Source organism: Lepidochelys olivacea (genome assembly GCF_965140295.1).
Source record: "Lepidochelys olivacea isolate rLepOli2 genome assembly, chromosome: 11".
Classification (NCBI taxonomy): Eukaryota; Metazoa; Chordata; order Testudines; family Cheloniidae; genus Lepidochelys; species Lepidochelys olivacea.
The window spans coordinates 65,188,158-65,476,515 of NC_140421.1; the positions used below are offsets into that span (position 1 = coordinate 65,188,158).

The 288,358-nt window shown below is 42.8% G+C and overlaps 3 protein-coding genes across 13 annotated transcripts in view; 2 read left to right on the top strand and 1 right to left on the bottom strand.

The window, feature by feature from the left end:
• Positions 1-1,444: 1,444 nt before the first annotated feature.
• On the top strand, positions 1,445-189,210 carry UNC80 (unc-80 homolog, NALCN channel complex subunit). 8 transcript variants are annotated; one of them, XM_084643900.1, is made up of 65 exons: positions 1,445-1,582; positions 2,712-2,760; positions 17,764-17,920; positions 21,630-21,928; positions 25,519-25,642; positions 30,927-31,000; positions 31,786-31,925; positions 37,679-37,940; positions 43,310-43,444; positions 44,306-44,528; positions 45,360-45,500; positions 48,785-49,053; positions 51,396-51,776; positions 52,840-52,986; positions 56,768-56,915; positions 58,229-58,377; positions 60,153-60,322; positions 62,035-62,136; positions 67,119-67,333; positions 67,943-68,049; positions 69,548-69,704; positions 77,846-78,018; positions 94,266-94,478; positions 99,596-99,767; positions 102,602-102,735; positions 106,098-106,263; positions 109,818-110,021; positions 111,698-111,798; positions 113,756-113,953; positions 115,638-115,745; positions 117,354-117,492; positions 119,564-119,745; positions 123,623-123,754; positions 124,177-124,363; positions 125,313-125,444; positions 125,782-125,925; positions 128,771-128,871; positions 131,481-131,567; positions 132,957-133,140; positions 133,870-133,964; positions 136,500-136,589; positions 136,855-136,956; positions 137,919-138,099; positions 139,261-139,529; positions 141,884-142,018; positions 143,961-144,099; positions 146,017-146,113; positions 147,574-147,744; positions 147,973-148,065; positions 150,277-150,312; positions 150,698-150,916; positions 155,636-155,836; positions 158,466-158,589; positions 160,426-160,551; positions 163,315-163,438; positions 164,149-164,355; positions 165,751-165,935; positions 167,845-168,010; positions 169,342-169,521; positions 172,230-172,368; positions 174,922-174,978; positions 181,129-181,210; positions 181,686-181,797; positions 183,821-184,032; positions 185,303-189,210. In XM_084643900.1, exons 1-65 carry the CDS (start codon positions 1,491-1,493, stop codon positions 185,570-185,572), a joined length of 10,110 nt encoding a protein of 3,369 aa, XP_084500026.1. In that variant the 5' UTR covers positions 1,445-1,490; the 3' UTR covers positions 185,573-189,210. The 8 variants fall into 8 exon arrangements, with proteins under 8 accessions (XP_084500026.1, XP_084500029.1, XP_084500030.1 ...); XM_084643903.1 differs by having other exon boundaries at positions 99,596-99,731; XM_084643904.1 differs by having other exon boundaries at positions 67,119-67,327; positions 69,548-69,644; positions 99,596-99,731.
• Positions 189,211-191,435: 2,225 nt separating this feature from the next.
• RPE (ribulose-5-phosphate-3-epimerase) lies at positions 191,436-206,485 on the top strand. Of its 2 annotated transcripts, none has more exons than XM_084643397.1 (6): positions 191,436-191,601; positions 198,495-198,574; positions 199,344-199,483; positions 199,991-200,125; positions 200,320-200,406; positions 205,724-206,485. In XM_084643397.1, the coding sequence occupies exons 1-6, from the start codon at positions 191,480-191,482 to the stop codon at positions 205,733-205,735; spliced, it is 576 nt and encodes a 191-aa protein (XP_084499523.1). In that variant the 5' UTR covers positions 191,436-191,479; the 3' UTR covers positions 205,736-206,485. The 2 variants fall into 2 exon arrangements, with proteins under 2 accessions (XP_084499523.1, XP_084499522.1); XM_084643396.1 differs by lacking the exon at positions 205,724-206,485 and adding an exon at positions 200,796-201,412 and having other exon boundaries at positions 191,438-191,601.
• Positions 206,486-206,639: 154 nt separating this feature from the next.
• KANSL1L (KAT8 regulatory NSL complex subunit 1 like) overlaps positions 206,640-288,358 on the bottom strand; it is a 97,250-nt gene continuing 15,531 nt past the window's right edge. For all 3 annotated transcript variants that reach the window (XM_084643395.1, XM_084643394.1, XM_084643393.1), the window contains exons 3-16: positions 272,897-273,038; positions 268,579-268,776; positions 267,180-267,301; positions 253,788-253,992; positions 235,466-235,631; positions 230,766-230,876; positions 228,640-228,777; positions 222,887-223,011; positions 221,251-221,375; positions 220,310-220,364; positions 209,724-209,836; positions 208,838-209,018; positions 207,867-208,169; positions 206,640-207,771 (exon numbers count right to left, since the gene is read on the bottom strand). In XM_084643395.1, the coding sequence (XP_084499521.1) occupies positions 207,921-208,169; positions 208,838-209,018; positions 209,724-209,836; positions 220,310-220,364; positions 221,251-221,375; positions 222,887-223,011; positions 228,640-228,777; positions 230,766-230,876; positions 235,466-235,631; positions 253,788-253,992; positions 267,180-267,301; positions 268,579-268,776; positions 272,897-273,038 (1,930 nt within the window). In that variant the 3' untranslated portion in view covers positions 206,640-207,771; positions 207,867-207,920. The remainder of the gene's footprint in view (positions 207,772-207,866; positions 208,170-208,837; positions 209,019-209,723; positions 209,837-220,309; positions 220,365-221,250; positions 221,376-222,886; positions 223,012-228,639; positions 228,778-230,765; positions 230,877-235,465; positions 235,632-253,787; positions 253,993-267,179; positions 267,302-268,578; positions 268,777-272,896; positions 273,039-288,358) is intronic.

A 288,358-nucleotide genomic window follows, 5' to 3' on the forward strand; every position in this document is an offset into this window, starting at 1 on the left:
TTCGATGGCCTTGCCTGCAAAGTCCCACAAGGCTAAATCTTTCCTTTATCACATTTGGCATCTACATGGAACAAGTGGGGCAGTTAATGAGGCAGCACAGGCTGAAGTGCTGGCATTATACAGCTGGCACACACATGTATGGCTCCTTCATATCAAGTACAAGTAGCAACCAGAGTTCCCCACCCTGTCAGGCGTGGTGGGGCTCAGACTTCTGCCCTGGGGTGGTGGGTAGCAGACTTAAGCCATGCAGCAGCAGGCTCCATCCCCTCGCTGTCGCATTTTGGTCTGGGGTCCCAAGCTCACCACCGCACCTGGGCCCCCGCTGCTTCTCCTGTCCCTTCACCAACACCAGCCCCCACTGTCTCCCTGCCCACCTCCCCATCCAGAACTTAATTTGTCTCCTGGCTTGCCAGGGCCGGGTAAGGCTGTTGTGAAAAGTGATGTTTGTTAATGTCACTTTTCACTGCCTTCTAGCTAGCTCCTCTGCTGTGAAAAGTGATATCTGTGTGTTTGTTAATATCACTTTTCACAGAAACAGACTTACTAGCTGACAGGTCCAAAGGAAAAGGGGGGGGGGGGGGGAAACAACCGCACAAACAACGACAAAAACATGCAAAGCACCGTATTTTTTGTATTTTGTTTAGGTCCAGTAAAGAGTAGAGACAACTGTACATAAATAAATTACAATGATTTGGACATGGCAACAGGCATATTTACTTTTTGTCCCAAAGGTTGAAACCTGAGTGTTTTAGAAAAACTTGTCCAAGCGGCCACCAGCAAGAGTTGGTGGCCGCAATCAGAGGCCCCCAAGAAACGTTTTGTGAGAACCCCTGCCTCAAAGCACCCTCATAAAGGAACAGGTACCTGAGTCGTTCCCCTCCTTCTCCTGCCCTGTAAACAACCCACGGTAACAGCCTCTCTGGGACAGGGGCCAGCCTTTTTCATCCCCTGCTGCCACACAAAGTGGTGAGGTCCCCGTCTCTTCTCGCCCTGTGACGAGGGAACTCCCACACACCTCTTGATGTCCCGCAGGGGGAGGACCCCTCTCCTGCACCTCTTTTTGGGTAGTTACCCAGCAGGCGCCCTTTGAGGGGGCTGCAGACGGTTATTACTCGCAGGGGCAGACACACACCCCCCCCCGGGCCTCCTGCGGGGAGAGCGGGACGCTGCTCGGGAAGGACGGGCTGGGGTTGCACTCGCCACAGGTGGCGCTTGGCCCAGCCGCGGCTGTGGGCCGGGCGCGGTAGGAGAGCGCGGCCTGCCCTGGGGGCTCAAGGGCTGGCGCCCGGCGCTGCCCTGCCGGGGGCTGGCGCTGGTCGCTGTCCGCGGAGGGAGGTGCTGAAGGCCGGGAGGAGGCGGACACCGTCGCTCGCTCGCTCTCACCCAGCCCCCGCCCCGCCGCCTCCCAGCCTGCTGCAGCCATCTTGCGCGGCGCGGGGAAGCAGCCGCGGGCGCCCCGGGCTGGCTCGGCGCGGGCCGCCGCCGCCGCCATGGTGAAGAGGAAAAGCTCCGAGGGCCCGGAGCAGGAGGGCGGCCGCGGCGTCCCTCTGCCCATCCAGACCTTCCTGTGGCGGCAAACCAGGTGCGAGCGGAGCCGGGCGGGGTACCCGGCGCCGGCCCCCTGTCCCGCTTGGCGGGCCTCGGGGGCCCCCGCCGGCAGGGCTGACGGGCCGGCGGCCGCGCTGCCCGCGGGCTGGACGTGACTGGCGCTCTGCCCAAGTCCGGGCGCCCCTAGTTGAGCTGGCTCCCGGGTCAGCCCCGGACTGCCTGAGGAGGGGAGGGCTGGATGAATATTGGGGGGGTGGGGTTCCCCCCACTTCAAAATCTGGGCTATCTTTATGCGATTAGTATTTCTACCCCCCCCCCAAAAAACACCCCCCAAACCCTCTGACTGTCAACCTGTTAGTGTGATGTTTGTTTTTGTAGGGTCTCTGGGGGGGGGGGTGTTGTTGTTTATCCAGTGGTAGACTGCTAAGGCAAACTTCCAAGGGATGGCTGAGTTTGAGCAAACACTGCATTATGAGGTCCGAAATAGCCTCAAACTTCAAGGCCTGAGCTCCTGCACATTGCAGCCCCCCACAACCCACTCCCGTAACAGACCTTTAACCTCTGGCTGGGTCACTGACGTCCTCAAGTCTAACTACTTGTTGTGGGGTGGGTGAGTTTTCTAGCTAAAACTTGTGAGGAAATGGAGGCCTCCAAGCCATTCAGATAGCTGTGTATTAATAATTAGAGGGAAAGAAACAGAGTGGAAAAGATCATTAACACAATCTACTAGCAAACTAAAGCTATTCAACTCATAGCTTCAGTAATACTTAATATATTCTTATTCTCCTAAATACTTTGATAAATGGTAAATGTGACTACTAGGCTTCGTTCTGATGAGTTAAAATGGCTGAATTCTATTTACCTTTAATGGAAGAAAATCATATTTTTAAAATGTCTTGCTTTTATATTGGTATTTGCGAAAACCTTCTGTTTATGGAAAAGGTAATAATAACATTCTGTACAGTGCTTTCAACAGGTATCTGAATTTCTCATGGCTTCATTCCTGTTTGTTACATGGGCTTATCTAGCCACTTAAGTAACCTTGTCACACTGACAAAATAATTTAATTAAAAATGACTCAATAAAGAACGTGCTTAATGTGCATATCTATAACTACTGTTATGAAAGCTAACTCTTGTTTTTGCTGTTTGTTGGATTTTTAGTGCATTTTTGAGGCCCAAACTGGGAAAACAGTATGAAGCTTCCTGCGTGGTATGTTTTTTGTCTTAAACTCATCGTAGTTTACTAGTTTTATGCAGCATTGGCTAAATATGGAAACTTGATAAAAGAATGAACTCAAAGGGCCAAATAATCTCTTGTGTGAATCCATTTACATCAGTAGTTACCCCAGAGATGGAAAAATGTTCCAAATACCTATGCAAAGAAGTCAAACCAGACATGCAGCCCAAAATGCACTTAAAAGCATATTAGTTGAGAAATTTGTCATGTTCAAAGACCATAGTAAAATATTTGGGTGGGGGCAACAATATCTTGGGCCCTCATCCTGCAATCACTTATGTGCTTAACTTTGTGCATATAATTAATCCCAGTTACATTAATGGAAATATGAATATGTATAAGAAATATATGCATAAATATTTTCAGGAATAAGGCCTTAACTTGTATTTCTGTAGTCCCATATGCAAACTACTAATGAAACTGAACAAATCAGAAAATAGAGAACACAATATTTTAACAGTACAGTCAAATACAGAAACTATTATAAAATAGTTACCATTATCTGTATATTACCAGCTGTGTCTTTAAAGAGCTTGACTTCTGAGAGAGCTGATTCGCTAAGAAAATTATTTGACAAGGTCAAATTAAATGTGTCTAGGACACTTCATGATTCCTTGAACAGTTATTGTGCACTGCAGTTGAGCTTCCAATGTATTAAACTAAGTCAATTGTCAAATTTGGATGTAATTTTTTTTTAAGAGTTGAAATAGCAATCCTGACACAAATTGAGAGACTAGAGTATGATTTTTTTAAAGTCTTTACCGCATTCTCTGACTCCTCCTTACAAGACGGAGAACTGGAGCAACCCTGAGTATGTGTGCCACATATCACTTGGAAGATTTAGAACCATTTTTTCTTCTTATCATGCTGTGAATTCTGCAATGTTTTATTTTCAAATACTGAAAAAGGACCACTGAAAAAGTAGTCAAAGGAAGTGCTTGGTGTGGGTGGACGGAGGTGGGGGAGTTGGGTAATATATGCTAATATGGCAGGTCTGGATTCCTAAGCACCAAGCCATTGTCAGTAGCAATACCTAGCTGGATATGTGTTGGAAAAATTACAGCTGGCTGCACTGCACTCCTTCACCAATTTGGGGTCTCATGAATTTTCCCTAGTCATGCCCTAACACACCTGTGCTTCCACCTCTGTGGTCCATTATAGAAACTCACCTATGTATGCCCACATAGGTAGGCAGACTCCTACCTATGTGAGTTCTCCTACCTACATGCTTATCCCACCAAGTACAGGTCCAACAGTCATCCTGTTGTGTAAGCCCCTACAATGCTGATGCAAGCTCACTCAGCATTTGTCCTTCTATGTGTGTATCCAAGTACTTACAGTTGTCTATATTTGTAACATGGATGGCTGAAGAGGTTTCATGCTTCTGAGAATAATTCAGCAACACATTGATATTCTGTCTGTATTTATTGGTAGAATATCTCTCCTGCAGACATTCAGGCAACCTACTCCAGCAAATGAATTTGGCATTACAAAGGATTTGTAGCCTTCATGCTTATGGCCACCACTCAGCACACTAAAAAAACACTTGTTTCTTCAGCTGCATCCTGCAGTTGTGAATTAATGTCCTTATGTAGTTTATGATAGGAAATTTCCAAATGTGAGACTTAACTATGAGAAGTTGAGAAAAGAAGAATATAGGACCTGATCTGTTGAATCAAGCTACTGATTCCTCTAGTCAGTCTCTTACTCTTGGAAAAGAAAGATAAGCCTCTCTCCATGCCAATAATGCACCTATGCAATTATATCATGCTGGGGGGCGGGGGGAGGGGGCTTAATATTTTTGGATCTCTGCAGGCAATCAGCTCATGCCCTGAAGGATGGGATGTGATTATCATATAGTGTTATTGGCTGGCACAACTACACAATGTTCCGTAGCCGTTACTGTCTATCCATATTTAGTATCTCAGACATATTTGATTCAAGGACTGTTTTCTATAGACAGTGAATTTCATTGGTTGATTGTACATACATCATGCAAAGAAGTGCCACTTTTTCCTTGGCTCTAAATTCACTGCACTTTAAGTTTTGGTTTCACTTGTTTCCATATTAGGGTATAAAACAGGGGTGGGCAAACTTTTTGGCCACAGGGCCACATCTGGGTGGGGAAATTGCATGCAGGGCCATGAATATAGGGCTGGGGCAAAGGGTTGGGATGTGTGGGGGGGTACAGTGTTCAGGAAGGGGCAGCGTGCATCAGGGGGCTCAGGGCAGGGGGTTAGGGTACAGAAGGGAGTGCAGAGTGCAGGAAGGGTTCGGGGTGCGGGCTCCAGGATGGCAGCAGCGAGCAGCTGGGCTAAGACAGGATCCCTGCCTTCCCTGGCCCCGCGCCACTCCAGAAGTGGCCGGCACCATGTCCCTGCGGCCCCTGGGGGAGGGAGGGCAGAGGCTCCACGCGCTACCCTCACCTGCCAGTACCTCCCCCGAAGCTCCCACTGGCCATGGTTCCCTGTTCCCAGCCAATGGGAGCTGCAGGGGGTGGTGCCTGCAGATGAGAGCAGCGTGCGGAGCCTTCTGCCCCCTCTCCCACAGGGGCCACAGGGATGTGGTGCCGGCCGCTTCTGGGAGCGGCGCCATTGGGGTGGCAGTCCCGCAGGCTGGATTCAAAGTCCTGGTTTGCCCACCCTCATTTGCCCTGTCTGACCTGGTTTGCCCACCCCGGTATAAAAGGACTCATTGGTTCTCCTTAGATGCTTCATAATTTTTAATATCCTTAGCTGAGTCTTGCTCTAAGGGCCAAATTCTTCTGGTCTTAGTTACACAAGTAGTCCTTTTGACTCTGGTGGACTACTGTGAATTAGACAGGCATACTTTGTCTCTAAATCTTAGTAGATTAAATAGCTTTTTTTATTACTATTCTTTTCAATTTCTCACATTGTGATAAATTTCAAACAAACCCAGTTAGAGGTACAGAAAGGTTTACATTCTTCGTACCTTTCCTAAAGTGAGGTAGCCAAAACTGCAATTGTTGTTGTACATGGTAGTGGGGGCAGAAGGAGAGGTACTATTGGTAGATGCATCTGACATTGTCTATCTGTTTGGAATGATCTAAGTATAAATGTTTTTAAAGTTGCTGCCCATTGGGCAGACAGCTTCAGTGAGTTATCCACTGAAAACCCCATCTCTTTCTGCAAAGGATCATGCAAATTCAGAGCTTACTAGTGTACAGAAGAAGGCTAGTGTCTTATTTCTCTGTAAACTTACACTTCTTTAAACTATCATGCTGCCAAACTGTGTACTATTCTGACTGGATCTGCCTTTTTTTATGGTCCTATATACATTTTGATAAATGAAACAGTTCTGCTGTCATTGACAAATATGACCCATTCACTGTTGCCTTCTTCCTCCAAATCAACAGGCTACATGACATGGTACTCCTCTAGTGCCCCCTGCCTTTCTTCACATCAGTTTGAGGAACATCAACTCCCCTGCAGCTCCCACTGGCAATTAAAAACACACAGCTGGCCCATGTCAGCTGACTCAAGCTCAGGTTCAGGGGCTGTCTATCTGCAGTGTAGACATTTGAGCTTGGACTGGAGCCCAGGCTCTAGGACCATGCAAAGCGGGAGGGTCCCAGAACTTAGGCTGCAGGCTGAGCCTGGATTTCTGCACCACAATTAAACAACCCCTTATCCTGAGCCCCGTGAGTCCATGTCAGCTGCAGTCTAATTACAGTGTAGACATACCCTTGATTTGTAAACTGATAGGAAACTAGGTTTTTCCCCAAACAACCTCTGAACAAACTCACTAAAGCTTTTTCTGCTATTGAGTATAATGAAGACTGAGCATTAAAGAATACTTTAAGTTTTTATGCTATCTTCCTGCTTGAGAGTGTGGGGTTTTTTTAAAATGTCACAATACTCTTCTGTAGAACTATAATCCTTTTTTGAGGCGGTGAAGGTGGTGGTGGTGGTGGTGGAATAGAAGCATGGAGAGTGGAGTGCCTTGTCGATGGTCCCTTACCCTAGTAAATCAGTAGAAGAGGTAAAGTAGAATGCAGATCTCCTGATCTCTAATCCTGTACTTCAAACCACTCCATCTCCACACCATTAAACAGAGTTTTTAAAAAAAATACTCCCAAGTCCCAGGAACCTCACATATTGTGGAAGAGAATGAACATGCTGCCTTAGATGGGTACGACAATATTCAGTATGAGATCACAACATTCTCGCATGTGATTTGAGTAGGGGGTTGTAAACAGTGTCTTAAGCACCTGAGAAGCACAGTTAAATGAGACAGTGAGGGTATACCGTGCTAATATAAATGGGGCAAATACAGCTTTAGATATGGGCAGGCTGTAAGTAGAGGGCATAAGGCCCTAAAGAGAAGTCATGCTGAAAAACGGTCTTAAGCGAAACACATTTTGTACTTAGTGCCTCTTTGGATGGGGCGAAGGAGGGGCTTCAGGGACCTGAGCAGGGTGGATTGATTGAAATCACCAATTTTAATTTCTGTTTACATCAGCAAGCAGGAAATCTTGATTTATTTTTTTTTAATCAGTTTTAATCATGGGGGGAGGGATAGCTCAGTGGTTTGAGCATTGGCCTGCTAAACCCAGGGTTGTGAGTTCAATCCTTGAGGGGGCCATTTAGGGAGCTGGGGCAAAAACTGGGGATTGGCCCTGCTTTGAACAGGGGGTTGGGCTAGATGACCTCCTGAGGTCCCTTCCAACCCTGATATTCTATGATTCTATGTCTCTACATTTGTAGTATCTTAGTTATCTTCCTAAAGAAAGGTTGATTCTTGCTGGCTGATCAACATTTTAACGGTGATCAGCAACTAAATATAGTCTTTTTGCTGACCAGGAGAACACTCTATCAATACACATTTGTTTAAGCTATATAATTTACTTTTAGTTTTGCATTTAAAACTAACAGTTTCTGATAACAACTTCCTTGTTTAAATAAACAGTTAGTATCTGTAGTTAGTTCAATTCATTATGTTCTTCAGGATTTTAGAACTAGCAGATATCCTCTCACATGTAGTATTTAGTCAGAGATTGAAAGTGGGACACCAAACTTTTCAGCTTGTTCAACTCCAAATTGATTCGTTAACTTTTGAAGGAACTAGTCATTCCACTGAACTAGCTGAATAAACTGACATAAAGAAAATATTCTCTCTGAAATTGCGGAAGAGGCTACTGCTGTCAAAATCGAGTTCAGCACTTCACCAAACTCTGGTTCCAGGTGCCTAGCCAATGACCTTCAGCTGTTCAGTGGCTTGGCTTTCTTGAAAACTTGGCTACAAACATGTACCGATTAATTTTTTTTTTTTTTTGGTATTTAACTTAAATGACTTTAGAATATAATAAATTAGGCCTCATCAAAGATTGTCAGTTTCAGATTTAATTAGGTTTATTTTTTAAATAAACAAACCTCTTTAACAAATGTTTCTTTCAATCCACAATGCCCCTGAGGTCCTGGCTCAGCTACCCCTACCCCTTATTACTGGTGGCAGCTGAGTCTCTTCCTCCAGGAGGGTGCTGGGGCCTTCCTAAAGGACCCTTCCATTGGGGAATTCTGTGGAGGACCCCTGCCCATTTGGTGGTCCTGAGAGGTAGGATTGCTAGGGTCACATTCCCCCAAAGTCCTGGCTCTGCAGTGGTTGGGGTTGGGACTTAGCCAGCAGTATGCCTGCTTGTGCTGTTGGCAGCAGGTAAATATTATCTGTTTCACTCGCACATGAAAGATCATGTGACTTGAGTAATGTTATACAGGAAGCCTGTGGCAAAGTCAGTCCCAAAAGCACCTGTATCATCCTGTCTGGCATTGTAGCCCCGTGATTAGCCTTGCTCTGACAGAATGTGTGTAAACTTCAGGTGTAAGGAGCTACCTGGCCCCTATAAGGAAGTGCCCAAGGGAATGCAAAATACTGCAGAGGGAAATAGACCAGAAGGTCACTAGGGAACAGGGTGAAGAGAGAACACTGATGGTACGAACAAACTCAGAACCGGTTGATGGCACAGAACAGATGGCCTCAAAAGGAAAATCATAATGTAAGTGACCCTGGGGGAGCAGAGCACACACCAGGAACAGATTCAACATTGCCTATGAGTCTGCAATCATTATAATCAGTTCATGACATCAGCTTTCAATACTGCTCTCCAGATTGCCAACTCTGCAGATGTTCCCTTCCTTTCTGTAATTCAGGTGGCAGTGGAGCCCTTGTAATGTGTCAGTCTGCTGTGAGTAGTTGGTCAGGCTGTCTTTTGAAACCTATTAAGGCAAAGTTACAATAAAATGTTCATATACTACATCATACATCAGTTTTATAACTTTTTCTGGATCAGGTTAATATTCAAAGGCTAATCTACAGCATCTGACAGGTGAACCATCCTTCTGTGTGTATGTTGAAAAGGGTGATCACATTTCTAAACACCTGTCCTCTTGTTGGCACTTCTCTTGTGTACATACTTGGTATGAAAACTTTTCTATTACAAGGACAGTCCATATCTTACAACATCACAATTCCATAGGAGGAAGAGTTACATTTTTCCAGTAATATAAAATATAAAGTCTAGCCACTAACAATAAAGAAGAAATTAATTGGTTCTGTTTAATATGTAGATCCTCTCCTGGAACATTAAGTAAGGAGGTCAAGGGGGCTCTAGGATACTGGTATTTTGTCAGAAAACGAATCTCTTTAATAACTTCTTCCCCAAACCATCTAATTCCTGGACTTAACCACTATGTGTGCAAGTATGTACCCCTTTCTTTGCAACCCGTCCAACTGAGCGACTCTCTGGTAGCAAAAATGTGCCAGATCTTAACTAGATTCAAATGCTATCTATACAGCAATTTATAAATATGGGCTACGCAAATTGAAGATGTATATCCCATTTCCCATATAGAGACCCCCTTCTCCATATCAGATTTATTTCCAAAATCCCTCTCCCATCTTTTCATCTGGGTTGTCTTTTTATCAGTATCTTTTTCAGTCAAAATAGGTTTGATTTTTAAGATACATACCATTCTTTAGCTTGCTCCTGGTTGAACTCCTAGAATGTGGTTAAAGGTCTAGAGAGAGCTGCCTTGCATCCACATTTCACAAGAAAATGTTTGACTTGTGAAATACAAGATCTTTATATTATTTTAGTATATCATTATTTCATATCTTTTGGTATGATTTCAAATCAGGACCCAGTAACAGCTGTCTGAATGGAACAATCTTGGCTTTTACCCACAACTAGTAACTTTGATATTTTCTAGGGATAAATTCCTGATTATTAATGAAAGTAGCTAAGGGAGAAGGCCTCCCTGACAGGAATTTTTTAAAAAAAATAGTGCAAAACTGCTGAGGTGGTCTGGATAAATGGGTTATTTTTTTTTCTATATTTAATTACCTGGATTTCTTTTTAACCCAACAATTACTATGACTATTTGGACTCCAATCTTGATTGAATTTTACCTAGTGTTTGGATGGTCTGTTAACCCAATTAATCACATTTTAATTGTGATGGATAGTAAGGAAAATTAGGGAAAGTTAGTCCACCCCACCTTTGAATGTTAGAATTCATCCTTTCTCTTTTTATGTTTTAATATGAATTTAAATAGTGCTTCCTGCTATATTTTTAATGTCTCATCTGGGATGTGCTAAAACAAAAGTAGTATTTTTTGGAAGGACATTCATCTTTACTGAGGCTACCCTATCTAGCCAAAAAAAATCATATTTGTTCCATTCCTTCAAGTATTTTATTATTTTATTCCACATTGGAGGAAAATTTACCTTAAAAAGGTTTTTCTCTACAATATTTATTCCTAAATATTGTAAAGACTTTTTTATCCATTTAAATTGACGCAGCTGACAGTTTGATTTGGCCCTTTCTGGAGTATTAATTTCTAAAATTTCAGATTTATAATAGTTTATTTTGAAGCCTGCTACATGCCCAAATTCCAAAGTCAATTGTTTTATCATTTTTATCGAGGCTTCTGGATCGTACAAATATAACAAGACATTATCAGCATCCAAAGCTATTTTGTGTTCTAATCCAGAAAGCATTCTGATGCCCTTTATCAAGGGTATTTCTCACATTTATTACAAATGGCTTCAGAAGGAATAAATAGGGCTGATATACACTTATGAAACTGATTTCCAAAACCAAACCTTACCAAAATCTGTCTAAAGTACTCCCACTACAGCTGGTCAAAGACTTTCTCAGCGTCCATTGAAAGTAGCACACAGGAAAAATTGCTAGAATTAACATTTTTAGGTCAAATTCGGAGTTTTTCTGATATCAGAAAAATGTCTGCTGGCAATGAATCCAGACTGGTGTGGGTGAACACATTTGGGCCAGGTGACACTCAATCTGTTTTCTAGCAGCTTAGCATAAATTTTAGCATCTACATTAGTTAAAGAAACTTGTCTGTATGATTCACGGTTGGTAAGATCTTTTCCTTCTGTAGGAATGACCACAATTTTTGCCTCTTTCCCTTTATCTGGCATCTTGTTTCCCCAGCAAAACAACATTAAACAATTCAGTTAAAATAGGGACCAACACTTACTGTAAGGATTTATAATACTCCCCAGAAACCCTGGGGCTTTATTGGATTTTAAATTCTTAATTACAGCTTCAGTTTCCTCTGTAGCAATTTGCCTATCAAGAGCTGCCACATCAGTCTCTGAGAGCTGAGGTAATGTCACACTTCTCAGATATCTACTTATAAGTTTTTAGGATTTGGATGTTCTGAAGCATACAAACTATGGAAAAAGTTAGCAAATGTTTCAGATGCCAGTTACTAAATCTCCCTTCGTATTTCTAATCAGAGGGTTCGCTGATTTATCTTGTTTCTTTTTTAACGTTTGACTATCAGCTTTATTGGCCTGTTCATAATATTTTTGTTCAATATATCTAAGTGTTTGTAACAGGCTAATCTTCCATCTTACACATTTATTTTGTTAAACACTATATAAATACTCCTGTAGATTTATGTCTACCTTTCAAAACAGAAAGTTCTTTAACCCACCTCTCTTCTTCAAGACCTCCCATCTTTTTTAGGTATGATGCTTTATTTATAAGGATTTCCCTCATTACTGCCATTTTAGCATTCCAGAGAACACTTTTATTGATCTCTTCCTTATTGTTTGTTTCTGTATATTTCTGGAAATTTTCATCTAGCTCTTGAATTCTAAAGGGATCATACAACCAAGTTTTATTCAAGAACCAGGCTCTTTGGGACTCAGTGAAAAAACAAACTTTCAATCCAATAAGTGAAGGGGCATGATCAGACCCCCTTATAACTCCCAGATTAGATTTTTTTTCTAAATTAGCAGAGATACTAGGAACAAAAATCATATCAATCCTGGAATAAGATCAATGAGGAACAAAATAATTCAGGTGTCAGGACTGTATGTATTCATCTCCCACCACTTCCTCATATTTTAAGTGATGCAACAAATTTTCACTAGTTCCTCCTGGCTGTTCTTTGTGTACATTCGATCAATCCAAAGTGGGATTAATGCACTTTAAAACCCCCTCCTCCAGAATAATATTCCCTTCTCTAAAACTTCCTACGTTCCTAAAACACTGATCTTTTTTCAAAAAAAAAATCTTGTTTTTGATTGGGAGCATATTTATTGGCTAAGGTGAGAAATCTATCTTTCAAAGACCCCTTAATTAAAATCTGTCCTCTATATCTGTGAGTAATGCTGAAACAATAAAAGGGAAGTGTTTACCAAACAGTAGTGTCAACATTCTTCTATTAGATTGACCTGGAGAGAGACATGGTAGCTGTGTCCACGAGGTATTCAAGTATTTATCATTTTTAATTAAGGTATGTGTTTCCTGTAAATTAATTTCCTTTTCAGTGAAAAATCCCTTTTCAGTTAACAGAATACCCTTTTCCTTTTTGTGGCATTGTTCATTCCTTTCACATTAACAGTTATCACACTAATAAATTCACCCGTTAGTACCCAGTCTGCTCTTGCTCAGTATATCACCCTTTGTTAAAAGCAGTGAGACTCCCTAGTCAGGTGCCAGGTCTCCATTACATTTATATCTCTTCTTTAAATATGACATCTTTAGAGTTCCCATCATACACAATAATTTTAAAACTCCGACATACATTGCTTTTTCCCTTTTTTCTCTCCTTTTGTAACACCTGTATTGGTGTACCGTGATTCTGAGGCTGATTTACCATATTTTTTTTTAATTCTGAGCCCTAACGCTCTATTAATATATTTTTCTATTAAAACATATAACAATATTTAACATCTGTTTATATTCTCTTGTTCCCTTTTAGTCTCCCACCTCCCTCCCTATGTATTTCCCCCTCTTGCCTGGTCCTCTCTAGTTGTGAGAGCCCAGGCTCCCCTTACTTCCTCCATGGGTGTGTAAATTTGCAACGGGGAACTATTCTTTATATATTTTTAAGAACCAAGTCTTATCTTATCAAATATCTTTATAACATCGGGCACTATGAGATTATTATACCATCTTTGAGTTCACTTATTCTGACATTTTCCACCATAGGTGACCCTTCTCCAATTAATATACATTTTGGAATGTTTTAGATAACTCAAGTCAAGCTTGCTTCATTAGGGGAGATCTGGGTCTTTTGCTATTGCATTATTAACTTAGTTTATAATGTTGTGATTTATATTATCTATAATGTTATTCCCATTAAGTGTACTGTATCCACACAAAGTAAACTATCCAAAGTGCTATACAAACCAGCTTCCATTTAACTATATCCCTTTGTCATAATAACCACATGGATAAAATATTTTTTATTACAATGTCTTAGCCCATGTACTAATCCTGTTCTTGTCCAACTGCCTCCATGGTTTGTTTGGTGGAGGGGGAGATTTTGTTTTTGGGGGAAGGTGGGATGGACAGATCTTTGTAGTGGAGGATTTCTTTCTTTTCCTAGACATATAGATCTTCTGGTCTTTCCTCCTGGCTTGATGCGCCTCTTTCAAGATGGCTGTTGCCACCACACTTCCCCTTTGGTTTGTCCTTTCCAAAATAGCCACTGCCACACTTCCTCCCCCAGCCACAGTAGTTCCACTTTATTTTATTTTTTTCATCTCATTGCACTCACACACTAACTCCTTACAGGATAAGGAGGGTCCAGTTCAACATCTCTGAGCTTTCTGAGTCAATTTTAATATGTTCTTTAAGCTGATGGTACTGGATTCTGTGGCTGGATTTCCTTCCCCCCAGAGGCAGCTCTCTGTTACTGGCATCTGCCAGCCCTCTTCAGCCTTCCTTTTCTTCTTTTCAAATCTGGCTCTGTTTGATTGTTCATTTTTAGGGCACAAATCTGTGGATTCAGGTTGGCCTGGTTCTCTTTATCTTCTCATATTGCTTTAATTTATTCCCTGTATTGAAGAGACCTGGATTAGCTCACCACTATGTTTGCTAGTTTAGCCACGCCTCTATAGGCTGGGGTTTTGTTTTGTTTTGTTTTGTTTTAGCCTATTATAGCTAGACCCTTTGATTTCAGCTACATTTATAGTTCCCTGGGATCCCTCTTCTATTTTACACATTTCAGCTCTCCCATCCCACCCCCCCACCCCCCCGCCAAGGGCATATGTAACTGAGAGTGAATGGAGGGTAAAAAGTGGGCTGTTCATCTTGATTTTGCATTATTTTCAGGAAAGAATAAAGGAAATGGCGTCACTGCACACCTGCATGGCTGCAACGGAGAGCAGAGTCTGACCCGAAGCACCATATCTTGCACTCAGTGTGCGGGCAGAACATGAGCTGAACTTGCAGGGAGCTGTGCTTGCATAAACAAGGCAGGGCAAGGCCCTAAGGAAGTGGAGGGAAGGATCCAGATGTTGCTGTCACTTGTGTTCGTGTGAGCCAGAGCCAGAGCAGGGACTGACACTGTAACCATAAGGCCTGGTTCTCCCATACAAATGGGAAACGTTGTACCACACAATCATTAACTCGCTCTAAAGTTTGCTTAACTGGCCATTGGAGAATCCCTCATACACAGGGGTATCCTCTTGCAAACCTACACTAGCATCATGGCTCATAGGCCATCCCCCTTCAACCCACTGGCATAAAGGTTGAGTTCCTCTTAGCTCAATTTATTCCTGACAGTTGGTGTAGGTTAGAGCAGTCTGAAGGAGGCTCCAATCTGACAGCCTTCCCAAGACCCAGATGCCCTAAAGATTGCAGGAACGTAAAAGTGCTTTTTCCCCTTTATAAAACAGATGCGCTGGCCCCCAAATCTTGTGCTACTTGAGGCAACAATAATCAACGTGGTCAGCCCACTTTTGCACACTCCCTTTCCCCCTCCTGAATTGTACTGCGTGCTCAGAATCTGGGCTGTGGGTTTTTTTAAAGAGGCTGTTCTATAGCTTTTAGGGTCCTATGCCATTGTGATCTCTTGAACATGAGGACAAAAGCTTGAATTGGATCCAGTGCTGGATGAGAAGCCAGTACATTATGCAGAGCAACAGAATGACCCCACATCTTGCCCCCCCCCCATCAGCATAGAATAGCTGCTTTGTGGTTTTTTTTATCCCTTCCCTGATAAATTTAATGTAGTCTGGCAATTTACGCAAGAGTGTGGGCCTCTATTATTTTGTTCCTTTGTTAGGATGATCCATTAACAAATCAAACTTAATGTTAAATAATGGTAGTTAAATGCCCTGTTTATTCTAGATTGTATACAGAAAGGTGTATGTATGAGCAGTCCCTTTCATACTTCTGTGTGGGACAAATTGTATTGGCCTTACTCACAGTTAGTGGTCCCTTATTTCTTGAATAGGCCCATTGATGTGAATGGGGTTAGTGGCTGAGTTAGTTACTACTCACTCTGAATGAGGGAAGCATAATCTGGTCTATTATGTGTAGCTGCCAGAGTAAATAAATAGATTTAGGCTACAGTAGTCCAGCCCAATCGTTTCAGACTAGTTCAGAGCAGGCAATAACTTTTCCCAGCTGCATGCCAATATATGGAAGTAGGCATATTTTTGTTCCATTCTGTTGCCTGAATGAAGTCTCTGTGGAGAGAACAGTCATGTTAACAGAGAAGGGGGTTTGACAAATGGTGATAAAATCCTATCTTCCTATTCTGCACTAAACCCATCACAACCACTTTTTCTAGATGGAAAAGCATACTATTGCCCCTTCTGGCCCAAGCAGTTAGCTAATATTCAGGGGGCTTGTGGATTGTTTACATTAGAAGGCGAGATTAATTATATGAGTAAGATATATCTTTGGTGCAAGTCCTGTTTCCCTGAATACAGTAGGAACGAATAACAGGAAGCAATTTTCTTGTTCAGGAATCCAAGCCTGCTTCTACTCAGTTCTGTGCCCAAAAGATGCTTTCTCTTTTGGCTAACTCCCAGCATCATGCTACCAGTGCCGCTCTGACTTTCTATTTGCTTACTCCCTTTGAGGCATGCAGAAACAAACAGCTGCAGTTCAACCACTGCCCCAGCCCCTGAATTTCAATCAGTTTTCAGGGAAGCCCCTTTTATTCTGTCTGAGTTAGTTCTTGCTCTGGCCTTCCATGTGGCCAGTGCTTTGGATGGCCAGTGCTTTGGATGGTGGTTTCAGACATCTTACACCATAAAGGAGCTTAATTGCTTCTCAGTTGAGCCAGAACGAGGGGCAGCTAGAAATCCATCAGTGTCAGTGAGATTTTTGACTGCGTGTAGATCAGATATGCTTGCTGGCAGCTGTAAACACCCTCTAGCATAACAGTAAATTTCTTGCCAAAGTTTGACTATTATTTTCAGCATGTGATTCATTATCGTCATATTCAGTCCTGCATATCCACCAGTATGTCTGTCCATGAGCTGACTCTGCATAATAGTCACATGTTCCATTTTCACTGCCCTGAACTCTGTCTATACCCAGCACTGTTAGGGTGTTTCTCTCTTATAGAACAAACATATGCAAAGACTACTTTCCTGCCCTTGGTGTATGTAAAGGAATATTAAACAGCCTGTTTGACTGGTAGGTACTGCACACTTTGAATGGTGGTTGCGTTTTGATGGCCAGATTGAAAGTCAAGTTTCTTTTGCTTTACTCCTTTGTGATTAAGCTTCTTCCTGGTAAATGCAGCTCTTTTACCAAGGATTTTTGTGCCTCTTGTTGAGGAATGAATTTTATGAATCTGGTGTGATGGCATTTGAAGCATCCTTTAGGTCATGTACATACACTTACTTATCTCCATGAGCATAGTAAAATTGGCTAAACAATTTGTGAATGAGTAGATTGCCAGAAGGCTACATTGGTTTGTGGCAAGGGCATGTGATATCACTAATACAGTCCTTGACTACAGTAACTTCAGAGGAACATAATTGCTTCAGTGACCATATAAGGAGGTCTTTTGGCCATATTCGAAAGAATGGACTGTAGAAATAGCTTGGCTGTCTAATAATAAGCTTCTGTAAGGATTTTTTCCCCCCTCTATAAAACAGATGCGCTGGCCCCCAAATCTATATAATCTATATAATGTCCTGATATAGGATTTTACACGCTGATTAACTTTTGTGACAGGGTGTGAAAATATTTCTTAAGTCCTATGTACTTTTAATGGGCTGCTCTTCATGCTTCATAAAACCTTCAAAGAGAGTGTCAAATCCTGCTTTCAGTCACGCTGGTGTAAATCTGGAGCAGCTTCACTGACTTTAGCAGAATTACTCCAGATTTACACCAGCGTAACTGTATGCCAGGTTTGACCCAGAGTACTTATGTTTGTATGGAATTTGATACTCATTTCTTTAATTCTTTTGACTAAGGAAAGTATATTAAATGAACCATGCTGCTTCTGAATTCTTCTAGCTGCTGTCTCCTGATTAACCATCCATCTAGTGAGCTTTGGCTGTGGCCTTTCTCTTTTAAGAAAATATTTTAAGAAATAATTTTACTGAAAGGAACTGTAAGGTATATTTTGTGGAAAATAGTATGTGACAGCTAGAGCTTTAGAAGAGAATACATTGTCTTGCAAAGCATGTGCTAGGATAATATTTTTTCTCCTTTTTTTTGCTTAGTCTTTCGAACGAGTTTTAGTAGAGAACAAGCTGCATGGTCTTTCTCCAGCCCTCTCTGAAGCCATCCAGAGCATTTCTCGTTGGGAACTGGTTCAAGCTGCCCTACCACATGTACTTCATTGCACAGCGACTTTGCTTTCTAACCGAAACAAGCTAGGTTGGTACTTGCGTTAGTTTGCTTTTTACTATTACCTAACCTTCCATTAAAATATCACGAAGTTGTGCTCAATATACCATAGACCATACTCTCCCAGAGCCCAGGCTCCAGCCTGAGCCCAAACATCTACATTGCAATTTTGTAGCCTTGCAGCCCAAGCCCTGTGAGCCTCAGTCAGCTGACGCGGGCCAACCGTGGGTGTTATATTTTAGTGTAGACATACCCATTTTCTCCAAGCTATAGGACCCAATCCTGCAAATCCATGTTCACACAGCAGTCCTTACTCAAGCAAATAATTTCCATTTAGGTCTGTGGCCCAACTAGTGTTAGTAAGGATTATTCACATAAGTAAATTTAGCAAGATAGGTTCTCTTATTCCTCCTGTTTATTGTATTTCAACCTCGAAAATATGATGGGAACCCAGTCCTTGATGGCTTTATTCTTGTGGATAGAATTCACTTATGTGATTAGTTACATTAATTATAATAGCATTGTTCCTGCATGTAAGGGTTTGTGTAATCTTACGCTTGGTTACTTTGCAGGCAGATGTAGTAATCAGACTACACTATATGTAAAATTCAGCTCAGCTAAAATAATACAAATAATTATCAACCTCTTGTAAAAAAAAAAAATACCCAACCTTGTAGAACTGGATATTAGTTTTTATTGAGGTAAATGCAAAAAGACATTAAAATAAATATTTTCTCCAATTTGGAATTGTGCCTTAAAAACTTGATAGGTTTCAGAGTAACAGCCATGTTAGTCTGTATTCGCAAAAAGAAAAGGAGTACTTTTGGCACCTTAGAGACCAACCAATTTATTTGAGGAATATTTCCAAAATAACCACATACCACACAACAGAACCACTAACCCAGGAACCTATCCTTGCAACAGAGCCCGTTGCCAACTGTGCCCACATATCTATTCAGGGGACACCATCACAGGGCCTAATAACATCAGCCACACTATCAGAGGCTCGTTCTCCTGCACATCCACCAATGTGATATATGCCATCATGTGCCAGCAGTGCCCCTCTGCCATGTACATTGGTCAAACTGGACAGTCTCTACGTAAAAGAATAAATGGACACAAATCAGATGTCAAGAATTATAACATTCATAAACCAATCAGAGAATACTTCAATCTCTCTGGTCACGCAATTACAGACATGAAGGTCGCTATCTTACAACAAAAAAACTTCAAATCCAGACTCCAGCGAGAAACTGCTGAATTGGAATTCATTTGCAAATTGGATACTATTATTTTAGGCTTAAATAGAGACTTGGAGTGGCTAAGTCATTATGCAAGGTAGCCTATTTCCCCTTGTTTTTTCCTACCTCCCACCCCCCCCCAGACGTTCTGGTTAAACTTGGATTTATGCTGGAAATGGCCCACCTTGATTATCATACACATTGTAAGGAGAGTGGTCAGTTTGGATGAGCTGTTACCAGCAGGAGAGTGAGTTTGTGTGTGTGTTGGGGGGAGGGGGGTGACAAGACCTGGATTTGTGCTGGAAATGGCCCACCTTGATTATCGTGCACATTGTGGGGACAGTGGTCGCTTTGGATGGGCTGTTACCAGCAGGAGAGTGAGTTTGTGTGTGTGGTTTTTGGAAAGGGGGGGATAAGAAAACCTGGATTTGTGCTGGAAATGGCCCACCTTGATTATCATACACATTGTAAAGAGAGGTTTCAGAGTAACAGCCGTGTTAGTCTGTATTCGCAAAAAGAAAAGGAGTACTTGTGGCACCTTAGAGACTAACCAATTTATTTGAGCATTAACCAATTTAACTTTGATGACATGAGCTCATGCTCAAATAAATTGGTTAGTCTCTAAGGTGCCACAAGTACTCCTTTTCTTATTGTAAAGAGAGTGGTCACTTTGGATGGGCTATTACCAGCAGGAGAGTGAGTTTGTGTGGGGGGGGCGGAGGGTGAGAAAACCTGGATTTGTGCTGGAAATGGCCCAACTTGATTATCATACACATTGTAAGGAGAGTGATCACTTTAGATAAGCTATTACCAGCAGGAGAGTGGGGTGGGAGGAGGTATTGTTTCATGGTCTCTGTGTATATAATGTCTTCTGCAGTTTCCACAGTATGCATCCAGTGAAGTGAGCTGTAGTTTACGAAAGCTTATGCTCAAATAAATTGGTTAGTCTCTAAGGTGCCACAAGTACTCCTTTTCTTTTTGTAAAACTTGATATTACACCAAACCTTTCTCTGTTTTTAAAGGAAATTTTAACACTAGATCAAAACTGGGGGTGGGGAACCCAAACAGAAGACTAGCGCTACAAAAATATATGCCTCATAAAATATTAGCTCATATTTTTCTACATTTTCTTTGTCACTGAAGAGATTTGTATTTTATATAAACACTTACCCAAACAAAGCTCCATGAGTCCCTTTCTGTTTAATGCTACAGTTAAATCTTGGTCCCACAGTTTGGGAACGGTGATGTAAGATACATCATTTTGACTTCACTGCTGGATAATGAAAAGTGAGAAGAAAGGTCCTGAATGATGAAATCCTTCTCTAAGCATGAAAGGATCAAATCCGTCTCAGCATTGCAGGGTGCCATCTAAATGAATGAGTGACGTCTTGGAAATTGTTGTCAACAGGGAGTCACAATCTTGAGAGTCAAATTAGTTCAGTACTGTTTTCCAAGAATAGGGTGACCAGATGTCCCGATTTTATAGGGACAGTCCCGATATTTGGAGTTTTTTCTTATATAGGCACCTATTACCCCCCACCCCCATCCCGATTTTTCACATTTGCTATCTGGTCACCATATCCAAGAGGAACTGGGATGGATTTTAGCAGTAGTCTTGCCACCTAACTGAAATAGCCCTTGAAGAAGCTTATTAATTTTCTGTAAGACATATGCCATAGTAGTCAGATTTTGAAGGCACTGAAAGTGTTGTCATTTGTTGTTGTTGTCGTCGTCATCATCAGCATGGCAAATCTCAAAAAAGATGTGGCCTCCTTGCCGATCGGGCATCACCCAAGTTGGTCTTGGCTAGGTCCTTAAGGTGGTCTGGTTTATGTCTGAAAGTTCTGTATTTCACATGTAAGTAATTGTTGGCCTTGGTCCAGTTGCAGGTGGGTAAGTATCCACATTACAAAATCTGCCCCCAGAACTGACACTAACTGGTTCACAGATTGACAGTCTTAACGGAAAAAAAACACAATGAATTCATAAGCATAGGGCCTGATCCAAAGCCCACTATCATCAATAAGAATCTTTCCACTGATGTCAGTCAGCTTTGCACTATGCTCATCAAGATCAAACTACTTTCTCATCTGGCCTGGTTCCTCCAGAATTGAAGCATACTGGTGGGGATGGGTAGCAGAGCACAGTCTAGGAACGCTTGCGGTACTACAGCTTGGGGATCAGTAGAAGTGTTTCAAGATCCAGGGCTGTCAAGTTAGCACCTTTTATGAGTACTGTATTTTCACATATGCAGACAGCACTGAGTGATACTTCAAGGAAGAGGCAAGGGGAATGTGCAGGGGCATGTAACATTCTGAATCAGGTGATTTTAACCAAGACATACTAGGAACAACTCGATACTTCTAATTGCGGGGGTGAGATTTTCAAAGCTACATAGAGAATTTGTGTGCGCAATTCCCTATGCAGCTTTGAAAATCTCCACTGTACCGATCCTGTGTGAACAGAGACACCCACTATGCTGCATTTTTTCCATTCAGGACATCAGGACAAGCTTGGCGTAGCAGAGACTAAGCTTCTTCACACCCTCCATTGGATGCTACTGGAGGCTCCTCAAGAATGCAGCAATGACCGGTTTGGAGGAGAGAGAGGCTCCAGCTGGGGAGGGAGCAGTAGCGCCTTTATTCATCAGGTTGAAAACCAGGGCTCTCCAGGACACCCTCGGCGTGGCAGCACTAATGAAGAGGAAGAGAATAACCGAAGGAAGTTCTTTCAGAATTCCATGGCAACAGTGGAGCTCTTTGTGTTCCTGTTTGCTCCTCTGGTCCACAGGATTAAAGTAAGTGGAAGAACTGTCAGGAGTGGTAAGGTAGTGATGCCAGTGTGAGGAGGAGACTGTGATTCAGCCTTGGCTGCGAATGATCATAATAGTGGCTAATTGGATTTAGCATACAGTCCAGAATAAAGGTCCAGCCCTGTTGCCCTTACACAGGAGAGCAGTCCCATGGACATAATAGAATCATAGAACTGTAGGGCTGGAATGGACCTCGAGAGGTCATGTAGTCCAACTCCCTTCGCTGAGACAGGAACAAGTAAACCTAGACCATCCCTGACAGGGGTTCGTCTAAGCTGTGTTTGTTCTTAAAAACCTCCAATGATGGGGATTCCACAGCCTTCGATGGAAGCCTGTTCCAGTACTTTATAGTTAGAAAGTTCTCTTAATATCTAACCTGAATCTCCCTTGCTTCAGATTAAGCTGATTTCTTCTTGTCCTACCTTCAGCAGACATGGAGAATAATTGATTACTGCCCTCTTTGTAACAGCTGGTAACATATTTGAAGATGGTTATTGGGTCCTCCTTCAGTCTTCTTTTCTCAAGACTAAACATGCCGAGTTTTTTTTAACCTTTCCTCATAGGACAGGTTTTCTAACCTGTTTATCATTTTTGTTGCTCTCTGCTGGACTGTTTCTTCTTTGTCCACATCTATTCAAAATTGTAGTGCCCAAATTGGGCATAATACTGCCATCGGGTCCTCATTAGTGCCACGCAGAGAGTTACAGGTACCTCCCAGTTCTTGCAGAGAACACTCCTGTTAATACAACCCAGAATATTAGTCTTTTTCACAATTGCATCACATTGTTGATTATGAATTTATGATCCTCTCTAACCCCCAGATCCTTTTCAGCAATAGTACTGCCTCGCTAGTTATTCCCCATTTTGCATTTGTGTATTTGATTTTTTCCTTTCTGTATGTAGTACTTTGCATTTGTCTTTATTGAATTGCATCTTGTTGATTTCAAATTCTCCAATTTGTCAAAGTCATTTTGTATTCTAATCCTGCCCTCCAAAGGGTTTACAACCCCTTGCAAATTGGTGTCATCTACACATTTTATAAGCATACTCTCCAGTCCATTAACTAAGACAGAACAAGGAGTAATGGTCTCAAGCTGCAGTGGGGGAGGTTTAGGTTGGAAATTAGGAAAAACTTTTTCACTAGGAGGGTGGTGAAGCCCTGGAATGCGTTACCTAGGGAGGTGGTGGAATCTCCTTCCTTTGAGGTTTTTAAGGTCAGGCTTGACAAAGCCCTGGCTGGGATGATTTAGTTGGGGATTGGTCCTGCTTTGAGCAGGGGGTTGGACTAGATGACCTCCTGAGGTCCTTTCCAACCCTGATATTCTATGATTCTATGATTATTGGAAATTTTGAATAGTACTTGACCCAGGACAGACCTTTGCAGGATTCCACTAGAAACATTCCCCCAGATTAACAGTGAACCATTGATTACTACTCTTTGTGAGTGCAGTGTTTCAACCAGTTGTGCACCCATCTTTTACTAAAACTATAGTACCTTAGAGTAAAAGTATCAAAAGTAATTCCAGTGATATGAATACAGGTTGTAGCACTGGGAAGACACTAAAGCAAGAATATCCAAAGTGAAGCACCTGCATCTATATTTAGCACCTACATAAGTGGCCTGATTATCAGAGGTGTTGAGTACCTGCAGCTCTCATTGTAATCAGTGAGTGCTGAGGGCATGAGTTCCTCACTGTTTCAGAGCTGGAGCAAGGATTGTGGAATTTAGCTCAGTCTGGTTGACGCTCATTCATGGTTAAGAAATGCCTTTCTGTCTGCTCAGTAATTCCAGAAACGGGGTTGTCACTGATTTGTTCTTGTTATTACTAATAGCATTGATACTAATTAATTAATAGGATCTGTGATAGTTTTAGTGGCAGGTGCAAATTAAGTGTTTCTTTGTTCTGATGTCAGAAGTAAGCTGCAGGCTTCTCGTCAGCTGAAGTCCTTCTCTTTATTTTATGATGTATAAGCCAGCTTTGCAGAACTATGTAATCAGGACTTATCTCACTGCACATTCTGATTCCTGCCACTTGTCCTTAGCTTCACTAGAGGGCTACCTTTCAGCCTTAATGTTTTAAGGCTAGCCTCTTAAGTGAAATTGGCTGTTCTCAATCAGACATTCCTAGAAAGTAAGTTATTGGGAAATGGCTGTGTTTAACCAGATAGCTACTACATAAAGCTCACCACCCTTTTCTCGTCCCCTTTGTGAATCTGAACTCTCACAGCATATGTTGTAACTAATTATCCTGACTCTAAAGTGCCTGCACAGAGGAGTAAGATTTGGCCAGCCCTCTGGCATGGCCTTTCTGCAGTCTGACTCAGGCGTTGTGGAGATGTTGGTACTCCCCCACCCCTTACCAACCAGGTAGGGAGTGGATGGAGTGTCAGCTACTTATGGACACGTACACGCACCAGTCAGCAGAAATGAGCCAGCACTGGAGTCTAAAGTTACTGGTACTTGGTAAAGGGGTGGCACAAATTTCTTCTAGCTGGTAATCTTTGAGTCCCAGTTCTTTCCAAAGCTCTTCCAGTGCTGATACAGCACCATTTCACCTCTGACTCAGGGCAAGCAGCAAAAACAAAATCTAATCCCAAAATAACATCATTAACCTTGTGTTCATAATTATACAACTACAGTGTAGCAGGGCCAGTGCACCACCAAAAACTTAACAGAGCACAGGGGAAAGCAATGTCTTGCTTATGCTTATTTCTACAACACCTGAAAGTGTTGCTGGGTGCTTTCATACAAATACAAAAGGCATGATAGCTGCCTCGAAAGAAGTCACAACAAAAAGTAGGGAACGGAAAAGGTGAGGAAGGACAATATTTCCAGCAGTCAGATCATGGAGCCACTTAGTTTAAGTACATGCATGCTTGGGCCCTGGTCCTGCAAAGATTTACCTGCATGTGTAACTTTACTCAAGTAGATAGTTCCACTGACATCAATAGGGCTACTCAGATGAGTAAAATTACACACATGCATAAATCTTTGCAGCATAATGATTTTGGTGTTTAAATTAAAAATTAATAGTAATAATAAGACCATTATATGTTGGCACTTGTAATAATTTGTAAAAATGTTCATATTTCCTAAATAAATATTTTTTATAATAATTATTATTTTTGGCTCATTTTGTGCAGGCAGGCATTATAGGAAAAGGGAGCCTAAAGGAAAGATTTACATACTGTATGATCTAAAGCAATAAGCAGAATAATGTGTACAAAGGATTTTGCTGAAATGGTGGGTAGGTTTTTCAGTAGTAGTAGAGATCCTGGAAAAAACAGGTTTTGATCGGTATAACTGATCAAAGGCACAAAGGCCCTTTACTTAGCTTTGTACTGAGAATTCCACGTTGCTTTATTAGTAGACCATTGGGTAGGTATTTTTATACTTTCTTTGAATAGTTACAATAGTGACCTTTATTGCACACAAACAGCGTGTGATCATTGTTGTTGCTTTCAAGGTCCGTGTCGCAGTAGGAGGGACAGTCAGCACACACAGAAAACGATGCTCTTCTGTGTCAGCCTTACTAATCCACATATGGTATGATGATCCCATTATGTCTTTCTAGGAGTCTGACCTGACTTTTCGGCTGGCCAGTGGCCTTGTTATTTGGCAGCCCATGTGGGAGCACAGGCAGCCTGAGGTTTCTGCCTTCACCGCTCTGGTAAAGCCAATCAGGAACATTATTACAGGTGTGTGACTTTGCTGTGTAGTCACAGATGTTAAGCATCAGAAAGTCTCTTCCTTGTGGTACGGTTATCTGAGCCCCATTTGCCATGCATGCAAGATCTGTGTGCAGTCCTGTGTTTTTGTTTTGTTTTTGTGCCATATCAAAATAAACCCTCTCTTCATGGCCAAGTCTACATTTAGAAATGGCGTCGATTTTAACTAAATTTAACCTATTTCATTAAACTGGTACAACTGCTGAATGTAGAGACGCCCTCAGTTCAATTCCCATGAAAACTAATGGGCCAAAATCATCTTGACATAATAAGATGAGTCTCTCATTAACTTCAATGGGAGCTGCACCATTTACACCAGGATCAAAATCAATCAGATTTATTGCTATGGTTACCCAATTTTTAGTCTCTCTACTCTTAGTCCTGATCTACCCATACAAGTTGCACCAGTTTAACTAAAGGTTCAATTTTAATCCATCTTGATTAAATCAGTGCAACTTTGTGTGTGGACACTCTTACATTGGTTTAAATCTGTTTTATATACATTTAACCTGCATTTGTTTAACTAAATTGGTTTAACATCAAGCCTTTTTACAAAGTATGTGTTTAGACAAGCCCTTGGAAGTAAATGTGTAGGATAGAAGTATCAAATCTGTATTGATACTACTTCTCATGTACTGCCATATATCTACTGTAATGCCAGCTGACTTAATCTCTACATTAATCTGACTAATCATACAGGCTTCCTATATATAAGAGAAAAAGAAAAAAAGTCTAATACTAGATCCTAAACTGATGTAAATCATTGTATTTCTGTTTACTTCAGTGGAGCTACACCAGCTGAGGAGTTGAACCATACATTTTAAATGTCCCTTAGATTAAAATAAATCCTTTAATATTTCCTGTAGATTTTATCTTTGTAGAATATGCTAAAATTACAGGAATAATTTGAACTCTTGGACAATATTTTAAGACTCTTCCCCTCAATGCCATCAATATTTGCATAAATTTAGAAGGAAGCAAGATCATTTCCTGACAATTTCACATGTCTGTTTCCATGTATACGTTTCTAAGAAGAAGTAGAGACAATGTTTGGCAACAGCTTGACGCAGATGAGGAAGGTACAGAAGCTAGCAGCCACATACTATTGGTAGCAAAGAGATAGTCAATAATACAGATGCTCTTCCTAACCCAAATCCTGATTTTATAGTATTATAATAACATGGGATTGGTTCAAAAGGCCTGGCCAAGATGATCATGTAAAATCTTAATCTGATCTCGCATGCTTCAGTGCAGTTGCTCCTTATTTACATCAGCATAAATGATATAAAAATCAGCTCCTTATGGTTCCCCAAGTCCTTGTATGTCTTTTGAGTCCAGATCCTCAAAAGTACGTAAGCTCCTAACTCCAACTGATTCTAGGGTATATGCAGGTATTGAAATAAATGGAAGTTAAGAGCCTAAATACCTTATAGATCTGGGCCTTTGTCCTTACTTATACCCTGTTAAGTATTTTTTCATCCTGGAGGTGCAACACAGAATCTCAGCTCAGTATCTTCCTCAAAGGGTCTGATCCAAAGTCCACTGAGATCAATCAGAGTCTCTTTCCACTGATTTTAGTGGACTTTGGTTCAGGCCCCTAACATGACTTCAGTGGTTGATTCTGACATATAAAATGTTACATTTTGAAAACATTCCCCATGGAGCTGAGCAAACATTGGATTTTTTTTATTTTTATTTTTTGGTCCCATGGAAAATTACAACATCTTGACAGTTGTTTTCATCCTGAATTAGGATGAACAGTAAAAATACTCAGTGAAAATACAGTAAATAACCAACCTTCCATACAAACGGACTTTACTAAAATAAGACAGGAGATCGACATTACACACTTCACCTCTCTACAAAGGAAAAAGTACTGTAAGCTGTCTAAAATCCTGCCTGCCACATGGAGCCACAACAGTGGTACCCCTAACTCACCCAGCAATATCATCAATCTATCCAGCTATGCACTCAGCCCGGCAGAAGAGTCTGTCTTATCTCGGGGACTGTCTTTCTGCCCCGCCATGCCCCCCAAACATGATACAGTTCTGCGGTGATCTGGGAAGCCTACTTTCGCCATCTCCAACTCAAAGAATACTTTCAAGATAACACTGAACAGCATACTGATACACAGATACCCTCCCACCAACAGCACAAGAAGAAGAACTCCATATGGACTCTTTCTGAGGGTCGAAATGACAGTCTGGACCTATACGTAGAATGCTTCTGCCGACGTGCACAGGTAGAAATTGTAGAAAAACAACATCGCTTGCCTCATAACCTAAGTCGTGCAGAACGCAATGCCATCCACAGTCTCAGAAACAACCCTGACATTATAATCAAAGAGGCTGATAAAGGAGGTGCCGTTGTCATCATGAACAGGTCTGACTACCAAAAGGAGGCTGCCAGACAACTCTCCAATACCAAATTCTACGGGCCACTTTCCTCAGATCCCACTGAGGAATATACTAAGAAACTGCACCATCTACTCAGGATACTCCCTACACTAACACAGGAACAAATCAACATACCCTTAGAGCCTCGACCGGGGTTATTCTATCTACTACCCAAGATCCACAAACCCGGAAATCCTGGACGCCCCATCATCTCGGGCACTGGCACTCTCACTGAAGGACTGTCCAGATATGTGGACTCTCTACTCAGACCCTACGCCACCAGCACTCCCAGCTATCTCCGTGACACTGCTGATTTCTTGAGAAAACTACAATGCATTGGTGATCTTCCAGAAAACATCATCCTAGCCACCATGGATGTAGAGGCTCTCTATACTTTGTGGGGGAGGGATAGCTCAGTGGTTTGAGTATTGGCCTGCTAAACCCAGGGCTGTGAGTTCAATCCTTGAGGGGGCCATTTAGGGAGCTGGGGCAAAAATTGGGGATTGGTGGTCCTGCTCTGAGCAGGGGTTGGACTAGATGACCTCCTGAGGTCCCTTCCAACCCTGATATTCTATATTCTACACAAACATCCCACACACAGATGGAATACAAGCTGTCAAGAACAGTATCCCTGATGATGCCACAGCACAACTGGTTGCTGAGCTCTGTGACTTTATCCTCATGCACAATTATTTCAAATTTGGCAACAATATATACCTCCAGACCAGTGGCACCGCTGTGGGCACCCGCATGGCCCCACAATATGCCAACATTTTTATGGCTGACCTGGAACAATGCTTCCTCAGCTCTCATCCACTCATGTCCCTTCTCTACCTACGCTACACTGATGACATCTTCATCATCTGGACCCATGGGAAGGAAACTGTGGAAGAATTCCACCATGATTTCAACAGCTTCCACCCCACCATCAACCTCAGCCTGGACCAATCTACACGGGAGGTCCACTTCCTAGACACCACGGTGCAAATAAGTGATGGTCACATTAACACACCCTACACCGAAAACCCACCAACCACTATGCCTACCTTCATGCCTCCAGCTTCCATCCCAAACACACCACATGATCCATTGTCTACAGCCAAGCACTGAGGTACAACCGCATTTGCTCCAGCCCCTCAGACAGAGACCAAACCCTACAAGATCTTCACCAAGCATTCTCAAAATTACGATACCCGCACGAGGAAATAAGAAAACAGATCAGCAGAGCCAGACGTGTACCCAGAAGCCACCTGCTGCAAGACAAGCCCAAGAAAGAAACCAACAGAACTCCACTGGCCATCACATACAGTCCTCAGCTAAAACCTCTCCAATGCATCATCAGTGATCTACAACCCATCCTGGACAATGATCCCTCACTTTCACAGGCCTTGGGAGGCAGGTCAGTCCTCACCCACAGACAACCTGCCATGCTGAAGCATATTCTCACCAGCAACTACACACCGCACCATAGTAACTCTGACTCAGGAACCAATCCATGCAACAAACCTCAATGCCAACTCCGCCCACATACCTACACCAGCGACACTATCACAGGACCTAACCAGATCAGCCACACCATCACCGGTTCATTCACCTGCACGTCCACCAATGTAATATACGCCACCACATGCCAGCAATGCCCCTCTGCTCTGTACATCGGCCAAACTGGACAGTCCCTACGTAAAAGGATAAATGGACACAAATCAGATATTAGGAATGGCAATATACAAAAACCTGTAGGAGAACACTTCAACCTCCCTGAACATACAATAGCAGATTTAAAGGTAGCCATCCTGCAGCAAAAAGACTTCAGGACCAGACTTCAAAGAGAAACTGCTGAGCTTCAGTTCATTTGCAAATTTGACACCATCAGCTCAGGATTAAACAAAGACTGTGACTCGTTCGCCAACTACAAAAGCAGTTTCTCTTCCCTTGGTGTTCACACCTCAACTGCTAGAAGAAGGTCTCATCTTCCCTGATTGAACTAACCTCGTTATCCCTAGCCTGATTCTTGCGTGCATATTTATACCTGCCTCTGGAAATTTCCACTACATGCATCCGACGAAGTGGGTATTCACCCACGAAAGCTTATGCTCCAATATGTCTGTTAATCTATAAGGTGCCACAGGACTCTTTGCTGGTTTTACAGATCCAGACTAACACGGCTACCCCTCTGATTGTGAAAAATTTCAGTATTTTTACTATGTCAAAAGTTCAGAAAAATTCAAATTTGGAAATGTCAAAACATTTCATATTGAGTCAGACTGACATTAAGTTGCATCTGCCATGGTTCCTCATGGGAGTGGTAGTTAAGATGCTTCATGGCCCCATTCTTATCTATGGGCTACACTGCCTGGCCAGACTACCTCTCCCTGGAAACAACACAAACTCCCATGCATCATGTAGCTCCATCAGAGAGGAGACCAAAGCGCATCCTGGCAGCAGTAGTAGTCTGGCCAAGGAGCCCGACCCATGAGAGAACTGGAGCATGAAGCCCCTGAACTCTACAGCACACTTGAGTCACTGTGGCACACTAGGCCGATGCAATTTAATGTCAAACTGTCTTGGAATGAAATGTTTCAGTTCAGCTCAGCAAACCAAAATTATTTTGCAAGGGGCAGCAATTCCCACAGGAAATTTTGATTTTGTGGTAACTGCGCTTCTTGTGCCCCCCCCCCCCCAAAAAAAAATCAACAGCAAATTGCCAACCAGCTATAATTTCCAACAGGTGTAGCTAACATCTGGTAATGTTACAGTCAGGGGGATGCCATTTTTTACAATGGCTAATAGCTTATTTGTTTGATTAGTACAACATGAGCATTACATTTTTAAAATTTCTCTTTTTATTTTTATCCCAGCCAAGAGAAGTTCTCCTACTAGCAACCAGAGCCTGGCTTGTGAATCCCCTAATCTGGACACTGGACACACAGAGGTGGGCATATGGCTAGACAAGCAAGAGTGGGGAGCTGTGGGGAGATCTTCTTCTTTTTTTTTTTTAAATTGATGGGGTCTTTTGAAGGGAATTTTGGAATGACAGTTGCAATTACTATGCAGGTCTCCGAAGCATCTTAATGCTTTTATCGAATTGTGTGTTTTATAATTGATTTTATCATTTCCAAGGCCTACCCCCTGCAAAGAATGAGATTGGGGCTCAGGGCAAAGGATCAATATAAAGCTTACAAACCTATATAAAAAGAGAAAACAAGCCATCATCAATATTGTAAAGACACATGGCAGAGCTAAGAAGAGAGGGCCAGTGCCCTCCATTTTCATTTAAATAAAAACACGTTTTTCGATGATTTGGAGCCATCAAGGTGTGCACTATCCAGCCTAAATTACTGCATGTTCAAATTACTGTTATCCTCTGTTATAATTAATAACAACATATCATCACTCGTGATGTCTTATCTTGCATTAGGCCCTGACCTTGAAAGCAACAAATAACTTTCCATTGATATCAGTGGAACTCCATGTAGGTTTAAGGGTCTGCCCAGGTGAAATAGTTTATAGGATTAGGGCCTTAGCTTATACACTGTCTGGAATGAAAACCATGTGTTTGCACAGTGTCTAGGACATTGGAGCCCCAATCTTGATCGAGTCCCCTCTATGCTATCTTAGTATAAATAATACTAATATATAAATACATAGTAAGAGGGCTAATGTGGAAGATCCAAATCTATTTTTAAACTTATTTCTCTATATTGAAAATATCCTAAGGGACTTCAGGTGGTGTGTGAAACAGCCCAGCCAGATGCTGTGCCTCCCAGGGCCACTGTTTCAGGCTGTCATCGGGGAAACTCCTTTGATGGAAGTGTGTCGTCCCAAACATCCCAAGACAGAGGACCTCCACTTTCCAGGTACAGAGTCCTACGAAAAGCTATGTTGGTATAACTTTCTGGGGAGTGTGTGTTACAGGTCCCCTCTGCCCAATCCCCAAAGGATATAAGTCTTACAGTGCCAACTAAAGAGCCTTGTCTCTTCAGCTCAAACTCTAACAGCTCATGCTTTTAGCTCTGGAAGTCCTCAGTTTGGTTGCCGGTGTGTCATCTGAGATGGTGGCAGTCACACTGACTTCATTCCATCTCATTTACAGGACTGCCCAGCTGGCCTGTTAGGATAGCAACTATAGAGCAATGAGGACAGAGCAGAGGACAAGGACCTTTTATATTTTGGAGTTTGATGATTTAAAAAAAACCCCAAACTTTAGGCTCATTGTTCCTTGGCTGGGCATGTCCTCTGGGGCTTGATCTGTCTTTGCTGCCCTCTGGGCAATTCTCTTTCCCTGTGTGGCAGAGCATTTCTGTACCTCTCCTCCCTTTTAGTGCTGCTTGGCCGCTACCTCCATTTCCCCTTCTTCACATACAGCTGTTCAGTTCACTTACTGCAGGCTGGCTGGCAGGCAGGCAAAAGAACAGCTTCTCAAATCTCTTCTCAGCCATCCTTGTAGGGCTTAGGCAAAGATTTTAAAATGCAGGAGCCTAAATTTAACCTCCTTAATTCGTATTTGGGGAAGATAAAGGTACAGGCAGATTTTCAGAAGGACTGAGCACTGGTCAGCTCCCATTAGGGTTTGTGAATACTCAGCACTTTTGAAAATCTGAACATATTTTTCTTAGGCTCCTATTTTTAAAAATGTTGGCCCTCATGTTCAGTTGCACCAGAAAATTTCAAACAAAAACACTCAAGAGTTTCAGAATTTGCTTCATTATAGTAACACTTTATCTCTGTTTCAAAATTTCTCTGAATCCGAAAACGCCTCCCAACTATTTTCTCAAAATACGTATTATTGATCTATCTTGTCACCTGCTTCAGTGGGTAAAACCATTCTTTACGGACCTGATCTAGTTGGCAGTCTTTCTGTTGACTTCAGTGGGTTTTGTGTCATATAAATTCTGAGTTTTTATTTCATTTTATTAACATTACCTGGTAAAACTAAGTCATCTGTTACTTCTGAGTATTGTCTTACTAAATGTAAACTGTTCCTCATGTACGCCATCGTTCAGCGTGCATACACACGCCCATAAAAAGTAAGGGAGCAGGCAACCTTTTAGAAGACTGAATCAGATGATCAGTTTATCCAGCTCAGTCTGGTGGTTGCTATGGAGATGAAGCTTCCGACAGGCTTTGTAGAGAGCGTCACTAATGTCTCCTCATTTGGAGAGCTCATTGATCAATTAAAACTGAACAGGGAGTTTTGGTTGCCAAGCAACAGGCAATTCAGAAACAAATGTTATTTACTCCTGTTATCAACGGCCCAGTATTCCTTTGTCCTTGGGCCCACAGCTGGACAAAATATGCCACCCACTCACCCCGCAATTATCCGTCAAGTACCTGATGAAATGTCCACAGGGTTTAATTCAAAGCAAAGCACAAGATTTTAAATTATGTTTTCTTGGAACCTCATTCAGCAAACCTCCAGTTTGCTCCTCTGATCTTGGATAAATATCCCCGCTCCATTCAGTGAAGTTCTTCATTTCACTGGAACCATTGCAGTAGTAAAACCCCAGCCATTTATTCTGCAGCTGGCTGTCAGTCTCTGCCTTGGAAATAGACTTTGCAAGCAGGGCTTGAATGGTAACTATTTCAGAAGAACAGTCCTTCTTTTGAGCTAGATTGTGAATTGGAGTTCATGCCCACGTAAGGGAGCATGAGGGAATACATATCTCCCTTACGCTCCAATAGGGGCTCCCCCAGACCTTGGGTCTGATCGCAGAGGAGTGAGCAGAGAAAGATGCATCACCTTATTCCTTTCTACAAGGGGGTGGGAATAGGCAGAGTTCTGGCTTCATCCTCTGTGCTTGCTGGTCAGTTCAGCTGAGCTGGTCTGGGAGATATTGGCGGGCAGATTTTATTTTTCTTTGGGGATAATTCTTTTTCTGGAATGCTGCTGGAGTGGTGCAGCAACCCTTTGTACAGGCTGTCTTTCTGATCCAGTCTTGGCCCTTTTGTTTTCTCCTCATGTGCATTTCACTCATTTCTCTCTTTGTAATGTTTTGAGAAGGGTGTATGATGGGAGCCCTGATGTCAGTCTGGTGGGAAAGGTGTTTTTAAATTATCACTGTTTTCTTTTTCTCTTATTTAAAGTCTTTTTTAAATCACCCCACTTGTAATCACAATTTATCTTGACTGCAGTATTAATGGAAACATTTGAACTGTAGACTGAATAAAGCAATATATGCCAATACCTAAGGTCTAGTTTTCAAAAGTGAGTGCCTTTAAAAAAGACCTAGAGGAAGTCTATGGTGTCCTCCATTGACAGAGGCTGGCAGCAAACCATCTCCTGCAGATTTGCTTGAACATTTTGAGTTCTGAATGAACACATTTCTTGGAGATGAATCCTTCCCAGCCACCCCATCTTCAAATGTGTCCCAGGAAGAAACTGCCAACCTACCCTGCTTGCAGGTGGGGTCAGCATTGCAAACCTTTTGCTGAACCCTACTTAACTGAATATCCAAAAACCTACATTTGAATGCTCAAATTGGCTTATATTTTTATTATTATTTGTATTATCATAGAGCCTTGGCGCCCCAGTCATGGTGTAGGACCCCGATATGCTAGGTGCTGTACAAACAGAACAAAAAGACAGTGCTTGCACCCAAACAGCTTACAATCTAAGGGCTTGTCTACATGACTATTTAGTTCGCTGCAAGGTGGGCTTTGATCTATCCCGCAGTAGCCTGCCGCAGACTGACCATCCATGTGGACCCTGCTGATGCACATTAACCGTTCTAGTCCTGGACTAGATCAAAATACATTAACAAACTGTTAATGTGTGTCAGCAGAGTCCCAGTGGGCAGCTTGTCTGCAGCAGGCTACTGTGGGGTAGATTCACACCCCAGCTTGAAGTGAACTAACTGTTCATTGAGACAAACTTGACTATAAGACAAGAGACAACAGATGGATACAGACAGACTGCATAGGCAGTACAAAGAAACAATGAGACAATATTGGTCAGCCCGATAGGCAGTGGTCCCAGCACACCAGCAACCTAACTCTGTCAAGTGTCTTGTATCCAGTTAAGCTGTAATCTAGCAAAGCACTGAAGCATGTATGTAACTTTAAGCAATAGCACAGTCCCACTGAAGTCAATGGAACTACTCATTCTTAAATGTTTTCCTGGATTGGGCTGCTCAGTACCGGGCTGGGTGTCCGAATGCAGATATGGACATCCTGCCTGGGTGCCTGTCTTTGAAAGCCTGCCTCCTCATGTGGCTCCGTAGACCTGTCAATATTAATGGTAAAAATTGTTGGCTGTTGTGATTTGTCCCAAATGCACGAGAACATCATTCATGAGGCAGTTATTGATTCTTTTGTGTCTTATGGAAAGTTTTAAAATGCAACAGGTACTCAGTTCACACAATTGTGCTTCTAGAACTGCATCCAGAAATCTTCCAGGTTATGAAATAGCACATCAAACCACAGATCTGTTCAATCTCCATACACAGAGGGAGATCAGTCATGTTCACCTGGGTCCCATTAAGGCAATGTGGGGCTCAAGGTCACCACAGCACTGGCCCCCCACCTCTTGACCCTGCCCTAGCCTGGCATTATGGCTCCATCTGCTACTTGGAGTGATGATGGCAGAGGATCCCCCTTCCCGCCAAGAAGGCAGGGTTAGCAGCAAGGGGGTCCCCCAGTACTTAACCCAACTGCTGGGTGTTTGTATAAGTGAGGGGCTGGGTTTTCTGTGCTTTTCTTCCCTTGTGAGTGCTCTGCTGGGATAGTGTTGGTCAAGGCCCCACATGCCAATGGGCCTTGGAGTTAACTCCCCACAGGGGTGAATGGGACAGTTCACCCCTCTCAGAGCTGTTGTTTCATGCTGTCTGCAGACTTGGGCAGACACCACTGTATCAGTTACACTGAAATCAGATTTCCAAGCTTTTCTTTGCAGCTATGAGGGCTAGAATGTTTCTGATGAAAGCTGAAATTCTGATATGAATGCCTCCCCCAGGTGCTGGGGCATTAAGCACAGGCCTGGAGTGCCCATTCCTTAACATGGACCTGATTATTCTCAATAACATAGAATTTTGCCAGCAAATATTATGGCATCACGGGCAAACATTTCTTTGGGACCACACCTAGTTTGTAGATTCTCAGTGAGAGGGAATTTGGGGCTTACGCTTTTGCTTGAGAAGATTAACAACAAAAATATAATTTAATACTTTCTGATGGTTTTATTGAAAAAAGAACCTTGCATGTGTGTGAGTGAGAATTCATGTATAGCAGCAACTCAGTGGAAGAACCAGGGCTCACCCTTTGAGACCCCATAGTTCATTCTTTTCTCTCTGTCCAGTACATTCAAGTCTGGAAACAAAAATACCAGGGATGTTTCACACTAAAAACCATATCAAAAGAACATTCAGGAATGACACCACCAAAAGCAGCCAGGAAACTTGTAGGGAAAGGTGACATATGTCATATTTTCTACTATCCAGGGGCAAAAAGGGAGGTCATCTTATATAGCAGTAGCACTTACTCACATGAGAGCCACCAGATCCGTTTCAATTAGTTTAAGTGATTATTTTACCGGGCGTTCCCAGAATGCTGCCATTTCTTTTAGTAACACCTGACTGTGTAACCTGCTCCTTCACATGTTACATGTCCTCCCATTAGAGCCTGACCAGCAGGGGTTTGAGTCTGCTCCTGATTCCTGCTCGAGGATTTAGTCATTGATTGCAAGTGGTAGAGGCCTGTTGTGCTTTTAGGCCCTGATTTAGGAATGCATCTCTGTTCAAGAAGACATCTAAGCACATGCTTAATTAAACATGTGCTTGAGTCTCACTGGGGATTTAAAGTTAAGCACATGCTTAAGTGCTTTCTTCAGCAAGGATGCTTTCCTGAACCAGTGCCTTATCCCCAGATTCAAACCTTTCTGTCAGCCCAAACAGAATCAATTACTTAAGCATCCTGGTAGCTGGAAAGTAGCTGAAAGTTCTGCAGATGTGAGGAGAGTGGAAGAGGCCTTAAGACTCTCTCTTTAATGACCAGGTGGATTTTAAGCCTGTCAGTTGTTAGTGCACTTGAGTCTCTGTGGAGAGGGACAACTTCTCTCTTTCTCAGTCTATAACCATTTCTTAGTGGCCGGTAAATGGAGCATCATTAGTGTTGGTCTCTGGGGTGACTTCTGTTCCCCAAACTGGAGGGTAACACAGGAATAGTTTCCACCTACAAGAAGAAGACCAATTAAGTGGTGCCCTAGAGTGAATGATGAAAAGCAACCCTAACGGTATGTCTACACAGCAATAAAAGGGCCACAGCTTGGCGGGGCAGGGGGGTTAGCAGACTCAGGCTTCCAGGGCTTGGGCTGTGGGGCTATAAAATTCAAGTGAAGTGTTGACATTTGGGCTTGGGCTGGAGCCTGGGCCCTGAAACCTGGCAAGTGGAGGAGGCTCAAGCCTGAGCCTGAACATCTGCACTGCAATTTTTAGTCTTGTGAGCCCAAGTCAGCTGACCTGGGCTCTGAGACTCTGTTCCATGGGGTGTTTTATCGCAGCATAGACCTGCCATAAGTTTCTTTCTGGAAGGAACCTTTTGGCAGAGCTCTGCACCTTGAGGGAAAGTATTAGCTCTAGCTGATTTCTAATGCTTCTCCTTTTATTATTTGGAACAGGGTATCATTAGTGATTCCGCCTTGCCAAAAGTCTCGCTATGCCACCTATTTTGATGTGGCAGTACTGCGCTGCCTGCTGCAGGCACACTGGTCTGAGGAGGGTACACAGTGGTCTCTGATGTATTATCTACAAAGACTGAGACATATGCTGGAGGAGAAGCCGGAGAAGCCCCCTGAGCCGGAGACCATGCACCTGCCCAGGCCCCGTAGCAGTTCCATGGTAGCAGCAGCACCTTCTCTGGTGAACACCCACAAAACTCAGGTCAGAGACCCTCATTTAAAAGTAATCTTAGTAACTCTTTACAGTGATGGCAGGATTAGTCATGATTCAGCACTGTGGTTTTAATTATATCATGAACTGTGGTGAAGTCACTTGTAGCATCGGAAATGTCCATATGTGGATTGCATAGACAGTCTTATTGCACTGGAATTCAGCATTCAGGTCTGATTTAACTATATGCCATATTGCTATTCTAAGAGAAACAAAAAGAATAGGTATCACAGTCTCGATACAGTATTCTCCTTGAAATGAAAAACAAGACTCAAGACACAAGACCACCTTCTTTAAAACGTGGCAGCAAACAGCACACCGTGGGGTTGGAGCACAGCAAAGTACACTTGCTGTTGTGCGTGTAATTTCCCGAATGCTAGTGCAATAATAAAGTTGTTGTTCAAAGGTTCTCAGCACAGCAGCAGTGTGGATGGATGTGTTATTTGCATCAGCTAGACATCACACTGGAGTTCTGGAATCAGTGTTTCTGTACATGACAGGAGATCCCCTGGCAATGTAGCAGATCTGCCTCTCCCAGCTTCACATTCTCAAGTCCTACCTGGTTTTTAAGTACTTTTTCTCCTACAGGAGAGCCCTTTACTCTGTTGTTCTTTACTAACATCTTTGTGAAATCCATTTGGTTATTCACAGTTAAATGTAAATGTATTTTACTTTGCTGGTTGGTTTTTTGGGGGTGGGGGATGGTCTTTTGGTCATTGATGTGAGGGTTCCATCCAGAACAGCAGTTTTTTTCAAGGCTAGACTAGATTGCTAAAGGTGACTTTCTCATCAGAAAGAAAAGGAGTACTTGTGGCACCTTAGAGACCAACAAATTTATCTGAGCATAAGCTTTCATGAGCTACAGCTCACTCAAATAAATTTGTTCGGTGCCACAAGTGCTCCTTTTCTTTTTGCACATACAGACTAAAACGGCTGCTACTCTGAAATTTCTCATCAGAGTTTCATACATTCTGTCATGCTACATGGAATCAGAGTCCCTCTTAAAATGAAGGTGTTTAATAAACAGAGCAGCTGCAACTTCCACACAGCTGGAGTTTCAGCTTTGTCTCCCTTATTCACCAGAGACCACTCCCTGTCTGGAGCTCTATACAGCCGTGATTTTCAACCTTTTTTCATTTGCGGACGCCTAAGACATTTCAAATGGAGGTGGAGACCCTTTGAAAATCATAGACATAGTCTGCGGACCCCCGCTGACTGGAGGCTGAAAACCACTGCTATACAGCACACAGCGACATCTAGTGGCTGATTAATATTCCACAAGTAAACATATTATGCACGAGTATGTCAGTGATTGAGGCAGTTGTGATGGGTTTAGGCTTCTGAGGCACAGAAATGAAGAAGTCATGTTCTTCTCTGTTTTTCTGCCTGCTTGGCATTTCTTTCTCTCTCAGGAAGGCTCTGCAGGCTGAGAAATTGTTAACTAGTGAGTGAGTTATGGTGCTAAGCTGAAAAAGTAGGCTTGCAGCATATTTCTTACATTTCTGGCAGGAGCCGCATCAAGTTGCATTCTTCCTCTGTTTTTACTTAACCCAAGTTATTCTTTTCCAATAGAAAATCAAGCTTTCAGAATAAAATATCGGGCGTCCATGCTCAGATGGTACAAATTCAAAATGTGAGCCCTAAATTGGTTCTGAGTCCATGGCCTCCTCTCATTAGGGCTTCATGTTGCAATATAGGAGAGACCCACACTTTTAAAGTGACAGCACTGGGTTTTATGGTACGTTGGTCATCTTCTCTATCATCTGGTCCTTTTGTCTTCATTAACTGATGTTAGACATGGCGAAAGAAAGAACTGCACAGAAATCAGCTCAGGAACAGGCAAGTAAGTAGGTTTAGTGATGGAGTACAGAGTGGATAGAAAAGCTGTGGGGTTGTCACGTAACCTCTTCTACCTTCCTAAGCCTTAGCATGTCTGTCATGCAGACTATTTATATGTGAAATACCATTAAAATATAATTCTGTGCATATCACAGCAAACTAGTTCTGATCAAATGGTTGTACTGTTATATATCTAGAGAAAGAGAATCTCAGTTCAGGCTGTAGGGGAATAATAGAATCATAGAATGAAGGATATATTTTAATATTTCATGCAGCATGCCATCAATGACATATCCTGTTCCTTGTTGCAAAGCAGAATGGCAAGTGAATGAAGGCGTATGAATAAAACAAATACCTTCTCCATGACTCTAGTCAACATGTATTTCAGTGTCAGGAAAAATCTGCAGTGCACCTATATGCAGTGAATCCAGCATAGGGATGGAATTAGGAAATAAAAACCTTGAGGGCTTTCAAAACTGTACAGCTTTGCAATAACTCTTCAGGAGCTAAGAGCAAAAACTTAAACCTAAAAACAGCAAAGCTGTGATGACTAGATGTAATGGTAATTTAAACCCAAGAGTTTCAAGTGTAATACTCAGAAGCTGATAGAAATACAAATGAATTCATAGCTAAACAGCCAGGCCAATACAGGGCAATAGGAGAAAAGAGATGTAGGAACAGCCTTTAAACAATTTTGTGGGTTTTCTTATTAGCCACACCTTATGTGTACTAGAGAAGTTGCATGATCGGCTATGATGGTAGCCACATTTTTAACCAGTCTTCAACTAGAACATTAGACTAATTTCTCAAAATAGGCCGTATCGCATAGTGTATAGTAAAGCTGACTGTGTGACTCAATTCATATACAGTGGTTTGTTTGAATAGCTGACTGTGAGCTCTTCTGCGCAGGGTGACTTCCTGTGTGTTTGTACAGTGCCAAGCACAGTAGGGACCTGATTTTTGTTTGGGTCCTTTTCACTACCCCAATACAAATAATACAGTGATTATCAGTAATGCACAGTGATGATAACCCTGAGTTAAATTTGTGTAGTGCCTTCCATTCACAAGGATCCCAAAGCACTTTGCAATCCAAGAGCCTGATCCTAGGAACTGCTGATTGCCCTCAGCTGCCGCTGATGTTAATAGGAGTTGAGAGTGCCCAGCACCAGAACCAAGCCCTGATTACCTTTTTATTGGATTTACTCTGTCATGTGCCACTTGTAATCTGCAGTCAAATTTGCAGATGGTTTTAAGAGCACATGCAAAACTTCATGTGTCCAATTTGGCCAAATGTCCGTTGTACTGAAATAACTCTCTCCCTGAAAAAGATCTATCTCCTTAGATGACTCCCTCGAACCTGTAGCGGTACATGAGCGCTGCAGAGTGTTCTGGTTTTTATCACATGGAGGTGTGGGGAGTGAGTTACTCAGTGGAAGGCTGGCAAGTGAGAATGCCCTATTCTGGGCATAAAACTGTAGGGGTTACAGGGATCTTTAAAGTTGGAAAACAGTATGAAGAGGAAAGGGTCTCAAGGGCCCAGTCCTGCAGACACTTAAACACACACTTGACTCTACTAATGTGAGTAGTTCCACTGACTTCAGTGGGATCAATCACATGAGTAAAGTTACACACATGCTTATGTGTTTCTAGGACTGGGCCTAAAGTAGCCAGGACTTGAACCTGTTACTGTACAGAAATCACTTCACCTCTGACTGAGGTGCAGCCACCTCTGGAGTGACAGGCAGGATTTCTTTTAACATCATACAGCAGCATTACACACTAGTTCTGGTGTCAGAATGAAGAGAGTAACCTCTCCAGCTGAAACAATATGGTGATATTTAGGCAGGCAGAATGGAATTACCTGCATGGGATTTGATCATGTCACAGGAGCGAACAGCCCTGCTCCTGTGACACGTGCCAAACAATCTTTGATTACCACAAGTGGACAGGACCAGGCTTTATGTTTCTCTTGAAGGATGCCACCTCCTGCACCTCCTTCTTTACCATCATATAGCTCTAGCAACTCAGGCTCAAGAGAGAAACCTGCTGAGTTTCCAGTCCACCAAGGGGTTTGGATACCTAGAGATAAGTGGATTCCTAGGATGTTTTGAGGCCTGAGGCGTTTAAAAAAATTAAGGAGGTTGCAGTAAGTAAAGATACACAAGTAAAGATATCCCAGAGCACCATTGCTGGAATTAAGGATGCTCACTGCAAACATCAGCTTTGTTTTTTATTCATTTAATGAAGCCTGAGCCTCTAAAAAACATTTAATAAAATGATAAAAATGTATGTATTTGTACAAACCAAGTAATTCTTAACATTATTTAGATGGAGAGGGTGATGACAATGCTGTTCATCACAATCCACACGCTAACTCAGAAACATTAATGCAGTGATTCCCAAACTTTTGTACTGGTGACCCCTTTCACATAGCAAGCCTCTGAGTGCGACCCCCCCCTTATAAATTAAAAACACTTTTTAATATATTTAACACCATTATAAATGTTGGATGCAAAGCGGGGTTTGGGGTGGAGGCTGACAGCTTGCGACCCCCCATATAATAACCTTACGACCCCCTGAGGTGTTCCATCCCCCAGTTGAGAACCCTTGTATTAATGTATTTTGGATATTATTGGTATATTTCATGAAACTAACACTTGTCTCTTACACATCACTTTTTAGTCCTAGATTTCAAAGCACTTTATAAGGGAAGATAATTATAATTATCCATAGCTGCTGGTGAAACTGGTGAAACAACCTGTCCAAGCTCATACACTATGCTAGTGTTCTTGCTGGGAGTAGACTGCATGTCTCCTGACTCCCAGTCCAATGCACTGCTTCCTGCCATTGATGGTTTTTGTAGTGGCAAAATGTTGTCATTTTAAATGATAAACTATTAGAACTAATCATTCGTCTCTGAATCTCTAAATATATTTAACCCTAAAATGTGAGAGTGGAGTTTTGTCTGATGGAATTAAGGTTCTTCTCCTTTGGAGCTGTCCTTGGATGGGATTGAAGTAGATGATTTAGTTCAGCGGTGGCCAACCTGGGGCTCCGGAGCCACATGCGGCTCTTCAGAAGTTAACACGCGGCTCCTTGTCTAGGCACCGACTCCGGGGCTGGAGCTACAGACGCCAACTTTCCAACGTGCCGGGGGGTGCTCACTGCTCAACCCCTGGCTCTTCCACAGGCCCTGCCCCCACTCCACCCCTTCCCGCCCCCTCCCTTGAGCCCTCCATGCCCTCACTCCTCCCCCTCCCCCCTGGAGCCTCCTGCAGGGCACAAAACAGCTGATTGGGAGGTGTGGGGAGGGCCTGATCTGCAGAGCTGCTGGTGGGCAGGAGGCGCTGGGAGGTGTGGGGGGGGACTGATGGGGGGGCTGCTGACGTACTACTGTGGCTCTTTAGCAATGTACATTGGTAAATTCTGGCTCCTTCTCAGGCTTAGGTTCGCCACCCCTGATTTAGTTGCTTACTTGCTATTTCTACTTGTGCATGTTTTTCTTCTTTTGGGGAGTGAAGGATCTCACAATGAAGTGCAATGAGGAGGAAAAATCACTAAGCACTGAGGCCTTTGCTAAGGTGTCACTCACCAACCTGCGCAGGCTAGCTGTGCCAGATCTCTCCACAGACATGGGAATGAACATCTTTAAGAAGGTGAGTAGCACAGTAATATGTTTTTGGTTTATCTACAATCCAGTGCCAAAACACATACCATGTATACAACTGTTAAAAGTTTACATTGAGTCTATATTTAGGTTGAACATGAGGCAAACATTTGTTTTTTTCGATGGACATGTTATGTGTCCGTGTATGATATATACATGTATGTATTCATATTTACTCTATGAGCCCAGTGATGAAATCTGTATTCATATCAAGCTCTTATTGAAATCAATGGGAGTTTTCCCTAAGTGGCGGTGGTTTGCAGCCAGATCCTCAAATTACATTAATCAGAGGACCTCCATCAGTTTCAATAGATCTATGCTGGTTTTACACCTGAGATCTGAGTCTAAATCTGTAAAGCACTCTCCCCGGAAGGTCCTTGCCTGGGAGTTGAAGGTTATACAAACAAATTAAGATTCATAATATAAAAAATTAAACAGATTAATCAAACAAGGGAATGCAATGCACAAAAAAGGAAGGAGAGAAATGGGAAAAGAAAATAAATATAGGTCCAACAACAGTAGTAATGAAAAATCTTTGAAATAAAGAATGTCTTAATTATAAAACTGGAGGGATGGGTTGAGACAGATGTCAAGGGAAGTAAATCATCACCTTAGCATTTCCCGTAGCAAAGTGTGGTTGTTTTCCCAACATGAGGTGCACTGGTGCGCTCCTTAAATGTGGGTGGTGCTGGAGTGCAGATACCCATCATAGACAAAGGGCTAGAGTGGGGAAATTTAGGATTGGGCTCTGCATGCTTGTCCTTCATCTGTTTGTGTCCTTCCCCTCTAACTGTAGTGAAATCCGTGTAGCCTCTGCCTGGCTCTAACCCCTCTCCTCTTCCTTCTGCAGTTTAAGAGCCGCAAAGAGGATCGAGAACGTGAGCGCAAGGGTTCTATTCCTTTCCACCACACTGGGAAAAAACGGCAGCGAAGGATGGGGGTGCCCTTTCTGCTCCACGAGGATCATTTGGATGTGTCACCCACTCGCAGCACATTCTCCTTTGGCAGCTTTTCTGGGATCGGAGAGGACCGGCGCAGCATTGAGAGAGGAGGATGGCAAACTGCCATACTAGGTGACTGATGGGAAAGGATTAATATCGCAACCCTGTATTCTGATTAATTTTTCTGCTCCAGAATGTTCCAAGAATAGCAGAGTGGAACGGAGGCTCTTTATTTCTCCATCACTCTGGCACGGGAAAACAGGCCCTCCCTTTGATGGCTGGTTATGTCCTTTGCCCTGACTTGCAGTTTGCCACACCTGTTGTAGAAATGGCAGAGTCTTTCTGCCAGCTTCTAAGGTGAAGTTCGTTGTTGTACTGACTGCTGACCTTGAATGACCATGTTTAGGTCAGTTTGTTTCTAATAAGTAAATAGGAGTTGGGCAAAACATATTTCCAGTCAGTCCCAGGAGAATGACCCTCCCCCAGTCTTACTCCTGGCATTAATGGGAGTTTTGCTTGAGTAACTAGATGTACACTAAGGCTATGTCTACACTATGGACACAGCTGTGCCTCCGTAAGGTCTCCCGGGTAGCCGCACTTTGCCAGCAGGAGAGAGCTGTCCTGCCGGCATAATTAAACCACTCCCAATGAGCGGCATTAGCTGTGTCAGAAGGAGAGCTTCTCCTCTTGACATAGCGCTGTCCACACCAGCACTTTTGCCAGGGAAACTTATGTCAGTTGGGTGGGGGGGAGGGGTTCACATCCTTGACCGACAAAAGTGGTAGTGTAGACAAAGCCTCAATAAGGATTTTCCACTTGGGCTCTGTTTCACACAATTCAAGTGAGGTCTGGACTCCTGCTAATCTCAGTGAACCCCATCCCCCATTCTCACATCTCAACTTCTAGCCCTCACGCGTTCCTTAGACTTGCAAACTAAATGTCTGTTTGGTGTGTTCATCCTAGGGAAGTTCACCAGACGGGGGAGTTCTGACACAGCTACGGAGATGGAGAGCCTGAGTGCTAGACATTCTCACTCTCATCACACCCTGGTCGCTGACTTGCCTGACCACTCAAACAGCCACGGAGAGAATACCGTTAAAGAAGGTGTGTCAAATATAGCGATGAGCAAATACCACACTGGAGTGTGAACGTCAGGAGGCTGAGATAGTTTTATATTTTTAATTGATTAATATCTGATGAATCCCCTCTTTCCCATTTTGGTTTTTCTATATATCTTGTTGTTTCTTCTTTTTGTCCTATTTAGGATTATCATTATAATCTCTTGCAAAGGACATGCACCCACCTCTAGGGTGGGACACAGCACCTTTTTAACAGTGTACAGGAACACTGCACGGAAGTTTAGGGCAGGAAGTCAATTTTGCTAACTCTTGTGATTTCATTGTGTGTCTCACAATATTTGATGGTTTTCTGAAAGACCCAACTGCTGGAATCAAGAGATTGCATGAGAATCTCAGCTTTCCCCTTATTTTTAAAAAGTTCATTTATAACCCACATGATTTCAGGGAAAAGCTCAAAAAAAAAAAATGAAGCAAGTGAAACCCTAAAGGCCCAAGAAATAGAAGGCAAGGAAAAGGAACCCAGAATTTGACTTTAAAATCATGAGAGTTTTTTAACAATAATCTCATGATTGTTTTTGGGACCTGACTCATGATTTTTGAACACTTGGGGTTGGCAATTCTGGGAAATTGATAAAAGTGCTTTATCCATTTAAAACGGCAAGAGCCATAAAGGTAGGAAGATTGTAATTGCTCCTATCAGCATATGGCCACCCCATCAGAGCTAAGACCCCCTCCTCTTACAGTAACAGAACTGGCTACCAATAGAGCAAGAGCACTTCCACAGTTTCCCTATAGTAAGGCTGCTAAAATTATACAAGACACCTCAGTCTTAACAGGCTGGCACTGTTACTAATGAGAAGTTTTCCTGCCTTAGGGTGGGGAGGACGGGAATCAAGCATAGACAGCTGCTGCCTCCCTTTTAGCCAGGTGCAGAAAACATTTAAGTCTTCCATCTATCATTGGTAGAGTTGAACCCCAGAGTTACGAACCCCAGAGTTACGAACTGACCAGTCACCCAAACACCTCATTTGGAACTGGAAATACGCAATCAGGTAGCAGCAGAGACCAAAACAAAAAAAGCAAATACAGTACAGTATTGTGTTAAACGTCAACTACTAAAACAAATAAAGGGAGAGTAGCATTTTCTTCTGCATAGTACAGTTTCAAAGCTGTATTAAGTCAATGTTCAGTTGTAAACCTTTGAAAGAACAACCCTAATGTTTTGTTCGAAGTTATGAACAACCTCCATTCCCGAGATGCCCGTAACTCTGAGGTTCTGCTGTACTCAGATGGCCCCTGGAGTATCTGAGCACCTCTCCGTTTTTATCCACAGAACACCTCTGTGAGGCAGGAAGTGCTGTAATCTTTGTAGATGGAGAGTTGAGGCACAGAGAGGCCATGTGACTTGTCCACAGTCACACAGGAAGTCAGTAGCAGTACAGAAAATTGAACCCAGGTTGCCCAAGTTCTAGGCTAATGCCTTAACCACTGGACCATCCTTCCTCTTCCGTTGTCATTTGACAATATTTTTCCTATAAAACGTAAAATATAAAATCCATTAATCCTGGCAAAGAAGGGGACTCTATTCCCATGCAGATACTTAACTCAGTGGCAATCCACTCTCACTAATATTGGTGGTGTATTGTCCACCTCCACATAGGAATTTGTCAAGTTGCTGAAACTCTGCGTCTTATTTGTTCTTACTTGATTAGCTAATCTTTTTGTGTGTGTGCAGCCACAGTCCAAGGTACTAGTGAGCTTTGAAGATTTTAGCAAGGAAAGAAATAGAGCTGGTCAAAAAGTTTCAGAATTTGAAATTGCAATGAAATTTTTCATTCAAAATGTTGATGTGCAAAAAAAAAAAAAAGGAGGATATCGTTTTTGTGAAAATGTCCTCCAAATGTTAACCCACTCTTCACCGAGCCATACGCTAAAAGCGTATTTTAAAGGAATGAAAGAAAACAAGGCAGTTTTTAGCCATAGAACTGAGTGCTTGAGTCATTCTGCCCCAGACAGGGCTCAGGGAGGGTTTGCAACACAACACTTTTCACTAGATAAAGTCCTGACTGCAGCTACAACATGCGTATTCTGGACATAGCCCCTAAGGGAAGAACCTGAGTAGCAAAAAGCAGCTGTGCACCTTCAATCTAGGCACTTGATATAATCTCCGCCACTCCTTCCACCTGTCATCACTTCTCTGGGTTGCACTGCAGCCAGTCTCATTCAGATGCTGAATACATTGCTCAGCTGGGTCCATAAAGATGGCGATGTAGAGCAGGTTGTCGCCAACATCCCGAAGGCACCATATGCTGAGCCTCCTAATGGCTTGATGTGCCATTGAACCGGAGGGCGCCTTGCAGTACCCACTGAGCCTTTGGGGTAGACTCAGTGCAGGTCTCCGACTCAGTTGAATTCTTTTTTTCTTTTAGTTCATTTGTGCCCCCAGATTCCAACTGGAGGCCTGGCACAAAATGGTTTGGAATTAGTTTCAAACATGCCAGGCTAGCTAGTAGCTTGGAGCCACAGCCCTCCTTGGGGAGCAGATTGAAGTGCCTCCAGGACCAGGCTGGGAGCGCTGCTGCTGCTGCACCCTTTGGAAAGTTGGAGCATGCAGTTATTGGATCCAGCTCTCCTGGCTACTGCGGAGGTGGGTTGAGAGGACAGAGCCTGGCTCCCCCTGTCTCCTTTGAGAGGCTTGTATGGCTAATCTGGAGCAGTACTACCAGCACCTCTTAGTGCTTGTGGTGTTGTGCCTTCTGCCCCCTGCACAGGAGCACCGTCTTCTACCTTATACCCCCATGCTGAGCAGGGCACTATCTATGAATGAGCTACCAGGCCACACAGCTAGTAGAGGAAGATGTATTTGGGTGGCGTGAAATGAGCATTTGGGATTCATTTTCCGAAGTCACTCTCTGAACAATTCTGAATAGCCTGAGAAAGGCTGGATTTGTGTCAGCTAAAATCTAGTGTAGGCACATCTCCCTCTTCCCTGGTGCTTACACATTTCAGGCAAAGCTCTCCTCTCTGGGGTGCTCTGCAGATTCCTCACGTCTGAGCTGCATTCATTCCGGGAGCAGTTTGCCATGCACTAGGTCAGCTCCGTATCTGAAAGGCTTTCTAAAAGTTGGAGAGCTGTGATGCTCACGTTTCTAACTGATCCTTAAGATACTTATGTGCTGACAAATTTAGAAATAATAAAACAAATTACACTATTGCCTGTGGTGCTAATTACCGTAATAAGCACAGCCTGAACGGGTAATTTTGTCACTAAAACGGGAAAGGCCAAGATACCTGTTTTCTGTCTTACAGTGCGATCCCAGATTTCTACCATCACTGTGGCCACCTTCAACACCACCCTGGCCTCATTCAACGTGGGCTACGCGGACTTCTTCAGCGAGCACATGCGGAAGCTGTGCAACCAGGTGCCCATTCCAGAGATGCCCCATGAGCCGCTGGCCTGCGCCAATCTCCCACGGAGTTTGACTGACTCCTGCATCAATTACAGCTGCCTAGAGGACACGGATCACATTGACGGCACCAACAACTTTGTCCACAAGAATGGCATGCTGGATCTTTCGGTAATTGGCAAAGGAACAAGAAAAGCCTCAGCCCTCTTCTGTCAATGCAGCTGTGCCATTGAGCTAACCTGAGAGAGCTTTTTTCCGTAGTCTCTTTATATACCTATCCATTCCAGCATGGCAGGGAGGTCATTCAAGACCTGTCGGGTACATTTGAAAAATACTAAAGGGTATAGTCTTTCAGGTAATGCAACTTCTATTCTTCTTAACGAGAGAGTAATACATGTGCACCAAGGGAGAATACACCCATAAAGTTCTGATTGAAACCTAGGAAAGCAAAGAAATTATAACAGAAAACGTTTCCTTCTCTTTCTTCTCATTTATGATCCTTCCTCTGGCAAGCTAAAAGGCTTGTTAATTGTTTGGAAGCAGAGAATTCCTCAGGTAACCATCTCTCCTCTCACTGCATCTGCCTTACAGATCCTTGCAGTTAGCTCTAATGAAAAGAGAGATTATTTCAGTGTACTTGCTGAGATAAATCCTTCACATTTAACAGGATTTAGTAAGAATTAAAAGAAGTAGTCAAGTTTGTAGGCATCTGCCTTGCAGATCCTAACATATTCAGTGATACAAACACATAGTAAGAGATGGTCCCTGCCCGTTGGGAGAGGAAGTAACTTGCCCAGGTTTACACAGTAAATCCGTGGCAGAATAGAACCCGTCTCCTGACCTGCATGCCTGTGGCCTACCCAGTAGACCATGCTGCCTTAACTATCTGAGAGTCATTTCCTAGTGCTATCACAGAGGTTTCTGACACTGGACTAGCAGAAAAGATCTTTGTGAGGGAAATAGATTTCCTTGAAAGATGAGAGATTCATCCATGTCAAAATTTCAGCAAAGCCCACCACCGCCCAGACTCCAGCTCTGGCAGATCGTTTACCTTCTTCCTTCTGTTGAGGGAGCGAGCAGATAGAGTTGGGTAGTGAATCCAAACTCTCACAATAGCCAAGGGAGAAGAAGACATTCAAAATCAAACCCTTGTATTTAAAATATTCACTGCTTCTTGGAATTTTGTCCTCCCTTGGCTTCCATGACTGACCTCTTCTGCTTCTCATTCCCGCCTCTCTAATCACTCCTTCAGCATGTCCTTAGAAGGATCCTCCTCATCCTCTCCACCATCTTTCTTGGGAGGTTCCACAGGGCTCTGTCCGGGTCCCCTTCTCTTCTACCTCCATACCTTGCCTCTGGGCAATCTCATCCGCAAACACAAATTCAACTGCCTTCTCTATGCTGATGACTCACAGATCTACCTTTCCACTCCAGACCTTCTCTCCTTCTGCCCAAACTAAAATTTCAGCCTGTCTCACAGACATCGCCTTGTGGATGTCTAGCCACTAGCTCAAGCTCAACATGGCTAAAACTGAGCTCTTAATCTTTCCACCCCCACAAGAACTTCCCCCTCCGCCTTCTCAATCACTCTGAAAAACCTCAACATTCTGCCTGTTGCTTATGCCCATAACCTGGGTGTCATCTTCAGCTCAGATCTCTCTGAGGGTTTTCACATCCAGATTATATCTAAACCTTGCAGATTCTTTCTGAATGACATCTCTGAGATTCGGCCTTTACTTTCCATCCACACAGCTGACATTCTTGTCCAGGCTGTCATAGTCTGACATCTCAGTGACTGCAATGTCCATCTCTCAGCCCTTGGTAAATGCAATCTTGCCCTGCTCATATCCATTCAGAATGCTGCTGCAAAGATCATTTTTCTAGCCCATTGCTTTGATCATGTCACCCCTCTCTTTGCATCCCTCCACTGGCTCTTCCTCCTCTATCACATTAAACATAAAGCTGCTTGTCTTCACTTTCAAGGTCCTTCATAGCCTCTCTCATTCACCAAGCCTCTCTAGCCTCTCAAGCCTCTCAAGCCTCTCTAGCCTCTCTCATTCACCATTGAGATGTTTGTTGACTTCCACCTCCAGCTGGCCTCTAACACCGAGCTCCATCGACCACTTGTTAAATTTGTGCTTTTTCCCATGCTGCCCATTACATTTGGAAGGAATTCCCCATAAACATCCTCAAAACAAATGCATTATCCTCCTTCACATCCCTCCGCAAAACTCTCTCTTGCTGGGATGTCTACAAAAAACTTGATGATGGTTAGGCTGTTGGTGTGCTGAGACCACTGCCTACCATGATGACCAATATTGTCTGATTGTTCCCTTGTGCTCCCCGACTGTGTGTCTGTGACAAGACACCTCTTGTCTCTTGACTTACATCTAGATTGTAAGCAGTCCATGGCTAGGGCTCTTATGCACCAATGTAATACAAATACGAAATGATGATGATGATAATACAGAAAACAAGTCTGACCAAAACATGTTGTTGTCCTCTTTCTCCAGGTGGTTCTGAAGGCCGTTTACTTGGTCCTGAACCACGACATCAGCTCCCGGATCTGTGATGTGGCGTTGAATATCGTCGAGTGCCTGCTGCAGCTTGGCGTGGTGCCCTGCGTGGAGAAAGTCAGAAGGAAGAGTGAGAACAAGGAAAATGAGGCCGCGGAAAAGAGACCAAGTGAGGGATCCTTCCAGCTCAAGGGAGCTGCTTCGGGCAGCCCAGGCTGTGGATTCGGGGCCCCCCCAGGCAGTGGAACTGGAGATGGGGGAGGAGAAGAAGGTGGAGGTGGAGGAAGTAGTGGAGGAGGAGGTGGCGGCGGAGCTGATGGAGGTGGTGGAGGAGGAGGTGGAGGGCCTTATGAAAAGAATGATAAAAATCAAGAAAAGGTATGTTTGGGTACCACGTAATATAGAGAATACATGCATGTGACATAAGGTATGTCAAGTGTGTGTGTGTGTGTGTGTGCATATGTGGGTGAGTAATTATCATTTCCTTTTCCCTTTCTGTTTTTGGGAAACCACTAGGTTTTCTTTTCTTTGCACCTCTAAGATGTATTCATTTGTGTCACTGCGGTACCCACATCAAACCCAGTGCATGCATCACCATGGAGAATTCAGCACCCTTTGCTGTGGCTACCCAAGCAAAGCAACTCCGCTAAGCAGCCCTAATTGGCCTAGCGTGGCTGCATTTTTAAGATAAAACAAGTATTCCTGATGCCTTGAATAGGTGCTGTTTTACATACTGTACAAGTGCTTTTTTAAAACAGGAAAAATTATTGCTGAATTTTTCTGCTTTTTATTATTTATCTTACGGTAGCACTTAGAGGCTCCCACATTCTAGGCACTGTGCAATCAGGAAGAGACAGACAGTGCCCTGAAGAGATTACAATCTAATGAGACAAGACAGACAAAGTCACACAGCAGATCATGACAGGGCTAGGAATAGAACCCAGGTCTCATGACTCCACATCTTGGGCCTTACCCACTAGATGACAACACAGACTTCATTTTGTTACTTGACTAGGGTTCTGATCCTTGAGTTCCTTAGGACTTGGTTCTGCCCCTCTTACTCATGTTCAGTAGTACTTTATGAGTAGTCCCATGGATTTCAATGGGAGTACTTTCAGTAAAGTAGTACTCACTATCAGTCCAGGTAGCACAATCTGAGCTTTACTACCTGGCAGATAGCTGAATACTAGGAGTACCCCAGTTGACATCAGTGTTCATTGTAGTCAGAATTGCACCTGATAGCAAGTTTTTGAAGGATTAAGTCCTGAGCTTGAATAGGCAAAAATCAATAGCATTTTCAAGAGTTACTTAGCTATTCAGACTAATATTGGACTGTTTGCCAGCAAAAATGTGCAGCGGTGTGTTCTGAGCAGATGCTAAAGGTATGCCAGTTACCTGACCTCAGTGTCACGTGGTGTTGTTTCCCCTCTGCGGCTCTTAGGATGAAAGCACTCCCATAAGCACCCACAGGCTGGCATTGACGATGCTGATCAAAATAGTGAAATCCCTGGGCTGTGCTTTTGGCTGCGGAGAAGGACACCGAGGGCTCTCTGGAGATCGTCTGAGACACCAGGTATTCCGGGAGAATGTAAGAGAACTAAAGCAGATTCCAGCTCTCCCTAACCCCTTCTTTCTGAAATGAGTCTGCTGATGTTGGGAAGCCCACGCTCTCCCCGTCAACACAGCTTCCTTCATATTCGTCATTAAATGCTGTCCCCCAATCTCAGCAGCACCTACTGAGCACTGCAGCCGAGCCAAGGCAGCTTTAAGCCATCTTTGTCCCTTTCAAATTCCTGTCCCTGCTAGGGGCATGTCTCGGGCCCAGCACAATTTAGAGCAGGCCCAGGGGCTTCTCTGCCATGCAGATTTGCAAAGCCCTAGCGTGGACATACTGCACTAGCAAGAGTTACTTTGTACACTGGTGCAGCATGGCTACACTGGGGAGGTTTACAGTGGTGACTATATCAGTTTGATTACATCGGTACAAAAATCCATAAGTGTAGACAAGCCCTGAGTTACCTGCTGGTGGCCTTGAATGTCTGCTTATGGGCTGCTCTAGCAACCCCAAATAGCCAGGGTGCACTGTGCTCTAGGCATGCTCCCATGCTGCAGACCCCCTCCTCCATCATGAGTAGCTTTACCTAGTTTGCTGGCCCTTTGATGCCATGCGAGCAGCATAAAGGGCCCAGAATTGCTCAGTTATTGCTCTGATTGCATCCCAGAGAATTAAAACCCAGATATAGGCGATTTCAATGGGAACACAGCGCCCAGTGTCCTGCCAAAGAGGGGAATTCTAAAGGCCCAGTCTCACAAACACTTTTTACTGGCCATCATGCTTGCTACAGTGAGCATTCCCATTGGCTTCGTTAGCGGGTGTAGACTGTGCCCACGAAAATGGAGGTGGAGGTGGGATTGAGACCTGGCTATAAACCTGGCCTAGAGTGGGAGATTTTATATGATCCCCCCTGTTAACTGACTCAGTTAGTTAAAAAGTTGACAGTAGAGGTGCATGCAGCATTTTGTATTTCGATACTGAGCCTTGAATTCAAAGCGTATAGCTGTATATCCTGAACCTCAGAGTGCTATGGGCTCAAGGCTAGAGCAGAGCAAGTCACTGATTTTTTGGCTTGGTGGCCACACTGAAAAACGTGGGGAAAAAGTGTATTTGTTTCGAACTGAAAAATTTTGTTTGGGTTGAATGAAACATTTCAAATGTCAAGTCAAAATGACATTTTCAAAATTGTTTCAACATTTCCAAAATAATTTTTTCAGCTGAAACAGTTTGCCAAATTTGCGAATAGTTTCAGTCCCCCCAAAAATGCATTTTCCAGTAAATTTTATATTTGCTGCAAAAAAAAAAAAAAAAAAAAAATTTCCCCGCTCCAGTCAAGATCAGGAACAGTTAAACTTCTCTAAGTGTTTGATTACATTGTAAAATGCAGATGTATTTCTATTTCCTTCAATTTACTTTGCAGTTTGTTTGCATGCTTTTAGTTCTGATGCATGTTTCCTTGCCATTTCCTGAGCATTTTTTACCAGTTTTGAGAGATGGATTCATGCTGTAAAACCCCAGAATAAGGACTAGAACTTTAAAAGATAGGACTCCTGAAGGTACTCGTTGCTGATTTTTATCCTGGCTTTCGTCAGCATGTTGGGTCAGATCTTCCTATCTAAGTACCTATATGACCTCATCACCATAGAAGCTGAGCACTTCATAGCCTTCGTGACACCCCATGAGGCAGGGAAATATTACCCCTATTTAACAGACACACACAGACTAAGGCCTAGATTTTTAAAGGTATTTAGGCGTTGCTGTGCTCCAGTGTTACAACGCCTACGTCTCATTTTTAAAAGCAATTTAGGCACTTAAGAACCTAAATCCCTTTTGAAAATAAGATATTGGCTCCTAAATAAGTTAAGCATTGCAACACTGAGCACAGCAATGCCTAAAGACATTTAAAAATTCAGGCCTACCTGACTTGCCCAGTTTTACACGGAAAGTCTGTGGCTGAGCCAGGGATGGAACACAGAGCACATAAGTAGCAGGCCCTGTGTTTAAAATTCTCCTTTGCATTCCCCTGCTTCCAAAGCTGCTCTGTGCAGGCTGGTCCCGCTGCTCTGGTTTGGGCAGTGAAAAAGTTGCTTTAATTTATGCTGGGCTGTAATGGCCACAAGAGGCTGAAGACACAAGTGAGGATTGGTGTGGCATAGGAATGTCTTAGCAGTGCTTCCTTGTCCAAACTATACTAGCAGCAGGAATGAGGAGAAACATCAGAGACCCTAAATCAGATCTACACTGCTTTGCAGTAGTGTGATCCTCAGACTGGGTTCTACAGCTTTAAATTCAGATTATGCTGACAGTGCAATGCAAAGCAGCTGCACCACATTAGAGGATCTAGCTAGTTGTTTTCCTGGAGACAAAAATTGTAATTAATTTCATTTTAAACTGAAAATACAAAATAGTCATCAGGCAATTCCAAATGTCTGTGTGCTGTTTTTTTTTATTTTATTCCTTTTTAAATCCTAATTCACCAGTTCTCCTGTTTCACTGTAATTTGCGCTACTGTTTTCCTGTCTAAATAAACCTCCAAAGTCAGGGATGTGAAACTAAGAAAAAAATAGAAAAGAATTTATTTTCATATAGTGCCTTTCTGCACAAGCTTCCTCAAAATGCTTTCCAAAGCAGCGAGAAAGATACTGGTCATGACTGTGTAGGCAAACATCGCATCCATGATGCAGTCAGCAATACTTCGCAGTATACTCTTGAGCATTAGAGGCCTGATCCAAAGACTATTCAAGTTAATGGGAGCCTTTCCCTTGGGCTGATCAGTTTGTTTCAGTGGGAATTGGATCAGGCCCTAGAGCAGGGCTGTCAAACTCACTCTTTGGAGAGGACCAAATTCTGTTTGCCATTATGGTACCAGAGAGACAGGGCTACAATACTAGTGTCATGTAGCATCCAAGCTATTACTTAGTAAAATTGCTATTAAGTTTTGCGTCGTTTAGGTCCTGATCCAGCAAAACACTTAGGAACATGCTTGAGTTTAAGCATGTGAATAATCCTGTTAGCCTCAGTGGGACATGCTTAATGTTAGTATGTGCCTAAGTGCCTTGCTGATCTGGGGTCTTTATGGAAAGAGATTTGTAGGGCATTTTTGGGATGACTGCTATTTCTGCTGTTTGTTTATTTGGCCAAGCTGTTTTGGATGCGCCATTGTGCATCTAAGTTATTAGAAAATCATAGTATTACCATTGGGCTTCAGAACCAACACCACACTGTGAGGAAACGGACAGTTTACCCATCTCTTGGAGCTGATATTTCAGGCTTTCTAACACCTCACTGCATTGGGTCACACCTAGATAGTTAACTTTGCAATAAAGAGTCAACACTGAATTATTTTTGTAAATAAAAGTTTGCGTTCCGCAGCATCTGAATTGGTCACTGGAGTCAGATAAACACATGAACAGGCTTGGATCTGGGCTATAGGCTCAAAATCTGACACCCCTACACCACAGTCTGTTTTATCAACATTATACCGTTGGCCAGAGTAATTGGGTTCCTACTCATTTCATCAGCTGTGAAATTTTAACTTCCATTTGGAGGACTGCAAGAGGAGGGCAGAAGTGACCTTGATTTAACATCTTCTCCAAAAGATAATGTGGTGTAATGGCTCCTATGACTGAATTGCATGGTCGGCATTAGCTGAGAGTCCATATCTTGTTGTGGTATTCAAACCTTTTGACTAGTAGGCGACATTAGTTATGACCCCACAGCAGTGGCGAAACAAGGGCAGAAATGCACCTGAAGGACCCTGTGACTGTTACCAAAACTCAAGCAGATATTTCTCATTTTTGTAACATCTTCACAGGCTCAGAATTGCCTTACAAAGCTGTACAAGCTGGATAAAATGCAGTTCCGGCAGACCATGAGGGACTATGTGAACAGAGATTCCCTCAATAATGTAGTGGATTTCCTTCACGCTTTGCTAGGATTCTGCATGGAGCCGGTCACTGACAGTAAGTACAGCTGGCGTCACAAGCCCCAGTCACATTGTACTTGATGACACCACAATAGGGAATGCTGGCTGCCACTATCAAAAAGTTGCACTGAATTTCTAAAGGAAAATGTAATTGTAATTACTAGGTTAAATTCTCAGTGGGTGTAAATCAGTGTAACTCTATTAAAGTCACTGGAACTACTCCGAATTACACCAGCTGAGGATCTGGCCCTATAAATTCTTTTATTTCCAGTACAATTGGAATTAGAGAAGCAGATGTGCTCTCTCTTTTAATGCATCCTACCTGTTTGTTTATGGCTTTGTGAAAGAAAATTTTCTCTCAACTGTGCCTCAGGCAGAAGGTTTTCTGCTTGACCAAATGCCAGCTGGAGTGGACTGTGTGTTCTTTGTTTATTCTGAATGGAGATATAATTGAGCATTAAATCTCTCTGCAGAGCCTAAGGTGAGGCAGCAAGTAGCTAAACAGATCATGTAAACAAGAATAGTTGCATTCAGATTTATGTGCATACAGTGTAAGTCCATTTTTTTTTCAGTTAGGCAAACAATTCTGTTTACCATTATGATGATGGTACATGTACGCTGGTCATTGCATGCAAAAGTAGTTAATTGTGGGCATTTGGAATATAGGAATTGACATATCAAAACACACTAGTAGTTTATCTCCTTGTCTATGATCCCAGTCACTTCAGTTAAAGGTGCAAGAAACACCATAGTGGACAACTGTGAAATAACTGGCCCACAGGGCAAGTTTCTTCTTAACATCCATCAGCTACATATTGGCTTACACCTTCAAAGGATAAGCCCTCTCTTGTGAATGTTTTTGCCCTGTCTAAGGAACTGTGGATGTTTTTATTATCCATATAAATGTTTAATCTGTGGTTTGAATTATTCTAAGATCTTGGCCTCCATAGTATCCTGTGAGAACAGAGTTTCATTGTTTGAAAAGAATTTCCTTTCATCAGTTTTAAATTGCTTGTAAATTTAGTTGAATGCCCCCTTGTTCTATGTCATCTGAGTAGGGAAAAAGGAATGCCTGAATTGCCTTTCTTATTCCATTCGTTATTTTGTATCCCTCTGTTTTAGAGAGGAAATAAAGGGGGAGGATAAACAGTTTTGATCATTTCAATCCCTCTTCTTATTCGTGCCACTTATATCTGCTGTATTGTTTATGAGGTTGGGCCACAAAAATTGAACATATGATTCTGTGTGAATTACATCTTTTAATACATTTAAAAAGTAATTATGTATTTAATCTGTAATTTGTTAACATCTCAGCCGAGCCGAATGGTTTATTGTGCTTGCATTTTGCAGACAAGGCTGGGTTTGGAAATAACTTCACCACAGTGGACAACAAGTCTACAGCCCAAAGTGTGGAAGGTATTATTGTCAGCGCCATGTTCAAGTCACTGATCACTCGCTGTGCTTCCACTACACATGAACTGCATAGCTCTGAAAACCTGGTGAGGATTTAGGTGCAGGTTTTACAAGTTGAATTTCCTCTCTCCCCCGTAAAGCAGCTGAGCTTGAAAATCAGGTCTCAATTCAATGAGACTTTATTGGCATGGCTGGCTACACAAGTTTAAGAAAAAGTCATATCCTTCAGATGTTTGTCAGGGGCAAATCTGACCCAGACAACATAGGGTTATACACTGTGTTTGGTCTTTGATCCCCTGTGTTTTCAAATGGGGACTCCATTTGTTTAATTGTGAATTTGACATTAATGAAAGGGAAAAACGAATAGCACTAAACTGGAGCCAGGAATAATGGGCTAGATCCCCAGCTGGGATAAATCAGAGTAGTTCCATTGCCTTAAATGGAGATATGCTGGTTTACATGAGCTGGATGTGACCCAGTTCTGGTAGGTGCTGTGCAAGCTTCCCAAGTACAGTCCTACTAAGGTAACTCAGTCCTGACCTGCAGTACCTCTGTATTTCTCTCTTGGAACTCTCTTAGCAAAGGCTGCCAATCGTAGCGAACTAATGTGTAGCTTTGGGAAGAGGGCAGACATCTGCTAGGGGCTCAGTTAGGACCAACAGGTATACTTTTGCTTGAGAAGATATATGCCTTTCCAGAGGTGAAGAGGTAGGTGGTTAAGACCCCGGTTCAGCCAGGTACATAAGCACATGCCTAACTTCAAACATGTGAGTAGGCTGCATAGTGCCCACTACACACTCTATAAAGATGGTGAGCTGATGTGAGAGGGCTATGTCTGGGATTTTCCTATTGTGGGACTACGTGTGTGCTTAAAGATGGGCATGTGCATAAGTATCTTGTGGAATCAGTATCTCAGCCAGGGCACCAGCTAGTCCATCAACTGATCTGGTGTTTGTAGAGAACTGGCCACATTGTTCCACAGCTGGAATTTTCAGAATAGACTGAGGGCTCTCAAGAAAGCTCCTGAAACAGAAGTCGGGTCCTTTGGAAAGTTCTCTCCTGCAGAGATAGGGGTGCCCTTTCCATACCAATTCCTCCCAGGGGCTACAGTTATGCACGCAAATGTAATGAGGTAAAAAAAAAATCTAATTGTGGGAGTTAGATTGGTGAATGTATGAGTCATTCCTCTCTATTGTCATGATGTAATCTATTCAAATAATTAAGAAAAAATCTGAGATGCTGCTTTTTTCACTACGATTTTTCCTGCCTTTTAACATTTTGGATTAGATGAATGGGTAAAAGAGGCTTCAAACCACCTTCACAGCTCCCAGATCCTCTGGTCCACAAACCCTGGCATAATCTAAAACTGCCTTTTTCCAGTACAGAATATGCCCCATAACAATAATGACATGCTTATGATAGTTAATAGATTGATGTGAAGGTCAGCTGCAACCTTGCCTTAGTTAAATTATTTCTTTACAGCCCCCTGCTCCACCTTTAATAATGATGATAATTTAAAAACTAGTCATGTACACCATCAAGCAGATCAGTAACTCATAGATTACGTTATCAAAAGAGTTTGCCCCAGATGGTTACAGAGTCTCTTAGCTGGCTCCTGGATTGACTTTCCTCTTACAAAGAGAAACATTTGACCCTAATGAAAAAACATAAACCTGTAAGTAAAGAACAGTTCAGACAACAGCTGGCAAAATTATTGAGGTATGCAATTCTTCATGATCTAGTGCATCACCCTAGCTGCATACAAAAGGAATATTTGTTTCCCTCCCTGCTTGTATGCAAACTGAGTAACACAGCTCTCTTTGTCCCTCTCTCTCTCTCTCTCTCTCCTTTTGTTATTCAGGGATTGTACTGTGACATCCGGCAATTGGTCCAATTTATCAAGGAGGCTCATGGGAATGTTTTTAGAAGGGTGGCACTGAGCGCCCTTTTGGACAGTGCTGAAAAGTTAATTCCGGGGAAGAAAACAGATGAAACAACGGAGCAGGATCTGAAACCTCCGGGGAGCAAAAAGTTTGTGCCTGGGAGAGATTTGTGTCTGAATGATTTATATACTGTTGTATAACTTATTATGCTGAACACTGTAGTAAGAGGGCCTGAAACATAAGGCCTTGTATCAGAGGCCTGGGCTAACGTAATGGTCAAAACTTGCTAATATAAAGCAAAGTTAAGTTGTGAGCAAGAGGCAGGCCCTGCTCACGGAATTTGGCAAGCATAAGGTTGATACTGTAAAGCCACATATTCCTAAGAGGTGCTCGGCACAAAACACTCACGGAAGCACATTCCAGAAAGCAGGTACCAGAACACCTCAATAAACAAGATACAGGTACAAGGCAATGGCTGGCACCCAGTATGTCAGAGGGTGGCACCCTGATAAGTCAAGAGTGATACGTAACTTGTTTGTTTTGGTGTATAAAGATGTATCTCAGAGGCAATAGCTTTGTCTGGCCTCAGGAATAGTGGAAAGTCCCACCACTAAGTGAGCCGATCCATTGTCACGAGCATACACGTGTTAGTGTACCTGTAACCATTGAGCTGGGGCATTAGCACCGTGCTTCGTCGGCAGTAAACCTGACCAAGCGCCTTCATACCTAAATGAATTTTGTGGTTATTGGGCGGTTCACTCGAGATCTGCTGTGCCAGCTGTTGCACAGAGCTGGGACAGCACACAGGGAGAACACACACAGGCAGCCAAACATCTGACGACAGACACAAATGTAGGAAAGTACAAGGGGTTGCTTGTTTTCATCTTGTTAGCACATGTCCGCTCCTAATGTACAGGACTTGAGTGTGGCAGTGACAGAAGCCACACTTAAATTTTAATAAAGTGAGGCAGCTGTGGAAGTAGCCATGAAAAATGTGGATCCTAACAGAAATAACTGGTACAAAGGAAGTAAGATAGCAAAGCAGTGGAAATTCACAGGGAAGGAGAAAGAAAGAGGAGGGATGGAGGTTGTGTGTGAAGGGATGATTGCAATCCCCACCCCCCAACATCATGTGGACATGGCTTAGTATTAGCATCAGTACCTTGAGGTGCGGAGAGCTGTTGGTCTGAATGCCTATGCTCAGGTGTGGGGAGCATGATACAAAAGAAACCTAGGTTGCTTTATTAATTTGACATGCTGTCTTGGGATGTGGGATGTGTTGCATTCAAGTGTGAGACAAAAGAGGAAGTATGGATCAAAAAGGGAGCTTCAAATGGAACTAAATGAATTCGTCTCGTGTAAACTGGCAGCATCAGATTTGTTGCATGCTTTTCTTGGCCTCGGAGACACGCAGACCACACTGGCCAAGATTGCCAAAAGTATGCGGTCAATACTTTCTGATAATCTGCCTTCTTTAAGGCACCTCAGACTGAGCACTCACAAAATGAGGCTCCAACATTGCTAGTAGCTTTTGAAAATCTTGGGTAGAGCCCTGTGCGTGACTAGTGTAGAACCCTGCAGCAGAACTAGAATCCTGCAGGTTCCGCAGAACCCACTGCCATAGTAGCGGGAGTGAGATTTTAAGAAAGTCCCATGCAAGACTCTAATCTTGGCCTTAGGTCCCTGCCCCAATACATTTTTTATATGTGCATAGGCAGGCCAGTTGCTGTAATGGGGGCACACATTTAAATTTGTTTTTCAGAAGTGCTGGATTCAGTGATCGGGGAACAATGTTAATTATATGAGAAGCAAGATATGCCATCTGTTAACGTTATTTGACTGTCTGTATTGTCTGCATAGATCTGAGGTGGGAAGTGTTGTTATTGATAAAGGCCAGGCATCATCTGCCCCTGATGAATGTCGTAGTTACATCTCCAGCCGTCCTCAGCAGACCCCAGAGCAGTAAGTAAATATTTCGTAGTTTGAATGTGTTGTACCAGAGAATTTCCCACTGTGGTAGTAGCAATCAGCTGTTCAGTTAGGGTTCTTCTCTGTGGGTGATACAAGAAATGTACTGAGTGTTTGTTTAGCTGCTGCTGAACTTACAGGTTATGTCCAACAAATGCCCACCTTCCGTACCACCATGTATCAGAGGAAGATACATTAAAGCTGGCATCACAGGCCAGCGCAAAATGGAACAGCACAAAATGAAATTGCAACAAAATTTGCCAATGCACTTCTAACCATGACTGAGCAATAAATAGAACATTTATTCTCATCATCAGAGCAATTCCCTGTTTGTGCGTCCATGCTCCAAACGTGATACCAGGTAGGTCTCAGCATTCTAAGCTGTTGCTCCTGCAGGAAATCTAAAAACGACACTGGTGGGATAACTACATGCCCCTTAATTCATCCAGTGGTTGGTTCATTTCTCACCCTTGGGTTGTTGCACTTGCCTTATCAGCAGAGCTGCACTACCGGCTTTCTGATTATTATTTTTGTATTTGTATTGGGGCAATGCCTAGAGGCTCCAGCTATAGACTGGAGACCCATCGTGCTAGGTGCTGTATGCATACGTAATGGAAAGATGATCTCTGCCCAAGGAACTTAGTCTAACAAAAAGTGACAGTTCTCAAGAAAACCCTCCAGCTTTAGCATCTTCCTCTTCTTTGTTTTTCCCTTTTTTGAGTCACACTGATTTTATTATTTTCCCCTCCAAAATGAATTGAATCATAGAAATATTCATAGAATCTTAGAAATAGAGGGCTGGAAGGGACCCCTAGAGGTCATCAAGTCCATCCCCCTGCCAAGTAACCTAGGCCATCCCTGACAGGTGTTTGTCTAACCTGTTCTTTAAAACCTCCAATGATAGGCATGCCACAACCTCCCCTTGCAAGCCTGTGTCACTATTTAGCTATCCTTACAGTTAGAAAGTTTTTCCTTATAGCTAACCTAAATCTCCCTTGCTACAGATCTTGTCTAACCTTCAATGGACATGGAGATCAGTTGATCACAGTTCTCTTTATAACCGCCCTTAACATATTTGAAGACTCTTGTTATTAATTCTGTAATTAAATTATCTTTAGTTATTTACTGCTGCCTCTTGCATTACCTGTCATATTTTTTCAGTTTTCTTCTCTTGGTGGAAACTTCCTTGGCTTTTTTGGTCACCAGTAGTGGAGATGTGTGAAGATGGGTGTCTTTAGAGAAGATAGCGGTAGTTCCCTGTGTCAGTTCTTTGAAGACCTAACAGATCTTCCGAATTCAGAGGAAGCTGTTCATATCCTGTGGTGGGACAGTAGGCCCCAGCTGGGGTATTTTTCTCTCTCTCTCTCTCTCTCTCAATCTTTCCTCCTCATGCTGATCTACTTGAATCTGCAGAGAATAATCTCTTTTGCCATGGAAATGATTGTGTAATCACAAATGCAGCGTTATGACTTGATTGCAAGATCAAGTGGGAGAATTGTGGAGGAGCCAAGCCCTGCTTTAAGGGGAAATAACATTTTCTAATTAGCAAGCATGGTCAGAGTAGTTAAACAAAATAAATGAGTGGTGAATTGATTTATGTTTTAGTCTGATTTATTTGGAGGTTTTGCCCAGTCCGAAGATCCGTACGTGGTGAGCAAAATCAGCGCTCTTGAAAATCTCACGTTGATAGACCAGTGTCCCAACTGATCAAATCTTTGTTCAGTTCTTGTTTTGCTCTTTACTCTTAGAAACCTGTAATACAAGACTAATATGTGGCTCAGAGAGGTTTTCTTTAGACATTGCTTTCCCATTCATGGTTAAATCATCATGTCCTAGGAGAGTGATAACCCACACATTCAAATGATGTGCTGATAATGAAATAAAGACTGTTCCTAACATTCAAAATGGTAGGCTGGGAAAGGTTAAAAACTGTGGGCCAAGAGACACCACAGATGGTGCAAGGCTATGCAAACAACATTGCCCTGCACCAGGATGCAGGGGGTGGGATTTACCCCAGGGGTTATGTCAGGTGCAGCGTAGCTTTAGTCCATAGAAGCTCTGCCAGTAGATGCATTGAATCGACTTACCCTGATAAACTTAGCCTGGGAAAGGATGTGGCTAACACTGCCCAGTTTTTGATACATTCTGGGCTCAAATGCGTCTTCTTACAGATAGGTTTTTTGTCATCTTATGCCACGGCAGCTTTCCCACTGCTGGGGCCCAGTGGCCTGATTTATGCTGGTGGGCAAGAACAAAAGGAGATAACTCTCCTACATCCATAGGGTCTTTAATATCAGCTAGAATACAGGATTCAGCGATAGATGAGTGCTTTAGTATTGTATGCTGAGGTGAGTTAAGAGCAGTATGCTGAATCTGAACCCATCTGAGTTTAAGAGACTCTAGGATCTAGATTTTGGAACAAGGATTAGGCCTTGGGCCATTTCTAAACACACACTGCCGTTCTGACTCGATCAGAGGTGAAAAAGGAAGCTTGTGTATATTTTATGCAATAGATTTGCAACTATTGCTGTATGTGCTGAGGTCACTATTTCAATATTACTCATGCTCTAAAACAATGGAAAGATACCCACAGCAATACAGAAGGTCACCCTTAGAAACTTTCAGTTGCCTTAAGGCTTGCCTACACAGGGACAGCCAGGAAAATTAATCCAAATTAACTAAAAGTGTGAATTTGAAGTGGATTAGTAAAATTGCATTTGTCAAGGTTCCCTCCCCATTCTGAACTCTAGGGTACAGATGTGGGGACCTGCATGAAAACCTCCTAAGCTTACTTTTACCAGCTTAGGTTAAAACTTGCCCAAGGTACAACCTATTTTACCCTTGGACTTCCACTGCCACCATCAAACATTTATCTGGGTTTATTTTTATTAGGAAAGTGTTCTTTGGAAACGTCTTTCCCCCCAAAATCCTCCCAACCCTTGCACCCCACTTCCTGGGGAAGGTTTGGTAAAAATCCTCACCAATTTGCATAGGTGACCACAGACCCAAACCCTTGGATCTTAGGGCAATGAAAAAAGCATTCAGTTCTTGAAAAGAAACATTTTAATAGAAGAAACAGTAAAAAGAATCACCTCTGTAAAATCAGGATGGTAAATACCTTACAGGGTAATTAGATTCAAAACGTAGAGAATCCCTCTAGGCAAAACCTTAAGTTACAAAAAAGACACACAGACAGGAATATTCATTCTATTCAGCACAGCTATTTTCTCAGACATTTAAAGAAATCATAATCTAACACATATCTAGCTAGATTACTTACTAAATTCTAAAACTCCATTCCTGTTCTGTCCTGGCAAAAGCATCACACAGACAGACACAGACCCTTTGTTTTTGTCCCTCCTCCCAGCTTTTGAAAGTATCTTGTCTCCTCATTGGTCATCTTGGTCAGGTGCCAGCGAGGTTACCTTTAGCTTCTTAACCCTTTACAGGTGAAAGGATTTTTCCTCTGGCCAGGAGGGATTTTAAAGGTGATTACCCTTCCCTTTATATTTATGACGGCATTAAATCCCTGTGTGGATGCTGCTGCTCAGAATTAAAATGACTTTAATTTGGTTTAGCTAAATTCACTTTGGCAGTGATTCAGATTAACTTTCCTGGAAGTTCCAGTGTAGACAAGCCCTTAGAAAGCTATATAATTTTTCTTCAGTATTTGTAATATTCCCTATATCAAGTCTAGAGAAGTGTAGGGAATACTGCAAATAATGAGGGAACAATCTAGTTATTTTAAGTCAAAATTAGACAGTGTTTAAGGGTGATTATTGTATTGTGCTGCTCTGTTAAATGTTTCAGGGTCATCCTTTAGTCCAGAAGTTATTCAAACTTTCTGTAGCAAAAGAAGATTTGTTGAAATTAAAGGCTAAACCCTAAACTTATGAAAAAGAGGTTGGCTTTGAGATCTGAATGTTGTAGTTAGTTCCTTTGCCCAGCCTTTGTATGTCTCTCAAATCTGTATTCTCCTGGAGTGGAGATAGATTTGCCAATTAAAATCCAGAATACAGAAAAGAGGAAAGTCCAGAAAGGGTTGTTTATGAATATGAAACTTTCATCTGATGGTGCGATTGTAAAGAGAACAGAAAATTTGAATCTCCTGAGAAAAATTAGGATTAGTCATTCTGCTCACAGTCCTGCCACAGAACTTTGGGGTCACAGGTATGCAGCAGAATATAGTGTCATTATTCTAAAAGATTGCTAAGAATTGTGATTTCATATAGTTACACACAGTATTGAAATGATATTTTGATATACAAACACTTTGTAAGGGACACAGTCTTGAAAAGCATTGGTCCTGTACATTAGTGGTCACTTTGACCAAATAGAGGATGATTCTTTAGCACAGCGGTTCTCAAACTTTAGCAACCCAAAGACCTGAATTATGATTTAAAATTTTTCGCTGACCCCTAAACCCCCTGCTCAGCCCCAGGCCCCGTCCCCACTCCACCCCTTCCCCCAAGGTCCCACCCCCACTCCATCCCTGCCCCTCCTCTTCCCCGCCTCTTTCTGCCCCCTCCCCTGAGTGCGCCCCATCCCAGCTCATCCCCCTCCCTCCCAATACCTCCTGCATGCTGTTGAACAGCTGTTCCATGGCATGCAGTAGGCACTGAGAGGGAGGGGGAGGAGTTGATCAGCGGAGCCAGTGGCCCCAGGCATGACTTGCGGACCCCCTGGAGTACCAGGTCTGCAGATCCAAGTTTGAGAAACGCTGCTTTAGCATAATGACAAAAAACAGAATGACTTTTTAGACTGTAAAGTCTCCAGGGTAAAATGTGTCTTCATTGTGCAATACTGAGAACACTGTCTAGCTTAACAAATTACATCAAGAAGAATAAGTTTAAATTTTTAGAGTAACATATGACAAGGAACAAAGAGAGGTTGGAAGCGGGGAAACTTGTTCAAATGTACTTAGCAGCATACAAACCACAGCGAGGTATTTTTAACCCTGTGTTGTTCTCTCGCAGTGATGAGCAAATGCAAGGGGCAGTTCTGGGACGCAAAGACTTCTGGCGAAAGATGTTCAAGTCGCAAAGTGCAGCAAGTGATACCAGCAGCCAGTCAGAGCAGGACACATCAGAGTGCACCACTGCTCTCTCTGGAACGACCACCGAGAGGCGCTCGCGCTCCCGCTCCCGACGGATCTCACTCCGAAAGAAACTCAAACTCCCCATAGGTAAATGTATGTCCCTTTATATTATATCTATGTACTGCATGTGCAGATAGAATAGATCTGTTCTGTGCGTGTGTTGGATACTGTAGCAAAGACACATAGTGTCTGAGTGCCTTACAATCTTTAATATATTTATTCTCACAGCACCCCTTGTGAGGTAGAGAAGAGCTATTTTCTCCAGTTTACAGATGGGGAAGTGAGACAGAGAGAGACTACGTGACTTGCCCAAGGTCACACAGAAAGTCTATGGCAGACGAGGGAGTTTAACCCAGGGTTCCTAAGTCCTAGACTGGAGCCGTCATCACTGGACCATCCTTTCTTTCTCTCTAAGAGAAGCTTTCCAAGCAGACTTCAATAAGAAAGGAAGAATAAATGTAATTTATCCTTTCTCACTGACCCGTGTTGATTTTCAACTTTTACAGCCCTAAAACTCAGCCTCTTATATTATGAATTCAACTATGATCTTTAATGCATGTAGCATGAACACGCCTCGTCCTTCACCCTTTGCTCATGTCACGGTATGACTGTTTCAGCGCTATAGAGAAATATGCCTGTATTGCTGATGTATTCAGCTTGGAACAATTGCAGAATTGTCCTGACTGGCTTTATCTGCATCAGGGAACTGGCTGAAACGCTCTTCCCTCTCTGGGCTGGCTGACGGGGTGGAAGACCTCCTGGATATCAGCTCTGTAGACCGTCTGTCTTTCATCAGACAAAGTTCCAAGGTAAATGTGTTTTTTCAGATTAGTAGGGAGGATAAAGGGATAGGGTCTGGCTACTTCATAGATCATTTCTAGCTCCCAGAGAAAATACTATGATTAGCATGGATATTGCAGCTGATGGGACCCAGAGACAAAATCCTCGAAGCTGGGGCTTTAGGTAGAGAGCCCACAGCGGTGCAACTCCTCACCTGCAAAGGCTAGGAGGAGTCTGTCTTTCCATATTTGGGAGCATATCTACTGCTCAGCATCCAGCATAATACCTTGGCTGCAGGAGGTCTGCAGGAAGAAGCGGGTGGGGGATAGGGGAAAGAGAAATCCTTCCCCTGGGCCATGGAATTGTAGCACAGCTGCTCCTTGGAAGCTGTTTCAGACAAAAGGCAGGAGTAGTCTCTTTGGTCCTAGCTTTCTCCAACTCCAGCCCTCACAGAAGTGAAAGGCCAGAGAGTCCGTTCAGTGGCGGGTCCGTTACCAACGCTCCTCCCTGCCGTGCGTGCTTCCATGCACAGAGATCCAGTGGAGCTGCACTCGCACACCCCTGTGCAGACCTCCCAAATCCTGTTTCTCCCCAAAGTCCAGCATAATCCCACCATGGGGGAGGCAGCAGAATTTGTCCCTTGAGCATAATGTAAGACAGGTCCTCCCTCAAGGAAAGAGGTTGAAAATGGCAGGTGACTTTTTCCCTTCCCTTGAGAGGAGGGCGGAGCAGAGTGGAGATGGTCCATAACTGGACAGAAATTATTCTCCTTCCATATTTTTCTAAGCAGCTCCCAGTGCTGTAGTATAGGACACACTAGAAATACACTGAAGAGGACCTTTAGAAGCAGTCGGTCTTTGGAAAGATCAGGGAACAGCTGAAACACACAGTTTTGTGAGGATGCATGTGATTTGAAAGGCTAAGAGGCAGTGATGAGGTAATAGAATAAGGATGGCAGTAAAATGATGTTATCATAGCATTGAGGAGGGGGGATGTGTGTCTAAGCAATAACAGAAAAGGAAGAGTGTAATGACTGGTATCTAGCAGCATCTCAAGACTTCCTTCTGGGGAAGTGAAGAAAACTGGGTTAAATATGCTCCATGTTTCATTCTTGTTATAGGCTGGCTAGAGATTTGTCATTGTGCCTTCTTTGGTCTTCCATATGAACAGTGTCACAGGAATGAAGTGTCAGTGTAATTAACATTTCATTTCTCCTGCTAGTTCTTTTCACTCAGAGAGTTATCTGGGTCCTCTGAATATACTTAATGTACTTTACTAGTTGGTCATACTGCTTTTTCCTTACTTGTATGTGTATGAACCCCTGTGAAAGAAGGGGAATGGTTACCTAGCCAAATTACAGAATACTTAATATCCTCAGCTGGTGCATATGGGCACAGTTCCTATTCGGTTGCTATAGTAATGTACCACACTACTGCCTGTCCTTAAGTGCTGCATTGCTATGGCAAAGTTGGTAGAGAAATTATAACACATCAGAACATGAGTCTTGTCTCCTCCTCATTTGTTCAGGTGAAATTCACTAGTGCGGTGAAGCTGTCAGAAGGTGGACCAGGAGGTGGCCTGGAGAATGGGCGAGATGAAGAGGAGAATTTCTTCAAGCGTCTTGGTAAATGGCGCATCTGCCGAAGATACCCATCCAAGCTTCATCACACAGAAGAAAAAGATGGTTAGAAATCAGGGTTTTCTTTTTCTTTCTTTCTTTCTTTTACCCCTTCCCCACTCCGTACTTTTCCATGGTTTTTGCATCCATTCTGTTCTTCTCCAACTTTTCATTCTTAGTAACCATTTTCTTTCTCTTCCTTCTTTCTTTCATTTTGATTTTAAAAAAAACTCTAACAAATGCGTAGAATGTGAAAATAAAAAAAAAGCAAATATGTCCAAATAAATTAAGCTAATGTAACATTTGGACTTTCAAAAACAAAGTCAAATTAAATCAAATCAACACACCTGAAAAATTTATATTTACTTCAAAACAATGATTCAGTCTAAAAGAGGGTGTGTGAATCTTTCATTCCATCATATAAAGATGGATGCTCCATCAGTTCTTTTTTCCAATTAGTGACCATATGACAGTTTTAGAACAATTCAGCACCGATGAAATGGAAAACCCTGTACAAACCTTGTTTTAATTATCTCTTTTCTTCTGTGTTTGCATGTCTAATGTCTGCATACCATTCGTTAAAGAGATGCTGTCCCTTTTACTCAACAAAAGAAATAATTATAATAATATTTTATCATAATGCAATTTTTTTTAAAAGCAGTGATGTTTGTTTGAAAAGTGCCTTTATTAAGGGGGTATTATATTTTCAAATATTATACAGCCATCCAAACTCAGCTCAGAAACCTGATCCTTGTTACCAAGGAGACAAACCTTGCATCTTGACATTCTATTATTTTTGTTTTAAAAAAAACACAGAGTTTGATCCTCCACCCCATTGCTTCTGCTATTTTTATAGTATATTACATTCCCTGACATTACATTTTACATGATCTGACATTACACCGTAGCTGTAATATGCTCATTTTGCCATCATATGGCACAGGCTTGCACAGGAGTCACATGGTCGGGGATAGCCATAGCTGTCAGCTACGAGTGCACTTTCCAATGTTAGCTTCACACAGAAAGTGAAGGCTTGATTTTTGATCTCACTAACACCACTGAAGTGTCCCTGACTTACAGGGAGCTACCACGCTCCTAATTTACACCAGTGTAAATAAGATCAGAATCAGGCCCATAGTCTTGTCATCAAAGATGTCACACTTGATATGAATAATATCTATGCATCTCCACTGAAAACCTAAGTCATGTTCAAACAGTCCACATTCTAAGGATGATACACAGTTTCAGTCCATGGACCAGAACTTCAGCTGATGTAAACTGATGTAGCTCCCTTGAGCTGGCATTCCCCCAGCTGAAGTTCCCAGTTACACCAGTGGGTGTCACACATCCAGTAGAAGAGGTGTAAATATCCTGTTTTTACATACATTTCAAAATGTTGGCTGTCAGTGGTAAAGTGGAGTCCCTTTTGATCAGCTATTTCTAGTATATGTTGATTGATTTTCTCATACAGCATGACTTTTATCAACATACCACATGCCTAAGTATTGTCGTGGCTTTTCTTTTCGGAACTAATAGATGCACCCTCATATGAGTTCTCAGGTCATAATATGCATGGCATGTTCCCATGTATTATGGAGGTATATAAATGGGATTGTTTCTGTATGTGCAGTTGCATTAACTGGGTACATATACACTTCAGGCCAGACACAGGCCCCTGCTGCAGCTCCCCTGCAACAGTTCTCCAATACACAAAGGCTTCAGTGCCAGCCCAATATGCAACCTCAGCATTGCACCCTCATGGGAAATACTCTGGCACGCTCAGGCTGGTGTGGTGGCTTCTCTGTCACCCTTATCTTGGGCCCCAGGGTTGGGGGCATGACCAAAGAAAAGAGCCTGGATGAAGAGCTGCTTCATTCAGCTCATCTCTGGCTGCCATAATGGCACAAGGTGGAGGAGCCCTGAGACTACACACTAAATTGTACTTTGGGACTGACCCAGCACCCACAGCCCTAGAATTGGGAGGGGGCATGTAAAGGCGGCTCATGGTTATCTTTGCACCCACTCTTCACAAACTGCACTGTCACTGAAAAAGTCATCCCAGTGGAATCTGGCCCTAAGAGCCTCAGGAACAGTCCTTTTCCCAAAGCTCAGATGCAACTGTACCCATCTGCAAAATAATGTACCGCCCATCGCTTACATTTCATTAGCATCTTTTTGTCTTGTTTGCTTTTATCTATACTTGCAGCTTTTCAACACCTGCCTCTTCCCAGCTATTAACTTCAGATAGGCATGTCTGAGCAAAATATGGCCAAAAAATGTCCAGGAAGAGGCTAAGCCAACATGATGTTCTCCTCATTTATCATAAAATGCAAAGAGCCTTTCTTTATTCTCAGCATGGAGTGACAGCCAGAGAGCTCCTGTTGTTACTTTTTGGCTCTGTTAATTTGATATTGCAAAGTAAGAGCATAAGGCTAGGAGCTAGAGATGTGAATGCAATAAGCTATTCAACATCTATTGCTTTTCACAAATGTCCAGACTGGAAATCTAAGCCTGATCTTGCACATCCAAAATTCCCATTGAATTTAAGTCGCCAACATTTCATGCACAGAATTCAAAGTATGGATGCAAGTCAAAAATAAAGTTTGTTTATTCTGTGTTATGTTACGTGTAACATATCTTATGCATTTGTTCTGCTAGGATGTCTCACTGGTTATTACCTATATGAACTTTGAACTATCTAAAGTATTTCAGCACTTTGTGATTAATATGTTATGTAACTACTTTTATTTTGAAAAATCGGAACATCTCTTTCACCTGCCCAAGAGCAATGTATGTTAATATTTATTTGTCTGTACGTAAGTGGAACTAAGTGGGCCATATCTGGCTTTTAAACACAATGTCTACATTAGAAATGCTTAATAAATGAGGGGGCATGAGAGTTAAGAAAAGGTCTTTATGAAAAAAACCCAAACAGGTAAATCAGCCAGTGATGTTCATGAGTGTAGTTTGTCACCTGTGAGTTTCTCAAAATCAGGGGAGCTTAAAGACTATTTTTTTTAAAATCTCTAGTTTGAAAGGTAAATTGTGAAAGTCAAGGGACCATATCAGAATGGAATTTTTATACACGAGATGTAGCTCAGTAAAATTTGTACATACACGTTTGTGTGTGTGTGTGTAAACATATACATAATTTTTACGTGTGTGTGTGTATTATATAAAATTACCCCAGTCTTGCAAATTACTGTGCATGGGCAGACTTCCTGCAACCATATGCATAACTTACAGCATCAAGGCCTGTGTGGATGTATATAATGTGTGTGTGTAGACACATATATAATAATATTGTATAGTGCACACACACCTTATAGTATATTTTGTGCTTCAGATGTCAATTTCTGAATTAATGATTTCATTTGAACATGTGGTTGAATTATCATAACATTTGTCAGGTCTGAGTTAATCATATTCTGTGCAAGGCCTTTTGGGGCATGAGTGTTAACAAACACCAAAAAAGTAATAGAAAGATCAAAATATATACAGGAATGAAAACTTTCCTTTGCATTCATAATTTCCATTGAGATCAATGGGAATTATATTTTTAAGAGGGGAGAACAAAGGCTTGTTAGACTGGATAGGTGCTATTAAATCATGAAGAACCTGATGGCTGGATGGACCTGGGACAGTGTTTTTTGTCACTGTGCTGTCCTTTCTCCTTTTCAGCATTCTTGATGCTGTGCTGTGACATCATTCTGCTCACACTTTCTCCATGTAGTGCTTCCTTCTGTCTTTGTTTTAAAAATATGACAACTGAGCAAAACTAGGACAGAAAAACAAACATGCATTACAGTGAACAGCAACAAAAAACCTATTAAACCTAGAGTCACTTTGTCAAGTTCTTTACGAGCTGTTGCTTTCATCATCATTTGTCATCTAGGTTATTGGGAGTTCTATATATTTCAAATATATGTATGCATTATACAGTTCATCATTTATTTAAAAGGGCTTTTACCTGTAATCAGAATACAGCTAAACTGGCAAGCAGCAATTCAAGACGGATGTTAATAAATTGGAGAGGGCTCAGAGAAGAGCCGTGAGAATGATTAAAGGATTAGAAAACATGTTATAATGACAGATTCATAGAATATCAAGGTTGGAAGGGACCTCAGGAGGTCATCTAGTCCAACCCCCTGCTCAAAGCAGGACCCATCCCCAACTAAATCATCCCAACCAGGGCTTTGTCAAGCCTGACCTTAAAAACTTCTAAGGAAGGAGATTCCACCACCTCGCTAGGTCACGCATTCCAGTGTTTCACCACGCTCCTAGTGAAAAAGTTTCTCCTAATATCCAACCTAAACCTCCCCCACTGCAACTTGAGACCATTACTCCTTGTTCTGTCATCTGCTACCACTGAGAACAGTCTAGATCCATCCATCCAGGTAAAAAACCCTCTTTTAGGTAGTTGAAAGCAGCTATCAAATCCTCCCTCATTCTTCTCTTCCGCAGACTAAACAATCCCAGTTCCCTCAGCCTCTCCTCATAAGTCATGTGTTCCAGTCCCCTAATAATTTTGGTTGCCCTCCGCTGGACTCTTTCCAATTTTTCCACATCCTTCTTGTAGTGTGGGGCCCAAAACTGGACACAGTACTCCAATATGGAGACCAGCTTGCACTTTGTACAGACAAAGTTGCTTCTGTTCCATGGAAGGATTCAAGGAGCTCTATCTATTTAGTTGAACAAAGAGATGGTTAAGAATTGACTTGATTACAATCTATAAGTACCTACATGGGGAACAAATATTTAATAATGGACTCTTCAGTCTAACAGAGAAAGTATAACATGATCCAATGACTGGAAGTTGACGCTAAACAAAGTCAGACTGGAATAAGATGTACATTTTTAATGGTGAGAGTAATTAACTATTGAAACAACTTATCAAGTGTTGTGGTAGGTTCTCCATCACTGACTGTTTTTTAAATTAAGAGTGGATGTTTTTCTAAAATATGTTCTAGGAATTATTTTGGGGAAGTTCTATGGCCTGTGTTACACAAGAGGTCGCACTATATGATCACAGTGGTCACTTCTAGCCTTAGAGTCTGTGAATATCTTTTATATTTAATACATTTTTCATTCAATGCAAAGTTCATAATATTCTTCAGTTTATACAACATAAAGCAAAAAAAAAATAATAATAATGTGCATAGCACCCACCAGGCCTGCACAGAGAAGAGATCTTGCGTACATCCAGCAAATGGGAATGAAAAATATAGAACTCCCTAAACAGGTGAAGCTCTCTCATTAGGATAGGCAATGATTTCCATTAACTGAGCCAGATCCTCAGCTAGTGTAAATCAAAGTAACACTGTCGAAGCCAATGGAGATATGCCCATTTACAGCAGCTGAGGATCTGCCCCATTGGCTATTGCCATCTTGTCCTTCATTGATGGTGGAGAGGAACCAATTTCTGGATTATTAACAATGAGGACTGATCGTGCTCTCATTGAAGTGACTGATAAAATTCCCATTCACTTCAGTGGGAGCAGGATCCAGCCCAGAACAGTTGGTTAGGTGATCAGGAATATAGAAAGAACCAAAAACAGAATGGTGGCTTGTGGCCCCCCTCTCCTTTTTTTCCTCCTTTCCCCCCTCCTAATATATCAGAATGAAGCCCATAGTTAAGACCGCAGGCCCAAAAGTCAAGGATGAGATCGTCACCACATCCTGGCCCCTTTATGAAAGGTAAAGAAGGACCCTCAAAAGCCCTGTTTGTGTCGGGGGGGATTTTTCCCTGTGCAGGCCATGAGCTAGTCATAAGATTGTCTCTCCAGAACCTCCTCACAAGCCCCAGAAAAGGGGCAGGGCTGGGGATGGAAGGCACATGATGGGGGCGGGACCACAATATGCAGAACTTTGGAGATTCTGTTCATCATTGCCATCCATACAGAAAACCAGGATGGACACAACAATTGAGACAGGGCCCCAGAGGTGTCTAAATTGTGCTGGTGGCTGTGGCTCAGCCCCAAATTAGGAGGGCACAAAAGTGGCTTAATGCATCCTTAGCTGTGCCCTCCACCAAGGCAGTGAGTTTCTGTGCTGTACTTCTTAGAGGTGCAGCACAGATTCTGACACTGAGAGATTGGTTAGACATGTTTAAGGGCAAACATCATTATTTGTCTGTCTATAGCCCAAACAAGATATTGGCCATTAATTGTATTAGTATTGTATTATTGTATTATCTTGGCCAACAAGATATTGGCCAAGGTACAGGCCATTAATTGTATCAGTTGAAATATACCAGGTAGTTAGGAAACAAAGGCATTGGAAGAAAAGGCAGCAATGTCCATTCAACTAATACAAGTGTCCATTTCCTTTTCTGTTTTCATTTGGATGAAATCTGTCCCGGGATAGAAATGTTTTGCTGTTGGGCACTATGTAGCTTAGCTGGATGTAGGACAGCCATGTACTTTCATTCTTACAAGAAGATTTTTTTAAACTTAATACATCTTTGTTTGCATAATTAGGCTTAATAGTTTGGAAAAGATTTTCCATCTATCTATTCTGGGGTTGTCATTGTACTATATAAGGTAAGTCTTCATGGCAAGGTCCCTTAGTGGACTTGGAGTTTTCTGCTTTTCTCCTCTCCCTAGGTCAAGAATGTCCTTCAAAGCTGGTGCCCTGCCTTTCTCTGTTACATCCATGTTAGAAACAACTAGAGTCCCCAGCCCAAAGTTCTAAGTTGCTTTATTATTGAGCATTCTATAAGATTCCTCAATGATGAGAGGTTCTTCCTTATGCCCATAAATCAAGGAAGTTGGGGTAGTTTTGTGGACAAACCAGGAAAGCCCATGATCTGGAGATTCTTGACTTTGGCTTGATTCTGCATATGCTTCTGCAGAGGGAGGTGGAGAGTTTATACTTTTGATTGTGGTGAATGGTAATCATCTTAGACTTGAAACTACTTTTCAGATTTATCCTCTGAGTCCTGTCTAGTCCTCTGTCTGCTCTACTCAGGTACTCAGTTTTTCTAGCTTTGTTCCCTTAGAGGTGATAGAAGTGCTCGTATAATGTATTATGTAGATCTTCTGTCAAAGCTTTCAGAAGAGCTTTCCTTTGAGAAGGCAAAAATGGCAGCTGAGCCATGTACCATGTTGAGGTCATGTCGGTGAAGAAATCCAATTGATCTCCCTTGTTTTTGCCTTTAGGGGAGTGTCCGGCTGAAACGAAAGCTTTTGGCAACTCCCCAGCGGTGCTTTAGTTAGAATATTTTTAATTTCATTGTGTTTTCCCAACTAATTAATATTTCTTTCGTGTACCTTTCACAAGCCACACCAACTCTGTAACTTGTTAGGCTTTGCCTACTTACTTACCTTCCTCAGGGGAACCTTGGTTCCAGACTGCATTGTGACTAGCTGACGTGTCCCATACAAGTAACATGTTAATGTGTTCAAAGGAGGCTTTATGGGTTTCATTTTCAAAAGTGACTAGTCATTCTGGGTGCCTCCATTTTTAGGTAGACTGCAAATGAGACATCTTAAAGGATTTACAGAAGGTGAGTGCTGAGCAGTTTCTGAAAATCAGGCCTTGACATAAGGTGTCTCAAGGTGGGCTCCCCAAAATAACTAGTCACTTCTGAAGATTTAGGCCTATATAAGTAACAGCTGATCCTTGCCTTGTCCTTTTGGAAGAATTATTACTCATGTTTGTCCTGCTCAAAATATAATATAACCTTTGTTAAATTCATAGGTGAGGATAAATGCATAGTCTTTCTTAGGGAGAAGGAAGATGATAAGCTAAGATAGAGACGGATAAATGGAAATAATCTAAATAAACTGACCAGGAAGTGTGGAGAGGAAGAGAGCCTGAGAGCCTGAACACGCAGAAGACTCGATACTGTATTTACATATTTGAAAAAAGGCCACGGACCAACCATACTCTGATCTAATTTATACTGGAGTAAATCTAAAGCATCTCCATCCACGTCCAGGGAACCATTTTGGACTTACATCAGCATAGCCATGTTCAGAATCAGGCTCACAGTTTTCACAGTCACTGGGTGCCATGGAAATTGTCACACATGCTCAGATCATGTATCAAGTTGAGGGAAGGGAACCGGGTCAGGATCATGCACGCCAGGATTCCTGTACAACTTGTTTTTTTTTTTCTGTGAGGTATTGTGTCCCCCTTCTCTTCGCTGCTTCTCATCTCCCACCCCCCACCCTGGACCCCCTTTGTACTCTCTACCTCCTCAGGTTGCCACAGTTTTGATGATCACTTGGCCTCCAACCAGGAAGGTGGAAAATCCAAGAATGTAGTGAACCTGGGAGCAATCAGACAAGGCATGAAACGCTTTCAGTTTCTCTTAAACTGCTGTGAGCCAGGCACTATCCCCGATGCCTCCATCCTGGCAGCTGCCCTCGATCTTGTAAGTTATTGAGCAAGCATTCATTAATGCAGTTCTTACCTGCTGAGCAATAATGTACAAACTGGAGTGTATTGAGATGCTACTGTCATTAGTTAATGTCTATAAAGCACTTTTTGAACTGGTAAATCACTATATAAATATGAAGTGTTGTTAATATTAGCTGAAGTTTTAATGTGTGTGACTGCATAAATATGCACAAAAAATGGGTCTCCATTATTATATCAATCCTCTTAATAAGATTATTGCTAACATGAAGTTTTTATGTTCATGCTGCAAATTGCACTAACGGTCAGAAGCTGTCCTTTTGCAAATAGCTTATAACAATACCAAGATACAGGATATAGAATAAAGGACAGGTAACTGCCAGATGTGAGGCTATCATTGCACTGAGGGCTTCTGGTGGTCTCATAAGTAAAGTGAAGCATGGCTGTTAGTCACCAGAGACGCTCAATGGAAAAAACACCAAGGCTCAGCGTTTGGCTGTTTTTAATGTATATACTAATAACTCATGGATCCAAGTCCCAGACAATCCAAGTTGACTGTTCCGTCCTTGCTCCCACTTGTCTTGTCATCTCCTCCACTCCCTCCCTCCGTTGCTGTGCTTGTCCCCTTTCTTCCCTTTGTGCTGCTCGCTCTCTCTTTTCCCAGCCCAGTCTCTGAGGACATCTACAGCTGCTGACTTCCAACACCCTTCTTTTCTCTGTGACTGTTGCTTGATCTGTGTTCATTTGCAGCCTTAGCACCCTCCTCTTCACTACTCTCTAGATTTGCTCAGTGGCTTGTCCACCCAGGCTAGCTTTCTGTCCTGGCAGTGTTGGTTGGGTGAATCTCATCATTCATGGGTTGGATATCACACCTGTGAATTACACATTTTTTTTACATAGGTTGTATTGTTTTTAACACTGTAAACCACAGCCTGCCACCCCCCTACGCTGCAGGTTCAAATCCAACCTAGATCAGTATTGGCCAAAAGTTGCTGTTGCCATCTGATGGCTGTTCAGTTTTCTGCGTGCAATTAGGGAGGTGGCCTCAGTCCATTTCCCAGTGGACAGGTGTGTGCTTCACTAAAGCCCACCACCGTGGCGGGCACTAATTGGCACCTGGGCTGGCTGCAGTGCCAGCAGAGTAGGGGAATGCTGAATCATCCAGGAGGTTGAACTGCCTTTTCACCCTCAGTCATGGGGTCCATGCCAGTCAGGGTTGAGGCAGGCTTGCAGGGCTGGATGGGAAGGCACTCACTCCAAATGCTTGTGCTATAGCAAGAGGACTTCATTCTCCAAGACTGTCAAGCTTCTACCCATCACCAGCACTAGATTAACAAACACAAAATGTAAGAAAAAAACTTTCACTACAGCCTCATAGACGCTGCACTGTATCACTTTAAGACCTTTCTTGAAATCTGTATGGCATGTACTGTAACAAATTATATCACCTTCAAGACCTGTGTAAGAGAGAAACATGCCATGTGACATCAATCTGGCAAGTGACAATGTCCTTCCTTATTCGTAAAATGTGTCCTGTGTTTAAACCACAGGACCACTCCCTGCATTCTCACTTATTAAGATAACTGCACATGTACCAACAGGACAGGACAGTGATGTGTTTATACTATGTATGACCTGGGGAATGCTAGGAGCTGGCTTGCCAAGCTGAGTTTCACTCTCCGTCCTTCATCATTAGATGGGTAAAAGCCTTTGGTTCGAGTCTGGAATGGGGTTGCCTGACAAGAAAGAATGGTATAAGAATATCCTGATAAATTCTCTGGGCTGGAATCTGACCTCAGTTACAGTGCCTGTAAATCCAGAGTGTAACTGAGATTACAATTAGTCAAAAAACAGTATTGATTTTACTGTAATCTCCACAAAAGGGTAGTCTGTATTTAGTATATTTTATATTGCATCATCACATACTATTTTTTTCCGTGAAAGCCCTGCCTCATTCATGGTCCAGAATGGAGGATGAATCAGATTTGTGTGGGGAAGGAGACTGTTGTCTGTAGGCCCCCTGCTGGATTTGTTGCAGAAGTTGGGAGGTGTCTAGTGAATGAGGCAGGGGATTGCAGGAGGGAAAAGGTTGGTCTTGTGAGTAAGACAATTGAATGCCACACAGGAGAACTGGATTTTATCCCTGCCTCAGCCACAAAGTTCCTATGTGATGTCACTTAAACTTTTCACACATGGTCACTAATTATGTGTTCCCCATTTTCTGGGTGCCTAACTTGGGACTCTGGATCCTGATTAACAGAGTGCTGAGCCCTCACCGCTGCGACTGAAGTCAGTGGGAGCTCTGCTTTGCACATATAAAGTGCTATATAATGCTAAGTGATCTGGAGAATCAGGCCCTGGGCATCTCAAATTGAGCACCCAAAATTACTGAATCCTTTTGACCTTAATCTCTTTATGCCTCAGACCCCCATCAGTAAAATGGGGGATCATACCATCCCTTCTCTTTACAAGGGTGTTGTGAAAATAAATTAATACATGTCTGTGAAGGATTCAGATAGTGTAGCGATAAGCACTACAGAAAAGCCCATAAGGAAATTAATAATTGCATTTTTTGAGTAGGGTTTGAATAGAGTTCAATAAATAAGGCCTTGGAGCCATGCACTGAACAATGAGAAAGGAAAACATTGAATAGCTGCTCATTAAGTGAGCACCGTCCATTCTGTGCACTGAATGAGGCAGGGGGCCTGTGGAAAAAATGCTATGTGATCATGTAATTACAGACTGTATCAGAATGCATGTGCACAAGGGCGGTGAATTAAGGTTGCCTAGGCAACCTTAATTCTGGCATTTTCTAACTTTTTGAATGCTTGACTTTGCAACCTTAATAATGTTCTTTTCGCATAGTTTGTGTGTGTGCAATACATATGTAGAAAGAGACATTCAGCAGCTGCTGGGCAACTACAACTCTCACTGATTTAAGCAGAAGCTCAGCAACTCTCAGGATTTGTTCAGTCATTTCAAATGAAAAGAAAACAGACAAACACTTGGAATGAAAACTGTGTTTTTCAGCAAATTTAATCTTTCAGAAATAAGACAATGCAACACAGCTTTTCAATCTAGATCTTGAGTATTTGATTGGAGCACCAAACTTTTGTTATTTCTCCTTCTGTGTTGGACATCTGGAAAAGGACTGAGGTTTGGTTTTAAAAATGAAGATGTTAAACTGTAGTTCACAAGCCTAGAAAGATCAAATTTCCTGGTCATAAGGACTGGCAAAGAAAGGAATCTGAATTATTTCCAGTGCTGCCCTTAATTTAGCAGCCACTGATCCTCTTGTTTCAGAAGCTACATTGCACCTAGGGTCGTGATAGCACTAGTGTTTCTCTCTGGTTTTGAGAAGGAGAACACTGAGCTAAGGGAGGAGGAAATCAATCAAAGAGTTTTATATGAGGTTTCTGGTGCCCAGTGGGGCATTGAAGGGTTGGAAGCCCTTGAGCCGATGGTCATGTTATTGCTCCAAAAGTAAAGAACCCCCTAAATTGATCAAAGAGCTCTATTAAAGGGTTCCAATGTGAGCCAACAGATTGTTCATGACAGGGTGTCTCTGCAGAAAGGGGCAGGGATATAAGAACTAAAAGTGATGGAAATCCTTAGTTATCACTGAGAACGGTGTATGGCTATGAAGTCATTGTTATTACAAGAACGTTGAACTAATAAGGGAGTGACAGTGAGTTTGCTCTTTCCAGCATCTTACTAGCTAGTTGGAATCTGGGAATGGGAGGTAGAGCAGAAAAAATATTGAAGCTTCCTGAGGTATTTTCTTTTCTTTGTTTTCTTGACGTTCCTGTTGTGTCTGTCTTTTCTGTAGTCTCAAAGAAGATGGCTACTTTTGGCACAGAGCACAGAATTATATTTATGATCTGGTCACTGAGCTTGAAGTCCTTGTAACCCAACAGATGGGAGCCAGATATGCACAGTATGTGCTGGGATGAATAACTTGCTCCATTTTTGGGAAGTTGGGGCAGGGATCTAGTGCGACAGAGAGAAAATTCACAACACATGTCAAAATCAATATTGCTTTCACTATCCCCTCTTTTATTTTCCCTTCAGAGTTGTGTCTGCCCTAGCCTTTTCCTATGACAGTAGCAATGGCAGTCAGTCCTGGGTTATTGCATTTGGCTCTCTCTACTCACATTTTGGCAGATCGTTCTGATCTCTGTAGCCTGCCATAAGCAGATGTTTATCTTTTGGGAAGTTGTGGGTATGAGTTGTGTCCAGTTTGATTCAAACATGTCTTTACGACCAAGGCTTCTCAATTGTTGTTTAATCTGCAAGAATGGAGTAGTCCTTACCATATTCCATTTGCTTTTTATCAATTCTGCAGTCAGTGACATGTTTTAGCTTTAAGATGTCATATTCACTGTACATTTGAAAAGCTGTCAGTATGTTATTTTACTGCATTGGCCACTGGCAAATTACACTATTATGAAAAAATGCTTTCAACTTCTTTAAAGCAAAGAAAAACACAGTTTAATACAAAGTATATTTTTAAACCGATGTTTCCAAGCTTTTCAAACATTTGTGTGATTTAAATTTGATGCAAATTAAAAGCTCCTTATTTTAAATGATTTTCCCTAGCCATGTTGCTATGACAACTGTTAAAAATTAGGGGCGATCGGCTCCAATTTCGGTCTAGTTCAACCTTCATCAGCATGTTTTTCATGCAGACTTCACAAGTAATTCCATTCTTAAAGTGATCAAAGGGTCTTTGATTAGCACAGATAGTTTAAACATATTTGCCACTGCAACTTAGAGAAATTAGAGCAGTGGAACAAGAGCCATAGGTATTAAAAGGTAATGATTTATTATATACATTGCACCACAGGCTGCCTTGAAGACTAGAAGCTACTTAGTAACATATTATCCAAGAAGTTTCATCCATCCCAGGTTTGGTTTTGTAAAGCTGGGTGATGATGGGTTACCAAGTGTTTTATGAACATTAATAATTGGTTACAGGCCATTTTACTCCTTTGTCTCCAGCTGAAATTCAGTCTGGGCTGGTAGGAAATTAAATCTGTTACCTACTGAAGATAATTTCGAGGTCTAAGTTGAATGGGTTTGGTATGCCACTCTAGTCCCTTGTGGATAGATTCCCACAACAGAGGACTAGGATCAAAGGTGTGTTGTTAGAATGTGCTGGCTAAAATATTCTAATGAGCATGTTTGAAAAGTCTAGTGTAGAGAGGGGCCACTACCTTTAACATGTGATAAACTGATCGAGTTAAGGCCTAGCGGCACAATACTCTTTACCATGACCTGCTTAGTGCATGTTAAAGTCAATACTGCTTTGTCCGCACTGGACTTCTAGAAAGTATTAATCAACATGTGTTAGCTAATATGTTCTAACACCACATATGTATCTTAGTCGAGACCAGACCTGACTGATGCAAATGGCAATACTTGACACCAAGTACTGACAGAAAGCTCAAGTGCTTAAAGGGCAGAGAGACTGAATTAACCATTTACTCTTGGAGCAATTGCTCCCAGTTCAGGGTTCCATGCCCAGTGATGAGTTGGTATTCATACACTTGCTCAGCTGCTGCCCGCGATGTACTTGCCTTATGGCTACAGCGAGAAGAGCTGTCAGTCTGACATCTTTCACAAGCAACTAACAGTTTATTTTAAAAATAGCTGTTTTTTCCCCAGAAGAGAGAATAGGGGAATAGGGAATAAATTCGTTTGAACTGCCATGGTGAAGAAAGGGGTGGCCACAAAAAAGTTACTATCAGTATGTAGTATTAGTCTTGCAAAATTACTTGACAATTGAAGGAAACAAGAATGGAATTGGAGGCTCTCTGGTCACAAACCTCTACAAGATCAGACAGTAGCATGATATTATCTCATTTTGATTCCATCTTAAGCCACCTGCTCATCCAGATCAGCCTTGCATTTTATAGCATGAGTTGAACAGACTATTGAGGAGCCCCTCTGGGGTTCTGTAAAATATTAATTAAGAAAAATGTGGATTCTTATTCAGGTTGATCTATACAGTACAAAAAAAGTGTTATGGGAATTCTAATGTAAAAAGGTGGAGATTTTACTTTGATGACTTGTAAACAAAATTCCATAGAAAGTAGCAATGCTACTTAGGATTTTGCTGCTGTGTTGAGTTTTGACAGTAACCGTGGTAACTTGTGGTTCTTTTCAGCTACGCATCGCCTGCCCGATTCATTTCTCTCCATTTGTGATGTGTTTCTCTGTGATGTGAATCCATCCCTGTCCATTCTATCACATCTTCATCTTTCTTTTGCTGCTGCTTCCGATTGCTCTGGGCTCCAGGTAAGCTATTGCAGGGAGTCTGTGCACTGTCACGTTTAGCAGGGTCGTTCTCTCTGCAGGTGACTCACTTCATGTTTTAAATTAGGAACATCTGAGCAGGACTCTGCAGAACAAGGGGCCAAATCCCCCAGCCCTTACTTGGGAGGGAAATCCTTCCCCAAACATGCAAGACCACTGAAACTATTTGCATGAGTAAGGATTTCACAAGTGAGGAAGGGTTTGCTGAATTAGGCCCAGGAGATCCAACTTCCCTGTCACTTGGGTGTTGGCAGTGATGAGCTGCCAAAATCTTAACAACTGGTTCCTTCCTCAAGAAAGGGGTGGCCACAAAAAAGTTACTATCAGTAGGTAGTATTAGTCTTGCAAAATTACTTGACAATTGAAGGAAACAAGAATGGAATTGGAGGCTCTCTGGTCACAAACCTCTACAAGATCAGACAGTAGCATGATATTATCTCATTTTGATATCTCCCATGAGTGCCCATCCCTGCCCCCCGGGACTCCTGCTCCATCCAACCTCCCGCGTTCCTTGATGCCCCCACCCCCACCCCCTCCCAGAACCCCTGACCCATCCACCCCCCTCCCCTGTCCGCCCCCAGAACCAGGCAGGAGGGTCTCGTGGGCCACCATAGTGGGGTGGGCGGAGAAGCAGAGCGGGGCAGCGCGTTCAGGGGAGGAGGCGGAGCGAAGGTGAGGTGGGGCGGGGAGCTATCGGTGGGTGCTATGCACCCACCAAATTTTCCCCTTGGGTGGAGCACCCATGGAGTCGGCGTCTAAGGCGCCACTTTTGGCCGGTTAATTTTAGAAGCCCTTTTAGAACTGTTTGTCCCTCGTAGAACAACTGGTTCTAAAAGGGCTTCTAAATTTAACAACCAGTTTTAGTGAACCAGTGCAAACCGGCTCCAGCTCACCACTGGGTGTTGGTGATTATGAGAAAGTTACTGCCTTTGAGAGCAGTGACCACAGAGCAATATCCAGTAAATCTGTTTAAGAACTTTATTGTGCCTGCTATACAGAACCCTCCCTGTAGGGGGTGCAGAGTCACATGGGTCCAGGAGGAACTCCCCGGGTGTGCAGGCAGATCATCTGTCCATCCGTGGTACTTTTGTGAACCCCATCATTGCAGTATCTGAGCACCTCACAACCTTTAATTTATTTATTCTTGCACCACTCCTCTGAGGAAAGGAAGTGCTATTATCCTCATGTTACAGATATTCTCTGTGTCCCTCCCTTCCGCAAATTATTTGCCCAAGGTCACACAGGAAGTCTGTGGTAGAGCGGGGAGTTGAACCCAGGAGCCCTAGTTCCAGCACTTCAGCTACTGGACCATCCTTCCTCTTTCATCCCTTATTACTCCCCCACCCACCATCTTTAATTGCCTCAGTCTCCTTTTCCCTTGAAAGACCTAGGCCAGATCTACACTACAGAGCTATGTTGGTATAACTACGTCGCTGACAACATTATTATACCAACCTAACCCCCATGTAGACAGCACTATGTTGATGGGAGAGCTGCTGCCTTTGACGTAGCTACCACCTCTCGGGGAGGTGGATTAACTATGCCAACAGGAGAAGCTCTTCCATGGGCATAGGGGTATCTTCATAAAGGCGCTACAGTGGCACAGCTGCACCTCTGTAGCGCTGTATGTAGAAACAAGCCCCTGGATAATAATAGATTAATTCTCTGCTTGGGACCATCATCTTGGTTCATTTCCTTGTACCCGAGGGGATATATAAGCATAGGTGAAACACCATAACTGCTGCACCATGGACCTGAGAATGACATCATGGGTACAATCTTCCTGGTGCTGATAAATCTGCAGACCACTGTTCCCTCTAAGCTGTGGGCGTGTGCGTGCGCACACAGATCTTAAACCCCGCCCACACTGTGAAACACCGCGCGCACTCCAGCTTCGGCAGCAGCTTTCTTTGGTTTTTTTTTGCTTCAGCAGCGGCACAGAAGAAATTTTTTGTGCACATGGCCTGTTAAAAATTAGAGGGAATATTGCTACAGATGAGGTTAATGTTATGCCCTTTTGGGGTACGTTGATCCTCACCTATTCCTTGTTCCATGTATCTTGGATACATATGGGCCATAATGTATGATGGCTGTCCTAGGTAGCTAAGAGTCCATACAAGCCTTAGGTATAATCCCACCTCTTTGGTGTCACTGAATCCCTGACTTTCAGCTACTAACCCAAATAGTCATGCATCATTTCAGAACCTCTAACATGATGCATATTCCCATTGTTCATAGGTATCCTAACAGGTAGATATTTTCTGCCCTCATTTGAATTGAAAAGAAAGACAAACTACAACAGAATGTCACACCAAAAAGCAATTACCCCTCCCGTTCCCCGAAATGTTTCTCTTTTTTAATTTAGCCAAAATCTCTCTTTTTTTTTGCCAGTCTTCCAAGAGGCCCCACATTTTTCAATTGTATTCGTAACCTTTTGTGACTGTAATTGAATCAATGGTGTATGGTTCTTTAGATGCAGATCCTCACCTGCTTAAGCTGCTGTTGTCTTAATACCTAAATACATTTTACACATGCATTTGTGCACCATGAAACCAATATATTATGGATACAGAATCATCATCTCAACTCTTTAACAATCACCTAGTCACTAGCGCCTACTCATGAGCTGTGGACATTTAAAAAGATGTGGAGCATTTGCTAAATTGCTTTTTGCCTATAAAAATTGCAGGAAATGAGCGGGTGGGAAAATAAAATAAAAGTGAGAAAAACAATTTTCTTTTATTATTTGCAGTGTTGTTGTAGCAGTGTTAATCCCAGGATATTAGAGAGACAAGATGGGTGAGGTAATATCTTTTATTGTATCAACTTCTGTTGGTGAAAGAGACAAGCTTTTGAGCTACATAAAGCTCTTCTTCAGGACTGGGAAAGGTACTCAGCGTCTCCCAGCTAAATACAAGGTGGAACAGATTGTTTAGCGTAAGTAGTTAGCACATATTCCAAGGGACCAATTGAGGGGAAGTGGACCATTAACATTCCTAAGGAAGGCAGAGAGATATGTTGATGAGGCTTTTCAGGGCACTGTAGATTTGTCCCACCTCCAGTCAGACAGCCCTTGCGCTGTTAAGGAGGATGAAAGGCCCAGAGAAGGAGAGCAGTCAACCGGGAAGAGAGGGAAACCTTCCCATAGTTGGGACCTCCGTCCAGATGATGTTGGGGTATCCTCTCGCACTGAGGTTACCTCTCCGGGGGAGGGAACTGCAGTCATTAGGAAAAGGCAGGTGTTAGTAATGGGAGATTCGATCATTAGAAACATAGATAGCTGGGTTTGTGATGACCGGGAGAACCATATGGTGACTTGCCTGCCTGGTGCGAAGGTTGTGGATCTCTCGAGGCATCTAGATAGACTTATGTGTAGTGCTGGGGAGGACCGGTGGTCATGGTGCATGTAGGTACCAGTGACCTAGGGAAGGGTAGGAGAGATGTCCTGGAGGCCAAATTTAGGCTGCTAGGAAAGAGACTGAAATCCAGGACCTCTATGGTGGCATTCTCAGAAATGCTACCAGTTTTACGCGTAGGGCCAGGAAAGTAGGCAGAGCGTCAGAGTCTCAATGCGTGGATGAGAAAATGGTGTAGAGAGGAGGGGTTTAGATTTATTAGGAACTGGGGAAACTTTTGGGATGGGGAGCCTATACAGGAAGGATGGGCTCCACCTAACCAAAGTGGATCCAGACTGCTGGCACTTCACATTAAAAAGGTTGCAGAGCAGTTTTTAAACTAAGAGATGGGGAAAACTGATTGCTGCAGAGGCACACGTGGATTGGACAGAGACTTCTCTTAGAGAAGTCTATTGATAGAGATTCTCTAAGTTTTAGTCAGGAGGGGGGGATGAAAGAGGATAAAGTATGGGCCAGCTTAGATGAGAAACATTCACATAAAGAATCTGACACATCAGAAAAGGGCAGACAAATAAACAGTGACAAGTTTTTAAAGTGTTTGTACACAAATGCTAGAAGTCTAAATAATAAGATGGGTGAACTAGAGTGCCTTGTGTTGAAGGAGAATATTGATATAATAGGCATCACAGAAACCTGATGGAGTGAGGACAATCAATGGGACACAATCATTCAGGGGTATAAAATATATGGGAAGGACAGAACAGGTCATGCGGGGGGGAGTGGCACTATATGTGAAAGAAAAAGTAGAATCAAATGAAATAAAAATCTTAAATGAACCCACATGTTCCATAGAATCTCTATGGATAGTAATTCCATGCTCTAATAAGAATATAACAGTAGGGATCTATTACCGACCACCTGACCAGGTCAGTGATAGTGACGATGAAATGCTAAGGGAGATTAGAGGGGCTAGCAAAATAAAGAACTCAGTAATAGTGAGGGATTTCAGTTATCCCCATATTAACTGGGTACATGTCACCTCAGGACGAAATGCAGAGACAAAATTTCTCGATATTTTAAATAACTGCTTCTTGGAGCAACTAGTACAGGAACCCACAAGGGGAGAGGCAGGTCTCGATCTAGTCCTGAGTAGAGCGCAGGATCTGGTCCAAGAAGTAACTATAACAGGACTGCTTGGAAATAGTGACTATAATATAATAACATTTAACATTCCTGTGGTGGGAAGAACACCTCAACAGCCCAACACTGTGGCATTTAATTTCAGAAAGGGGAGCTATTCAAAAATGAGGAGGTTAGTTAAACAGAAATTAAAAGGTACAGTGACTAGAGTGAAATCCCTGCAAGCTGCATGGACACTTTTCAAAGACACCATAATAGAGGCTCAATTTAAATGTATACCCCAAATTAAAAAACACAGTAAAAGAACTAAAAAAGAGCCACCGTGGCTTAACAACCATGTAAAAGAAGCAGTGAGAGATAAAATGGCATATTTTAAAAAGTGGAAGTCAAATCCTAGAGGTAAATAGAAAAGAGCATAAACACTGCCAAATTAAATGTAAAAATGTGATAAGAAAAGCCAAAAAGGAGTTTGAAGAACAGCTAGCCAAAATCTCAAAAGGTAATAACAAAATGTTTTTTTAAAGTACATCAGAAGCAGGAAGCCAGTTAAACAACCAGTGGGGCCCCTAGACGATCGAGATACAAAAGGAGTACTTAAAGACGATAAAATCATCGCAGAGAAACTAAATGAATTCTTTGCTTCAGTCTTCATGGCTGAGGATGTTAGGGAGATTTCCAAACCTGACCCATATTTTGTAGATGACAAATCTGAGGAATTGTCACAGATTGAAGTGTCACTAGAGGAGGTTTTGGAATTAATTGAGAAACTTAACAGTAACAAGTCACCTGGACCAGATGGCATTCACCCAAGAGTTCTGAAGGAACTCAAATGTGAAATTGCGGAACTATTAACTATAGTTTGTAACCTGTCCTTTAAATCAGCTACTGTACCCAGTGACTGGAAGATAGCTAACGTAACGCCAATATTTAAAAAGGGCTCTAGAGGTGATCCTGGCAATTACAGACCGGTAAGTCTAACATCAGTATCAGGCAAATTAGTTGAAACAATAGTAAAGAATAAAATTGTCAGACACATAGAAGAACATAAATTGTTGCGCAGAAGTCAACATGGTTTCTGTAAAGGGAGATCTTGTCTTACTAATCTATTAGAGTTCTTTGAGGGGGTCAACAAACATGTGATCGAGGGGGATCTGGTGGACATAGTGTACTTAAATTTCCAGAAAGCCTTTGACAAGGTCCCTCACCAAAGGCTCTTACGTAAATTAAGTTGTCATGGGATAAGAGGGAAGATTCTTTCATGGATTGAGAACCGGTTAAAAGACAGGGAAAAAAGGGTAGGAATAAATGGTAAATTTTCAGAATGGGGAGGGATAACTAGTGATGTGCCCCAAGGGTCAGTCCTAGGACCAATCCTATTCAACCTATGCATAAATGATCTGGAGAAAGGGGTAAACAGTGAGGTGGCAAAGTTTGCAGACGATACTAAACTGCTCAAGATAGTTAAGACCAAAGCAAACTGAAGAACTTCAACAAGATCTCACAAAACTAAGTGATTGGGCAACAAAATGGCAAATGAAATTTAATGTGGATAAATGTAAAGTAATGCACATTGGAAAAAAATAACCCCAACTATACATACAATATGATGGGGGCTAATTTAGCTACAACTAATCTAGAGAAAGATCTTGGAGTCATCGTGGATAGTTCTCTAAAGACGTCCACGCAGTGTGCAGCAGCAGTCAAAAAAGCAAATGGGATGTTAGGAATCATTTAAAAAGGGATAGAGAATAAGACGGAGAATATCTTATTGCCCTTATATAAATCCATGGTACGCCCACATTTTGAATACTGTGTACAGATGTGGTCCCCTCATCTCAAAAAAGATATACTGGCATTAGAAAAGGTTCAGAAAAGGTCAATTAAAAAGATTAGGGGTTTGGAATGGATCCCATATGAGGAGAGATTAAAGAGGCTAGGACTTTTTGGCTTGGAAAAGAGGAGACTAAGGGGGGATATGATAGAGATCTATAAAATCATGAGTGGTGTGGAGAAAGTGAATAAGGAAAAGTTATTTACTTGTTCCCATAATATAAGAACTAGGGGCCACCAAATGAAATTAATGGGCAGCAGGTTTAAAACAAATAAAAGGAAGTTCTTCTTCACTCAGCACACAGTCAACCTGTGGAACTCCTTGCCTGTGGAGGTTGTGAAGGCTAGGATTATAACAGGGTTTAAAAGAGAACTGGATAAATTCATGGAGGTTAAGTCCATTAATGGCTATTAGCCAGGATGAGTAAGCAATGGTGTCACTAATCTCTGTTTGTCAGAGGGTGGAGATGGATGGCAGGAGAGAGATCACTAGATCATTACCTGTTAGGTTCACTCCCTCTGGGGCACTTGGCATTGGCCACTGTCGGTAGACAGGATACTGGGCTGGATGGACCTTTGGTCTGACCCAGTATGGCCATTCTTATGTTCTCCTGTAGTCCCAGAACAAAAAGGACGTGTGAGTGGGTTTCAGATTGTTGTAACAAGCCATAAATCCAGTGTCTTTTAGACACTGATTTCAGTATCTAGAAAAGTTGTGAATTTAGGCTCCAAAGGTCATCTCTTGAAGGTGTTGTGAAGGTTGTCTTTGAGGGTGATTACTGAGAGGTCAGAGTGATCATTCTCACGCTGAAACCCATCCATACAGGGTATCATTAAACAATTACAACCATACTCTATAGGGACCACATCCTGAAATAAATCTTTCCCAAACCCCCTCTTCTGGCCTTCAACCAACCCCCCAACCTCGCCACGCTCCTCATCAGCAGCAAGCTCCCCATAGACAAGGACACCCCACCTCAAAATGGTACGAGACCCTCCCAGAACAACAAATGCAAAATCTGCAGACATATCTCCACTGCTGCAATGACCAATCCCCCGCTAGGGTGACCAGATAGCAAGTGTGAAAAATCGGGACGGGGCTGGGTGGTAATAAGAGCCCATATTAAAAAGAAGTCTCAAATATTGGGACTGTCCCTATAAAATCGGGACATCTGGTCACCCTCCCCCTCCTCCCCACAACTCACCTTTCAAGATCCCTGGGTCCTTCACATGCCTATCACAAAATGTGGTGTGCTTCAGCCAGTGCACGAAATGCCACACTAACACCTACGTGAGTGAAACCAGATAATCACTCTGCTCTTGAATGAACTCTCACAGAAAAATAATAAAAGACAAAAACACCATATCACCCGTGGGTGAACACTTCACAAAATGACCGCACCATATCTGACCTCTCAGTCTTTGCCTTCAAAGGAAACCTGCACAACACCATCAAAAGATGAGTCTGGGAGCTTAAATTCATAACTTTGATTGACACTAAAAATGAATATGTGGTAACTACTTATGCTAAACCTTCTGTTCCACCTTGTATTTAGCTGTGGCATTATGAGTGCTTTTCCCAGGCCTGAAGAAGAGCTGTGTTTAGCTTGAAAACTTGTCTCTTTCAGTGACAGAAGCTGGTTCAATAAAAGATACTGCCTCACCCACCTTGTCTCTCTATCCCAAGTGGTAAAAACATTATTTATTTTGACAGTGATGTAAACTGGGTGTGGGAGGAGACTTCTAATTTCAAAGTTACAAATTACAGTTTCTATTTTTAAACATGTTGGCTAGACTTTTTCAGAAGCCCCAAATTGGTCTAACTCTCTAACCTCTGAATCCAATCATAAAACTCCAATTGAATCTAAATGGAGCAGAGTTAGGCCAATGCTGAGTGCTTTTGAAGTCCTACCTGTTAAATATGCAGACAGAGAAAAGAAAGATTGATCGCTAAACAAAAAACAGACAGGCAATGTAAAAAAAAATCACTTAGCAGGGCCCAACCCTGCCAGGAGTCCTATCTATTTTGAGGCCACCTTGTGTAATTTATTTGCAGTTCACTGGAACTTGTTTGTATTTGGTTGTTCACCTTATTTGTACTGTTTGTACTTCAATAACAGTTATTCACTTTCTATACTAATATTCAGAATTAAGCTTAAATCAAGCCCAAAAGTAAAATTGGAAAAATACATATGACACTGAAAAGATTACGTTATTACCAAATAAACCCTCAACATATTCATGAGGGCAAGCACAGTGTCTTTTAAAATGGGGCATTTTAAATCAAATTCAGCTAAGATAGGTATCATTTCTCCCTGTTATGAAAAACAAATTTTCGGTATGTTGGGACACATATGAACAAATTTTGCTTGAAAAAAATTAAGGCAAAAATTTTCAAACTTGGATACCTAATGTTAGGGCTTCGGGTCAAATTCTCTGCTGGCATTAATTGGCAGAGCTCTGCTGAAGTCAGTGGGGTTACACTGATTTATACCACCACAGAATTTGGTCCACCCATGTCTAATTGCTGTCAGCACAGAATGTGCTGGCCTCCATTTCAGCAAGCCTCCATGAAGGCATCCACACCTGTGTCACCCAGGCAGAACAAATCACGATGCATGGAAATGCTGGTGTATATGTGCCCAAACTGGCATTTTTGTCTGTAGTATTTGTCTGCATGCTGATGTAAGCAGCTTGAAAATTTGGCTCACTGCTCTGGGAAAAGTTTCAGCTGGAATCTGTTTTATTTTTTGGCAGTTATACAAATTTCTGGATAAAAGGGTTTCTAATGAAGTAGGGAAACAGACAGTTAATTGTAGCATAGCGCAGTGTGCTGTTAAATACCGCCATAATAGATAAAGAAAAACACAATGTCAAGAAGAGGCTGTATGCATGCCTTGATTTGCATACATATGTGTATATTTGTCTATGTTGTCACGTTATTTACAAAAACCAATAAAATTGCTTCAAAAGAAGTGATCATTAGTGAGCAGGAGGGACTGGGCAGAAAATGGAAGTAAGTTCTATTATATCTGTGTGCACAGAAGTGAGAATTCATTTATTTATTTATATTACTGTTATTCTCTCCCTTCTAGGCAACCCAAAACATCTTAAGCATTTATATTGGTGTGTTGTAGATGTAGGGGCCAGACACATAATTCACATCCGGATCTGAACTTTCCCAAGATTCAGGGGTGTTCAAATCTAGGGGTTTGATTCAGACACATCTCTGTTTATTTCACACTCTTAACCAGCCCATCTTATCTGTCTCCATTATGAGTGAGGTATACCACCAGTTACAGAAAACAAGGATGTCATTAAAGATGATTTGAAGGCAAGAGACACCCATTACTGTAACCACATTAATACCAGTGTGGATCTTGCATTCCTCTAGTGGCTGAACCAGGTATAGAAATTTATACCTGGTCTTGCACCCTAAATAATAGATGCAGAGGTCATGGGTTTGATACTAGCAAAGAACCTACCTAAAGGATAATCACACTAACTGTGATCCTCCAGAGATAGCTGCTTTCCATTTGCAAACCAGTCCAGATAATGCCACCTCTTCAATTAGATTGGTTGGTTCATAGTTTTTAATGTAATTCTGCAAACATTTCAGGAAGCTCCTGTAGTGGCAAGAGCAGCCCTGTTTCTCGAATGTGCTCGCTTCGTTCACCGCTGCAATCGCGGCAACTGGCCAGAGTGGATGAAGGGGCACCATGTGAACATCACGAAGAAAGGCCTGTCCCGTGGACGTTCTCCAATAGTGGGGAACAAACGGAACCAGAAGCTGCAGTGGAATGCAGCCAAACTCTTCTACCAGTGGGGAGATGTAAGTTTTCACCTTTTTTTTTTCTTTAAGCTAAAATAATTAAATGGCAATCAAATCAAGAGGAGTAGGGGGGCTCAACATTTAATGTCCTTCCTCCTAGCATCCACTTTAGACATGTAGGTCCAGATCTTCAGCAGGTGCAAATCAGCCTGGTTCCATAGAGGCTATGCCAGGATATACCTGCTGAGTGCCTGGCCCTTATTGGAAGCTGCATCATGCAGCTGTTAGTTTGAAATGCTGGGGAAAACTCATTTTTACTCTTCTCTTTTATTGCACTGCAGAGGTTCCAGCACTTTGAAGCCTGGGTATCTGGCTTTAAGTGAGTTTTGTGTTACCTTTCTGTTTTAATAAGAGCAAAGATATACCATAATGAGTGTCAAGCCAAACAAAAAATAAATATATAAATTGGAGTTTGTAAATAAAATGTTCCCCAGCCTAGGGTCTTTATGTAAACCTCTCCATATGGACAGCCAAACCAATCCATAATCCCCTTGGTTACTTCAGATTCCTTTCAGGGGCATCTGCCTCAAAAATCATTAAAAACAAATCATAGGCTTAAAAAAGTACAGGCACTTGATGCAATTGCTCTGCACCTTCCAGGAGAGATCATCAGCACAGCCTTGCTCCCTCTATGTCTAATCTACCCTATTTGTGGAAAGGACAGGGATTATGTACTCCTTTTATTTCCCATCATGCCTTATTCCAGGATAGGACTGCTTACATGGCTGCCTTGGTGGACTGCATCTCCCAGCTTGCTCTTTTCTCAAGGTTCTGAGAGAGGGAGACAGAGGTTGGCTGTAATCACCAGGAGCTAGTTTGATCCCTCCCCATGGAGCCAGGGTCAGCAGCAATATGAATTTCAAACTGTTTCCTCCTCACAGTCCGGGCATCCGCTGTCCACAGGAATTGCTAAAAGCTATGCTGGAATGGAATATTGCTTGGTCCACGAGGGTTCCCTTCCCAAACCTCAAAGGGCCTGTGTGTACTGCTGCAGCAATTTGGTACTTGCACTTTTTTTCCCTAGGCATTTTCATCCATCTCAAGGTGGGCTTTTCTGGTTTCACAGTGACAGACTGAAGGGAGCCTCCAGATCTGTGACTCTGGAGAACAAGATTCCAAAGACCCAGTGTCCATAATGTGAGAGCCGCAGTTCATGCCAAGGGAACTAGTTGGTGCTATTGCCAATGAGCAGACACTGAAAACGAATAATTGATTACCTCAGTACAAAGGCTCTTCAGTGTTTTGAGATGCTGGGCTTTCTCCTGCCCCAAGGTAACAAGGAGGGGGCCATGAAATCCTGATGGCTCTGGCTTCCATTGGCATTTGCTGCATCCCTGCTGATTTACTAGCATAGCTGAGAAGTAAATACACAGAATTTGCCTCTGTGTAAATACTTTTATTTAAGCACGTAGTTGTGTGAGTCAGAACTAGCTATCCTGCTCAAGAAAGGTAGAAAAACCTGCAGCAACAGAAATCAGTGGTACGTTGCAAGAGAGAGTTCAGGGACACCCTTCAACTCAAATTGAAGACATTTCAGGGTTGCTCCTCCATCCCCCTTCTCCCAACTCTGGCCCACTCACCCACAAAGGAGAGCTGTGAAATACTGAGGAGGGAGGGGCCTGTGATTTACCCCATTTCTTTGTTTCTAGTGCCTCCTTTCTCCTCACCCTGTAATATTAATTACAGATACGGGTTACAGTCACCAAAAGTGAAATCTCCCCCATGTCCCCAATGGTATCGGTGATGTTCGTGAAGGGCACAGTGTATAAAGACAGCAATTACTCTAAAGAGAAGCTTTGCAATGGTGAAAAGCTGTGGTTCTCGCTAGCCTTCAGACACATTCTGTCATCACACTAGGTCATAAGGATATTGTCAATGTTAGGGGCTTGGGGATTTTTATAGCTTTCAGTTTATTATTTTTTAGCTTCTGTTTTATTTCTAATTCCCTTTTGGAGGCTTTTACATAAAATGTCTTTCCCTGCAGCAAATATTGATTTTTTTTATCTTATGGGTTTCAAATATAGCAGGTGCCAACATAGATCTCTTGTGTTTACTTCTTCCGGCACCATACCACATGTTTGTGGAAATGGGCTCAGCTCTTGGAGTTGAATTTTTGAGCTAATTGCTTAGCAGCAGTTGTGCAGAGGGAGCACACTCTTTTATTATTATTGTTAATTATTACTTGCACCTCTCCCTCTCTTTTTTACTTTATTTTAAAGTAGGGGAAAATTCAGAGCCAACTCTTGACAGTGCAACGTTTTCCCCATATTTAACACCCGTCTGGTGCTCTTGGAAGGTGCCATATTGACATGCATCCCTGGAGACTTAAGTCTTCTGTTTATCTACAGAGCCAGGGCAGCATGGTCAGCACCTCCCTTTGGCCTAGGACCATTTTCTTGGTGATGGCTGAGGAGCACAAAACACGTTTCAGGAGGGGGCTCCAAAGACAGCTTTTGTGTTGTCTCAATCCTGAGCTAACTGTATGCAAGGCTGGTCCTCTGGTGTAACCTGTGGCCGCAGCTTAGAAGGCATTTTAAATTATGCTGGCTACTAATGACCTCAAGAGGCCACTGTGCTAGCTGGGGATTGCCTAGGTATAAGGAAGCTCAGGTCATATTCCTTCACCTGACCTTCCCAACTGTGTCAGCATCAGGGAACATAAGAGCCACTACACTCAGCTCTGTGCCACCAGAGGATCCCTGTGCAACCCATAACTTGCAACCCTGGCTCAAGAGCCACTTAGCAGTGGGACACGAAGCTTCTGTACCACAAGGGAGATTCTGGGTCAAAGTCAACAGGATTGAGAGGGCAGGTCACTCTCGAAGCCCATTTAGTCATAGAATCATAGAATATCAGGGTTGGAAGGGACCTCAGGAGGTCATCTAGTCCAACCCCCTGCCCAAAGCAGGACTAATCCCCAAGGTTTGCCCCGATCCCTAAATGGCCCCCTCAAGGATTGAACTCACAACCCTGGGTTTAGCAGGCCAATGCTCAAACCACTGAGCTATCCCTGGCCTCTTCCTTCAGATTGCCAGCAAGGTTGCTGAGTTATGCTAACTGTGGTGATGTTTTTTCTAGGAGGTACACTTGAGCACTGAGAGTCATTCAGATACTGCGGTGGGGGTGCCATTATAAAACCCTGGGTTAGATAAAGAATTAGCCTCAGGCCACCAGACCTAACCTACCAAATAGCCCTCCCATAATAAGAACTTTAAGTCTCTACTGACCTGGGCAAGATTCAGAAAGCCACTAAAAGTGATGGGCCCATTACTGATCCCCTGAATCAGCTAATCCAATCCCACTAGTGACATTGTCTTTTTAAATGACAGACTTTTCAGTCTGTTCTGGTCAGTCTAGTCTATCATTGCCTGTGGCTTCTTTTGTTAAGCTGCCTTCGTCTACGTGGAGATATATTGCTCTATCCATTATCTAGGCTAGCCCAGGATAACTCTGGCAATCAGTTCCTATTAGGAATTTAGTACAAATTAGCATTATTAGTTAGGCTGCTGTGTAATTATAGCTGATTGTTATATCATCAGTCAGGGTAGACAACAGCAGTAGTAATGAGTGGTAAATTTATTGCATCTTTGAAAACCAAGCAAGACATTTCTTCCTTAAATAACTGAAGTGAGGAGAGAGAAAATAGTATGAAGGATTTTAGAGTTTACTCAGCGATGTGTAACCTCACAGACAACTGAGATTGACAACCGTCCAGATCAGCTTGCAGACCACACAGTTCCACATTCTCCTATCCCATACAGAGTCTATCATCTCCATTTTAATAGTAGCTGCTTAGTAGCAATAGGAATGAGCCTTAATCATACCTATTTGTGACTGCTTTTCTTTCTCTGCTTCACTTCAGTTTAGGCAGATAAATTATATGATGCTGGTACGTCAGTTCTGAGATTCAGGGGGTCAGAAAATCAGCTTTAGCCTGTCTCTCAGGAACTCCCTCTAAATCCAAGAGGGCCTCAGTGCCAAATTGTTATTAAAACAAAGAAATGACTCCCATTTGCTATCTTACAAAATGATGCTATAGCAAAGTAAAATGTTCCATGTGATTTTCCATGTTCTCTTAGATGTACGTTGCTTACATACAGCATCACTTTGGGAAAAAAACCTCAGGAGTTCTGAAATGGTCTTAATGTTAAGCATTCTGCTTGTTAATTGACCCAGCTGTGGCATTGCCCTCAGAACCTCCGCTACCCTAACATTCAGTAACGAAGCCATTAGAGCAGTTTTTGTTTGTTTGTTTGACTGGAGAAAAAAAATTTTTAGATTTTTTTTTCCTTCAGTGGGAATCTCTGTCTCCTAGCTGCTTACATGTCCCACCTCACTATCTGAGCGCCTCACAATCTGTAATGTATTTATCCTCACAACACCCTGTGAAGTAGGGCATTGCTGTTATCCCCATTTTATAGATGGGAACTGAGACATAGAAAGGCTAAGGGCCAAATTTTTAAAGATATTAAGGTGCCAAACTCCCATTGAAATCTGTGGGAGTTAGCTGCCTAAATGTCTTTAAAAATCTGGGCCTAAATGACTTGCCCAAGGTCACCCAGGAAGTCTCTGGTGGAGCAGAAAATTCAACCACAGTCTCCTAAATTCCAGGCTGTATCCTAACCACCAGACCATCCTTCCTCAGCAGAAAATCTTCAGCAGAAGGATGGCACGTGTCACTGCATAATTTTGATGAACAAAGAGGCGGGGAAGGAGGAGAGGCAGGGGTGGGAAAAGGCGGGGCTGGAGTCGGGCCCTGGGGGAAGGGGTGGAGTGGGGGCGGAGCCTGGAGCAGGGTTGGGGGTTGAGCACCCCCCAACAGTATGAAAAATCAGTGCCTGTAGTTTCAACCAAATATAAACACTTTTTCCAAATTTTGATAACTGTTCAAAATTTTGACCAAAAATAGAAGAAAATATTTGCAATTTGTTTGGTGGTGATTCCGGCCCTCCCCCGCAACCAACAGTTTTCTCGATTGCTCTAGTGATTTAAAAAAATGACAAAATGTTTTGTTCTTAACATGAAATTTCCAGCTGCCTCAGAATGAGCAAGATCCAGGTGAATCCCCTCCGGTCCTCATTCCCTTGTGCTTTCTTTTCCTTCCTTCTTTCCGGCAGGCAATTGGCATCCGACTCAACGAGCTGTGCCACAGTGAGAGTGAGAGCCCGGCCAACCTGCTGGGCCTCATTTATGATGAGGAGGCCAAGCGGAGACTGAGAAAGGAGGATGAGGAGGAAGACTTTTTAGATGACAGTAAGGAGACTCCCTTTACTACAAGAACCCCCGCTTGTAAGAACCTCTGCTTTAGGAGCACTTAATTTTTCTTCTTCTCTTTCATATTCTTGCCACCCAACTGTATTCCCCACCAATTCCCTTCCCTTTCTTTCTGTGCCTGATGTAAAATATACCATATGAGTAGGAGCAATAAGAGACAATGAAAATAATAGCATCTAAAACACAGGCAAGTGAGTTGCAATTACTGTAGATTGCGATTATAAATAAATCCGATCAATCTTTTATATCTAGGCTCAAGTGCTTGTACACCATTCTGATTCCCCTTCTTCAAAGATATCCTTACCAAAACCTAAAAAACACATTTTTTGCAAAATCAGCTACATCTAAATTTTCTTAATATTGAAGGACCAGATCCTCAGATGGTGTAAATTGGCATAGCTGCACGAAATGCTTTGAATTTAAGCATTTTAATGTCCATGTATTGATTCTAACACAAAAATGTAGTGAGGTGGTACAGAAAGTATCATTAAAAAACGTACAATGTACCAAATCACTGAAATAAACACATTTTAAGGACGTTGACAGATTCTAAAATTGTGATGTGATGTGTGATCAGAATAAATAAAATCACATCACATACAGACATAGGCTACAGGTGAAGATAGCAATGAACATTATATCCTCTCCAAACACCATTTGTATATGTGTGGTCTGTAATGTACTGGCTTGTGTGTACGTGTACTACTGTTTTTTCACTGAATGTAATATATAAGCGCTGTTTATGTATCTGTTGGCTTCCTTTTTATGGTTAAGGAGCTGCTCTTTTCACTGCATAACGACCACTCTGCTAGAGGCAATTGAATTGTACTCCTGTGAAATCACTGAGAGGAGAATCAGGTCCTCAGTATCTGAATTTCCTTCCCAGCGCTTTGTAATATGCCATTTGCTCCTGACCACAGTGCCTTAGCCGAAGTGGCCATGGATAGCTGTACTGGGCCAAATTCTGCTTTATGCTGGTACACATGAAGGGGTGGAATGAACAAGGGGTGGAGCCTTCCCCTACATACCTTGAATGACCCATGAGAGGCTAGGCAGAACTGCAGTCCCTGTGTTTGAGAGTGCCTGGACTGTTCCATTCTTTCTCCACCGGGTGTGCCAGGTACTCCAAAAGGACAGGTGGGTAGGAGGCAGGGCTACTGTGTCAGATAGGTCCATGGTGGAAGCTGGCAGACTGCACCCCATGAAGCAGTGTAGAAGCAGGAGTGCTCCCTCTACATGCCAGGGAGTTCAGAATGCCACTCAGCCTCCACACTATGGCTTCGTCTACACTGGGTGTTTTGCTGGCATAACTGTGACGGCCAGCAGTATGAAAACAAATCACACCCCTTAGCTGAATGTCAGAAGCAACTATGCTGACAGAAAAGTGCTTCTGTCCATTTAGCTAATGACCTTTGGGGCAGAGGCCATTATGCTGGCGAAACTCCTTCTGTTGGCTTACACTGCGTCCCCACTAGGAGGCTGTGCCAGCATGGCTCTGCCAGCCAAGGCTCTGCAGTGTAGACAAGTCCTAAGACAGAGTACTTCCTCGAGTTTCCCCTGAGAACCTATGCGTACCTCAGTGTATCTGCCTGTTCAGATCATTTTAGTTCCTGTGAACTCCATCACTCGTGACAGGAGAAATAAACAAGGAGCTTGCAAGCGAGGTAAACATAATCAGGCTTTGTCTGGTAGCCTATAGCGTCCTCTCCATTCCTGAAACATTCCCTTGTTGGTTCAGTTTCTGCGTGCTTCTTTGTGCAACACGACAGGATCAGACGTGAGAAAAACCAGGGGGAACATAAAATATCTCCAGAAGACATTTGGATGGTTCATTAAGTGACAAGCCCAAAGCATTCCAAAAAAATCAGGATTGTTAGCAGTTTCAAGGGACCCCAAAATAACTACCAGCTTTTTTTCCTTCTGTATGTTAGCCCAAAAAATTCTTTGCAAGTTGGTCAAGGCCACAAGAACACTTCATTGTCTTCAAGGTTTGGATGGGTGTTGGACCAGTTGAAAAATATCATGAACATAGATTTTAAAGCTGAGCATATAGACTCCATTTCAGCAAAGCCACTTGAACATGTGCTTAACTTTAAGCATGTGGGTAGTCCCATTTGTGTAAAGTCAAGCATGCCTGTAAATACTTTGCTTTGCTGAATCCCTCTTTAATGGAAATTTGTACCTTACTAATTTCTAAACACTTGATGGTGCAATAACTGCATGTTGTTGTCCCATCTCTAAATGACATTTGTATTCATTATGTAGAACAAAGTTGCAGGGCTGCTGTCTTATTTAGTCTTCTGGACAGTTATTAACAGTAACAGTAACAATACTTGTATGTTGACTGTTCACAATGATGTGTATGATTTTAAAAAGAACAAGCGTGACAATGATGCTACCCTTTCCCAAGATTATTGCCCTGATAATCTCACTTAAGATGGCTGGTGATTTGGTATTGGTTTGAGTTCATCTTCATTTAGGACACAAGCTTAGCCATAATGGTAATCTATTTGGCTGGATGCAAAGGTGTAAAGGACATAAGAGTATCTGTTTCTAAATCTGTATTGTGCTAATATATAGTATTGTATGTAGAGTTTATATTTTGAGATCTCTTCGAGTTAGCAGATGTTTTGATAACAACGTACCATACAGTATATGGGATTTGTGCTGACAGATAGATATGTGCATGGATCTGTCCTTTTAATATTAGAAAAGTAATATAGGAGTCTAGAATTTAATCATAACACTTTTTTCATATGCACCTTGCATCGTGCACCATGTGTGTCCATCAATTCTTGGTTCCAAATTTTGTATCATGTTTTCTCTTACCAAGCAAATCTCATTTCCAGGCACTGTGAACCCTACTAAATGTGGTTGTCCTTTTGCCCTGAAGATGGCAGCATGCCAGCTTCTCTTGGAGATCACCACCTTTCTTCGAGAGACCTTTCCCTACATGCCCAGGCCACGTACTGAGCCTCTCCTGGTAAGTGAGCCACAGGAATTAGAGATGAAGAAGTTCCCATGAGGTTATTTTCCTCATACACCTGATGAAAAGGATAGATTGGTGGCAGGGATTTAACTGTGGTGAAGTTTCCACAGAAGGCTGAACGATTAAGACACACCATTTCCATTAATGTTAATGAGAGTCTTAGACCCAAATCTCAGTATGTCACTAATGGCAATATACCTGACAGGCTGACATGATGTGGCATCACAGCAGTTAGAGTTTGAAGTTGGTTGCTAAAATATTTTACAGACCTCCAATGGAGTGAGTCAGCCAAAAGGAGGAAATCAGCGTGGCTCTTTGTTGACATTTTCACTATGTAATAAATGGCAGCATTATAAAACAGTGTTACAAAACTACAGGGTCTTAGAGGTGGAAATGCATCTTACTAAAACAGATATGTTGAAAGTAAGAACATCCTGGGTAATTAGGATCTGTAGGGATCTGTGTCTTTGAGCCACACAGAAATGCTGCCGATTAAGAAGTTTTCAAACTCTGCTATGGGAGAGGAAGAGGAGGACTTGTTTTGTAGTGTGAAGCTGGAAGAAAACTTAGTCTCACTATGTAAGAGTCTATCAGAAATAATAGCATTAGCCTGACAGTTTGAATCTTATACAAGTGCTGAACAATTATGGCCCCTAACATTCAGGAAATAAGGTGAACTTAGTGTTATGTTTTGAGTTAGAAATGGGTTAATGGGGGTTTCTTTGCACAAAGAAAACTTTCTGGCTTGCTTGTGCTTTTAAAGAGAACTGGGCGTATGAAGATTTGGTTCCTTTTTGTTGTTGTTACTGATAAAGCCAAGTTTATACAGACATAAACCTGGATAAGACATAAACCTGGATAAGAGCCTGACTTACGTCTGCAGTGAAAACGTTCCCTAAATGCGTGGTTGATTCCGAGATGTTCTAAGCATTTGCAGATTCCACACATGTCAGTGGGGCCTTGTCTAGACTAGAGGACTAGAGAACTAAACCGTTTGTATCTGAACCAATAATGATGAGCCAGTTTACCCACCAACAGTTCCCTCCACACCCTCCGGCAGCCAACCTCCCCACTCCTCACCTCCTTCTCACCCGCCTGAGCACGCCGCGTCCCTGCTCCTCCCTTTCCCACCTGCCTGCTGCCTAACAGCTGTTTGGCACCACTTAGGACTTTCCGGGAGGGACGCAGCGCGCTCTGGGGAGGAGGCGGAGAAGATGCGGGGAAGGGGCAGGGCGGGGCTGGGTGGGAAGAGGCGGGGTGGGGGAGTCAAGCAGCCACTGGGCAGAGGGGAAGTCAGCGCCTATGGGCTGATTTGCTTTAAGTTTTGCCTTGTATTCCAAAACCATTTCAGTTGCAATGTGATCTGAATGCCTCTCTCACAGTTCCTGGGTCATCTACCACAAGCAGTATGTTGTGGGAGTTTTTGTAAAGCCAAAGGTACACTGGGGGGGGGGGGTCAATGAAAGATTAATTGAACCCTTTCAGCTAGTCTGCATCCACATTTGTTCAGATTAAACCAGTTAAACTGGGATTTTCAGCACTGCCTAATGGAGTTGATGTGCCCAATTCCCAGTGAACTGAGGTGTCCAACTCCCCAAACGCTCCTTTGAAAATCCAGCCTTAAACTGATGGTTAAGCAAGTGGAAAAGTCATCTGTTCTTATCGCTTATTATATCATCTGTTGGACCATTTAGGTGGTTTTCTGAGGGGCTGCAAAGTGTTCTACAAGTGTTCTAAGGGCTGTAACTGGTCTAATTTCTCTCATGCAAAGCAATTACACATGTTCAGCACCACTAAGTCTGTAATGTTTCTATTCTTTTGTATGTTTGTGTGTTTGTTTTTGTGTTCGGGAAAATTCACTTTTTTCAAAGCAGCTTTTAATATAACAGAACGTCACACACTCCTATTAACTCCCAATAACTTCAGTAGGAGTTACAGGTGTACAGCCATGGACGAAATCTCCTGAGTGTGAGATAAGAAACTGATATTTCCTCATGATTAACCTTTTTGATTGTTTTAAGACAGTTTACTGCAGGGGTAGTGTGTAGGCAGACCATGTGCCAAGTCCGGACCACCAGATGCTTTTGAACAGACCCAAAAATCTTTTTATTTACTTATTATCATTATTGTTATTGTTTTTGTATTATTTTCTCCGGAGTCTGGACCTTGACTATACCTTGGCCAAGAAATTTGGATCTTGACAAAAAATAATTGATTACCCCTCATTTACTATAACACCTCTTCCTCGGTTAAGCCTGACAAATAGCTCTGCCATTTTACATTTCTATACCCTAGTGGTTTTCATGCGGAACAGTCTCCAAGATATCAGTGTCATCAAGTGGATGTTGTATATAAAATTATAAACGAGTGGGGCTTTTTAACTGCACTCACTGTATGTGCTTCTCACCAGCCATTTTGAAAACAGAACCCTATGTGTTTAACCTGCCTTTTTTTCAGTCTCTGCTAAGGGAAATGGATGTGTATATCTGAATACTGGCATAATTGGGTAATGTTGCCGCTTTGGAACGAATGGTTCGTCAGTGTTCAGGGCATTGCAGGGCTGTTTCTGCCAGGAGGAGAAATGGATGATCCGAGTCGGGTGCTGTCCTGTTTGTTTACCAAGAAAGAACACACAGTCCTGTTTTCTTGAAAGCAGCAGAAACAAACAGCAGGCAGTTTCCTTGCTCGCTATTTACAGGTCTGCCTCTCTAGTCAGTTCTGTGCCCAAGGAGCTCTGTCTCTCTACTCTCTTTGAGGGCCATGCTCACGACTGCTTCTCTTGCTGTCTGCTGGCGTTTTCTTTGTTTTTCTGCCTCTGACGCATGCGTGCGCACATACACACGCACACATAGCCAACTGCAAGCAATCCCCTATCCCCGCTGTGTTTGTCACCAGTCCCAGGGAAATCCCCCTGACCACACAGTTCATGTAGCCTAGTGGCTCAGGCAGTACCCTCCTGGTGGTTCCAAATATCAGTACATACAGGGGCATTATATTGCTCTATCCGTTTAGCCTGAAAGAAGGGTGATTAGCATACCCATTGTCTTTAACCAGATCTGTGATCGTCTATAGATCAGAGGCCCAGTTGATGGCAGCTATTAATATCTTCCAGCAGAACAATATCCCCTTGCATTGAGTATACAGTAGCTGAAAGCCAAATTCAATCAGGATTTGAAAATGTGTCAGTGTAGGTTAGCTATGAAGGGATTAGGTTAACTGGAAATTTAGTTCCAGATGGTAGAAGTAGGATTTCCATTTGAGGGCAGGTCTTGCTATAATGATAATTCTTTGTTGCTGGAGAAAAGTATAAGAGCTTATGCTATTTACATGTTTCTATGGTCCACATGATGCGACAGGACCTGGAGAGCTGCAGGTTGCGTCTGGACCCTGAGCTGGACAGGCACAGGTATGAGAGGAAGATCAGCTTTGCTGGGATTCTGGATGAAAATGAAGATTCAAAAGACTCCCTGCACAGCAGCAGCCACACGCTCAAATCTGACACTGGCTGCGAAGAGAAGAAAGGTTTGTCAGTAGAGTGAAGCTTTCATGTTGTCAGGGCTTGTTATGTGATGCTGTATTTTATGTCTCTTCATTTCCATAGGCTGTGTTAAAAAGCAGGAAGCCATAGAGCCACATGGCATGAATAATTTTTGAGCTACCTTTAGACTGCCATGTTGCATATGTTATGTGTGAAAAACAAAGATTTTTAAGTCATCCAGGTAATGATATTAGCAGAACCAAACAGTGGTTCTGAAAAGCAAATGGTGTAAATTCAGTAGTACCTTTTGGTGCAATGCTTAGTTAGAAGTAACAGTGTTTGATCTGATTTTTGTATTTTCTTATACTATTCTTCAATGTGGGATAAAAACCACACATGGGCCAAAAGATGGGATCCTTATGTAAAAATCCCTACCTGTGTTCAGAGGTCATGGCATTTAACAGAACCCCGGACCTCTTTTGGTTCTTTACTACCACATGAAAAACACCTACCTATGTGGCTCTTGATGGCTAGCAGGTTAATATTACCAGCATATTGCGTACTGTACAAGCAAAGCTCAAGCTCACTGTGTTTGGTGAAGGCAGCAGAATGTTTTCCATTTTAAAACCATCTCATGCAAAATCCCCATACTATATGACGGTACAAGTGTTGCAATACAATATGCAGTCAGTAGTTACTTGACATTTGCTATTCGAGACTGAATGCTCTGGACAGTTACCTGTAAATGACAGTCGAGTTTGTGTGTTTTAGTGTAGAACATTTGCAAGGCACACTGTTTAAAATCTCTTTCATAACAGACATGTAAAGACAAAGACTTTCTGTAACAATTTTTTTTAAAGGGATGGGATTTATGGTTTGTGATCTTGTGAAGAATTATACTTGTGTGCTAAACAATGCAGATCATCGAAGCGTATCCACAGTTGTAGCTTGCCTTTGAAGTCAACCATGAGATTTCCCTTGACTATGAAGGGCTTTGGATCAGGCCCGTATTGCATTCACGCTCATGGTTGAGCTGTGATTCCATTCACAAGTAGATACATTCATATATGAAACATTTCCAAGAATTACTTGTAAAACTGCTTCAAAAAATACATGGAATGGGACAGCTACTGATAGCGAAGGCAGCTTACCATCAAACTGCAGAGTCATCTTGAAGATTTCTCATATAACCCACTTCCTTTTCTTCTGACTCTTGGTAGCAGCCATGGAACGCACAAGTCTCCAGAATTTGACATTGCCAAATAAATCAGGATGAGAAGTCCCTTATGTATTAGGTGGCCAAATCTTTTAAATTTTAAAAAGGCTTCCATAGCAACTGCCTGCAACCACCCTGTGCTGTGATGCCATCAGATCTTTTGAGGATAGCAAGGTTGAGGTGGCAGAGTACATGTATAGGAGGCCTCCTTGAAACATTAGGTGTTGCAAGAAATGGTGGTGGTGACAACATGGAATTGGGGGTGTCCCCCCCCCCCGCATGGTTACTGTGCTGCACACTTTTGGATACAATGTAAAATCTTTTTTTTCTCAAGAATAGTTCCAGCTCATTCTGCTTAACTAAATTCTCCCTGCCGTTTCAGTAAAGCATGGGGGTCCTTCTTCACTTCTTGCCCCCAGGTTTGGTGTAGTATTGCTGTGCAAGTTTTACAAAGCTGCTATGTTGCATCCAGAGGCAGCTGCATTTTAGTGATGGGAAAAGTGATCCCTATGTGGAGGCTGTATTTCAGTTTATACATTAGCAAAGTGCTTTGTAATATTTTGTTCTGAAATAAGCTAAACAAATACAAGATATTATTTTTTTGAAGTGTTCTTTGCTCTGGCTACAGCCTACTCTACTGGGAATTTACCTGGGCTAAAACATAGCAGATGCAAAGGCATCTTTCTGAATCTATAATTGTCTAGCTGAAAATTGTTGTTGTGTGACAGTAATTACGTTTTTCTCACCTGCAGTGACAAAAGGACAGGCCTCTTTACTCGAATCTCTTTGACAAGTACTAATCCATTTCTTTCCTTTCATCTCCTCTTGAGTGGTAATTACTTTGCTTGATGGTCAACCCAGGTTTGTCTTAACAGCTATGCAAAAACTATGATTTTACTGTGTCTAACCTGCTACAGGTAGGTCCAAAGCATAGATATACTAATTTAGATTAACAGGTAGCCCCTAGAAAGTTTTATGTACTAATTGTGTGCTAAGAGGTTTCTACAGACTTCATGAAATGTGGCGAGGTGTGCCAAAACAGCTGTGCATTTAGCCAGCTGTGCTGAGGTTGAACAGAATCTAACCAGCTGTGAGTTAAGTCTCAGTTCAGACACTGGGAGGGAGATTCTCAAATCACTCAACAGTGATCTGTCCAGCTGATTAATGAGCAGCACTGATTAGTTCCAAAAAGGAGACCCATCCAGCCCTATTCTGTCAATAGGATGTTAGTCACAAAAATGGGTTTGTGGGTGAGGGTAGGAGGATATAAAGCTGGGGAAGTGAGAGGGATTTTCAAGACTCAGAAGGCTGATTTTTCAAGTCCAAATATAATTACATTTATATATTTTTCTTACCTATTTTATACCAAAAGGTGTACACCAGGCCAGTCTCTACAGTGCACCGAAAGGTGATCTTGTATGTTCTTCTCTGAATAGATCAACAGTTTAATGACTGAGTGTTGCAACATTTGGACTCATGTGCTGCTATTGTTTTGCCTTTGAAATAAGAGGAGAAAAAAATGCAAATGATCGGTGCTTTGAACATTGAACCATTTCATGTTTGTGCTCATCAGAAACGCACAGTGTCAATAGATGTATTTTTAGTGCCTGAAAGCTGCTGCCTTGTCTGCAGGAGAGGAACTACATGCTGGTTTTCCTTTAAAGCATTCTAATTATGAAGAGTATCATGCAAAGACAGGGATTTATGCAAATCTAACTTCAAAGAAGTAACATGTACTGTGCTACTAATCTGGCGAATCAGGCTAGCTATCTGCAGTCACAAATGCTGTGAGAATGAACTAGGTGATCCCGCTACAGGGGCAGATCTGGGTTTGCAGACCTGGAATCAGCAGGAGGATAGGTTTGTCAGAGAAGCCATGTCTGCACTTGGCATTCAACCACTGGTGGACAGCAGCTGTTGTATGTGCACCAGTGCAAAGTCCAACGGTGAGCAAAGAAAGCCACAGTTGGCACCAGTTGAGTCTACTCGAGTTTCAAGCAGGAATTAACGCTACCAGTGCCACTTGTGGTGTTCCTTGTCTCTGCTTGGGGTTTCTACCAGTGCAGTTTACCCATTTGCTGGACATGAGTGGTCAAAGCAGGGTTAATCCCAAGTATAAACAAGCTCAGATCTGATGTTACATGTCTCCAGGAAAGAAGATTCTGAGTACATTTCTGTAAAAAGAATCCAACACTGAGTGATCGATAGAGCTGCATTGGCGCTGGCTTTGGAGGGAGCCTCTTGCCCATTTTCCTTGACAGAAGTAAAGGTGCTGCAATATAGGCTGACAATAAGGAGTGGAGGGGGAAGGGTGGGCTAGGAGTTTTTTAAAATGGGGGAAAATTAAGGGGAAAAAAGTCCTCTTTTATTCTTTTAATACAGTTCCCAGCAGGAAGATCAGGATAGGAGGCTCCCGCTTGCTCCAGATTAAAGGAACCCGCAGTTTCCGGGTGAAGAAGGGGGGTTCCCTGTCCAGCATTCGCCGGGCCGGCAGCCTAAAGAGCACCAAGTTATCACGGCAGGACTCAGAGTCTGAGAATGAGGAGCTGCAGCTGTCCCACAGCAGGGACACTGTCACTGACATAGGTAACATAGATGAGATGGTCTAAAAAGGGAGCGGGGCTATTAGGCAGCATTCAGATTCTGAAATGATTAAAGCAGGTCCAGAAACAATAAATAAATATAAAGATTCATTAGAGTAGGAGAAATCTCCATCTCTCTGAATTAAGCAGCTGTCTTTTCCTCTTCATGGATTGCATAAGCTAACACCCAAGAAGGCCAGAGTTCAAATCTTGCCATTGATGCACACTGGAATGTAAATTCTGTTCCACACAAAGGTTGTCAATTTAAATCTCAGTGTTAGTGTATGAACTCTTAAAATACTGGCATTTACCAGACTGGCAGCCAAATTCATGCTGTGCTTAGGAGGAGGTACACACACACAAATCATATGATATAGATATATGACATTTACAAATCATATTATATATATATATATATATATATATATATATATATATATATATATATATATATATATATATATATATGCCATTATATGTAATATATATATATAAAATATCATTACATTATATATGATATTTTATTATCCATGACAGTAGATATTGTATATGTATACATGCACATTTTATATTGTATGATATTATATGTGTGTACATTTTATATTCTATATTATATCATATAATATTCCAGACATATATGTCATTTGAGAGTGTAATAGATATCTATTAATATATGTAGAATGTAAAATTATTTTATATATAATGGCCTCCGTCTTCAAAAAATTTGTCCTTATACATTTATTTGATGGAAACAAAATGGACCCCACATCACAAGAAATCTCCATTGCAATTGGCACAAAGTGATAGGGACATCAACAAAGATGTCAAGGATTGGATAAAGCCTGAGGGCTGAACTAATCTCCCAATCTCAGAAGCCCTTCTGACCCTGTCTGCTTTGCCCATGCTGTACCTCTTGTGGATAAATAGGAGAGCTAGTTCCTAATCTGGATACCTTTGCAAATCATAAATTCACTTGAAAAAGAAAAAAGAAGACAGGACGAACCTGAGTTAAACCAGAGCTACCCCCTAATGATATTTATGGTAAAATGTTTCCAAACGCAACTTCTGTTCTAAAACGTGGGCATTATGGAAGACCCCTAAGCAATAAGTGGCTGCCGGAAACACTGGGATCAGTTCAGTGACAAGTCAGAGTTCTCTCCCTTGCCCTAGTTCTCTAGAATTAGCGTGCACAGAGTGTGGATTTTTTTCCCCTTTCATCCCCGTTTATATTAGTGTCTTCTCATGGGCAAGTAACGGTGACATTACCTGGTGGTGGCAACAGCAGCAGGCTGATTCCACTTCGGGCTGGATTTTTGTTGATGGTTTTAACCACAGAGCCCAGTCAATGCAGATCATTGAACTGACAATTTGCAGCATCTTAGTGATGCAAGGAATTTGTTTCCATTGTTTTTGCTCCTTCCCCTCTCCCAAAAATGGGAACAATGCTCACCACTGACTAGTTGGCAAATTAAGAGTGACTGAGAATGGTGCTTGTAATTGCCAGTCCAGCTGATGACAAGAGGGAGGAGGGTTCCAAAGGCAGTCTATGTCATACAGCAGGTTCTGTATACTGTGATTGGTCTCAGCAAGGCTGGCCTGTCTTACAAGTACTTTCCCTAGCTTTTAAACACATGGGTAGCAGTGAAAACCACCACATTTTGGGGTATTTTTCTTTTGAAGAAGGGAGCCCTTGGAGTGCAAGTGAGCCCAGCATTGAGCCTGAAGTGCTGAGTAACACAGGCACGGAGGAGAATTACCATCGGAACATGTCGTGGCTGCATGTAAGTACAGGACCCTCATGATGCTCTCAGACCTAGCACTTTCAGGTTTCAGAATGAATGATTATGATACAGTAGTGGTAAACTGTTCACAATTCATGCTTAGTTAGCGTAGCATTAGGGCTTTAAAGTGTCTGTAGGCTGCAGCCATTAAAGGGTGGCTGCTCCCCCTCTGTAAAATGGAGATAATACTTCGTTTCTCCCACCATTTGTCTGTCTCCTTTATTAAGATGATAAGTTCTTTGGCCTGGGATCACCCCTTGATATGTGTGTGTACAGCACTTAACACAGTGGAGCTGCAATCTCAGTTGGGCCCTATCTCTCTACCGTAAGAGTTCCTAATCTGGGTACCTTTGCAAACTGTAAATTCAGTTAAAAAGAAGACAGGATTCACCTGAGTTATATAGCCCCCATGACCATAGCATCTGAGCTTCTCACAGTCTTCAGTGTATTTATCCTCACAGCATAACAGTGCTATTATCCCCATGTTGCAGATGAGGAACTGAGACTCAGACAGACGCAAGTGACTTGCTCAAGGTCTCCCAGGAAATTGAACCGAGGTCTCTCCAATCCTAAACTGGTACCCTAACTACTAGTCCATCCTTACTGTCAGGCACTACTGTAGTACCAGTTATGATCACACCCACCTTAGAAATATCAGTACATTTGTTTGACTCTTAGTATGAGACACTAAAGGATGCAGTCACTGGTGGACGACTTGATCATATGCATCTGGCCACCAAGGTGTAGAGGGCAGCAGCACATTTTCCCATTATGGGAGGATAGACACACTCATCAATGTAAGGCATAGATTGGAGGGAGCTAAAAATATTTCTGTGCCTGTGCCTGTCTGGTATTTAGTACACATAGATGAAAGCCTGGAGAATTTTAAGGAGTGTGTACTGCAATTAATGTCATGCAGTGATCAACATCTCTGATAAGCAGGAGATATTTTTGCTCTGTGGAATAAAACCAGGGTAAAAAAAAAACCCAGACTATCTGAGTAAACCTGCTTTATTTAACAGTTATTAACAATTTTTTCAAAGGGAACACCAGGCTCAAGCCCTTTTCTGTACACAACCGTGTTGGTATTCATTTCACCCTACAACTCGTGTAAGGCAAAATTCTGGTATTCTTAATGCCACAACTGGTGGAGTAAGTCACTGCTCAAAACGAGGAAGGGAACAGACTCTGACCCGTAGCAAGCAATGAGATTCCGATCTCACTCCAGTTTTACACTGGTGTAAATACACTGACTTTAGTGGAGTTGCTCCTTATTGACATCAACATAAGTGAGGTAAAAAGCTGAAAAGCAAATTAGAATATATATAATTTAAAAACCCATGATTTTTGAGTCCACCTCACGATTTCTGGGGGCCTGATTCATGAATTTTGAATGTTTGGGGTTGGCAGTGCTGGAGCTGTCTTATTTTGGGCAGGGGGTTTGTTAATGCACAGCACCTCCCCTCTTGGAGGCAAATGTGTGGTGAGTGCCCCCCCTCTGTTGGCTTTGGGTATTTCACTGCTAGGTACTTGGGGTTCACTAGTGCGTGTCTTGACCCACAGCGCAGGATCTGAAAGTTCCCTCCAGTGCCCACGTGCCGCAGGAGCTGCTCCTACCCTTCAGAGGCAGCAGCTGCAAGGAGCCCCTAGGAGGTTCTCTCTCAGATGTCAACCTAGGGGGCTGGGTTTATTCCTATTTTGGGAACAGGGAATATCCTAATGCTCCCCACCCTGAAAGGAATGGACTCAAATCTGCGGTGGGGCTGCCAGCGTTTAATGATGGTCACATATATGACAGTTTCTAACCCTGGCCCTCCCCTTTTATTTCACCGGTGTCAGTGACAAAATAGTCTTCACATGAAATGAGGGGAACGCTGCTCATCTTGGGCATTCTCTCACCACCAAACTAGCGCTCCTCAATTTTGAGTAACTCACCACTCCCCTCTTTGGGTTCCAGGTCATGATCCTGCTGTGCAACCAGCAGAGTTTCATATGTACCCACATTGATTACTGCCACCCGCACTGCTACCTCCACCACAGCCGTTCCTGTGCTCGCCTGGTCCGAGCCATCAAACTGCTGTATGGTGACACTGTGGACTCGCTCCGAGAAAACAATGTGCTGAACAATGTGGCAAGAGGCAAAAAGCAGAAGGAGGTGAGAAGGCCAGTAAATACCACCCAGACTATAGTCCCAGTTCAGCAAGGTACCTAAGCTTGTGACATGCTGAAGTACTTGGGTCATTCAGGGCCCATAACTGGCTGAATATATTCCTGAGCTGAAACAGACCAGATGCAGATTTTCTGAATACATGTAATATAGGAGTCTTGTAGGAGTCATTCCAATGTTCAAGTGATAATAATACCCCTTAATTGGAAGCAGAAGTATTTGTGTCCTTGGCACTGTTAAATTCACTTCTTCATCTCATCAATGCAAAGATTTCAGCATCCCCGTGGGTGGAAATTTTTGCTCTGCAAGTTCGTAACATTTCCCTGTCACAGAATAGGTGATTAGATGTCCACTTGGATTAATGGATATATTGATACAGAACAAAGCAGAGAGGAAACAAAGAATGCAGAAATGCTGCTCTTCAGAACACTAAACTGTGTTCATATGTTCATATTGCCTGACACAAACTGCAATGCTGCAGTTAAGCACCAAGGAAAGGAAGCAACCTCTAGAATTGTCACCTCTGTCACCTCTGCCAGCCGAAAGGCCTGAGGTGAGCACATGGCAGAGTAAATGAGCAGTAGCTAAAGAGCTTACTCTGCACTCTTGGGTGTTATTTCAGCTCAAACACTGAATTCCAGTGCAAAATGTTAAGCTATACGATTTCATAGCCCATGCCTTACGAGTAAAGGCTATCAAACAATAGAGATAAAGAAATGGTCACTGGACAATAAGGCATCTGTGCATACACACACAAAGATGGGGATCTTTACATAGGAAAAAACCATATGCCATTTATTTCTATCTAATCCATTTCTTTTTATGTGTTAGCTCAGTGGTTCTCAAACTTTTTCATACTGTGACCACTCTGGCAACTCCCAATCATCTAGCCAGGATCTAGCTGAAACTACGCTTTCATTTAGCAATAAGAGACGCCCAGGATGGTTGCAATGCTTAACACCTGTTTGCGACCTCCTTGGGGGTCACGACCCCCCAGGTTGAGAACCCCTGTGTTAGCTGATAGGTTACCACCATTAGAAGGAAAAGCTAAAGCCACACAATATACAGGAGAAACTGTGGTGCTCTGGATATTGAACATATCATGGCTGGCAACAGTAGGTTTGCTGGTAAATCCCGTTTCTCATTGTCACTGGGCTACATGATGATCAGCTTGGTTTGACTTTCAGGCAGCCGTAAATTCGTGTCCAGGTACCTATTGCTGCTTATGTTTCCCTGAGAGGAAGAGAACAAACAGTGGATGTACTGGTGCAGTGGGTCACAAACTCCCTGGCTAGAATGGTTTTAGATTGGAATTTGTGGACTCTTGACTTTGAACTATATTAAAACACTTGTGTTCTACAGTGCACACTGTTGTAACCTTTTTATGAGAGTATTCTGGGGCACTTTCAGGGAACACATTCAAATTTCTGACTTGGCTTATTGGCCTTGATCTTATTAAGGAAATTAACATTAAAAATAGATTTTTTTTTAAACCTTTAGAATTAGGGTTACTTATGCCAGCTCGCTGGCTGCTGAACACTGTCAGAACATAAGGCCTTATATGGACAGCTTCAGAACCATGGCTTCAGAATCCACTTGAATTAGATTTCCTGGCTTTACAAATATGGTGTCTCAGAGATTGTCAGATAACTGAACTCCATTTCTTTTTCAGTGCTTGGACAAATCATGCTTGAGAACTCCGTCTCTGAAGAAGAGAGTAATGGATATCAACTTGGAAGGAAAAAAGGACTCTGGAATGTTGAAATACATCAGACAGCAGGTACTACTATATCTCCTACCACAGTGACATGCTGATTAGGCTAGGTTCTGCCTTGCCCTTTAGGAGGGTTTGCAGTGAGTAGGGTGACCGGACAGCAAGTGTGAAAAATTGGGAGAGGGGGTGGGGAGTAATAGGCGCCTATATAAGACAAAGCCCTAAATATCGGGACTGTCCCTATAAAATCAGGACATCTGGTCACCCTAGCAGTGAGAGGAGAAAGGATTGTGGAACCTTGAGCCTGTGCAGAGAGTGGGAAGAGTTGGAGTGCGTGACTACTCCTGAATAATACCCATGGAGGTAAACGGCATCCCCAAAATGGGTAGGACGTGCCAAAGAGTGAGCTGGAGCAGCAGTTAAAAGAACCCCAAGTTGGAGTCTTTACCTTTAAGCATGGCCGAATTAGCGCAGGAGCTTTGGTGGCTGCAGCCCAGGGCCCCAGCGCAGCAGGGCTCAGGCAGACTGCCTGCATGCCATGGCCCAACGTCGCTTCCTGAAGCGGACAGCTACTGGCAGGTCTCTGCGGCTTGTGGCAGGAGGGGGGAGACCGGAGGTGGCTCTGCGCACTGCCCCATCCCCAGCACTGTCCCCGCAGCTCCCATGAGAACCAGCCCATGGGAGCTGCAGGGGCAGGACTTGCGGGCGTGGGCAGTGCATGGAGACACGCTGTCCGCCTCCCCCCAGGGGCGCGCAGAGAAGTGCCAGCAGCCGGTTGCTTCCAGGAGCAGCATGGGGCTATGGCAGGCAAGCAGCCTGCCTGAGCCCAGCTGTGCTGCTGGCCAGGAGCAACCTGTGGTAAGTGCCTTCCAGCCGGAGCCTGTACCTCAAACCCCCTCCTGCACCCCAACCCTCTGCCCCAGGCTGGAGCCCCCTCCTGCATCCAAACTCCCTCCCAGAAAGAAACTAATATAACAGCTTTTCTAAGATAAGAAGTAGGCTATTTTGAATTAACTTAACTATACTCTACATGTTTTAAGACTGAAATGTAACCACAGAACAGCTTTATGTTAATCAAAAGGCAAAGTTTAGAATAGCGTTAGTAGTCTTGATGCCATAATTGTGATCATTTTGTTTGAAATTTGGAAAAAGACTTCTATACAGAGGCCCCACAAAATCTAATAGCCCTGGGCCCACAGGACAGTTAATCCAACGTGACTTTACGTGTCTGGGTATTTTAATACCTCAAATAATACGGGTTAAAAAAAGCAAGTGTTTAGATACCAGTTGTGAATTTGCTGCAGTAGAAGTTTGTGAAGACTTGTGTGAATATTTATAGCAGCATGTGTGCTGCCAACCTGAAAAGCCTTTGCTTTCCCTTCTTGTAGTTTATCAGAGTTTCAGTCACTGCGTCAGGGAGCAGCAACAATAGCCCAGTCGCACACCACAATTAACAAACAGCAGATAGTCAAGATGAATAGTTTGCTAACAGCATACAGGCTGAAATATGTTCACATCGAAGTGTGATATGTTCATATCAGGTTAATTTAATTTGCTAAAACCAGACACTGTGGGTAATTCGTGATCAGATAAAAGGGTAAAATCAGTGAATATGTTGTTTGCTAACAATAGTTTACTCAACTCTGCTATGAAATACACTTTCATTTTCTTTAGGTAATGAGCCTGTCCCCAGCACCTTTGTCACTGTTAATCAAGGCAGCTCCTATTCTAACAGAGGAGATGTATGGGGACATTCAGCCCGCAGCATGGGAGCTGCTGCTCAGCGTGGATGAGCACATGGCTGGAGCAGCAGGTAAGAGAACCTGAACCAGAGATTGGTATTGTTGCCCTGCTGCCCATCCATAACAGATATTGGGGCCTTGCAGGTCAGCTTCCTGTTGGAGGAGGAATCAGTGACCCTACCTCTGGGTATGTTCTTGGGGCAACTTGTTTATTTTACACTATACACAGCAGCCACAAACAGCAGGCAGGCAATCCCCTCTTTTGGGTATCCCAGCCGAGATGCCAATGCCAGATTAGAAGGAAACAGCTCTGCTTCACGAATTGACTCTAGTTAGAGATATTAAAGGAGAGAGCACACACTCCTGCTGTGTGCCATAACCCTTCCCCAAAAAAGAAACTGCATCACAAAACTTAACAACAATACATTGTTTCTTCAATACCTCCAGGCCTCCTGGGGCAAACCAGCTCCAGGCAGCCAGCCACACTTTGGAGACTGATATCTGTGGAAATTAATGCTGTTGGCATTGATATTTGCTTGTGGGTAAACAGGTCTCTAATTTTCTGTTTTCTTATCTGGCAGCTACAACAGCAAAACACAACCTTTTGCATCCAGCTCCATTCCCCTCAAATCCCTGTGATAGGGGGCCTTTGTGAGAGAGGAAGCCACTTAAGATCAAACTTGTCATACCTCCAACAAATTTTGCCCCATTTAATTTTAATGCCTCCGGTTTGCAGCCCTCTATTTTCTCTTGTCTTATATTTACTTTGTAAGCTCTTTGAGACAGGAACCATGTTTTGTCCTGTGTGTTTGTACAGCACCTAGCTCCTGGTCTGTAACTGGTGCTCCAAGACATGACTGCAATGCAAATGATGATATAAATTTTATAAAATTTGAAAAATCACATTTGGAATACACCAGTATTACTTCTGGCTTAAAGTCTGCAAAGTAATTAAGGACAAAGGGCCCAACCTTGCACTGGGATCCACTAACATGGACCCGTTTGAGCCCTCATGGGATCTCTTAGATACATAACTTAAGGTACCCAACTCCTTCTCATTTATGTTCTCACGTGCCCAGGAGGCTGACTGTAGAGGTTAATTTAGACACCGTAATTTAAAAATCCTTGGCATTTTTGTACAGCATTATAACCGCATTGTGACAAGACCAAAGGAAAGAAAACACAAACTATTTCTTAATTAACGCTTGTATTGTTTGCCCAAAAGCCACTTACTTTCAGATCAGTAGTGCTTGTGTGCTGAGCTCTTCTATGAGATGCTCAGCACCCTTCACTCCCCCTAACTTCACTTGGAGATGAGGGTGCTCAGCACCTCCCAGAATTGCTCAACACCTTGCAAGATTGAGAACCAAATCTCACTGTAAAATCTTTTTTTCATCTAAAATGTAATGAAATTCCATTGTAAATATTTGGATTCTGAACCTGTCTGGTCTTTTGGAGAGTTATGAAGTATTCATTCATAGATTTTTTTTTCTTATTTTCTATTTTTTAGCATGGGATAATTTACCAGATTTTAAAAAAATTAATGATCTTTTCCAGTGCACTGAGACATTCTCAATAATTTAGTCACTGTCTATCTACAATTGGAATATCCCTCTATGCAGATCTATACAGTAGGATAATAAGATCCTGGACTGGGAGTCAGAAAACCTGATTTCTCTTCCCAGCATGCCACTGATTGGCTCTGTGAACTTCAGAAAGTCACTAAAACACTGTGCCTCAGTTTCCCCCTCTGTCCTTTGTAAAGTACTTTGAGTTGGAAAGTCCTGTAAAAGTGCTGCTGCTTCTTATTTATTGTTATTGATGAATGAAGCCTGGACTTACTTTTTATTCTAAACTAATCGTTGCTGAGATTTTCATGAGAACAAAAGCATTCTCTGTTTTAAAAAACAGCTTTGCTAACATCTTTTTATGAGCAGTTGTGGTGGCTATGAGAGGTGGAGTGACACTGATTCCATTTCATGAAGCAAAACACTTTTTGCTGGTGCTAGTATATTGCTGATTTCATTTTCTGTGGAGCATTTTTTTTGGTAGGGTTTTGGTTTTTTTACGTGACTGCAATTTTGTCTGCAAAACAAATACACTCTGAAAACACTTCGCTGATAAAATGTTCACTCCCTGCAGCTGCCATGTTCCTGTTGTGTGCTGTGAAAGTGCCTGAGGCTGTTTCTGGTATGCTGATGTCCGAATTTCATCACCCTGAAACAGTGCAAAGACTGAATGCTGTTCTCAAATTCCATACCCTCTGGAGATTTCGGTATCAAGTCTGGCCTCGAATGGAGGAGGGCGCTCAACAGATCTTTAAGGTAGATGAGAAGAACAAACACACGGTTGTCTTTTGCAGTTTTGGCTTGTAGGACAGATGTATTGTGACATGATGACAAGGAATTGGCGTTAAGTCATTTCAGAAGAGGAAAAACTAATTCTGTACGCCAGGTTTGTAGGGTGAGGAACTGTATAAAAAAGAGACAAACCCACAGAATTCTGGGTGAAGATGAGAGAAAAATACTTAGTAGGAAAGAAACATATTGCCATAGACAATTGTCACAGTATAGTAAGATGTAGTTCAGCAGGGGGAAAAATGAATGGAACTAATTAGTGTCTCTGACTTTTCCACCAATATTAAATTAGAAGATGATACAACATTTCCATAGTTATTAACAAAAATATCTTGTGCCTGTTATAACTAATTGCATTGAGCTAAATATATAGGACCTGATTTGGCCGTTACTTGTGGAGTCAGGTACTTCTCGACCCGAGCAAGGATGGCAGAATCCATTCCGGCAATATTAATCATGGTTTTCTTTGATTAATGGGATTGGCCTGTCGAGTTGTCTGCTCACTTTTATAAAGATTCTGTACATCCCAGAAGATCATACAGTGTTCTCCTAACCACTTTAATTTTCAATTATATAATGGATGTATCTGGGAAATGGGCTACTTCACTGCAGATTGATATACCAGATACCTTCTGATGTCTAGCTTAAAGGAACAGATGTTCTTCTTTGAGTGCTTGCTCATGTCAGTTCCATTCTAGGTGTGTTTTGCCTTAGTGGTATCCATAGGGTGGGCTGTAGCGCCCCCTTGAGTTCCGCACTCATGCTTTGGTATATTAGGCTCTGTCAACCCTATGCCCTCTCTGTTCCTTCTTACTGCCCATGATGGTTGGTGAGAGCTCCTTGTCTTGCTCCACAAGAGCATTAGCGGTTCTTCACAGCCCATTGTCTGTCGTCTTTGTGTATAGTTTGTAGGTACTTAGTTAGACATTAAGTGTTAGGTTAGTGTGGTAGTTAGAGTCCTGGCTGGGACTTCAACCTGGAGCAGGGTGTGCCTCGTTCCTCAGGCTTCTAGCCATGCTCATCGTGCAGCAGGCCAATGCCTATTAGTGACCCCCATGCCAGATGTTTGAAGTGCTTGGGGAGCAAGGACAAGGGCAGAATATGTAAGAACTTTCGCCCTAGAATCCAGAAGGAGCGGGATATCCAATTGAGGACCCTCCTCATGGAGGCTGCGCTTCATCCTGCCTCGGACCCCTCCCGCTCGGATGCCATGCTGAGCACCTCAGTGTTGGTGCTGAGCGTGCCGCCGGCACCGGGCTCTGCACAGCACCATTCCCCCTCACCGGTGCCAAAGAAGCGGCAAAAGAAGAAGAGCCCCCTGGCATTGGAAGGGAAAGGGGCCTTGGGCAAAGGACCTATGTCAGGTCATGTGTCCGGTTTGACGGGGAGTACCGCTGAGGTTGGACCCCTAGCCCAGCCAGGGATTCAACTGCCAGGAGCAGCAGGGGAACCCAGCTTCTCCTAGGGCCCTCATTGCCCAAAGCGGCCCTGGCGGCTAAAGAACAAGCCAGACAACTGGCACCACAAACACCACGCCAGACTTGGCTAAGGCCCCAATACCTAGGGCAAGCCAATCATGGGACTGCCCAATAGGGCAGTGGAACGCCCTCAGTTTCCGAACCGTAGGTGTAGATCCCCATCTCCATGGCCTAGGACCCCGGCACTGCATCCTGGTCTCTGGTCAGAAGACCCAGGTCCCTAAAACCACGCTCTCTCCCTACGAGACATGGGACACCGGAGTTGAGGCACCAGTCCCCGTACCACCGGTACCGGTGAGCTTCCCTCCAAAGATTGCCACAGTGCAGGTCACCCTCGCCCAGACGGTCTCCCAGACATCAGTCCTCACTGGCGCGGAATTGCTCCCTGTCGCAACACCGGTCTCCATGCCCCCATTACTGCTCATCGGACAGGCACCGATTCTCACCCTTACCTCGCCAGTCGCCAACCAGGGTCAGTCAGCAGACGCAGGCCTTGACGGCTCTGCCCTGGTCACTGGAAGGGCAATGGTCAGAATCAGACCGGGAGTTCGGCCCCTTGCCAAGGAGGGGCGATTCGCTGCCAACCCACGAAACTGGCGCGGCACCTGCAGTGATGGCATGGCAGCAGGGACAGTGTTCCGCTCATTGGCCATACTGGAACCTATGAGGCATGCCCATAATGCCGGTCCCATATTCCCATCAGTCCTCCCAGGCCGCCTCGGAGAAACCGCCCCCAGCACTGCCAGCACCAGAGTTGGAACATGGTACCAAATCTGACGCGGGGGCAGCTCATTGGACTCCAGCACCAAGGGAGCCATCCCCAGAAAAGGAAGGAGAACCTGCCCCTTCCCAGGTGGTGCAGTCATTGTCATAGTCTCCAGACGAAGCGGTGGTGGATCCCTCCCAAGCATGCAGCCCCCATGCTGACTTCAAGGGGCACCAGGCCCTCCTTAAAAGGGTGGCTACCAACTTGAACTTAAAATTTTGATCATGGAGGAGTCCGATTACCTCTTTAACATTGTATCCTCCTCCACCCTGTCCAGGTCGTGCTGCCCGTCCACCCAGGAGTCCTTAAGATTGCCAAATCACTGTGGCAGACCCCCTCTTCCATTCTGCCTACTTCTAAAAAAGCGGAAAAGAGGTATTATGTCCCTGCAAAAGGGTTCAAATATCTGTGTACACACCCTCCAGCGGTGTCACTGGTCGTGTCTGCTGTTAATGAAAGGGACGGGCAGGGCCAAGTCAGTGGCACATCAAAAAACAAAGATGCTAAGAGATTGGACTTATTTGGCAGAAAGATTTATTTGATGGTAAGTCTGCAATTTCGGGAGTCTAACCACCAGGCCCTGTTAGGCCGGTACAATTTTAACCTGTGGGACTCCCTTAACAAATTCAAGGAGGCCCTCCTGAAGGACCGAGCCCAGGAGTTGAGATGTGTTACTCATGTCCATTCCATTACCCGCCCTCCTACCCCTATGTCGGAGTTGCCAGCAAGTAGGAATTGAGAGGGCGAAGGGTCAGCAGCGCCTAATATACCAACGCATGAGTGCGACACTCAAGCGGGTGCGACAGCCGACCCTACGGATACCGCTAAGGCAAAAATCTTCGATGACTGTGCATATGGGCACGTGCACACCTAGAACGGGATCAACATGAGCAACACCTCTCAAAGAACAACAGTTACGAAAAGGAAGGTAACCATTTTTTCTTCTTCAAGTGCTTGCTCATGTCGATTCCATTCTAGGTAACTCACGAGAAGTATCCTCTGAGGTGGACTCGGAGTTCCCAGTCTAGCAGCTTTTTCCCTTGAAAACCACTGTAAGGATTCATATATTGACCCTTTGGTATACCACAAATAATTGTTATGTGGACTTTGAGGAGTAAAAGTGATGAATTTGGAAGATTTTCTCCCTCGCTTATCTGTTTCTCATTGTGGTTGAAGGGTCTTTCCTTTATCTTTTGAGAAGTTATTGTTATTCATGATGTAACAAGAGCACAGATGTGTGAAAAGAGAGGCCAGCTGTAAAAAGTGGTCACATAGTCTGGATGGTTCGCATCATGTTATGCAAAAGAATCCATGTTCTATAATTCTATGGGATAACAGTTTCTGGTTCCTTGTTTTTCGTCTGAGATTCAGTTTTTATAATGGACAGTGCAAAATGATTTCAGATGTTTTATCTTTTGCCTAAAATGTTTTATTGTTTTAAAAAAATATTGTTGATACTGAGCACAGTTCCCCTTCCTTCTGTCCCAGGTTGCAGGAAGAGGCTGGAATCCCAAGGGAAGTAATCAATCGGCATTTAAATCCACCACCTAAAATTTCTCTTTCCCTCTACCTGATTTTCTCTCCTTGTGTTTTCTTGCAGATTCCTCCTCCAAGTATAAACTTCACCCTGCCCTCTCCAGTACTGGGAATGCCCTCTGTGCCAATGTTTGACCCCCCGTGGGTTCCACAGTGCAGTGGGAGTGTGCAGGACCCAATTAATGAGGACCAGTCTGTAAGTTAAAGAGCTCCCTAGAGGGGATATTGTTATTACTTAGTGACAGACTATATCCAGGTGGTGGGGGTGGGGAGGAAGAGGGAGGGAGCTAAAGAAGACCAAGTAGTCTAAACTCTGAATTTCCTTACTTGTGTCAGTTTACAAGAGATCTTTGAGTACATTGTTAGTATAGTGCATAGACATCACATATACTGTGTTAGTATTTTTCCTATTTTTCAACAAGAGACTTAAGACAAGAAATCCAACCAAGAGCATCCTTGTGAATCTTTATTCCGTTAACACCTACTTGTTGTGGGTGTGTATGTGTATAGATAGATGAATGGATTTGCTCTTTAGTGGGTTAAATGTTAAAACACATGCTGCATGAAAACCAAACCAATTGCTTCATGTTGGTTTCTTTCTTCTTGCTTTTCTGGCAGAAGTCGTTTTCAGCCCGGGCAGTGTCACGTTCTCATCAGCGAGCAGAGCACATCCTGAAGAACCTGCAGCAGGAGGAAGAAAAGAAGCGCCTAGGCCGGGAAGCCAGTCTTATCACTGCCATTCCCATCACCCAGGAGGCCTGCTATGAGCCCACCTGCACGCCAAACTCAGAGCAAGAAGAGGAAGGTGCGCTCCAAAGCCAAGAACTGCTTGCCAGGAACCAATAAGCATATGCCTCCAGCATGGAACAGGTCTTAGGGATGCAGTGAGGATGGAAAGTCATCATTAGTGATAGGGAAGACCCCACTTTAACATCTTCACCATTTCGGATCACTCAAAGGAACTGGTTTTTAATCACTTTACGAACCTAACAGCACCATACAGATGTAAGGCATCCATGTCAAAAAATAAAAGATTCAAAATGAATGAGAAAGAAGTGTTACCAATAATTACTGTAATAAGGGCCCAAACCTGTGAAATGTTGAGTGCTGCCTGCAAGAAACTGGGTGTTCTCAGCTCCCACTGACCGATGGGAGTTGAGGACTCTCTGCACCTCACAGGAGGCACTCAGCACGTTGCCAAATCAGATCCTTACTGTCTGAGAATAAAGGAAACTGAAAACTTAGCCTTTGGGTTGAGGATTTCATTGGGTCAAGCTAATGCAATAGAGTTAGTTAAATGTCCTCTTTTTGCATATTGCAGCTACACAAATATGCTGATGTGTCCTGAGCTGTGTATGCAATGGAAAATCTGCAAACAGAATAGTGGCATTGCAAGTGCACCCAGACAGTACCTGGAGGAAGGACAACAAATTACCTAGCAGTGTGGTTTGTTACGATGTAGAATAATCGTCTAACTGAAGCTGTGGAGCTGCATCACCTGAGTCAACTGAAACTTGACTCAGCAAAGCACTGGGTAATATATGTTAAGGAACAGGCCTGCTCTAGCTCCCAGGGGATCGACGAGATTGCCTAAATCATCTTTTTCGTTTCTAAATTGTACATTTCACAAGAAGTCTGACTTGAATTTTTCTCTGTTCCAATCTGGCAGCATGATGCTTCTCTCTGGGAAATGCCTTGAATTGTGGCAGTCGAATTTATAAACCAAAATTCACATCCCCTGTTTTCTTTGTCAGTAGAAGAAGTCACCAACCTGGCATCCCGCCGTCTCTCTGTGAGTCCCTCCTGCACCTCCAGTACTTCTCACAGGAACTATTCCTTCCGTCGTGGCTCTGTCTGGTCAGTGCGTTCAGCCGTCAGTGCAGAAGGTGGGCGTCGACTTTACATTTGTTTTTAATTCTCCTTATACAATGTATAGATTCATTCTGTTGACTCACAGGTCTCATGTCTTCCTTGGTCTTAACCAAAGCTACACCTGCCTTTTGTCAGGCCTGCTTGAAAGCTCAGGAAGTTCTGAACTAGTCAGCCCCATGCATTATATACTGCTGCTCATTCCCATGTAGCTTCTCTTCAGTTCCAGTGTTTCACTGTGAGTTACCGCTGAGTTGTGTCATGTGAAGCACTCCGGGTGGAGAACTGTAATTGAAAAGGATTTTACCAACAGCACATTGGCTAACGCATGCCTTTTACTCCTCTCTGCTCTAGATGAGGAACACACTACAGAGCACACTCCAAACCATCATGTGCCACAGCCCCCACAGGCAGTGTTCCCAGCATGCATCTGTGCAGCTGTGCTCCCCATTGTTCACTTGATGGAAGATGGAGAAGTCCGAGAGGATGGAGTAGCAGGTGCTGACCTAGATTAAACATTCATGGGCTCTTAATCAGAGGTTACAAAAATCTCTAGCAGTTTGAACAATGGCTCAGATTAGTAAGAGCAGCTAGGCCAGTAGCATCAGAATCCAGTTATTAGTGGCACCCACGCTTTTTTTAAAAGCTAGGAAATTGCTCACAAAAAATAACACATTAAAAGAACAGTTTTAAGGTTGCAAAGTCAAGCCCTCAGAATTTAAGAAATGCCAGAATCAGGGTTGCCTGCGCAACCTTAATGTGATCCTCTTGTGTGAATGCATTATAATACAGTCTGTAATTACCTGAGCACATTTTATATTTTCCACAGGACCTCTGCCTCATTCAGTGTATAGAATGGATGCTGCATACTTAATGAGCAGCTCTTCAGTATTTTATTTTATCCTTATGATTCAGTGTGTGGGTCCATGCCTTATTTACAGCACACTGTTCAAAACCTGCTCTGAAGACAGAACTGTTAATTTCTTCATGGGCTTTTCTATGGCGCTCATCACTACAGTATGTGAGTGCTTGACAAACGTTAATGAATTTATCTTCATGTCTCAGTCCCCCATACCCAGCCACGACTTCTTGTCCCAGGTCCAGTCTTACCCCCACGCTTGCCTCCCTAGCTCACATATAGGTCAGAATCCCAGTCCCCTAACCCTCCCTGGCTCCTCCCTTTAGTTCTCCACCTCACCTGGCTCCTCACCCCTCTGCACTTGAATCGAGCTGCTTCCTCCTTTTCCTTCTCATTGCCTGGGTGCCTGCAGGAGGATCACTGAGAGCACAGGAGATGCAGTTCCCCTGTTCTCAATTCCAGTGCCCAGTGCCACACCAGCCCCTGGCTGCCAAGAGGAGCAATTGGAGGGAAAGTCCTGCTCGGCCCCCACAGCCCTGGGATGGAGCATGCTCCGTGCAGACAGAACCTTTGGAAAATCTAACTGCTAAACTCTACTGAGCTTGTGAAAACTGAGCTTTTCAGAGGCTCATAACTTGGCAAAATTTGAAAAAAAATATGAGGATGCTAGAAGACACATCTCTGGCACCTGAGTGAAGCACCTGCCTAATTTTAAGTCCCTGCCCCAAAGCATGGACGTGTCAGAGCTTCTCAGTGAAACAGTTCATTCTCAAAAGTGACCATCATTTTTGCTTAAATGTACCAAAAATATTCAACCTAAGGCAGACACTCAGCATGGAAAATGTCAACCCAAACAGTTAAAGTTTGGCAAAGTTGTGAACACCTGAAAAGAGGATCTTACAATGGGAAGTGTCAGGCAATTTACCTATAGGCATCACTAGCAGCGCTGTCTCTAATTCCACTTATAAATAGTATATAAAGAGTTTATAAATTATTTGACTTTATAATCATGTTACGGACATAAACAGTGTGTGTCATTGATGGGTATAAGCCTATAGAAAGTTTTATAAACTGCTATTGACAGGCTCTTGGTTCTGGGCCGTGAGTCCTGGTAGTTGGAGTAGTGGTCAAGAACAGATTCCAAGGGTCAAAGCTAGCCACAGAGTCAGGACTGGGCAGAGGGCAGCACTTAAACCAGGGTCTGGGGACAGGCCATGGGTCAGAACCAAGGTCTGTGTCCGTAAACAAGCCAAATCAGGATTGCACTCAGAGTCTGGAAGCAGGCCAAAGGTCGAAGCTGGGTTGAAGTCAGTCCAAGGTTCTGGGGTTCAGGAGGCAGGTGCAAGGCTGGAGCAGGGTCAGAATAATGTACGGACAAGGCTGAAGCAGGCTGGAACAAGTTTTGGGCAAGGCTGGGGCAGGAACAGGGACAGGATCAAGGCAGAATGGAAGCCTAGGGAGTCTAACACTGTGAGGCAGCAGGAGAGTTCCTAGTCCAGTGGTGCTATTGAATAGACTGACTTGTTGCTCTGGCAGTGAGGGTGAAATACTTGTACCTGGGGGTCATCAGACCCGGGCCCTGCTCAGGGATAGGCTGCTGCAGCATGCCTGAGGGGTGAGTCAGTGCAGGGTTTGCTGGAGGCAGGAGTCATTATAGCTGAGTGAGCAACCCTGGTTCAGCTGTGGGTTTGCCTCACAGTTATAAGCCATGATGATAAGCAACGTACACTATTGGCTTGTCAAATTCCATAACAATTACTTATTTATTAAAACATCTATTAATCATATATTAACCTCTTATAAACCATTTATAAATAGGTCCTAGATATAAATATGTGTAACTATTATTTTATGTTTTCTTTCTTTGCGATGCTCTCTTTTGGACAACTAAAGCTCCTGTCCTACTTGGTCAAGTCTTTCTTTTTAGATTTGTGAAATAGTCACTTCCTTTGTAGCTTCCTTTGTGTTTATTATTCCTCAGTATTCTCAGATGAAGGGGTTGATGCTATTCTGAAATATTTCAGACATTTACAAATGGTTTAATTTACTATTTGTTATTCATTGTTTATAAGGTGTGGCTGGCCCCTCAAATCATGTATTGATTGAGCTTCTTCCTGGTTAGATGGCTGAATTACAGAAAAACAGTGAATAATGTGCTGCTAATGTAAATTTGAAGATGAATAATCATTTATGCTAAAATTGGTGACATTTGGGGGATTTAGTAACCCTTTCACAAACACGCAATATCTGTTCAAATAGTAGCCACAAACAATATGATTTAGTGAATAACAAAAAATTCACAACAATATTTGCAGTTTTTAATTAACTGACCATATGTAATCATGCATCTGAGTGTCAATTCTGTAGATGCACATGGTTCTCTGGTTTGCTGGTAGACGTCAAACATTTTAATATAAATATGCCCCTTTAAGACTTCTCCTGAAGATGAGGTTCTCACTAGTTCTTTTTCTTCCTCCTGTATAGTGAGTGCCGTGGCCCAGCAGGTCTTATGGAACTGCTTGATTGAAGATCCCTCTACAGTTCTACGGCATTTCCTGGAGAAACTCACAATAAGCAACCGACAAGTAGGTTCTCCTTTTCCCAGTATAGACATATTTTCCCAGAGCATATTAAAGGAGAGCTTAGCCATCACTTAATGCACAAAAATACAGGAACAAGTAAAATCACTTAAAGGGTAAAACAATCTTTACTATAAGATGGCTTAGAATACTAACAACCAGATCCTTGGCTGGTGTAGATCAGTGTAGGCCCTATCAAGTCAATGGGGCTATGCTGATTTACACCACCTGATTGTCCAAGGTCCTGTTCTGACTCTGTTTAGGTCTCTTAGTCCTGAATCCTACTGAGTTAGGTTTCCTCAGCTGGTGCAGATGAACCTAGCTTCATCGGAGCCACTCTGTTTAACCCTCCCTGAAGTACAGGCCTGACATTCAGCACCCTGTTTGCAGTGTTGTAGCCATGTGGGTCCCAGGATATTAAAGAAACAAGGTGGGTGAGGTAAAACCTTTTATTGGACCAGCTTCTGTTGGTGAGACAAACTTTCAAGCTTACACAGAGCTCTTCTTCGGGTCTGGGAACTGTACTAATCAGAGTGTCACAGCTAAATACAAGGTGGAACAGATTGTTTAACATAAGTAGTTAATACATATCATCATAATCCTTTTCTGTGCTATGTCTGGTTTAGACTGTAAACTCTATGAGGCAGGGATCTGTCGCTTTTGTTTGTATGAAGAGCACCAGGTACCCCTGTAGCGCTATATAAATAATAACATAGACAACACCGTGCACACCAGGACACCATATAAATAAGAACATAAGAGCAGGCATACGGGGTCTGACCAATGGTCCGTCTAGCCCAGTAGCCTCTCTTCCAAGAGTGGCTGGTGCTAGGTGCTTCAGAAGGAATGAACAGAACAGGGCAATTTATCAAGTGATCCTCATTCCCTGTCATCCAGTCCCAACATCTGGCAGTCAGAAGTTTGGGAACACCCAGAGCATATGGGGTTGCATTCCTGATCATCTTGGCTAATAGCCATTGATGGACCTATCCTCCATGAATGTATCTCATTCTTTTCAAACCCAGTTATACTTTGTCCTTCACAACTTCCCATGGCAATGAGTTCCACAGCTTGACCGTGCATTATGTGAAGAAATACTTCCTTATATTTGTTTTACACCCGCTGCTTATTAATTTCAGTGAGTGACCCTTGGGTTCTTGTGTTACGTCAAGGGTACATAAGACTTCTTTGTTCACTTTCTCTACACCATTCATGATTTTACAGAGCTTTTATCATATCCCCCCTTTCGTCATCTCTTTTCTAAACTGAACAGAGTCTCTCCATACGAAAGCTGTTCCATACCCCTAAACATTTTTATTGCCCTTCTCTGTACTTTTGCCAATTCTAATGTATCTTTTTTGTGGGATGGGGTGACCGGAACTGCACACAGTATTTAAGGTGTGGGGGTACCATGGATTTATACAGCGGAATTACGATATTTTTTGTCTCATTATATATCCCTTTCCTAATGGTTCCTAGCATTCTGTTTGCTTTTTGGACAGCTGCTGCACACTGAGCAGATATCATCAGAGTCCCAGTAATGATGATATCACTATAGATAGCGATATCACCATCCTTCTCACCTGACCATCACATGTATATCAAAGTTGACTGCTCACACTTGCTGCGTTAATGAGACAATGAATAAAAAGAAAACCGGGAGAAAGGATGGTCAGATACTTTTTGCCTCTGTTTTTAATGGCTGTGCACAGAGGCCGAGCCACTTTTACAGCTTCTCACTCAGGCTAGAGGGAAGACCTGGAAGTTTCCTTTGAATTCAGCCCAGTCAGCCACTGATGCTTGTTAAACATCCAGACTTGAAAAAGTAGCTCTTTCCCCTGCAGCCCTGATCACCAGTAGGAAGTTGGAATCTGCTGTGAGGCCACCAATGGCTGTTGAAGGGGATTCTAGGTGAGGGGCTGGGGAACCTTTACAAATACAGGTGATGTCTACACTGCAGTTGCATATGTAGACATACCCGAGCCAGCTTTGATCTAGCTACCTCAGATAACAGTAGCAGTGAAGCTGCAGCAAAATGGGCGACAGCACAGGCTAGCCACTTGAGTATTACCCAGGGTCCCAGGCAGGCTTGTACACTATGACACTGCCAGACTGTGATGTGCTCTGTCTATCCTCAACTGGTGGGTGATCCCTATGCCAGCCTACACACATTAGAGCTGCCCACAGGAAAAAACAACAGAGAATCTGGCCCAAAATGGGGACTGTAACCAAGAAGTGACAGTGATCACAGTAAAGTGAATTAATTTTCATATACTCTCTCCAATACTGTCCTAATAGCACTTTTCCATTGTAAGTAAGAACTCGCATTGCTGCAGGGAAGGTACGGCGACAGGATTAGGAGGTTGCCAGGGCAGATGTCCATGGTGATATCTCTAGGTAAGAAGGTGATCCACAGTGCGAAACAGTGAGAACCACTGACCTAGATAATACATTCATTATGGCCTTGGACTTGCACTTAGAATTCTAAGTACTCTTCTCCTAAGCATATGGTTCCATTTCATGCAGAGAGAGAGAGAGAATGAGAATGAGAAAGGAAGGAAGGAAACTGTAGGCCATTTTGTGATGGAAATTAAAAACTCTTGCTCTTCTTCCAGGATGAGTTGATGTACATGCTGAGGAAGCTCCTACTGAACATCGGAGACTTCCCTGCCCAGACGTCTCACATCCTGTTTAACTACTTGGTGAGTAGCTCCCAGTACCAGCCTACAGTCCATAAATCTAATCTTTGGCTGCTCATTTCCTAAAGCACAAGTGTTACAATCTAGAAGGAGAGAGTGCCCTGTGGTTTTGCTCACACAATTTATGCACATCAAGCCTCTAGCTGTCAGTGTAGATCACCTGGCTCAGACAGGCTTCCATTTCCCCTCCCCCCCATATTTATTAAAGAGTGAAATAAACTGTTACCCTGTCGTGCCAAACCCACAGCTGCACACAACCCTTTTGGAGTTCTGCTGGGGGAGACCATGCAACGTGTTTACCCCCTATGCTGCACTCCAGGAGAGTCTGTGTGAAGGATCATGTGTCTCAATCCTAAGCCTAGAGATACCCAGGCAGTACTCAGACTGCAGCCACCACCAAGCAGCTCACCAGAACCAGTAGGGAAGGGGGCTAGTGGAAGTCTAGCTCAACAAGAGCTCTGCCCGCAAAGCTCCTGACTGGGGGAGACGTCCAGCCCCACTGATTGGCTTGGACATGCTACTTAAGCCAGAAGGAGGCACAAGAAGTTGTCAGACCAACTAGGTGAATGCTTGGCTGACTGCCAGTTTGGACCCTGCCTGCTTGCTTGCCATTTTCCTGGTTCCTGCCTCCCAGCCTATTCCTGCCCTCCTTATCCCAGATCCTCCTCTGCTGCAAATTCCTGCTTTCCTGTCTTGCTCCAGGTCCCCTCTCCTCCACCCTGCCCCTCACTCTGACTTTGGCTTTGCTTGACTCCTGATTCTGTCTCCAGCTCTAATCTCCAGCTCCAGTTTCTGGCACCTGACTCCAACCACTAGGCATGACTGCCCGTGCCCTGGTCCTCATACACTGCTGCACAGATCCTCCCTTTCCTCCATTCTATAGAGATAGGGAATAAAGGACCATGGTGGTTTCTTCCCTACCCACCCGTCTGCCCAGTGCCCATCCTAGCTATTATGGCTGTTCTGGATCAGCCCCTCAGCACATATCAGTGGCATCCCATACTCACCCAGAACAGAAGGAGTTAGAAAGTTGACATTGGGCATAGTCGGACAGAGTGACATGAACTTTCAAGCATTAGGTTTGACAGGTTGAGTCTTCTATGAATGACGAATAACGCTACAGGAACCGTCTTTTTATTCTGTGTTTGTACAGCACGTCGCACAGCAGGGTCCTGGTCCATGACTGGACTCCTAGGTGCTACGACAGTACAAACATAAATGATCATCACAAATTCCTCTGTCTTACTGAGCCACGTAGTTGACTTGGGTTTGTCACAGACTGAGTGCTCCCCAGAATAATGGAGTTGGCTGAAGCAGGACTAATGCCAGTAAAACAATGTGATGTGTATACAAAAGCAGCTTGAGTGCCACTTTTTTGTTTCTGCCCTGCAGGTGGGATTGATCATGTACTTTGTGCGTACTCCATGTGAATGGGGCATGGACGCCATTTCAGCTACACTGACCTTCCTTTGGGAAGTGGTGGGTTATGTAGAGGGCCTTTTCTTCAAGGATCTCAAACAGACTATGAAGAAGGAGCAGTGTGAAGTAAAACTGCTGGTGACTGCCTCAATGCCAGGTAGGGACATGTACAATCTTTTAAGACGTAGCTGGGATCCTTTACCTATCTTCTATATTTGCTATTTTGCTTACTGCTCCTACACCCCTCAAATATAGAATTGCCGGTTTGAGATCCATTGGAAGAAGGTCAGTGGAAGCTCTCTCTTAATATCACCAACATTTTTAAGCCTGTCCTCCTTGAATTTGGGCTCTGTAAAATAATTCTTGAACAGTTCACAGCCCCTTCAGAACTCTGTAGGCAAATAAACAAAACATGACAACAGAAGAGTCTGTTCAGTGTGGAGCCATATGCCAATCAGTCCCTGAAGGACTGCCACGTCTGATCATTTGAAGAGTCTGCCACTCAGGGATAGCTCAACTTGAAACCCTCCAGTGTAAATAATGGCAATGCCTGGAGTTAATAACCAAGAGTGTACAGTGGTAACCCTACATCTTCACGAGCCAGACAAGAAATTGCTCTGTGAAAAACGGAGTTGTCATTTTATATGTATTTCTTCCTTGTGTAACTGTTACAGTTAAAACCCATTGTAACTCCTTAGAAAAGATAAGTTCTCATTATATGGGAGTATAAGTATTCCATAATGGATTCCAAATACCTAGGACTTGTGTTGGCTCCTCACAGGGCAAATTTCACCAATTGGCCTTAGTCTGTGAATAGTCCCATTGGAATAACATGAATTACGTGAGAATGGAGGGGAGAGAGAATGACAGCTCTTCTTTACTCTAGGCACAAAGACCTTGGTAGTGCATGGACAGAATGAGTGTGACATCCCAACCCAGTTACCAGTGCATGAGGACACACAATTTGAAGCTCTTCTGAAGGTGGGAATGAGGTTTTTGGTAGAGCTGTTTATTGATACATTTATATTGATATTGATATTGATAGCTGCCTGTGCCTGTCACATCTAAGTTTTAGAAATACAGTCTTACAAACACCCCGATTTCAATATGGTGGAGGAATACTGCTCTGATATCCACTTCCATCTCAAGATGGGTGACCACTACTGTATAAACTGGGAAGTGATCTGATGGCTAATGTGGGGTACTCCGCATCCTCAGTATCTAGGGTTATAGGAGATCCCATTGCCAGCCAATGCCCCACAAGTGGAACTCTGGGGCCAACAGCGTGCTGCAGATCAGATACAATTTGCTAAATAAATTAGTTAACAATTCACTGACATACTCGTCCGTTCATTTTGTTCTGGTGTTTGACCAGCTCTATTACCTACCCAAGAAATGAACCAAACAGCTGTTTCCACTAAGAACTCTTTGATGGCCCAGGTAGTCCTGATTCCATCACATGATAATTGCAGATTTGTTTTTGCCTCAATGGAGAAATCAGCGTTTCAAGGAGAAAGAGGATAATCCAGTGGTTAGGGTGCTAGCCTTGGGACTTGGCAGACAGGGTTCAGTTCCTTGCTTTGCTAAAGATTTCCAATATGACCTTGGGCAAGTCACTTAGGCCAGTGGCTCTCAACCAGGGGTACACATACCCTTGGGGGTACGCAGAGGTCTTCCAGGGGGTACATCAGTCCATCTAGATATTTGCCTCATTTTACAACGGGCTCCATAAAAAGCATTAGCCAAGTCAGTACAAAGTAAAATTTCATACAGACAATGACTTGTTTATGTTGTTCTATACACTGAAATGTAAGTACAATATTTATATTCCTATTGATTTATTTTATAATTATATGGTAAAAATGAGGAAGTAAGCAGTTTTTCAGTAATAGTGGGCTGTGACACTTTTTGTATTTGTATGTCTGATTTTGTCAGCAAGTAGTTTTTAAGTGAGGTGAAACCTGGGGTATGTGAGACAAAGCAGACTCCTGAAAGGGGTACAGTAGTCTGGACAGGTAGAGAGCCACTGACTCAGGCCATGTCTACACGTAGAAGCTTACAGTGCACAGCTGTACCGCTGTAAGATCGCTCGCGTAGCTGCATTATGCTGATGGGAGAGAGTTCTCTCATCGACGTAATAAACCAGCTCAACGAGTGGCGGTAGCTCTGTTGGTGTGAAAGCGTCTCCCACTGACATAATGCTGTGCAACCGAGTGCTTATGCCGGCAAAATTTATATCGCTACGGGGGGAGTTTTTTCATCCCCCTGAATGACAAAAGTTTTGCCAACATATGTGCTAGTGTAAACATAGCCTAAGGCCACGTCTACACTTGCTTCGAGGTGTAGAGTACAGGGACTAGTACTGTATATGTAGCTGCATACTGCAGTGAAAGGCAAGCTGCGTCTATACACAGTAGAGAAAGGTGAAGCTGCCTTTCCCTGCTGCCTCCCTGCTGACAGAACCTTTCATAGACTTTAAGGCCAGAAGGGACCATCGTGATCATTTAGTCTGATCGCCTGCATATTGCGGGCCTGCATGTTGCAGGCCACAGAACCTTGCCCACCCACTACTGCAATAGTCCCCTAACCTCTGGCTGAGTGACTGACATCCTCAAATCATGATTTAAAGATTTCCATTTTACAAAGAATCCACCATTTACTCTAGTTCATACCAGTAAGCAACTCGTGCCCCAGGCTGCAGAGGAAGGTGAAAAATCATTAGGGTCTCTGCCAATCTGACCTGGGGCAAAATTTCCTCCCAACCCCAAATATGGTGATCAGTTAGATCCTCAGCACGTGGGCGAGATCCACCAGCCAGACACCTGGGGAAGAATTCTCTGTAGTAACTCGGACTTTCTCTGCAGCAGCGAGGCAGCAGCAAACGACGCTGCTGAAAATAAGCAGTGTAGACGTGGGAGGCACTGCTTGGGTGTGTAGGGCACTGGGGGGTCAGGCATGCCAGGCACTCTGCTCCACCCACCTAAGCAGTGCCTCACCATCTACGCTGCTATTGATACCCATGCTAGGTGATCGTGAAGTGTCTGTTGTCTACACACTGCCATAAGTGTAGCTATAACCTCCGTCTCTCTCAGCCTTAGTTCCACGTTTTGTAACACAGCACTTCCTTACCTCATAGGGGTGTTGTGAGGATAAATACATAAGTCTGTGAGGTGTTCAGGTCTTGTAGTAATGGAGGCAATGATACCCATATGATGATGTGGCTATAGAGACAGAACAGGTCTGGAGGCAGAAATAATTGTTCTGTGGATAAACACAGGTAACATCAGTCCCCACAGCTGTCAATCCAGCAGATTTTAGGAATGCTGAAATGGGTGCGTGTAGATATATAGATATATACATTTTAAACAAAGAAAGAAAAGTGTTAAATGCAAGAACAATGTGCCGGCGTCAGCAAGGCATTTGGGAATGGTCCTTGTATAACTGGTTTTAAAACGCTTTGTCTCTGTACAACCTACTTCATGAATAACAAGCTGGTCTTTTTTTCTTCCCCCTTAGGAGTGCTTGGAGTTTTTTAACATACCTGAAACCCAGTCTGCTCATTATTTTTTAATGGATAAACGATGGAACCTTATTCATTACAACAAGGTGAGGCAAAGGCCTGGTCCAGCTGATTTTGTTCTTTCTGCATCCCTTCCTAAATATTGGGAGTGGCCAGAATATAGCAAGAGGGCCATATGTGGCCAGAATTGTATCATCATTGATACAGAGCTGTGGCCTGTGGAAATTACGGGTCTTAGTGTCCATGAAGAGAGATGGAAGTGATCCATGCCCTGTTATCCAGTCCCAGCTTCTGGCTACAGTTACAATGGTATTTTTAAAAAACTTGATTTGTTATTCTCTTCCATTGCAGACTTATGTCCGGGATATTTATCCTTTCCGGAGGTCAGTGTCTCCACAGCTCAATCTGGTACAGATGCATCCAGAAAAGGGTCAGGAGCTCATTCAGAAACAGGTATCTCACCACCACCAGGGCATCTCCAGCCAAAAAACATCCTTGGAAGTGGCTCTTCTTTGTCCTTTCAAAGGGCTCCCCTCATACTGCGAGGGGCACGTTTTTCCAGAAGAGCAGCTTGTGGCATGAAAGCCTCCTGGTTGTCATTTCACCAGGCATGCTGCATATTCGGGGACAATCAAGGCACTGAAGAAGGCTGTGTACATTCCTTCCAACTGGATCCTTTTAGCTGTATTGGTCTGCAAATGTTCTTATATGTGTGGCTGGGAAACTCCACATACTTCAGCTTCAAAGGCAGGAATATCCACATTACTTCTTTCCAGGCACCGGCCCCCGGCCTTTGGGAGCCTGCTCGATGACTTTCCCCCACAAGTCTGCCTGTCTCTGCAATAGACACTACCACTTGTGGTTTCTTCTCCCTCCTGGGAGCGTCTCCTCTGCCCCTCCCTTGCTCTGCCTCTCAGATATTCCTTCCTGGGACAGGATTCTCTGCTCCCCATCACCTGGGGCACAACTGTAGCAATTGGCATTGATTGCCATGCCTCATGGTGTTCCATTTGCTCCATTCGCTCTCACCTCAGCTTCCATAGGCTCTCCCACTGGGTCTTGATCCCACATAATGGGGCAGTGACCATCCCATCATGTACCAGTGGAAGTATCAGCTCCTCGAAGAATAAGGTGTCATCACCCAGCCCCGGGAAGAAAGGTGAAGGCTTTGTCACTGGGCCCACCTGCCCCACCTACGGGAGTGGCCTCCAATCCATCCTCAGAGTCCCTGCTCTTCTGATAAGCCAGGATGTATCAGTAGCACTCACGGAGAGTTAATCCAGGGCACTTGCCTCCCACTCTTTCCACTTTGTCTTTGCACTTAGGTGACAAGATTGATCTTTAAAGATGTCACACTCTTTTAAAACCCCTTCTGATTGGAGCGATTCTGCTGTGTGTGTCTCCTTCTCTGCTAGGTATTCACCCGCAAGCTGGAGGAGGTAGGACGGGTGCTGTTCCTCATATCACTGACCCAGAAAATCCCTGTGGCCCACAAGCAATCCCATGTGTCTATGCTCCAAGAGGACCTTCTCCGCCTGCCTTCCTTCCCTCGGAGCGCCATTGATGCAGAATTCTCCCTCTTCAGTGATCCTCGAGGTACTGGGAAAGCACTTGGCAAAGATTTCACTGGCTTCATTTGCATATTGAACTTGGTGCCAGCAGCTTCATTCAGGCAATCTTATTACTCTCTCAGAAAGACTGAACAGAATAGAGGTTTAGCTCATCTCAAAGAAAATACCCTGCCCAGGAACATGATGTCCAGACATTAGGACATAAATGTGACTGCAGTAAAGGTGCTGCAGTATAAAACTGTTCATTTATTAGGAACCCACAAGAAAGGCTGCTTTCCATTGATTTCAGTGGGCTTTGGATTAGTGCCTCAGTTACAGGCACTCTCTACACTCTGATTACTGACAATCACTGCTAAGGCACCTAAAGCTGTGCTCACAAACTTTGTATGGAGTGTGCAAGCTCTGCATTTGTGCATGCAACATTGCACATGGAAATTAGGTAACTGCATATCTACAGGGAAATATATGTGCGTAGTTACACAACTTGCATGTGCAAATGTGGGGTCTCCTGCCATGATGCGCAGATGTGCAAAATTTTGCAAGAGGAATTTAGGAACTGTCCCATTTCAGAGGTTAACCCTGATAGTCAAGTAGGTTTTCTAATCAAACTCTGGGGTGGATTAGACAGACCCCTGCCCTGGAGTGCCCTTTTCACTGTGTGGTAAGCATTGGCAGGTCATGCAACTGGACGTCTGCTGGCACTGAAAGCACTCTGTTTCAGAAGCAGCAGTGTATGTCCTTCTGGGATAACCTGAAGGGTAAAAAAATAGATAGTATTTATCCATAAAGCCGATAAACTGCCAATGGTATGTGCAAGATTTGGTCTGCTTTAACTTAAAAGAGAAATGAAAAATCAAATGAATTTTAAACATATAGGCTAAAGATTAATAAATCCCTGTGATAATTCATCACATTCCTCCAGTGCCCCTTTTATACTTCTCTTTTCTATTTTTAAACGCAATTGGCCAAAATCTGTTGTCCTCAGTGGTGTTGCACCACAGATTAATTTGCTTCAATCCTCCTTTAAAAAGCACCTGTAGCCAAAGTGGTGACTGGAGGAAACTTTGTAGAGGCCATTGCTCAGCAGATCCCTTCCATTGGTCTTCGGGAATGTTACCCGGCTGGAAATGCCTTGCTGGGCTAAGGCGATTAATTAGCTCCTATGTTGCCTGCATTGTTCTCGCAGCTGGGAAGGAACTCTTTGGCCTTGATACTCTTCAAAAAAGCCTGTGGATTAAGCTCCTGGAGGAGATGTTCCTCGGCATGCCCAGTGAATTTCCTTGGGGGGATGAGATCATGCTGTTCCTAAATGTCTTCAATGGAGCCCTGATCCTGCACCCAGAGGACAGTGCCTTGCTGAGGCAGTACGCTGCCACTGTCATCAACACCGCTGTGCACTTCAACCATCTCTTCTCTCTCAGTGGGTACCAGTGGATCCTCCCCACCATGCTGCAGGTGAGTGTCTTCCTCCCACTGGTTAGCACCGAAGACTGAAGAGCTGCTGTGAGTCATCATAAGCAGCAAATCAGCGAGCGATGCAAGCATTCTCCTGCTTCATCAGAGGTCTCTCTGATAAAGCAACAATAATAAACACACTGAGTACTCAGTAGTTTCCATTGTTAAGAGTTCTTTACCAGCAGTACATACCTTATGGTGCTGCTGTGAGGTACATAATTAGCATCTCCCATTTTACAGGTGGGGAGACCAAGGTGGAAGGTTAAGGGCTTTGCCCAGGGTCAGTCACAGAACGAGTTGTAGAAGAATCATAGAAGATTAGGGTTGGAAGAGACCTCAGGAGGTCATCTAATCCAACCCCTGCTCAGAGCAGAACCAACCCCAACTAAATCATCCCAGCCAAGGCTTTGTCAAGCTGGGCCTTAAAAAACGCTAAGGAAGGAGATTACACCACCTTCCTAGGTAACCCATTCCAGTGCTTCACCACCCTCCTAGTGAAATAGTGTTTCCTAATATCCAACCTAGACCTCCCCCACTGCAACTTGAGACCATTGCTCTTTGTTCTGTCATCTGCCACCACTGAGGACAGCCAAGCTCCATCCTCTTGGGACCCCCCTTCAGGTAATTGAAGGCTGCTGTCAAATCCCCCCTCACTCTTCTTTTCTGCAGACTAAACAAGCCCAGTTCCCTCAGCCTCTCCTCATCAGTCATTTGCCCCAGACCCCTGATCATTTTCATTGCCGTCCGCTGGACTCTCTCCAATTTGTCTGCATCCTTTCTGTAGTGGGGGTTCTGAAACTGGACTCAATACTCCAGATGTGGTCTCACCAGTGCCGAAAAGAGGGGAATAATCTCTTCCCTCGATCTGCTGGTAATACTCCTACGAATGCAGCCCAATATGCCATTAGCCTTCTTGGCAACAAGGGCACACTGTTGACTCATATCCAGCTTCTCATCCACTGTAATCCCCAGGTCCTTTTCTGCAGAACTGCTGCTTAGCCAGTCGGTTTCCAGCCTGTACCGGTGCATGGGATTCTTCCATCCTAAGTGAAGGACTCTGCACTTGTCCTTGTTGTACCTCATCAGATTTCTTTTGGCCCAATCCTCCAGTTTGTCTAGGTCACTCTGGACTCTATCCCTACCCTCCAGCGGTATTGTATTTTGATTGTATATTTTTACTGTATATTGATCTCCATTTGCATTGGGGATCTGCCCATAGCATGCAAGGTGTTGTCCAAGCACATAGGAGAACAGTCCCTTCCCCAGAGGACTTACAATCTAAGACCTTGAAGTCACTAGCTGTGAATCTACAGTGCACTCACGTGTCACGCACTAACTGGCCGTATGGACACCAGCAACCTGTTAGCCACCCAACCAACCTCCTCTGGGCTATGCTCACCCTTAATTTGCCTTGCAAGTTAACAGTAGGTGCACCCCAGTCCCCGATCCCCTTTGAAGTCTTCCCTTGTAGTGTTCAGCCCCTTATCCACTGAGCACTCACAATAATACCAGAAATGCAGTGTACACACCAGCTTGAGTGATCAGTTCCTCATACAATACCACAGCGCTGAGATATACTTATAGTGAAAACAATAATCAATCTGTTATCAAAGATCAAGGTTTAAGAGAGAGTGAATAAGGATAATGGAAACAGAAGAGTTACATGTGATTTTTGTTCTATAACACGATTTCTAAAGTTAAGTTAACAGTCTAACCTTCAGTCTCAATAAGTTTCTCTCACCCCTTTTTGCAGCATTTCAACCAAGCCTGGTTGAGATCCCATTTCCATGAATATAAATATTTTGTCCATTTACTTCCTCAGGGGCAGGACAAGGGGGTATCTTTTTATCTTCCCCAAAAAGTTCATTTTCTGCCCTCAGAAACTGAGCTCCTCTCCTTGGTGTACACCTCAGCTACTTTGTCTGCACCCCCTGCCCAAGGCTACCCGTTGGATTTCTATGGCATAGAAGGTCTTATGTGGGCTCTCTGTAATGGGGTGAAATCCACCCCAAACGCAGGAATTTAGTGGGGTTTGTTGCCTGACTACAGCAAGAGCAATATCGGTAGCTGTTTTTCAAGGAAACTTGTTATATCAACAGGGAAATAGAGCAGGCAGGCACTATAAATAGAAAAGAGGCTACTAGCTAACTGTATTGTTTACAAAGCTCAGAGAAATTAACGATTGCTGAATCCCACATCTAATTGAACACCTGCAGGGCAGGATTCTGGGGGCCAGTTATGAAGGAAATGTGGAAATACTGTTTTCAAGGCCCACAATATCTTGCAGAATTCACTGTTTTGCTGTTTTAATTGGATTGTCACTTCTGTACGCTTCCTCTTCCGTTTCCCCCCAGGTGTATGCTGACTACGAAAGCAACCCACAGTTACGCCAAGCGATTGAGTTTGCCTGCCGCCAGTTCTACATTCTGCATCGCAAGCCCTTTGTTCTGCAACTGTTTGCCAGTGTGGCTCCTCTGCTCGAGTTCCCTGTGAGTAAAACCTGATCCTTAGATTCACACTGGGGAGCATGGATATGCAGACAGGCTTCCACATGGGAGAAAGCAAGGGGAAAGCATCTGGGAAAAAGAGGAGCTGTATGCTTGGAATTCTCATGGAAATCAAGAGCACTGTACTTGTTACACTAATCCCCTTAGGATCTATTAACTGTTAACCAGGGGGCAGGGCTACTCAGGGAGAACAGGGATTTATAAAACCAGCTCCTCAGTGACCAGAGGAGCTAGCAAACAGGAGTTTAGAGGGGGAGCGTGAAATCCAGACATACCTAACCTACTCTAAACTTATGCCAATAACCACCTGCCCTCCCAACAAAAAAAAACCTCCAAAACAAAACAAAAAAAGCTGCAGGCGTAAAAACAATGCATGCACAAACCCAGAAGCAGAGTGGGGGGCTATCCAGTTCATTTCACTGAATGCAGCATGTAGCATTACCTGCCCTATGGCCAGGTGGCGTATGTGTGAATTTGGAGCAAAGAGCTTCTGGCCCTCAGAGACCGAGTACGGGCTCTGGAGACGAGAGTGGCTGAACTGGAGGAGCTAAGGGAGACAGAGGTACATAGATGAGACTTTCCAGCACACAGTAGAACCGTCTCACACCCAGTCTGACAGCCTCTGTGCTATTGAGGAGGATGGAAGTCTCAGGGAAGGAAAATATCCAACTGGAGTTGAGGAAAATGATCCCATAGTTGGAACCCTCCTTTCAGATGATGTCATGGTATCTTCTTGCACTGAGGATACCTCTGAGGGAGAGAACCCCAGTTACTGGGAAGAGACAGGCGGCTTGGTTGAAATGCTGCAAAAAGGGGTGAGAGAAACTTATTGAGACAGAGGGTTAGACTGCTAAGTTAACTTTAGAAATCATGTTATAGAACAAAAATCACATGTAACCCTTCTGTTTCCATTATCCTTATTCACTCTCTCTTCACTCTGCTAGGTAAGAGATTAAAGTCCAGAACCTCCACTCTCTTACCTAGCAGCCTAAATGTGGCTTCCAGAACTTCTCTCCTGCCTTTCCTGCAGCAATTCACTATGCAGTTCTCCCAGTCACTGCAAACCCAACTATCTATATTTCTAATGATCTGATCCAGTATGATAAATTCAGTCATACTTTATATTAAATTCCTATTTTAAGTGGTTTATAAAGAGTTAATAAATGATTAATAGCTGATGTAAGCATGGTACAGACATGATATATGGTTATAAGCAACCTATTCACCTGTTGGACTCTAGCAATTGATTAACTGTTTATTAACCTTTTATAAACTATTTATAAATGGAACCTTAATATAAAGTGTGACCATCAATTCTATAACTTTATGTTGGAAAAGAAACAATGAGCTTAAATTGCAGCAAGGGAGATTTAGGTTAGACATTATGAAAAACTTCCTAACTGTAAGGGCAGTTAAGTACTGGAACAAGTCACCTATTGTGGTTTTGGAATCTCTGTCACTGGAGGTTTTTTAATAACAGGTTAGACAAACGCCTGTCAGGGATGGTCTAGATAATACTTAGTCCTGCCTCAGTGCATGGGACTGAACTAGATAACTTATCAAGGTCCCTTCCAATCCTACATTTCTATGATTCTATGATTGTGAATATAAAGGCCCAGAGGGAGTTAGGGACCTTGAGTATCTGTGACACCATTATTTCAGAGGGCAGCACTTGAATGAACCCTTTGGAAGTAAAGATATACAATTTCCAGACTCAATTTCCAGACCACGTTACCTTTGTTTGGAGAATAAAGCGCACATATACAGCGCACATATTGTTTTATATGATTACACTCCTGAACTGAACTTGTAAATGCTATGAACTCATGATTAAAACTGAACTGTTTCTGTCTGCAAATGAAGACACTTGGGATGCAAATAAAATAATAAAAAAATCAATAATAAATGGGTGTCATTTAAACAGGATGCTACAAACAATGGACCCAGCAAGGGAGTGTCAGCTCAGTGCCTGTTTGACCTGCTGCAGTCCCTAGAGGGAGATACACCTGACATTTTGGACATCTTAGAGCTGGTGAAAGCCGAAAAGCCTCTCAAATCATTAGGTAATAGCAATTCTTCCTTTTGTTATCCCCTGTATTCAAGAGACATGATTATTTGTTTAGTATCTAATATGTTGACTCAGTAATATTTGCTGTAGGCTTTTTGATTTTTGAGTGCAGCAGTACCAGCTTCTTACACTTTACCCAGCTGCGAAGGTTAGGTTTGTCACAGTCGTCCGTTAGGTTATTTATTATATTTATTTATTTATAAAGGGTTATTTATTTCATTGAAAAGCATTTTCTGTTGTGCTGAGAGAGAAAGTTTGAGACCAGCCACTGGCATTTTGAATTTTGTCAATGGGGAGTAAAGAACAAAGATCCCAAACAGGCTGCATCATGCAGACAAAATCAATGCAGTCCCCTACTCTGCTCCATGCTGGCAAGAAACAAAGGCATCAGATCCCCAGGATGGACATGGACACCAATCAGCAGTTCTCTGGTGTTCAGCTCTGAGGTTTTGGTTCTGGCCCATCTCTAAGGACATTACTTAGGGCTATTCAGAAACATGAAGGATCCTCCCTTCCTTCAGTAGTCGAAGCAATGGGATGCTACATTTAGCAATGCAGCTGCTTTGCTGTTTTGTGGGGAAATAATGTTTGCTGCTACTGTATGGATCTTTCAGCTATTTTAGACAGTTAGTTTCACTTTATACACAAGCTTTTCATTACTGGTATCCCAGTAATATGGGGTTCAAGGAACCATGAAGCCCTCTGAGATTTACAGGAAAGGTTGGTTATATTCTGGGATTTAGCAGTATTGTACAGCAGTACCACTAATTACCATATGAAATAATTAAGGGGTTCTGATATTGTCTTGCTCTTTCAGGAGCAAATTGCACAATACAGCATCTCTCAACCTGTTAAGTTTTAAAAGAAATTTAGACCAGAAAAGCTCTATAATTCTCCTTGGCTGGATTTTCAAAGTTGCCTAAGGGAGTTAGTCACCTTATTCCCTTAGGAACCTTTGAAAATCCCAGATTTATTGTTTAAAATGAGAATATAAGGCAAAAAATTCAAACTTGGTTGCCCAATTCAGACACTTCTGACCAGATTTTCAGTTGCTCAACACTCACAATTGGAATTTGATTTTCAAAAGAGTTCAGAAACCTAAATGAGTAGTTAGATTTTCAGAAGGGGGCATTGTGTGCTGAACTTGTTTGAAAATCTGCCCATAAGTGTCATAATGGGAGTCCCAGGGTACTTGAGCACTTGTGAAAATCTGGCCTTCATATAGGTGCCTTAATGAAAGTTGAATTCTTGAAAATGCTGGCCCATAAGGCCCAAATATTCAAAAGTGACCAGTAATTTTGGTTGCCTCTATTTTTGGGTGTCCAACTTGGGACATTCTAAGAGAATTTCGGAAAGTGCTGAGCATCCACACTCTGAAAATCTGGACTCTTTGCAGTGTCTTGAGTTGGGAACCTAAAAATTGAGGCACTGAAAGGTAACATTTTCAAAAGCACCTAAGTCCCATTTTCAAAATGACCTGACCACTTAAGAGTCTAAGTCATTGGCTTTCAATGAGATTCAGGTTCCTAAGTGCCTGAGTCACTTTTGAAAATGGGACTTAAGTGCTTTTGAAAAAAAATATCTAAAATTGCTAGCTTCTTTTGAAAATGTTGGCTGTAAATCCATATGTAGGCACTTAAATAAAAGTGACCTGATTTTCAGGGGGTGAAACAAGTCCCACATGGTCAGTGTCACATTTGATGTCAATTTTTAGTAAAATGGCAGTTAGCTGAGTAACAAAACTTGTTATTAAAACCTTTATTTTCATGTGCAAATCAGAGTACATTGACAGTGGGTGAAATTCAAACTAGGACCTAAGTGGTGTATAGGCCTTATGCTCACCCTTTGAATGAATTCCACCTGCCTCCATTTCCATTTATACCATTTGCATAAGTTATTCTCATCCCCTCAGATTTCTGCTATGGGAATGAGGATCTGACCTTTTCTATCAGTGAAGCCATCAAACTGTGTGTAACTGTGGTGGCATATGCTCCTGAATCATTTAGAAGGTAACATCTCTTTGGTTTCTGTCTTAGTTTATGCATGTTTGGAAAGGAAAAATAATAGCTTGGGGTGTGAGGTAAAGATTATGCAAGAGGATTCCAAGCATGGCTGCTTTTTGGTTTTTAGAAGGAAGTGTTGTCTGTTCACAATCTTCTACTGCTTAAAAAAAAAAAAAGAGTTTAAAGTTGGTGAAACGTGCTGTATTTGTAATGTTCTTTAGTGAAAAGTTTGGGAATTTAAATAAAACCTCTGTGTACTCAGCACATCTCTGGCAATTATCCAGGTTAAAACTGGCTGTTAACTCATTACAGCCCTATTCTTGCAAGAAAGCTTTAATAAATACAAGCAGACAAGACTTTGTTTTCGTATCTCATTTGAAAGAAAGCACCTCCAGCAGCAAGCACTGTCCCTCCCCTAACACCTTGCTGGGGCACTGGTACAGAAATGATTTGGGAGTGGGAGTCAGGAGACCTGGGTTGTCCCTGACTGCCACAGACATGATGTGTGACCTTAGGCAGGTCACCTAGCCCTTCTATGCCTCGCTTTACCATCAGTAACATAGGCATGATGATAGGAAACTCAGCTGTGTTCAGTCATCCTGGGCGCCTGGAACATACCTCAAGCATCTGCTGCTGTCTAACCACTTTCACTGGTCAAGGAGGGCATCTGTATGGGGAATATGCTTTGTGGTTAGGGTCCTGGATGTCTGCTCTGGGACTCTAAATCATAGAGACCCCGAAGAGTTCTCAACCCATAGGCGCCTTTCGTAGAGCACAGCTCCCAGGCTGCCAACAGCCATATGACTCAAGCCCCGGGCAGCGTGATGGACAGAGCAGCACTAGAAAGGCAGTCACTCTAGCCATCTATCTATAGCCACAAGAAGGTTGGGGACCGCTGTCTGGTTTAGGGTCTCTGTGGTCATGGAGGGGGAACGTGAGGGAAGGAGCAGAGCCAGAGAGAAGAGGCAGACAAACACAGAGGGGAGGAGAATTGGGGAAACAGAGGGAAGCAGGTATGGAGGGAATTCAGGAGGGAAGCCTGAGAGAAAAGGAATCTTTGGGAGGGAAAATGAGTGTATTGGAATGAGAGAATGCATATGAACCAGATATGCAAATTAGGGCGTTACACAATTGCATGGCATCTCTAGGCCTATATTTGAACAGGTATAACTCAACTACCTTTGTAAAGGGTTTCAAGATCCTCAGACTAAAGGTGCTGTCTTGAAACCAAGTAATTGTATTATATTCATTTCCTGCACCACCTGGATTTCCTTCAGCGGGGTCTCCCATCCAAGTACCTCTCAAGCCCAACCCTGTTTAGCTAGTGAGATATCATGAAATCACAACCTGAGATGAGATCCAGTGGCCCTTGGGTTGCCTTTGGACTCTCAAACCTCTGCCTGAAGTGAATTTCACTCTGCAGCACACTCCTGTCTAGCAAGGTTGTGTGGTTTCTATTGTCCCAGCCTCCAGATGCTGATGGTCCTGGAAGCACTGGTTCCCTGTTACCTGCAGAAACTGAAGAGGCAGACCTCACAAGTGGAGACGGTGCCAGCTGCTCGTGAGGAGATTGCTGCTACGGCTGCTCTTGCCACTTCCCTGCAGGCCCTCTTGTACAGCGTGGAAGTTCTCACTAGGTAACCCCTGTGGCAGTCAGACTACAGACTGTACTTTGTAACTCGCTGGATAACGTGAGTCCAGGGAACTGCATACTGTGAAGCTGTGATGCACACATAGCGTGCTAGTGTATAGTGGCCGCGCTCACCCTCGGTAAAATTAGCACTGTGTTTTACCAGGTCATGGCTGAAGAGCCAGTCTGGTTCTGAGAGATTGTCTTCAATATGTTATTGATCTTTTTTGTACAGGCCCATGACTGCCCCTCAAATGAGCAGGTGTGACCAAGGCCATAAAGGAGCCACAACAGCCAACCACACCATGTCAGCTGGGGTGAATACTAGGTAATTCCATTGGGGTTTTTTTTTTTCAATCCATTGCTCCCACTAGCCTCTGTTGGAGTTTTGAAGTGCAGGGTCTGTTCTGTGTTCTGGGAACAGTTCTGAAGGCACTATGTGTAGGAGAGAGCAATCAGTCACTAAGGATGACAAGGCCTGAAGAGAAAACAAAGCCCCAAAATGAACTGCTAAGTAAGCAACTGCTAAGTAAGAATCTAGTCCAGTCCTGGATTCTCATTTTAGGACAATGTGACTGAACCGTTCTGCATTTCCAGTTGAAATGAATGGGGATTTGCATTTTCACTAGTTTACTTGCTGCTTTTCCTTTATGATCATCTTCTTACAGTTGCCTTTATCTGGTTCCCTTTGCTGCTAGGCAGAAACAGCAAGGGAGAGGGTGGCACAGAATGCAGGAGAGAGCAGATATTGATGTGTTGTTTTTTCCCTACTTTGTTTGAAAACACCAGGAAGGAAATAAGGAAAGGAAAGTCTGAAGGGTTGTTTAACTAAAACCCAGTGGAGGTGTCGCCCATTACACTGCTCTATCACTCATGGCAAGGCAGTTCACATGAGGCTGCTGTGAGCACAAAACCTCCGGATATTACATTGTAGAGAGGCACAAAAGCACAGGCACAAAAGCCTGGTACAAATCGTTGGATTTTATGAATCTGTGTGGAGTGCACAGCTGGCTAACATATCTCTCTGTTGGATACGTTACACGTTTCTGTGGTCAGATTCTATGTTGTCACGTTGCTAGCCTACAAAGAGGTTACAAGTCCAGGTATTACCAACAGCTAAGGGAAATTCTCCTTTAATGCAAGCGGTAGAAGCCAGTGTTTTTGTAGCAAAAGGTTCTGTTCTGAATTCTATTTCCCTTGCGGTATCTGTGTGGTTTAGATGGCAAATGTTGTGTTTGTACGTGCAATGGATGATCCAGACTAGCCCCATGGGCTGCATATAAATAAAGAGAATCATTTTCTAAAGATAATCTAGATTGGTCCCTATCTCTTCTCCCCACATTGAACTAGCTAGGTATACAACCCCAGTTCTCCACACTACTCCTCCATACCACAGTGTGACAACATGTATATGTTTAGGGCACAAATCTAGTCCAGTCACTGAAATCAGTGCATTAAACCGTGGGATTGAGGCACCCATCCACTGATTGAAGTCTAAAAGTAGGATACAAAGGTAGTAAAAATCTTAGCCAATGCTCATTTTATTAGTCTTCAAAAATTGGACTACAATTACAGTAAAACTGTGTCCTGACAGATTGTTAAATTGTCTGTCTAGAGACTCTGATATTGTGTAGTTGGAAAATCTTCGTGGCTGAAATCTCCAGACTTTCTGATAGAGAATTTTCAGTGTTCTAAAAGCTATTCAAAATATTTTTTTCTAAAGCTCCATGTTTCAAATTTGTTTTCTCTGTGATGTTTTCCTCATAACAGAAACTCAGTGGTGTCAGCAGGAGTCTAGTGATACAAGACTTGATCACTGTTCCAGCTTCCGAACTATTCTTCCTGGGAGTCAAAAGCAAAAAAACCCAACAACAACAAAACAAAAACCCAACTCATGTTAGAAGAGTTTCTCCATTAGTTGAGAGCTGTTCTCACAAAATAAAATGTTAGGAGGTAGACAGTTATGGGAAATATGATAATGCCATTCTATAAAACAATGATATGCCCTCACCTGGAATACTGTGTGTAGTTCTGGTTACCATATGTCAAAAGGCTATGGCAGAACCAACGGGGTTCAGAGACAGGCAATGAGAATGATTAGGGGAAGGGAACAGCCCTCATATGAAGATAGATTGAAAAAACTGGGATAATTTACCCTCCAAAGGAGATGAAGAAGAGGGGGCATGATAAAATTATGCAAAATACCAGATGATGTAGACTCCAAAAACACAAAGCTTATGTTCTCTTTGTCTTGTAACCCAGAAAAAGGACAATAGTAAACACTTTAAAAAGAAGTTTTGAGTGAGATATAAAACCTCATGCTTTAGGGTTTAAGCCAATCTCTAATTATTATGGATTAGGATGAGATTTTTCTGGGGAGCAGCCTAGCTCTCATCTGTCTACTGTGGGGTTTCTTTCACCTTCCCCTGAAGTATCTGATACTGGACACTGTGAGGCAGAGGATCTGAACCAATATGGCAATTCTGATGTTCCTGAATTCCTATTTGGAATCACAGTGTCTGCATTTTCAACTTCCCAGGTACCCGGATCAAGGAGCCAAACTACACTTTATCAGGTACAGTAAGACCTACACCCCTTTTCCCTGGCATCTTGTGATGAACTCCTCCGAGATGGATTCCTAGTTCATCGGGTTCCACTTACAGTAATTGAGACAAGGGATGCTGTTTCAGGGGAAACCAGCAGAAGGTATTTCAAAGCTAATTCTCAGGAGGGTCCTGGAGGTAACAATCGCACTCTCTCTCTCTCTCTCTCTCTCTCTCTCTTTTTCCTTACTACAAACGCCAGCTGCTTTGTCTTCCTTTTCCAGAGCAGTGATTACCTACCGAAATACAGCCCTACCTGTTATGGAGGAGGGGTTCATTACAATCTCCTCATTTACCAAGCTGTTCGTGTCATCTTCCAGCTATACATCATACACCCTCACTTTTTTTAATCCCCAGGGAAAACCTTCACTTGCTGGAGGAAGGCCAGGGTCTCCCCCGGGAGGAGCTGGACGAGCGAATTGCTAGGGAGGAATTCAGGAGGCCCAGGGAGTCCCTACTGAATATCTGCACTGAGTTCTATAAGCACTGTGGCCCTAGGCTGAAGATATTGCAGAACCTGGCTGGAGAGCCCAGGGTAACTTCCCTGGAGCTGCTGGATGTTAAGTCTCACATGAGGTACTCCACTCACTGTACAAATCTATGTGTGCTTGTCTGTATAACGGTGAAGAAATGCACGCTCTGTATACAGGATGCTGTATTCAATTCCAAGGGCAAGGCTGACTAAGCAATTTACATCGCTCAGCCTTGAGAATGGGCTATTTCAGTAGGCTTCCAATCAGGATATCTTGTCGACTTGCTTCAGTTCCACAAAAAGGGAGATGAATCATGAGGAGGAGGGGATGGGGAAAGACAGCAAGTTCTAGTACCCTAAGGAGTGGAAAGTGTGTACTAGAGTTATGAATGCAGAGGGAGGAGAATTCTGAACACAGACATATAGGGAAGTGGGTTCATCTCAGGGATTTGCCATTTTCATTCCCTGACTCTTAATTTTTCATAAAACCAAAGTAACCACTTGCTTTTTTTTTTTTTTTTTTTTTGTTCTAAGAAGCCCAATCTCCTTCCTTATCCCACAATTACTCTTGGCACGCTGGCAGAGTCTTGCAGAAAATGTATTCGGTGTTCGCTAGATTGTATCTGATTCCCTGTGCATTTCCTGGAGATTTCATACACTCACAACCAGTGGCAGAAGTTCATACTATGAAGTACTTTGCTGAAGTTGGCAATTGTCTCGAGAGTCACTAAAACATGCATGTACTTGCTTGATCATTATTTTTCCACGTGGGTGGGGCATGTATAATATTTGATATAATAATGAAAAATAATCTGCAGGTGGAAAGACATCCTATTGGGTATTTTTGGTTCTATCTGCGCTGCAGGTGTGTTCTGATCGCATAGGTATTTTCGGAGTGATCCCTGGTAATAAAATATATTGCCCCTATATAAATCCATGGTATGCCCACATCTTGAATACTGCGTGCAGATTTGGTCGCCCTATCTCAAAAAAGATATATTGGAATTGGAAAAGGTTCAGAAAAGGGCAACAAAAATGATTAGGGGTATGGAGCGGCTGCTGTATGAGGAGAGATTAATAAGACTGGGACTTTTCATCTTGGAAAAGAGACGACTAAGGGGGGATATGATAGAGGTCTATAAAATCATGACTGGTGTGGAGAAAGTAAACAAGGAAGCTCATAACACAAGAATTAGGGGTCACCAAATTAAATTAATAGGCAGAAGGTTTAAAAGAAACAAAAGGAAGTATTTTTTCACACAACGCACAGTCAGCCTGTGGAACTCCTTACCAGAGGATGTTGTGAAGGCCAAGTCTATAACAGGCTTCAAAAAAGAACTAGATAAGTTCATGGAGGATAGGTCCATCAATGGCTATTAGCCAGAACGGGCAGGGATGGTGTCCCTAGCCTCTGCCAGAAGCTGGGAATGGGCAACAGGGTATGCATCATTTGATTACCTGTTCTGTTCATTCCTTCTGCGGCACCCGGCATTGGCCACTGTCAGAAGACAGGATACTGGGCTAGATGGACCTTTGGTCTGACCCAGTGTTGTCATTCTTATATAATTGTCTGTACTGTATCCTGTTATACAATGAAAACCAGGACTAATATGGAGCAGTTTTAATGTAGCTCTCACCATAACTTGAGAGTATCTGAATGCTTTCAGAGGATATCATTGGACGCTTCAGGATTGTTCCTTGAACTAAAAGCGACTAAACACTGATAGGCCAGATTCACTAGGAAGGGAGCAAAGATGGTTTTAAACCGATCTTCTGCTCCCCCATTCCTGGGGCTGGCTTGATCTCCAGAGTAAAGTAGAGCTCTGAATTATATCAGGCTGCCCACAGTCCCAAAGGGACATTCTGGCAACCAGTTATATCCAGGCCCCAATCAGATATCCTTTCACCCTTACACTGGAGGTTGGGGTATAGGGGCTGGTGTAGACCCACCAGTCCAGCTCTGTGCCACCCAGAGATTCCCCTTACACAAAGGGAATCCTCAGAAGGCAGATCTGTGCTTTTTATGGACGATTTGCACCACTGGAGACATCCAGAGGTGCTGCAGTGGGATGCAGAACCTATCCCAAAGAATTTGCCAGACAGCTTCTTTCATAGGTAGAGGTCTCTGGATGAAAATCACAATATTTTTGTGTAATATTAATTTAGATTTTGTTTTGCAAATTCCTGCAATTTCACCTCCATTTTTTATGTACGATCCGAACAGAATGCCTTTTTCTGTACAGTAAAGAGAGTCGTATTTAGTGGTTAGTGGTTAACTCTTCAACATAGGACTTCCTTCTTACAGTAGATGCATGAAATTCTTGTGTGGTGCATGGCTGGAACATAAACTGATTTAAATACAGGTGGACGTGTGTGGTCTGGCAGTGTGTAGATCATTGTAATATATTCTCCTCTGGAAAGTAAGTGCTAGAGAATATCAAAAATAGGAAGGAATAATTATTTGTATGGCCCCATTTTGTTGCAGTACAAATTCTCCAAATATTTCATATTGACTTCAGTGAGCCTCAGGAATGTACATCCAATGCAAGGATTTAGCTCATAGCATAACATTAAGTGAGGGGTATGGATCTTCCATATTACATTGATATCCTTGTTTTGCCTTTGCACGCAGTATAAGGTGTCTCAATTTGCACAGGCTGGGACTATTTCTGTTTTATACTAATATGGAAACTTTATTTTCATGAGTTTGTATGTGTTGGAGTCACTGAACTAAGCCCATCTTTGTATCGTTCATCAGATGACTTAATAGTGTCATCAGTGAATTTTGTTGAAAGATTATAATGAATCAGGAAGTAGGGGAGTAGGTGGTAAAACTGCTCATGGTCATTTCTGCCTGTTTTCCAAGGTGGAAGTCCTTAAGAGATTAGAAGTTATCATAATGGAGCTGAGGGCCTGAATCAATGAAGTCACAGTGTAAGCTAGCTATGAGTAATGTAACTCCTCTACTGCTCCAGGAAATTGCTGGTTCAGTTTCAGTGCTAGAAATGACTGGCTTGCTGGGATTGAAACAAATACAGTCTCATCCGTAGTTAGCATGAAATCAAATGGTGGATCATCTTTTTCTCCAAAGAATTTATAGTGGAAATGTTGAGGGTTCCCCTTTGAGAGTTGTGAGGGTCCCTGGAGCTTTAGTGGACTGTTCTGAGGAAGGGATGGGAAAATCCAGTCTCAGATTCAAAGAACAAATCTCAGCTACAAAGATTTTTTTTTAAATACACTTGTACACTATAGACTGTCTTTAGAATTTAAAGCTTGCCGGATAAAACTGATCATAGTCACATATAATAAGATACAGTAGGTGACTATTTTGCCTAACCAACTTGCATTAAAATCAGATCCATGCTTAGGGTGTCTAAACAGCAAAGGGAATGTGTTTGGATTTATTTCAAGTGCCATTGTTGAATCAAAAGTAAGAAACTTAGCCACAAAAGCTGATAGCCATTAGGATTCTCTGTGTAGATCTAAACTCCCAATCACCTTTGCCAAAACAATATATGACTGGAGGGATGGGGGGGAGATTTTTGTTAATGTGCAGGTAAAAGAAGATCATGGGGCTTTTTCAAATCCCTATTACCACATTGTTAATAATATTATAAATGACCATAAAATAATCCCTACCTATGCAGAAAAAATATGGAATAGTGCCAAGCTTTTTAACCATAAGTTAAATTCATTCAAGAATGACAGTGCTTCCAAAAGGTGGATTTCACAGAGTTAAGGAGCTGTGGCATTTTGGCACTACATAGCAACAAGATTTCAGACAGTACATTCCCTACGCTATCTGGGTTATGGCTTCCTGCTAGGAGCTGTATCTCTGCTTTAGTATCCTTCAGCCATTGCATAGCACATTAATTTCAGCCTGAGACAGAGCTAGAAAAGCACCTGAAGCCTAAGAGGAAACACCCTTCCAACACACAGTACTGGTCCCCAAGATTCACCTTTCCAAGGTTGTTACTAGAACTAGTTGAGCAGTTTTCAACAGAACAGTTTTCTGTTGGACAATTTAGTTTTGTCAAAATGGAAACATTTTGTGGGAATGTGTCAATTTCAGCACATCAAAAAAAAAATTACAGCAAGTCTTCAAGTATCTGTTTAACTGCTTTTCATATTCCAAGCATGAGGTAAATGCTGCCGGGGCGCCGGTGGGAGATACTGAAACCCCATAAGCATGGCTATCTGGGAGAGTCAGAAAGAGCCAAAAAAGTAATAAGTGAGGCTAGTGGGAGAAACAAAATGAAGCATGTTGGGAGAAATAATCCTATATACATAACACAGATTACATGGATCTGTGAACCACATTATTTTTTAAAGTTAAATGCATCTAAATTGCACAAAAATTCACATAGTCGTCCCCCTATATTGACCTGGTAACATTACAAAAAGACAAACCACTCCAGCTTCACTGACACATTACAGGTGATTGCAGCAAGCTAGCAAATACCCTTCACTGGGATTGCCCATATTATATATTATTATCAACTGAACACAGATACTATGATACCACTGTTTTAATAACATGAACTAGCCTTTCTTTATGTTCCTTTTGGTGCAATTTACCAATCTACTATCCACATGATGATGTATTCCTTATATACCATACATGAACATGAATAAATATTGGTTCCACAAGAAGCTTCTTAAGGGGCCAGGAATGTGTGATCATTTGACCCAAGAGTTTAAATTGCAGTGCTCTTACCTCAAATATCCTTCTGTTAAAAGAGATTGGTGATACCTCCACCAGGCGGTGGAGAAGCTCACGTTGCAGAGTATCAGATTTCCCTCTTAACAAGCCATAATTTTAGGTTGGCAGAAATTGCACATTCCCTTCTGAAGCTGGCACCTTATGACACCCAGACGATGGAAAGCCGCGGGCTCCGGCGCTACATCATGGAGATGCTGCCCATCACCGACTGGACAGCCGAGGCCGTGAGACCTGCCCTTATCCTCATCTTAAAGCGATTGGATCGTATGTTCAATAAAATTCACAAGATGCCTACTTTGAGGTGAGCAGGTGTAACGGAAACCTTTGGGTCCGTTTCTGATGTTGCAAGCCTTGAAGTAAGGGTATGTCATTTTATTGACAGTGTCATGCTGCACTGAATTTTTACAGCAAAACAAAACAAAGACGCATTTCTCCTGTTGGTGTATATTTATGTCGCCATTTTTCTTGGTGCCGGCTTCCGGGCAGCAATAGAGGAAATGCATATTTTACTGAGAATGACCCATAAGAAATCATGGAAATCTAACACCACCCTCTCTCCCAAAATAAGTCTTGAGGCTATAAAGATTCTCATTATCTCTCTGTGTCTTTTACATTTGCTGTTTTAAAAAACATAAAGTTAAATTAATGGGAAGAGTATTTTTAAAGTCCGTGGTTACAATATCAATCCTGTAAGGCTCTGTACAAATGATCAAAAATAGTCTTGGCCTGTAGTACCATTCAAATGCACCTGGCAATGGAAGACATGAGTGTAGGAAGTTCCTCTAGCAGGTGAATGGTGAAAGCAGCATCACAAGAAGCAATATGGGAGGCTCCAGGGAATGATAATTGAACATGGGGCCTTTCGACCTCACTCATGTGACTCCAGTCCAGGTTAGTAGCATAAAAATTCCCATCTGATGGCCTTTGGGTGGCCTGTGTCAAAGGAGTTGGTGGTCTCAGTCCGGTCCCTTCTGGACAAATGCCCACATTGCAAAAACCACCATGACAGTTTCCTTGAGTTGGTAACCTTGTTAGTAGTGTTAGCTGAGAGTCCAAGGATGGAAGGGTATGGAGACTGAACTACTCTCTCTCAAATACCATTGATCCCACCGTAGAACATCTGAAATTCTGATTATGAGGAGTGCCGCAGGCACCAAGCGAGATGGGGAGATATGATCTTTCTCCCTGCCCCTCTTCTCCCGCCTTCCTACTGCATTTCCCTTCATTAAAAGAAACCTTTTTTATAAAACCCTGCCTTGGCAGGGAATTGGGACCCACTTTTAATGCCGCCTCATCTGGCCAGTGCTGTTTTTTGCCATTATCTTGCTGTCTTTTCTACCATCCCTTCTTCATCTTGGGTCCAAAAAAGCAGCCCAGGGTTTTTAAAACAAATTCCCAAAAGCCCCCCTCTCTTTGTAACCTGTTCACAGGTTGCTGAGCAGCTGGAACCCCTGCCATAGCCTCACAGTAACTCCAGCTGCACCTGTACAAATCCACCTGACTAGAATCGCGCCTTCTGACAGGCCCAGGCACAGGAGGAGCTGCTGGGTCACTCGCCTTCCTTCTACCAGCTGACCCAAATGCACGAACCAGCTTTCACATAGTTTGGCCAGTCAGCCTATTACATGGTGAGCAGGGCTGCAAGCACCGGTCCAGCTCAGTGCTGCTGCTTAAAGGAGCAGGCCACTGGGACTCACTGGACCCATTTGTAGGTTTTGAACAGCTTCCTATAGGTGTCCAGCTCAGAAATGGGAGTCTGAGTCTGATCTGGATGGTATACGCGTCAGAGTACAGGTTCACTATTGGAGGGCATTCCTGTTTGGGGAAATCCTGACAGGGATTGACCTACGTGTCCCCAGGTATATATCTGTGGTACAGTATCTGGCTTACATACTGCATACCTGGTACTCCCTGGGCGAAGGAGCCTTTTAAGAAGTCTACCATGGAATCTGACTGGGAATCTGATTCAGTAGTACCACATCCTCTAGTAACGCAGTGTCTGCCTCATTCTTGCCCCCAGCATCCAGGGATTACTCACCCTGCCGCACAGACTTGGGAGGTATACTCCCATCCAAAGAGACCGCCTCTGGGGATCAGGGCCATGGGAAGCACATTGATGCTGCCTGTGTTGTAACTGGTAAAAGAGATCTTCTGTCTCCAGGGCTCTCAATCTGGCTCCTTTTACAGACTCTAAAATCACTATAAAGGAAAAAGCAATCAGTAAGGGATGTAGTTAAGGCAAATTATTGGTTCTGTCCTGCTGCGGGGAGGGGGGGATGCAGAAGGTGAAGTCTGTAGTGTTCCGTCTGTCTGTGCTCTGGGCTCAGGCTAAGTGGGAGTCCCCACAATATAGCAGACTAGGCTGTGCAATAGTGGGGGAGGAGATATTCCTAAGTACTGGAGTTTGTTCCACTCAAGATTTTATGGTGAAGTCTACATTAAATCAACAGGGATTTCACAAGCCCGAGTGGAATGACTGTGTCAGTCTGCCTCCGCAATGGCAGACCAGCTTCCCTAAGTGTAAAGCAAGCAGCAGTCATCAGACAAGTTCATCTGAGCTGGCTGTCTCGTGGATGTCCCAGCTTGCACGCACAGGCTTGCTTGCAAAGGGGAAAAGTTAGGGTTTGAATCGCAATCCATTCATCCTCTCTCTCTCTCTCTTTCTCTGTTTTTGTTGTGACGGTTTTTGTGTCACTAATCCAGCGGGGCAGGAGTGCCTCTGCTACCTTCCCAGTCTCATCTCTAACTCCCAGTGTGTTCTCTGAACAACGTGGGTAAAACTGTTACCCCTGGAATGCACCTTGTTGCCATCATGGATGTCGTTGCTGTCTTAAACGTTCCTTGTTGGAGTCACCGTGTATCAGTCACCTTGTTTCGGTGTGTCTGGTGGGGGAGCCAAACAGCTAACAGCAACTACTGTTGTATTCCAGGCGACAGGTTGAGTGGGAGCCTGCCAGCAATTTGATTGAAGGGGTTTGTTTGACACTTCAGAGGCAGCCAATCATATCCTTCCTGCCTCACCTTAGGTCACTGATCAATGTCTGTGTCAATCTGGTGAGTAGCCAAGTGGCAATATTATGAACCTTTGCTAAGCTTCATTCTGCTGTTGACTTTTCTGGACTGAAGATTAAAGTTGATCCCTTTTCCTGTCACCTATCCACCTGTGCAAGCAGACTTCCCAGGTGACACTAGAGATAGTGAGGTACATTTTTAAAGTGGTGCATGGGAAGATACAGGGACTGATCCCCAGGGTCAAGTGATTTATTTGTGTTACTTCCCACACACCACTTTGAAAATCCACCTCTGCATGTTGCGCTGAGAGTTGAGGGCTGCAAGTTGGAGAGTGGGGTGGTGGAGACTGCACACACCTGGTAGCAATGGGAGGGTGGGACTAGGGGCAGTTTCAGTTTATAGCCGGGAAGGAAACTTTACTGCTCTGTAAAAGGGCATTGAGTGGCTAGTTAGAGGGTTACATGAGTAGATTCACTCTGCCATTTGTAATGTCCCTGGTTTGATCTAGTGCAGGCTTTTGTGTACAATGTTCAGTTCTCATCCTTAATCAATACACAATAATGTTGGTGTGTGTTTGTTTTATACTTGAGCACAGACAGCTTTTGTGGTTTTCGTGACTAGAGAGATGGTATGCCCAGAACTCTTGGAGCCTGTCTGACCATTTGATAGTGATAAGCAATAGTTACATGTAATATTGCTTCTAAGACCATGATACCTAGGAAGTATCAAGTCAATGGAGCTATGACCGTTTATGCCTGCGGAGGATGTTTCAGTCTGAGTTGGAAGAAATACCAATATTGAGGGAAATGGATATAGTAGCATTTTTAGTTTCATTTGGGTTAAAAATATCGACTTTGAGTTCTAGAATGAAAATGTGTGGCCTTTTTTTTTTTTTTTTTTTTGATGCTTTGGAAAAGCTGATGAAGTCGATGATTGCGCCGAAGAGCTTAAAAACAAAATAAAAACGCATTTCTACCTTGGCCATGTTGGCATTCATCCACATTTTTATCTTCATTCCGGATCCACAGAGCGTTTACATACAACGCAAGGGGGTGGCGGGGAGCTCCAATAATGGCAGGAGTTCTGGTGGCTCCTTCGTTGTTGTGGCAGCCATGTTTGCTCAATGGCTATTTGGAGACCTTTTGTCTGGAGCCAGCTTTGAAAATTTGACCCTTTACACTACTCAGTGTTGCACCAATAGCAGCAAACAGCCCCCCCAAAAATGGTAGCCAGGAACATGGGGAAGCCTTTAAATGAAAAGAATAGGGGGTTTTCACCTCTGAATTTAAGCCTAAATTTGTCATGTGGGTTGAGAGGTTAGTTCAGTTAATTTTACAAACCAGAGTCCCCAATAATACATTGTGCTTACGGAGAGTCTGAACATTGTACAGAACTGGGCCTGGATCTGGCTAATACTGGATCAACCTCAGGACATTATTCTTCCAAGAGATCAGCAAGGGAAGGAAAAGGGTTACAAGTTAATTGCAAACTTCCTGCTTGTATTACATTTTCCCATGGAATACAGTAGCTACATGGCATACCCACCAACTCTACCTGTTCTACCAGTCCAGTGCTGGTTACTCAGGGCTGGTACTGGGTACATTCATGAAATGTACCAGTTTCCCTGTGCGCTCTGTCCACCCCCTCTGGCTTCCCTGTAGAGGTTCCCTATCCTTTCCACCCTTTCCCTGCTAGAACCATCCCTTCTCCTTTGTGGCCCCAGCTGCCATGAGGCATTCGGAGGCACTCCTGCTCCCCGAGCACCCCAGTCCCACACCGTCTGAAGTGTACCTGTTTCTCTTTCACAAATGTTGGAGGGTATGCCATGGGTGGAATTGCAGTAGTCAGTGCTGGTGATGTGCTTTGTTTGTATTGCAGGTGATGGGAGTAGTAGGACCTTCCAGTGTTGCTGATGGATTACCCCTTCTTCATCTCAGCCCTTATCTCTCGCCACCTCTGCCCTTCAGCACAGCTGTTGTCCGGCTTGTAGCATTGCAGATACAGGTGTGCCTGCCCTGCCTGGTATCAGGCCCGTTTAGCTTATGGTTGAGACACCAACTCATAGGTGCTCTTTTTTCTGCAACAGCTGGGCAAAACCTGTGGAACAAAATGTCAGCTCTCCTCTGTAGGTCAAGGTTTGGAGCACCAGAACGGAGCTCAGGTCTTAATAAGCAGCCAGATCCTCAACCAGTGTCAATTGGCGTAACACCACTGATGTCAGTGGAGCTATGCTGAATTACACCAGCTGGGAATCAAGCTCCATACTTTGATTCCTCTCAGGATCCAGGAACTGAGCAGAAAGTCTTCTATTACCTTTTGTGAACAGTCCTATCCTCGGTCGCCCCCATGCAGCCCCACCAAACTTAATGGGGCGTCATTTGCGTAACTGAGATTACTGAGTGGGATTTGGGCCCATTGAGCCAGTACCAAACTGGCGCTGTTTGTGCAAGCAATACATAGAAGAGAAAAAAGCCCAAATGCACACCGATGCCTGGCCTTTAAACTGCTTATCAAATATCATCCTTGACTGTCAAGAATAGTGAACACACGGTGATCCCATTGGGAGGAATTTCATCAGTATATTCCTTTTCAGCTCAGTGCCATATGTTTACTATTTTGGACACGAATAGATTTTTAAAATACATTTGCAGGCAGCTATTCCATGTGCACTTGGACCCTGTCTGCTTCCATATGCTTTATACCTCCATTTTGGCATGAAAACAAAGGGAATAGAGAGCTACACAGGGGCAGAATGAAGGTGCATGTTTCCTGATCCTAATCTGTATTTCAGCGAGTCAGAAGATACAATGACCTCATTCGGGAATATTGTGCCCGTGGACTAGTGCACCTGTGGAACAGACATTTCAGTTTATGTCCTGCGGAAAAGGACCTAGGGGTGACAGTGGACGAGAAGCTGGATATGAGTCAGCAGTGTGCCCTTGTTGCCAAGAAGGCCAATGGCATTTTGGGATGTATAAGTAGGGGCATAGCGAGCAGATCGAGGGACGTGATCGTTCCCCTCTATTCGGCATTGGTGAGGCCTCATCTGGAGTACTGTGTCCAGTTTTGGGCCCCACACTACAAGAAGAATGTGGATAAATTGGAGAGAGTCCAGCAAAGGGCAACAAAAATGATTAGGGGTCTAGAACACATGACTTATGAGGAGAGGCTGAGGGAGCTGGGGTTGTTTAGTCTGCAGAAGAGAAGAATGAGGGGGGATTTGGTAGCTGCTTTCAACTACCTGAAGGGGGGTTCCAAAGAGGATGGCTCTAGACTGTTCTCAATGGTAGCAGATGACAGAACGAGGAGTAATGGTCTCAAGTTGCAGTGGGGGAGGTTTAGATTGGATATTAGGAAAAACTTTTTCACTATGAGGGTGGTGAAACACTGGAATGCATTACCTAGGGAGGTGGTAGAATCTCCTTCCTTAGAGGTTTTTAAGGTCAGGCTTGACAAAGCCCTGGCTGGGATGATTTAACTGGGAATTGGTCCTGCTTCGAGCAGGGGGTTGGACTAGATGACCTTCTGGGGTCCCTTCCAACCCTGATATTCTATGATTCTATGAATTAACCAATGAGTGGCACGTCCACCATCCAGATGAGCGCTGGGACAGGTTTTTCAGAGTATGGGGGGTGTTATGGGAAAGAGGGGTATAGGGATGAGGCATCAAAGCACATCACAGTCCCATTTACCATGAAACCGGAGATGACATCCATAAGGTGAACATTGGCACTGATCGGTGCAGAGACATTGCAGGCTTCTTCCTGGGCTGGGTGATTTGGTTCTTAAAAATATAAGAGCCACCCTTACCTTCTCTCAAATCTTTACCCCTGTTTAGAACCTAACTCCAAATGAATCTTTTTTTTAAATCAGTCTGGGATCTTTGCATATGTGGGTTTTTTTGTTTGCTTTTTTTTCCATTTTCACATGTTTTTCCTGGGTTTCAGAAGGGATCAATACTGGAAATGCCATAATACCACCAGTATTTCCAGCAGGATCTGAAGTGGAAGTGCTGGAAATCCCACAAGAAAAACCTCTTCTCCTGGGAATTCCACCCCAGTTTTGCAGACTCAGGTGGTTCTGCGGTTCAGTTTCAATTCACACTGGAGTATCTAATAGTTTGGATGCTCTATCCAGGCTTCGACCCTTCAGAGGTTCACCCAACATATGTTTCTTTCACTGCCACTAAACTTCTTCTGCCTTGGACACAGACCTGTTCAGGTTGCGGGGGCATTTCATTCAGACTTGAATAACTGTCAAGATCCAAGTGTGGGTTTCCCTTGTTTTCAGGAAGGGAGGCCACCATAACATCAGGGTTTTGTGGGTTAGTGAAGCAAAGTGAAGAGGCTGGGAAGTGAGGGTGAATCCTGGAGTAACCTCCACATTCAGCAAATGGGGAGATGTTGTTTTTGACATTGGTATAACTCCCTCTGCTCTTTTTTTCCAGGTAATTCGGGCTGGATTCTGATCTCATTTGTACCACTCTCGATTTGGAATTACAACAAATTGACTTCGAATAGATTGATCTGGATTTATAATGGTGTATTTGAGATCAGAATGCCCTTTATCACTTGATTATATTAAAAACAGGTGACATTTAGATGCTCTACTCCTATTCAGGCCGCCTCAGAGCTTGTAATTTTATCAGTCCATCAGCTGTGTTATGCTATGTAAACAAAGCCTATGGGAATCATCATTCTCCACAGTGGTTTATATTTCTAATCTTCTGATGAAATCATTTAATCCTTTCTTATTATTACTGCACAGGCTTTGAAAGAAGATTTTCCCTTAAGCCATGTGATCTCCCCATTCACCAATCAGGAGAGAAGAGAAGGAATGCTTTTAAACCTACTGATTCCATTTGTGCTCACAGTAGGATCTGGAAGCAAAGGTCTGATGATTATTTAACAAAAAGAGTTCCCCCTTCCCAGACAACAAATATTTGCCTTTCCTACTGTTGTTGCTTCTTATTTGGTTTCTTCTTGGCTTGGTTAGAACTCATCGGGGTGGTGGAAGCGAGCTACAATGGGAGCTGTTGTTTCTCCTTTTTGTTTCAGCTGTGTCACAGATCAGTGGTTCTCAAACTCACTCTTTAACAGATGTGCTCCTCCTTTTGAAATCAGAGCAATGACAGAGTTCTGGACAAGACAAAATTCACCATAGTGTAAGATACAGAGCTACGGGGGCAGGAATTTGCCACTGTTGGTTGCTGTTCACGCAGTTCCTTGCCAGTTGTCTAGGCCAAATCATGCTCTCACTCCCGGTCTTCTTCTGTAGATTGTGGTCACTTCTAAGCACTTCCCTCAAATGCAGGCGTGAAAGCAAAGAGTGAGGGGAAGAGACGAGGCTGAGTCATTACGCTCATAGGGTTTGGTGCTGCCACACAAGCGTGTGTTTTGGGAATAGAATAACTTTGCCTTTGCTTACAGAAGGAGAAGCAACATAACAAGGTTGGGGATGGGCTTGGTTTGAGGGAAGTTCTGATTACATCACAGCTGGGAACTGAAAACGAGGCTGTGGCTTTTGCATGGCTTTGAGAGGATATGGCCTGATCTATTTTATTGCTTTCCTTTGCCTGCCACCCGCTTCGATGGATCTTAGACAGTCCCTGGCTGGAGCAGCCTGAAGTCCTTCTGCTGCTCCAGACTGTTATTAACATCCTCCTGCCGCCTCGGATCATCAGCACTTCCCGCAGCAAGAACTTCATGATGGAGAGCTCCCCTGCACATTGCTCCACCCCAGGGGAGGCTGGGAAGGACCTGCGCAGGGAAGGGCTCGCAGAGTCCACCAGCCAAGCGGCTTACTTGGGTGAGTGAGTGCTTCCCCTCACCCATCAAAAGAGAGAAAAATAAAAGGGAGCGTTTAGGAAACCCCTGGGAAGGCAGAGACAATCCTCACAGGCACCAGCTGAGTGGAAGTTATGTTTGCCCTGCAGCCAGAAGGTGTTATTTCCAGCTGGAGTAGACACATCCCCCCCAAAAACAGAAGTGTAGCCATGGCAGTGCATGCAGCAGGAAGGGCAGTGATCCCGTCCAAGCCCCTAGATACTTACTTGGGGCCACTGGCCTGTCCCACGCTTGGGCCACTGCAGTTGTGTGCTATTTTTAGTGTGTTATGTCTCCTCAAGTTGGAAATTATACCCTCGGCTGCAGTGAAGGCATACCCTGAGCTATTTACAGCTGCTTTAGCCACAGCCATGAGCACTGAGTGGTGCGCATGCTGCACCAAGCCAGGAGTAGCTCTGGCAGGCATGGTCTTAGAGATACTTCACCGATTGATAGTTCCTCTCCTGCTCCATTTGCTCTTGGGAGAGGTAATTGGCTGATGAGCTACGCTAGCACTCACGCTGGTCAGCTAGTCTGGGCAAACTTGCAGAGAGAGGTGGAGTCAAATCTGCCCCCACTTCCCCAACCGCCTTTTGTTGGGAAAGGAGCAAGGAGACACATAGCCCTGCTTATTCTTCTGTGCCTGGGCCCAAGGTCTGTGTAGCCCGAGTGGGAGTGTAAGGGCAGTTCTTTCTGCCCCACTTGGGGATATACCCCCTATGTCATAATCTAGCCTTTAATAAGCAGCCTCATTTCCAGCCTAAACCTTGTTCATTTGTAAATTACCTTTTCGATGGGTTGTGCTAATGGATTCTGATACTTGGCTTCTTGGATCCAAAATAACCTTTGGTGTATGGCTCTTGCAGCTGCAGTACTGGAAGGTCTCTCTTCGTAGCCTCATTAACGACCTCCTGACAGCAGTTACATGGCCATTCCCTCTGTGGGGTTGCACAGCCTAGATTTCTCTCCATGGTCCTTGATCAGAGACTGGAATCTATCCCCACTCTGGACTGGTTTTGAAAGAAGTAAATCCCGAGGAAGGGGAAAGAATTCTTTAGTGCAGTCTGGAAACTTTGGACTGGGTGGTATCTCATGGAGAAATTAAAGGAACATAATTGTACAGAAGAAAAATCTTCTAGTAACTCACTGGCAGAGCTGGGAACAGAACTCGTGCTTCCTGATGCCAAGTCCTGTGGCTCTAACCCCAAGACTGCCCTACTCCCCAGTAGGAGTTGGCAGCTGATGGTAAAGAAACTGGCCTAGGTGTGTGTGCACTCCACTGCTCACTGCGAATACTCCAGCTGTTAAAGGCTGGAGTTAACGGCTCTGGCTCTGGCTCTGCAGCACTTTACACGTGCTGGCGTTTGTTCCCCTGCAGCCCTGAAGGTGATCCTTGTGTGCTTTGAGCGCCAGCTTGGAAGCCAGTGGTATTGGCTGAGCCTGCAAGTCAAAGAAATGGCCCTGCGCAAGGTGGGAGGGCTGGCCCTCTGGGACTTCCTGGATTTTATTGTTCGCACCCGGATCCCTATCTTCGTGCTTCTGCGGCCCTTCATTCAGTGCAAGGTAACACCAGTTTTCACCCTAGTGTCAGCTGCGTCATTAGATAATATTTTTTAGGCAAGACACCCCATACTGTCTTGCAAGGAGAATGTGACACGGGCTTTGGGGGCAACCGCGGTCTTGGGGAGAAGAGTATTTTTGCATAGGAAATGACCCCTGACTCTATGCTTTGTCTCGGAAGGATGGCTGGAGGCATTTCCGAGATCTTGGTTCTCTAGTAGACCTGTGTACAGACCCTATTGCAGCTAAGGAGCATCCATTACAGTGGATTTTAGGGGCCACTCAAAGAGTAAGTTACAATGATGGGAATTCTAATGCAGCAGATCCACAACACCACTTTGGTGCAGAATGGTACTCATCACCTCCTCCTGAAATTCTCTTGGAATTTGGATAGGTTGATGATGATGTCGATGATGTAATAATGGATATTAGCGTAAACAACAATTATCCATCAGCTCAACCTCCGCCTTCCAGCTGGGTGGTAGCTCTCTCAGGCAGACATAGGAAGGAGTACAGTAAAGGAAGCCTTCAGCATTCCACAAGCCAGGAAGATTTCTCATGGGTCAGCATTCAAGGTGCTAACAGGGGAATCCTTACTCACTGGGCAGGCATTTCACCTTGCATTGTTACGGCCTTATCCCACAAGGCACTGAGCACCACCCCGTGACTTCAACGGTAATTGCAGGAATTTCGTCAACTCCTGGGATCAGAGCCTTAGAAAGGAGGTCACAAGTGGCCACTATTGAGGTGACTTTATATTAATTGGCCCAGCTTTGGGGCTAATGTTTGTAGTAATGTCAGATTAGTGGTTGCAGGTGTCAGATCTGTGTATGGAAAAATCCAAATGCTAGTCCCCCATAAACTCTGGCTTGCCAAATAATATGATGAAGCCTGGGATTGGTAGAGAGATCTCATAAACCAGCTATCCCCTCATGAATTAATCTTGCATGAGGGACCTTCTTCCCCCAACTCAAAGGCCTGTCTAATTCCTGGATGGCCCAGTGACAGAATGAGAAACATTTTAAAAGTATTCAGTGGGACAGGCCAGAGGGGCCTTACACTTGCCCCACTCTTTTCCCTGGCTCTTAGCAGTAACTGTCGACGTCTGTGGTGGGCACACACTGGAGATCTGTGAAGGAGTGAGCTGCAATTCCTAGATACCCTGGTGACAGGGTTAGTTCTCTGCCCCAGCCAATAAGAGTACGTCTTCACTGCAGAGTTAGCCCGGATGATCAGCATCTGACTTAGCCTAGCCCGGGAGTGAGCAGCCATGCTGCACGGCACCCCCAACATTGCTTTGTGGTCACTGGGACTTCTAGGGGACATCCCATGGTTCTTTGTGCTGCTGTGATTCTCTCCCAGTGGATTGTGGGAGAACTTGTCTGTCTGTTTTGGCACATGATGGAGAAATTATGGGAAGGTGCTGGATGACACTTGGCACTCAAGTGGGTTAGCCTGCATACTCACTGCAAAGTGGATGGGTTACCCACCTTAGTGAAAGCAGAATCTGGGTTTAACCCGATAACCCAGGATGGGCCAGTTAACCCGGGTTGGAAGCACAAGGAAGCCCTGATTCCTACCTACTAGTATATTAATAGCAACAGTGACTGGTTTCAATGTACATTGAATCAGATAATCATACAGTATTCCATAAACCTGAGAAAAAACCTACGTGTTCGGTTGTGTTTTCACATGCACTTACAAAGCTCATCCCTAGGTAGATAACATTCCTCTGCTTGTTGCTGTATCAACTTCTTACATACAAGGACAAAAATCCTCAGCCTGTAGGTGTACAAGCAGCCAAGGGATTCTGATGCCAGACACTCATGAGCTAGTTGGAAAGGGACAGAGTGTTTCTCTGTGATGCTGGAGTGTTCTTTTGCTAACAGGGGTTGTTATGCCTCTCTGTCAGCTGCTGGCCCAACCTGCAGAGAATCACGAGGAGATGACTGCCCGGCAACATATCGCTGACCAGCTAGAGAGGCGCTTCATACCACGCCCTCTGTGCAAGAGCTCCCTCATCACGGAATTCAACAGCGAGCTCAAAATCCTGAAGGAGGCAGTACACAGTGGGTCAGGTAAGGCTGTTCTGGGAGGGGGAGGATGCTCGCACACAGAGGAAAGAGGATTTCTTACCCCTCTGTGTGGGTACGCACGGCAAGAGTCAATAGTTTTGCCCATAGTATAGCACTCTGTGTGCGAAACTTGATTTAATATATGGAAAGTTAAATGCATAGAAATGTGCAGCTCTCGCTTCTATCGCAAATACATGGAATTTACAAAAACAGAAAGGCACTGCATGGAACTGTTCTGACTGCTTCGTCCTCTCTTCTGGGGTGCACTGGGGTACAACAGCAGACCCACAGCAACAGGTGCTTTATGCATGGTAATTTATTATGTTTTTAAAGTGAGTTTTGTGCTTGCAAAAGGTGCTAGCCTGACAGCCCTGGAGACTGAAGCCCCTTCTTTATGAAAAGATGAGGTACAGCATACAAAGCTCCCCTGCACTGCCTCGTTAATGTGCCGCAACGCACTGAGGGCGACAGGGTTGGTTTCCATGCCCTGCCAATCACTGCCCCGTCAGCTGAGACAGCCAACGAAAGTGCAGATTACGGCCAGTTGTAATGGCAGCCTTGTTACATTCACCTCTCCACTAACTAAACTAAGAACACCATCTCACTTCTCATATACCTACACGCAGCTGTCAGGTGGTAACCTCTTTCAGTCACTACTGACCAAAGTGCACTGTAACCAAGGCTGTAGAGGTGAAAGTAGTTTTTAAAATCTAGATAGTCTCAGCTCCCCTCTTTTAGAATTAGCTACTTGTTTATCAGCAGCAGATATTTATTTTCTTTTTTCCTTGTGAAAGGACAGCTGAGCATTTTTTGGCCCAAATCTACGCCCTTGAAATCAACGGGAAAACTCCTGACCATTCATGAAGTGGCCACTTCTGCAAACTTTCTCCTTTGCTGTGTACATTTGCTGCCACTAGAGAGCACTCATTACTTCCAGACTGTGGGAAACTTTATATCGAGTACTTTGTTCTCAGAAAGAAAGTAGCTCTACGTGTTTTGCCCCATAATAATGTGCCTTGCTTGCTAAACGTCACAGAGGGGCAGTGGATGTGGCAATATGGCTCAGGGAGAACATAAGAAATCTTTGCAGTGACAAAGGTGTCTTGCAGGTTAGCTGAGCTGGTAGAGTTGTACTGATCTGGTGTCGAGTAAGCACAAGCAGTGGTAGAGTTCTCTTTCACAGCCGCTGCAGAAGGCCATTTGGCCCTCTGACTTTCCCACTTCTGTCGCCTTTCCCCTAAACCCAGGCTGAGGAAGATGCCCTCGCCCTACGGGGAACAATATTTCTTTCAGCCTTGGAACTGACTCGGCTTTGTTTTCTCCACTCTGTGCAGCCTACCAAGGGAAGACCTCCATCAGCACCGTGGGCACTTCCACCTCCGCGTACCGCCTCAGCCTCGCTACCATGTCCCGCTCCAACACGGGCACCGGCACTGTCTGGGAGCAGGACAGTGAGCCTTCCCATCAGGCTTCGCAGGACACTCTGAGCCGCACCGATGAGGAGGATGAAGAAAGTATGTGGCTGCCGGGGCAGGATCAGAGTACAGTTGCGGCCCCTCGTTGCCCAGGCCCAGCTCTGCTGTACGGGCAGAAGAGGGTGTTGTTTTGGGCAGTAGAATGATCAGGGACTCTTTACTGCTTGAGGCCTTAATGCTGCAAGCCCTTTCTTCGTGCACAGCCAGGAGGAAAAGGCTGTTGCTCTCCAGCGCACGTGTGAACAGAGGGTACATGCGGGCACATGGTTCAGCGTTAGGGGTGGTCGCCGCACTATGCAGTTGTTAATGTCAAGTCCTTACGTGCCTCCTTCCATACTCTTGAGCACAGGGCTGAGGAAGGGTAAGGTGCAGGTGTAGACCGTGAATAACGCAGAAGAGACATGGCAGTCTTCACAATGCTGATAAGGCATTTAGCTAAACAGTCCCCTCTTTGGCCTGAATCCTGCTACTAGGCAGGAGCAATTTGGTGGCTGTGTAGCAGGCATCACATTGCAGCAGTATCAGCTTGCTGTGCACTTCCTGCTCATCTCTGAACCACGGGCTTCTATGTGTACCTGTACCTGCACTGTGTGTGGTCAAGCCGTGGCTAGTGTCTATGCTGGTTGGGATGTAGGACCTAATCAAGCATTTGTGCGCATTTTGTAATACATTAGCTGATCAACAGAGGACATCAAGCCTTAAGACTTCTGTCAGCCAATACTCCACTCCTTTATACCCAGTGATAGAGGCAGAAAAGGTTCTGAGTTGTATGAAACATCCTGGTGTCTCTTTGCAGAGAGGGTTTAGTTTTTTATAGTTTGTGTGGATTTGTACAGTCTGAGTTTCACTTTGAGTTTGAAGGGAAGCTCATTGAAACCACTGAGTTTGCCTGAATTAAGTTTTGATATCAGAAACATCCAAGAAGCTCCTGGCTTCTTTCAAAACCATCAGCCAGGAGCCCCTGTCATCTCTATCCAGGAGGCTTGGGCTTCCCACTCATGTAGCTTTTATTGTCTTCTGGTGGTACAGAGGTTGTCCTAATGGCTTGAAACCCTTGCCACTCACCTTTGGTGCTTGGGGACAACTGCCTATTCCCAGAAAACTTCAGACATGAGAGAGGCAATGGCCCTAGAATATGAAAAAGTGTAGGAGCTTGTTGTGTGGAGATGATGTCCCTAACAGAGAGAGTGCTCCTCCTGAAACTTGATACATAAGGATTTATTACAAAACATTGCACAGCTTGTGTCCTGGTTTCTATACACTGTAGTTGGTGACCATGGTATCTTCTGGTGACAGTCTTTGATTCATTACAAGTGACTGCCAGCTGTGATGAATAGACATCTTCCTGTTTGCCTAGGCCAGTAAAGACTCTAGCACCAGCACTGTCCCCTCCAGTCTGATTTAAAGCTGGCTGACATGCCGAAAAGAAGCATGAGAGAGCCACCAAAATAACCCAAAGAAATGAACCTAAATTCTCCAGGGAAAATTAATTCTAAAAGAGACGCTATTGAGGCAGTTTAGTTAATGGCATGTCGGAGGAACAACATGCATCATGAACCTTTCTATAAGTAGTATTTAAACTACTTGTTGGGTTGCAGGTCAAAAGTGATCATTTGATTAAAAGAATCCTCCAATGTCATAGGAGAGTTATTGTGTTGTGTTACAAATACACAGACTTTTTTTTATCAAATAAATGCAGCAGCGTTGGTATAGCATTCAAATTCACATAATTAAATGCAGAAAAACTTCCACATCTTGGTGTTCATAAGAAGAAATTAAAACTTAACAGCTTTCAGGTTCCCTTGGGATGTAACTGAAAATATAGGTAGTACTGGATTTATTTTTGAATGATACATGCCCTCTTTAAATCCAACTACAATATAAATATGCAATATTTTTTTCTAGAAACAGGAATTTATTCACCCACAGATTATCCCAACATATCAAAATTAGAGCTGGTAAAAAATGGGGGGGGGCTAGAAATATTACATGAAAAATTCTCCAGTTTTTATTTTGAAATGTAAAAAAAAAATAAAATATGGAAAAATTTCAATGAATTTGTCCTCTGTTTTCCGACTCTGTATAGAGTTGGTCAGGTTTTTTTAATTTCAAAATTTTATTGAAAATTTCAGCCAGCTCTAATCAAAATTAAACATATGTGATAGACTTATTTTATGCAAGTTCACCCATATTTTCATGAATATAAGATCAGCATTTTGAGAAAATACTGCATTTTGCAAGTTAGACACTGTTGCATCTGTACATCTCTTCCTCTTTCCTTTAATCTTTTAATAAGGTTGATTTTTCTGGATCTTGAAATGTATTAACTTTTTTATGAGCAAAATGTCCAGTTATAGTTTTCATTCTCAAGAGGCCTTATATTTTGTTGGATAAATTAAAAATAATAATTGTACTGTGGTAGCATCTAAACGCCCTGAACTCATTGTCCAAAACAATGTTCAAATATATAACAGAGAGAGGGTCCCTTCTCCAAAGGGCCTGCAGTCTAAAGCCCTGAGCTTGCAAACATTTATGCACATGTGTTACTTTACTATGGCTACTTGTGGTAGAAAAGTTAAGCAGATGCACATGTTTGCAGTGTCGGACCTGAGTGACTTAGAGAGTTCTGCGTGCACTAGGCATGAACATGGGACAGGATCTGGAATTACCTGGAAACTTTTAAATGTGTCATTGGTGTTTTGGATGAATTTTTTTCTTTTTTGGTCTCTTTCCCATGTCCTTTCTAGATGACTCAGTGAGCATGCCCAGTGTGGTAAGTGAACAGGAAACCTACCTTATGGGTGCCATTGGGAGGCGGCGGTTCTCCAGCCATATCTCCAGCATGTCTGCACCTCAGGCTGAGGTGGGCATGTTACCCAGCCAAAGGTAACAATATGTGCTTTTCTCCTTTCCCACTCTGTTCTCCAGAGCAGACATTCCAAAGGTATATTGTGTGTAACTCAGACACAGCAGCAGGGTGAGGGTGGTAAATTCATTACCCCAGTACTAAAAGGCTAATCATCCACCTGCAGTGCTTGCTCACTCGAGTAGTCCCATTGATGTCAGTGCAAATACTTGCCGCAGGTTAGAACATAACAATTCTTCAATGCAATGTATACTGCATAACCTTCATGAGAACGACATTTCATTGTTAGAAACGTTCCCTTGAGAAACTGACAGCATCTTTATTGTTTCTCTGCTAATGCCATGCCTGTTGATGTGGTGGATTTCAAAGATATAGGCATGATTTCAGGGTGCAGAGTACACTTAGAGGTTTCATTCTGAGCCAGAGTCCTGCATACAACACTTAAAATGAGTAGGGAGAAATCCCAGGGTGCTGGAAAAGTTTCTTCAGTACAATCTCAACCCCAAGTCAGAACAAAAATTAGTTTTCCTCTGGACATTAGCTAATGGCAGAAAGAGAAGTGGGATTATTCTAAACCATAAACTTCTCTGTCTGTTAGAGCTAATCTTGGATGCCTCTTTTTAGAGTGAGAGAGAAAGAGAGAGAGAGGATTTGGGTATTGGACATTGCACTCATTAGTCAGGTGTGTGACATAGAAGATGATGAACAAGAATTTTTCCAGTTAAATTCTGTTATTTTTCATTAAACAATGTTTATTTTTTATTTATATGTGACATAGATTTGCAAAGAGCGCTGATAAAAGGTCAATGTATAGATTCATCTATGTCATTTTTTATAAACCTTGAAAATGTGAATACTGCGTTATCTTATGACTGGCCATTGTCCCTTTGCCCAGCCTTGTTTGTAATTCAGTTAGAAATCCCTCAGTGTGTGGAGCATGTAACAGCTAAAAGAAACAGCTATAGTACATACCGGCAAAGATAAGGGAGGTAATTGTTGAACTAGAAGCCATTCCAAATTTTATCCCAGAGTTTGTATAAAGGGTACTTGTAAGCAGGGCCATCCCTACCCATACACAAAGTACGCAGCTGTGTAGGCCACCAGGAAATTTGGGGCACCACATTTCCTGTGCCCTGCACAGCTGCGTGCTGCTCCAACCCCTGCTCCACCTCTACCCCATGGCCCTCACCCCTCCTCCGCCCTAGCCCTTCCACTCCACCCCTTCCCCAAAGCCCCTGCTCCGCCTCAGTCCCGCCCCCACTCCCCTAAGGAGTCGGGGCCTGCACTCCCCGCCGGCGGGAAGTGTAGCAACCCGGCCCCAGCCGCACCACTGGTGAGTGCTGGGGGGGCAGTTCCCCCGTGCCCCTCAAGCCTGCTCTTGCCCCCGCACGGAGACCTGGGTCCAGCCCTTCCCTCCCCCCCCCCCCCGGAGAGGCACCCCCTCCCCCATGGGGGGAGGCTGGGCTGGGCTGCGTAGGGCCCCAGAATGGTTAGGGATGACACTGCTTGTGAGGACACCTTTAAACTCATTTCATTCCATTTCCTTAGTGTCTTTAAAATAAGTATATTTTACTATAAATTTTTTCCTGTGGGCTGTGGTGCTTTTTAATTGGTGATGCTCAGAAAAATAGTGTAGTGTAATTGCAATATAGATTTGGACTCTTAGCTTTGTAAGCATGCAATCTAATGTTTAAGGTAGATATTTCATTGGCCCAGCAAACATAATCCTTGTTCTCAGCTGCATACCCATTTTAGTCATGGATGAGCAATGGTCTCTGGGATTTTTTGAGTGTATTACACATGCAAACTAATAAATGAACTAATACATGTATAGTAATATTATTGCTTTCCTGCTGGTAATCCACCAGACCTCTTTCTATCTTTCATATTTCACATATGAGTGAACAGGATGGAATACTGCTGGTTGCTCCTGCTTAACAGGGGAAGTAGGCAGCTGTTGAGGCAGCGTGACTGGGGACAGATTTGCCAGTACACATTCCAGCTGTTTACTTACAGTTTCATTACAATGCAAGATCATGCTTTCCTGCAGTTTGGCCTTTTAATGGCATCAGAACTAGAATGTTGTTCTGCAGCTCATGATAAATTGATTCGCGCTTCAAGGAGAAGCCTGAATAAGTGAGTTTATGGGGTGGTTGTAGGGGGAAGATCTTAAATGAAACTGGAAGTAAACAGAATACCATCACAGGGAATACAGGCAGCAACATGGTTTGAAAACTTTCTAAGCCCCATCATCCCCCTCCCTTATTTGCACTAGAATCACACCTCAGTGAGGTTCTTAGCTCATGCAATGTATTGTATCGCTTTGGAGGTCTCCATGTATCATAGCCTCCATTTGTAAATTGCTCCTTTTATCCAGAATTAGATTGATCAGATGTTCCTCTTTCAACGCCTTGAGTCATATGTTCTGATGACCCAGTGCAAGACCAAATATTTTACCGTCCTCCTTTTCCTTTCTTATTCCGTTGATATTTTTTTTTCTTGAAAACAGAGACAATTGCATGCTTTTTGCATTTTCTTTCCCTAAATGCTTCATCTCCCTGCCCCTCCTGCAGTGAACCTAATGTCCTCGATGACTCCCAGAGCCTGGCCGCTGAGGGCAGCCTCTCTAGGTACAGTGTCAACACTACCTGTCTGTCAGTGTCTGTGCTGGGAAATAATCAGTTCCCTATATCCTCTGTCTCTCTCTCTCTTTATCCTTTGTCTCTCTTTCCATGTCTGTTTCTTGTTGTTCATCGATACTCAGGCCTGCAAGTCAAAGGTGTAGTAACCCGACTTCAGTTTTCAGCGTTGATTGCCAACAGCTTTTAATTCCTAACAACTGTGAGGGAATTAAAAAAAGAAAAATCTTCCAAGCTAAAATATTTGTCTGCCTGTTGTGGATTTTTCCATTGCTAGCTATTGCTCTGAAGACATAAGAAAGAAGCATTATTTTCACCACCTCATTAAATGTAACCTTTTATGAGAACCAGTTTGGGGACCTCCTTTTTTAAAAAATCTGTCCTTATATTAATCTAACATTACCATCAAGAAACACTTTAATCATTATTATTTTCTTTAGCATTCATTAATAATACTAATCCTCATAAGCCATGTTAAATACAGTTCCCTATGAATGCCTTTATAGGAATCCCCACTTATTACAAAGTTTTGTCATTCTACAAACACTAGCCTTAGAGCTTTCAGGCAGATGCTATTAACAAACAGTGTTATTACTGTGCCTTTAAAATACGTAGGTCGTAAGATTTTAAAAGGAGGACTGCACCTTTAACAGTCAGCTCAGCCATGTTAATCATTCTTCCTGGTGTACTACTATGGTCATACCTCTCAACTGATCCTCATGAGGTGGGGAAGTTCTCACTCATCACAAGCTCCTTATTTCATTCTCAGAGAGCATTCCCACATACTGGGAGAATACAGTCTGCTCCCTGAAATATACCACATCACTCTTTGTTATTTTATCACTCTTGCCTAAAGATGAGGATGTGTTGAGAGGTATTCTTGTGAATTAATTTTGTTTTGTTTGAGATTTCTCCAGTTTTATTTTAATGTTGAAAAATGGAAAATGAAGTCTGTTGTTGGATGTGTCATTGAGATCAACCCCATGATTCATAGTGTCACTTGTGTTTGTGTGCCCTGCCTTGATCAGTCTCTGATTGGTGGTAATGTGGAAGGTGTTGTAAAGAACAGACATTTGTCCTTTGGCCGAGGCAGGGATGTTACTTTATAGCAAAATGTATTACTCTTGCAAAGAAGATCATTAAGAACCCGGTCTTCTTGAGAGTCAACTGAGCAATAGTTCAGAAGCCTAGAAAAAAACAAACAAATATTTCTTTATAGAGGAAGTTAAATGCATTCACTTTATTAGTGTGAAAACCTGATTACCTTTGGCGGTTGACCTGCAGATTGAGTCACATCCTAATGTTGATTGTGAAATGTCTTGACTCTGATAAATGGGAGTCAGGCTACACAGCAACTCTTGGTGACAAGTCCTGGAGTTTTAAGACAGCTGAGCCAGCTGACAAGATCAATGTCAAAACAATTCATGTTGATCTGTGAAGTCTAAACATATGCACAGTGAGTTCCGTTCGCTACTAACGCATCAACCTTTGCCCAGAACAGGTTTGTATCTCCTGTATTGTTCTGTGTTACAGAGTTTCAGTAAAGGAGAAGATCAGTTGACATGTTCGGTGAGGTAGATTTCTACAGAGAGACTATTTCTGATGGGGTTTGTTATTTTTTGAAGACATAGTCATAGACTTCTTTGTTTTAAAAAAATGACACTTTTATTCCACACTTTTATTCCACAGTCCTTAAAAGAGACTCAAGATAATTAACCTGATCTTTGTGAAAAGGCTACAATTATAGTTCTGTGTAAAATGAAAAAAGCAACATTTTAGCTGTATTGTGTGTATTTAAAAGTGCAAATTGCATTCCTTCTGTAAAGGAGAGAAGCAAAAGAACAGAGAGATAGTACAGCTGCTTATTGAGATCATTGTTGTAGCAGAGGATAAATACATTCTTCTATTCAGGAACACTAGTTTAAATAAAACAGGCCAAGATTTTTCTTTAGATATCTTTGATCTTCACTGGAGCACAGGAATAAAAACTGCTTAGGATAGCATACTGAATTCAGAAGCTGATATTTAGTCACAATTGATGGAATGAAACAAACAAAGAATAGAACATTATGGAAAACAGGAATTTCAAATAAATCAAAAGAACAATAATAAATAAAGACAACAATAAAGTAATTTTTCTTTTGTGCTTGTACCAATTAGAGTTACATAGGTAAATAGCAATGAACACAGGAAGAGAATAACGTTCAAATTCCCAAGATTATGCAGAAAGGGTTTGGGGGGGGGAACTCTTTTATTGAGCATCATGATTTGTTGAGGTTATAACTTGACAAAAGATGGAAGATTTCCCCAAAGCACAAGGGAAAAGAGAATAAGAACTTTCTATCATTGAAAGCTGATGCACAAAAAAATTCCATTTCAACATTTCTAATTATGCTTGTTTTAAATTATTCATGATTAATAAGGAAAACTAGAGCAAATTAATATCAACAGGGCAAGTGTGGAGGAAATTTCACAGTCTGTTGAAATCCCAGGTCATGCCTGGTGTCTTGAGAAGTTCAGCAGGTGCATTCTGGATGTTATCTGAAGGTCTGGCAACCACTAAAGTCCATTCAATATAGTTTAACAGCTACAGTACTTGCTTGCTTTTTCTGGTTTTTGTTCTTCTCCCCTCCCTCTTCCCCCCACCCACACTTTTATTTGTTGCATTATTTCTTGTTATTCGTGAAAATAACTTCTCATAAATGCCAACCTGAGAATGCTTATTCCAGTATGTTCTGTGTGGTATGAATTTTACACTGGCCTGACATTTGTTGTACGGTTGGCAATAATTTTTCATGAACAGCTTGTTTGTCTGTCTGTCTCTGTGCTAACCATGTAACATGATTATGGGGACATGGCACCTTGTCATAGGTACCCAGTAGAGCACACTTGATAGACAGGAAAGTTTACAAGCGTGTTCTGCTCCAACAAATGAGATTTATGTGCTCCAACAAAAATCCTCTAGTAGATTCCAGGTTCACAGGAGAAGTAGAGTAAACTATGTCATGTGAAAATGGCATTGGATTTGATTCAAAGCAGTTCAGTAGCGTCTCCACAAACTGACCTCCCAAATATAATGATTGCTCCAAACCAAGAACAAAGCAAGAATGCACTCTTGGTCCTGTTTATTAGACAATGAAAGGCAGAAAAGAAGGGGAGGGTACGTATGGAGTCAAGAGACCCTTTGGAACTAATTTTCACTGAAGCCAGATTATTGTTGCTGTTCTGGAGGAGGAAAAAACAACCATAATGGAATCATAACTATTTCAGGAAATTCAGTCATTCATCTTACACTTGCACTCTTTCTCTCTCTCTCTCAAAATGTGGGGTGAATCTGAGTATATAGGAAAGTAAAAAGGACAGGGCGGGGCTCTGTGCAGGTTTTCCTGCCAAATTCCACTGTTAGCACTCCCCCAACTTTTACCTCCAGTCTGCCGTTCACGCTCATAAGATCACTCTGAATTATGCCAATTCATGTGACAGCATAAGTCTGTCCACTAGAACACTAAACTAATTTCGCATCTGATGTAAGTGAGGCTTAAACCCAGGCCAACAGAGAGGAAAAGTAACTGAATCCAACCTTTCTGTCACTCATCTCTTTTTGTTTGTCTTTAATGCACAGATTAGTCCATGGGAATCGTTTTTTCCTTATGTCTAACATACATGTAGTATGGTAACATCACACTCACAAGTATAATGAATTATCTTTACCTAATGAGTTTTTCAAGGTGTTTTCGTTATGTTCGCCTTTTGACATGCCTGTTCCATTGCTGTAATAAGAAAAGGAGGACTTGTGGCACCTTAGAGACGAACCCATTTATTTGAGCATAAGCTTTCGTGAGCTACAGCTCACTTCATCGGATGACGAAAGCTTATGCTCAAATAAATGGGTTCGTCTCTAAGGTGCCACAAGTACTCCTTTTCTTTTTGCGAATACAGACTAACACGGCTATTACTCTGAAACCTGTCATTGCTGTAATAGACTATTTACATCAGTGGTTCTCAAACTATTGTACTGGTGACCCCTTTCACAAAGCAAGCCTCTGAATGCGACCCCCTTTATAAATTAAAAACACTTTTAAATATATTTAATACCATATTAAATGCTGGAGGCAAAGTGGGGCTTGGGTGGGGGCTGACAGCTCGTGACCCCCATGTAATAACCTCGTGACCCCCTGAGGGGTCCTGACCCCCAGTTTGAGAACCCCTGATTTACATTTAACATAATTTTAGTCTTTCTGTCAGAGGTCGGTCTCAAACTTCATAGAACTAAACGTCATCATTTTTTCCTCAGAAACTGTAATAACAATCTTACCATAACTCAATGGTATTTAGCTACTGGGTTGAACAGAAACTTTTTATTGCACCATTTTAAATATATATTCTGCAGCCTCTTTAGAAACAAATTGAGGTTCAATATTTTTTCTATTTAAAGAAAATATTCACATGTTAATATCTATCTCTGAGTCGCTAAATATTTGCTGGAGCCAAGTTCTCAAGTAATTCTAGAAGCAGAAAATTAACAGAATGTATACATATAATGTCAAACTGTCTGGATTTCTTACGTGAGGAAAAATGTAAATTCAGCCTATTTGCCTTGATACCCTTGAGGATGTATCACTTTTGGAGTCTACTGCAGTCTAAGCAGTTGTATGTGCTGTAGGGCCATTGTCTGGGTCAAGAATGTAATGCTGGCAGCTAGAAGTAGCTTGTGGGATCATGCAGATCATAGGGGCATAGTCTCGTCTTGACATTTAGAACGTTTCATTGTAAATCAAATTGCACTGTGCTGAGTATTTGCTCTAGAGGATGGTGATATCTTTTGAAAGGGTTGTCCAAGAGAGAAAGGACCCAAATATACATTATTTTCTGGTGTTGAGCTAAACTACTCTCCTGGCCATGCTGTTGTAATGAACCCACAAAAGTATTAGCTTTGTCTTTTTCTCCTCCAGTCCTGGTAAGGCTCTGTGTCAAATCACACCTACCTAGAGGCTCTGACCTCTTTCCAGGGAAGATCCAAGAAAGCCCCGGAAAAGTGAGAAGAAAGGGAATGTTCTTTTTCTTACATTAAGACATGCCAATGCCAGAACGCACTGAATATTCAGCAGTGCATACTAAACAATCTTAGAAGCTGCTTAATTGGGATGCATGCCTCAGTGGTTCGGATTTGTCCCAAGTAGGCAGCTGTCCCTTTTGAAAGAAGTTCATCTAAGTGTTACTTACCATTGCAACCGTACCTGTCTCAGATTCAGCTCACTCAACTAAAACATTTGTGACCATTGCCTGCTAATGAGTAACTCTGATTGTGGTTGAACTGGGAGGAATAATACAGTATTGTGAAAAGGACTGAGGAGAAGAACAATCTGCTACACATCTCAGGTTAACAGAGGAATTAGTTGAACAGTAATACAGACTACTTTACAGCATTTAGCAGTCTGTTCTATTTTAAAGCGCCTTTACTTTTAATTCAATTATTCAGATTTCTTTGACAACGTATTAAGGCCTAAAAGAATACTGTAGATTTGTTTTTATATTTAATTGTATTTATTTTGCTCATTAGCCACAAAGAGACTTGAGGCTGCAAACATGCTGAATGCATCCTGTTTGCATAAGTCATGCACCCTTTATGTGAACGGAACCTTTGTCAGTTGTGTTCGTTTTTCGTTTTCATTTATTTAAATGGCATTGAAACCAAAAGATAAACCTGAGGTGAGGGCTTTGGAATCCAATTGGGAGAAATAGGCCTGTGTAATTACCCTCACCAAAAAACAAACGGAGATAATAAAATGGCGTTCTTGCCCTTTGTCTGTGTAGGCCAATGTGACAAAGGACACAGAGAAGTGGGTATTGCAGAATGGGATGCATCAATCAATGACTGAAAACTGAAAATCTCAATTTTTATAGCTCTGTGCTACCTCTGTGTGGCCTAGTCCTGAATGCCATGATTCCTACTCCCATCCCCTTCCCAAACCCTGGAAGCTGCAACCCAGCGGATACTTTCCCCCATCCTTCAAAGACGATGCTGCTGTCTTTGAAGTGACTGTGCCATTATTGTTTTTTAGTCATGATTGCCAGGGATTATTCTAATCAGCCACTGTACTTTTATGGTTGTGCTAATACTGTACTGTCAACACTTAACAGGGTAACAAGTGTGCAGAGCGAACCTGGACAACAGAATCTTCTTCTTCAGCAACCACTAGGAAGGAAGAGAGGCCTCCGGCAGGTAAGATCACAGGACGAAGTGAACATGACAATTTCCATTTGTTGCAGTCCATTTGCTACTGAGATCTTCTATCTTCTGTTCCCCTTGCCCAGAATGTATTACCACATCACAATCCTCTGAATTAGCAGGAAGTGCGTGGGCAAGCTGAACCATTCAGGTCTGCCAAACCACTGAGCAAGAAGTTATGCTTCATTTCAAATCCCCAAACCCTTTCCCCTATAGCTATATTATTTGAGCAAAGGTCACTGCATTAAAATTGAATTGGTATGAAGTGCCATTATTTCATCACCTGCTTTTATACTACACTGATGTCTAAATTAAAGATGCCAAAACATGTATACCCACAAAAAGAAAAATTGGTGGCTGTACGTAGGAGAATGGTATAAATGATATGACTTAGTCACATAAAGGTGAATATTTCAGTTGTACATTAGTATCTCCTTGGTCTAACTTTACTCTGCTTTGTGTACCTTAGCTACGAAGACCTCTTCTTTCACGTCAGAAGACCCAAACTGAATCTCGTAGCCATCACGGGGCTCGACTTTCAACTACTCGTCGAAGTATACAGCCAAAAACAAAACCAAGTGGTGAGACAACTTCTGCTTTTCCACAGCTGGCATCTAATATTTTAAAGTAGGAGCTACTAGATTTTGTTTTTCCTTCTAAGACAGTTTACTGTGTGTGAAATGTACATAGGTAGACCGGGGTGGGCAAACTGTGGCCTGGGGGCTGCATCCAGCCCTTCAGACATTTTAATCCAGCCCTCGAGCTCCAGTCAGGGAGCCCACTCCGTGCATCCCGCATCTCCGAGCGGCTCCCGGAAGCAGTGGCATGTCCCCCCTCACCCTCCTATGCGTAGAAGCAGCACACTGCCCCTGCAGCTCCCATTGGCTGGCAACCAGGGCAGGGGTGATGCCTGTGGATGGGGCGGCACACAGAGCCTCTAGGCTGCGCCTCTGCGTAGGAGCCGGAGGGGGGGGACATGCCGCTGGTTCTGGGAGCTGCTTGAGATAAATGCCACCTGGAGCCTACACCCCTGACCCCTCCCGCACCCCAACCCCCTGCCCAACCCTGATCCCCCTCCTGCTCTCCGAACCCCTTGGTCCCAGCCCGGAGCACCCTCCTGCTCCCCAACCCCTCATCCCCAGCCCCACCCCAGAGCCCTCACCCCCCCCCCACCCGCACCCCAACCCCCAATTTTGTGAGCATTCATGGCTGGCCATACAATTTCCATACCCAGATCGGGCCCTCGGGCCAAAAAGTTTGTCCACCCTTGCTGTAGACTGTTCTGAAGAGAAGTTCTGGATCATTTCGGGGGATTGGTAATGAGATGTATAGTCTTTTATCAGTTCATGTCTAGCCCTGGCAGGTAGGAATTGGCAATTATCATCCAGCTGCTCTTCAGTAGTCCATGTGATGTGAATTTTAGTGGTTTCAGTCTAGTTTCTGGAGGGCAGACATCACATCAGAAAAAAACACTTCCACAAAATTGGTAGTTTCTCCAAAGACCGACATCTGAATGGACATAGACATTGAATTATCTTCTCACCCATAGATAGAGTATTTAAGAGTCAGGTGTCCTCCACTGCGAATGCCCTGTCAACAGCACTCAGATGTGCAACTCTAGAGATTGCTAGTGAGAGTGCCTCTGCCAACACCAGGTGTCCTGGTGGAACATGGGAGGAGAGAAAGTTTCTCAAATAGCGAGGACCTAAACTATACAGGGCTTTAAAGGCTGAACATAGAAGCAAATAGGGGAGCCAATTTAGTCTTTGGAACACTGGTGCTATGTTCTTTTTGTGGCTAACATTGCTCAATAGGGTAGGCAGTTGATGAATTCTGCACCTCCTGAAGCGTCCAAGTGGTTTTCAAGGGAAGCCTGTGCAGAGCACATTGGTTAGTGATCTAGCAGGCAGGACCTTTCCTTGCATTAGTGAATCAAGATGGTCCTAAGAGGAACAGTGCTGCAGGAGATGTGCTACAACCTAAATCTTTAGCCATAATTAAAAACAAGGGCAAGGATATTAACTTTAATGGGTACATTTCAGTGTAGGTAACTATGTTTTGCTTGCTCTTTACTCCCGCTTGGTGGCCTTCTAGGTAAGGTTCAGAAATAGGAGTCAAAAGCTCTCGATTGTATTCTCAGCTCTACTACAGACTTCCTATCCAGCCTTTGGCAAGTCACTTAACCATCTGTGCCTCAGTTTCCTCATCTAAATGAGGATCGTAATAGCTAACTCACATGGCAGTTATGAATATATGTAAATCACTCTGGGATGAAAAAAGAAAAGGAGTACTTGTGGCACCTTAGAGACTAACCAATTTATCTGAGCATAAGCTTTCGTGAGCTACAGCTCACTTCATCGGATGCATATGCATCCGATGAAGTGAGCTGTAGCTCACGAAAGCTTATGCTCAGATAAATTGGTTAGTCTCTAAGGTGCCACAAGTACTCCTTTTCTTTTTGTGAATACAGACTAACACGGCTGTTACTCTGAAATCTGGGATGAAAGACACCGTATAAACATAAAAGCATTTGTTATATTCTGATATTTTTTTCTACATTGGAGTAATTTTGTATTTATCCTTCCCCACATCCTGGTCCCCCAGTGGATCAAAAGCGATCAGTGACTTTCACTGAAACTCAGCCAGAGGCAACAACATCTTCAACAACAGATGCTACACCCATCCCAGCCCTGCAACCTAGCTGCAGCAGGAGCAGCCCTGCAGAAGTCAGCAAGCCAGAAGCTGTGAATAAACTTGTGCTGACCACCTCACCTGCCATTGTTGTTGCTGATCTCCATAGCCAAACCACCAGCCAGGTAACCCGTCTGACAAGTCAGAAAGTAGGTTAGCTGCTCAATCTCTAGTGGGTACATGCATATGCAGTACCTCTCTACTTAGTGATTTAAGCTGCTGAAAAAATAGTGAAAATGGCTAATGATCTCACTTGTGGCCGTAAAGAGAAGGGGTTGGTGTGTGAAGACTGCAGAGTCTGTTTTCTTTACAGTGAGGTGGTTACCCATGCCACTTCTTGTTTAAATTGCCAGCTCCCAGATCTTTGTGTTGATTCTCTTTCCTTCCACTTCCGTTGGCACTTCATCATGACATGTCCTTAGCTTGACTGATCCTATGTCTTCCTCCTCCTGTCTGTACAGATCTTTTCTCTCACATCCTTCTATACCAGGAAAGTTTTAATTCAACTCTCTCCTCAGCTACATTGGTCTCTGAGGAATGGGGGTTGGGGTAGGGTAGACTAATGCATCAGTATGGAAGGATTCCTACCAAAACCACATTACTGCAGTAGCAAAGGTGCCAGACTTTGAGTATGTCGACAGGGTGTGTGATTGCAGCACGTGTAGACATACCTGAGCTAATGTTAATCTAACTAGCATGAGTGCCCGTAGCAGTGGAGCTGCGGCACATGGGCTTGAGCACGGTCTAGCCACCCGCGTAAGTACCCAGGGTCCAGGACAGGGTTGTATAGTGCAGGCTGAGAGCCATGCCACTGCAGCTTCACTGCTAGTGGTACTCACGCTAGCTAGAGTAAATCATATATCTGATTGCAGTAGGATACCTTTAGAAAGAAGCTATTTGTCGTGCACTGACTGCTGGAAAAAGCAGGTGTTAGACATCACTAATGGGTGGAGGATGCTGTGTAAGTAAATTACAAATTGTAACCCAGAATTTAGAGCCAGCCCAATGAGACAAAGGTTTCTTTTCTGATGTCTCTTTATCTGGTTCCCCAGGGGGATACATCCTTGGCTATGTGCAGAAGAGACAGAAAAAAACATTTTGGAAAAGTTATGAGGGGAAAAAAATAATTTCAAATTGCGGTGTCCTTTTAAGCAATGTCATCTTTGTAGTTCCCACTACAAATTCACCAGCCAGAAAAAAATTAACTGTTTTTGCATAACATTTTAGGGTTTTATACCCTTTTAAACATTTCAAATAAACCAAGGGGCAGTTATGGATTAGCCTTTATTAGTTTACAGATCTGAATATATTTTGCACACGCTGGTTTATATTCTGTCCCCCACCCCCTTCTCTTCCCATGAGTGGAGCCTGACCATAAGCTCTCCTTGATTTCAGAGTGAGGCGCTTCCCACTGAGAAGGAAAAAGAAACAGAGGAGGATTTGGAGCCCCGGCCAGCACAAGTACATAGCACCCCACCCACACAGCTCTCTGATACAGAGGACTTTGCAGGCCTTGAGACAACCAGCTTACTGCAACATGGAGACACTGTCCTTCACATCAGCGAGGACAATGGGATGGAGAATCCCCTCCTTACCAGCCACTTTAGCTTCACGCATGTTGAGCTTGGTGAGACTGATGTTGACTTAGATGAGTCCCATGTTTAAATGTCAGGGAACTGCATTAGCATGGGAGGAGAGAGAATGTAGAGTCTTGGTAGAGAAACTGTACCTTCTCCATAGAGTTTTTTGATAACTATTGATGAACTAATCAAAAAGAGCACTTTATATCCAACAAGGGAAAATATCTAACAACCTATTTGCTACAGATTGGCAAATATGTTTTAGAAAATAAGCTAAGCCTTTTTGGCAAATCTAATTTGGTTCAGGGCAGACTGCAAAGACCAGAAGAGAATTCTAAAAAATTCTGCGGCCACATCTCTGTTTCCCAAAATCTTGATCTGCCAGAAATCTACTGCAGTCTGCAGCTTCTCCAGTAACATGCATTAGTTTAATATAGTAGACTGAAAAAACCCCAACCTTTTTGAGGTTAGCCACTTTAACACTGCCCCCCAAAAGTTTATTTTTGTAATTTCAGAAGGGTTATATAGTATCTGAATCAAAGACTCGCATGACTGAATATTGACAGTCAAAATGCTGACCAGGGATATTGAACTAAAGATTGTTTTAAATAAACAGGACTGTGACTGTGTTTTCTAATCGTCATAGCAATGGCACATACCATTGAATGATTAGAAAGATATTTTTTAGCACTGCAGGCTTTAGCAGTGTTTACTTTTGTCTGCTGGTTTCATTGCACTCTGTAAGATAGTACCTTAGTGCTAGAAAAATAGTGATTCTGTATAAAACTAAATATACTACATACTACAGGAAAGAATGCACATGCTGTGCTCAAAGATAAATGGGCAGGGGGTGAGTGGTCTGTAGATGACATAAATGGTACTATCTGTTCTGCTTAAATATATTAAGCAATTTATGTAAAAAAAACACAGCTAGAATGTGTGGACTTTCTAGTACAGGGCAACAACTTAATTGATGCAAATATCTACTCTGTGTGCACTTGGAAATGTATATTTTAAGTAAACATATATAATCCATATTTTCACATTCCTATAAACTAGGAATGGATATTGCAGAGAATAGACCTGATGAAAGAATATATTTTCTGCACACTGAGATTGTATTTAAAAAGGTGCCATTCTATGTGTGTTATATGAATATGCACTAATTATGACTCTGCATGTGTAGATATAAATGCATAATATTTATATGTATATCGTGTCCCTTTTGGGAATTGACTGAAGTCGTGGGTGAGTTATGATCTGTGCTTCAGAATCATGGGATTAAATTGAAACCGGACTTTAGTCACTGACATATGGGAAAGCTGCAGAATAGCTGTGAGGCATACTGTGAAGTTGCAAGCAATGCCCATATTTACGTGTCTGTTTGTGTGTTCACATAATACATTTTCAGTTCGTCACCTTGGTAGAATGAGATATTAGACCTTATAATTGTGGCATTATTATGCATAGAAAAGTTATTTTTGATCACTTTTAGAGCTTTCTCAAATGTATTACTTACCATCTTCTTGACCTTTCAATCTGGACTCATGGTATTAAAACAACATAATTTTAGAGTTAAAATGATATGACCAAAAACAAAACAAAACCCCCACTAAGCAAACACCACCACCCAACACCACCACTATATATTTTTAAATAGCTATTTTTTTCTAAAATCATTTTTCTGTGAAACACTGTCATACACAGCCTATATGCTGGCCTGGTGCAGTATTACAGAAGTTTTATTGGCATTAATTTAGGATCAACTCCAGAACTGACTGGTGGCTTTGGTAATTTCAACCAATCAAACCTTTATACCTCACCATCATGTAGCCTCTACTATACATATGAGTCAATAGGAGCCCTGTGTGTACATCAGAGCACAGAATTGGGTCCTATATATTATTCACACACACACACCCTAGCAACAATAAAATGTATTATTTTCTCAAGTTTGTCTATCTAGGCCCCAGTCCAGAGGTGTTGAGCACCCTCTACTACTGTTGTGTTCATTGAGAGTTAAAGGCACTTTGCAACTCATAGGAAGTGCTAGTCACCTTGTAGGATTAAGCCCTTGCTCTATAGTGGGCAATCTTAAAGTGGTTTGTGGTAAAAAAAAAAAAAAAAAAAAAAAAAGCGTCTATGTAAAAATGGCAGCTTGCTCAGCACAGATCATGGGTATTCTGAATAATAGTTGCTTATATCGCTGACTTAAATATATCTGACTACTTCTTACGTCTCTCAGAACTACAGAGCCTGTACCACCCATCTGTAGGAGACTGCACTGGACTCTTTCCTAGTGTTGGCATCATCAAAAGAATTATTAATTACCTCCCGCATGAGGAATTGCTATTATTAACGATGACATACAAATCAGAAGGAACACTGCTTCACTTTCAGATCCCAGTTTGGGTTAACTGGCAGTTGGAGGGGAAACTATTTTACTCATAAACAAAGTAAATTTGATATAGAAATGACTGAGAGACAATAAACATGAAACCCCATGATGAATTTTGTAGTCACTTTTTCACTGATAATATACTTTGAAAGGAGGCATTTACATTAATGTGAGATAGATGCCTGCCATGATATTCTAATCTAATTATAGAAAAATAACTGTGATTTACTACATTAAATTCCGTATTGGTGATAAATGTTTCCATTAAGGTTGCCCACTGTTACAAGCTGAATCCATCTTAGCAAGGACTAAAAATGCCTTTTTGAAGTCCACCCTCCAACCAATCAAGTGCAGTGTATAAATGAAGATTACATTATTCAGGTGGCCCAGGAGAGGGCTATAATTTCATTAGGTAGTTAAGACAGGCTGATCAGTCTGTGTACTTGTAAATTTTACTTTCATATAGGTTGCACTTAATATTGTACTAATAAGGTGCATAAACATGTAATTTAGCAGAGTTTGTGCATTTTTCCAGTATCTCTATAAAGTGACTGGTATATTTATGCTGTGAAGGAAAATTATGCTGCTTAATTAGTGTTAGAGGCCTTAAGTGCATGTCAGATGTCTGGCCCTTACAAATATCTGTCAGTGTTTGGTTCTGTTGTGTTGCCTCAAAGTTTTAAACTAATTTGCAGTTGTCAAAAGGATTAAAGATAGAAAAGTCTGTTCACACTGATCATGTTCAACAAATAGTAATTAAAAGACAAGGCTCTGTTTAATCCTATTGTACAACATTAGACAAGTCTCCCTTTTTAAAAGGCACTGTATCCTGCTTTATGAGATTACTTTGCTCTGTTGCCAACAAAGTTTGTTATAATTTAATATGTTTATCTGTCATCTTTTAATATGTGCCTCGCTAAAACTTGCCATACATTCCCCAGCCCCGCCTTTTAGAAAGGGGGGGATTATTGTACTGGGAACTTTCGGTGTGATCCACTTGTTGTTGTGTGCATTTGTGTCCTCTTAATGTGACCTTAACTGTGCTGAATGTCTAGGTGTATTTATATGTACATGTATGTGCATAAGAATGTCACAGGATGTATTTGAAATACTATTGCCTCGATTTTTGAAGGAAGGAAAACTGTGTTCCAGAAGGAAAATATAATGTAGGTTTGAAACTGATCTTATCATTTGTTTGGAAGTTCAAAAAACATCAAAACTAGAAACTCTTGTTGAGTTCGCAAAAAGAAAAGGAATACTTGTGGCACCTTAGAGACTAACCAATTTATTTGAGCATAAGCTTTGGTGAGCTACAGCTCACTTCATCGGATGCATAAAAGTGGAAAATGCAGTGAGGATGTTTTTATACACACAGATCATGAAAAAATGGGTGTTTATCACTTCAAAAGGTTTTCTCTCCCCCCACCCCACTCTCCTGCTGGTAATAGCTTATCTAAAGTGATCACTCTCCTTACAATGTGTATGATAATCAAGGTGGGCCATTTCCAGCACAAATCCAAGTTTTCTCTCCCTGGATTTGTGCTGGAAATGGCCCACCTTGATTATCATACACATTCTAAGGAGAGTGATCACTTTAGATAAGCTATTACCAGCAGGAGAGTGGGGTGGGGGGAGAGAAAACCTTTTGAAGTGATAAACACCCATTTTTTCATGATCTGTGTGTATAAAAACATCCTCACTGCATTTTCCACTTTTATGCATCCGATGAAGTGAGCTGTAGCTCACCAAAGCTTATGCTCAAATAAATTGGTTAGTCTCTAAGGTGCCACAAGTACTCCTTTTCTTTTTGCAAATACAGGCTAACACGGCTGCTACTCCAAATCTTGTTGAGTTGAAACCCTAAAGCCAAGTATAAGTTTTTATAAATGGTGTAGTTCCCTCCCAATCTCCAAATAAGGGCATTCTCTTTGAAATTTGAACAAATCTTAAGCTTTAACAAAGTGTTTTTTGACTTACCCATTACCAAAGAAATGTTTAGAGGGAAAGAAAATATCGGAGAAAAAACCAATTACAATAGACCAACCTTCACAACGAAGTGGATATGTGATTAAAATATTATCTCAGGGCAGTTAAGTAGGATATTACCTTCTCATTTGCATTTTCTGTTGTATGGGAAGTAGTTAAGTCTTGCACTAAAAGGAAGGCAATCGTGCTGTGCCAAACAGAGAATAGAGTTTATTTGAAGCAAGTGAGATTTGAGGGCTTTAAGGCAAATTCTTTACATTGAACTGGATAAAAACATGTCAAAATATATAATTTCCCTGCATTACAACTGTGTAATTCATTTTCAGAATCAATGCAACTGGAGAACAAAAATCCGCATTAGAAAAATGAAAGCCCTTTAAAAATAATTTGAAGGATTACAGACCCAAAATCTTAGATCTAAAATGAGAAAACCATCTACTGTACTTCCCAAAAATACCTAATAGCAAAGTCTGTGATGTGTACCAAGTGACCAAAGACCAGGGATAAAATACAAATAACAGAGATGTGTGAATTATGTTTATGAAAGAGATTATAAGAGTTTAATGTTTGAATATGCACAAATAATAAAATATATCACAAATATTTAATGTGGTGTGAGATTTTTGTTAGGGCATTACCATGGCTACTTCTTCCAGAGGGGGCCTCTGTCTTTCCAAACTTTGTCTTTGCTGGAGCTGACATTCTCTGATAAACTTTTCTTCCTGCAATTCCCTCCAAATGCCCCACAGCTAACAACCACTATGGTGTATTTGCCATGTTTGGAGGCCTGTCCATCATTTTTTGCACTCATATATACACTTCTTAATGGGTTACTTTGGAAGTCAAGCAAATACTCCCCCTTTCTTGTATTTTTCCTAAATATTTGACTCTCTCCGCCTAAGCTGATGATAACCCATCATTACGGTAGGTATAAACCTCTGCTTTGGCCTACATGAGATACAAAGCTGGGTGAAGGCGGCTGGCTCGGCACAGCGCCCCGGAACTCAGGAAACGGTGAGTTTAGTTGGTGACGGTATCGCCGGAATTTGGTGACTCTCGATGGCCACGTTATGCGGTGGAAGCCAGTACCCAACCTCCAGCCAGGCAGCAGGGTGACTTGGTGTGGGCCGCGGGCAGGCGAGCTGCAGGTGCAAACCTCATGAAGAAGGAACAGCAACACGGCCACGCTGGGCCAGACCAAGGGTCCAGCAAGGACAGGGTCCCGCCTGCTGCCAGGGGCTGCAGAGGCAGTGACCAGAGCAGGGCAGCCCAGCTCGGGGAGGCCAGCCTGGGCCAGCTGTGCGCTGTGGGCGGGGCTCGCCTCTCCCCCCTCCCGCCCATCACGGCCTTTGCACCGCCCCTCAGGGGGCGGGGTCTCCCCTTCTGCCCCGCCCCCTGGCGCCGGGAGGGACGCAAAGGCTGAGGAAGCGCGCCGGCGCCACCCTTTCCCCAGGCGCCGTGTTGCATTGTGGGGCGAGTAGTCCCTGCCATTCGGCAAGCCGCGGGCGGCAGAAGAACTACATGTCCCAGGATCCTCGGGGAGCGGGTTGTGGCGCCCCTCAGGCTGCGGCGCCTGCGCCCCGCTCAGTTCTCGGGGGCGGGGCGGCCATGGCGTCGGGTTGCCGGATCGGCCCGTCCATCCTCAACAGCGACCTGGCGGCGCTGGGCGCCGAGTGCGGCCGCATGCTGGACTCCGGGGCGGACTACCTGCACCTGGACGTGATGGACGGGTAACTGCCGCCGCGCGCGCTGCCGCCTCGGGGCCGGCTCGAGCCCGCGCCCCTCCCCCCCCCCGGGTGCCCGGGCCGGGGCGGCTGCCGCTCTGCGCGCGTGGCGGGCTCGCTGCTGAGGGGAGGCTCCGTGGGGCGTTCGCCGCCCTGCCCGCCCGCCCGCCCGCCCGCCGGGGGATTGCTCAGCGCCTCGTTGCGGCGGGGCTGGGCGCCCTGTGCCGCCCCGCCGCGGGAAGCCCGCGCCCGCTGAGCGGGCGGGGGCCGGTCGGTCGTGGTGTCGACGTTTGGGCGCCGGCCGTAAGGCCCTGGGAGGGTGCGAGGGTCCCAGAGGGGCAGCTGCCGCCGGAGCCCCAAACTCGGCCTCGCAATTAAACAGCCTCCGCCCGAGCCCGGTGAGCCCGAGGCAGCTGGCATGGGCCGGCCGCGGGCGCCGAAGTGCCGTGTAGACACACCCAGTGCGGCCGCCCCTAGGCGAGAGGGTCCGGCCGCCTGGAACCAGTCGCGGGATCAGGAGCTGTTCTGGTGCAGCGCCCTGTCCGGTCAGCGGTGTTTAGGATGCACCCTTTTCCTAATGGTTAACGAACAGGAAGTGTGTGTGTTTTTCATAGAAATGTAGGGCTGGAAGGACCCCAAGAAGTCATCAAGGCCAGCCTCTGTGCTGAGGCAGGATCCAGTAAACTGAGACCATCCCTGACAGGTCGTTAGCTAACCTGTTCTTAATTTCCAGTGATGGGGATTCCACAACCTCCCTTGGAAGCCTAGTCCAGGGTTTAGCTACCCTTATAAAGTTTTCCTAATATCAACCTAAATCCCTCTTAATGCAGATTAAGTCCGTTACTACTTGTACTACTCCAGCGGTTGTGAAGGACAAGTCATCACTGTTCTTTTTAAAACTCCTCTTAACATAAAAACGGCCGTACTGGGTCAGACCAAAGGCCCATCTAGCCCAGTGTCCTGTCTTCAGACAGTAGCCAACGCCAGGTGCCGCAGAAGGAATGAACAGAAACAGTAATCATCAAGTGATCCATCCCGGCGCCCATTCCTAGCGAACAGAGGTTAGACATGCCATCCCTGCCCATCTTGGCTAATAGCCATTGATGGACCTATCCTTCATGAATTTATCAAATTGTTTGTGAAGCCTGTTATAGACTGGCCTTCACAACATCCTCTGGCAAAGAGTTCCACACATTGCCTGTGCATTGTGTGAAAAAAATACTTCCTTTTGTTTGTTTTAAACCTGCTGCCTATTAATTTCATTTGGGTGCCCCCTTGTTCTTGTGTTATGAAGAGTAAATAACACTTCCTTATTTACTTTCTCCACACTAGTCATGATTTTATAGACCTCTGTCATATGCCCCTTTAGTTCTTTCTTTTCCAAGATGAAAAGTCCCAGTCTGACTAATCTCTCCTCATACGGCAGCCGTTCCATATCCCTAATCATTTTTGTTGCCCTTTTCTGAACCTTTTCCAATTCCACTATCTCTTTTTTGAGATGGGATGACCACATCTGCAGACAGTATTCAAGATGTGGGCGTACCAGGGATTTATATAGAGGCAATATAATCATTTCTGTCTTGTCTATCCCTTTCCTAGTGATTCCCAACATTCTGTTCGCTTTTTGACTGCTGCTGCACATTGAGTGGATGTTTTCGGAGAACTATCCACAATGACTCCAAGATCTCATTCTTGTGTGGTAACAGCTAATTTAGACCCCATCATTTTATATGTATAGTTGGGATTATGTTTTCCAATGTGCATTACTTTGCATTTATCAACAATGAATTTCATCTGTCATCGTCACCCAGTTTTGTGAGGTCACATTCTAACTCTTCGCAGTCTACTTTGGACTTAACTATCTTGAGTAGTTTTGTATCATCTGCACATTTTGCCCCCTTTTTCCAGATCATTTATGAGTATGTTGAATAGTACTGGTCCCAGTATAAACTGGGGTAGACCACTATTTCTCTCACCATTCTGAAAACTGACCATTTATTTCTACCCTTTGTTTCCTATCTTTTAACCAGTTACCAGTCCATGAGAGGACCTTCCCTCTTATCCCATGACTTACTTCGCTTAAGAACCTCTGGTGAGGGACCTTGTCCAAGGCTTTCTGAAAATTTAAGACACTATATCCACTGGATTTCCCTTGTCCACATGCTTGTTGACCTCCTTAAAGACTTCTAGTAGATTGGTGAGGCATGATTTCCTTTTACAAAACCCATATTGACTCTTCCCCAACAAATCATATTAATCTATGTGTCTGATAATTCTGTTCTTTACTATAATTTCAGCCAGTTTGTCTGGTACTGAAATCAGGCTTACTGGCCTGTAATTGCTCGGATCCCCTCTGGAACCCTTTTAAAAAATTGGCGTCACATTAGCTATCCTCCAGTCATTTGATACAGAAGGTAATTTAAATGATAGGTTATATACCACAATTAGTAGTACTGCAATTTCACATTTGAGTTCCTTCAGAACTCTTGGGTGAATACCATCTGGTCCTGGTGGCTTATTACAGTTTAATTTATCAATTTGTTCCAAAACCTACTCCAATGACACCTCAATCTGGAACAGTTCTTCAGATTTGTCACCTCAAAAGAATGGTTCGGGTTTGGGAATCTCCCTTACATCCTCAGCCGTGAAGACTGATACCAAGAATTTATTTACTCTGCAATGGCCTTGTTGCCCTTGAGTGCTTTTTTAGCATCTCGATCATCCAGTGGCCCACCGGTTCATTAGCAGACTTCCTGCTTCTGATGTACTTAAAACATTTGCTATTACTTTTTGACTCTTTAGCTAGCTGTTCTTCAAAATCTTTTTTGGCCTTCCTAATTACATTTTTACACTTTATTTGCCAGAGTTTATACTCCTTTCTGTTTTCCTCACTAGGATGCCTTTTTGCTTTGTTGTTTTTAAATTTGGGATATATTTTTAAGTTGAGCCTCTGTTATGGGGCTTTTAAAAAGTTTCTATGAAGCTTGCAGGGATTTCACTTTTGACACTGTACCTTTTAATTTGTTTAACTAACTTCCTCATTTTTGTGTAGTCCCACTTTCTGAAATTAAATGCTACTGTGGTGGGTTGCTGTGGTGTTTTTCCTGCCACACGGATGTTAAATTTAATTACATTATGGTCACTATTACTAAGTGATTCAGCTATATTTGAAGACTGTTATCAACTCTCCCCCGCCCCCCCCATGCTTTTCTTTTCTCAAGAATAAACATGCCCAGTTTTTCAACCTTTCATCATAGGTCAGGATTTCTAAACCTTGTATCTTGTTTGTTGCTCTCCTCTGGACTCTGTTAATTTTGTCCACATCTTTCCTAAAATGTGGTGCCCAGACTGGACAAGAACTTCAGCTGAGGCCTCACCTATGCCAAGTAGAGCAGGACAGTTACCTCCCACCTCTTACATAGGAGACTCCTGTCAATACACCCTGAAAGATACTGGCCTTTTTTTTTTTTTTTTTGCAAGTGCATCATATTATTGACATTCGATTTGTGATCCACTATAACCCCCAAATCCTTTTCAGGAGTGCTACAATCTACCCAGTTATTCCTGTTGCGTAGCTGTGCATTTGATTTTTCCTTCCTAAGTGTATTACTTTGCATTTGTTTTTACTGAATTTCATCTTGTTGATTTCAGATCAATTCTCTAATTTGTCAAGGTTGATTTGAAATCATATCCTGTCCTCCAAGATGCTAGCACCCCTCCCATCTTGGTGTCATCTGCATATTCTCCACTCCATTATCCAAGTTATTAAAATATTAAATAGTACTGGATCCAAGGCTGATGTGTGGGACCTCACTGGATTGACAGCAAACCACTGATAACTACTCTTTGAGTATGGTCTTTCAATCAGATTTGCACCAGATAATAGTTTTGTCCAGATTGTATTTCCCTAATTTGATTATGAGAATGTCATATAGAATTGTGGCAAAAGACTTACTGAAATGAAGACATGTCGCATCTCGCTTACTGTATATCTACTAAGCTAGTAATCCTGTCAAAGAAGGAAATTAAGTTGCTTTGGCATGAGTTGTTCTGGACAAATCCATGCTTGCTATTCCTTATAACCCTATTATTAGGGCCTTACCAAATTCACAGTCCATATTGGTAAATTTCAGTGATAGGATTTTTAAAATCTGAGATTTCAGATATTTAAATCTGAAATGTCATGGTTGTAATGGGGGGAGGGTCCTGACCCAAAAGGGCGTTGGGGGGGATTGCAATATTGGCACCGGTATTTCTGCGATGGTGCTGCTGCCTTCAGAGCTCTCAGCCAGCAGAACTCCTTGCAGGTGGGAGAGGTTCACTGAGATGGGTCTCACCTGGCCCCAGGAGCAGCCCATGCTGAGGAAGAGGAAGACCCAGCCTGGCCAGAACTAGCTGCTAGAGCTTGGTGCATGGTAGGAGCCCCTGGGTGGGGCACACTCAGCCTTGCCCCTCCCCAGCCCAGTGCTTGGAGTTAAAGGGGCCTTAGGCTGGCTGGCTGTGTGAGTGGGGTGTGGTGACCATGGCACTCACCTGTAAGGACAGCCCTGTCCCTACAAAAGTGACAGCCCCTCCCCCACATGTCGTCCTCACTTCTGCCTTGCTGCTGGCAGGGGTGCTACCTTCGAAGCTGGGCGATTGCCCAGCAGCTGCTACTCTCCGGCCATCCAACTCTGAAGGCAGCACAGAAATAAGAGTGGTAATACTGCAATCCCCCTACATTAGCCAGATGTCACGAAGGAGACCAGATTTCAAGGTCCATGATGCATTTTTCATAGCTGTGAATTTGGTAGTGCCCTACCTATTATACTGTAGGTTCTTACATACTGATTGTTTAATAATTTTTTCCAGTGTCTTTGCAGGTATTGACGTTAGGATGATTGTTTTTTTAATTCCCAAGGTTCTCTTTGTTCCCTTTTTAAAGACAGGTGTTATGTTTGCCGTTCTCCAGTCCTCTTTGGACCTTCCTTATCTTCCATGAGTTCTCAAAGATAATTAATGGTTCTGAGATTGCTTCAACTAATTCCTTAAGTACCCTAGAATGAATTTCATCAGGCCCTGCCAACTTGAATATGTCCAACTTATCTAAATATTCTTTAACCTGTTATTTCCCTATTTGGCTTGCATTCCTTCCTTGTTTTTAAGGTTAATTGTATGAAGTATCTGGTGACAATTTTTCTTTTTAGTGAAGACAGAAGGAAAACAGGCATTAAACATCTCAGCCTTCTTGATGTTGTCCGCTATCAGCTCTCCTCCCCCACTAAGCAGAGGAGACCTGTGCTTTCCTTCATCTTTCTCTTGCTCCCAATATATTGTGGGTGTCAGGACTCCTGTATTAGAACTGGCTGGGTCACTATGGGTAAGCACCTTTCTGTGCCTCAGTTTCCCCACCAGTAAAATGGGGATAGTGATTTTTTCCTTGCAGGGGTGTTGAGTGTTGCCAAACGTTTGTGGAATGCTCTGAGTTATCGGGAGTGCACTATAATGTCAAAGTGTGTAAATAAGATTTAAAGGAAATTAGAGATTAACTCTTCTAATGCTGTACAATTTAAAAAAAAACAAACCTTCCTCATGAGGCTAAAATATCCTATTGACTAGAGTTAGGAGGAAGAAGAGGAAATGTGTTTAGAAGTGGAAGCAGCTTCTGAAAAAAGGAACTGAAATGGGAAGCTCAGTCAGTGTGGAGCCAGGTTGAGAGCTGTATCTTATCTTGGGGTATTATACTGCCACTCATCACCATAGTATCTGAATGCCTTCCAGGAAAAATAGATTGACCATAGAGAAGTCCCTAGCAAACTTCATGAATTATCTAGCTGATTTTCCATTCACCATCCTTTTCTTGCTTCAAGGAAAGAGACTGTGTGCAATCTAGAAACTCCATTTACCTTCTTTAGGGGCAAATATATAAAGAGAGGATTACTGAGTAACCGCATTCTCTCATGCACTTTCAGTGGCAATCCCACTGAAAGCCCTGCAGAACCTGTTGTACCAGATTTCTATCCTTTTAAATTCATCTTCGTTTCTTCCCTAACAACTTATTTGCCACAGAACTTGATTCAGATGTTGTAAAGCTAAAAATGTTTGAATGTCAAGTTTCTGTACACCACACTGATTATTTTGTATTATGATAATACCTAGAAGCCCAGACTGAGATTTGGGAGCTGATCAAACACATAGCAAGAGACAGTCCATTCTCCAAGGCGCTTATGGCCCAAATAGGCAAGACAGAAAAAGGGTGGGAGGGAAAACGGGCAGAAACATGTGACTGTTTGTTGAGGGTTACATGGTAGATCAGTGGCAGAGCTGGGAATAAACCCCAGTCTCCTGATCCCCGTGTGTGCCCTATCTACAGTAGAACTCAGAGTTATGAACTGACTGGTCAACTGCACAGCTCATCTGGAACCAGAATTATGCAATCAGGCAGCAGCAGAGACCCAAAAAAAACCAAACAAACACACACAGTACAAGTACTGCGTTAAACATAAACTACTAAAAAAATAAAGGGAAAGTTTAAAAAAGATGCAACAAGGTAAGGAAACTGTTTCTGTGCTTGTTCCATTTAAATCAAGATGCAGTATTTTTCTTCTGCCTAGTAAAGTTTCAAAGCTGTATTAAATCAATGTTCAGCTGTAAACTTTTGAAAGAACAACCATGACGTTTTGTTCAGTTACGAGTCTCCATTCCCGAGATGTTTGTAACTCTGAGGTTCTGTTGTATTAACAACACTGCTTCTTGAACATAGTCTATAAAGATTTGTTTTTATATTTCCCATAAATGTAGGTCAATATAGAATTCCTTACTTTAGTCACCATGCAGTAAAACAATATCAAGCCTAATAAGAACCTCCGCTTTTTTTTTTTTTAATAATGAAAAATAAAGTGCTTTTTTCTAATTGGTAGGCACTTTGTTCCGAACATCACATTTGGACACCCTGTAGTAGAGAGCCTTCGAAAGCAGCTGGGTCAGGATCCTTTCTTCGGTAAGGACTTCATTTTTCTAGACTCTTGAGTACATGTTGCTATACTGACAGAGGAAACCACTAAACATTGTGAGTTTGAATCCTCACTGGTGGCCTGTAAGCTCAGGCCACAACTCAGTGGGGTAATTTCAAAACTGTTTTGCGCTGTCTTAGTTTAGAATAGCCTTACACTGGGGGCCATGATGGTGGCAGGAATCATTGGACTGTGGTTACAACCCATCCCCCTACATGTGGAGAAAGTTGAGGAGGGCTGGTGTAGAGCCAGCTATGTCAGATGAGGATTTCCCCAGCTTTCCAGCCCCTTTCTAGAACTCAGTAGCACAAAGGAGCCATGGTCCAGGGCCTCATGTTCAGTGATTACTAAATATTTATAGCCAAGCAAAATGCTGTAAAAATATGGTTTTCTTTTTAGCTAAACTGAGGGAGGGGGAGACTATATTATGTGAGCTTTTGTTTTTTAGTACTTTAAAGAAACACTCTCCTATGTGGCATGTCACTATAATGTAATCAGTGTGCTATTAAGCTTGAGTAGTAATTATTACTAAACATATCTAATAACATCAAATAATATGCACTCATTTGAACAGCTTATGCTGTTGCTACTCTTTTTGAGCTCTGAGCGCATGCTTTGAATGTGCATTTTCTGTAATGACTCCAAAGCAGCTGTTATGAATTACAGCTAGTACACATATTGGTATATTTTGGTACAGTGATGCATGCCAAGTGTATCTTGCTTACTCATGCTTCTGTTCTTTTTGATTCTTTTCAGATATGCACATGATGGTTGCCAAGCCAGAGCAGTGGGTGAAACCAATGGCTGTAGCAGGTGCAAACCAGTACACTTTTCACCTAGAGGCTACAGACAATCCAGGGGCACTGATTAAAGACATTCGGGAAAATGGGATGAAGGTGAGGAGTTGGTGTGGCAAGAGTAGTGTGCAATAGCTGCCTCCCTCTGGCATTGAAAGATCTGGGCAATAACGTTCTTGAGGACTAATAGAATGAAAGCAATTTATATTTTAACAGAAGTCCTAGAGACAAAGTGGAATCTTGCTTTAATGCAGTGGTCCCTAGAGTGTGGGGTGCACCCCACTAGGGGGCAGGGCCACCTAGCTCTGCTCCAGGCCAAGCCCCAGCTTCGACTCCTGCTCCCAGCTGCAGCCCCATACCCTGAGGCCCATGGACTGGTTACATTATGGGTGGGGTGCAACATAAAATTTGTGGACCATTGCTTTAATGCAGTCAATACTTTTTTGCCTTAATTGATCCTACATAATATTCCAAATACTGTTCACAATATTGAATCAGTAATTTTTTTAAGCTTGTAGTAGCTAGTATCAGGGCAATGCTAACAGAGGTGCAAGGCCTCTGTTGTCCTACAGATGCACTTTCATTTATCTTTCCCTCCTTCCGTAGGTTGGCTTGGCCATCAAACCTGGAACTGTAGTTGAATATTTAGCACCATGGGCCAATCAGATAGACATGGCTTTGGTGATGACAGTGGAACCTGGATTTGGAGGGCAGAAGTTCATGGAAGACATGATGCCAAAGGTAGATACTGATTGTGTTTTATTAAATGGAACTAGTCTGTTTCTACTCCCTGTGCCTTGAGAACTGGGAAGGGAGATGTCATTAACAAAAAATCCTTAATCATTTAAATGTTAAAAATTATATAGACCTGGGGAGAGTATCTGAGTGTAAAGCCAAGTGCTTAACTTTTGTGGGTTTTTTGTATGGCTCTTTAGATTCAGTGGCTGAGGACACAATTTCCTTCCTTGGATATTGAAGTGGATGGTGGTGTGGGGCCAGACACCATCCATAAATGTGCAGAGGTAAGATTTAAAAACTGAACAGCACACTGAGGACTCTCCTTTTAAGACATTCCTTTTAATTCTGTGCATGAGATTATAATCTCCCTGCTGGGTCTTTCATTTTTGCCATTTGCTTTGTTTTCAGATAGTCTAAAGACTTTCACTCTTTGCTCAGGATAGAACCAGAACTAACATAGGCTACAGTGCAGCAGGAAAGCTCTTTGGGAAAATAATACCCTTTTCTCACTAGAGTAATTTTTTTGACGTACAGAACCTGTGCTGATGAAGTCTATGCATGCTGCAATTGGACGATAACTTGTGAAAATTATGTATTAGGTAACTAGAGTGTACTGGGATTATGTGGTGGTGGTGGTCCATATTACACAGCTGGCTATTTAACCTTCTTCCAGGCAGGAGCAAACATGATTGTGTCTGGCAGTGCCATTATGAAAAGTGAAGATCCTAGATCTGTAATCAACCTCCTGAGGAATGTGTGTTCAGAAGCTGCTCAGAAACGCTCCCTGGACCGATGAGACGGCCAACTCATGCCAAGGCAGCTTGGGTGTGAACGGGTTCTAGTCCAGTATGGAGACAGTGCTGCTGAACCAGGACTGCAGCATTGAAGAATTGTTCCTTCACTGCAAGCAGCTGTTTTGCCACGGCTGGAAACACAATCAGCCAGTGCTATCCCTTAAATTGCCTGGAGACTCATTTTATAGCAGATAACAGGGATTGGATTGAATTGAAACAAAATTCAGTCAGTTTTTGCTTGAAAGGTGTGGAAGACTTAAGAGTCTGCTCTGTGCATTCCTACAAAACTGTTTCAAATAAAACACTGTTCTTAAAGTGATAAGTCATCTTACGACTTGCAAAACTCATCCGTTAGCTGTTCAGGATGAACCCATCTACCCCAAGAAAGAGCATCTTCCAGAAATAAGTTCACTAATTAGACAGGTATGTACATCCCAATAAAGCATGGTACAATATTTCATTCTCACAGCAGTGGGAAATAAAAGTTCCACAATAAGCTTTTATCATAGTTTTTCAAAAGGGGGGAGGAGGGGAAGGAGTGTGGAAGCTAAGTCTCTTGGTATCCTTACGACTAGCTAGTGAAAACTTTCCACCTATGAAAACTAGTCCAAGTTAAATGATCTGAAGGTACAGTTATTAGATTTATTGTAAAAACTTCAGGAATCAACAGCTAAAGATAGGTGTTACTATTCTACAATGAGTAAGTTGCCTGCTATTGTGGGTTAACAAAATTTTAATTATTGCAGAATGAGCAGCCATAGGCTATTATCTCACATTTGTACAAAAGCACATGGGGATCCTAAGCTAGGTCTTTTGCATTCTAGCTCTTCAAATAGGCTCTAGTGACTAATTATAGGTAGATACAGTATCCTTCAGGCAATCCATGGGTGGAAGACCAAGCAGCTGCTGCCTGTGTATAAAATGTAATAACCAGCATACATGACTTACAGAAAGGCCTACTCCAGGAGAGAAGTAGTAAGATAATTTGGATCCACATGGTGAATCTGCTTCAGCGGTTCAGTTTCTAAGCAATGATGTTAATCGAGAGAGGTAGGACTGGTTCAAGAATTCCTCTAGCTAGTCTCTCTGAAAAACTATGGTGGACATTCATGTTCAAAAAAGCCAAAGCCCCATGTTAGTGCTGCATAAAGAAAGTGATTAGAGGGAACATTTTTGCACACTTCTTTCCAGTACCCCAGTTCAACAGAGATGAGATACACCTCTACCCTGATATAACACAAATTTGCTCTGGGGGGCAGGGTTGCACGCTCCAGCGGATCAGCGTGTCTGGCTCCGATACACTGCTTTGAGCGGCATGTTAAGGGTGCTGGGCCAGGGCTGGATAAGGGTCTGGGGGGTTGGGGCATTGGAGTCCCAGGGTGTGGCAGTATGGTCAGGGGGCAGGAAGTGACTATTAATAATGGAAATGCTTGACACCAAAGCAAGTTCAATCCAATGGCGTTTCACCTATATCTTGGTAAGATTTTTTTGGCTCCCGAGGACCACATTATATTGGGGTAGAGGTGTACTATAGGTGTGAGGGCAGTGGTGAAGGCTGCTTGTGTAAACATAGCCACTCTAGCTCCCTCAGTAAAAGCAAATGTGAGGATGCAGCAACAAAGGCTTTTGGCATGAGCTGCACAAGAAAGTATCAAGGGGCTCAGACAGGCTTGTAGGGCCTGCCTGGAAACCTGGGCCATGGCATCCTCAATGCTGTTAGTAAGCCAGCTAGAGTTTAAACGGAATTGGGGCAGGGATAACTGTCCACAGGGAATCATTTGCTCAAACTTGCTGTGCACCACTTTTGCAAGTATAACTAGTTGTCATAACGCATTCACACAGTATCCCCAAGACTACTCTAGAGAGAATGTTTAACTGCAGGCAGTCGCTTGTTGTCATTTAACAGCCTTTCGGCTACAAAATACTATGCTCTGTCCCAAGGAGAACTGAATCCTTCGTCAGGTCCTAGATTAGAGCAGTTTGTGGGTTCTCGCCTTTTTTGTCAACAGCCTTGAGCAGGTGTAAACTGCCAACCTAGGGCTGTAATTCAGGGGAGGAAAACATACATGCAAGAAAACCACCTCACCTCACCAGCAGAGTGAGTGGCTAATTGTTCCTACTAGAGCACCCCACTTTGTAAGTGTGACCTCTTCACTGCCACAGCCTCTTGTTACAGCTAAGGTTAAGGGAAAGGCTATTATTAGTCACCATGGCAATTACTACTTTCACATATGCTTGATTAAATTCTTCTGTTACTCCTTAAGAATTGCCCATTTCCTCACTATTAGCAAACAAATGACAATTTTTTGTCCCAGCATGCCTTCCTGCACTTAAAAATAAGTGATGTAAATATGCTTATGCACAGAAAACAGCAGCTATACCTCATCCCTGAAAGTACATATTGAACAGGGAGACACCCAGTCTGATCAGGCATCCCAATGGAAAAAGTATTTTCACATTAAAACTAACCACACAGAATCTACATCAGCCAGTCATGGGTCAATGAATAGAGAACTTCGACTTAAACTTTCATGCCTAAATCAAATTTCCAGACACTCTGCACATCAGTCTCATACATTCAACCTGCCAGATCCCCAGTGAGGAACACAGTTACTTGTACTTTTCTATAACCTCAGTCTCATGATTCTAGAGCTAGAGGAATTCATGTTGTAAATACATTTTCAACAGTAAAAGTGCAGGGATATCACTGGGACTAAAATGAGGGCCAGTTGAGAATTATTTGTCTCAAAGTTCCAATGGCGAGCCAATAAAGCCATCTAGACTGTAGTGCCGAGGCAGACTTTTGTGCACTACTGCATTACTGGACCGGAGGGCTAAGAGGTAAATGATATTCTGTAACAAGGGAAGGGTCCAGGGCGCTCACTATCGTCAATGGAGGAAGATTCCAGATGTCCAGTTCAAGCCTTACTTGGATGTGGGGTCCTCCAAAGGACAGTACTGTAAGCAAGCTAGCATGCACCCAACTAGGGCGAGAAACTATACAGAAAATATGCTCTGCTCACCACATCTGAGGACTTTCCTGCCCTTCCCATGCTTTGATGAAGTTCATGGATCTGAAAGAGGATGTGAAACCTCTTGCAACAGGGCCAGGGACGGAGATATGGAGACCTGAAAACATGCCTTTTGATCCAAAATGATAAACAAAGCACAAATACACTGAAACAAGTCACTGGTCCAACAGTGCCCGACTGCATAATGCTCAGTGCTTCACAGCTGCACAGGGGGATGGGAGGAGAGGAATGACCTGTTTTAGCCTTTGTGTAACAGCTAAAAGCCAAAAAGTTGAGGAAATTTTTGGAAGTTTAAGGGAGGTATGAGGAAAAAAACTTGAGTAAGGGGCTTCATGGGTTTTTATAAATGCAGCCCTGGGGCTGAGCTGTGCGTATTGCAGTTCTCAGCATGCTCTGACCTAGAGAGCTAATTGTTTCCAAATTCATGTGACACAATACACAAACTATAGGTGCGGGAAAGGCAGGAAATTGATGGAGGCCATTTCCATGAGAGAGAAAGGCTGCATCTATTATCCCAATAAGTTTTTATTATTAAGAATTGAAGACATCACAACAGCTCTGAACAGCAGATGTGAAGAAAGAGGGTGGGGCTGGGGCTTGTGTAGGTGCTAGACTGAGACAGTTCAGTTTCTAACTGTCCAGACTTCCTGTATGGCTTTGGGCAAGTCACTTACTGTCTCTCTCTCTCTCTCTGTAAAATTGGGATCGTAATCCCACTCTGTCTTGGCTCTAGATTATAAAATATTTGGGGCAAGGCCTGTCTCTTCCAATGTGTTTGTACACACCCTGGCATAATACGGCCTCGATCTCAGCTGGAGCTTCTAGGGTCTACTGTAATACAAGTAAATAGTAGCATCCCCTAGCCCCAAGAGTTTCCAGAGTCAGAGCGATGACACCAGGGAGGAGGGAGGTTTATACCAATGAGGTTCCTGCAGAGCCTGGGGAGTAGTGGAGGGAGATTTGAAGGAGAGGTTATGTGGTGTGTAGGCTAGATGGGGGCAGGTGGGGATGGATGATGGCCATTCCAGGCACTGGGGCAGTGGGAGAAAGCATATAGGTAATTATGGGAGGACATACAGGGATTGGAAGGATTACAGAGTGCAGGGCTGCTGAAGAGAAACAATAAACTATATTCTATTCTTGCCTTCTGTCATGAAGTTCAATGGATGGAGATGGTCTTAGAATCTGCACCCAGGCAAATTATTTTGCTGCCCACAATCTGTTTTTTATCAGATGAGATGTGGACTTTAAGAGCAAAGTTTCTGATGGAAAAAAATGCCTTAAATATTTGCATGGGGAGAAAGTATAAAAGGAAAGTTCTCCATTTTGCATTGAGTTTTTCAGTTTTTTTCTTGCCCATCTCATCGTTGCCAGGGTGGTTTCACTATTTTAGCCTGTTCGCACAACGAGTAGGGCAGAGAGCATCTCAATAGGGACAAAGAAGTTGTGTGCAATCTCCATTTGTATAGGCTCTGCAGCTAGCAAGATTAACAAATACCATCTTTATTGAGCAGTATTAACATCCTCTTCTAAAGGAAACTGCCAGGAACTACTCAGGGGCAATGCAAAGATTTCCCCCTCCTATGTGATACCATTTGTCGATACTGATTTTATAGTTCAAGAGTCTCATATCCAGATCCTCTGAAAAGCAATGCAGCAAGCTGCCTGACAACCCACCAAGCCAGCCCAGTTTGGTTAGCAGTCAACTCAAAAGTTTACTTCATTTTTAAAATATTCTCTTAACATTAACAGAGAACGCTCTCTTTTTCCTTCAGGATCTTGGATGATTCAGACTTCATTACTAAGTCAGTGTTCCTCACCTGTAGTTCTTCTGGGTCCTGCATGCAGGGAGTTCACATGACTGATGCCCAGATCCCAGGATTGCTCCTCACACTGCCAAACAGATCAGACAAGAGCAGGAGGCACTGAACAATCTATAAAGTTGTATGATGGGAGCTAGCAGGATCTGAGCTGCTCCTATCTTCACTCTGAAGGAGCAGGGGAATGGAGAAGAAAAGAGCCTCACCTCAGACTGCTCTCCAACTCACATTCCCAGCAGCAGCCAGAAGACGAGGGAGAGAGAAATGAGAAATACCCCATTCCACTCAGAAACTAGGAAGAAGGGATAATAGAGGGGGAAACTACAGTCTCACAGCCAGTTATCCAATGCATCATCATCATGTACTAATGCAACATTAACAAATGCAACAGCAAGGCTTTGTACCATTACTACTTTGTGGCTCCCACAAAGCCATTAAAAGATCATACAGGTCTTCAGCTCTTAAAAGTACATACCACTAATTTGATGTTACAGACCTGTGAAGGGAATCTAAATACTTCTATTGCTAATCAAATTCAGACTACACATTGTATGGAAATAACTTTTAATTAAAAAAACCTAGCATTGAAGATTATTGTATCAGACACTGAGGCAAAATTTGAGTTTAATTTGCTGGACAAACCAGTGTTAAAAAAAGATTTAAAATAAATCAGAATGTGCAATAAACTACAATGTAGCATAGGCTGTAGTGTTGAAACGTGACTGAACTTTTTTCCGAGGTCCAGAGTATATTTCCAGTTAATCTGACAGGAAAAAAAAATTAAGTTTGACACTAACAAACGGGTCATCTGTCAGTATTGGATATTACAAGCTGAGGAAAAATGTTGTACAAGAACAGAGACTCCTATATAGTTGCCTTCAACTGTTGTACACAGAAAAACTTCCTGCTGACAGTGGTTTATACATACGTTCTACTGGTGTCAAATTATTGTTCTGCTACAAGAATACTGCTATATAATCAATTCTTGTATGCGTCATCTTCTATTAGCATCATTTGAGGATGCAGATAAATTCTGAATACTGTAATTCAGAATGTATGAGTTTAGACAATTTGCTTTTATTTTCTTAGAGAGTGAAATGGCTGGAAATTTAAAAATCAATCTGTGTTTAGAAACATTGTGAAAGGTGTTTTTAAGCCCTTCTGATGTCCTTATTAACATTTTCCTTTCTGGTTAGTCACTCTGCTTTTGCATACTTGGTAGAACCTTGCAAGATATCGCTTAGAAACCATAACAAACTATACTTGTTGGTAAGATACTATAGCACACAATTATAAGCAGCATTAGCTACTGCAGGTCTAGGAGTTAGGTCTCCAAATATCTGGTGATCCAAAATGAAATTCAGAGTTGTATCTTCATTTAATTCACTTTTCGCTTCCTCACCACTCCAAAGCTTCTCTACTCCCCATGTGACTGAAATAGGAAACTGTCTACTTTTTGTATAGTAGAGAAATCAACTATGGAAATATAGTGATATATTTGTGTGTTAGTGTTTGAGGATTTCTGCATGAAACTAACAATAGAGTTGAATGAGTGACTAATTTTAAGCCATATATAAGGCTTCTGAAAGTGTCATTTAAAAACTACTGGTACTTAAATATTCAAGGGATTTCAGACATGCATTTTAAACAAGTCAGGTATTTGTCACATGCTCATGCCACCAAAGAAAACAACTTTATTTAAAATTACCCCCTCTTCCTCACTGTCTTTTCAAGTAGTTTTTCTGTGTTTTGAAGTTGTTTGTTTAAAGGAATAAAGTGTGTTCTGCTGTCCCAGAATCCATCAGAACCATAAACACATTTGAAAGAAAAAAAGGAAGAATATCAAAGAATGTGGCAATATGACAACAGAAAGCAGTAAACCGTGCCAGCTATTTAGGTGTGCCCACTTTCAACATGGGGAATACTAGACTTCCAGCTCGAAATAATTAGTTTCTCTTGTGGTTCAGGAAGAAGAAAGTGTTGCGTTTGGGATTTTATCCTGCCTGTTACAAAGCAAGAAAGAAAATATATTATATGCTGCTAATGTACAGTATTTGAATTGTGCTGTTATTTCTTGTGTGAAGAACAGAGATTTTACCTTGTACTTTTCTCCACCTTAATCAGCTTTCTTAATGAACCACATTATTCCCTATCACCTGTGTTTTCTTGTGCTGCAGAGTCCCAGGAAAACACTTTTGCAGTCTTCCAGCTCTTCTGTGGATTGTTTTCTTGGTGGATGGCCATTGTTTGGCAACGTGATGGGAGTGCATGAAGTGCAGAGGGAGTCGCTGTGGAAAGCTGCACTTGAACTTTCAGTCTGATTTGTTATTTTGTCTTGGCACCGTAAGGTTTCTATGTCTTCATCCTTTAACGGAAAAACCCGAAGTTCCCACAGCTCAGACTGAAAAGATTCAAAGGGGGAAGAGGGGAAAAGAAGGGTCCTGGTTAGCTATGTGCAGAATGATTCTGTTATCAAGTAACAAATGAGTCTTGTTCTTTACATTGCTTGCAGGGTTCTTCAGATACAAGGAAGATTACCATTCTGATGGGTACCAGTTTTCAATGTAGCTTGGCTTAATACAGCACAACTTCATTTTGTATGGAATCTTTTAAACAAGTTGTATCCCAACATTGTTTCCAAGGTTAAACAATGCAGTTACAATGTAAGGGGCGAGGAACGTAAAAAGGAATTCTCTATTTTCTACTGTTAAGAACATATATTACCATCACAATCAGTACTATTTGGAACCCATGTTGGCATCCTCTGAAAAAAAAGCTACTGAATGTATCAATAGAGAGCCTGCTACTCTCTCATCTCTGAGGCTGAGACATTTTGACCCAGTAGTGAAAGTTTTGCCTGTGCTGTTCCTATTCTGTTGACAAATCGAGGACTTCATTTGGAAGTGATCTCAATCTGGTAATTTGCACAAGCTCTACATGCAATCCAAAAATTAGAGATGAGAACACTTACATTTGCAATTTTAGATTTAGACCACTGAATTTAGGCCACTGAAGTCAGGGAAACTATGGGCATTGGATCAGGCCCTTACTTACTAAAAACCACCATACCTTTGCTTCTTGGTTTTCCTTTGAAGACTGTTGGACCCTTAAACATACAGAACTGTGGATTTCTGAAGTAAGATCAGAAGCAGCTTCAGCAGCACAATGCAGTGAAGCACATGAGTTGCGATGGTTTTCTTTCAGTACTGGATCTTGTCCCTGCTGTCTTTCAGCATTTTTGCTATAAGATCTAGTACAAGACAAAATGAGAAAATTAAGCTTTGGTTAATAACTTCTCTGTCAAGTGACTGGAAACAATTCAGATTTTTTTTTAAAATGAGGAAAAAGAGGCACTACTCCAAGTTTTTAATAATGGCTTCTAAATTTATATGCTTAGAAGTAAAGATAACCTGAAAACGGAACTCTAAAGTAAAGCTGACCTTGGTATAAAATATTTAAATACATTTTAGTATCTTCGACAACATTTTTTTGAAAGTACAAACTTAACAGAATCCAGTACTTGAAGTGGGTCTCTGAATGCAATTACTTTCAGTCTTAGATCCAGAAAAGTGACACCCCAGTCTTTCATCTAAATCAGAAATTACTGTGTAAGATGTGACACCCTATTTGTTTGTCTAAGGCAATAATTACTGAGCATGGCAGTGAACAGCAGCAGTGGGATGAGTTCAGAAAATGTTAAGATTTTGTTCACTAAAATGCCAATAACCCAGATTTTCTTAAAATTCATAAGATTTAAAGCTATATAGCTTTCCTTTTCGAGCAACAAATTAAATATGCATGATACCGTGCATGGTAAACTATTTGATGGGGAATATTTGACCCTCATTTTCAAAGATGCTTCACTCTACTGATAGCATTTCTAAAAGTTGCTGAGCTACCAACAGAAAATCCCAATAATTCTGTAAGAGTCCTCCATTTATGACAATACACCTGCCTGCTATTTCTTCTGGGCCATCGGCTCTGTTCCCACAACGACCACCTTGCTTTCTCTCTCTCTTCATATTTTGCATGACGTGAAGAAAAAAGTTCATCTGACAGATCTTCGATCTGTAATTATAAGTGAGATGGCTGTTGCCATGATTACAAGCATCACTAAAGATTAAAACAATGGTTTTATATGGTCCTGTGGGGAATCTGTGTCACATGCACAACAAAAAGAATGTGCAGTGGAGGGTACAAAAGTATAGTAAACTGTATGTGTTCATCTTAAAACATGACAGAAAAGTACAGCTATACGATACAACTTTTTAGCCCGCTAATTTACACATTTGGAAGGGGTGGATCTCAAGTTGATATAAAAATTATTCACACCTCTATGGAAATACTCAAGGACTACACTAGATTGAAAAATAAGAGGAAGGTTACTTACTTGTAAGTCAAGTAAACAGGAGACGTACTACATTTGTGGATGCACACTTGTGTCTCTTCTGGAGCAGGACACAGAAGAAGTGAGCTATAGCACTTAAGAGCAACTACATTTTCCTTCAGAGATGTAAACTATCCGATTCTTTTGCATTTTGGTTCTATATTAGCAGAGCAAATCAAGTTTTTAAGAGTTAAGCATGTAGATCCTCAGGTAACAGTAACCTTAAAAAAAGTTCCCAGGCTATTTTATGAAGTTAACTGTTGAGCATTAACCACGACCCCAAGAATTCTACTCCAGGTTATAAAAAGCCAGTGTCTCCAGCTGGCCTGAGTTCCTCTCTACTTCAGCATCCAAGACTCAACGGAAGTCTGGGGATGAGGTGAAGTGTGTAAATATGCAGAGGCAATACATTTGGAAAATTCCAGTTACTAATAAGCAAGTTCCATTCTTCAAAAATTCCCTCCACAGAGACCCAATTTTCAGAGAACAACGAACTGCAGCAGTGTTCAGGAGAAGGGCTTGGAAGTGCTTAGCTGAAAAAAGACTGAGAAAACAGTGTTTCATCCTTCAGTTGGGCTTCCATTTGAAAGAACAGTGCTGGATTAACTGAACTTTGTGCAGCAGACTTACATATCTGTTAGCGAGACATGGCAAAGGGGAGAGGGAAAGGCACACACAGCACTACCAGAAAAACCCTTAATTCTCTCAACACTGGAACTCTATGCTCAATTCTATGCTTATTCATAGCCTTGTAAGTTTAGCCTATCATATGTATCCAATTTAGACAGTCTCCAAACAGAGACTGCCTTGGATGTCTTACCAAATATGATCAGCTGAGAGAATTTCCTAGAAGGCTTGGACCTATCCAAATTTTAAAGTCTGGCCTGACCAGGCATACTATGAAGCTTTCAGAGGAGTGGAGCAAGAAGTTGAGGTGAAGATACAACACAATGTTATCTTTGTGAAATAGTTTAAATGGAGCATGGGCCATACGGGCTTGGATTTTGCTCAGACCGATGTTTACCATATCTGCAACCAGAAAAATGATGTTTAGAACAGACTAAAATTGCTTGAAGAGGAAGTCCAATATATCTTGGCAAGGTCCAGAAGCCCAGAGGGTATGAAGGAATGCAACAACTCTAAGCTAATGTTTCACAGAAGGGTGCATGGAAGAGAGAGAGAGAGAGAAAAAAAAAAAGATACTCATGCTGGAGGAGTGGGAAGCAGCAATGTGCTTTGAGCATGTAAGCATGACCTCATTAAGAATACCAAACATTCTAAAATGAAAGGCCCTGGGGGAAGGATGAAATGCCACATTCCTACTACGAAATCCAGCAGAAAACAGTCACCATTTCAACGCAAAATATTTCTTAGTGAATGGTTTGCAGAACTCCAGCAAGACACTTAGATCCAAGCTCATGAGAATTTTGGTTGCTCAGTTAAGAACAAGACCCAGGCTGCTAAGTGAAGCCCTCTGGATCCAGACACCAGATCTGCCCTGCATTTTGAGACACTTTGACTCTTCGTTCTTCTGCAGCACATTGAAAATTGAGGTTGCTGCTCAGTCACAGCTGAGAAGAACAAGGATATGCATACAAAGGAGCTGTGTTTTGCCCTCCTCAAGACACCCGAGGACCAGTTCTCCACAGGCCCTCTCTCTGGCATAGTTCAGAACAGGTTCAGGACTGCTGTAATGTACTCTTCAGAGCAGAAGGGTGCTATGGCCACACCTTGTTTTTAAACAACAATGGATGTTACATTAATGGCACTGTTCATGTAAAACTTTTGTCAATCAGGGGTGTGAAAAAAACCACCCCCCTGCCCGACATAAGTTTCACCGACAAGTCAGTGTGAACAGCGCTTTGTTAGTGGGAGACACTCGTTAGGGGTGATTTAATTACGCTGGCGGGAAACTCTCCCCTGCCGGCATAGAGCAGGTACATGGGAGACCTTACAGAGGTGTAGCTATAGCGATAGTGTAGACAAAGCCGGAGGGAGCTAACCACAGATTTTAGGTTAAGTTTTGCCAAAGAGCATAGTGGACCCTGGTAATACCCTATAACAGAGCGCACACAGCCATGTGGTTTCTGCTGCAACAGTGTTAGGCACATGATTTTACAGAATGGATGAGGGCGTTTGTAACTGTGTTAGATGTGAACACAAACTATTGCAGCTGCATTATTCTCTGGTAAATCTATCTGAACATAGCACTCCACAGTCCGACTCCACTCCACAGCTTCCTGTGAGCTCCTGCTGGGGACCTAGAACCTGATCCAAAGTCCACAGACTTCAGTGGAAAGACTCCCATTGGCTTTACTGGGCTTTGGGTCAGGCCCTAGTGCACATGCTTGCAAAGCTGGCTGATAAGTGGATATGGAAAGTCTGGCATGCCAGGTGCAATGCTCTCAGCTCTCTGACATTGATGTGGAGAGCAAGCTCTGCCCGAGACCAGAGGCCTTGAGTCCTGCGGTCCCCCAGATGTGCTCCCCAGCCCCGTGCTGATGCGTCCGTCACTAGGGAGAGAGACGGCTGAGGGTTGGAGAAGGGGACCCCTGCACATACTACCTGTGCGTCGAGCGACCACAGGAGGGAATCGACAACCTGGTGGGGCAGGGTTACAACCTTATCCAAATGTCCCGGGCCGGTTGATACACCGATGCTAGCCGCGACTGAAGAGGCCGAAGTCTGAGTGCACCACATAGGTACAGGCTGCCATGCGTCCTAGAAGTTTCAGGCAATTCCTTGCTGTGGTAGTGGGGAACTGCCTGAGATCTCGAATGATGTTGCCAAAGGCCTAGAACCTCACTTCCAGGAGGTACGCCCTGACCTGGGTCGAGTCCAGCACTACCCCTATAAATTCTATCCGCTGAACTCGAGACAACGCTGGATTTCCCCTCGTTCAGAAGAAGGCCCAGATTGCCGAACGTCACCCTTATGAAGTTAACCTGTGCCTCCACTTGAGCTCTGGAGCGGCCCTTGATGAGCCAGTCGTCGAGGTACAGGAACACCTGTACCTAACACCTGCGCAGAAACACGGCCACAACTACCATGCACTTGGTGAACATTTGAGGTGCCACTGAACAGCAGGACTGTGAACTGATATTGGTTGTTATTCACCACAAACCTGAGGTATTTTCTGTAGGGCAGAATTATTGCTATGTGACAGTATGCATCCTTCAAGTCGAGGGCGGCATACCAGTCTCCTGGATCCAATGAAGGAATGATGAAGGCCAAAGAGTCCATGAGGAACTTGAGCTTCTTCATGAACTTGTTGAGTTCTTGCAGGTCTAGGATGGGCCTGAGCCCAGCCTTTGGCTTTCAGCATTAGGAAATACTGGGAATAGGAAACCCTTGCCCTTCTGCTCCTGAGGAACCTCTTCCACTGCCCCTAGCGAAAGGTGCGAGTGCACTTCTGGTATAAGGAGTTGCTCGTGAGAGGGGTACCTGAAGAGGGACAGAGAAGGGGGATAGAAGGGCGGGAGGGCACAGAATTGGATGGAGTATCCCCTCTCTACCATGCAGAGCACCCAGAGGTCTGAAGTGATACTGGACCATACACGGTAGAAAGGGGATAGTCGGGATGAAAAGGTAAGGCGGAGTAGATCCAGTTCTTGTTCTGGTATGTCATCCTCAACCACACCTTCAAAAGGCCAGTTTGGGACCAGGAAGTGGCTTGGATTGGCCAGAGCCCTGGCCTGAGAACAGGTGCAGCCTCTTCCTACCGCTCCAATTCCTCCTCTAGTAACTGTCCTGTCGTTCTGTTGTTAGCAGAACCACGGAGGAGGTTGTGGTCTGAAGTGTTTCCGCTGCGAGGTGGGAGTATGGAGGCCCAGCAATTTGAGGTGGCTCTTGAGTCTTTTAGGCTATGAATCCTTTTATCTGCCTTTTTGGAAAACAGATTCACACCTTCAAAGGGGAGGTCCTGAATGGTCTGTGGGACCTTGTATGGCAGACCTGAAACTTGGAGCCAAGAGCCCCTTCTCATGACCACCCCTGTAACCATCACCCTGGAGGCTGCATCAGCTTCGTCTAGCGCCACCTGCAAGGAAGCTCAGGAGATGAACTTGCCCTCCTCGACCAAAGCCGAGAACTCAGAAGGGGAGTATTGTGGCAGCAGCTCTGCAAATTTTGCCATTGCTTCACATGTATTATAGCAGTACCTGCAACAATGGCTTGCTGGTTTGAAATGTGGAGCTGCAACCCGCCTGTAGACTAGACCTTTCTACCGAAAAAGTCGAGTCTTTTCGCCTCCCTGTTCTTAGGGGAGGGTCCTTGGTAATCTTGCTGCTCGCGCTGGTTAACACTGTCCACAACCAGGGAAATCAGGTGGCAGGTGCGAGGAAAGATGCTCATAACCCTTAGTTGGCACAAAGTAACGACTTTCATTGCACTTAGCTTTTGGGGGGCAACAAGGCTGGGGTCTACCATAAAGTTTTGGTTGTAGCAGATGTAATTTTGATAAGAGGCACGGCAATGAGTGCGGGTCTGGAGGGCGCGAGGATGTGCACCATGGGATCCGCGTCCTTGATTACCTCCTCCGCCTGAATGCCCAGGCCTGGGCAACTCGCCACAGCAACTGCTGCAACATCCAGTTATCCTCCAGAGCTGGAGCTATAGGGTCACCTCCATCTGGTGAGGAGGAGGAAGAAGCCCCCATAAAGGGTGGCTGTTCCCTCCCCTCGGTGCCCAAGTTCCCGTGACTCCTGGGGATCCCAGGCTGGAGCCGACCTGGACGGTGCCGTGCCCCTAGGTGCCAAGACAGAGGACTCCCATACCAGGCTGCACTGCAGGCATTGCTGCCGATGGTGCTGGCGACGGTGCCGCAGCCGACAGCGTCGATGTACTTGGCGGCGGTGCCTCCATAGCTGGCTGTGGTGCCTGGGAGATCGCAGGTCCTTGAGGGGCGGGAGGTTGAAACGAAAGTAGTCAAGGCTCCAGATGTTGCTGCCGAGTGTTACCTTTGGCTCTGTCCCTGGCTCTGATAGAAGGCCCAGGACATCCAGAAGGGCCACAGTTTCAGGTTCTGCCACTGCAGAGGCCACGGTGCCAGGTGAGTTCGTCTCTCCCACCGTGACCTGGACCACCTGCTACTACTTGTGTCGGAGCGATAGGAGTCAGACTCTGACTCCGAGGTCTCCAAAAAGGAAGACCACGGAGATGCTACACTGCGCGGTGCTGAGCATCAGGAACTAGGGGACCGACTGGGCTCTTGTTCCTGAACGACTGGCATCAGAGCACTGTGGAGAAGGCGAGCACCGGGACAGCATAGTTGGTTTCCCTCTTGACTGTACTGCGAGGCGGACTGGTGCTCTCAACGCTGGCCGTGTGTCCCTCCTTGGAGGTGAGAATGGCGCCTGGAGGCACAAGTCCTGAGCTGCATTAAAGGCCTCCGGGGTCGATTGGAGCTGCAGCTGCTGACTCCTGAGGTCCGGCAAGCAGGGTGGGGCCGGAGTCAACCGCCCTTCTGGGGCAGAAGTTGACACGGCCCTTATTGGCGATGTGGAGCTGTGGCCCAACTGGGGGGCTCTCAGTCACCGGCTCCTTAGATTTGGCCAGGGAAGAACAATCCCTCTCTGGCTTCTTTTTCTTCTGAGGCTCTGGCAATTGAGAATGGTGCCTACCTGACGAATGGACATGGGAGAAGCCATGACAGTGCCGAGAGTCTTGGGAAGAGTCCTTTCTCGGCACCGGTTCCCTGGATGATGGCGCCAGGGCACTCTGCACCAAGAAGGTGGTGCTGGGCGCGGGGTCTCTGGGTCTGAATGGGGGCAAAGAGCTGCCTCCATGAGCAGAACTCTCTTTCAAAGTTATGGGGTGAAACTCACAGCAAATTCTGCAGCGGTCCTTTTCGTGACCCTCACCTAGGCACCCTAAACATGCAGCATGTGGATCCTTTTTTGGCCTGCGCTTAAAGCAGATCTCACACTTTTTGAATCCCGGGAACCACAGCATACCACGGCTCCGGGTATCAGGGGCGGGAAGGGCGGGGGGAACCCCCAACAAACTAACTATAACAACAACTACTAACTACAGATAACAGGTAATACAAGGAAAGGTGCTTGCTAAAGCAAGGGCTATGGGATGTTACAGCTTAGTCACTAGCGGTAAGAAGGAACTAAGGGGGTGGCGGGTTGGCAGGACTCTATACTGAGTGCCACGACGTTGCGACTCCAAGGGGCACCCAAGCCGACCTGACAGATGCTGCTATGGGAAAAAAACTTCTGCCTGCCATGCACGTGTGTACACCCCCTAATTGGAATGGACATGAACAAGCACTCGAAGAACCCAGTTGCTCCCCCGACAACCGCTATAAAAATAAAATTAATAGGTATATCCACCATTAGGCATGTCTAATGACTGGTCTGAGGAAAAAGCTTTAACCAAACCTAGGTTTGGATCCTTCCACAGCATCTGGTCAAGCTTCCACTCTGCTGAACCAGATGCCATGTGGGAATATGAATCAAAAGAACTTCCTGGGAAACTTTAAAAAGAGTCCTCCAACCTTGAAAAGTTGTTGTTTATGAACTCATCCCCGCCACACTGATAACATATTAAAAAGTGCGTGTGTCTACTGAAACAAACAGCAATTACTATATAAACTGCTAGTATTGGTTACAACTATGTTTCGCTACAGCCTTCAACTTAGACAATATTAATTTCAAACCCCACATTAAGGAAACAATAGATCACAAATTTCAACACAGAAATCAGGAAATTCAGAAGCTACATGTCTTTTCTCTCAAGCTACCCAGTAATTGTAATGACTATCAGCAGCCTGAATCCTAAGGTAAAGAGGCGGAAGAACACGAACAATGAATCACAGATGAACACCAACAAGCCTATTTCCTCTAATCAGAGCGCTTCCAAGACAATACGACAATTCCAGGACAGCAGGCCCTCTCCAAATCAAGGAAAGGTAGGATGGGAGAAAATGACTACGATAAACAGAAATTATCAGAAATTATCAGTAATTTTCCTTTGCCAGATGTGTCTCTTCTCTCATTCTACCCAGCAACTGACAGCAAACATCACAGGCAATGAAACAGAGCAGGAGATAGGGTTACTTTATTGTGCTGCTTGAAGCACGTTCTGGCCAAAGGAACTGTCCCCTGAAGCACACCAGTTCCACTAGTAATGGCAAATGAAGGCATACTTATATGACCACGTAGCTGCCATGCAGATTTTAGAGATGGATAGCTCAGTTCTTTCAGCCACAGAGATGAATGTAACATAACAGGAGCTCTGTATGGGATCCAAAGCCACACAGGCGCTCTTAGAGTTTTGCAGAAGAAGATTCTGAGTGAAGATCGTGTTCCTTAGCGTCCTGAAGAGGGAAGTTGATGGCTGTGGGAATTCTTTTTCCCCCCGATAACCAGGTCTAGAGGAGGAAGAGGAGGGATAAGAGTGCTGAGGGAGAAGGTTCTTGAGCAAGAAGCGCTCCTTTAGTTACCCTTACCTAGCTGTTCTCCAAATAGCTTCATACCCTTGTAGGAAAGGTCTGTGATGTACTCAGTGCAGCCTTCCTGCTCCGAACACAGATATAGCAGCTGCTGTAGCAAGTGAGGGGGTCCCTTCTAAATCTATGAGCCTATCAAAGGCAGCATTAAACAGGAAGAAGGCACACTAGATAGAATCTGTAAGAAAACCAAGAATCTCACCAGCTAGGTTAAGAGAAGGGGACACTAGGATGGAGACATTCTCCTTCTCTAGAGCCCAGAATACAATGCCAAATGAGTGAAATCAACAGCTAGGACCTACTGGGCACTGCAATGGGAAAGGTTGGCCGCCTTGTCTGTGGAGATTATAGAATACGTAGGCAAAGTACATTTTCAGAGAGACAAGAGGTGGCATCTACGTTGGGAAGAATAAATATTTTATCCTTTGTGACCTGGAGTATTTTCTGGAGCCAGGAGATCATTTGTTTACTTGATCCCACTCCTCAGAATAACCTCTAGGATTGCTGTATGGCGAGATATTACCTCTTCAGTCTCGAAGGGAGAGAGAACCCTTTGAAAAGTTTACTCCTTGGCTAGTTTATTGGAGCATCTAACTCCCACACAGAAGGGGCCCTCAGAGTAAGGGGCTTTAGGAAGGATATTCTTATCCAGGAGGGCAGCAATATCTTTGTTTGGGATCAAGGTCTGGATGCTGGTCTTGGATCTGCTGTGTTTACTGTTAGTCCAAGTAGGGGTCAGGCAAGTGGGACAGGTCAGTGATAGGATTAGAGATAGAAATCAGATACCTCCAAAGATTTTGGGAAGGTAGCAAAAATGGCAGGTTTCTTACTAGGCATTTGACCCAGGTCAGGGGAAACAGCAACAGAAACATGGAGAGGAGGAGGAACCACAGACTGGAGAATGGATCTGGTCTGTTCACACTGGGTCTGGAAAATGCCCTGCATGCCTGCTCGAGGGAAAGAAAGCTCCCCAAACCAATAAGCCCAGGGGGGTGCCATGAAAGAGGCCGGCTGACCCATGCTGCTGAAGGAACAGTAGCAGTGGGTGATGAAGAAATGGTTAATGGTTTGCTGAGGAGAGTGCTGCAGGCTGCACTGCTTCAGACAGGAAGTCGGAAGGAGAAATGGATTCCTCCCACCAATGCAAAACCAAACTACAAGGCAAGGAGTAGGCAAACATAGAGATGGGTCTGAAAAAACCTAGTGGCCCTCACAAAAAAAAAAAAAAAAAAAAAGAGGCAAAAATCATAGAATCATAGAATATCAGGGTTGGAAGGGACCCCAGAAGGTCATCTAGTCCCACCCCCTGCTCGAAGCAGGACCAATTCCCAGTTAAATCATCTCAGCCAGGGCTTTGTCAAGCCTGACCTCAAAAACCTCTAAGGAAGGAGATTCTACCACCTCCCTAGGTAACGCATTCCAGTGTTTCACCACCCTCTTAGTGAAAAAGTTTTTCCTAATATTCAATCTAAACCTCCCCCCCTGCAACTTGAGACCATTACTCCTCGTTCTGTCATCTGCTACCACTGAGAACAGTCTAGAGCCATCCTCTTTGGAACCCCCTTTCAGGTAGTTGAAAGCAGCTATCAGATCCCCCCTCATTCTTCTCTTTTGCAGGCTGAACAATCCCAGCTCCCTCAGCCTCTCCTCATAAGTCATGTGTTCTAGACCCCTAATCATTTTTGTTGCCCTTCGCTGGACTCTCTCCAATTTATCCACATCCTTCTTGTAGTGTGGGGCCCAAAACTGGACACAGTACTCCAGATGAGGCCTCACCAATGTCCAATAGAGGGGAATGATCACATCCCTCGATCTGCTCGCTATGCCCCTACTTATACATCCCAAAATGCCATTGGCCTTCTTGGCAACAAGGGCACACTGCCGACTCATATCCAGCTTCTCGTCCACTGTCACCCCTAGGTCCTAGGTCCTTTTCCGCAGAAATACCTGCTAAGATGCTACAAAGCCCAAGGAGTTAGTTTTCTGGTGCTGCTTGTAGACAATGCAGAGGAAGAGGGGCTGCTAGCAAACCTGGAGATCCACCTGATTACCCACTCCCTGAAGAGGGTTTCCCACTTAATCTCCAGTGTCCCAGTCCTCGGAAAGAGAATGGCAGTGACTGTGGAAGGAGGTTGGTAGAAGAGGCTTGCTGCTGAATCACTGGCTGGACCCCGGGGGGCTAGAGCCTCGCCCAACAAGGTGCAGGTTCTGAGATAGAAAACCTTAGCTGCCTCAACTCTCCGTGTGTTCTTTCTTTCTTGAGTAACAATCCATGTGTTCTAACCTCTTCTTCTCCTTCCTCTTTTCCTCTTAGTCTTAGGGCTAAAAGAGGAAAGAATCAGGGTGCAAGAAGCTAGAGGCCCATGCTTCCTGTTTCTAGGATGTGGGTAGGCTGCTGCTTATACACTAGCACTGACTCCCAGTTCTTTCGTCTCCTTGCTTCCTAATGGAGATTCACCTTGCCATCACTCATTAGTGTTGCCACTAAGAGGTTGGTAGGATGGGAGAAGAGACATCCGACAAAATAAGTATATAAAACATACGTGTTCACACAATGCTGTTACATTCATAGTTAGCACAATCAGCTTATTTTTACAACTTCAAACTTACCAGGGGTTTTCATGAAACCAGTGACTACTAAAAACATACATTAATAAGTGGTTTATCAAATGCTTGGTTTCATTAAAATATAGCTTACCTCTTCTTCATCTATATGAGATCGCCCCAGAGGATGAAGTTCAACAACTCTCCAGCTATGAATTGGAGAAGGATAGTTAATACAGGATTAGCCAAATTGAACGTTTTATCACTTCAGCAGTGGAATGAGATTGTCCTGTTCTCATTAAATAGCACAATGCTGCAGTATTTATGCTGCAATTTTTGTAAGGGAATGTCAATATTTAAGTAAAATGATTTTAATTTAAATAAAAGTCATGAAAATTTGTCTTCTAACATTAGGTTCTAGAAAATCTTTCTTTAAAAAAATACAGAATCTGAGCTCCTTAACATTGTCCTGTTAATATTATTTTAAGCCTTTAAACAAAAACAGCCTGAAACATAAGTCAAAGATTTGCAGATAAAAGGACCAGGCATTGCTAATTTAGATGACTTACTCATTATTTAGTTTAACAAAAACTTGCTTAAACTGTTCCAAGAATCAAAAGATCTACGTGTTTCAAACAAGTATAGAGAATCAGATATCAGAAATAATGGGGTTATGCTACATGAAAAAGTTAAATTCAATTAATAAAATGAGAATTTTAAAAAAAATGTACAGGTGTGTGTTTTTCTGTGCATGTTATTGGGAGGTTGCTTTTTTCTGCTGAACTAAGAAATTTTAAAAAAAGATAATCTCCACCTAACTACTTAGAGAGAGAGAGAGAGAGAGAATCTTCTTAAAACACATTTGTGTCTGCAATGAGTACTAGAATTAAGGTTAGAGAAAAACATTCCTCTTTATTTTTACAGTCTGCTTACTCTGGGCATCAGACACTGTGCAGTCTGACCATTTCCCTTGGATTGTCAGTCAATCTTCCCCACTGCTGGGGGGTTCTTTCATGCAACAGGGGGGAAAGGAGGAACATTTATGAAAACAGAAAACAATATCAGTGGGGTGCAAAGAGCATGAAATGAGCATACCTTGGAGTAAGGATTTCTTTGTATTGCAGCTTCTCCAATTTAGAGGGAGCAACCAGTGACATAGGAATAACAATGTTGTCTATATCATAGGAGCTCTCACTTCTCAGTCTCCGTCTAGAGTTATGCTGTATAACAATACAGAAGAGTCATTAGCTTAATGATAATAGCTGCATGGTAACTCTAAGACAATAGAACTAACAATTTTTTTGTACATTTAACAGATAGACAAACGCAGAGTGGCTTTTTAGAATGACATTTTCAGAAGTACTCAGTTTTGGGCTAACTCTGTTCCCGTTGAAGTCAATGGAAGTTTTAACACTGATTTCACAATTACAGTTAATACTGAGCACCACTGTTGACAATCCCACTCTTGATAGCTATATTCTTCATAATGTTCAGGCTATACTGAAGGCATTCTAGGATAAATCTACTAACCTATAACCTGACCACTACACAGATGTTCTTGTACTTCATAAAAATAAGAATTCCAAGAGGTCAGAGCCTAAATGCAGTATATGAAATGAATTTATCAATATAGAGTAATCTAGATGGAAAATATTTGTCTGGAAATCCGCAGAAATGCCTTTGTAGGGATAAGAGGATGCTGAACTCAGTGTTTTCCTTTTTGGGGCTATCCAACCTCTTCTCTCAAGTGTGTGGACTGACTTTTCTGGATTACAGTAGGCGGTTTGGGTTTAAAACATGATTCAATCTAAATTATAGAGCTTTCTGTTTTCAACTGAAAAAGTGGTTTCAGAATAAATCACTTTCATTCAATCTGGTAAAGGAAAGAAGTTCTCACTAGATGCAGATGTGTAAAAGACTCAGTCAAGGAAAGAAATTCAGTAGAATTTGCATTACCCAAACTGCGGAGGGAACATCACTTAGGTTTCGATTATCAGGTACAGTATTTGTAAACTGTAAGTCTTCATATTTCTGTCCTACAGAATTCCAAAGTTCCAAAGCACTGAAACCTGAACACTTCTAGGGTGAAATTCTGTCACTGTAATAAATGGGAAGTTTGGCATTGATTTCAATGGGGCCTGGATGTCACCACCACTTTAGCAGAGGCTTTGCTAGTAGTTCAGTAAATAGGAGTTTGAAATAGTCATGGTTTGGTAAATCAAGATGCAACAGGATAAAGTACCACAATTGTATTTACATTGCCAGCCAATATTGTGTAGCTCCATCAGGAGGTGGCATTATAAAAGCCTCCAGTCACAGTTTCAGTGGGGACTTAAATCATAATTCATTTAATTAGTTTTAAATGCAGGGTTTTTAAAAAAAACCGTCGGATGCATGTAGTTCCACTCCATGCCTCCGACGAAGTGGGAGTTCACCCATGAAAGCTCATGCTCCAATACGTCTGTTAGTCTATAAGGTGCCACAGGACTCTTTGACGCTTTTATTGATAAACTAATTCACGGTCTGTGAAATACCTGTCTTTGAGAATGCACTTCTATGTTTTAGAACATTCCCTTCCCAATACAGACGAGTAATCTCACTCTAATTAGGCATGTGTAAAATTGCGTAAAGCGAAGTACAATGTGAAAGGCTTGTATTTTTTATTTACTAATTTGCACAACTCTCTGGTGAAGTTTTAATTAATCCATCAATATATTCATTTTTCATTTACCTGTGATGATGAGTTTTGGGTAGATCTAGACATCAGATTGACATGGGTCACAGCAGTAAAATCGTTATGGGATTCTGGTTCTGCATGTCGAAAGGAAAAAGCTTCAAGCCTACTATTACTTTCTCCTGCCACAAAAAGATTTGGAAAAAAAAATATTACGTTAAATATTACGTCTATTACGTTAAAAATATTCCCGACATAGTAGCAAATGAGGCCTTTTCTGAAAGCCCACAGCTAAACACATGAGATTTCATGAACACCTAACAACCAGCTGTAAAAATAATCACTTACACAGCTCTATCCATCACAAATTCACCTCCATCACTATTGTCTCACAAAAACTCTCTCTCTAGTTCAAGGGGGTAATTCCCTCTTGGAAGCAGTCTCATCGTGTCAGATCCTGCCTCCTTTACAGAAGCTACCGGACTACGTACAACCAACAATAATCAGGTTTGTGGAAATAATCTTGGCCACCACCTGAATAGAGAGTGTAACCTTCCCTGACTGGGCTGCATATCACGTAGCCATGAGAGTCCCCAATCAGCTTTTCCATACCCAACAGCTTTTTCCGACTGAGAGCTAAGTGGAATTGGCAGCAAAGATGACAAAGGCAAAGTCAGTTTTCTCCCCGCAAGTCTGATTTCCCATAAAGTGGATTCAATGTTCTAGACAAATAATAATCTATGGGTAATTTTCATTCAATCCCAGTGAATATAGCCCCTCCTGCAATTTTGTTTGGACTCTAAAAGCAAACCACCATTGTTCCCAATTCTCTCTTCTCCCAACTTAAAGGAAGAAAAGAGAATCTCATACTAACCTAAACATATTTAGAACACTAACTAAATATAAAGAGGGTCTGTCAAGAGCAGTGGATCCAATGTGGGAGAAAGAGGTAACAGACCCTAGATAAAGCATCGTAATGCACAGCGTGGGTCAAGTATATGAACTCTCATCTCATAAGCAACTCTGCAACTCCCTTGGCACAGAGTATTTTATTTTTGGCCTTGCTCACCAGGCTGCTGACCTTCCTCATGGATAATTTCTCCTAGACAGAGCCCAAATTAAGAATACATATATAGCACTAATGAGCTAGAGCAGAGGTGAGCAAATTACAGCCCGCAGGCCACATCTGGCCACGGGACCGTCCTGCCCAGCCTTTGAGCTCCCGGCCGGGGAGGCTAGTCCCCGGCCCCTCCCCCGCAGCCTCAGCTCGCCATGCCGCCAGCGCAGGAGGGGTCTGCAGTGCGGGGGCAGGGCAGAGCAGGGAGGGAGGCTCACCTGCAGCCTCAGGGGAGCAGGTGGGCAGTATGGGTGGCGGGAGCGTGGCAAACGTGGGTGGAGGACTCAGGAGGCGCACCGAGCGGCCATGCAGCCAGCCGAAGAGAAGCGGCACTTTAAAGGGGAAACCGCTGCTTCTCTCCAGCTGTGTGGCTGCCCCTGCTCCTCCTGAGTCCTCCGCCCATGTTCGCAGGGCCGCATTCTAAAAGGGGCTTTAGAGGGAGGGTTGGATAGGGGGTGGGGTCCCGGGGGGCTGTCAGGGGGTGGGGGTGTGGACAGGGGTCGGGGCAGTCAGGGAGCCAGGGGGTTGGATGGGGGCAGAGTCCCAGGGGGGCGGTTAGGGGCAGGGGACCCCAGGAGGGGGTGGTCAGGGGACAAGGAGCAGGGGGGGTTGGATGGGTCTGGGATTCTGAGGGGGGCGGGAAGTGGGAGAGGGCGGATAGGGTTAGGGTTTGGGGAGGCACAGCCTTCCCTACATACAGTTCCCGGCCCTCCGTACAGTTTTGGAACCCCGATGTGGCCCTCAGACCAAAAAGTTTGCCCACCACTGAGCTAGAGCTTCTGCTGCTATGTAGAAATGTATTGCATAGCAGCATGCTGGCACCAGGAAATTGCAACCCTGATGGTATCCTCTTTTTTTTTTTGTAAACAAAAATCTCAATGAAATTGTCAGAATCTCACAGAATTTGCTCTCTAAAAGGTTTATACTGTCAAGCTGTACCTTTCTTTAAGTGACAGGTTTCAGAGTAGCAGCCGTGTTAGTCTGTATTCACAAAAAGAAAAGGAGTACTTGTGGCACCTTAGAGACTAACCAATTTATTTGAGCATAAGCTTTCGTGAGCTACAGCTCACTTCATCGGATGCATACTGTGGAAACTGCAGAAGACATTATATACACAGAGACCATGAAACAATACCTCCTCCCACCCCACTCTCCTGCTGGTAATAGCTTATCTAAAGTGATCACTCTCCTTACAATGTGTATGATAATCAAAGTGGGCCATTTCCAGCACAAATCCAGGTTTTCTACCCCCCCCCCCCCCACACACACACACAAACTCACTCTCCTGCTGGCAATAGCTCATCCAAACTGACCACTCTCCTTACAATGTGTATGATAATCAAGGTGGGCCATTTCCAGCATAAATCCAAGTTTAACCAGAACGTCTGGGGGAGGGGGGGGTAGGAAAAAACAAGGGGAAATAGCCACTCCCAGTCTCTATTTAAGCCTAAATTAATAGTATCCAATTTGCAAATGAATTCCAATTCAGCAGTTTCTCGCTGGAGTCTGGATTTGAAGTTTTTTTGTTGTAAGATAGCGACCTTCATGTCTGTAATTGCGTGACCAGAGAGATTGAAGTGTTCTCTGACTGGTTTATGAATGTTATAATTCTTGACATCTGATTTGTGTCCATTTATTCTTTTGCGTAGAGACTGTCCAGTTTGACCAATGTAAATGGCAGAGGGGCATTACTGGCACATGACTGGTGGATGTGCAGGTGAACGAGCCTCTGATAGTGTAGCTGATGTTATTAGGCCCTGTGATGGTGTCCCCTGAATAGATATGTGGGCACAGTTGGCAATGGGCTCTGTTGCAAGGATAGGTTCCTGGGTTAGTGGTTCTGTTGTGTGGTATGTGGTTGTTGGTGAGTATTTCCTTCAGGTTGGGGGGCTGTCTCCCAAGATTTGTGAGAGTGTTGGGTCATCCTTCAGGATAGGTTGTAGATCCTTAATAATGTATATCTTCAGATCAGCGGCACTGCTATGGGTACCCGCATGGCCCCACAGTATGCCAACATTTTTATGGCTGATTTAGAACAACGCTTCCTCAACTCTCGTCCCCTAACGCCCCTACTCTACTTGCACTATAATGATGACATCTTCATCATCTGGACCCATGGAAAAGAAGCCCTTGAGGAATTCCACCATGATTTCAACAATTTCCATCCCACCATCAACCTCAGCCTGGTCCAGTCCACACAAGAGATCCACTTCCTGGACACTACAGTGCTAATAAACAGTGGTCACATAAACACCACCCTATACCGGAAACCTACTGACCGCTATTCCTACCTACATGCCTCCAGCTTTCACCCTGACCACACCACACGATCCATCGTCTACAGCCAAGCTCTGCGATACAACCGCATTTGCTCCAACCCTTCAGACAGAGACAAACACCTACAAGATCTCTATCAAGCATTCTTACAACTACAATACCACCTGCCGAAGTGAAGAAACAGATTGATAGAGCCAGAAGAGTTCCCAGAAGTCACCTACTACAGGACAGGCCTAACAAAGGAAATAACAGACTGACACTAGCCGTCACCTTCAGCCCCCAACTAAAACCCCCTCCAACGCATTATTAAGGATCTACAACCTATCCTGAAGGATGACCCAACACTCTCACAAATCTTGGGAGACAGGCCAGTCCTTGCCTACAGACAGCCCCCCAACCTGAAGCAAATACTCACCAACAACCACATACCATACAACAGAACCACTAACCCAGGAACCTATCCTTGCAACAGAGCCCGTTGCCAACTGTGCCCACATATCTATTCAGGGGACACCATCACAGGGCCTAATAACATCAGCCACACTATCAGAGGCTCGTTCACCTGCACATCCACCAATGTGATATATGCCATCATGTGCCAGCAATGCCCCTCTGCCATGTGCATTGGTCAAACTGGACAGTCTCTACGCAAAAGAATAAATGGACACAAATCAGATGTCAAGAATTATAACATTCATAAACCAGTCGGAGAACACTTCAATCTCTCTGGTCACACAATTACAGACATGAAGGTCGCTTTCTTACAACAAAAAAACTTCAAATCCAGACTCCAGCGAGAAACTGCTGAATTGGAATTCATTTGCAAATTAGATACTATTAATTTAGGCTTAAATAGAGACTGGAGTGGCTAAGTCATTATGCAAGATAGCCTATTTCCCCTTGTTTTTTCCTACCCCCTCCTCCCCCAAGACATTCTGGTTAAACTTGGATTTATGCTGGAAATGGCCCACCTTGATTATCATACACATTGTAAGGAGAGTGGTCCCTTTGGATAAGCTATTACCAGCAGGAGAGTGGGGTGGGAGGAGGTATTGTTTCATGGTCTCTGTGTATATAATGTCTTCTGCAGTTTCCACAGTATGCATCCGATGAAGTGAGCTGTAGCTCACGAAAGCTTATGCTCAAATAAATTGGTTAGTCTCTAAGGTGCCACAAGTCCTCCTTTTCTTTCTTTAAGTGCTATTACTACAATCATAGGAATTGCCATGTCATAATAGGGTGCGAGTAGTTCAGACTGTTGTTTTCAGAGTGCATTACAGTGCGCTTTTCTGAGTCTCCCGGACATGTTGTTCAGCCACCTACCCTTGTTGGGTCCTTCTGAAGTTCCTCATTCTTCTTTCTAGTCTCAACTACTCAAAAAAATTTGGTGTCATCCGCAAATGTTGTCATTTCATTGCTCCTCCATATTAATGGATATATTATACAATACAGGTCCTACTTTTGAACCCTGAGTCCTCCATTATTACTATTCTTCCACACTGAAAATTTTGTTTCGGTCTCTAATCCAAATTTTACTCCTTAACTGCTTTTCCTCTTACCCCGTGACTTAGTTTTCTTAAGTTTCTTGTGAAGAAGTTTGTGAATGTTTTTCTCAACTTCCAAATACATTATATCCATCTATTTTCCTTTATCCACTGTGCAGTTGAATTTTGAGAGATTGGCGAGACACTATTTTCCTTTACAGAGGTTGTGCTGGATCCCTATATGGTCATATTCACCAAGGTGCTTTACAGAATTCTATCTTTAACTGCTGTTACAATTAACTTAGTGCAGTCTATAACTACCTATCATGATCACCACTAGCACCTTCTTAAAAACACTGGTTACCTACCATCCCTATTAAGAGTCTTGTCCACAATTCTTACATTTAACAGTTTAAAAAGAAGCCAGAATCAGGAACCACAGCATACAATAAATGAAACATAGCTTACTGAGTTCAGAAATAGTCAATGTTTGGCTGAGTGTATGATTTACAAATTTATTCACAGTCTGTTTCATGGAGAATTATTAAAAAAAAAAAACATAATAAAAACCACACTACCTAGTATTACACAAATGCAATTGTATGGCTAAGCAATTTCCTTAAGGAGTATTCTAACAATGAAAAACAGAAGCATGTCCAGTTTTGTAATCACACTAAGTACAATTGGGGTGAGACGTGTCGGGGGGATGGAAGAAATAAAAATAAGCAGAAAATGGCATGCCTTAAATGGTGTGCATTTATTTTTTGCATAGTGCATTTTAAGCCTATTTCTCACAACCCTGTAAAATACAATTTCATAAAGTTATCCATCCATTTATCTGAAGAAACAATTTAGAATAATGTATGAGGCCCAATGATAAAAAGGAATCTTCAGAAAGGGCAGTAGCTTATATACTCTTATTTTTCCCTTACCTATCGCTGTCTCACTTAGGTGCCTTTTCTTTCTTCCCTCGGACAACTGTTCAGATGTTCCTGATGCTGCTTGAGGTTTGGAATTAAGTAAATAGCCACTGCTCCATTGTTTGAGAGAAGCACTATGTTGATGAAATTCTGCAACATTTGCAAAGTTTCAGATTCATTTTCATTAGATGCAACTTACAGCCAAGCTCACTTTACAAACAATAATGAAAGAGCTACAGGTACTTATAATCAGAAACATACCAAATAAATAGTTTAACAATCTCTGATATGTGTAGACACAAAAAATTCAAACCGTGGGGGCCAAATTCACCTCTCAGTTATACTGATGCAATCATATTGACCAACTGATTTATCCTAGTGTAACAGAGGAGCATCTGGCCCTTTGTGTCTTTTTTGCTCGTAACAGTACTACAGCAAGGGTTAATTCCCATTTCAGCTAGTGTTAACTCATCTTTCTAAAAGGACCATTTATATGTAAGCAGTTAGAGATATAAGAACAGCTTTAATACCAAGCACAGGGCAAAAAGCAGTTAAGGTGGAAGAGGCGCAATGTATGGTACAGTGGAAATAAGGGATATGAGGTAAGGCAGATTTCCTGCAGAATGCAATACTTTACCAGCCCACAGAACTCACGTAAAACCGCCTTATTACAGCTGCTGCTGCTACCTTTTTTGCCATACATACGTCATTTTATTTGGCTTTTCAATACACACAGTCATTTTTCCTTTATCTTGACAAAGTCTAACCAACAACTAATAACTACTAGGCAGCTGACCAGCTGATTAACCAAAGAAATTGTTTACATAGTAAAAGAAGGAAAAATCTATAGCTTTAAGTAACAGACAAACTCACTTAAAATAATTAGTCATGCCCTGATTCAACAAGGTACTTAAACAGTCCCATTGACTTCACTTATGCATTTAAGTACTTTACTGTATCAATGCCTTCATTTTTAACTCTTCCAGCACACTGACATCTCCAAGTAGTGCAAGGATTCTGGGGATGGTCCATACCCCTTATTTTTGTTCTGCTATAATTGTATCAGGTTAAAAGTCGATATAGTTAAAGCAATACTCAGTGTGGACACAGTTATACTTGTATGAAGGTGCTTATATCAGCATAACTTATTCCTGAATGGGAATAAGCTAATAAGAATATGCTTTATCTCTATACACACCTTCATACTGGTAAAAGGCATCAATGTTAGGGGACTGTACTACCCTGCTCAGTTTCTAAACCAATATAGTTATAGCGTTACAAAAACAGTGTTTAAATAAGCCTGTAGTGACCATTTGGAGGGGTTTGTTATGAAGTTTCTGAGCTCATTCTGACTGCAGCAAGCAGCACCTCTTAATGAGAGCAATCAGCAACAGGACTATGGGTTATTTCCAAGTAGTCTCTACATAATTTGCTTAGCAAGGATTTAGTGAATTAGATGAGTCAACAGCATACTGGTGTGAAACACCTTTTGGCACTGGTTGGTTTTATATTCTCACAAATACAATATATTAGATGGAAACATATGGGCCTGGTGGCATTACAGCTTTGGCCACTTTCCAACACTGGGTGGACCATTTTAATCTCTTGGGTAGCCCCCTCACGAATTCTTGGGAACTGGTGCAGAAGGCCAAAGAAAAGGAGAACCAGGTGTGTTTATGCAGGTCCAATGGTGCTCACACCCAACTATCAGGAGGAACTACACCTGTTATTCCAGCTCATAATTAGAAATAACAAGAAGGGAGAACTGTGCAGAAGCCTCAAACCCTGTACAGATTGCAGGATAGAAGATTTTACCTCCCCATTCCCTTCACACTTCTCCCACATAAAACCCAGCTATTTGGAATCTAGGTGAGTGGGATGAGTTTCTCCCTCGATTCCTCATTACCTCCCTCCTCCTAACTCCAGTGCTTGTTATTCTCCCCAACTAGTCTTGTGATCTGTTCAGATTGTAAGCTCTGTTGTGGATGCTAGCCATATAGTGAGTAAAAGCATGATCCCTGCCCATCTAAAAACACTAAACAATATTTAAGGCAGCATCCAGTAATACAAAAAGAAAGTGCTGAGAAACTAGCTAAAAAAGAAATCTTGCACTCATTAAAATATTTTGCATCACATACCACTGGATGGAGACATTTTAAACTCTACCCCTAGTGCTGAGGTGTCAGCAGGATCTCCTTTGATCTTGTCCTCCTTCAACAATGTTTCAAAATATATATGAAGAGGAATATCTATAAAACAAAGGAAGAGATATATACATCTGAGATAGTCAGCCAGCTGTGGACCCAGGAGTTATACATTGGTATTACATTTCTGGAAAATCTATTTATACAGTCTGTGTTATATTCTGTACAAACAGCATTGCTGCCTCGAGCCCACAAGCTCACAAAGAGTGATGGTGAGGCAGCCCTGACATAGCTGACTGGCTGCACATGCTGGACAATGTCTTCAGATAGCGAAACTGGAGAGGGGCCAAGGGGATGTATTTAAAAAAGGACAAAAGTGCAGCTTGACTATGAGCAGCAGCAACAGACATTTTTGGAGAACTGAAATATTAGCTCTCTGGCACACCCAGTCATGAATATGTGGGACGAATGGCTGGAGGGAGTGGGGAGAGAGAGACTCAGAAAGTAAGAAGTGAAAGATGCAGACATGGACTCTTATGTGAAGTTATTCCTGACAATCTTTCATCTCTGTCCACACAGAATGTGTCTTCCCTGCCAAAAAAGTGTGTGTTTGTTTTTAACAGTGGGATAACTAACATGCATTAGCTATGCCCCTGTGAAATCCTAGTGGAGACCAGGCACCTGTAATTTTTACTGTGCGGTAGACAAGTGACATCAACACTGTGGCCCCTGCCTGTGGCTGACCTCACCTAGCCACCCTACAGTAAAAATTACAGGTGCTTGGTCTGCATTAGAATCTTAAGCACACCAATTATCCCACTGTAAAAAAAACAAAACAAAAAAGAACCCACCCCACCTGATTTTAGCAGTGAAGACAAAGCCATAAAGAAACAAGCCAGAAGGTGAGGGTAACGATCGTAGGCTAACATGACCCAAAGCACTCCAATGCTCTGACAGCTTGTTTAGCATTGAAAGTTAAGTCAGATTAATTTAAAGCACAACAGCTATTCCTGAATAATTCCATGCGTAGGTACTCTTATTCCAGAATAAGACTGTCCACACAAGAAGTTATTCGGGAATAGCTATTCCAGAACATCTCCATGTGTAGACAAGCCCTCGAGAATATGGTGTGGATGTATGGCCGCATCTGCACCCACTGGTGCTCAAAAAGTCAGTGCTGTGGAGAGCACACGTTGCACTTTTATTTTGTGATCTGCAAAAGCCTCAAGCTAGCCATCTGGATAGAATTATTTGGTATTTTTGAAAACTGTTATTGCTGAATGCCTTGCGGTAATTTCAAGGTAGGTGCCCTATTTCTGTTTCTAACGAAGAAGGCAACAGGGAACTCTGACTTGCTTCCTGGGGGAGACTTAGTCTACAAAGTATCTCAAGTGCTTGGGAATTTAGCCATCGTAAAAAGGCAGAAGGATGTACAAAACAGGTCTCTGTTTGAAAAGCCCCTCAGGAAACAAATTTAGAAAAAGGGAGCAAAGAGGAATGAAGACTTTTTGTGCTTGGAATAAAGAAAGGTAAAAAGAGTCAAGGGAGGTAAATTTGGCAGCTGGGAAATCAAGAAGAAAAATTAGACTAATTTTAAGGGCCAAAGGCTGGACAATAATTTTCCAACATTTACATACCATCTTAATCTCAAGTGTCTTGGAGATTTGCAAATACAAAAATTTTTCTACAAGCAATTTTTGCTAACCAAAAAGAACAGCTTATTTCAGTAATTGGTACTGATCTAAGTAAGTTCTTTGTCACAGGATTAATGGGGACCTGCAAAAGATTTTTTTTTAATTGGGCCTGTACATTTTCTGCTTCTTTATGTAGTATAAAAATGCCAGAAAGGTTTGGTTTTTTACCCTAGAAATATACCTGATATATATATTTAATCTTAGAACTATTATGACTATCTTCTCTGCTTGTTTTGGGGGGTGAAGAGGGAGAGAAGGTGAGAGGATCACCTGGATGTCTTAGAGATTGTGAATATGTACTCCCACACTGTACTTAAAAGGATAAGGATATCTCCTCCAGTTTATTCACAGGCTCTGGGCACAATCAGCACATACCACATGCAGATTCTCCTTCAAGATTTGTTCCATGCAAGTCTGAAACTGCCAGTTGTCTAGTACACATATACATGGATGTCTATATGCCTAAGGTATCCTGCAGCCACTGACAAATACTTGGTAAATATCTATGTTGCTGTAGATTTGCTGAGGACAAGACTCCGTATAGCAATGACTGTTACCTATCCAAAAGCAAATATCTTTTGGTAAGCCAGTCCAACTGCATTATCTTATTTGGTTGCCTACAAAATGGGAAAAGGCCATCACCACCTTCTCCTTGCCTTCTGTTCTGTTAAGCAACTTTTTTAAGGGCTCCCATTCTTAAGACGGAATCCATCTCTGCTCTGAGCAGTGCCTTATGAGAGAGATCTCTGAATAGGGATATATAAATGGACTTGGGAGCAACATAGATGAGAATTAGGCCACACAGCTGAACTGTATAATCTCAAGCATGCAGTGATCCATTGTATTTCCACTATATGCTGCTAGGACATAAATCAAACGGTCCCCAAAAGAAGGAGGGCCAGGAAAGTAGACAAAGTAAGCTCCTGGCAATACTTCACATGTGAGGCCTGCCAGATACAGAAGGTGTACATACAGCAGATACTGTAGCCTAGCCTCTATTTAAGTGCTTTTTTCATTCTGTCTCATGATGGGGGAGGCTGAAATTTCTGGGAAGGAGAGAAGAAAGTCCTCAGAAGAAAGGTGTTGTCTTTGGTATCAGAATGAGTATAATGCGACATCCCTCTTTGTCTGTTCAGGCTGAGTAAGCCCCAGTGGCCTTGTAGTAATCAAATGTCCTTCATTTTCTCTATTTTTATGCTGAACAGATCATCTTCTTAAAAAAGGGAGGCTTTTCAGTTTGAGACAAATGTTCTTTTCTATCTTCTTATGCTCTTCAGGGAGCTGGTCTATCATTAGAAGCATCCACTCTAGAGGTCAGGAATACAGGAAGGGCCAGAGAGACCTTCAGAGCCAAACACTGACAGAACTAAGACTCCCTAATACATTCCCCATGTCCATGATGTTGTCTTCTCATCTTTAGTAGGGTGGTGCACAGTCCTCAAAAGCATAAGATTCCTCACCATTTTAATTTAATTCAATCTTATTCTTAAAATGGAAGAGAATGAGCCTCACTCTGGAAAGAATGGTCCTGGACTGGGAGGTCTCAGGGACAGACCCAAGGAGCTCCCAGCCTCACGTTCAAGCGTCTGTGCTTGGGGAGCCCTCAACACCAACAGAGTCCCTGCACTGGCTTGTTTTGGTCTAGAAGCAGCTTTCCTTTCGGGTGGAGAAGTCTCCAGGCCAAATTAAAGCAGTGAGAATATAAATCCATCTCCAGGGACTCGAAGGGGCATGATGCACACTCAGAGACCCACAGATAGATTGGGTGTAACCAGAGTCGAATCAGTCATGACACTTGTAGTGCTAAGTCGGGGTCAAACACGTTTTTCTGCACAACAGTGCAGAAAGGCCAATAAAACATTCATTTTAAAGAAAGTCTCTGAACTCCTAGAACATTCAAAAAATTAAAACAAACTTCTAACTACAGAACCACCAGAAAAAAAAACACTTGAGAAAAAAGCAAAACAAGTAAAGCTCTTTGGACATGGAATGAAAGGCCTGTGACCAAAGCTAGCCATGTAAACAAAAGGAAATGAAATGGCTGGAACTGCATGGCCCTTTTGACAGGCTCAGCCCCAAACATTCAGTGCCAAGAGAAGGTACTTGTGATTTCAATAGGCTTTGTTTTCTTGAAGGGTCATGGATTTCTTTGATTCCACAATGCATATTCTTCATATGGGAATATACAGAGGCAATTTCTGAAGTAATACCGTTTCTAACATCAACATTACCTTAGCCACATTGCAGATATGTAGTATTTTTTTATTTCAATTCTCCTGGTTTAAGTGTTAAATATATAGCATTACATATACTTTAATGAGCAATGCAATTGAATTAGTGTCCCTGTCAGAGCACACCAGCTTTGAATTTCCTGATTTTTTCTACACCAACTTAAAACGTTGCATTTACAATATTACTATTTCATACATTTATCTTAAAGGGACCTCATCACCTGAAACTTACTCAATTAAAAACATTAAAAATTAGTTTTAAGCTCTGCACATGTCCAAGATCCCCCAATGAGTTTTTTTGCTTTTACAATCAAGTCTGTCTTACATTTTTTAAAAGAAACATATCTCACCTGTCATTGCATGAAAGACCTACATAACCAACAAGGTGAATTGGCCAGCTGTGCAAGAGAAATAATTAAACACTAAATGCTATCAAGCGTACAAAATAAATGAACTAAAAAAGGAGAAAAATATTTTTCCCTCTAGTGTTTTTCAGTTGTAATTATCTTAATTGCTACACGCATCTATAATAGATGCAATATTTTAGAAAGCAGGATGAAATTTTAAGTTGACCACGTCCCTTTAAATTATACTAAGGGCATCTGTCAGAGCACCTTTTGGCAAGTAATAAACAAGCAAGAAGTATTTCTTTTAAGAGGTTCGTTCATAGCACCAAAGCTTTAAACATTTATAAAAACTAAGACAGACCATAAATTTTAGGATTTTTACAATACAACTGGCTGTTCTGTTGGGGAATTGGATGTCTTACCTGAGGGGAATGATAACACAGGATGAAGAGAGGAGTCCACCTCCGGTATATGTTGTTGTACTATTCTGGATATTGCACCATGCTCAGAACTGCTCCAAATGGAGGCTGGAGCCATGCAAGACATCTGTGTATTATATGGAAACGAGGCACCTCTAGACAGCAAAGCCTGCAAGGATATTCACAGAAACATCATCTGAAATGTTCATTTTCCCTTTTTTCACTTTCTAAAACTGGGCCAAAGCGATAGATATTTTAGTGAGAGTAACGACTCAATGCTATGTAAATCAGAAGTGTTCTCACACAAACTTCGATTCGCATAGAAGTGATAAATATCTACTGTCTGGAAAAGTGACTGTGGACTGTGTATACCATATCTGAATGAAAAATTCATTTGCTTCATTTGGAGCTAGGAAAGAACATAGAGTAGCAGTATTTTATTTCCAAAGTAGTTTCCAAATCAGAAGGCAATTGTCCCCAACAAATATGAAAAATGTGGTACTCCCTATGAACAAGAAACAAAAAAGCCAGTATTCCAGTTAATTTTCTAGTCAGGCACAACAAACAAGATTGGTACATACAAAGAAAATATTTTTGCCATTATAATACCAAACTAGAAATCTTGCACTCAGCTTAAACCACCTGAATGTCTTGGTACCTGTACATCTCCATACATTATTGAACTCTTACACAGAAACCCAATCATACATAAAGTTAACAACATTAAAAATTGATTTGAGCATGCCATACATTTACATAAAGTCTCACAGAGGAAAGCAAAGTTTCTGCCTCATAGAAACTACAATCTAAGATAGATGGCACAAACAAACAAAAAAAACCCCAACACAATACATGGGAATAATGCAGGAAAGAGATGCAGTGGGGAGTAATGAAGAGGAGAATGTAGAAAGAATTTCTGGGAGGAGTGATCTGAAAGAAGATGACAGGGGGTGGAGGTTTTGACAAACAAGAAGATAACTTATCCAAGTTTAGAGAACTGGATGATGCAAAACTATATGCTGAAAGCAGGAAGAAATGAGAGCAAAGGGGGAAAGATTATACTGAGCTTTGAAAGCAAGGATGAAGATCTTGAATCTGATAGGATGTCTCATAGGCCAACACTTCAAAGGACTGGGAGCAGTGGCAGAGGAAGACAACTTAACTACAAGAGATGTCTGTGCTTCATAAAAACATTTCATATAAAATACAATGCCGCAAATGACATGAACAGTACTAACAGATACAAAAGCTGACATTTCTGTCTTTCTCCTCACTAGTTGAAAGTTTCACACACTCTCCATTTTCAAGTTGTCCAAAATGGCTCTTAGCAATTTTAACATTCCAGGCAATAAAGTCTGTCCTTCAGTAGAACGTTGCATGAGAGGGAAGGGAGGGGAACAGGAACAGTATGGATACTTTACGGCCTCCTGCAACAGCAGCTTATTTAAATAGGACTATTTCCCTTTCCATGCATTCTGACTTCACCTTAATAATCAATAGCAGTAATGGGCATATATGAATTCTTCGTTTTCTTAACAAGTATCTTCGTGATGTGAATGACAAACAAATAGCCTGACTTTGTTGACACACGTGTCAGATGACCAAATGAACAAAAAAGGGTACATCTGTAATTTTAACTTCCCCTTCTTCCTAGATTCAGAAAGTAGCAGTCCCCATAAAAACTCCCTGCTTCCTGCCTTATGAGATGTTCCAACATGCATTCTGCTGATGACATCAACACTCTCATTCATCAGTGGTGAAGCACTGATTCTATCTATAGCGTAAAATAAATCCATTTCCTTCCCCCCACCTCCAACAATGGTTCTTATAAGTGACTCCAATATTCTTATTTAAGGAGTAAAGTAAAATGTTTGGAGACCACTCAGTGTTAAATAAAAATGCTTTCTTTTCTCTCCATTAACAGATTCCCTACTCCAGTATTGATCATAGGGACTTCTACACTAATCAGCATAGTGCATAATAGGGGTTTTAGAGCAGAGGGGGATCTCTGATTGCTTGGGATTACATTTTGCAGGTTTGTTCAAAGGAAGTCATTATGATGTTTTTCCTGGTAAAATATAATTTATGATTATAGTCAGGTTCCTCCAGTCATGTGCATCCATGTTCAATTTTAAACATGAGCAGTCCCATTGAAGTCAGTGGGACTATTCATATGTTTAAAATTAAGCATGCACATTAAGTGTTGGCAGGATTGGGGTCTTTGTTTGGACATTTCACAAATCTTACTAAGGGTGGTCCTTGAAGACAGACAGACAGACAGACAGAAAGTAGTAACACATTTCTGAACACCATAAGCAAACTTGAATGGCTCACAGGAAGCCACTTTGACTTTTATTTTTAAAACTGCACAAAAATAAGTGACCTGCTCCGTACTTACAGCTTATACCAACATAGCTGTATCAGTCAGGGGTGTGAAAAAACCACACCTCCTAGTGACCTAGCTATGTTGACAAACCCCCTAGTGTAGAGGCAGCTGTGCTGATAGAAAAGTGCTTCTGTAGGCATAGCTAATATCATTCGGGGAGGTAGTATTTCCACACTAGCAGAAAAACTCCCACTGAAGTATGTCACCTGTACTGTAGAGGGCTATGCCAACATAACTATGCTAACATAGCTTCTGTAGCATAGTTATAGTCTTGTTTCCTTTAGAGACTAGTACCTTTCTAAAAAGCCAGTACAATCTCTTGGATATGTATTTTTCAAACTGCTGTATCAGCCTATTTACTTGAGAAACCTAAATGACTCCAAGGAGAAATCAATCAAATCTGGTAAATTACAAAACTTTCACTTGAGATCTATTTTTCTTTAACCATTAATCATTGGGCGGAAACAAACCCCAGAAAATACACAGATAAGGCTGACATCTTTAAAATCTAGAGTTTCAGTCTTGACTTTGAATTTCCTGCTTTTAAATCAGTTTGTTCCCCAACCTTATTTAGGACATATTGTGAAGTTAGTTAAGTCTGCTTTTTCACCTACTTTGAAATGCATGCAGTGTGGTCAGAAATATCGTTTCAATTCTAAATCTAGTTAAAAATTGTAATTAAATTTACAAGCAGTGGCTAAAGGATTTTTATGTTTTTGCTCATGTTCTCTGCAGTAAGTCAACTAAAGAGACTCTATTCCCAAATTAGTGTTCAAATCTTTCAATGTAATGGTACACAAACAAGGAAGTAAGAAAAACAAACAACCCTATATTAGCCAATTTGTAATTCAAGAGAAAATAATGATTAACACATGCAAAAGAAGAATATCTGCTAGGAAGAGAGATTTTATTTTCAAACTCCTAAGAAGGTTACTACAAACAATGAAGAGCTGAGAAGAATCTGACCTTGCACTGTTAGGAATGTCTGCTATTACAGCTGGTTGAAAAATTTCTGACAGAACAGTTTTCTGTTGGAAAAGGCTGATTTAACTAAAACAGAAATGTTTTGCAGGAACTTATTGATTCTGTTGAAATTTTTGATGAGAAATTACCTAAGTGGTTTGTTTCAAACTTTCATTGAAGCATTTTAACTGTATTGATAAGGTTGAAAAAAAGCACGTCAACACTATCAAAATAAAACTTTTTGATAATGTTTCAATATTTCTGAAATAACTTTGGGGGGAATTTTCATTCAATGGGAAATTTCGACTTTTCCGTTACAATTCAGGACAAAAGAAAATTACAAAAAAAGTCTGAATTTCCCACACAATGAAAATTCGGAGTATTGACCAGCTCTATCCATTATCCACACTGAATACAGAGCTCCAACAATTGACAAGTGGTTCATAAAACCTTGGGACATTCTCCATAAAGAATCTAAACGGCCTTATAAGAGAAATATCTACAGCAATCTTTTATAGAGAAAACATCTATGGAAACTCAATTTCTTTATCAGCTTCTCCCCCAAAGAGCTTGCATATCTCCAAACTTATCCCCCCCTCGCCCTTTTTTTTCTCCCTTGAAAGTGCCTATGAAATCTGAGGTATAATGTCATTCCTAGTATAAATTTAATAACAAGAGTACATGATTGTGTTAATTATAAGGAGATGCAGTGTATTTAGAAGGAACACAGTTTTTTTCTGTTCTTTGGAGTCTATGAAAACTAAAGAAGGTGCTTATAGAATGACAAGACAAGTATCAGAAGTTTATTTTATTTTAAACTACAAGGGGAAAATACACCCAAAGGAAAAGCCAATTCTCTAAACATTACCCATGAATTCTAATCTACTCATCCAACAATTTATCTTCAGCACTGTTTGACTCTGCTGCAGAAGAAATCAGAAAGGGCAAGCAGAAACTATTCCCAAATTCAAAACACATCCAGAGCCAACAAGATTATTTGTAGCTTGTTAGTGTGATAAACTGATGATGAATCATTCAGCAAGTGAGATTACTGCCTTTGTTCTGGGAGGATTATAAACTGAACAATGTTGCTTAAATGCCAGTTATATTAAGAAAGGGAAGAAAGCTTATTACAAGGAAGAGCGACATAAATTTAGTGCACAATCTTTTGCATTTCAAGTTTTGAAATTCTGAAGTGAATACTAATCAGAATCAGTATATGAAACAAAAAAAATCCAACAGCGAAATGTGTTAAGATGTTTCTGAGCAATTCTTGGAAGTGAGCCTAAATGTAATAAAATAGCACTGAGCTCTGTGGTTACAACCAATTGGCCAAAATTCAGCTCTCAGTTACACCAATGTAAATCTGGAGTCAATCCAATGAGTCAATGGAGTTACCTCAAATAAACTCCATATACTAGATGGCAGGTCTGCTTGAGATTATGCTTGTGAGGAGCCTGGACACAGCTGAAAAGAAAACGCTTCCTCAGAGATGCAATCCGAAATAAAAATCTAGTTGAAAATCTGAAGGAAGAGGATGCCTACTCACTACAGATATCCAGATTAAAGCCTACACATAAGCCATCAGTTGTCAGCTAGAATTCAGGGACTTTGATATGGAATTGACGAATTATCCTGTTGCGAAGTTGCCACATTTCAAAATGGGATGCTAGCAGCCCCAATTAAGCACCAAACAAATTGCAAGAATTGTTTTTCTGTCTTTTTTGTCAGGACTGATTTATGCATTCATATAGGCAGAGTTTAAGTGAACTTTTTGGTGAATTATCATTGATTTGTTCATTATACATTTTTTGCTTTAATAATAGAGCCTAGTGTCACGATCGGATCATTTGTCTGTCTGTTGGCCTCTCCTCCAAGCGGAGTTCCTCATTTATTTAATAAATGACAGAGTGCATACAGGATAAATACACAAACTTTTCATGTTGTATGAGGTACTGAATGTTTAATCTAACAAACTAAACTCATTTAGCTGTTTCTAAACTGTAAGTATTCTGATTTTACTATTACAAGTCAAATTTAGCTCTCTGAAACTATGCACTACATGTGTGGTGACACATTTGTCAACTGAAGACCTAAAACATTTTACCTCCAGCTATTACAAAAGACGACTCCGGGGAAAAACAATGTAACTGGCCAGGCATGGAGAAAAGTGTTTGGAATACTCCTATATATGAATATTATTAGCTCAGTGCTTGCTATGTATGCATACCACTATCTACATAATGTGTTAGAATGCCACTAATATACCTAGAGATAATAATATACACTACATTATTAGTTACGAATAAAATCTGGGGTGGATTTTCCTGTGTTGTCCCACAATGTCAAATCCATAGAGCCTTCCTATAACACTGCCTGCAAGACTATATACACTCAGGCTACTAACTGAGGACTTTTATCGAACACCCAACTGGGGTAATTTTCAATATCTCTCTTCTGTGCCTCACTGGAGGACCACACAAAATCATGTAGCTAGAGTAAGTTTAACACAGTTCTTTTACAGTAAAGATACTAATAATTAAAAAACAATTCTCAATCTCTGGATAGCACTAAAATGTATGGACCCATAAACTCAAACTATCTTAGACAGATTGTAAATGCTGGAGACAGAGGTCTTCTGTTTATTCACATGATAGGTAGACTACAGCCAATTGCAGTGCAAGCCGCCCTAAAAGGGTGAGAGGGAATCAGTCTGTCTATGGCCTCTTTACTAAGACTACCAACAAGGATACCAACTGGAATGGTGGGTTTTCTGATATAGACAAGTTTGACAAGGACCTGGACTGACACTATCAACTTATTTCACAAAACAGCTATCAGATGATAACCGCTTTTACTTATAAGCCAACCTGTCCAAATTAAAATTTCTGGTCTAAGGTCAGAAAAGGTTTTATAACTGTTACCATTTTCGTGGGCCATCCATTCCCTCACAGAAGCAGACTAAGATTTTCTTTCCAACCTGAGCCATATTATAATACACTGACAGTTAGAGAGACTGTACTTCTATTCAATGGGAGTTGTGTGTTTTGCCTGAAACACTGACCTTTTATTTTTAATTTTAAAAAAATATCAATTGAACATGGAAGTTTTGTGCTTCATCACTGATCAGTTAAATAAGACAAATGAAAGACTTTTGTAATTGTGCTGACACATTTTGAAAAAATTCTATAAGGTAGAAATTAAAGAAGCAGATTTATGGTCAAGAAACTATTGGAAGGAAATAACACAATAAATTCTTTGCTGCAGGAATCTGAAACGGACCATGCCAGATCCTTATTGCTGAGAAACCCTGCCTGGCCTGATTGGTTGGCCAACATAGCTATCTCCACAAAAGTTTGCATTAGATGGATTTACTGCTATCCAGAAAATCACATAGTGTTCCAATGATAACGCTATTTTCCCATTAGATAACACATAAACCCACAGGGGCTACAGGGTTATAGATTTCTTCTTTCTGAATAGGATTTTTTATTGTTAAAACTGATGACTAGGTTTTTTTTGTTCCAAACTTTGTCAGCTACTACTTGTATTTACAGAACGCTGATCGTATTCTCCAGGAAATGTACTGCTCCCCAGCAGACTAATCAAGAAGAAAGATTTTATATTTCTACAAAGGTGCTAAGCACTTTTGTAGAAATAGAATTGATCCTCTACTTAAGCGGTTCTCAAACTGTGGGTTGGGACCCCAAAGTGGATTGCAACGCCATTTTAATGGGGTTGCCAGGGCTGGCATTAAACTTGCTGAAGCCCCACCAGCCCAGGGCTGAAGCGGAAGCTTGAGCCTCACCGTCCAGGGCCGAAGCCTATTGTCCAAAGCCCTCAACCCCGGGTGACACAGCTCAGGTTACAGGCCCCCTGCCTGGGGCTGAAGCTCTTGAGCTTCGGCTTTGGCCCCCTGGCCCGGGGCAGTGGGGCTTGGGCTTTGGCCCCCCCACCCGGGGCGGAGAGGCTCAGGCTTCGGTCCCCACTCCTGGGGTCGTGCAGTAATTTTTGTTGTCAGAAGCGGGTTGCGGTCCAATGAAGTTTGAGAACCCCTGCTCTACTTGAAACAAGTTTGCAGGAGAGTTGGCAACACAACAGCATTCCTTATATTCACAGCTTTTCATAGACTGGCTATGCCAAGAAGCTATGCACAGACAACTGGGGCAGTCAACATCTGGAGATACCAAGGCAAAAGATCAACAGAATACTTTTAGTGCAATTAAAGGAGGAAAATTACTTCATTATATGGAAGACAGCTCTGGAAGAACATGTTGGACTGTATTACTGCCCTAAAGAAAGATTACTTTTAAATATGTATAGGCTGAATAAACTAATGAGAGAAAGCAGGTAATTGTAATAATGATTCACAAAGAAATCTACATGAGTATCTTACCTCATGTAAGTGAGTGACAATATGGCTAATACGGTACAGATTTTCCTGGAGGAGATTCAAATACAGTCTTCAAAACACCTTACAAATATTTATATATAATTTCTCTCTCTCTCTTTTCCCCTCCCTCACCTACCCCCTTCAACCAAAATGCGGTGGAACCCTCAAGATGCATGCATTAGCCTAAGTAAGTGCATGTTCATACTCTGTTAACACTTGCCTTTCTCCCAACCCCTCCCTGCATCGCTGTCAATTCCAGTTTTTGTCTTAATTTAGACAGGAAGTTCTCCATGTATTATAATTATTAATAACAACAATTTGTATTACAGTAGTGCAAAGACCACCCAGTCAAGATCAGGGCATATTAAAACACTCCCTGCCCTAAAAAGCTTAAAACATAAATTAAAACTGGAGCAGATATTCAGTCTTTACGTGTTTTAGATAGTAATGTGTGTATGTCATTTAAAAATAACAAGTACTGTAATAACCATAAAACACTATTGCCATCCTTATGCCAACCCTACGCTTTCAAAAATCACGAGCTGGGACCCAGAAAAATCTTGAGATATTTTAAAAGAAATTAAATCTGGGATTCCTATGTAATCACTTGACTCCAGCTGTTGGGGCTTTAGACACAGCATACCGCAAGATCCAAATGGCAAGAGTTGACAACACTGCTATGATGTAATTTTTACTCCTCATGCCTATTCCCACTGTGTGAGAAAAATATTCATACTCTTACTGACATCTAAGGTAATTCACCTTTAGTACATTATTTGTAATTTTAAGTCAGTCCAGACAACCAAATTTGTCATGTTTAACCAGTAGATGGAGACACAACATAGAGAAATTTTAAAACAAGGAGAAATTAGTATTTCTCACCCTTACAATGAAAAGCCAAGCGCGGCTTCAAAAGGAAAGAACCTAGCAGGGAATATTCACAGAGCCTGATACTCCACTGCTGTTTACTTTGTATAGTGATTAATAATTGTGTAAAGGGAATGTGAAGTAGTTATAAAACTCCACCAATTCAGATGTAAATAACCAATAAGGTGTAAAACATCGGATAAGAAGAAAAGCTCTGTGTAAGCTCAAAAGCTTCTCTCTCTCACCAGCAGAAGCTGGTCCAATAAAAGATATTACCTCACCCACCTTGTGTCTCTAATTAGGCGCACAGACATTTACTAGTGTGGACAGATTAAACACAAAAACCCAAATAGCAAGAATTGTGGGTTTACCTGGGACGTTATGTGAAAAGCTACCAAAATCAAATGTCAAGGCAAGAACAATTACTTTTCCACTTCATTATTAGCCACATACACTGCAGCAGACAGCATAGATAAAATTCTAAAAAAACCACTAGAACATATATCAGTCAAAACCAGTAACAAAATGGGAACTAGGGGAGCAACTGAAAATGGTACTATAAGGATGAAAACATTTTATTATTTGGCCAAGTTGAGACTAGAATTTAAAAGCTTTGTGCTTTTTTGCACACAAAGTAAAAACACTCCTTTGGAGAAGTTTCATTTTGTTAAGTTGCAGTCCTCTCAACGCATTGCTTTACGGAACTTTTAAGTAAGGGGACTGCATACTATCACAATTACGAAGTGGGGTCAGACTGCAAGAAACAACCACTGGATGGCTTAAGACAAGATGCAAGAACAAATTGGTGACATAAGCAGCAGGAGAGGAAGGAGAACGATAGTTATAATGATAAGATCCTGCGGCTGAATGGGTTAGCTAGTGCACAATTTGATATCAATTTAGTTTAAAGTTTTTTGTGTTGTTTAATTAAAATTTCTACCTCTGCCTAATTTAAAAAATAAATTAAAAAAATAAAAAAATTCAAACCTCTTCTGCTAGTTTCCAGGGGTTATTTTTAATTCTGCTTTTGCATATAACTAGAAATATATTTACATTTAAACCTCTTCCTATTACAGATTGGCTTTTTAAATTATATTTATCATTTAAAAAAGCTAAAATAATACCGAGCAATACAAACAGCTCCCTGATTGAAACCTCTCTCTTGTCCACTCTCCACAATTTCATAACTCCATTCTCCTCATAATTCATAAGCATTTACATAGCTCTCAATACCACAGTGGGCAAGGTAAGTTATTATCACCATTCAGTGGATGCAGAAACACAGAATCATAGAACTGGAAGGGACCTCGAGAAGTCATCTAGTCCAGTCCTCTGCACTCAAGGCATGACTAAGTATTATCTAGACCATCATTGACAGGTGTTTGTCCAACATGCTCTTAAAAATCCCCAATGATGGAGATTCCACAACCTCCCTAGGAGATTTATTCCAGTGCCTAACCACTCTGACACTTAGGAAGTTTTTCCTAATGTCCAACCTAAACCACCCTTGCTGCAATTTAAGCCCATTGCTTCTTGTCCTATCCTCAGGGATTAAGAAGAACAATTTTTCTCCCTCTTCCTTGTAACAACCTTTTATGTACTTGAAAACTGTTATATACATATACAGAGAAAGTTTATAACTTGCCAGTTGTTAAAGCAAACGAGTGGCAAAGTCACAGTTAGAATTCAGGAGCTCTTGAGCTTCCAGACTAACACACGATACAGCAGAATCTCAGAGTTATGAACACCTCGGGAATGGAGATTGTGCATAACTCTGAATAAAACATTATGGTTGTTCCTTCAAAAGTTTACACCTGAACACTGACTTAATACAGCTTTGAAACTTCACTATGCAGAAAAAAAATGCAGCTTTTAACCACCTTAATTTAAATGAAATAAGCACAGAAACAGTTTCCTTACCCTTGTCAATTTTTTTTTAACATTCTCTCTTTTTTTTCCCGTAGTTTACATTTAATAAAGTACTGTACTATACAGGTGTTTTTTGGGTCTCTGTTGTTGCACTGCCTGATTGTGTACTTCCAATTCCAAATGAGGTGTCTGGTTGACCGGTCAGTTCGTAACTCTGGTGTTCATAACTCTGAGGGTCTACTGTACTTCCTGTGTCTCTGATGTACTAAAACATACTAACCTGGATCCTACAGTTGAATAATTGTTCAAAAATCATCTTGATGAACTGCACAGATGCATTACAATCATAGCTTCTATTTTGAAAGATGGTTTGCTAAAAGTGGCTTATGTACTGACTCTTGAGGTCAAGAAATGGCCTAATTTTCTAATACTGTAAGGTCTTTTGAACAATGAAATAAAAATAGAATGAATACGCTTCCAGAGACAAACCTATCTTGCTTCAGAGTCTAACAGATGCTCAGAAAACTAGTATTTGTTAGGGTCTGTAATCAGAGAAGAGTCTTCAAGAGAGTCCCGTTAGGAATCAAGAGAAAAACTGATTGCAGAGCAAGAGAGACCATTCTTCTTACCTACAGGTTAGTAGTGGTACTCAGTCATGCTGAACAGGCAAAGCCTGGCCCAAAGGGATGAACAGGCTCCTGAGGATATTAATCATCAGCAAATGGTTATAATAGAGCCTGATGACCCATGTCCTATTATATTTATTTGTTATCCCTTCTCCCCCAACCTCCAATAGCCTGACTGTTAGTCTCTCCCATCTCTTATGCCTCATCTTTCAAATTGTACAGATTTTTGTGGTAGGGACTGTCATTTACTATGTTTGCACAGTACCTACCTATCACAAAGGGATCCTACCAAGTTGTGTCATTTATTGTGCTACCACAATATAAATGTTAAATAATAACAAATGATAACAGAATCCAGTAGAGGAGGAGGAAACAAAACGAGCTATTTTCTGCAAAGAAGAAATTGGCAAAACAGAGGCCAGTGTAGAGACACTGAGTTGGAATAAACCCAAAGAGATTCTGGGACACAAGAATCTGAGAACTATCATGAGTATTCTATAGCAGTGTAAATCTACAGAGCACGGCACAGAACACAACACACATGAGCCTTCTCCCAAAGGCCTTACAATCCAACTGACAAATGGGACAAGAGTTCAGGAATAAGGCAATATGAACTTTAGCAATGCAGAGATTAACTAAAAATAGCTTCCCAAAAGATCATGGAGGGATGTGAAGGGCAAGAGGCAGCATTTGGCAAATGGGAAACTGAAAGCTATTCCAAGCATATGGTGCCAATATAAAGGGGTGCATAAAATTGCCTATGACCACAGAATAAAGCAACCCTGTTCAAACTGAAAGAACGAGGAGTACTTGTGGCACCTTAGAGACTAACAAATTTATTTGAGTGTAAGCTTTCGAGGGCTAAAGCCCACTTCATCAGATGCGTGCAGTGGAAAATACAGTAGGAATATATCTTGATTATCACTACAAAAATTTTTTTCTCCTGCTGATAATAGCCCACCTTAATCAATTACTCTCGTTAGAGTTGGTATGGCAACCCCCATTTTTTCATGTTCTCTGTATATATATCTTCCTACTGTATTTTCCACTGCATGCATCTGATGAAGTGGGCTTTAGCCCACGAAAGCTTATGCTCAAATAAATTTGTTAGTCTCTAAGGTGCCACAAGTACTCCTTGTTCTTTTTGCTGATACAGACTAACAGTCTACCACGCTGAAACCGTTCAAACTATTATACCAGAGTTACTTGATCCCCTCAATTTAGGAAGTCAGATATAGTGGATGCTGCTAAGCCACAATCCCAATGTTAACAACTTTGCTTCACAGCAACATTTTGTTAGGAACCAATCCTGTCTCATCGACTTTAATGTTAACTGGATTCGGCTACTGGCAATAGACATACCACTTAGCAACAACATTTTGGAAGATAGGCCCCAGCCACAAGCAGGTTTGCAGAGCTGCAGCCATGAAGGAAGCACTTCCTTGGCTGCAGCCACACACACCTGTCCACAGCCAGTGCTCAGCACATCCCAGTGCTTCATTCTCTATCTACAGCCCCACAAACCTGCATGTGGCCTGGGACCTGCTGCCGCACAGGTGGGTGTGGCACCCACATCACCACCCAACAGGGGAGCTTCTGCCCGAGTCCTGGTGCTGTGGACTGGAAGATGAGGTTGGAAGGGGAGGCTACGGGCAGAGCAGCAATAAGGAGGGGGCTGCAGCCTGGATGCTGGGGCTTCCCACAAGGAGCGAGGTACTGTGGGCCCACAGAGCCGCACAGTACTTCTCCCTGCATGCTTCATGCTATGCCCTGCCCTAACGCCAGGGACCCGGGTTCGGCGCATCCCAGCACTTCCTTCCCTAGCTGTAGCCTCACGGGAAGGTTTACACTGGGATGTGCCGAGCACCGCAGGAAGGTTTGTGGGACATGTCCCAGCGCTTTCTTCCCTGGCTGCAGCCCCACAAATCTGCCTTTTGCTTATTGGCAGCTCTCAGACAATAGCAACTTTTTTGCTGGGAACCAAGAGGTTGCTAATGAGTGGAATCTACTGTAATTAGTTATCTCAAAATACAATCTCAAATCTAGCTAGAAGGATACTTCAGACAATGTAGGTTTCAGAGTAGCAGCCGTGGTAGTCTGTATTCGCAAAAAGAAAAGGAGTACTTGTGGCACCTTAATTTAAATTGGTTAGTCTCTAACGTGCCACAAGTACTCCTTTTCTTTTTTCAGACAATGTAGTCACCTTTAAATTGTCTCAGTCGAACTACTCCACTGCATTACCTCATCCACCACGATTCTGGGGCAACGGCATCCTGGAGAAGGTTATTAAAATGAGCCAGTAAAAAACTGGAAGGGGACAAAGGGAGGACAAGCTTTTTTACTTCTCAGAAGGAAGACAGTCTACTGGTTAGGGTGCTAGCTTGGGACTCAGGTTTGGTTCCCTGCACGTTCACAGACTTTTGTGATCTCTGGCAAATCACTTAATCTCTCTGTACCTCAGTCCCCCATCTGTAAAATGAGAATGACAGTACTTCCCTACCTCACAAGGATGTTGTCAGGCTGAATACATTAAAGATTGTGAGGTGCTCAGATACTATGGTAACAGAGGCAATATAAGTATCCAAAATAAAGAGGATATGGTCATTTCTTGCTAGAGAGACCAGCATCACATTATTAAGTTGAATTAAGAATCCAGCATGAAACTTCATATATCCCTTTAAGGTGAAATCCATTTTTCTCTGTCCGAGATCAAGCAATCTATTGACAAACTGATAGTTGCATTCTCTGACAAAATAACGGTCAATCTCAAGGGCCAGTGGCCATTTTGCAGCCTCATCCTTAGAAATTCTGCCTAATCGAACAATCAGCCTGGGCTGATACTCTGTTCTTCTATTTCACGCTGAACAATCTCATCAATGGCCGGGTAACCAACCGTAGCGACTAAGATGAAGAGAAAGTGACAGAAAGGATGCTAGGCCACAGAAAGAATAAAATTTCTTGAAGGAAGTGATACACTGATGACAGCTCTTAATTCAAGGACTTGATATCTATTTAATTTAGGTTGTCAGAACATGTTTAAAATGCCCAGTCTGATTTTGTCACTGACTTCCTTGGCAAGATGTCTTTCCCCTCGTTTCCAGCAGAGGCATTATGTGCCTAGCATTTTCTTTCTTTCTCCTTCATTCTTAACGTTTTAATGAGTGTGACGTTTGTGAAAGGCCTTAGATTGACAGTGCAGGATCACCATCTCTTTTTTTTTTTTTTTTAATTTTTTTTCTCCACAAGAGTTACAGCACACGCAGCAGCAGTGCTAACTTCTCCAGGTTGCTCCTTCAATTTGCCTCCACACCAGGCTGGAGAGAACTGCTCTAGATGCAAAAGTTCAGTGCAGTCTTCTGGGCTCATGTAATCCTTGGTTCCTCTACTAAGATTTCCAGTTACCGCAATAGTGATAATGACAACGGTCCCCTGGGACCTGGATCCTATCTCCGTATCCTATTATCAACTCCTTGGGCTTCCCATACTGTAGGCTCCTCCTTTGCAAAACACTGCGAAAGTGCTGAGACAGAGCCTAGTCAATAAAGAGAACACCATCCAAGCAAAGGATTCAGAAATGAACACATCATTTTGCCATCTGTAAAAGCCCACTGCTAAAATTTAAATTAATCTAAAAACTGGACTTTGAAAAGGCAACTAGGAACTGAATCCAGAGATCCAGAAGTGGCCACATTCTGGCCCACATTAAGGTCCCTTTGGGCTGTAGAAGTGACATAAAGGAACCTTAAAGCCATCCTAAATGAGTACATAAGGATTCCTAGGAGGCGAGGGAAACCTTCAGCTGGTGTAGAGCCTGCACAGCCAGCTCTTGGTCCCCCCCTACAGATGTATAGGTAGTGTGACAGGGTGGGGCCAGATGGCTACAGGAGAGTAATAGAAGGCAGATATATTAGCCCCAGGTTAAGTAGGTCCCTTTTCCCTGGGTAAGGTAACAGGGAAGGTTCCAGAACAATCAGGAACTTTCTGAAGACAATTAAGACAGACAGGCTGATTAGAACACCTGCAGCCAATCAAGAAGCTGCTAGAATCAATTAAGGCAGGCTAATCAGGACACCTGGGTTTAAAAAGGAGCTCACTTCAGTTTGTGGTGCGCGGGTAAGAAGTGGGGAGCAAGAGGCGCTAGGAGCTGAAAATGCATACTGTTGGAGGACTACAAATATTATCAGACACCAGGAGGAAGGTCCTATGGTGAGGATAAAGAAGGTGTTGGAGGAGGCCAAGGGGAAGTAGCCCAGGGAGTTGTAGCTGTTGCATAGCTGTTCCAGGAGGCACTCTAAACAGCTGCATTCCACAGGGCCCTGGGCTGGAACCCGGAGTACAGGGTGGGCCCAGGTTCCCCCCAAACCTCCCAACTCCTGGTCAGACACAGGAGGAGTTGACCTGGACTGTGGTTTCATGAAAACGGCCAAACTGAGGGCTGCTGTGAAGCTCCAAGGCAAGCAAATCCGCCAATAAGCACAAGACCCACCAAGGTAGAGGAGGAACTTTGTCACAGTAGGTATAGGTGGTTTCTTGCATAGGAAGTGGAGGGACTGCCAAAGCACATTGCATTCCATCAATTCTCACCAGCGTTATGGTTCCTAGGGAGCCATTACAATCAAGTGCAAACTACGGTGGCCAATCTGGGCTTGTCCAGACTAAGATTTAAGGTGGCAGGTAATGCGCTAAATAACGTATTTGAAAAATCCCAGTAGACAAGGCACACTGCCCTTAACACATAATGAACTGGCTGAGTTAAAGCCAAGGGTGGCAGGAATGGGGCGGCGGGGGGGGGGGGACGACGACACACACGGAAGGTCTTTTACTCAACTGTTTTAGCATGTTGAAGTCTATGCTATATCTGTAAAAGATGGCAGCTAACCTTTAAATCCTAGTCTGACAAATTAACATGCAGCCAGGACCATCTCCATCCCCAGCCAGTCCCACAATCCAAGAAAGAAAAGGTGAGACAGAGTCACATTTGTCTTCCACCCCCTAGTGGCCCCATCCTCTGGTCCTGCGCAGCTGATGCATTAGGTCACTACTTTTCAGTTCACACACATACCTACTAGTTTTACTGTTTTCTATGGGTTTTTCCCCCTCTTTGGTCAGCACTGTAGTAACTTTGGGCCAGATATTCAAAGCTATTTAGGTACCTAAAGGTACAGATGGCACTTCCGAAAATCCCACTAGGCACCTATCTTGGGATCATTAGGCTTAAACCCCTGCTATGGGCAGAGGAAGGTCACTTGGTTTCATGGAGGATTTTGATATTTCAAAATTTAGTTTTGTTCCTATTTGGAAAAGCCTTTGGATCCCTGACTCCATGGTAGTCCACCTGACTGGCTGCACCAGAGCCGCAGATCCTGGAGTCCCAGCTGAGCGAGGAGACTTTGAGCTTTGGAGCCAGCACTCTCAGTACCCAATGGGCTGAAGGGGAAACAGGAGCCTGGAAGCAGTTCTGCAGTAGCCCTTCAGGCAAGCTGCAGAGAAGCTGGGAACCTAGAAGCCTCACTCAATGGCAGCATGCCAGGTGAACCACAAAGAAGCTGAGGGGCATTGAAGCTTACGAGCTAGAACTCCCAGAGCTTGCAGACTCTCAGTTCCAAGCAATCCTCTAGACAGGCTGCCAAACTGCAGGAAGTCTGGAAGACCAGGCTGCCAAGAAGCTGAATGAGCAAGCTGGTAGGAAACCAGAAAGGTTTCAGAGAGAAACCTGCCTACTTTCCATCAGACTTTTGTCAAAATCAAGCCACCTCCACAAAACATTTTGATTTCAATGAATCAGCATTCTCCTATGAAAAAAACATTCTGTCACAGCATTTCTCACCAGCTCTACTAAATACCTTTGTAAATCTGGCCCTTTTTGCTGCAGATAGGTGGAGATCTTTTTCTTAATCTAAGGAGAATATACTGTATAACAACTTGAAATTTTGCTTCTTATTGGCAATGGCTTAACCACACTATCTGTGAATATCTGTTCATATTCAGATTCAAAAAGGCTTGCTTATCTATTCATATGGTAAAATCCTGGCTCATTGATATCAATGGGAATTTCGCCATTGACTTCAATGAGGTCCAGATTTCACCCACAGTGTTTATTATTCTTTCCCTTAAGGGGTTGTCAGTCCTGCCATTATAACTTTCACATATCCATTGTATTTCCTATTTTCAGAGGTGCTCATAAAATTTAATTTGTGCGATTAAAGATGACATACTACTGGAAGTAATTAAAAATCAAAACAAATTTCAAGTTAGTATAAGCATATGTACACACAAAAAACTAGCGAGAGAGCAAAACAGTACCTTCCAAAATCCTAGTTCACTAATGCCCTCCTCACCTACACGCCAATCCAACTTTAGAATGGAAATGCTAACAGGCTGTGTTATTGTGATGCAAAAGCACCATTATAATACAGTGTCTAAAAGGTACAGGAAGGTCATGCAAAGCATCAAAATCCCTCGGGATTAATGCTGCTTTAATAATGACCTTACAACAAATTTGGAAAACAGCAGGTAATTCAACCCTTTAGGAGCAAGTGGCAAACTCACTCAGTATTCATAACATTTGGAATCACAGAGTACTCCTGGAAAAGTGGACATGGCTACAAACAGCATTTGTCTTACACAAGTAGCAGTCTAAAATAGATTTTTCCACATTAAGCATTTAATTCAATTCAGTTTCTTTGTAACAGACAAAATCTTAATATATAACAGACAGTTTTAAGGCACTACTGATGCTAGGAAGAAGCGAGCAGAGTTGGCTGGGAATGGCAAAAACGGAAACAAGATTAAGATATAGCAGTTTAATTTCCCACACAATAATGCACTACCAGCTGTGTAAACTTTCTTTAGTTAAACAAATGCTCTAAAAGCAAACAGCTAGCAGATTTATGTTGTAGCTTGTTTCCTCAGCAGTAAAGTTTCCTTAAAAAAATCGTTAAATCACCCCACCCCCGACTGTAAAGTGAATGTAAAGATAACTGTAAAACAAATGCATGAATTTGATAAAGCAGGATTCTGAACAATTTTTATATTCAACTCCTTAACTATGAACTCCCGCTGACACAGCTAAACTCCCGTCACGTGTACTGCATGCTGTCTGAATGTACTGAACAATCAAAACAGCAGCATGTAATATACCATTATAGCAGACTGACACATACAGACACTGCCAGCTGGAATCTTTGCTTTTGTCTTCTAAAGGATAGGAGACAGCTCTACCTGTTGATTCCAACAACATGCACTGCTCATTCTGTATAGTTTCCTCTTCTGGAAACTCTGAAGTGGCCTTGTTCGGGCAGATGTGCTCATGATAGTTACAGACGGAGATCTCAGCCTTGTCCTGTCTTTTCTTCTTTTTTTGATGTGTTGATGATCAAGCAACTGGCTACTAGAAGATGACATTTCCTCTCTGTTGTCTGAAGCTCTGAAATGCCAGGAAAATACTGAAATCAGTCAAAAAGGTCAAGAATGCTCAATATATAAAGGCAACCTCTCACAACTAGTAGATTTATATACTAAAGCGTATTAGCCCCATAATTCTAGAGGCACCCAAAATTAACACTTGTGTTTTAACATACTACTTCAAGAAATCACAACTGGTGGCATAAGAAGTTTGTCACTGATTTATTAACATTACGAATTTCCTTTTGTGACACTGTAAGGAATTCTGTATATATCTTGTTCACATTTTCTTTTCTATTCCCAGACAAAACCTATGCGAAAACTGAGTTAAGGTTGAGAGTACAAAAAGTTTCTGGAATTATACTACTTGCTTTTAGAATAACTACACCAACTCCGTTATGCATTTTACCCTTAATGCTGAGAACTCTACACCTCAATTCATGACATTTCCCTAATTATCCACATTCCACTGAAGTAAATGGAATTACACTGGCATAAGTAACATGGGATCAGGCCCATCATCTTGTCTCAAGGTAGCATGGCTACTTAAATTATTTTAAATTATTTGGCAAATGTAACTAAATAGAAAAAAAACTACTATAATCCAAGGCTCATTCAGAATAAAAGATATCAGCCTAGTGTGACACACTTGTATCAAATTATAAACTTAATTTTGTGTGTGTTCAACACATGTCTAATCTTGCCTAAGACAAACCCAAGGAATTGCATTCTAGACAGCTGCCCTGCCCGGGAAAGGTATTTAACGTCTTATTGAAGGATTATGCTGAGAAGCTATCAGCAATCTGGAGCCACTGGATTTGATTGTGTCTCAACTGCTGTCTCTGACCCTCAAACGAACAATGGTTTTTCTACACAGGGGCATGAGCATGACTAGGGGAGGGAACCTGGAGTCTTCCAGTAGAGCCAGGGTTCTTAAACTACATTGCACTGCAACCCCCCTTCTGACAATGAAAATTACTACACGACCCTAACCTCAGCCCTGCAGCCTCAGGTGGGGGGGGGCCAAAGCTGAAGTCCCAGGTGAGGAGCCTGTAACCGGAGTCCCATCACCCAGGGCTGAAGCCCTCGGTCTTTGGCTTCAGCCCCAGGCGGTAGGGCTTGGGCTTTGGCACCGGGTCCCAGCAAGTCTAACGCCAGCCCTGGTGACCCCATTAAAACAGGGTTGCGACCAATTTTGCGGTCCCGACCCACAGTTTGAGAACCGCTGCAGTAGAGCACATGGTAAGGAGACAGAAATTCTATTCTATTCTGAGGAGCATTTACAGGAGAGAGAGAGAGACAGAGGGAGAGAGGAACTCCACCCAGTCTGAACACAGACAAACCCTGGACTCCCAACTCTCAGATGAGGCCAGATCAGACTAGTATAGGGGGCATTGCCAGGCTTTTTGTTGTTTTCAAAGATCGGTTACTCAAGAGCTTTTAAGAATAGTCACTCTGGATTCCTTGCTTTGTTTCCAGGTACTGCCTGGCTTAAAATAGAAGCCCAGAGAGCCCTCAGCCTAGGAGCAGCATGTGTGAGTGGGAGGCTCTGAAGCACTGGTTTCAGGGTCTCGGGTAGCTGAACTGCAGAGTCCCATCCCCCAAGGAAAGGCCCAGGCACAGGGTCTAAGCCTGGGAATGTGCCTTACAGACAGAGAGCTAGAAAGAGTGATTAGACTCTGCCCAGACCCAGCTGGTTTTGAAGCACATTGAATCCAGCAATTAAGTCCCCTCACTGTAGGATAGCATCATCAATTCAGAGGGGTACTGGGCCAAGTTGTAACACCTAACCTCTTTCACATGTGGATTTCTCCAAACATCTCGCTAAACTTGATCCATATGCACGCTGCTTATAAACCAACACTCATTAGCATGCAGTATTTTAAAAAGAAACAAAAAAACTATACTGTGAGAAAGTATTAAAAAGCCAAAAATAGTACAAAGCACCCAGAGACGATAATCATATACGACTGAAAGCAGCTAAATCGGTGTTACTAATTTAGAGCTGGTTTGCCTCATCAGACCAATTTCAATGCAGTATAAGAATCCAAAATACCCTCCACTTGGGTGGGAATGAATCAATAAGAGTGCATTTAACTTTTATAGTATCCTGCTTCATTTTGTTGCTGTAGCAACATCTGCCTGCAAAGTTAAAGGCTCACTACAAAAAGCATTCAAGTGTGCGTTATTTTTATAACATCAAAGACCACAAACAACAAAACATTGAATTGCCTGAGAAATGTCAGTAGATGAGATATTCATGCCCTGATTTCATAATAGGTAATCTGTCTGCACCAACTCCTGTTATTTTTTATCTTAGTTTGATAAAATCCACAAATCACAGATTGCTTATACAACTGTTACGTGATAACAGACAATAAAACAATAGAAATGAGCTCATTACAATACCAACAATCAATCTTTTCTGACAACTAGCTCTAAGCTGCAAAACGGGGCCCTACAAAATGGGACTGTCTGCCTATAAGACATTTCATTTCATATACATTATAAAACAATTGTCATATAAAAACGTATACTATATTACACACACGTACGACTTGGTATGGTATGAAGGGTATTCTTTGGCATGAGTCACAATGACCACTTTACTCATCAGTGATGAAGTCAATGAGTTAAGCAGAAAATACCAAGTGCTAATAAAATCTTTATACCACCCAACGCTATCATGTATTCTGTACATATTAACAAAAATTAGAAAGTTATTTTAAAAATTGATTTCTCTTTTTTAAATGACTGTTTCCCTCCATCTGCAAAGCCACATTATTTTCACAAGCCCAACCACGCACACTTATGAAGACAAGAACTTCTTTTAAAGCCTATACAAATTTATTTTAAACAGTTTTTCTACACATAAAAATGTCACTACTTTATACACTCTGTTCTCTCATGACATGACTAACGTCCAATTTCCCGGACAGAGGCGGCCGATTTCTGGGAGCCTTCTTATCCCCTATAGCCCACATCTCTACCTCCTAGACTATTATATGCCCTACTACACACTATCCTATGTTCACTTCCATACCTCACCAACCCTTGAAGTCTCCTTGCCCCAGGGACTCTTGCTCCTTCTCCATGTTCATGGTCACAAGCTCTTCTCTTCCATTCCTCCCCTTGACGTCTCCTCTTGATGTTCCCTGACTCTCATTCCCCATGCCATTTAAAAAGGGTGACATTTTCTAATATTGATAATTATCAGAGTTTAAAGGTTGAGCTGTATAGGAGAGTATATGGACGGAGAGAAGCTGGGCATTAATGGGAGCCACAGAGTCATACTACACAGCTGGGGAGCTGGGATGGGTGGCAGAGGCCAATGGTACCCAGGCTTCCTGCTTAGCCTGGTGCCAGGCCCTAAACCAGCAGCCTCGTTCTATGGACCCCTTCCCATTTCTCCAAGTCCCAAACTCCATTCCACAGTGAAGGTCTTACACTTTGTATTTCATTTTTAACCGTTTCTATTTTTTTCCTCTTTTATTGTTATTAATAGTATCATTAATAAAAACAGAACTAATTGTGGAAATGAGTACGGAGTAGGAGAAGAGGTCCAAAAAACAGGGAAGATGGGCTGGGACTTTGGGAACTGGGCAGCACAGTCAATGACTCAGTAAGAAGCCCTGCTGCCAAGCCCAGCTCCCCAGTCCTTGTGAATTCTGCCTCCCTAACCTTGCTGCTCTGTCCGGCTCTTCAAATGCCCAGCTGATGTCCTTGCCAGCTCCTCCCACTGTCTGTTTTAAGACCAGTTTCTCAAATGAGTGGCCACCTGCAGCCACCAGGGGCTTTTCTTGTGGCCACAGCCTTCTGGGCAGTGATTTGGGAGAGGATGGTCTAGTGCAAAGCAGCAGCCCCTCCACCTAGATACCCCAGCAGGGATTGTACCCTGCACCCCTCCAGAGATACAAACAGTGAGGGAGCTTGGGCTTCGGGCTTCAGCCCTGGGGTGGCAGAGGGCAGGCTCTGTCCCCTGGCCACAGGGCTTTGGGCTCCATCCCCAGTGCCAGTGCTCCAGTCTCTGACTCTGGCCTCGGCTGGGCAGCAACAGGTTCTGATTCTAGTCCCCGCCCACCCATCACCCCAGCCGCCGCTGCTATCTCTGGTCCTGGGCTTCGGCCACAGGGCTTTGGGATCTAGCCTTGATCCCCGGCTGTGCAATGGTGGGCTCCAGCCCCAGGCTCTTGCTGTGGACTTACCACTACCACCACCCCGCATTGCTCCTGACCCCCGCTGCTTCCTCTAGCCCCGGATGTCAGCCATGCAGCAGCAGGCTCCATCCCCTGGCGGGGGGCTCGGGCCCTGGCCCCATCCCCGGCCTCAGCTGCACGGTGGTGGGCTCTGGTCCCAGGCTTACACCCCATTGCCCCTGACCATCCCCACTGCCTGCCCCTCATCCATTTCCCCCATTGCCCATGCTGCCTCCCTACCCACCTCCCAATCCACCTCCCAAGTCCCCGGCTTGCCCCAGTTGAGTAAGTCTGCTATGAAAAATGATATTAAACATACAAATATCACTTTTCACAGTAGCAGACTTACTAGCTAGCACATCTTTTAAAAAAACACAACAACAAAAAAGACAAGAATGTGCAAAGAACCTTATTTGTGTTTCTATTCTGTTTAAGTCCAATAAAGACTGGGTGACCAGACGTCCTGTTTTTAGGAGGAACAGTCCCGTATTTCAGCCCTCCTGCAGGTGGGCCTACTCTTTCTTAAAAATGGGCAAACTGTCCCATATTTTCTGTCTCGCCCCCATCAATACTGACGGGTCCTGCTGCTGGTCAGATCCCTGCTTGCCAGCCACTCACCCACCAGCAATGAGTGGCGGGCTCCAGTGACTGACGATAGGGGTGGGTGTGGAAGGCAAAGCTACAGCTCCTGCAGGGCCGGCCACTGCCCCTGCTTGTCCGTCACTGCAGCCCCCACTTCCTGCCAGCTCTCGGCCAGCAGGTCCTCGCCCCGTCCCATTTCCGGACCACACTGGCTGCACGCTGCAGTGGCTGGTGTGTGCGGATAGGTGCCAGGCAGTGGCCAGTTACGGGTCACCTCTGTTGCCCACCCATATGCCCTTTAACTTGCACCCCCTCTCGCTGTCCTCTCCCTGCTTTGCCCCTTCACCATCACCCACCCCCTCAGCTCCTCCATATCCCCCCCGGTGGGGTGCGTCCCACTCCCAGTGCTGTGCAGAGAACCAGCCCCTGGTCGGACACTCAGCTCACCAACAGCTTGGCTGGCAGGCAGGCTTCTTCCTTCCCCCCACTGCCTCTGGCTGGGCCGGTGCCCCAGGAAAGCCCAAGACCCTCCGGTATGTGCCAAAGCCCCCACAGAGCTGGCATGGGGAAGCCTATCCGCCCCTCAGCTCTGGAGTGGTGGGGAGAAGCGATTTCCAGCCTGTTCCCACCCCGACCCTGCAGGCTCCACAGTAGGGTCCCAGGCAGGGTCTTAGCACCCTCTTCACCCGCTCCATCCCCATGGCACCCTCCCCTGCTGAGCCACCTCGCAGGCCGGGTTTGCTGAAGCCCCTGAGGTCCCTGGTGCACAATGTGTCCTTAGGGTTTAACCCTTTCTGCCCTGACTGTAGTCGTGGGACAGGTGGTGGAGGTGTTAGCTGCCTTTCAACACTGTGCAGGCAGGAAGGGACAAGCAGCTTCCAGCCACAGGGGAGTGGGAAGAGATGAGCTCTGCAAAGACATGGTCCAGGTCATCCCTCTCGTCCCCTTCCCCTCCCGCCTGCCCCGCGACTGGAAGCAGCTTCTGTCCTTCCTTCCTACACAGTTCCAAAAGGCTGCTGCTGGCCACATTCTGGTGTGAACCCTGATAGAAATCTGGGGAGGGGGGCCATGTGACCCTGTGGCGCCCCCCCACATGTTGCCTCAGGATGACGCAGCACCAGATACCAGGAGAGGCGGGTCTGTCCCAGGGGCTCAGCCAGACATGGATGGCGGAGAGCACCAGGCAGGGAGGGTTGGATCAGTTGGTCACCCCTCCCATCCCTGTGTGAGAGAGATATATGGGAGTGAGTGAGTGTGTGTGTTTGTGCCACCTCTGCCCATGTGAATCCTAAAGCCTTAAAGATAAGACAGTAAATAAAAAGCAATACTGCATAGTTCGATTCTTTTTAACAGTGGCTCAGTCAACTTGATGTTAATTTGAACGTTTGTACTGCATAGTTCTGATTGATTGCCGTTGAATTCACTTGAATACGAGTAATTTTACCAGGTGTCCCGTATTCAGCATAGGGAAATACAGTCACCCTAAATAGAGACAACTGTACATTATTTTTATTGAGTCTTCAGAAAACCCTACATAAATAAGTTACAATGATTTTTACATGTCTACAGGCATATTTATTTCTTTTTCCTAAAGTTAATTAAATATTTTCGGAAAAATTGTCTGAGCAGCCACCAAAAAAATCTGTTGTGAGATCCTGTCCCTCCATATCCACTGAAATAACACCTGTGGCTTTGCTTTGTCACAAATTCTTGGTACAGGAAAGTAAAGGTCTCAGCACCAGTAGTACACAGTCTGGTTTCCCTGACAAAGTCGACCAGATGGACTCCCCAACCCAGGTTTGAAGCATCCATTCCTATAAATGGAAATTCAGATGGCTGTCAAAATACGACTCTGCAAAAGGATATTGGAAATTAACCACCACCAGATGTGGAATTCTTGAATTTGCTATGGCACTCTCAACCGTGCTAGTAAATTGTCTTTTCCTGTTCTGAAACTGATGGTTAGCCAGGATTGCAGAGCCCACATTCTCAGTAAGAGAAACAGACTCACATATGTGCAGGAGGCCATAAGCCCAGAAGACTCAAAAGGTTATTTTCCATGCCATGAGGTTGCACCTTTATTAAAGCTATGTATTTTTGACTCTCTCTCTCCTGGTAGGAAAGCAGCCAACACTATAGAGTTGACAGCTGCTCCTATGAACGTTAGTCTCTATGTCTTAGTGAAGGAAAAGTTCTATGCAAAATGAATTGGGAATTCTCCCAACAAGGAGATTCAACAAGATTCTTGATTTAGTCCTAAGTGGACTACAGGATCTGGTCCAAAAGGTTAATAATACAGCTGAGCTGCTCATCAATAGCGACCATAAAGTAATTAAATTTAACATCCCCGGGAGGCGTGGGGAGAGTAAAAGAAATCAACCATAGTAGCATTTAACTTCAAAAAGGGGGACTACACAAAATCAGGAAGCTAGTTAAATGGAAATTAAAAGGAACAATCACAAGCCTGAAATGCCTGCAAATTGCATGGGAACTTCAAAAACACCGTAATACAGGCTCAAACTAAAAGTGTGTGTCTGTATGTCATAAACCCAGAGGAGGACCAAAAAAATGCCACCATGGCTAAACAGAGTAAAAAAAGGTAGTTAGAGACAAAAAGATATCTTTTAAAAATTGCAAGTCAAATCCTACTTAGAAAAACAGAAAAGAGCATAAATTCTGAGAAGTCAAGCGTCAAAGTATAATTAGGCAGCCAAAAAAGAATTTGAAGAACAGCTAGCAAAAGACACAAAAATTAAAACAGCAAAAACAAATGCAAGACCACCCGAAGCAGGAAGCCTGCCAAACAATCAGTGTGGTCACTGGACGGTCGAGGTGCTAAAGGAGCATTCAGGGAAGAAAAAAAGAGCATTCCTCCACTGTGGAGGAACTAAATGAATTATTTTGCATTGGTCTTCACTGCAGAGGATGTGAAGGAGATTCCCACACTGGAGTCATTCTTTTTAGGTGACAAATCCAGAGAACTGCCCAGATTCAGGTGTTGATAGAGAAGGTTTTGGAATTAAATTTAGTAGTAGTTAGTCACCAGGATCAGATGGTATTTACCTAAGAGCTCTGAAGAAACTCAAATATGAAGTTGTAGAACTACTAACTGGTATGTAACCTATCACTTAAATCAGCCTCTGTACCAGACAAACAACAGATAGCTACTGTGACACCAATTTTTAAAGAAGGCTCCAGAGATGATCCTGGCAATTATTTCAGTACCATTAGAATTCCTTGAGAGGGTCAACAAACGTGGAAAAGGGTGTTCCAGTAGATATAATGTACTTGGACTTTCAAAAAGTCTTTGACAAGGTCCCTCACTATAGGCTCTTAAGCAAAGTAAGGAGTCATGGGATAAGAGGGAAGGTCCTCTCATGGATCAGTAACTGGTTAAAAAGAGAGGAAACAGAAGGGTAGGAATAAATGCTCAGTTTTCACAATGGAGAGAGTGTTAAACAACTGGGTCCCCCAAGAATCTGTATTGGGACCAATGTTGTTCAACACATTTGAACAACATTTAATAAATGATCTGGAAGAAGGGGGAAAACAGTGAGGTGGCAAAGTTTGCAGACGATACAAAATTACTCAAGATAGTTAAGTCCAAAGCAGACTGCTATGAGTTACAAGGGATCTCACAAAACTGAGTGACTGGGCAACAAAATGGCAGATGAAATTCGATGTTAATGAGTGTACAGTAATATATGTTAGAAAACATAATCCCAACTATACATACAAAATGAAGGAGTCTATATTAGCTATTCTTCTTTGAGTGATGGGCCCTATATGTATTCCAAACATGGGTGCGCATGTGCGCCATGCTCTGAAAGATTTCTGCAGCAGTGTCCATTGACCTGCATGTGTGTAGTATGTCACCTCAAGCTCCAGGCAAGGTTATATGAGGATGTGCGGGGCAGCGCCCCTTTGGTTCCCTTACTGCTGCATTGTTAGAGTCAGAATCCTTGTTCCTCCGTGCTCATAGTTTGTCTACAAGAGTGTTCTCATCCGTTCCAGTACTGTTCATTATTTCTCTTTGTTTTTCTTGTATAGTTAGTTATTAGCATTAGTGTAGTTAGTTCCCCCTCGCCTCACTTGGGACCCGCCCCGACTTCATTGGGAGACTATGCCCTTCGTTCCGGGATTAAAAAACGGTGCTTTGTGCCTTCACTCGTATTACTACTCAAGAAAAAGATCTTGGAGTCACTATGGATAGCAGATGTAAACATCTCCTAAATGTGCAGCAGCAGCCAAAAAAACCTAACAATGCTAGGCACCATTAGGAAAGGGATAGATAATAAGATGGGAATATCATAATGCCACTATATAAATCCACTGTACACCAACACCTTGAATTCTGTGTGCAGTTCTGGTCATCTCATCTTAAAAGAGAATTAGAAAAGGGGAACAAAAATGATTAGGGATATTGAACAGCTTCCATATGAAGAGAGATTAAAAAGACTAGGACTATTCAGCTTGGAAAAGAGATGACTGAGGGGAGATAGGGCAGAGGTTTATAAAATCATGAATTGTGTGGAGAAAGTCAATAAGGAAGTGTTACTTACCCCTTCGTATAACACAAGAACCAGGGGTCACTCAATTAAATTAACAGGCAGCAGGTTTAAAACAAAACATAAGGAAGTACTACACACAACACAGAGTCAACCTGTGGAACTCATTGCCAGGGGATGCTGTGAAGGCCACAAGCATAACATGGTTCAAAAAAGAATTAGATAACTTAATGGAGAATAGGTCCATCAATGGCTTTTAGTCAAGATGGTCAGGGATGCAATTCCATGCTCTGGGTGTCCCTAAGTCTCTGTTCTGTTCAATCTCTCTGAAGTATCTGGCATTGGCCACTGTCAGAAAACAGGATACTGGGCTAGACAGATCATTGGTCTGATCCAGTATTGACATTCTTATGTTCTTCGGAAGAAACTCACTGAGGAGACTGGGCCTTGACAAACAAGAGATTTACCCGTATCCCTGGGCACCTTAGATGGGCCACTATCACCACGATGTATTTGGTGAAGACTTGAGAACCACATTGAAGCACAAGGATTGTGTGCCTACCCAGAATCTGAGGTACTTCCTATGTTTAGCCCTGACTGAAATGTATCAGAACATATTTCTGTCAAAAGCCTAGAATCAATCTTGACAATTTATAAAAAGAGGAACAGTGGCCAGCTTAACCATACAAAACCTGAATTTCCACATGATTTTGATCTGGGCTTTCCGTTATAATAAAGTTTGAAGACTCACCTGTTTAATTTGAGATTAGAAAATAATGGGAGTGAAAACCCTCTGGAGTCATCAGTCAAAGGCAAGAAGCCTTGGAGAAGTGACTAAGTGAAGGATCAGTTTGCACTGGACAACTGCCCAGATCCATGTTGTTATTTCGTAAGGGTGGAAGAGAGAAAGATTGAGGAGGGTCTGTTTGCATCTTACTTCTTCCTATGCTTCAGATCTGATGAAGGCTCAGATCATGGTGCCTGTTCTTTAGATTTTTTCCCCTCAGGCTCTGAAGGCATTTGGTGTGCTGGTCCATCTAGACATTTTCTCATGACGCACACCACCATCTGCATCAAAATATTGTAGGACACCACAAAACAAGAGGCAACAGAATGGTCAATGACTATTCTAGAACAGGAAATGGATGATATCCAGATCAGAACTGCACATAGCACGGACAAACACCAATCTGGAATTGTGCAATGACTGACACAGACCTAGCTATCTTAAGCCAAGCACCAACCTACTAATCAATTTTAAATGTTGTTTAACTATAACCTATCAAATAAATAGTAGCATTTAGAAAAACAGATAGTCTGCAGTGCGGTCAGGATGAATAACGGTTCAGAGACTCCAATGCTTAGTGGCAGGAAATGAACTGAGAACAGTTGGAGACTAGATCCTTTATATACCTTTTCCCAGTTTGGATCCATGGAGGGGTGCATGCCACATGTGCAAGCCCAACAGTCATTGTTTTCTACACAAAGAGGAGTTAAGATGCATGCTCCCAACAGTGAGGATCTGTCAAGAGTGTGTGCGCTCAAGTCCTCAGGACTTCATTTACAAGGGGAGGTTACAATGAATTTCTCTTTGTTTACTCTTTCCACCTGCTGGCAAAAGGATATGATGTTGGGATCTGCATTAAGCAAAGCTGGAAAAATACCAAAACCAAGGCTCATTCTCATGCAAGTTTACCTCTTTAATGTTAATGAGCTGGGTACAACTCACAGGGCAAATCTTACCCTCTCTTCAGACACAGATGGCTTTGTCCAGAGTTAAACAGTAAGTTTTTGTTCTAATGGGAAGGAAGGATACAGGGAGCCTATATAGAGGGTTTGCAACCCCCACAATTCTGCAAGTGCTGCCTGTGTACCATAATGAGGGATCAGGGGGAGAATGGAGTCACTGACTCAAACATTAGGGGTATATCTACATTGCAGAGGGGAGTGATCCTTCCAGCCCAGGTAGACAGACTTGAGCTCCAGCCTGGGCCTCAACGGCCACACTACTAGAGTGAGTCTGCCTACCCGGGCTGGGCGGCTTGCTGACAGCTGCAATGTAGACACACCCTAGGTGGACCTACCAATCAAACCCTCCTGCACCCAACGGAGCTCACAGGGGTTGCAGAAGCTGCTACAGCAAAGCTCTGCTACCACTCTGTCACTGGCAAAAGCCTTGGTTCAGGGCAGAACATTTTCCCCTCTATGAATTAAAAGTCAATCCGACCAACACAAGTGGCTTGGGTAGGAGACAGGAATTCAGAAGCTCCAATGTTTGCTTTTCAAATGTGTTCAATTTAGTTTGTATGGACTGCTCTCTACCAGTAGTACTTCACTGCTTTGCAGCCCTCTCATTCTACCCTCTACCCTCTGAAAAGTGTAAATGCTTCTCCAGAAAACAATGCCTGCTTCCATGCTCCACAGATGACAGCTATTACACAGAGTTGGAAGGCGGTGAAAACAGAACTCACTGTTTTGAAAAACACTCCAAATCTACTGTGTCAGTGATTCATTTATTTAGATTGATAAAACAAGAGACACTTGTATGAACACTGTATGTGCCTCCAACAAATACAAGAAACACAAACCCTATAACACAGTTCTACTAAAAATCAGACAGCACAAATAAACCAAATTCCCCCTTCCGCTGTATATCACCCTCCACAATATTTCCCTTTTCACTTTCTATTTCAAACCTCAGTTAAACATGTTGAAAGTTTCTTACATTACTAGCAAACAATAAAAACCTAGAAACCCTACAGCAAGTACATGACAGTGCCCCTCCACCCCCACACAGACACACACATGTTTACATCTTTTAGGCTAAGACATGACAGCAAGACTATACTAGAAGAGTAGTGTACAGCAGAAGGCAAGGAATTTCTCCTCCCTCCCCCGCAAGTATAGTTTAAAATTTGACATATCTCATTCTAAAAAGATAGTTCTGAAAATATTTCTAGAAATAAATTTGTTTAAACAAATCAAAGATAATTTCTGAAATCACAATATTATGGTTAAGGCACAGGACCAGGAGTCCGGAGACTTGTCTTCTGCTCCAAACTTTGCCATAAACACCCTCTGTGACTTTAGCGGAGTCACAAGGGGACTGATTTTCCACAGATGGCAAGTATTCTCTTCTCCCACTGATATCAACAGCAGTTGTGGGTACTCAGCAGCTCTGCAAAAGCAGACTACTAATTTCTCAAGATCACACACCCTCTGTGCTTACATTTTTTTTTTTTTTTGTAAAATAAGGATAGTACTTATCTCAATTTTGTTTTGAAGCTAATGTTTATTAGTACAGTATTTTAAGAGCTTTGAACAAAAGATACAACTTCTAAACAAGTGCAAAATGGCATCACTGACAAACATTTGTCTGCTATTCATTTCACAAAGTAATATGCTATAATTATGCAGGAAAGTAAATTATCAAAAAGATAAATCAATCACTGAATGTTTGCAATATATAATTATGATACCTTAATATTTTTTCTTATTAAAGAAGTGTTTTCATTGTTAACAAAGGAAAGTCATCACATAAAACAGGACTGTTTTCAGACAACATACTCCAAAGTCTAATCAATTACATCACTGTCCTCAGAAGATTTCATTCTGGCACAATAAATATAATTTTAAGTCTGCAATAATGAATGATCATACCTACTGTGTTATTTTTACCCCACTTCACAGCTGTGTTTGTCATATGAAGATTTCACATGTGTGTAATAGTCTGTGGAATTTATGGCAACCTCAGGAACAAAGCTGCTACCTTTAATTAAGTTCAGAAGCAAAAGTTCTCTCCTTTTTATATTTACTACTGTAAAATTACTAGTTTTACTGATTTAACATTACAAAAAAAACTGCTGAGGTTACAGTACTAGCCTGTTCTCAAGAAACAAAAATTACATCACACGGTCACCTACCTGAGAGATATGCCATTGACCAGTTGTTTCTGCTTACAGGACTTGGAAGAGAGAGGAGAGGACGTGGGGGACAGATTGAGTGGAGCAATCAGATTATTGATGATTTCACTCAGCTGAGCACTCTGAAAAACACAGTAGCCGAACTTTTCATTCACACAAAGCATCAATCTAAAAAGTGTCCCCCCACCCCCCATTTAGTATTCTTGATCTAGTTTTCTCCATGATGAACAAGTAAACACAAGATCTCTGTACATATAAAAAATGCTATGCTTGTTATTTCACAAGTTTTATTTTGAACTTTAAAAAACAATACATTATGTTTGTTAGATTCTTGCTGAACCACTGCCAAGGACACAGTTTAGATATTTTTAGAGCAATATATTTAAGAAAAAAAAACCCTTAAATCTGAACTTTTAAGTAACCTGCTTTGCAAAGAACTGCATGTTGAATGCTCCAAGTAAGCAAGTTAAGATGGGACATTCTAAAAAATACCCTCCAGTTTACTTTGTGTTTTATTGTTTCCTCTTTCACAGTAAACAGGAGAGGAAACATTTTAAAAATAGGAAAATGTTACCATAAAAAGTCACAAAAACTTGGCAGGGGCAGTATGGAGCAGGTGTAGTACCTGAAATGACTTATCTCCCTTTTAAAAAGTGTTCTAGTTTTCCCAGTGATGTATCTAAATGTATGATCAATCTTATATTTTCTTTGTTTGACATAATAAAAAGGCAAGTTTTACTCCACATTATCCTAACAAGTTTCCTACAGTTGGTTCACCAACATGTTCCCCTTATATACTTTGTAAGGAAAGGAAAACCTACACCATATTTCCTGGAATCCAATGTGGAAATTAATATTTGGGACACCATGCATCAAAATTCTGTTCTCAGCAATGCCTATTCCACAGAAGTCAGTGGGGTTACTGCGATGTAACTTTTTCACAGAATTGGCCCTATATTTGTTGAGGAGAGAAGGTGAGCAAAGGTTTGGTTTTTTTAAATGTAATGTACTTTCACAGAAAAGTTGCACTCATTTACAGGACTATAATTCTGTGAAATGAGAAACAGTAGCAAAAATGCACTAAACTAAATTGTTAAGGACAAGAAGTTACATGGGGAACTGTTAGAGCTATTGTGCAGAAACCTGATGTTTATTTCTCTGAAGCAAGAGATGGCCACTTTGATTAAATCAAAACAGAATTATAGACACTTCAGTAATGAAAAGTTAATTTGTAAACCTAGTGACCAATTTATTTATTTAAGATCTTAAATTCATCAGCAGCCACTGTTAGGAATGTGAAATATCTTTACGGTTCTGTGAATAAATACCACGTAGCTTGCCCTAATTCTGTAATAGGTCACTTGGCTCCATTTGACACTCAGTTCTTATTTTACTTTACCTGTTTTTCTATGTTTCGTAGAAGTAAAGTAGGGCTGCTTGGTGACATTTCAAAATCGTGTTCCGGCAAGGAATCCTGTCTCTCAAGAGTAGCTTGAGAATTCCCCGTGGTGTTTAATAAAGCTTCTGGGTTTGTCAATTGTGTTTGCTTCTTCAAAATGTCTTTTGGAAGTGGGAATTCTTCTAAGATCACCATCCCCTAGACAACAGCAATTGAAAACAGTTGGTGGACAACAAATTAACCTTCCTAAATCATTTTCAAGTGGCAGTCAACCTGGAACATACCTCTTAAGTCCACAGCAACTCTTTGGAACAGTTTTGAGTATGCCCAGTACATGCAACATGTAAATAATACTAAATGCATTTAAGCAATAGCAAAGCTGTAACATTCATTTTTTTCCTTAGCAGCACTAAACCTATGTGTCATAGGACTGTCTCAGAGCCTGTGCCAAAATTTAAATTAGAAATCCATACTTGATTATATCAAGTATGTGATCCTTTGCCTGATGTTTTAAGATGATTTCCTCTTTATAGGGGAAAAAAAACCCCAGCCTTTGATTTCCAAGTTAGTTAACATCTTTACAGCTCAGAGGTTTACTCTGGAAGTCCTTAAAATGTTCCCTTCTCCCACCACTGCTGCCACCCACGCAAAATGTCAAGGTTTCTCTCTCTAATCCATCAAAGTATAAAACAACACAAACAGCCTTTCACCATAATTCAAGATAAATTGTTTTTTTGGAGTTATGCACTTTCTTGGTTTTGTATTTATGGAGGCAACAATCCTATATAAAATATTTTTCTACGAAGCCCATTGTTCTTCAAGGGCATCTGCAGGAATAAAATAGCCTCAATGTATTTTTGCAGTATCTCATCTGGAGTATAAATACCTTAAAGAGATAAATATCACCGTTCATAGTAATGAACACCAGATGTTTTAAAAAAAACAAAAACAAAAAACATTTTACTTTGTTCTCCAGTTACAAAAATAAAGTGTCAAAAGCATTCAAATCCATTTCCTAAAATAAGACACTGCAAAGTCAAAGACATTATTGCAAAAAGTAAAATAAAACGATAACCAAAACAGAGCTTTGAGACAACCAAACCTATTTCCTCAACTGGTCATGCTAAATGGCCATTAGTCTGAACTTATGTGTTTCTTTTCCATTTAGCAAAGCCTACAGAAACTTGGAATTTGATGGCATTAGCTGGGAGTGTAAATCTGGTACTTAGAGCTATCCAGATATAAATCAGAGCTACTATTCAGTGATGAAAGAATGGGATCTTCCCACTTCATCTTCTCATGTTTTGGTTTCTAGTGAGTGCGCTCACTTAAAAGTTATGGAGGGTGAAGGAATGGTATGGTGTGGAACTCAATCAAGATGCTTCTATAACTTCTAATACCCAATAGGAAGATGGTCTCTGCCTTTGCTGAGGCTCCTGTGATGCTTCCATGTTTATGGTTTTATTGGATGGTCCTCCCCAACATCACACTGACACCGTGAGTCCTGCCTCAGTGGCAACTAGCCCTACAATCTGGAATTAGGATTATTTTTTGAGAAGGAAAACTCGGAGGGACATAAGCAACATGAAGATGCCCTCATCTTCTCGATTCTGTCCACTGTTTCCACTGTTCAAACTAAACAGCAAGTTGTGTACCCAAGAGCAAAGTTAAAAACTGAAGAACTGCTGCAGAGAACCTAGGCGTGGTAACCTACATGTCCACTGAACGGAAATGTTTACAGACATACTGGCCTTACATCAGGCTGGTTCTGGTTTCTCTGTGCTAATTATCAGGAGAAGCTCCAGGTGTGACTAAAGTTTATCCCAAACATAAGTGTACTTGATATGATAATTTGTGGTCCACACAGCCAGAGCAGCTGAAAACGAGGCCTTGTGACCAGGGAAATCCAGTTTCTTCTAATCCTTCTCTTAGGTCAAAAGGAAGGATCTGCCAGCCTTGAATCTCTCTAATGCAAGCTGACAGACTCAGCAGACCTTGGTTCGGAGTGGATGAAAAAGAAAATTCAAATCCTTTTCATTGCCCTTTGTAAAGGTAATCATGTCTCTTTGCCATTCACATCAACAAAAGACTTTTAGAACAAGAGAAAAATACGTAGTTTGAGCCCACTTTGATATTTGCTATGGCAATCTTCCACTTCATTTTCTAGTATGTAGCTTATTTATTACTTGTTTTGTGTGGGTACTCAAAAAGGCACAAAGCATGATTTGGTTGTAGCAGATACTCTGCAAACCAAAAGGAAGACACACAATCCCTGCCCTGAAGAATTTACAGTCTAAACACAACATTCAAAGAGTAGAAGAAAGGGAAAGAACACACAAGCCACATGACGCAGGCAAAAGTCAATTTTTTAGAAACTTTTTTTCACTGGAGTTTTTTTAATGAATATATTACACAACTGGAGTGGGGGGTGGGGGAAAGAAGAAATGAAAGGAGTTAACAGAAACAAGAGACTTTAAAAAAGGAAGGGAGGAAGGGACAAGAGACATTAACACGGGAGGGTTAGGAGAAACAAAAAGGAAAGGGGAAGAGGAATGGAGAGAAGGCAGGAGGGTAAGGAGAGGAGGCTGGCCTGTAGCCAGGGAGACTGTAAGCAGAAATAGTTGGAAAATGGAAGTGAGAGTTGCCACAGAAAAATACAATAAAAAGGATTTTATTTTTTTTTAAACCAACCAAAAAAACAACAAGAGAGAGAACCTGAAAACAAAAGCATTTAGTTTTGGCAACAAAGCAGTTTTTGGTTTTCTGCTGACTTTTTCTGTGTGACTATTTTCCAATTAGAAGAGTCTCTCGGCTCCCTAGAGCCCTGCAGTTCCTCCTCTGAATCCATAAGGGTAGGGAAGAGGGACTGCGTCTTGCCTGGTACCCCTGGATGACAACAGAGTGGGATCTCCCCCATACCACTCTAGTTTAGTGTTCTAGATGTTTCACCTTCCCCAAAAGTTGTAAACGCACATTTGTTTCATATTTTAAAAAACCCCAAATCTTAAAATTTAGAATTAAAAATTTAGCATTAGAATTTGTGTGTTAAGTGTACTATCTGCCAGCCAGGAGATCAAAAAGAAAGAGGTTGTCAATCAGCTTTCATGCCTTTTCATAGCTACTGCCTTGGTACAATATTCAAACTATACAAATCAAGTCCCAAATTATTTTAAAAACTGAACCAGGATGAACAATCTAAATGGTAAAGCAAACAGATATTGACATGCACTAAGTGATATAAAGCCAAATACTGAACAACACTGTTGATAAAAGGGGATGAAAAACTGCACGCGCATGCACACACACACACACACGGATGTTGTAACTAAAAATATAGGACCAAATCTTCCCCTCCGCTTGCAGGAGCAAAGAGAAAATCCAATCTGAGACCACCGACCCAGACGTGAGGGAGGAAGTGTTACTTCCGCAGCATTATCCTCTGGGAAGGGATGGGGCTGGGACACATGGCAACATACAGTACCTCCTACCACTAAGGAAATACATGATTAAGAATACTGGCTCTTAGTCACTGCCATGTTGTATATTTCTTCCCAAACCCCACAGTCATGCTGATAGGCGTGGGGTCTGAAGGGGTGCCCCAAGAATAAGTGCAGAGACAGAGGACATCCATAGAGGCACTACATGAATTTCAAGAGTTCCACGAGTGGACCTCCTTGATAGTTCCACAGATGGAGAGGGGCAAGGCAAGCCCTAGAAACTCTTTCCACCACCACCACAACAGGAACAATTAGTGAGAAGGAACTTGCCAAGTTTTTGGCTTCCTATGCAGGGAATGAGTTGGCTGGCCTACAGAACTGAAGTGCTAAGAATAGCATGATTTAGCATAACATTCCTGAAATATTATCAGAGTTTAGCAACCTTGAATTCCTTACTTTTTATTTCAAACCTGTACAAACAAAACAGTTGGTATCATACTGTAATTCTAACTAGCATTTGACATATTCAAAGCACTGTACAAACATTAACTTATTAGTCCTCAAAATATTTTTGTATAGTAGGCACAAAAAATTACTGTTTTTTTTTATAGATCGGGAAACTAAAGTCATTTCCCTAAAGCCACAGTGAATCAGTGACAGAGCAGGGATTGGAACTCAGGAGTCCCTGACTCCCAACCCTGTGCTCATGCCCTCTAGATCACCATGCTTCTTGTTTCAGACATCTTCTCATTAACCTTTGTAATTCTTTGCAATACTTTGCCTGGATACCAGAACTGTTTAAAAAAGAAAAAAAGAAAAATTACTGGAGACACTGTACATGGATTATTTGAAAAGCCTACTTATGAGCACACAGACAATACCTTGGTGGCACGTATCTGCCTGTGAAGGTCAGTTAGTTGTTGGATTTTGTATTCTAACTCCGAAATCTGGGCTTGAAGCCATGTCCAACGGCAGCCAACTTTAGCTCGGTCTACAAGCCACTTCCATTCAGAACTATAGTTGCTGTGAAGATGAAGAAATACTGGTTAGTCCAAGAATAAAGACAAGCACATTTTAACAAATGTACTTTCAACTGCTGCAAGCATCTCACTTGCCTTCAGAGGACATCTAATTAGGATAACACAATTACAACATCAACATCTCATTTCCTTAATTAAGAACTGGTACAAGTTTTTTGCACCCAATGTTATATTCATCATTCAATAGATATTGCAACTTTCCTATAAAAAGCTGTTTTTCTCTGATATATTCCAAAGCCAAAAGCAAGTGTAACTACTGAACTAGATCAGTTAAAGCAAGTTACAGATTTTAAAAGAATTCCAATAAAACTACTAGCAAAACCCCAAACACTTCTATTTCTGTCAAGTCATACTGAGGACTTCCACAAGCCTCCACAGATATCATCTCACTGACAATTCTATTCTAATAAGGCACGACTCAACAGTTAGCAATTATATATGTCATGCTACTCAAAGCTGTAACTGTACAGTAGATTAGGTTTATTTTATTTTTTTAACCAATTTTATGAGCAAATTTACAGATTTGTGTGATTCAACTGTTAGGTTTTAAAAAATTCCTCTCCTGGACTGTTAAATTACCTACTTGTACAATGTGATATGTATCTGTTTATTTTATGTAATGACTAGTAGAGTTCTAAATAGACCTCTTGATATTATTAAGCCACATTCATCCCTAGTGTCAATGAATTTTGGTCAACGTGCCTATTAAGTAAATAGATCACATATGGTACTTCACCCCTCAAAGAGTTATTTTAACATTCAAATGTATTTGAGCCACAGTGTCACAAAAAGCAGTATTTCAACATGTAACTTCTGTAGCACTCTGTGCCTCAAAGCAACACCCTGGAACCTCCACATTCACCACTATCATATAATTATGATATGTTTTCTACAAAGTATGCCTTGTGATGTATAATTTTAAGAGTCTTGATCTGCTGAATATTAATATCCTGTTGGATTGCACATGTTATCACTGTATGTGAAGTTATGATGTTTTGCTATGTCTGTGTTACTGAAATATGTCAGGAGGTTGGGAATACCCACAACCAGCCTTTTAGGTATAACAATGGAGGAGCCAGATATGCTGATGGCCCACTTAAGGGAATCCACACTCCCCAGGACTATCCCAGGAACTTTATATGGAGACTTCTCAGTGATAGCACATAGGCAATGGAGGCAGCTTGACCCACATCATAGCAAAGGCTCTTTCCAGGAAGTTGAAAGAAACTATAAAAGAGGGCAAGTAACTTCACCACTTGGCCTCACTCCCCCCACAACTGAACACCTGGAAACATGTCTGGAGGACGAAGACTTTGAACTGGGGAGGTGACCCATGCTGCAGGAGAATTCCAGCCTGTGTACCTAAGATCTGTAACCTGTTTGTACTATCAGGGTGAGACACTGCCTGATTCAAATCCTGTTTAGTTTACAGAACTTGGAAAAATCCTCTTCACCAAGATCAACAACACAGAACAGGAGAGAAAGTGCCTACACAGCTGGAAAGAGGAAGAATGAGCCAGAGTTAGTCTTATGTCACTTATATGGTATGAAGACAGCATGCCAGTAAAGATATCCATGCTCAGATACCAAACCACAATGGATAAAGAAAGAGCTTGTTAAACTATGCAGTACATTATTTGATGGAAACAGGTCATTATCAGTAGTGGAGTATCTGTACCCTTATCCTTTACATTAAAAAAAGCATTTTATTATTATTTTGCAGTATCAGATCTTGGACTAACTATATTCACAGCCAATTCTGCCATCAAATATGTATTTATCATTCCCTCTAAAGTCAATGTGAGTTGCATGCCCACATCTGAGAGCAGACTTTGGCCTTAGAATAGTTAGAATAGAATAGAATAGCAAACATACACTGTATTCATTTAAATTAGACTACAATATATATGCCCTTAGGACACCCTGTAAGGAAGTGTTTCCAGTGGTTAGAGTAGGCCATTGGGTATCAGGATTGACATAACAGTTAAAATTTGGGGGGGGGGGCGGGGGGAAAACACTTAAGACCCATAATTTTGCCCAACTGTGAAAACTGAAATTGACAAAAATAGAAACAATGCTTAAAAATAAACGTTGATATCCACTGAAATGATAAAAGAAAATATAAATTGAATTCTGCCAAGCCTACTTACGATGGATACGAGTAGAACACGTACAATTTATCCACTTATTCCTTTTGTGGATAAAGGACAGAAGTGAATGGGATAAAATAACCGTGAGGATGGAGTACTAGATCATTCTGTAGTATACAGCTAACAAATTAAGTCATCCCAATAAAGTGGCAAGTAGAGGATCATACTTACAGTGAAACTATAGGGCTGAAATAAGACTATGCAGGGAGACTCTGCACTCCTGTGCATACCTCTGAACTCTGCCCTGTGACTGTATATGTGCATGAGCAGGAAGAAGCTGTCTCAAGGCAGGGCCAGTGGGACCAATAACTACACAGATCCACAGAACAAAGCTCCATGAAGGAGTACAAAGCTGCTAAAAAAACCAGGAGATTATCGTAGATATTAAGGGGAGGAAGCCCCATGCTCTGGTTCTACATTGGAAAAGGGACAAGAAAGGACACAGATACTTTCTCTATGTGTCCTCACTACAAAGCCTGTTTACTCAGTTTCTGTGCTGGCGATGAGAATTGGGCCCTAACCTCATATACTTACAGACAGTAAAACCAAGTGTGTTTGCCTCGGTACAACCCAAGACCATTAGCAACGTTACATTTTCAGGATTCTCCACTTTTCAGTATGCTAGAAAGGTGAAATATTACTCTTACCGAAGCTGAAACAGAGAGTAAATTATGTTTTTAAAATGTGTTAAAATGATTAAGCCAACATAAGAACAGCCACACTGGGTCAGACCAAAGGTCCATCTAGCCCAGGGGTCTCAAACTCAAATGACCACAAGGGACAACATGAGGACGAGTACATTGGCCCGAGGGTCGCATCACTGACCCCCCTGCCCCCGCCTCACCCCCACCCCACCCCTTCCCTGAGGCCCTGCCCCACCTCTTCCCACCCCTTCCCTGAAATCCCCACCCCAACTCCACCCCCTCCCTGCCCCCAGGGGGTGCTGGAGGGGTGCAGGGTGCGGCAGGGGGCTCAGGGCAGGGGGTCCAGGTGCAGGAGGGCTGTGGGGTGCGGCAGGGGGCTCAGGGCAGGGGGTCGGGGTGTGGGGTGCAGCTGGGGATCAGGGTGCAGGAGAGCTGCGGCGGGGGCTCAAGGCAGGGGGTCTGGAAGGGTGCGGGGTACAACAGGGGGCTCAGGGCAGGGGGTTGGGGTGCAGAAGGTGCTCCCTGCCTGCCTGCCCTACCCCCACGCCACTCCGTTAAGTGGCCGGAACCTGGGGCAGGGGGGCCACAGGGGCCTGTGTGTTGCCCTGGCCCCGCCTCCAAGCACCGCCTTCTGCAGGACCCATTGGCTGGGAATGGGGAACCGTGGCCAATGGGAGCTTTGGGGGAGGTACCTGGAGGTGCGGTCAGAGCCACACACAGACCCTGTGGCCCCCCGCCCCAGCTGCTTCCCGGAGCAGCCAGGAGGCAGGGCAGGAAGGCAGACGGGGAGCCTGCCCTGACCCCACTGCGCACCGGGCCGGGCCAGAGCCACTCTAGGTAAATGCTGGGGGGCCACACAAAATAAACCCCGTGTGTTTGAGACCCCTGATCTAGCCCATCAACCTGCCTTCCAACAGTGGCAAATGCCAGGTGCCGCAGAAGGAATGAACAGAACAGGCAATCATCAAGTGATCCATCCCGGCGCCCATTCCCAGCTTCTGGCAAACAGAGGCTAGGGACATCATCCCTGCCCATCCTGGCTAATAGCCATTGATGGACCTATCCTCCATGAATTTATCTAATTCTTTTTTAACCCTGTTATAGTCTTGGCCTTCACAACATTCTCTGCCAAGGAGTTCCACAGGTTGGCACTGTGTTGTGTGAAAAAAAATTTCCCTTTGTTTGTTTTAAACCTGCTGTCTATTAATTTCATTTGGTGGCCCCTAGTTCTTGTGTTATGAGAAGGAGTAAATAACACTTCCTTATTTACTTTCTCCACACCAGTCATGATTTTATAGACCTGTCATATCCTCCCTTAATTGTCTCTTTTCCAAGTTGAAAAGTCCCAGGCTTATTAATCTCTCCTCATATGGCAGCCGTTTCATACCCCTAATAACTGTTGTTGCCCTTTTCTGAACCTTTTCCAATTGCAATATATCTTTTCTGAGATGGGGCAACCACATCTGCACGAGTATTCAAGATGTGGGCATACCATGGATTTATATAGAGGCAATATGATATTTTCTGTCTTATTATCTATCCCAACGCACCACTTAGAGCAGAATAGCTGCTTTTACCCTAGAGTATGAGAATTGTAACTAATAGAGTCACACTGATTTTGTTTAATGGCTACATTTTATTTAAATTTATTTAATTTAAATCAATACATTTAAATTTTTCCCACATGACTATTTCAAAGAAGCTGTTTTTCATCTGAAAAACTGGCTTGAATTCCTACTGTGCTGGTTAAATTGCAGCAGGTCAATCCTGTGTGACTTGCATGGAAGAAAACAACAAATAAATACAGAAGAAAAACCAAACCACAAAAAGCTCAGACAAATGCAAGAAGTCTGAGTATAATCAGATCTATAATTAGAAGGAACTTGAGGCTGGCGGTGTAGGGGCAGTGAATTACATGTCCATGAAGAAATTCATTCCTAAGGCCAGTAGAGGCAGCCTAAGCCTCGACTGGCACTAAATGAAACGAAAATGAATGTATTATTACTACTACAAGACACTCCCAGCCTTCCTTGACTGGAAGGACAGACCTTAGTCCAAAAGCTGTTGACAGGACAAATGCATGAATAGTAAGTTCATCCTTCCTCCCCATTCCCAAACCCTCTGCATCCCTGCCCCCACAAAGGGAAAAAACAAAGAAAACAAAAAACTGAATGTGAGTATGGAAACTATTTGCAATTATATTTTAAAATATTGAGATGAAGCCAGCAAGAAGCTTAAAAAAAAAATTCATTTTACAAATGCTACTGTTCATCCGTCATCTGGGAATTATGTTTCAGCATTGTCTATAATTCAGCAGTGCCAAGAAACCAAAAAGGCAACTTAACTGTATGGAGAGGGGAATTGCTAACTGAAGTAAACAGCAGCCTCATGCTATGCACATATATTTTATTGTGAGGGGTTTCCTGCTTCTGTAAATACAGTTTGAAAAATAGGTCTTAGGTAGAAAAGCAGTAGTAATGGACAAGCAAATCAAGGAGAATTTAGGGTACAGAAGGAACACAGGATCAGGTTTTGCAGGGATGGTCCAAATTTGGAGACAGCTGAGAAGTCATTAGACTGAGCCATGCAACTTCAAGGGGCAGTATGTGATGATGTACATCCCCAAACACTTATGCCCTGAAAACTGTGGGGAAGAGCCTCACCAGGAATGAAGGTATTGGTGAGGATAAACAGTGTGCCCAGACTAGTACATGCATTAGTGGGGAGAGAGTTAATGGACAATTAATGGAAGTTTCCTATTAAACAGAAGAAGGCACAAGTTTTAATGTGCCCACACCAGTGTTCTGAGAAAGCAGTAAGAGCAACCTCAACTGTACAAAATCATGATCAGACTTCAAAAATCATAAAGTTGGCTTAAATATCATATTTTTTTGCCTGTCTTAATTTTTGAATCGGAGGTGATCTCCCACAAACTGGGAGTGGATGATATCACCCTAAAGGTGAAAAAATTAACCTTAAACACATATACAAAAATGCAGCTTCCTTATTCAGTACTCAGAGGTGACTCAGCTTACTCTCTCCTCCACCCTACAATGTGGGTAGCTTCCATTCTATCCTGAGCTATCCCCACTCTTCCTATCCTTTAATTAGGGAGGTGGATATAGAAGGACAGAACGGCAACTTCCTCGAGCATCCCTCTATGGTCCCCCAACACCTCTCTCTGTGCACTTGACTCTTATTTCTTCCTTTTCTTTCAGTCTCCTATCCCTTATACTTTTTCCTCTCTCTGCCATTACACATTCCCTTGCACCCCACTTCAGTCTGCCTCCTGCTCCTCACATTCCTTTAAACTTCATCCTCTTGTACTTCAGTTTCATGTTTCCCCTACTGCCGCCATACTCTCATTTCTGGCAACTCCATATTCTCCTACCCCCTGTTTGGTCCTCACACACTGACCACGGGGTCATCATCTTTCCTAGCAACAGGTAGCCTTCATACTCATTAAAAATAAAGGAACATCTCCATTTTGGATGAGAGCACAGCTTTGCAAATTTGAAGGTAAAAATAAAAAAAAATTAAAAAAAAATCAGAAATTCTTGTGAACCCTTAAAAATGAGCCAAATATCACAAGTAGTGATAAAATCATGAGAGACAGCAACTCTGGAAAGTGACAAGCATCCTGGTTCCCTAGGGGCCTTGACTAATTATCTACACAGATTAAAACAGCTCATACCACTTAGCACTGCAGCACAAACAGTAAACTAGCACAGGCAGACCCCCCCCATGACTGAAACTGCATGTTTGACAGAACTGTCTGAACTGGTCCCGATGTCCCCTGCAGCATGTTACACCAGCATTACAGCCAGCTTCATTATGGCCCCAACATACAGCTAAACTCAAAAAATGATCATCTTGAATATAAACATTACATTGCAGGTCGTTATTGTAAAAGCAGGGTTCCTGCTATATTTCAACAGTACATCAGTGAAATCTCATTTCCCTCCAAAAATTGATATTTAATAAGTCAGACATTACTTATGAAGACAAATGAAGACAGCATAAACTAAAGTGTACACGAATGCATAGTTATGTTGCATAATGAATGTATTTTAAATGAAATTAACAGTTGGTTTTCGGTATGAAATAAAAATGCCCACTGCTAACAAAAACTAACACATGCCACAGCTGAACAAACATGTCCAATTTATGAAATGACCTGTAAATGCTTTCTCAAGGACTAAGTCTTCTAGCACGCCTACCTAATGTTTGTTTTCAGAATGAACTACCATTGGTCACTGCTGAAGCATTAATTCCCCGGGACCAGTTAACTGCTAAATCTATACCCGCATAATTGAAAAAATGACTGCTGTTTTATGTGCTCAATGTATTGCATACATTCCAAGCAGCCAAATCTTGTTTAAAAATGTGAAAACAAACTGTAACATATCATATCAGAGGCAATCACCACCACATAACAAAACACCATTTACTTTGACAGCTCAATAGTGGTCTTTACCCAGATCATCACAGAAGAATGACTACAGAGAAAACAGGATAAACATACTGTTGCTTTATGATTACTACTACCAAACAAAGCGATGTACTGAATATCAATTCAATCAAACCTCAGTGGAACTCAGAAATATATTGTTATTTCTACAAAGATCTGTAATCACTTAATTCTTCTGGAGCCTCCAGCAATATTTTCTGGAATTTACTAGATTTATTTTTTTAACCTGATGATTTTTCTGCATCATGGCACATTGCTTCAGAACAGATGAGTTACCATTCTCCATATCATCTGCAGACATCAGTAACTGCTTATCACAACAATTTCTAGCACCTATTCCTGATTCCTCCACCCCAGATATATTGTTACTAGTTAGTACTTTCAGAACTGCATCCAATCATGTGTTCAAACACACACACACGCCGCAACTTCTTTTCCAACTTGAATAACTTTAAAGTTTAAATTTAGCCACAAGTTCTAAGGAGGGTAAATGCCAACGGATATATGATATTGAAATTATTAATTGTAGCAGAGATTAAAATTCCTTTTCAGGGAACTGATGGCATATTGATATACGGGGGGAAAAACCAATCAAGTATGATTTCTATTTCTGTACCCCCACATATCAGTTCAGAAGATACAGGAATAAACTGCAATTCCCCCAAACAAAGCAAACTAAACTACAGAAGAGATCCGAGAGTGAAAACAGAAGAAAAATGGAAGATCTCTAGACAGGCATGACTGCCCTGAGAACTTGGCAACCAAAAGTTTTATTCATCTACAGAAGTACACGAGTTGAGCCTTTAATACTTGGAGAAAGCTTAAAAGGAGAATGGCATAGCAGCCTCAGATGACTCCTCATCTGAGATATTGCATGTTCCAGCCTAACAAACTGCAACAGCAAATACGATCTACAGTATGGGACAAAACAGTGTTTGCATCTATGGAATTCCTGAATGCACATAATCACCAGGCTAGAGATGTCTTGAATGCTTGGTAATCTGAATTAGGGCTCAATACAAAAAATGCATCCAGTTGGGCTGAAATCCATGGTCTAGATCACTCCAGAATTGTTATGGTAATTGGTTAGGTGACCCAATATGTCCTTTCCACCTCTAACCCAGGATTCTGTTTAGACAGCTCTGATAACATTAATGCCCTGTATGGTAAAAGGCCAATTTATGGGGTCAGACTGAACACTAATTCCTCTGGAATTAGCAACCCATGGAAATACAATTAAGCATTAACCATGTCACTTTTAGAAAGAAATGCAAAATGCATCTCTCTGTAGATCTGTAGCTCCAGAAGTTCGATATTGGGCATCATATGGCCTTTTATAGCGTCAACCACCTCAGTGCCTTCCACTAAATCTTAGAATCTTTTAGACTAGAACTACGAGGAAGAGGGGAAGGTGAGCAGGTAGTGGGAATATGCAGAGAACCCTGAGAGAACCCTACTTACCGGTAACATCTCTGTCTGCTTTTGAAATGCCCTTTTCATATGCCTATAGTCTAACTAGAGTACAACACCCAGGAATGTTGGCTGAGGAGTTCCAATTATACAAATATTGCAGAACTCCCCCTGAAAAATAAGCATGAGGTCTAGATGCAAAGTCAAGACAAAGTAAGAGAACAAAACTCAAGATGGCAGCCCTACAGATATCTACAACAGAAACGTTATAGAGAAAGGCCATCACTGCTGCATTAGCCCTACTAAAGTCAACCCTAAGACCATCAGATACCGACACACTAGCTAAAGCAGAGGTGGGCAAACTATGGCCCACAGGCCACATCCGACCCACGGGACCCTCCTGCCCAGCCCCTGAGCTCCTGGCCTGGGAGGCTAGTCCCCGGCCCCATCCCTGCTGTTCCCCCTCCCCCGCAGCATCAGCGCGCCCGCGCTGCTGGCACAATGCTCTGGACAGCTGGGCAGTGCAGTTGCAGAGCCGTGGCCTGACCCAGTACTCTGGGCGGCATGGTAAGGGGGCGGGGGGGGGGAGGGGGTTTGAAAGAGGGCAGGGAACAGGGGGGGTTGGATGGGGCATGGGTCCCACAGGGCAAGTCAGGAATGAGGGGGGCGTGGCGGATGGGGCAGGAGTCCCTGGGGAGCCGTCAGGGGGCAAGAAGCGGCAGGGTGGGGGGGTGTTTGAATAGGAGGAGGGGGCCGGGCCATGCCTGGCTGTTTGGGGAGACACAGCCTCCCCTAACCGGTCCTCCATATAATTTTGGAATCCTGATGTGGCCCTCAGGCCAAAAAGTTTGCCTGCCCCTGAGCTAAAGCATAACATGTTACATAATCTAATATATTTTAAAATAGGCACTAAGTGAAAATAGCAATCCGGTTACCCTTATCCCCAAATGTTATAAAAGCTATAAAGGGCTTTCTAAATATCTTCATTCTGTCCAAATAAAAACTTAAAAGCCATAATAAATACCTAGAGTATGGAGCACACTTACTTCCTTGGGAGAATGAGGTTCCAGAAGATGACTTGGAGACTGATGGTCTGGTTTAAAAGAAATTCAGATACTAGGTAAAGCATTTAGATGAAGTAAAATCTATGTCTTTATGAAATGCATGAAGGGAGAATTAGCCACAGAATCCTGCAAACTCATTCACTTTTCTTATAGATGTAGTTGCTTTTATTATTTATAACATGTCCCTTACCTAAACAACACCTTTAAATTGTTTAAACTGAAATAATTTTAAATATCTAGGCCAAGGTATTTAAAAGTGGGTATCTAAAGTTAGCCTCCTAAATCCATATTTAGTTGCCTAAATAAGGCCCCCTTTCATGAAAGGAGTAATACATTTTTAATTTTAGCACATGCCTAAAGTTAAGCACATGCTTAATTGCTTTCCTGAAAAAGGGCCTGACTCCTGATTTTTAAAGGTGCTGACCATGTGCAGCTTCCATTGTAGCCAACAACATCTATAAAACCAAGACAATTCTCTCCTCCCTCACAGGAAATTTTCAAAGATAAATTAATTACTGTTTCTGAGGTGATCAATTACTATGAGGAGCACCATACAAAAAGCCTGTAATTAAAATAGCTAACTTACAAAGCTTAGTAAAATACAAAGCCAATGATAAATCAGCAATTTACTTCAGGAATAAAAGTGTTTTCAATGTTCCATTTAATTAGATTTGTGAGGTTATCATATATTCCCACATGCGCAATTATTACATTTTCTGTTCTGCCACACTATGTTAACTGATTATATATTAATTCATCACTTTCATAACAGTAATGCCAAGTTTTTATTTATTGTGCATTCAAAAATGTATCTAACAGGCTTTGACATTCTTGGTTTGAGATCCTTGCATGCCACAACATGTCAAACCTTCTGCCTTACATTAAAATCTTTCAGTCTGCTTCCAGCAGCTGTGAAAATATTAATATAATTATAGGTTAGGAATCAGTATCTTTACTAGCAAACACCCTGTTTTCATATAAGACAAGACATTAGTCTTGCTCAAAGCACAAGTTATTATTGCAAAAGGTCAACTGCCAAAGTGAAAATGAACATGTGTAAAACCTTAAAGAGTTTTTATGCTTGTCTTACAGAAAACAAACCAATTAAAGTTGACTATATTCTGGAATAATGTATTCCAAATAGTAAAGTAGAATATAAGCCTATAGAAGTCTGGCTTTTCTCTTCCTCTGTGCTAAAGATAATTCTCCTCCTATACTCAGGGAGGGGCAGCCAGTAAAAGAGAGAGAATAGACTTTATAAATTTATAAACATTTTAAAAATCAACATGTCAGCAGTTATGAATATATATTGATTTGAGTACTCAAGAATAAACATATCTTGGTTTTTTTTTATGCAAAGGACTTGTATAGGAAAGATGAATTAAATGCTGAACACGGAAAACCACAGTTGATTTTTGCCCTTAAGATAAAAGAAAAATTGCCAACAAATAAAAATAAGAGCAGCATTCAGTCCTAGCAGACTTTTTGCAATAAAGCCCAATTCTCGTCACAGATGTGTGGTATATTACTGCATTTTGCAAAAATTAGGCCTTGATCCTATTAAAAAAAAAAACTGCAAAAATTGACTTTTTCTACCTTTTCCAAGATTCAAAAGCAGGCAAAATATTCCCATCATCCCAGACCCTAAAGCAGTGTGCCTGGTGATATTGATGTTGCAATTGATGTTGCTCAACAAACCACGACAAGGCTAACAAAAACACTTAGATTAAATCTGGAGACATCAGGTGGATCTGGAGACATTCGGTGGGGAATATTTTAAAAGCAGAGTTACCATCTCTTCTCTCTCTAACCAGAGAACTCAAAAGAGAAAGATCAATTACTGTCTCCATACATTCAGATTACCCAAGAGTTGCCAGATGCAATAAACCAAGGTATGTCCTGACAAAGCAGCAGATTCCCATCCAGAGAAGACAAAATTACAGTAAATCTGCTTCTTAGTCAGGCTTGGAATTGCTGGGAAGTAGCAAGGTGTAAAGAATATCTTCCATTAGAGGGGAAAAGAGAAATGTCCCACCTCACAAAGAGCCCATGTCTGGGAGCGGAGAATTATGTAAGAGCACTGAAAGGTGTTGAAGGACTGTAAGAGCTTGTCTACACTGGCAATTTACTGCGCTGCAACTTTCTCACTCAGGGGTGTGAAAAGACACAAGTTTCAGCACTGTAAAGCACCAGTATAGACAGTGCCCCAGCCGGGCTCCCAGCGCTGGGAGCTACACCCCTCATTGAGGTGTGTTTTTTTCACCACAACCACACAAGGCACATTAAAGCGCTGCCGCAGCAGCACTTTAGCATTGCCAGTGTAGACTAGCCCTATGTCTGAAAGAAGCATCGAACAAAAGAAAGCACATGAATTTTGTAGTGTTACTTGAACGAGCATATAGACACACTCATGTAGCTGCCCAGCAAATTTCATCAGAAAAGGCTTTGTGCCTCTCCATCAATAAGTAGATGTACCACTAGTGGAATAAGCCGCTATCCTTTCAGAAAAAGAAAAGGAGGACTTGTGGCACCTTAGAGACTAACCAATTTATTTGAGCATAAGCTTTCGTGAGCAACAGCTCACTTCATCGGATGCATTTTCTTTTTGAGAATACAGACTAACACAGCTGCTACTCTGAAACCTCACCTTTCAGAGAATCTCAGTTAAGTATCTTGTAACCTTGGAAGGTCACAGATTTAATCCACCTAAAGAGAGAATTTTGATGCTTTGCACCTCCTTCTAGTTTCCCTCGTAACACCACTCCAGCACCAGACTTCCTCTGTAGTATATTTCTATGCAACGAGAAAATTATCCTCCTAACCACATCACAATCACACGAGACATGTGAACAGTGATGAGCTGCCAAAATCTTAACAACCGGTTCCCTATAAGAAGTTCTGATTTAAGGGATGTGTCACAGTATTTATTTTTTGTACCTTTCTCCATAAGAAGTGGCAATGCATTGACTCATTGGGAGTCATACTTAACAAAAAAAAAAATAAAAAACATTTTTACATGTTTATTACAATAGAAACAAAGTATTGCTTTACTAAACGCATATCAACATAACGAGCAAGGCAAGTGCAACCCCTTTTAATAAAATAATAAACTAGAACGGGGTGGGCCAATTTTCTGGCCCGAGGGCCACATCAGGATTGCAAAATTGTATCGGGGGCTGTGCCTCCCAAAACAGCCTGTCCCCACCTCTTATCCGACCCCCACCCACTTCCTGAAACCCAACTGCGCCCCTCAGAACCCACAACCCATCAACCCCCCGCTGCTCCTTGTCCCCTGACCACCCCTTCCCCAGACCCCCCACCCTAACTGCCCCCAAGACCCTACCCCTACCCAACTTACCCCGCTCCCTATCCCGTGGCTGCCCCGACCCCATCCACCACCACCCTGACAGACCCCTGGAACTCCCACACCTACCCAACCCCCCCCGCCCCGTTTCCCGACCCCTGACCACCCCCCCAGAACCTCCGCCTCCTCCAACCACTCCCTGCCCCGTATCCAACCCCTCCTCCCAGCCCCAGCACCATGCTGCTCAGGGCAGCGTGTACGGATGCCACGCAGCCCGCTGGAGCTCGCAGACTCACCCCTTTACCACACCGCTCAAAGCGGCAGGAGCTGCAGAGCTGCCCAGGAGTGGTCCAGAGCATTGGCGGCGCGGCACGCTGAGGCTCTGCGAAAGGGGGGAAGGCAGGGGAGACGCCAGGGGAGCCATAACAATTTTTAACAACCAGTTGTAAAACTGCTTCAAAATTTAACAACCAGTTAGTGCGAACCAGTTCCAGCTCACCACTGCATGTGAACGAAGCACCAGGCTACAACTGGTGAGAAAGGATACATGGCACACACAGCAAAGACTTGCACTGCTGAGAAACTTGAGCCCAGACTTTTTTGAAAACCATTTTGTGAGGAATCCAGAATCTCTTTTTGGACAATCTGGGGATTACATCTTCCTCCTCATGTAAAAGGAACACCAATTCCTCCAAATGCCTCTGTAAACTCAGCTGATTAAATCTTTTCTGGATTTGAGAAGGAAGTCAATTACTGTTTATAATGTCAGGTGGTTGATGATTAGCTGGAGATTCTTAAGGAGACCACTTACCATGAAACACAAAGTCTCATTTGAGCTCCCGTTCCTGACAGGCTGCATTAGCTATTAAGCAGATGGCTCGTACATCTGCCAAAGGTTTGCCCTTTCAAAAGATTAAGGCTATGTCCACATTAGAGAACTCACAGCCGCACAGCTGTCCCGATGCAGCTGCATTGCTATAAGATCTCGGGCAGCCACTCTATGTCGATGGGAGAGCTCTCCTGTCAACATAATTAAACCACCCCCAATGAGCAGCAGTAGCTCCTCCCACCAACATAGCACTGTGCACACTACCACTTATGCCATTTTTTTCACACCCCTGAGTGACATAAGTTTTATCAACATAAACTGTAGTGTAGACATGGCATGAGTAATTGCTACTACTAAACTGATCTAACAGCCAGATGGATGCCTATATACTGTTTCTGGCATAGGTCCAGTGCATTATATGAAATTCTGAAGCAAGCAGAGTTGGAGCAGTGTCTAGGAGCCTGTTTCCTCAAAAGCTATGATCATGTCAATCAGCTGAAAGCATTGGTGAGTTGATGTAAGCAGGATGTTGGGGAATTTCTTGATAAGAGTTTAGAAATTTGACATCTGGGCAATACCACACGTCCCAAATTGGTTTTGAACAGAGCTTCAGAAATGGGATAAGGAAGCTCTTTGTATGGTTTCTAAGAATTCACATCCAGTTTCTGGAATGGTAAATCTGGTGAGCTGTCACCTCATACAATGGTGTCTTCACCAAAAGATCATCCAGGTACTGGTAGTCTCAGGATGGCAACTAGCACAACAAGCACCTATGTGAACACATGAGGAGAGGAAACGGGCCAAAGGATATTGCCTGGGACTGATGCTGGTCATTTACAATTACAAAGCTTAGGAACTATTGGTGGCATAGATAGATCATCATCATGTTCCAATCTTTCTTGAAATCTATGGAGCATAAGAAGTTTTTGGGAACTATTTCTTGGATCGCAAGAGTTGAAGTTGCCATTCTGAAATGAGCTTTATACTCAGAGAGGTTGAGGATGGATAGATCCAGAATCACAGAAGTAATTCCAGTTCTTTTTATCATCATGAAGAACCTGGAGCTGAAACCAAAGTCTGGCTCCGTTGATGAGACAGATTATTGTTCTGGTGTCAGGAAAACTTGCTATACAATCCACAAATGTTTATCTTTTCACATCAGCTTGAGAGAGAGGAGGTGAAAGCAAAAATTCCCCCATTTTCCTCATGTAATTTTTTGATGTTCATAGTGAGGCCCCTGACTGGTATGGACATTGCTCACAAGTTAGATATGCTAATTCCACTACAGTGGAGACAGGCTAAGCTTTCTTTGCCATTATGTCCTCCCCAGACTTCAGACTTGCTCTGCTGAAACACCACACTATGACCTCAGTAGAGGACTACCGAAGTTGAAGCAACATTTACTGGCAGAAAACAACCCCACTATTGTAG

Bases quoted from the DNA above. Each gene is read 5' to 3' on its own strand.
- RPE (XM_084643396.1), top strand. From the start codon at position 191,480: ATGGCGTCGGGTTGCCGGATCGGCCCGTCCATCCTCAACAGCGACCTG. The intron at 191,602-198,494 runs GTAACTGCCGCC...TCTAATTGGTAG, and splicing joins CACCTGGACGTGATGGACGG to GCACTTTGTTCCGAACATCA. The intron at 200,407-200,795 runs GTAAGATTTAAA...ACCTTCTTCCAG, and splicing joins CCATCCATAAATGTGCAGAG to GCAGGAGCAAACATGATTGT.
- UNC80 (XM_084643900.1), top strand. From the start codon at position 1,491: ATGGTGAAGAGGAAAAGCTCCGAGGGCCCGGAGCAGGAGGGCGGCCGC. The intron at 58,378-60,152 runs GTGAGGATTTAG...TTTGTTATTCAG, and splicing joins TGCATAGCTCTGAAAACCTG to GGATTGTACTGTGACATCCG. The intron at 69,705-77,845 runs GTTAGAAATCAG...CTACCTCCTCAG, and splicing joins TCACACAGAAGAAAAAGATG to GTTGCCACAGTTTTGATGAT.